Raw genomic sequence first — 288,358 nt, 5'->3', positions numbered from 1 at the left:
GCAGGGCATTTGTCTGTGTCAACATATTTTACATCCTTATTGGTCATTGATCAGCAGGTTAATGAGACCTGCAGATGCTGCTGCCCCAGAAGGTGTAATTAGAATCAGAGAGGAAGGAATAATGCCAGATGTGTCTGAAGGTGAGGAGTATGAGCAGGGAGCAAGGCAGTAATGCTAAATTGAAATGGAAAATGGTTTATAGAGAAGTCATTCTGAGGCAAGAGAGAAAGGCAGGAGTGATGCCCAGGAAGCACAAAGAAAGGGTGGGAAATTAGAGGGGACTTGGCAACATGGAAAGCGGTTTGGGAAAAGGCATTTTGAGGTTTGGGGCCCAGCCAGGGAGTGATGTCATAGTTTCATGGTACACTAGAACAACAAGCTGACACCTTCTTCTTTAGGGTACATTGGTGCAGAGAGATGGAAGAAGATTGGAGGGAATCCAGGCAAGAGCTACCAGGCTGATTGAGGGAGTGAACGAGCTTGATTTATGCAGTGAGATTAAAGTAGCTAAGTGTGTATTGCCTGCTCTATAGGGGAAGGGAGAAGCATTCCCGTTTGAAAAATATTTGGCCAGCCTCCATCGAAGCTAAGAGAAGAGCTGTTTAGAGTGGTTCAAGCAGAGGATAAATTGGATGAAATGAGGCCTTAATCACTGAATGGGCCGTGCCTCAGTCAAACTGAGACCTGTTAAAGACTTTACCTTAAAAAGGCCAAGGTCTCCCACTGCATGGAGTCATCTCCAGTCCTCCTGATCTGTATCTGGCCATGAACCCAGAGGCTCTGGAGGGGAAAGTGAGTCTGGTGACTTTGCCCAGTCTCCCTCACTTACATCCAATTCATTTGCAAGTCATGGTTTCATCTTCCTGACATCATGGTTTGCTTTGAGAATGAAGGACAAACAATAACAAATCCATGGGAAAGGCAATGGCATGCTAAGTGTTGAGAATTTTCCCAGATAAAGAGCTTAGCTATGTTGAGAGAGGGAAAGGTTGAGTTCTCCCATGCCAACTCCGTTGAGGGCTCTTCAATGTCTAGTTCATCCAACAGGCTGATTTATCTTTAATAGTCTTTAATAGTTTCACTAAATGACATCCTGGCCCTAGTTAGTGAAGTAAGCTGAGCTGTTCATCTCTTCTTTTTTAAATTTAATAACCTGACATAATCAGGGTAAAATCCATGGACCTGGCTTTAGGATTCTTTTAAATTATCGCGGGCGTTGATCCTTTCATTATATGCTTTAGCTTGCTATAGAGTTTACACGAGACTTGAACTATTTTCAAATTCTTTGAGAATTTCTCTTCTCTCTCCAAAATGACGGGTGCTTGCCATAGGCAGGGATTCTGTCTCATCCCCTTTGTTATCTCTCCAACAGTATATAGCGCTGGATACATAACAGATAGTCAGCATATGCAAACTGAATTTGTTTTAAATATGGCTGTGCTTCCTTGCCAAAAATTGCTGCTGGTGTCACCTCTGCTAAGTAAACAGGAGATAAGGTGTTTTTATCATTGTCTTCTCGCTTGTTCTTATATTGCCTACTATACCTTCCTTAGTTCTCTGTTTTCAATTCACTTCTACAAGTTTTTAATCAAATAAACCATTATGTAGGAAATAGATGTTTATTTATAAAAAAATAGAATATCAAGAGAAATAATGTAAAAGTTTGGAATGGGGGTAGCTCTTCTAAAACTCAAACTGTATTACAAAGCGACAATTACTAAAAACAATAGAGAAGTAGATCTGTGGAACAAATTAGAAAAAACCCAGAAATAATGGAATCTAATAATTCAGTTTTTGATAAGCTTGCAGATATGAATTGCTTAGGAAAGAACTCCCTATTTTTTAAGAACTACATAAGGAACACTGGAAAACATTCTGGTAAAAATTAGGTTTAGACAAACAACTTGTACCATATGCCACAATAAACGCAAAATGGATACAGGACCTAAAAATTTAACATCATATTATAAAAACATTAGAAAAAGAGCAGATAATATACCTTTCATATCTATGGATAAGAGATCAATCCTTACTAAACAACAGATAGAGGCAATTACAAAAGACAAGATATAATTTTGTTATACTATACATGAAGCTGAAAAGCTTTTACACAAAGCTAATGCATCTAAGATAAGAATAGAAGTGGTAAAATGGGGAAAGTCTTGCAAATGTTTTTCCCTTAATACTTCTTTCCCTGTGAGACATTTAATCAGATACCAAAAAAACTTTCTGAAAATTTTTAATGTTATTTTTATGAAAAAAGCATTCTCTTTTATGCTTTTAAGTAATATAAGTTCTTAGATTGATTCCAATGAATTGAACCTTTGAAAGTTTAATATTCTGTAATTTTTACAATTTCATTACAACGTATCTTGAAAATTATCTCTTCCACATACTAGTTCTCTCAATTGGTCTCAATAAAAAAAATTATATCCCTCTGACTAAAACTTGTCTGGGACTCCAATAGCTCTCTTTAAAAGAAAAATTACACACACACACACACACACACACACACACACACACACACACTTCAATCAGCAAAAATGTACCCAGATACATCCACCTGAGACCCAAAAAAATAAACAAAACTCACTACAAACTTTTATATAATCAAGCAAAACAAATATCCACATTGACCATATTTTTTTAAATTCTCATTCTTCATTCTAATATCTTCATCTCTTTATCAAAAGGTGGGCATGTATTTGATCATTAATCCTCTGGAATCCTGTTTGGTCATTATGCTAATTAGAGTTCCTAATCGTTTTAGACTTTCCTTCCTTTACCATATTGTTGCTGTTGTATGAATTACTCCCTTATTCTGCTTACTTCATTTTGCATCAATTTATGTAAGTCTTCCCAGATTTCTTTGAAACCATCTCCTCCATCATTTTTTACAGCACAATAGTAATCTATCACTAAAGTTGTCTATCCATTCCCTTTTGGTTAGTGAAATAAGCTGAGATGGTTCATCTCTTCTTTTTTAAATTTAATGACCTGAGATAATAGAATTTTTTAAACTATTATGGGCATTGATCCTTCCATAATATGTTTTAGCTAGGTATAGAGTTTACACATGACTTGAACTATTCTCAAATTCTTTGAGTATTCCTCTTTTCTCTCCAAAATGACTGGTGCTTGCCATAGTCAGGGATTCTGTCTCTTCCCCAAAAGATTCCCCTGTTATCTCTCCAACAGTATATGGTGTTGGACGCATAATAGATAGTCAGCATATGCAAACTGAATTTGTTTTAAATATGGCTGCACCAACTTACCAAAAATTGCCACTGGTGTCACCTTGGCTAGGTAGACAGGAGATAAGGTGTTTTGATCACAGTCTTTTCTCTCTTGCTTTTATTACTATCAACTGTACCTTCCTCAGCTCTCTCTTTTCAATTCATTTCAAAATTTTCTATTAAGTAAATTTATTTCATTGTTTCATGTTATTTTTATGAAAAAAACTATTCTCTTTTGCACTTATTTTAAATTAAGCAATTTAAGTTCTCAGATTGACTCCAGTGCATTGAACCTCAGATTTCCACTTTTGCCACCTCAAAAAAACCCTAGAAATATTTTTGTACATCTTTATTTTATTATATTTATAACTTTCCCTTAATCTACCATCTAATTCCTCCCTTCCATTTTCTTTCTTATTTCCCTGTTGAGAAGAATTATAGAGAATGTGTTTTGTGTGTGTATGTGTGTTTTCTTCTGTTAAGCTGCTCCATCTAATTCCATTTTGGGATAGATGTCTACTTTCATTTCCCCTAATTTCATTTTCCCTTTGTCTTGCCCCAGCCCATGTCAGTATCTTCCTTTCCCCTTCTTTTTTTTATTCTTTTCTTAACACATAACAGAAACTCTTCTTGAGCTTTTCTAATCAGACTCTCTCTGTGACTGACTCCTGATGTCATAACAGGGAACAAATGTATCATCTTCCCATATTTGAATGTAAACAGTTCATCTTTGTTTAGCCCCTTATCATTCTTCATTCATATTTACTTTTTTATGTTTCTCTAAACTTCTGTGTATGAATTTAAATATTTTTAAACCTTTTTATTGGGAATTCTTGGAAGTCCTTCACTGAATTAAGGTCTATTTTTCTTTCCCTTTCTAGCTTTATACTGAGTTTGATGAATAAGTTATTCTTGTCTACAAGCACATATTCATTCACTTATTTTAGCTGCTAAATCATATGATCTTGATTGTGGCTCCTCTGTACTTGAATTCTTTCTTTTTTGGATGCTTGCACTATTTTTTCTTTGACCAGGAAACTCTGAATTATGGATATGATGTTCCTGGAGGTTTTCATTTTGGGTTTTCTTTCAGGAGATGATCATGGGATTCTTTCTGTTTTTCATTTTGTCCTTTCATCCTAAGTCACTGGCTTCTATTTGATGTCATTTTCTAATTCTCAAGAAGTTTATTGCTTATTTCAATAGACTTGTGATGGAAAGTGCCATCTGCATCCAAAAATAACTATGGATTCTGAATGTGGATCAGAGCACAGTATTTTTACCTTTGTTATTGTTGTTTGTTTTCTTGCATTTTTTTAACCTCATAGCATTTTTTTTCCTTTTGATCTGATTCTTCTTGTACAGCATGACAAATATGGAAATAAGCTTAGAAAAATTACATATGTTTAACCTGTACTGAATTGCTTACTGTTTTGAGGAGGAAGGAGGGGGGAGATAGAAAATTTTGAAACACAAGGTTTTATAAAGGTGAATGTTAAAAACTATCTTTGGCTATACTTGGAAAAAATAAAATACTATTTAAAAACAGCAAAAAAATGTTTCTTGGGCAAGGTTTTGTACCTCTTGCAGTAAGTTCTTAATTTCCTATTCAATTCTTTCTTCCATAACTTTTATTTATTTTCTATTTTCCCTCAATTATTCTGATTTCATTGATAACAAAACAGTTTAATTTTTTCTTTAAAAAAAAATAACAACAAAATTCTTGCTTCATGTCTACTAGAAAGTCTACTTAAGTGTTTATCTAAGTTATCTTTTTCCCTGAGGTTTTCCTTATAGATATTTTGGAATCATTCTCTTCTTCTACGTATTAGTGTCCTGGTCACCAAAATAACTTTTTATAATTGGATGGTGAGATTCATTCTTCCATCCTAATTCCTCTCTTTAGACTTGATGTTAAGATTAGGCTCTGCTGTGTTTTTGAAGAGAAGGTTTAGACTGGCTCTTTTGCTGTTTTCTTATGGAATTCAATGCTATATTATTCAGAATCTCAGAGACAGGTTGGGGACCAGCAAATTTTCAGTGGTCTCAAAATGGTTTGATGGAGTAGAGGTTGATTGCTGCCCTACACCCCCACATTGGAACTCTTCAAGTTTTTGACCTGAAATTCTGTCTGGGCAAGATAGAATGCTGTCAGATTCTATCCCTATCAGCTAGCTGCAAAGTTCTATTAGTTCAGAGTGCCAGAACTGTAAGGTCTCCTTTGGTCTGAGTTTTCTGCCTTTGTTATTCCTCTTTAAAATAGGTTACATGTTGGAAATGAGACCTATTCTCCTGGGGTCTGAACCACACCTCTGCTACTAGTTTCTGAACTAACTCCTTTCTCAGCATACTACCCAGAGCTTCCATACCTGGAAATTCCACCCTAGGCACAGGTACCTTTCTCAGTCTATTTGTAGTTCTGACCCAGAACTGAGTAGTGGGTAACAAAGCTGTCCCTTGGCACCTGTCCCCACTGAGGTACCTTGGTATGGTAGGTGCCATGGCATGGATGTGAGATCTCCTCCAGAACTAGGGCACATCCTCTCCTTGGGCTTTGAAATTCTCCACTCTTGGCCTGATCCAGTCCCCAGTATTTATAGACCTCGCTGTTTGCCTCCCTATGCTGATCTGGATTGTGACCTTTTTCTGTATTTTGTCATCATCATTCCATCTAGTACATTTTCTAGATTTTTTCTGAGAAGTTTTATGCAGGGAAGTTCAGCTATATTGTTTCTTGCTAACTCCACCATTTTCTCAGATTTCTGAGATGAGGTTTGCTTTCTAAGAAAAATAGACACATATGGCATAGGTATAATGTAAACATACTAACATGTTTTTATTTATGTGTGCAAACTATATGTAATGTTTTAATGTTGATGACTTTTTTCTCTTCCTTTTTAAAAGAAAAGAACAACAACAAAAGAATTCTTTGTCAAAAAGTATGGCTCTATGAAGGAGGAAAAAGATGGAGCATATAGGAAATTTTAGGCTTTGTAAAAATATCAATAACTAAATCAAAAGATATCAACAATTTTTTTAAAATCCTGTATTTCCTTCTTGGAATGAAAAAAAATCACAAAATGTAACCTCATTTCAAGACTCTTATACGCTACTGAAATCCTCTCATCCATCTCCAAGATTGTGCTCTTTGTAGCTTTCTCCTCTCTGAAGCTAATATAAAGTACCCAGAGTAGAACCCCCACCCAGCCAGATCCAGCCTTGGAAACTTCAGGGGAAATGTGATGATCGTGCTTATTATTTTAGAAGGACACACATTTGCTCTGTTTGAGAGCATAGGCCTCTCCAATTAATAGTCTTGGCAGCTGCCCTCTCAAATTCAAGTGGCCAGTGGCCAGCCAGATGTCTGCTGACCATTGCCCCAGAGTAAGAAGCAAAGAAGTTTTGCTGAAAATTCCATCCAACTCAGAAATAAATTAATTCTCTTTTTAATGAGATTAGCCTGCCTGTCATCCAAAGGACATTTGCTAATCAGTTGCCAGTTAATCTCATGGATTAAAATGACCAGTGGCCAATTGGCTGTAAGATATTCAAGATCAAACAACTTTTCAGTAAAAATTGTTCTCTTTTTTTTTTCAATTAGCTTTCTTTTAAAATGCAGTTCTTAATCTGTTTAAAATTTATTTGCTAATTTTGAAAGGCACAGAAAAAAACCAACTGAGGGTTGATATTTCCCTACGAAATTAAATTTCAACAGATGGCTAAGTGTATTTCCCTTCAAACATAAAAACTGCAAACTTATCTTTCCCTTTTCATTTTAATCCCTTTTCTTTTTCCTTTCTTTGTTCTCTTCTCCATTTTTCTCTGTTCTCTTCTCTTTCTGGTCTATAAGGGGTAGCTCTTCTACATTACTAAGAAATCTTCAGTAGTTTATAAATTGACTTGGTTTCTCTTTTCCAAGCTTTGTTTAAAAGGGTAATGTATCAGAGATCTCATAGAAGATCTGGTTCAACCTTTTCATTTTCAAAAGGAGCTGAATATCAGAAAGAAAAAGGGACTTATTTAATGTCATAGGACTAGTCAGAGATCTGGAACCCACATATCCAGTCTCTCAGATTATCAGAACATGGAGGGAGGGAGAGTGAGAAAAAGACAGAGACAGAGTCAAGTCAGATAGAGATAGATACAGAGAGAAGAGTCATATATAAGAGACCAGGAAAAAACAGAGATAAACAGATACAAAATCAGAGACAGAGAAGAATGATGGGGATTGATCAAAAAAAAATTAAAAATGACAAGTATATATGAGAGAAGGTTTTAGTGAATCTTAAACCTTTTTAAAAATTGATGATGGTGTGATTTCATTGATATGGGGAACTCTTGATAAGAAATTCCTTCAATCAATAAACACCTTTAACAACTCTGCAATCTATTGTCTTAGGTCACTAAAAAGTTAAGTGACTTCCAAGGGCTATAAAGTCAGACTGTGTCAAAGAGGCAAGACATAACAAGTCTTTCTGATGTCCAAGCTAGCTCTCAATGCACTATACCAGTCTGTCTCTCATTTTCAACAGTAAGTATTATTATTAAAAATCCATTCTCTGATTATTCATTCATACATTAAATGGACAAACTTTTTTTTAAACCCACTAGAGATGGGGAGATAGATGAAAAATATATTGTCCTTGTCTTCAATAAATTCCTCATCCTGTAAATGTATGTATTGTGGGGGGTGGGGGAGTGGAGGATAAGATAGATAATATAAATAAATATAAATATGTCTAAATATGAACAAAATATCCCCAGATCCTTCCTTCTGGCTTTTATGGGAAGCTGGGACTAGATGTTAATAAGACCCTCAGATTTCATTCTCTGTCTTCTCCTCAACATGGATAGATTCACTATAGATTTCTCCTTTTAAAATATATCAGGAACACCTTTCAGGGAAGGTCCATCAGATCCATTTTCATGAGTAGTGAGAGGTTTCTCCACCTGCAGTTCCTTCTCCATCATTAATTATGGAAATCACGTTTCCTTACCGTTACTGCCCAGCAACAAGTTACCCTAGAACTCCCCCTAGTGGATGCTGGAAAGATGTTCTTTTACAGCCTCAAGGATTTAGTGATAGTTTTATAGTTCAATTATTGTTCTTCCAGGACAAGGAGATAATGGATTCCTCTCTTTACCCTCATCAGCTCTTGGAAAGTTTCCATAGATCCAAACCTTGGATAGGATTATTAGTATGTAATCAAAAGAGAGATAATGTGGCAGACACAGATAGAGACAAGTAGATAGCAGGTGTTTGAATCAGGAAGATCTGAGTTCCAAGTATGGCAGTTGGGTACATAATGACTGTATGATATTAATCAAACCTTAACTTTTCAGTGAAACTCCCTAAGATTATATAAATTCTAGTGTTGGTGCTGACTTTTATTGGTAGAAAGAATTTCCTCACTTAGAATTCCCCATATCAATGAAATCATAGTCAGGACCTAAGAGTTAGAAAAAATGTGGGGTTGGAAGAACAGGAATATTATCAAAACACACATTCTTGCCATTTGAAGAGATTGTGGGAGGATATCTAGCTCATTCTCCTGGTTCCCTCCCATGCAGTGGAAGAATACTCACGACCTTTGGCTATTCTGTTAATGCTCCAAATCTTAACTAGATCCCTTGATTCTCAGTTTTAATTATTCTCCTCCTATTATCCTTCAATCTGTAATCAACATTACCCCATATGATAGGATTGTTTTATATCTGGGTACAGAACTTAGGCTCTGGTCTTGCCTTCCGTCCTCTCACAGGAGCACTGGGTGATGCTAACAGCAAATATAGTATAGCAGATATGATTCCTGTGGATTCATGAGGCGCTTTCTCCAGGCTGGTGGAAGATCACCATCAGCGGAAGTACACCTTTCTCTCCACTGTACCCCATCTGCGGGTAAGCTGTGAACAAGTCATCCAGCAAACATAGCACTGATGTTATTGTATCAGTCAGTTCCTCAAGTGTCCTGAGGAAAATGGGTGCTTGTCTTCTGCCTTAAAACCTGATGTTTCGACAACTAATTCTGCCATTAGAAGGAAATTTTCATCTGCAGGCCTACCCCCACAAAAATTCAAACAAAATCCCAGACGGACTATCATTTGCCTTCTTAGAAAATTGGAGAATAGTCTAATAGTGAAAAAGGATAACTAATGAAATTAAATTCATACAAGAAAGATGAGCTCTGCTAATGATTAATGTTCAACTTAAAAAATCAGCATGACATGCAGAGTTGAAGAGTCGCCCAGAGGATTCTAGTTCTGTGTTAGAGATGAACAATGAAAGAAACAATTTCAAGATTTTTAGGCTCTCTCTGGAGAAACACAATTATGACTTGCTTAGGGGTGCTGCTTGCTCAGTTTCAGATACTAATCAGTGTCCATTTGCTCAGATGCCTTCTGGGTTTTTTGTTTCTTTTCTCCTTTCTCAATAGTATGAATTTCAAACTCTGACTCTTCATTTAGAACTTAATTTAGAAAATATAATTCATCTTTTACTGTCTATTAGGAGAAACCATTGAGAATGCATTTTTCCCTAAAATAATGGGGTGTGTGTTTATTGTGCATATATATGTATACTTTGTCTTGGGTGCTATGATAATGAGAGAAGACCTAGTACCCATCTTCAAGATACTCATAGGGTCCTTATGTTCATAGATAAATGACCAAGAGCCATTGACAAATGCTGAAATGTATAGTATAAATGCTATAGAAAGATAGAAAAAGAAAAGACCACTGTGATCTATAGCAGTAGCTATAATTATAGCTCCCATTATATAGTTATTTGATATCTATAGAGCATTTTTCCCATAGTATCCTTATAGAATATTTAGTATAAATATTATTCCCATTTTACAAAAGAGAAAATGGAGTATGAGAGAGATTAGGACCTACCCACCATCACCCAAGTATGTTACTCTTTCAATGGAACTCTTTCCATTTGACCAGAGAAAACATTCTCAAAAGATTTAAATCCAGCAAGGACCTCAAAAAATCATCTAAGCATGGGTTCTTAACTTTTTTTAAGAGACATGGACTCCTTGGACAGTCTAGTAAAACCCAAATATGTCTTCTCAGAATATTTTAAATGCATAAAATAAAATTCTCAAGGTTACATAGGAAACCAATTATTTTGAAATATTTATCAAAGTATTTAAAAAGAAAAGTTCACAGACACAAACTCTAATCTAATACAACAACCTCCCCCCTCATTTTAAAGATAGGAGACTAGGGTCCAGAGATGCTCCTTGATTTGTCCAAATCATATAGGTAGTAAGTAACAGAGCATGGAAAATTAGGGAAAGCTTCACTTGTCCATGAGGTAGAACTTGTCCATATTTTTTTCCTATCCCATGGACAAGTAATGGCAAAACCCTAGAAGTCATCTTGCCTAATACTTATCTAAAGAGTTATCTCCTCTACATTGCAGCCAGGCCAAATAGTCAGCAGGCCTTTACTTAAGCAGCAATATAGACATACAATGGATGACCCCATTTAGCTTTAGCTATTGAATGATTCTAATAGTTGAAAGTTTTTCATTTTGATTTGATTCCTGCCTTCCCCTAATTTCTAGTCCCTGCTCTGTCCTTTGCAGTAGTCCTTTTTTTTTTTTTTTTAACTTTTTTCATTTGAAATCTAGGGTTTTTTCCAGTTCATTTATTTGAAGAAAGCTACAATGTTCCAATGTTATCCCTATTTTTTTTCCCTCTAGATTGAATGTCCTCACTTCCTGCAAAAAAGATAGACAGTCCATGCCATAAGAGAATATTGAACTGTATATCATGGTCTCTATTACCCCACCCTCTTTGTCTATCCAAATTATCACTGGCCTTCCTAAAATATGATGCCCAGAATTGAATACAAGACTTCAGATATGGTTTAGGACAAGATAGTAGCCCCATCCTTTTCCTTCTTGGGCTCACTGTATTTCTCTGCTGATGCTAGAATCCTCTTTTGAGTTTCAAACTGCATACGCTTTTTGTGATCTTCTATGTTCCTCTGCCATCTGATGTTCAGAACTGAGTCCACAAAATTTTCCAATTTTCTCCCACTCATCCCCAACTAGAAGACAACACCCAAAAGTCAGGAAGGAAAGAACTACACTACACCTGTCCCTTTATCATTTTTTTTTTTTTTGGCTGAGGCAATTGGGGCTACGTGACTTGCCCAGGGTCACACAGCTAGTGCCCCTTTATCTTTAAGCTGAGATCTCTCAGAGAGCCTTACTTTGTAAATAAAGTCAGACACATGTCTCCTAAAGATTTTTTGCGGGCTGATGATTGGCTCACTATTCATTCTTGCAAAAGTGATGAGAGCAAAGTATTGCCATCTACTTTAGTGCTATTGACTTCCTAAACACATCTCTGTCTCATTGTGGAAGCTTTCGGGTCTTCCACATCAGGGCCCACATCAGTGTCCAGGAGATGACCTGAAGCTGCTCATAAGCTCTAGAATAGAAAACCTGTCTAGGGACACCTAAGGGCAATAGGGAGGAGATTCCTTTCCATCCCTACTATATGTAGCTCATTCTTTTCTCCTTGTCCTCTTTCTCTCTTTTTCTTCTCCTCCTTTGGATGGTAGAATTTTGAGACTTCAGATAAAATCCCATTCCAAGCTCTCATTTTTAGAGGAGGAAACTGAGACCCAGAGAATGATCACTTACTGGCACTGTGTTAAGCATTGAGGATTGAAAGAAAGGCTCGATAATCCCTGTTCTTAAGTAGATCATCACCTAGTGGGGGAAGATAATACATATAAAGAAGCTGAAAAGGAAGAAAAGAACAGATGATGAAGCCCTGTATCTTGGATGATAAATGATCTGATGAGGTGAGCATTGATTTCCCAATTAGGTCTTGTAGGATGATGAATTTCTAGACAACTCTTTAGGAAATGATGAGGTGAATTCCCTGGATATCCCCCTCAATAAAAAAGATCTGGAAGGAGTTCCCAGGTACCCTATTCTTTCCATTATATCCAAGCAGAGGGAAGAAAAGGCCTCAAGGGCAGGTATTGCTAAGGAGGCATGAGTTTTAGAATTAATTTCATCCTGCAGAATGATGAGTTTCTGGAAATCACGAAATCCAGGAGATTTGAGTGGGAAATGATGTTAAAAGATTTACCAAAGTCAGACAAGTAGTAAGCAATGGCTAAAATTGGATTTTAGGTCTTCCGATATTACACACATTATTTTTTCTCTTATATTGAGCTGCCTTTCTGAGCAGTTCAGGTTCTACATCTGCATCTCATAACTAAAAGAAGGAAATGGTGATGCCTTTCTTTCTTTCTTTCTTTCTTTTTTAACTATTCATTCATCTCAGCAATAAGAAAAGAAAAAGAAATTAAAGTAATTAGAATAGACAATGAGGAAGTAAAACTATCACTCTTTGCAGATGATATACTTAGAGAATCCTAGAAAATCATCCAAAAACCTACTTGAAACAATTAATAGCTTTAGCAAAGTTAATTGCAGAATATAAAATAAACTCAGACAAATCATCTTCATTTCTATATATTACTGACAAAGCCCTGCAGCAAGAAATAGAAAGAGAAATTCCATTTAAAATAACTGGACAAAATAAAATATTTATGGGTGTACCTGTGAAGACAAACCCAGGAACTATAAGAACATGATTATAAAACACTTCTCACATGAATAAAGTAAGATTTAAACAATTGGAAAAATATCAAATGTTCATGGGTAGGTCAAGCTAATATAATAAAAATGACAATTCTGCCCAAATTGATCTACTTATTTAGTACCACAACAATCAAACTACTAAAAAAAAGCATTTTATAGAACTAGAAAAAATTAATAACAAAATTCATCTGGAAGAACAAAAGGTCAAGAATACTAAGGGAATTAATGGGAAAAAATACAAAGTACTGTGGCTTAACAGTACCGAAGCTAAAACTATATTATAAAGCAGCATGTCATCAAAACCATTTAGTACTGGCTAAGAAATAGAGTGGTAGATCAATGGAATAGATTAGATACATATAACACAATAATTAAGGCCTATAGTAATCTAATATTTGATAACCCCCCCAAAATACAGCTTCTGGGATAAGAACTCACTATTTGACAAAAATTGTTAGGAAAACTGGAAAATAATATATTGGAAACTCAGTGTAGACTTACATCTCACACCCATAACAAAATAAGGTCAAAATGGGTACATGATTTGGGCATAAAGGGTGATAACATAAGCAAATTAGAAGAGCAAGGGATAATTTACTTATCAGATCTTAGGAGAAAGCAGGAATTTATGACCAAAGAAGAACTGGAGAACATTATGAAAGGCAAAATGGAAAAATTTGATTACATTAAATTAAAAAGGTGGCACAAATAAAACTAACAGAAACAAGATTAAAAGGGAAGTACAAAGCTGGGGGGGGTGGAATTTACAGCCAGTGTTTCTTATAAAGGTCTCATTTCTAAAATATGTAAAGAACTATCAAAGTTATAAGAATGCATGTGTCAAATTTATAAGAATACAAGTCATTCCCCAATTGATAAATGATCAAAGGATATGACAATTTTCAGATCATGAAATTGAATCCATCTTATAATGATATAAAAAAATTCTCTATATAACTATTGATTAGAGAAATGTACATTAAAACAACTCTGAAATACCACTTTATATCTCTCAGTTTGGCTAAGATGACAGAAAAGGATAATGATAAATATTGGAAGTGATTGGAAAAACTGGGAAACTAATGCATTGTTGGTGGAATTGTGAAATGATCCAATCATTCTAGAGAACAATTTGGAATTATGTCCAAAGGGCTATAAAACTGTGCATACCTTTTGACTAAGAAGTCCTACTATGTATCCCAAGGAAATCATAAAAAGGTGGAAAGACCCACATGTACTAAAATGTTTGTTTTTTTGTGGTAGCAAAGAATTGAAAAATAAGTAAAGAGCTAAAAATTGGGGAATGGCTGAATAAATTGTGGTATAGAAGATAATGGAATATTATTGTTCTATGAGAAAATAATGAACAAACTGCTTTTAGAAAGGTCTGGAAAGATTTACACAAACTGATGGCAAGTGAAACAACCAGAACCAGGAATACATTGTACACAATAAAAATAAGAATGTGTGATGATCAATTATGAAAGACTTGGTTCTTCTCAGTGGTTCAGTAATCCAAGACAATCTCAATAAACTTTGGATAGAAAATACAATCTTTATCCAGAAAAAGAACTGTGGAGATTTGAATGTAAATCAGCACATGCTATGCTCACTTCTTTTTTCTTTTTTTTTCCTCTCCCATGGTTTTTCCCTTTTGTTCTTATTTTTTTCCTCTCAACATGATTCATAAAGCAATATGTATTATAAATAAATAAATGAATTTTTAAAAATAATAATATTCACTCTTCTCCATGTTTCCATTCTCCCTTTTCTTTCTTGTATCTCTGTTTTAGATCTACCTAATATAAGAGTTCAATGGTTAAGTAGATCAATAAAGTCACTCCGTCCCCACTTGAAGCAATAAGATGCTCAATCAGTTATGGGCTTTTAAGTAGGACAGAGTTCTAACTAGAATCATGTTCAGATAGGTAGAGGAAGTTTGGTCAAATTCCAGGAATTATCTACAAATGACTAAGTTAATTCAAAACCATAGTTATTCTGAAAATTAGAATAAAGATGGCATTCTAACTGAATTCCACGAGAAGGAACCTCTTGGAGGGGAAGGAGAGATACTATCTGGGACTTGTAGAGGGCTACAGACAATGTGGGAACTCTGGGTGAGGTATAAGACCTTTCAGCCCAGAGGGAACCTGCTGACAATGTCTGGTTTGGCTCCCCATCTCCCCGCTATGGACTCTCAGCCTTCCTGAGAAGTTAGGGAAGCTATGTAACTAAAGCAGAGTGATAAAAAGTGGCAAAGAGACATCTACATAAAATAGCAAGTTGTTTATGTGGTCCCACATGCACAATATATAGTTAGTGAATATGCAATGTGCCATGGTTATAGGAGAGTATTAGAGTGTATAAGGCTGAAAAAATTTGGAATAAATGGGATTTTATGTTTGATCATCCATATGACAAGACCAAGGACTCAGGCTGGTACCAAGATTCTCCAGAGAGCTAGTCTGGACACAACAGGGACTCACTCTAGATCTTCTTCCTTCCTTTATTCTTTCTAGAGAAGGACTTCATGAGTTTTAAAAGGGCCTGAAGGATGGACTTCTTACCTTTTTGTCAGTCTTCTAGTGGCATTCCTATATCAACTAGAGAAAGTGTCTATACTGGGAGGCAAGAACAAAATTTGAGTGATTTGTTTTTTACCAACTATTAATAACCTTTTATAAAAATTCCTAAAGGTTGGGTGTATAAGTTGATTCTTAACTCTACATGTATCCTTTATCTCATTCCATTCCATCTTCATTCTATGATGTTCAGTCTTTCCTTATCTACTAGCTCTTTCTCTGCTGCTTACAAGCATTCCCATGCCCTGGAAATAACAAAAAAATCACTTCTCCATCTACTGCAACATTATTATCTCCAGGATCAGATATAAAATCACTTTTCTGACATTTAAAGCCCTTCATAGAATAGGATTTTTCCAACTTTTTAGTCTTCAGACACATTAAACCTCTCCATACACTCTATTATGCAGCAACACAGATCTTCTGTTTATTTTACACAGAACTTCCATTTCCTGACTCCAGGTCTTTTTCACTGGTTAGTCCCATCCCTGGAATGCTTTCCTTTCTCTTTTCGACCTCCTTTATTCTCACAGGATGCAGACCAATATCACCTTCGGCAGAAGGTGTTTCCTGGTCTATCTTGTTTCCTCCCAGTTCCTAACTGCACTTAATAAATGGACTTAATATATGCTTGTTAACTGAAGCACTGAGTCAAGTGATAATCTTGGGGAAGAAACACAATTGTATAGAAAGGCTCAGCCATAGATTGTTTGTTAATCACTCCTAACTTTCCAGGAGTCCCCTTGGAATTCTGAGGAGGAGATATCTAGGAGATCCTAGTTTTGGTCTAGGATCTCAGACGGTTGAAATCTGAATCATCAAAGTGTACATAAGTTACACTAAATCATTTATTTGCTTTTCAACCTTGGGTCTAAAAAGTCAACTTAGTTTTGACCCTTAAAGGGTTCTGAGTTAAATGCCTCTGTGACCCCAATTATTGGTACAACTTTAGTTCCTTGCTTATACAACTGACCAGCCCAAAAAGAAGGAGTTCTTAAGATGTAGAAGTCCAAGAAATAAGTAAGCATAAGCTAGGAAAAGAGGGACAGACTAAATTTGAGTTTTGAGGAGTCTGCAATTGTTACTTGGGAGACCATAAAAGACAAAGGGAGAAAAAGACATTATTTATGATTTAATTCCTGGCCAACAGGTATCTCCTAACCCCAGCCAAAGAGTGACTTCTAACTCTAACCACAGAGTGACTCTTTCTTTCAGCTGGTTATTTCATAAAATTTTATCATTGATCTCAAATAGTATGAGAATATGGATGATTGAGCCCAAAGTATCCTCACTACTATCCTAATCAAATGTCCTATAATGGAAGGCCATTGCATTATGACCTTTGCATATGAAGGACAGGTCATAAATTTGTAAAGGATTATTAAGGGTATATGTATCAGACTGAAACATTAAAAATAGATTTTGTTTTATTTTTAAGGCCAGTGTGACAGTTGAATAATCCTTTGTTTTATCAGCCATAATATTTTTCTCTACAGTCATCAAAGTAATGTGATATTTAGTTCTCTGATGTTTACTGACATTCTATTGACCCCTCCAAATTGAATGAGAATTGATTTCATTTATGTCTGAATAAATGAATGAATGTTGTCTGTGGAAAAAACCAGAGTGGAGGCCAGGAAGGTCTTGAGTTGATAAAAAGAAAAATTTTACTGTTTGATAACAAATCCACACAATAGCAACAATAGCTGCAACAATTCTTGGTTTTTGGCTCAACATTGAAGAGCTTTGAAATTCTAAGAAGCATGTGAAAAATATTTGATGCTGTGTGGTCACAGTATATTTCTGATCAAGCTTTTAACATGATTTCTTCCAAGACAAAATTGTTGTTCTTCTTCCTTCATTCTCAAAGAAGACAATGACTTTAGAGGGTGATATTGTGACTCGCCAGTGAATTGGATTTAAATGAGGCAGAACTGACCAAAGTCATCAACCTCACTCTTCTCCAGTCATCAAAGTCCAGTGGCAAGACATTGGTCAGGATGACTGGTGATGGCTCCAGATGCAATGGGAGTCCTTGGCCCTTTTAAGCTGAGGTCTTTTCTAGATCTCAGTTTCTAAGATAAAAATGGCAAGTCATAGAAATAGCAGGAAAATGAGAGAGTATTGCAGGATTTAAAAAAAAAAGTTTGGATTTTTTTTCCCCATAGAAGAGATAATTTTGTTAATTTAGACTTCTTGAAAAGAGAATGGAATTTGTACAAATCTGGATACATGGAATCATTATACAGAGGATATCACAAAGAACTTTCAGACTTCTGTTGGCTAAATCTGAACACAAAAGGCTAGAAATGTACTTTTAAAAATGTGATTTGTCCCCTGACCTTATTTTATCTCTAGGCTTCTATCTCACCCACGGAAGAATAAAAGAGTCTCAGAAGTTGAAAATTGGGAAATCCTGAACGTCAGAACATTTTGGTACTCAGTGGGAAATTATCATTCCTTGGCAAATAGTATAGTCTTCAAAAATGAAAAACTGGAAAATGTATAGAATAATCATCAGATATTGGGATGAGATCTCTGACACTCATAGGGATTAGGAGTTCAAAGGAAAAAAATAAGTAAGGCTACTAACTGGAATTAAGGCTACTAACTGTGCTCTTTGTTTTCTAGATGAGGGCAATTACAAAAGGTATCAAACCACATGCCTTTTGATCCAGTACTGTCACTATTGGGTCTATATACCAAAGAGATCATAAAAGAAGAAAAAAGTCCCACTACAAAAATGTTTCTAAAAACTCTTTTTGTAATGGCAAGGAATTAGAAATTGAGGAAATGTCCATCAGTTAATGGCTAAATAAGTTGTGGCATAAGAATGTAATGAATATTATTGTTCTATAAGAAAGGATGAGCAGGCTGATTTCAGAAAGGCCTAAAGAGACTTACATGAACTGGTACTGAGTAAAGTGAGCAGAACCAGACAACTATATACAATAACAGCAAAATTGTGTGATGATCAACTATAAGAGACTTGGCTTTTCAGCAATACAGAGACCCAAGACAATTAGAATAGACTTGGGATGGAAAATGCCATCTACATCCAGAGAAAGAAATATGGAGACTGAATGTGAATTGTAGCATACTATTTTCACCTTTGTTGGTTTGTTTTGTCTTGTTTTTCTTTCTCCTTTTTCCCTTTTGTTCTGATTTTTTTTCTAAACATGATTAGTATAGAAATATATTTTTTAAAAAATGATTGTAAGTGTATAACATGTATCAGAATGCTTGTTATCTTGGGAGAATAGAGTAAGGAAGAAAAGGAAAAAAATTTGGATCTCAAAATCTTACAAAAATGAATATTGAAAACTACCTTTACATGTAATTGGAAAAGTAAAATGCTATTAAAATTAAAAAAAAAAAAAAGATGCTGGCACCTGGACTAGATAAGCCTTGGGCTAGATGATCTCTGTGGTTTCTTCCAAAGAATCTTCCACTGGGGAGATTAGAGGTCTTCCTCAGTGACCAAGAATCTGAGGAAACAAGAATGAACAACCTCGGGAATTATTGCTCAGTTTCATCTGTGATTTCTGACTTTTCTAAAAGAGAGAAAAAAAGGGGGGGCAATCATAGTGTCACCTTTTTTCCTCATAAGCAAAAGATAACTGAGCAATTTAGCTAAAGCAAATGTGGGAGGCACCGGAGACTATATCTGGGGATCCTAAAGAAACTTTTTTTCCTTCAGAGCAACATTCCTGGCAAGGGAAACTGTACGCTAGATAGAGTTCCTAGCTTGATAACCTCAGGTCCTGATTGTCTCATCCCTTTAGTTCCTCTATGCATGGGTTCTGCCTATATGTAAGCCTTACAAGAATATCCTTTCATCCATATGTGTGCCTTAAGAATATGCCTCTCTCAACATGTGTTCCTTAAGTATAAACATTCACCCCATGGATAGCCATGTGTATTTGTGGTTTTTAAGGCAAATCTTTTGTTTAAATTATTTTCTTGCTATCCCTGCTCATTGAATGTCTTTACATTGAGCTAACTATGTTTTATGAGTGATTATTAAAAATAAAGACATTGGTGATAATTAATGAGTTATGGTTTTATTGGACAAAGACTGACAAAATACCTTGAATCTGGAAAAGCCACCCACTGAAAAGCTTATCCTGAGAGTAGGTGAAGTAGGAGGGCTCAGATTATACAGTAATATTGAAAACAGGAAGAAACCACAAAATTAATCTAGTTCAGGGGTTATTAACCTTATCTCTATAAACTCATTTTAAAAATTTTTTTAAATAAAAAAAATCTATTTTCTTTCTCCTTACTTTCCATCCCTACTGGGGGGGGAAACTTTATAATGATAGGCATAATCAAATAAAGCAAATTTAGATAGACAAATAGATAAATATAGATATAGTACATGCATCTATATATATTACATATATATAATCTGTATGTATAACATTTATGTAACTCTTACTGTGTTCTAGACACTGTGCTAACCACAAGTCTATGTGTGTACATGTGTGTATATGATATATATGCATATATATGTGCATATATGTGTATATGCACATGTGCAATCTATATATAAATACACATTTGAATGTATACATATAGATACATATAATACGTTTGTGTGTATCTTTCTATCTAAATATGTGTCTATTTGTACCTTAAGTCCTCTATGCCAATAGCATACTTTGTCATCAGTTCCCTGGAATCATTTTTGGTCATTGCATTGATAAAGAGTTTTTAAGTCTTTTTTTTTAAAGCTTTATAATATTGTTACATTTAAACTATTTTTTTTTATTCTTCTCACTTTGCTATGCATCAGTGCATATAAATTTTCCTAGGTTTTTCTGAAACAATCACTTTCAGCATTTCTTAAAACACAGTAGTATTTTATTATATTTCTATACCATAATTTGTTTATTGATTTCTTAATTAATTAGCATATCCTTAGTTTCCACTTATTTACAAAAAAACTAATATATTATATATATATATATATATATATATATATATATATATAATATAGTATATACAATAGGTATTTTTGTGAGTCCTTTTCCTTTCTCTTGTATGTCTTTGGGATATAGGACTTAAGGAGCATCACTAGATCAAAGGGTATGCACAGTTTACTATCTTTGTGGGCATAATTCCAAATTCTTTTCCAGAAAAGCTATACCAATTTACAGTTGTATTGATGTTTCTGTTGACACATAACATATCTAGCATTTTTCATTTTCCTTTTATTTGTCAACTTTGCTCATCTGATGAATATGAAGCAGAACCTCAAAATTGCTTTACTTTTCATTTCTTTAGCTATTAGTGAATTGGAGTATTTTTGCTATGGCTACTGATAACTTGGATTTTTTCCTTTGTAATCTGAAAAGCCCTTTTATCATTTATCAATTAAAGAATAACTCTTGCTTTTATAAATTTGAATCAATTTTCTCATATCTCTTGGAAATATGTGAGAAGGAAAAGGAATAAGCATTACTATAACACCTACAATCCTTTGAGATAGATCCTATTATCATTTTACAGATTAAAAAATGGGGCAAACAGAGATTGAATTATTTGCCTAGGGTCACACAGCTAGTATATATCTGAGGCTAGATTTGAACTCAGGTCTTTCTATCTCAGGCACAGGAATCTATCCATTGAGGTACCTAACTTTTGAGACCCTTATCGGAAGCATTTTATGCAAACATTTTGCCCTCCCCCCTTTTATCTGCTTCCCTTCTAATTTTGCCTAAAGTTACTTTGTTTGTACAACAATATTTTAAATTTATGTTATCAAAATTGCCCATATTATTTTCTATAATATTCTCTCTTCTGTTTTGTTGTAAATTCTCCCCCATGTATAGAACTGAAAGATAATTTCTTCCTTCCTTTTTTAATTTATGATGCCATTTTTAATGAAGATATCCATTTGCTGCTTATCTTAGTATATAGTGAAAAATATTGGTTGATTCAGAATTTTTGACAAGACTATCTCTCAGTCTCCCCAGCAGTTTTGAAACCTGAATATTTTATCAAATACTAGTCTTCTCAGTTTCTTTGCTTCAATATTTGTATACCTACTCTGTTCCATTGATCATTCTTTTGCTTTCTTAATCAGTAACAAATTGTCTTGATGATTACTGCTTTGCAGTATACTTCCAAATCTAGTATTTCCAGATCCCCCCTTCTATCTCTTTCTTTCATTAATTCCGTTGTTTTTCTTGATTCTCCTGATGATTATTTTTTAGATCTACCAATAATATTTTGGTAACCCTAAATAAGCAAATTAATTTAGGTAACATTATCATTTTTTAATTCATTGGCTTAGCATGTTCATGAACAATACTTTTATAATTATTTAAGTCCACATTTCTATAAAGAATATTTTATAATTACAGTTATCTAATTCCTGTGGGAATCTGGGTGGATAGACTCACAAATATTTCTTTTTATCATACAGAAATACTGATGATTTATTTGGTTTTATGATAAATGCTGATAATCTGTGGACATCAAAACAGAGAGAAGCATAGATAACACTTCGGAGAGGTCAGTTAGAATTGGTCCCAAATAAGAAAAGACAAGCAGCATCTATGGAGAAGCGAGCACTAAATTGGTAATCAGGAAACCTTAAAGTCTAGTTCCTCTTCTGAATCCAATCACCTAATAGTCACTTAAAAATTTTCTATCATGGACCAAGAGTCCTGCCCACAAAAATCTCTGCCTATAATTCTATCAGAGGAGATACCATAAAGAAATCATTATGTACAAGATAATATGAACAGAACAAATATGAAGAACAATTTTGGTAAGGTAGGGCACTAGCAATTTGAATTGGAGAGGGGCATGTTAGGAAAAATTTCTGTAAAAGACTTGACATGAACAGAAATGGATTGATTCTAAGTGGGTCTAGGAATGGGGCACAGAAAGTACAAATGCATGAATATAGTATATTGGGAGATGCAATGCCATGTGTGACAAACAGCAAGATTACCCAGACAATAGAGCGTAGAAAGTTTGGAAGTATTGTATAAGAAGATCGAAAGATAGATTAAGGGCAATGTTTAAAAGGTTTTCCATGCTAAACAGAAAAGTTTTGTACTAGAGGTAATAGGGTGTAATTAGAGTTTATTGAATAGAGGAGTGATAGGAACAGATCTGATAGAAATCTCTTTGGTAGCTCTCTAATGGGTAGATTAGAGAGACAACAGACCTGGAGCAAGCTGTGGTCAAAATCCATAATAAGGATGATAAAAATTTGAACTGATTTGGTTGAATAAGTAGAAAGAAAGGGAGAGGTAATAAAGATATTGTGGAAATAGAAGCCAACTAACTGAATATGTAAGGTGAAGTAAAGTAAAATTAAAGCTAGCATCCTTCCCTGAAAGTTCACTTCCATGAGTGAAAGGAAGCTAGTTGCTTCCATAGAAATAAAGATGGTAGGGGAAAAAATGTATAAGAATAGTAATGGGGGATGAAAAATTCAACTGAGTTTTAGACATGTTGAATTTGGGATGCCTACATTTAAAATATCCATTAAGCAGTAGAGGATGCAAGACTAAAGCTCAAAAGAAACTAGGATTTAGAGATATAGATTTTGGAGTCATTCACATAGAAATGATAATTAAAATTTTAGGAGCCAATGAGCTCATGAAATAAGAGTATAGAGAGAATAGAAAAGTACTCAGGATAGTTAGGGAAGAACCATCATCAGGTGGTGTGATGTAGATAGTGAATGAGCAAACTAAGCAGTATCCACACAGATAGGTGGAGAACCAAGATAGAGCATTGTCATGAAAATGCAGAGAAGAGATACTTTTCTGAGACAGAGAGAGAGAGAGAGAGAGAAAGAGAGAGTAATTAACAATGTCGAGAACTGCAGGAAAATCAAGAAGTATGAGAATTAAGAAAAGGTCATCTGATAATGTTAATTAAGAGACAGTTGAGTTATGAGGTATGAATTCTAAATTGTTAAAGGTGGAGAAAGAAATGAAAGTTGTTGGTGGATAACACAAGAGAATTGTTCTGTATTTTTCTTCTGCATAATGATTTCTTTATGGTATCTCCTCTGATAGAATTATAGGCATAAACTTTTGTGAGGGGGAACTTTCATCTTTTGTTTTTGATTTACTAGTACTAAGCCTAGGTCCTGGTACATAGTAGGGGTTTATTGGATTCAGAACAAGGATTCAGAACAATCAGTATTGATCAGAGAAATGCAAATTAAGACAACTCTGAGATACCACTACACACCTGTCAGATTGGCTAAGATGACAGGAAAAGATAATGATGAATGTGGGAGGGGATGTGGGAAAACTGGGACACTGATAACACTGTTGGTGGAGTTGTGAACACATCCAGCCATTCTGGAGAGCAATTTGGAACTATGCTCAAAAAGTTATCAAACTGTGCATACCCTTTGATCCAGCAGTGTTTCTACTGGGCTTATACCCCAAAGAGATACTAAAGAAGGGAAAGGGACCTGTATATGCCAAAATGTTTGTGGCAACCCTGTTTGTAGTGGCCAGAAACTGGAAACTAAGTGGATGCCCATTGGTTGGAGAATGGCTGAATAAATTGTGGTATATGAATATTATGGAATATTATTGTTCTATAAGAAATGATCAGAAGGATGATTTTAAAAAGGCCTGGAAAGACTTACATGAACTGATGCTTAGTGAAATGAACAGAACCAGGAGATCATTGTACCCAGCAAAAATAATATTATACAATGATCAATTCTGATGGACATGGCTCTCTTCAATAATGAGATGAATGATATCAGTTCCAATGATCTTGTGATGAGGATAGTCATCTGCACCTAGAGAGAGGACTGTAGGAACTGAGTATGGATCACAACATAACATTCTCATTCTTTAATGCTGTTTGCTTGCTTTTTATTTTCTTACTCATTTGCTTTCTTTTTTTTATGTGGTTTCTCTTGTGCAGCAAGAGAATTGTATAAATTTATACATTTTATACATATTGGACTATGTCCACAATGTACATAATACAGAATGTACATAAATTATACAATTTATACATATAGGATTTAACATATATTTTTAACATATTTAACATATACTAGATTGCTTGCCATCTAGGGATAGGGGGTGGGTAGAAAGAAAAAATCTGAAACACAAGGCTATGCAAAAATCAATGTTGTCAAATTATCAGTGCATATGTTTTGAAAATAAAAAGCTTTAAAGATGAAAAAAGAAATATAATCCATCACATGGTTTCTTCACAACAAGAGAAGACAGGTGAGATCTCCAGATTACAGAAAAATCACAAAAGAGAATATAAGGTCCTACCTTTTTAATATTGTTTTGTTTTGTTTTAAAGAAATTGATTCAGCAGTCAGCATGCATCAAAGTGAGGAAACTGAAAATCTGACCACTCTTTTCTTTTTATTTTTTTTTTTGCCCAGAAATTACCCGACTTCTGAAAATAAATTGTGCCCATCTAATGAGTCTTAGCTATGAATCGATACAATTCGATTTTCCCTTTAGCTTCCTGTGAGCTTTGGCCTGGTACAAGCAGAATCCCACAGCACAGAGATTCCTCCCGGACTCCAACCATTCTGGTTCTTTGTGGGTATTTTCAATCAATGAGCTGATACAGATAAAAAGCATGGTGGAACAGTCAGCTGGTGGGGTGAAAAATCTCAGTTGTGGAAAAAAGAAGAAAGGAAATGTGGTTCAGTAGGAGATGAGATTGGAATCTCAGTTCAAATCTTAGTTCTGGGACCTACAAGCTGTATGACCTTGGACTGTAACACAACACTCTCTGAGCCTTGGTTTTTATTTTCACATATAAAATGAAGAATTTGGGCCTCTGAGAATTCTTCTCTTTATGTCTGTGATTCTCTTTTCTTTATGATCTCATCTCAAAATGAGAGACAAATGAAGGGAACCAAACTAGTGTAAGGGGGATGTTTTGCTCCATTTTACAGTGAGGTCAGGCTCAGGATGCACACCATCCTGCAAAGAAAACCCAGGGGCTAATGTAGTAGAAATTGGTTTGTATTTGGAGTCAGAAAGGTTTAATTCCTGGCTATACCATTTACTCCCCACAGGACCTTAGGCACCTCGTTGCTCTCTGAGTTTAGATTTTCTAATGTACAAAATTAAGGGTTTTAACTAATTAATATCCATGACTTCTTCCACCTCTAAATCTATGATCTGATGACTTATTTACACTAATCAATTATTGATATGAAAGCAAATATTTTAGAGGGGTAGGGGAGAAATAAGAGACTAAGCCTGAAAGAACAAATAGGGACTGGTAGAACAGGTGCAGGGAAAAGGTGATTATGGAGAGATCAGGGGCACACTTTTTTTTTCCCCCAAAGGCAGGTCCTCCATGCAAAGGTTTCTGGGAAGACATGAAAGGAAATTGTGTGTCTTCCAGAAAAGGGCTGTTTCTTTCCAGACCTGCCTGTCTGCTGACAAGATAGTGTGGAGGAGACGTGTATGTGAGCTAATCAGAGGGAGCTGGGAGTCACAGGCCTGTCAGTCAAGGCTCAGAGAGAAGCAGTTCTGTGGACATATCGGCTGACCCGCTGACCTGAGCTGCTGTGGCTCCGACATCCCGCTGCAGTCCAGAGACAAGAGAAAGGGCCCTGCTCTCTGGTGCTTAAATGAGGAGCCCGTGTTCTCCAGCTCTAGGATTCAGCCGTGCAGATGTTTGTTTCCCGACGTGACACGGCTGAACCCGGCTGTCCCAATGGCAGGCCTTCGGGATGCAAAGACAGCCAGAAGGAGCTCGGGCTGCCGTGCAAAAATGGCCAGGGAGAAGGCAAGTCTTCTTCTGTCAAGCCTCGAGCAGAAAGCCAATGTGGCGGAAAGCCGTTCTAATGGATTTTTTTTTATTTTGCTTTGTTTTTTAAAATCTTTTTTTTTTTTTTTTCAGCATAACTGATCTATACCAATTGTGGCAAAGTCTGACCTTTGAGTGATCCAGTTTATTTGCAATAGGGCCTAAGAGAAGTATCCAAAACCCAGACGCCAATCCCCTTAGAAATTAAGTGCCAGGTTCATTTCCTACAAAGCCTCTGTCCCCCTGTAACTTAATTCCATTGGCCCAATTAGATTTGTGGAACAGTAGAGAGGAGTGAAGAGATCTGTGTTTGAATCCCAACTATAGCTAACCAGCTTTGTGACTTAGGCAGGTAATTTTAACTTGCTAAACCTTATTCTCTCATCGATAAAAAAATGGAGGTAATTACTTGCATTACCAGCCTTATAGGGTAAGGATTAAGTGATTAAAGGATTAAATTAAATGTATATAAATGTTGTGAAATTTAACATTTTCTTAATAGTTAAATCCCTAGCTCTTTTATTCTTGGAGATATCAGTTAACAATTGAGACTGACTCTGAAGCAGAAAGATGACAATAGAGAAGCCTGTTCCCAACCCTTCAGACCCTATTTCCTAGCACCAGCTAATGGAGAGAGTCCTCAGTGGGTCATGGGATTGAGGAGATGGCCCTCCTTGCTGTATCTGTCAGTCTCTCTGTGGGATTATCTTTGTCTCTTTCTCTCGCTCTTTGTCTATCTCTCTTCCCATCTCTCTCTCTTCCTCTCCCTCTCTCTCTGTTTCTGTCTCTCTCATCTCTCTCTGTCTCTGTGTCTCTGTCTCTCTCATCTCTCTGAGTCTCTCTTTCTGTCTCTCTGTCTCTGTCTCTAAATCTCTCTCATTTCTCTCTGTCTCTGTGTGTGTGTGTGTGTGTGTGTGTGTGTGTGTGTGTGTGTCTGTCTCTCTCTCTCTCTCTCTCTCTCTCTCTCTCTCTCTCTCTCTGTTTCTGTCTCCTACCTAGGAAAGCAGAAGTCATTTGTCTAGATTCCTCTCCATTCTACTACCTTGTAATTACCTCTAATTCCTCATGTACATATGCTGATGTTTATATGTTGTTCCTTTCGATGTTGAGCCTTTTGAGAGCATGGACTGCTTTATACCTTTCTTTTATCTCCTATGTTTAACCCAGTGCCTGGAACCTAATAAGTACTTAATAAATGTTTGTTGACCAACTGGTGAGATTCTCAGCTTTGGGCTGGGCTTAGGGCCTGTTATTCCTCTGGCCACTGAAGAATAGAAAGGCAGATGCGAAACCTCTCTTCAAGGAAGTCCTATATATGGATCCAGGAGATTTATACCAGGGCCTAAGAGAGGTTATACAGGATTAACTTCTGTGATCTCTCTCTATCTAAACATAGATGTTTAGAATTATTCTTAAATATTCTAATTATATGAATGTCACTATTGATAGTTGTATTTGGTTGAGCTAATAATAATTCCCTTGACAGTCCATGAACTTGTTAGTTTAATTTATACTAAATTGATATATTCATTGTTGAGCCAAGAATTCCCTTGTAGTCTATGTTTGGAGAGTTCTCATTAAATACCACTCTAACCAGGGAAAAGGGTCCTTAACCTGGAACTCACGAATTTGTTTTTGAAAAAAATTATAACTAGATTTTGATATAATTTTTTCTTTATAATGTTATACTTGTATATAAACTTATGCATTTAAAAATATTTTGAGAAGGGATTCATAGGTTTTATCAGACTTTCAAAAGGGTCTTAGAGTGTAAGTGACTCCAGAATACTGTAACCCTCAGGCTCAGCATCCAGTAGAAACTGGGAGTTGAACTTGCCCCTCTATTTCCTAGTTCCCAGACTCATTTATGCCACTATGAAAATATATGCTGTCATAACAAAAACAACAAATGTGTATAGTCATTTTAGATTTGCAAAGCCATTTGCAGATATTATTTCATTTGATCATCACAACAACATTGTGGGTAGATGTTATTATTACCCCCATTTTACAGATGAGGAAATTGAAATTAACTCACTGGACCTCACTGTTAGTAGTCTTTAAAATAGTTTTTGAATTTAGGTTTGAATTCTATCTGCTAAGTCATCCAAGGCAGTCAGGTAGCACAAAGTGGAAGAGTGGAGTGAGAATGGCCCAAGTTCAAATCCTGTCTCAAACATTTACTTCAGGTAAATCATTTAACCTCTTTCAGCTTCACTTTCCTCATCTATAAAATGGGAATAAGACTAACATGTACCTTACAGTAGGGCAGCAAGATGGCTTAATGGATCAACTGTCTAGCCATAAGTCTGGAGGACCTGAGTTCAAATTTGGCCTCAGATATTTTTTAGCTGTGTGATCCTAGATAAGTCACTTAACCCTGACTGCCTTAGTTTCCTCATCTGTAAAATGAACTAGAGAAAAAATGGCAAACCACTCCTGTCTCTTTGCAAAGAAACCCTCACCATCAAGGAAGACTGAAAAAACTCAATCCTAAAACATCTGATAGTGCTTTTGTGAGGATCATATGAGATTATATAAGTGTAGTATTTTGCAAAAAATTAAAGTAATCTATAAATGCTAGCTATTATTTTTAGCTGGTATCATAACCTCTGTATTCACTAAGATTATTGGGCTCAGTGTGGGTCATTTGGATGATAAGTACGTCTCATCAGACCCAAATGTAAGTCCCAGTTTTACTGGAAACTTCCAAGGTTACCTAAACTCAATTTATACTAGTCGAATAAACCAGACAAAGACAATGCATTTAATCAGGACAATAACATAGGGCAAAAAAACTCAAAACCAGAAAAAAGTACTCTCAGCACACACACACATACACACACACACTCACTCACTCTGGGGAGAGGGCTCCCATCTCTGATGTGAAGAGAGCATGGCAAATGTCTCTAGGGTGGACTGAACTGACAAGAAGCTCTTCTCTTTGAAGTGTTTGGTTCTTTGCTCAGAGCATCCGCCTCTCTACCATGCAGAAGAAGCTCCTTTCTGAGATAACTGCATCTTTCAGTCAGCAGCCAACAAGGTATTGTCCCTTTCCTGAAGCCTGCCATTGCATCTTCTGGACAGCCAGACCTTTATGCCCTGAAGTTATTTCCTCTTCTCTGCATTTCTCCTCAATTAAGAATTTCAGATCTTTGACAGAAGGGACTGTCATGCTTTTCTATTTGAATCAGTATTTGGCATAATGGACCAGAAGACTGGAGGAGACAGTGAGACTGGTGGCTCTACACAACCTCCCTCACCTAAATCCAGTTCACTTGCGTGTCACGGCATCTCTTCCCTCTTCCAGAACGAAGGAACACCAATAACAATAAAACACCACTAAGTTTCACCTGTCCTCAAAATAAAAGCAAAAAACCTGCCTGTGACCTTGTCTTGTTTCCATACTGTCATCTTATATCTCTTCTCCTTTTTATTGTCAAAGTCCTAGAAAATAACATTACCCCTACTTGGTGAAACCATTTCATTCATGAGCCCTCATTCTAAAACACCTCCTGATAAGGACCACATCTCCCTCTGCCTCTGTCCTCCAGAGCTCGTTCCTTGCCACCAATGGCCTTCTGCTCTGAACTTGTTTCCTTGCCCAGCCTCTCTGCTTTGCCCTACTTTGCAGGCTTGACCTTAGAGTAAATCATCTGAACTCTGCAGTATTCTTTTCCCTGGAATTCCTTACTCCCCTGTTCAATCACAATTTACATCTTGGCAAATCACAATTCTTGGATTAGTCCTATGTATCTGCTACTGACTGCCTCCAAAGGAAGCCACAATGCTAACTATGGATGCACTGCAGATTTGTTTTCTAATATTAACTAGGGCCGGGGTGTTGCAGTGGAGTCGGGAAAACCTGAGTACATACCCAACCTCAGACACTTACTATGACCCTGGGCAAGTCATTTAACCTTATTTGCCTCAGTTTTCTCATCTGTAAAATGAGCTGGAGAAAGATAATAAGCCACTCTAGTCATGAAGAATCAGACACTAATGAACAACAACCTCCTCAGAGAGGCTGTTGTTACTGCAGTGCCATCCTGACTCTTTTCCAAGTAACTACTCTACCCCCCATTGTGGCTTCCATAAAACTTTTCTCTGCTCAAAACCTGGTCTGTACCATCTTTCCCCTCCCCCTCTCTCAGTATTTTACTAAGAACCTTTAAGCACTCTCCATGTTTCTGCTCTTCTCAGAAGTCCTTTATATTGTCTTCTGTCCCCTTTTGCTGTAGTTTCTTAAGAGAAGGTGATTCTTCTTGCTGCCAAAGCCAGTTCTCCTAATCATGCTCTTGCTTCTACGTCCACCTGTCTTGTCTGGAAGCACGCACCTTCAATCATTTCTTCACCCTCATTCATCTTTAATATTCCTACTATCTGCAAACATACCTGCATCCTAATTTATATCTTGCCACTGGACCCAGAAGACTGGAGGGGAAAGTGAGGCAAGTGACTTTGCACAGCCCTCCCTCACTTAAATCCAACTTGCTTGCATGTCACAGCATCCCCTCTCTGATGTCATGGAACTCTTTAAGATCGAAGGAAAACAATAATCAAGGCTTTGGGGTCTGAGCACATTACTGTCTTGTTCAAAAATCTTCCATGGCTCCCTGTTGCCTCTAAAATAAAATACAAACTTTTGAGACTTAAGTTTAATACTTTCAAATCTAGCTCCAGCCCACCTTTACAGACTTATTTCATATTATTTCTATTCCTATTCTCCTCTCCTCTTTTCTCTTTTCCAATCCTCTTCTTTCTTCCCTTTACCTAATCCCTCTCTCTTCCCCAATCTTTCCCACTCTTCCAGTTATCTGTACTTATTGATCTCTCCGTATGAATTTTATCTCTTCCTCTACACACACACACACACACACACACACACACACACACACACCAGGAAAATGTAAGTTCCTCAAGGAATCAACAGTTTCATTTTGGTGTATCCCCAGGCCAAGCAAGCACAGCTTCTTGTAAAGTGTGGGCAATTAATAAACATTTATTAAATTTAATTGAAAAACTTTCATTAATAGTAAAAAGTTTCTTGAGGGCAGGTACTAGATGGCATTTCATTTTATCAGACCTTAAAACTCTCCTCTAACATGACGTCCAGTTACTTATATTTTAAAGAATTAATGAAGTCATTGGTTGGAATATTTCTCTTCCTGAGTTGTCATGGCTGAACAATTTAGTGCCCTGAAGCCATTTCATTGATGTGAATTATATTTCTGAATTTAACTAAGCATACCTGGACCCATCCCCAAGATTTTTATTATTATTATTATTATGCATAAATGGCTTGAGGGCAGATACTTTCATTTTTATCTTTGCATTCATGATGCCATAGTCATGAGCATATACAAGGTGTTTAATAAATGCTTTTCTATATCCCAACATTGAGCATAATGCCTTTCACATCCCTGTATTTAAAACATTTCAAGGTGTTTCATAAATGCTTCTCTGTATCCCCAACATTGGGAACAGTGCCTTGCACACAATTTTACTTAGAAACATTTCAAGGAATTTAATTCAACGTATGTTTGTTAAGCTTCGATAATTGGGATAGCTAAGTGGCATAAGGGATATAGCGCAGGGCCAAGAGTAAGGAAAACTCAACTTCCTCAGTTTAAATCTGACCTCCGACACTTACTAGCTTTGTGACCCTAAGCAAGTTACTTAATCCTGCTTGCCTCAGTTTCCTCATCTGTAACATGAACTGAAAAAGGAAATGGTAAAGCATTCCAGTACTTTTGCCAAGAAAATCCCAAATGGGATCACAAAGATTTGGATACATCTTCATGAATAAAATGACTAAACAATGATTTTGAAGATCTAGTTTTTGGCCTGTTTTTTTGTCACATATAACATTCTAGTATTTTGCTCAGCAAGTATCCCTAATATGAATTCATACAAAGAAAATAAAAAATAGCCACTTTTGGAAGTCAGTAAGCAAAAAAAAATTAGGAGGGATTTGGATTCATATATTTAAAAATTTGATATTAGAATCTTCTTCACATGGTAGAAATCTAAAAGTATTGGCTATAACACATCTCTGGAGTCATGTTTTTTTCCCATCACCTTTATCAACATCAACATCATCATCATCATCATCATCATCATCATCATCATCATCATCACTATCATTAGCAGCTCCATTGTGACAAACAAATAATACTAGGTAACTAATGAACAAAAAAGGAAAATTGGTTTTTTGTGGGTTTTTTTGTAGAAATAATCATTTGGACACAATTCCTTGCCCTCCAGGATACCATAGTATTGGAAGGTTCTGCTATGGTTAACCACAACTGTGCTTATCTGGGCACTGCTCAAGTCCCAGAGCAAATTTTCTCCAAAGGCTAGTGAACAGTTGGTATTAAAATCTAATAATGTGCTTTTCCCTTTCAGCAAAAAGGACTCCACCTCAGCTGTCACTGCCAGCATCCATTCTGACTCCATTTTAGGCTATTCCCATTTTTACGTTATCAGGGGACATCCAGAGACTTGCAACCAGGATTATAGAGCTTAAGATAGTTACAAATAATACATAGATGTGGCAGGTATTAAAAAGGGACCATTTGAGGAAATTATAATAAATATTTCTAGCAGCATTCTGGTGGTGACTACTTAAAGACTCAATGGCTGAAAATCTGTCAGCCTTCCCAGTATAAAGTTCATTTTTCAATAGTTTATAATCTGAAAGTTAAAAAAAAAAATGCTCCAGGCAGAAACCTGCCATCTAAGGTCTCCATTTAGAAAGACAGACTGGAGCAGATTTGTTCAGATAAGGTTGAAAGCTGTAAAGAGAAACAGACCCGAATGCTTAGATGGCTTTGGTGTCTGAATAAATCATGTACCTTCTACTATGGAGAGCTTGGTATCCTGTAATTGGTGGACAAGAGTCTTAAAGAAGACCATGGATTCATAGTGTCAGGGTATGATGACCCCACATCAGGGAAAAGGATGGCATTAGATTCAACCAATCAATCAATTAAATAAGCATTTATAAGTACATAATGTTTTTATTTATTTTTTCACTTAATAGTATTTTATTTTTTCCAATTACACATAAAGATAGTTTTCAACATTCATCTTTATAAGATTTTGAGTTCCAAATTTTTATCTGTACCTACCTTATCCTCTTCCCAACACAGCAAGCAATCTGATATAGCTTATACATATACAATCTTGTTAAACATATATCCACGTTAGTCATCTTGTGAAAGAAGACAGAACAAAAGGGGAAAACTGCAAGAAAGAAAAAACATTTTTTAAAGTGAAAATGGTATACTTCATTGTGTATTCAGGCTCCATAGTTCTTTCTTTGGATGTGGATGACATTTTCCATCACGAGTCTTTTGGAATTGTCTTGGATCATTGAATTGCTGAGAAGAGCTAAGCCTATTGTAGTTGATCACGGCACAATGTTGCTTTTAATGTGTACAATGTCCTGGTTCTGTTCACTTCACTAAGCATCAGTTCATGAAGTACCCACTATTTATATAGCATTTTACATAACATGCTATGGTCTGCAAGTGCTTTATGTTCATCATATCATTTGAGTCTAACGGTGACTTGGAATATAGTACACATGTTATTTTCTTTATGAGGAAATTAAGACCCTGAATGATTAAAATGTGTCCCATAGCCAGTTAAGTGCCAAAGATGGGATTTCAGTCCAGGTTTTCCTATCTCCAAATCTAACATACTCTTCATTATACTAGAGATGGCACACACTATATAGCCCTAGTATGAGTAAAATATCATTGGGAAATATTTAAGAAAATTTTTAAAAATTGCAATAGATAATGTTAAGTTTTGGTTTTCTGAATCAATATAATACCCACAGGGATCCTTATATATAATTGCATAGTCCAGGTTCTATTTGAGTTTTACAGGACTGAACTACACCATACAATAAATATGCTAGAAAGCTCACAGTTGCAGTATTTACTACTGGTGGGGATAGAAAGAGAAATAGCAGAACCCAAGTGCCCAGAAACAACTTGGTGGCCTGAATGAAGAAGACTTGCTCTTAAGAAAAGGTGGATGGCCCAGCCTTTTCTAAATCACAGAGGGGTAGGTTGACAACTAGTCGACATTGCTATAGCCTTTAAGACATAAAAAGCACTTTTAATTTAATTCCATAAGCATTTATCAGTCCCCTATCATGTGCCAGACACTGTGCTAAACTCAGGAGAAGAAACAAAATGCAGTTTCTGCCTTTAGAGGGGTTATATTCTCCTGGGAAAAGCAACAATGATCCTAATTTTTAGAAAGTTCTTTCATATTGTTTATGTATGTGTTGTCTCTCATTAAAATGTAAAGTCTTTGAGCAGAAAATGTTTCCATTTTGTCTTTGTATTTCTAGTGCTTAGGAGACCCTGGAACATAGCAAGAGCTGAATAAATGTTTGTCCTTTGGTTAATTGAGCACTAACAATTGAGAGAAGGATGGGGAAGGAAAAGCTTTCATAAAGGAGGAATGAACCTTGAAGGGAGTTAGAGATTCCAAGAGGCTAAGGTGAGGAGGGAGATTACTCCCAGGAGGTAGCATCAAACAAAAATAAAATTGGAAGCCACAAAGATAGACTTAGAAAAACTCGTATTAACACTATCTATGCTCTATTACATTTTTATTTCTTTTGTTAAATATTTTCCAATTACATTTTAATCTGCTTTGGGCCCCACTTCGGAGTGTTGTAGGCTGCTGGAGGTCTGGATATTTAACACCTCTTCTGAGGGAACAGACTATACAAAAATACAGAGAAAAAAGGCTCCATCTTTTGTAACCAATAGTGGGCCAATATGGCTGGTGTGAAGAATGTTTTAAGAGATTTCATGTAAAATCAGTATGGAAAGATGGGTTAGTATCTGACTGTGAAAGATTTGTCAACTTACAGATAGGTAAACTGAGACCCAGAGATGGAAACTAAATTGCTCTAAGTCATATAAGTAATGAGAAAAACAGATCTAGTATATAAGCACAGATATCAACAATGACTCACCATTCTGGGAATAGATTGTCACCAAATTGTGAAGGGCTTAAAATGCCATATAAAGCAATGTGTGTTTTACATTAGAAGCAATGAGGAGACACTGAAGCTTCTTGATCCTGATAATGACAGGGTGAGAGCTTTGCTTTGGGAATATCAGCTTGGCAGCGACATGGAGAATTAAAAAAGCACCAAGATCAATTGGGAGGCTGTAGGAGAGGATTAATAAGGATCTCATAAAAGTCTCGTAAAGGATTAAATCAGGGCTACTAGGGTATGATTGAAGAGAAGAGGCTGACTCTAGAAGATGATTTTGTGGAATCAACAAGACTTGGCAGCTGATCAAATATGGAGAATTGTTGAGAGTAACTCACCTTGTCGACCTGGGTGATTATAGTATGAGCATTATCTTAATCCATAGCTCACAACAATCCTGTGAGGTTTGTGTTATGATTATTTCCCATTTTATTTGTGCAGATGGATGGGTGATAACTTGGAACTGTGATTTCATCAATGCATGTTGACAAGTTATCTGTAACTAACTTCAAATCTTTGAGTTATCTGGGCCCCTAAGAGGTTCAATAAACACATGAAGCTAGTATGTATTCTCCATTTTCCAGCAGAGTAAAATAAACCCCAATGATGTAAGATGACTTATTTGTCCATGATAGGATTTGAACTCATGTTTTCTTAACTCCAAGCCTCATGTTCTATCCACCTATCAAATAATCCTAGCTTCAGGATAAGAAATGCTTTACAAGGTTGATGAGCGTAACAATAATGTACTTTAATTTTCTATCATCACATAGCTATCTTTTCTTTAATAAAGACCATAATAACAAGGTTAGGTAGATTTTTGACCCAAAGAGAATATTTCGGCTCTAGAAAATAATTAAATAATCAAATGAAATGAAATATTATCCTCTGATAAGAACTATATTTACTATTAGGCCAATAACTTCTTTCTTGATTCAGTGATATAGGACACATTTTACATTGATTGTTTATAATTATAGTTACAAGAGGGAAATAGTACTATATGGCCTAATTTTTCTTAAGTTAGTACTTTTGTCCAAAATTTCAGGAAAAATCAGCAAAAAATAAACCTGTTATAAAATTCCTGATTGGGATTGTCATATTTTATACCTTTTGGTTTCTCATTACTGTCATTTGGATTCAATTCAACAAACATTTATTAATTACCTACTGTGTGAGAAAGTCTCGCTGAAAGACATTATTTTAATTTTTTTCCATTTTATTTTTTCCCTTCAAATTTATTTTATTTTTAATTTAAGGGATAAAACAAGTATTTCCATAATATTGTGTAATTTTTTTTTAAAAATGATTACACATGAAACTGCAATTGCTAGGTGTTGCGAAATCTTAAGCCACTGTCTTTAAAGACCTGAAAATCTGACTGTGTGAGATACTATCACAAGCATTGAAGTCCTTTTATTTCCAGGTCTTGCCCAACAGGGACTTGCAATCCAGGCTATCTCAATTAAATTTCAGGTAAAATCAGCAGGCCAAAAACTTTAACGGAATTAACATTTTACCTTCTTGTTCATCAAAATGATTTTAGATTTTAAGATTGGGGCTAGTAGATGACCAAGACTGTATTATCCTATGCAATTTACTATCGTTCTGATGGGGTGCAGCTTCTAGGGGAGATGTAGCAATGACTCTTAGGTCTCTTGGCCTTGGGAGTGATGTAGCTAAAAATGATATATTTCTTCCCCTACCTTCTAGGGTAGATGTAGGGATAACCCTAAGGTCCCTTGGCCTAGAGAGCCCTATAGTTGCACAAACATTGTTGGCTGTCAGATAAAGGTCTTAATCAGTGATAACAAAGTTAGACAATAATGAAATGCATACCAGACCGCTCCTCAAATCCACCAATAAGCCATAAAATTAGCATATCAGTGACATGAAGCATCTAGTCTTTCTAATTTTTTCCTGTTCTTGCTCCTGGTTCTTTGCTAAATTCTTATTTGGAGCTTAGCCTGCTTTAATTGGAGTTACAAATATAATAAATTTTGCCTCTAGTCTTAGAGATTGGTCCAAGTCTGCAAATTCTTTTGATATAGCTCGCTATACCAATCTAGAACCCCAACTTTTGGGGGTTGAATCCCAAAAATTCTCTGAAAACTGAGTTCTCCTCTCTCCCTCATGGCCAAATTTTTTCATGGGTGCACTTTATTTAGATGTCACCCTCTGATTGAATAATCCTGATGTTGCTTAGGCACAGGGCTGAAGAATAATTCCTTCCTCTTCAGGACTGATGCAGTTCCAAGAGACTAGGGAGGAGAGCAGTGATTTCAGTGCTTCAGAAAACTCTCTCTACTAATGGTTAGCCTTTTTTCTAGAACTTTAAAATTCAGAGAGATGCCCAGAGTCCTGAAGTTGATTTGCCCAGAGTCACATAACCATCACTTGTTGAAGGCAGGTCTTCCTCTTAGAGCAGTTCTCTAACCACTAAACCACACTGCCTCTGTACTTTAAGTGATAAATAAGGAATGGGAAGACTCCAAAGGCAGACTTTTAATGAACTCAAAGAACAAGAAATTTAGTTTCAAATTATTTCACTTAGTGCCACACTTACCCAGAGAATTTTTCCAACACTGTGTTAGTATATGGAAAGCCCAACTATATTAAAGAAATACTTACAACTGGGAACTTTTGAGAAATATTTGTTTCCCCCCTCTATAAATCATTTAATATGATTTAACCTGCCCTAGTTGAAATCATCTCACAGTTCGAGATGAAGAGCATTTCTTAATGAAGGATTTCATATAAATATCTTCCCATTTATCTTGGTGTTGGTGGATGTGTGAGCTGAATGGCAAATGAGCTAATTGGTATTAAAGTCCTCAACTAGAAAAGTCCCAATGTTTCCAAAGGCAAAAGAGATAAAGATTGTTTTCCCTCATCAACTTGAGTGACCAGAACTCTTGGAACACTTCCTCTTCGCTGTTTGCTGAGACATTTGGCTCTAGGGCATCATTACACTCTATGAGTCGCCTCCCTCCCCAGAGCCCGGTGGATACCAAAGGAAGTCTATATATCTTGAGAAACTGACCTTAACTGGTAAGAAGAAAAGTAATGAACATTCAAACACAATTTGAACTTGCACTTTTAAGAATTGTGAGTTAATCAATATCAGTTTCCAGGAAAGGTCATAAACTAGGACAGGTGTTTAAATACAAGGAATGCATTTCAGAGTTGACAGTAGCCACATAATATTTGGGACAAGGTCTGGGGGTGGGTGGGAGGGGGAAAGGATTTCTCTCTTCCAACTGCTTTTAATCATTAAATATATTAAGTCTTTAAAAGTGGATCTCCTGACTCAATGCCAGTTTTATACAAAATATATAATATAGGATTATGCTGCCTAATTTGAATATTTTAGTTTCTTAGCATTCTCCTTTTTTCATTGTAAAGACAAATGTTAGTGAAACTTAGTTTAAAAAAATCACAATGACAGGGAATGATTATAAAGGATTCTTCCCTGAATACACTAAATTTGATGCTTGTTAGGGGTGTGTGTATGTGTGTGTGTGTTGGTCTGAACCCTTGATTTCATTAGTGAAGGAAATGTCCATTAAGTGCTGTGGACTGCTTTCTCCTGCACTTGGAATCCTCTTTCTCCATGTCTCTTGCCTCCTGTTTACCAAGGCTTTTTTTTTTTTTTTTTCCCAAGTTTCAGCTAAATTTCCACATTTTGCAAGAAGTCTATCTTAGCCCTCTTAATCTTAGTGACTTTCCTCTGAGATCACTTTGGATTTATTTTCTATATTTCCTGTTGGTGCATAGTTGTTTGGAGATTGATTGTCTCCATTAAATTGTGAGCTCCTTTCAGGGCAGAGATTATTCTCGCTTTTATATTCCTACCTTTAATAAATATTTGTTGACTTCATTAATTTTTTCACTGTTTTTTGTTATTATAGATTTTTATTTACAAGATATATGCATGGATAATTTTTCAGCACTGACCCTTGAAAAACTTTCTGTTCCAATTTTTCCCCTCCTTTCCCCCACCCCCTCCCCCAGATGACAGGTAGACTAAAACATGTTAACTATGTTAAAGTATATGTTAAATACAATATATGTATACATGTCCATATAGTTATTTTTCTGCACAAGAAGAATCAGACTTTGAAATAAGGTAAATTAACCTGAGAAGGAAATCAAAAATGCAAGCGGACAAAAACAGAAGGATTGGAAATGCTATGTAGTGGTTCACACTCAATTCCCAGAGCTCTTTTGCTGAGTGTAGCTGGTTCTATTCACTATTGAACAAATGGAACTGATCTGGTTCATCTCATTGTTGAAGAGAGCCATCAGAATTCATTATCATATAGTATTGTTGTTGAAGTATGTAATGATCTTCTGGTTCTGCTCATTTCACTCAGCATCAGTTCATGTAAGTCTCTCCAGACCTCTTTGTATTCATCCTGTTGGTCATTTCTTATAGAACAATAATATTCCATAATATTCATATACCACAATTTATTCAGCCATTCTCCAACTGATGGGCATCCACTCAGTTTCCAGTTTCTGGACACTACAAAGAGACCAGCCACAAACATTTTAGCACATACAGGTCCCTTTCCCTTCTTTAGTATCTCTTTGGGGTATAAGCCCAGTAGAAACAGTCCTGGATCAAAGGGTATGCACAGTTTGATAACTTTTTGAGCATAGTTCCAAATTGCTCTCCAGAATGGCTGGATGTATTCACAGTTCCACCAACAATGTATCAGTGTCCCAGTTTTCCCACATCCCCTCCAACGTTCCCCATTATCTTTCCCTGTCATCCTAGTCGGTCTGAGAGGTGTCTCAGAGTTGTCTTAATTTGCATTTCTCTGATTAATAATGACTTGGAGCATCTTTTCATATGGCTAGTAATAGTTTCAATTTCTTCACCTGAAAATTGTCTGTTCATATCCTTTGACCATTTATCAATTGAAGAATGGCTTGATTTCTTATAAATTAGAATCAATTCTCTATATATTTTGGAAATGAGGCCTTTATCAGAACCTTTGACTGTAAAAATGTTTTCCCAGTTTATTGTTTCCCTTCTAATCTAGTTTGCATTAGTTTTGTTTGTACAAAAGCTTTTTAATTTGATGTAATCAAAATTTTCTATTTTGTGATCAATAATTATCTCAAGTTCTTCTTTGGTCACAAATTCCTTCCTTCTCTACAGATCTGAGAGGTAAACTATCCTATGTTCTAATTTATTTATAATCTCATTCTTTATGCTGAGATCACGAACCCTTTTTGACTTTATCTTGGTGTATGGTGTTAAGTGTGGGTCAATGCCTAGTTTCTGCCATACTAATTTTCAATTTCCCTAGAAGTTTTTGTTTTGACTTCATTTATAGTCTTAGAGAGTTACCTTGAAACCTGAAGGATTTAATCTAGTTAACCCAGCCAATGAGTATTAGAAGTGAAACTCACACCAAGGCTTTCCTAACTCTGAGAAGACTATCTCCTAGGCCAGTGAGGTGAAAATCAAAGTTGAAAGGAGAGGGAAAGGAGGAATTATATGATGATCCTCATACTGATTTAGCAAACCACAAATTAACATCATCTATGTTTTATTGTATTATATTTTTATTAATTTTTTATTTTATTTATTTTTCATTCATTCATTTAATTATTAATTTGAATGGGATAAACCAAGTGAAGACTTCTCATAAGAATGGGGTCTTGACCTATATCCTGATTATAACTTGAAACTTTGCAATAGCAAGTTGTGCTATAGCCAAAAGCCAGGTGTTCACTTATTTTAGATAAACATACATTTCCCTTCTGTTCCCTCTGAATTTCTCACCATAAATTCCTAATATAGTAAAGAATGTGTCACTGGCTAGTATTCTTGGTCTTTGGGTTGAATTTTAGTCTTTGGATAGATTTCTGCTTACATTGTGAGTCCGGACTCCCCAAACAAGGAGAGAAGGTGAGAAGGGGACAGAGGCTTTTATACACAGTTAGGGTTTATATAATCCTGTGTTTTGTGCCTTGTGCTTTGACTCCTCTCCTGATAACATCTTATCTGTTGGTAATTGCCCTTTCACACAAAACTGTAATAAATCCTTTTTTGCTTTCCTACCATGAGAGTCTCTGATTTCAATTTGGATAGAGGTCATTGCTGTCCATATATTTATTATAATAGATTATTTACAATTACTTAATATATTTATTATTATTTACTTGTTTTGTTAATTATTTCCCAATCACATTCTAATCTGGTACCAGCAGCATTCAGAAATGTTCTAGTTTTTGATACTTTTGCCCAAGGTCATGTGACTTCTTACACATTAGTATAGCACAGTTAAATCCATGCTCTTGGTTTATAAATTGTTCATCATCAGTTCCTATATGACTAGGAAATCGCCCTACTTAGACAGGAAGATGTGTCTTGCTCCTTAGCCTCCTACAGAATTTCAGCATTTCATTTCCCTCAGAAAAAAAAAAAAAAAGGTGACTCAGTCACCTGTCACCAGGTCTCACAGATATTGTGTTTCTGCAGGCTCTGATGTGCCATTGTTCATAAGCTGTCAGAGCTGCATATTGAATCATCCGTAGGTGAAGGGCCCAAGGGGCAGAGGCCACAACTTTTATAGAGATCTGTTCATTATGAAGAGGTGCACTCCAGAAAGGACATCCATAGAGGAGCACTTGGCTGATCTCTGGCTTCTGTGCTTCCATTTTTATCGAAGGCTGCCTGCAGCCATGTGCAGCCCAAGCTAATGGAGTGGACTGACAAATCATTTCCATCCCTGGAGCTCAACTAACTGTCACCAGAATATTTATGGAGCCAGGGCTGAATTCTCTAAACTGTCCGCCATATTAACAGGCATATTAAACGAAGGCACCAGGTGGAGTACAGTGTCATTTACTATGCTGCCACACAGGAGGAGGGTTCATCCTTGAGGTGACCTGAAGAATAAATCTACCCCAGCTTCCAACAAGTTATGATAGCGCTGCTACAAAAAAACCAACAGCCGCAAAAGCTTCAGAAGCCGGAGCTCCATCCACCCCAATAATGCAGGAATTGTGTCTATTCAAACAGTACAGTAAATATTCCTGGTGTTTGTTACCTAGAGAAACAAAGGTAGTTTAGGTACTATGCTGAGAATGAGTCTCAGAGTCAGGAATCCTGAGCTCAGGTCTATATATGTCACAATCAGTTGTTAATTTTTAGTTGTGTCTAACTTTTTGCAATCCCATTTGGGATTTTCTTGGAAAAGACACCAGAGTGATTTGCCATTTCCTTCTCCAGCTCATTTTACATTTGATGAAACTGAAGCAAAGAAGATCAAGTGGTTTACCTAGAATTATACAGTTAGTGATTTGAATTGAGGAAGATGAGTCTTTTTGACTCTGGGCCTGACACTCTATCCACTGTACCACCTTCTTACTGCTTACTAGCCATAAGACCTGAGTCCAATCTCTTAATGCTCAAAATAACTTTCTAAAATTTTAGGTTTCAGGGAAAATACAGATCTGCCTTTGTGAAAGAAATTTCTCAAAGCAGTAGTACTCTCTCCACTCCTTCCACTCCATAAGTTTAGTCTCTACATCACCCATTCCAAGATTATACGATATATTCCATTTTAATTAAGGGAAGTATTCTAAAACCAAATGTAGTAGAAAAATCCCTAGATCTGAAGTTTGAAGACTTGAGTTTGCTTCTCCTACTTAATCCCTATGTCTTTGAACAGGTCATTTAGCCATTATGTATTTCAATTTTTTCACCTATAAAATGATGAGATTTATTTATCTGGAGAACCAATTCATTAAGCTGCCTTGGGGCAGTTAGGTGGTGCAATGTATAAAATACTAGGCCTAGATTCACAGTGACCTGAGTAAAATAAGATCTCTACCCTAGCTGTATGACCACAAACCACTTAATCTCTGCTTATCTCAATTTCCTCAACTGTGAAGTGGTGAAAATAATAATAGCCCCTACTTCAAAGGATTTTTGTGAGATTAAAAGAGATAATATTTGTTAAGCACTTTTTCCCAAGATGTCTTAGACTTTACTGGCTATATTTGTTTCTTAAGGACCTTACCTTAAACTCATATCACTGAGATTCTTGTGGATTGGCCAGCAATTGGTCATTTTTTGGGGTCCTGATTAACTCAGAGTAAATGTAAATAGCAATCATTTCTATTTGACCAAAAATCTCCTCCCAGATTTATTTATTTGTTTATTTATTTTAAATAGGTGAAAGAGGTCATTCTTTGTCTCAATTGCTAGCTAGTCTTAATCACCGAGTGAGTGGTTGCCTCAGTCAAACTGAGACCTGTTAGCTTAAAAAGGCCAAGGTCTCCCCCTGCATCCAGGGCCATATTTAGTCGTCCTGATCCGTACTGGGCCATTGGGCCCAGATGCTCTGGAGGGGAAGGTGAAGCAGGTGACTTCACACAGCCCCCTCTCATTTAAATCTAATTCACCTGAGTGTCATGGCTTCACCTCCCTGATGCCTTGGTCTCATTGAGAATGAAGGACAAACAACAACCACAACTACTGTGTCTCGCACACATAGGCTTAGTATATAGTAGGAAAAAAATGCTTATTTTCTTTCCCTTGTTAATCACTTGTATAGGACTGCTGTGGATAGAGGAGTCAGAAAGGCCTGCTTAAAGGTCTGTGGGACCTTTAATTTCTTCAGTGCAACTTCTAAGGGTTTAAGGACACTCCCATCCTAATCACTATCATCCTGTGAGTCCCTGATCTTCTCCTGGAGGGATAATCATATGGGCAGAGATCCCATGAGAGGAAAGGAAGGAAAAATAAGAAGTGATATCAAAATCAGCATCACACACACACACATATATATAGATAGATAGATAGATAGATAGATAGATAGATTGATTGAAAGAGGAAAAAAAATCACAAGTAGTCAATCAACAAGCATTTATTTATTTTTAATAGTATTTTATTTTTTCCAATTATATATAAAGAAATTTTAATTTCATTTTTTAAGAATTTTTGACTTCCACATTTTTCTTTCTCCTGTCCCCTGAAATGGTAATCAATTTGACATAGGTTTATATGTACTCATGTAAACTATATTTACACATTAGTCATGTCAACAAGCATTTATTAAGCAACTACTATGTGTGAAGCTCTATACTGTCATATATAGAGAAACATATCACTATAGCTAAAAAGACAGACAAAGATGAGGGAATAAGAGAGAGAGAGAAAGGCAGAAAGATGGTCTTTGCTCTTTAGAAGCTCACAGTCTAATGGGGGAGACAACATGTAAGCAACTATGTACAAATAAGATTTTATACACATACATAAACATGTATATATATATATATATATATATATATATATATGTATGAAATTTATATATACACATATACTGGATTTTATGTATACATATACATATACATGTACAGTTGCTTACATATATGCTATATATATATATATACACAAATATGTGTATATATATATATATATATAAATGTTTTATTAGTAGAGGGAGCACTAATGAGGTAAAAAAAAATTCTTTCATGAATGCAAATCTGTTTTATCCAAAATTTATAATTTTAAAAAGTTTTCTTGTGCATTTAGAGATTTGTTCCAAGTCTTGTGGTCAATATGTGACAGACTAGACTTGAATTCAAGATTCCTGACTCTGAGGTTCACTCTTGGCATTGGTGCCTTTATTCATGCTCTTTTCTTTATTGGAAACATAGGAAAAGAGAAAGAGAGAGGAATTTGGATTCAAGATACTTGAAATCAAATCCTGGTTTTTCTACTTACTATGAAGTGACCTTAAACAAGCCACTCTTTGGATCACAATTTGCTCATATGTAAAATGAGTCAAGGAGCCAAAGATCTCTTCTCTCTCCATATCTATGATTTTGTGTTTGGAATATACTCTTCCTGTCCCCTCCACCCCATTTCTGGGTTCTTCTTCTTTATTTTTTTTCAAGGCCCAATACAGTTGTGATATCTTCAACAAAACTTTCCTCAAAATTATCCTACTTTCTAGGTTGGACAACCTATTACATTCTGTCTTGACTTTGAGTCATCTGTGTATATATGACATATCCTCTATTAGACTATAAACATCATAATGAGGATTTGATGAGTTTTTTCTTGTTTTTTTCCTCAGCACCAATGTTGCATGTCTAATAAAACATTTAATACACGTTGATTTTATTTTTTTATTAAAGTCTCCATATTACATTTTTAGAAGACTGAGCTTGACTCTAAAACAGTGAGGAATTTAGTCAATTATCAAAGTATATTTATTTCTTCCAGATCAAGGGAGTTACCCTGCAATCTGGAAAATTCATGTAAAATTGTTTGGCCCTCCTTTTGTATCAGAGAAGAAGTCTGAATTGTTATGATATTAAAAGGTAAAATATATTCATATTATACAATATTTTATATTTTTATATTTCTGAATTTCTACACTTTTTCTGTGTCATCTGCTAGGCTTTGTGTTCCACAAAATTTCCCCCAAATTCCCATTTAATTTCTTATGCTGACCCACATTATAGCAAAACTGATAGGGAAAGTAGTGATGTGCAGGAGATAGCTGTATTTATAATCCTGTAAAGAGTGAAAAAAAGAGAGTATTATAAGTATGAATACATGATCTAAGCGTTATGATTTATCCTACGCCTTTAATTTATCCTCAGCCTTTGAATCTGGGGAAACCAGCTTCTGTTTAGCTCATAGTAAGTCCTTGATATATGCTTGCTGCCTGATTAACATAGTCTATATGGTAATACTTCAGACTCACTTATCAGAATTCCTGTAAAACAAATGAATATCAATTAATTCTAGTAATTTTAATTCTAGCACACAGTGACCAGCATTGTACTAGAAAAGCAGATGATCTTTTTATGAAGAGTAAGAAGGTAGAAGAAAAAAAATTAATGAAAATAATTCTTAATAAGTACATAAATCTGCCAACTGCTGAGGTTCCTAGCAATCGTCTCAGAATTCCCCTGGAAAAGGTGAACTTTGTGTTTTAGCTGAAAGGAGGTTTATATAGCTTTGAGGCAATTATTTCTCAAGAAAGAAAATCTCTTGATCACATACCTTAATGTTTCCTGAAAGAACATTTGGTATTTAGCAGTTAAGTAAATTTGCTTTTCCATAATGAACAGAGTGGGAGATTGAAAAACATTTAATATACTGAAGTAGAGTGGCCCACTGTTTCTGAAATTACTTAACACACTGCTTTCATTTAGGGAAAAGACCTGAGTTGAAAATGATTTCCATTACACTGGAGCAGTTGGCATTAACTGAACCTTCCTGTAAAAACAAACTAAAATATATGAATTGTGTTATATTGTTTATAGACGAATGGGGAAATTTTAAAATGAAAATTCCAAATGTCCTTGCCAGGTTTCTGGGCTTACCTATGCTGGGCAGAACCACCCACATGACAGCCTGGAATCGGTGACTGAAAACTGGGTGTCAGTTGAACAATAATCCAGTCTCCATGTGCTACAGATCAAAGACATGCAAGAGGTGATGTGATTGCCCCCTTGGAAGAAGCTTCCATCAAATTAACGGGCAGAGTTGCTGGAGGACATTGGAAACTGACCTGTGCAGAAATACATAATTAACATATTTCCCTTGTTTTGTGGAAGGTTGATTTAGATTCTGGCGACTGCCATTTGATAAAAGAAAAGGATTTCAGAGATATCTCAATACCAAACCAGGGAGCATTCCCTTCAACTGGAAGTGTCAATCAGTAGATAGTAGCTATTTAATGTTAATGATGTCTGTGGCTCCCCGTAGGGCAGTGTTAATGATGACAGGAATCCTGAGAGTTCTTCAATTTTTTTCAAGCCCTGTTATATTATGTGAAACTCCTGGTGTGTGAAGAAATGACCTGGTACAAAGACTTATTGGTGAAACAATTTCACATGTGTTTTGTACTGAAAGAGGATTACTACACAGTTTAGCATTTTATTATACACTGTCTTATCCAATGATTTGTTCTGTTTTCTTTCCAACAAGATTATCAGCTTTTTAAGGTCAAGGATTGAATCTACTTCTTGATATGCATTCACTGGGTGCCCAAGACAGGATGAGATACCCAGCTGGCTCTCAGTAGATTCAGTTGTTACCCCCAAACGGGGTGAGGTAGATTGAACACTTCCAGCAATAAAAAGAATTCTACCCCTCTCTTTCCCATAGTTCAGGAGGTTGTTAGAGGCAGATAATAGACATAATCTAGAGATTTGTTCAAAGACAGAGTTAGGTGGAAAGGAAGGAAGCCATATACATTTTCATTGTACTCATTCACCCTATTACAATAGGAACTAAGTGGCGTAGAGGATACAACACTGGACTTGGATTTAGGAATATCTGAGTTCAATCCTGCCTCAGATAACTACTATGATTATATGATTCTGAAAAAGTCTCTTAATCTATCTCATTCTCATCTATAAAATGGGAATAACAGTAGTATTTATCCCACAGGATTGTTAAAAGATTATATGTAAACTATCATTAACTTCATTTTTATGCACACATGCTTCTGCCCATACAGAACATCATTTTATAATATCAAAAATGTTTTCTGTGCTAATGGGAATTTATTGCTTACAATGATGCCCTTTCCTTTCTGTAATGCTTGAGCCCCAGAGCAGTTTCAACTAAATTGTCTCTTCCACAAAAAAAAAAAAAAAAAAAAAAAAAAAAAAAAAAAAATAGAAAAGGCAAAGCATGAGCCCTGAACTTATGGCCAGGAGATGGGTTCAAATCCTTCTTTGACAATTATTATTAGTCCTATGATTCTTGAGCTTATTAGCTCTATAATCCTTTGAACCTAAATTCCTTTAACTGTCAAATAGGGACCCCTTAGGAAGCTATGGAATTAGTTGTTATTATCAACAGTAGTAGCCTCAGATATTGTTTATGAATAATCATTTTCTTTTCTAAGACTCAGTTTCCTTATCTGTAAAATGAGAATATTTTAATAACAATCCCTTTTAGTTCTTTCATGCTATAATTCCATAAATCTGTCAAGAATTAAACATGGACAATTTTCCAGAAAGACAACTTTCTTTATTTTATTTAAGGCACTATAACTATTAGGCTTTTATGGAGACACTAGAGCCCTCAGCTTATTTAGTATATGATCCTATGGTCTGATGATCCTATTTAATCCAAATGAAAGGGACATTTTGACTGCTTTCTTAAATTCATTCATGCTATTTCAATATGTTCTAAGTGTTATAACCATTTCCCCCAATCTGACCTATTAGTAACTGGTATAGGTGCAACAGACATCTGCAGTCAGAATTGTAGGTCTCCTCTATATTTGTGTAAATCACCAAGTAAAGCTACTAGTATATGTGCATATGAGGGGAGGGAGGATATTTGTAGAATGTGAACTGGTTTGTCAGGTTATCAAGTATGATAGTGGAGAAAGCAAAATTTCATTCAGTAATCTAAACTGAGAAGTACATTCTGGACACTCAGTAGCTCAATAATATATTTATTGTATTATGGATTGTGGTCTGAGCTAATTTGGTACATAGAACCTGACTGTTTCCACTTACTAGGGGCCAGAGTAGATTTAAAGGGGGGAAATCTGTTTATCTGGTCAGGAGACTGTTAGTGGATATTTGAGATCTCTTCTCTCTCAGAAAATTGGATTACTGTGTAACCTTCATGAAAAAGGGAAATAAGACACAACTGTGTTAGCGCTATCCTTGTTGTTTAAACTATTTTGTCACTTTCCCTTTGACACTTAAAAAGATGGTGGTACCTTGATTTTTTCCCCAGTAAAGTGTTAAAGAAGCTCTGTGACTTTCTCCAGATCTTCTCTGGAAGATGCATTCAAAGGGAAAACAAATGAATTCTACAGTTTTGTGTATCTTCACAAAAATTTGCAAAGGTGTTTGGTTGGTTTTTTTTGTTTTGTTTTGTTTTTTGTTGGGGTTTTTTTGGTCCACACGACGCCCTATGAGAAACATGCTATTGTTTTCTTCAGTTTACAAGTGAAGAAACTGAGGCTGAAAGAAGTTAAGTCATTTGCTCAGTTACACAGCTATTAGGAATCTGAACTAGAACTTGAACTCAGATTGTCCTAATTCTACATCTAACACTATATATTTCATCAACTAGCTGCGTGACCCAACAGACCTCATTTTGGCCAGAGTCAAAAGTTATGATACTTATCAGCACTTATATAATATAGTCACCATGGACAAAAATTTAATTTTATTTCATTATATCTATAACTTCTTTCTAGGGGACACCCTGCACCAGACAAGTACTTTGTCAATAAGCATTTAATGGTAAATCCAACAAATGTTTCAGTCCCTCCTTTGTACATAGCCATGTATTGGGGAGACAAAAAGGTCCCAAGGATTTTTAAAACTCCTTTGAAGAAGATATATTTTCAGCATATGATTCTCTGGTCATTTGCTGTATTTGGTTCTTATAAGTACTATATTGTGCTTATGGAAAGGTAGGCACCAATTAAATCAAGGCCAACATGATGAACGTCCAATCTGGAACTAAATTTCCAAAAGAGTTGTCCAAGTTAGTGATAACTGATTCGTTCTAAGAAGGTAGAAAGATCATAAGCCCCTTGAAGGAGACACAAGGGTGTACCTTTTTGCCTTTAATTCTCTAGTTCCTAACATAGTACCTTATACATAATTGCTTAGGAAATGTTAGCAATTTAGATGAAAAGTGTCATGACAGTTAGAAGTCATATCATCCTTCCCACTATGTTAGAGCAAAATATATGCTTGGGAAATTAGTCTCTATAATGAGAATTTTATGGTCTCCTTTGGTGGATCATTATTCACTCCACTTAGAGCCATATATGTCCCCAAAAACTATATACTGGGCTTCCCACCTTTCTCTCCCTACATTCACTTTCAATGGCTTTATTATTTCCCATAGGATCAATTATTCCCTATACTTTTGATTCTTAAACCTGTGTCTCTAGCCCTGATCTGTTCTTCCTTATCATGGGTATCAATTACTATCTGACTACCAAACACCTCTGCATGGATGTGCCAAAAGCATCTCTAACTCAACCTGTGCAAAATAGGACTCATGAATTCTACCAACACCCATCCCTTAACAGCAATAAACAGGGAAAACCCTCAGACCTACCTGCTCCAAAACTTCCCCTTTCTATGGAAGATACAGCCAAGTTTCCAGTCATCTGGATTCAAAAATTTAGCCTCAACCTCTATTATTCAATCCTCCTTATCTGAATTACCTAATCAGTGGCAAAGTCTTATTAATTCTCTGTCCACATCTCTCACATCTGTTCTTTTCTAGCCACTCACACAGACACCACCCTAAGTCAAGTTCTCTACCCTTTCCACCTGTACTATTAAAAGAGTCTCCTTTTGGGGTTCTATTCTCCTCACTCTCCCATCCCACTCCTTTCTAATCCAGCTTCCACGTTGCTGCCATCTTCACCTCCCAAAACAGATCTAACCATGTTATTCTCCTACTTCAGAGTATTAGTGGTTCTCTATCGTCTCTAGTACAATACACAAACTTCTCAGGCTGCTATTTAAAACTCCCTTCTGTTTAAAGCTATTTCTCCACGCCCAGAATGAATTCCTTCCTTACCCATTCCTCTTAGGATATTTAGCTTCTTGTCAAGCTCAGTTACCATGCCCTCTGTGACACAAAGCCTTTTATGATCTCCCTAGGTGTTTATTAATCACTTCCTCCTAGAATTATGTTGCATTTACTTATCTGTTCAAATAAGAGAACATGGTTAATGTTTTGCAAAACTCAAAGTGTTGTATAAACGTTTGCCATTGCTGCCATTAGTGGCTAGTCTCAACTCCCGGCTCTGGCCTCTGACACATCCTGGCTCTAAGTTTCTGAGAAGGTTGATGGACAATTCCTCAGGAGCAACCTCATGGATCTAGCTCCTTTCCCTATTACCATGATCCCTGAAGGAGAGAGAATACCTTGAAAGCAGGAATGATTTTTCTTTTGTCTTGGTGCCTAGCTCTCATTTACATTGCTGTCTTGCACATAGTCAGGTTGTTACTATTGTTTAGTTATTCTTTCAGATATGTTTGACTTTTGGAAAAGAAATTGTAATGATTTTGCCATTTCCTTCTCCAGCTTATTTTATAAATGAGGAAACTGAAGCAAACAGTATTAAGTGACTTGCCCTGAGAACACAGCTAGTAAGTGTTTGAGGCCATATTTGAACTCAGGAAGAGGAGTCTTTCTCCCTCCAGGTCTGTTTAGTTGAATTGAATTAGATTGGATTCTGCAGCAAATTGGTTAATTAATTTAGTGGTATCTATATAGTGGAAGAAAAATTAATCTTCTTGGACCAACCTCAGAGACAGTGTGCATCTTTTCTGAGCCTTCCTGGTAAGAAGACTGTCCAGGAAGGGGATTTTTAGAATCAGATTTTCTCTTAGGCTAAAAGATTGAGGATCTGTCTTTGTCCCATCATACATACGTATACACACACAGAGACGTCCATTTTGGAGCCGTTAGAAGCTTGTTTAACAGGCAGCTCAGCTATGCTTTTCAGCTCAAGCAATCCCAATGGCTGTTAAAAGAAGGGAAAAAATATCTGATCCAGCCATCCTATCTAAACAATGCAGCTTGAGAGAATTAAATTACTTACTGCGTTCCAGGCCCCAGGTAGTTTCAAAAAGGAGAAGGGGCTGGGAAAAAGGAACATGACTACCCATATCAGGGGCATTATTTACACAGGTTTTCCAACTTTAATATATTTTTTGATAATTCGTGCCTCTGAATTTGGCAGTCTCAAAACCAACAATCTTCTGCCAGGTAAAAAATGCTGACAGTCTCCAATGACAGACCTTTGAAATGGCTCTCTTTTCTTCAATGCTGAAGTGCTTCCATCCTGTGAAGTAAGATCAGGAAGAGGGAGGTAACTGACTGATAGGTACATTATTCCAAGCTTAATCAGGATCTTTTTTTGACAGGCTAATATCCTAGTTCCTACCTAGTACTTTCACCTAAGTTTATTTTTTTTTTCTGCTGAGCTAATAAACTCTTAAAGTATATTAAAAGAAGCAAAGAATCCAGAAATAAAGAAGAGACAATCCTGTGCATTCTGTCCTGGCCAGAACATATATGGATACCCTTCGATTCTGGGGGCTTTTTTTTAGGAAAGGCATCAGTAATCTTGATTAGTGTTTGGGGAGGAAAGCTAGATTGATGAATTATCTTGAAGTAATAGGAGCCATAATATTTTTACTAAATCCAAGTATTTTAATGGCAATCCTTTTGAAGAGAGATCAAGTTTGTTTTTCCGGGTCCCAGAACTAGGAATCTACCAACAAGCTGTTTGGGAAATGAAATTTGAAAATTCTGACTGAAACATATGCAATCAAAGATTGAATTTTGAGAAGGAGGAGACCTTAGATCATCATAGAATCATAGTTCAACAGCTGGAAGAAATACAAAGGCATACTATCCAACCCTCTCATTTTAGAGATGAGGAAAGGAAATCCCAGGGGGAAGTGTAAGTGATTTGCCAGAAGTCCAAGTGGTAAGTTCAGAGAAAGGATTCGAACTCAGTTTTTGTGACCCCAAAGTAAGTGCTCCTCTCCCCCAGAGCACATCCAGGCCAAGCTCTCACTAATCTATTCCTTCTCATTATTTACTTGGAGTTCTCCAGCCCACTTTGTAAGCTTCCAGTGCCTCTCTGTATCTGCCACTTGTATTGAGGCATCAACAGCAAAATAATTGCTCTTCCCCTTGATTGTCCTGTTAGGACCATCAGATGCAGGACACACACCAATAAATCTTATCTTGCTCGATACACAAAATGAAATTCTCTACATGCTTTCTTCTAAAATAAAAATAAGCAGTGATTGAATTTTTTTGGTCTTCTTTTTTCCTCCCACAGAGACAATAACGTTGATTTAAAATTGCCTCAGTGAACAGCATATTTGTAGCATCTGACAACTGAATAATTTAAGGAAGTGTAATAATTGGGGACAGATTCATGCCCTTGTTCATCAAAGCCTCCTCGAGAGCACAGGCGACAACCTCCTCTCCTCCTGTAACACCATCAAAGGGAGAGCAGCACTCATGATGGCCAGTGTGGGCCCTGTCAGCTTGGTATTATTGTGGCGGTTCAGTCTTGTCTGACTCTTCATGACCCCATTTGGGGTTTTCTTGGCAAAGATACTGGACTGCAACGGTTCACCATTTTCTTCTCCAGCTCGTTTGACAGATGAAGAAATTGAGGCAAACAAGATTAAGTGACTTCCCTAGATCATACAGCCAGCAAATGTCTAAGGCCAGATGTCTACTCCAGGTCCAGCACTATATCCAGTGCATCACCTCAAAACTCTCAGCCCAGAGGATGGCTACTCTGCTTAGGACCTATAATGTCATAATGAAATGAGCCCCAATTTGGGAATAAAGTGACATAGGTTCAAGTGCTGCTTCTGCCAGACGTTTTCTGGTAAACCTCAGTTTCTCCAAATAGAAAAAGGATGGGAAAGGTCTGACCTGATGTTCTCTGAGGTCCCTAATAGAACTGCCCTGTGTGGCTCTGAGAGGCAGAACCACTCTGACATCCAGGAGAGTGCTTTTTTACTCTCTGTTCCCAGGGTTAAGAGAATAGATTAGAGACCAACATTAATCCTTAACACTGAATAACAAATCAGAGGATCCATCTGGCAAAGAATTTATCAAGCTACCATTTCCCTCTGTGGAAATGAAACAAGCCAGGTCGCCCTAAAGCACTGGTTTATCTTAAGGATTTTTAAGTCCTTGTCTTGAAGAAGAAATGGCTGCATTCCTAACCTTGAACTACCTCATCATCCTTATGCTCTTGAGGCGCACACTGGCCATGGCCTTGAGAACAGGGAGGCTACGATCACTGGACACAGCTGGGCAGAAACTGGATTACTTCATGTCAAGAGCCATCTGAAGCCTCCAGTACTGCCAAACTGGGGAGAGGGCAGCTTGGCTTAGACGACTCCTCATAGGCCTTCAACCTTAGAGGGACTATGAGTTTGGGATTCTAAAACTCTCCAGAGGGTTCTCCTTGATAGAATTTCATCCCTTGACTCCCTGACTTTTAGACAACTGGATCTGGAACTGGATGCTCAGAAGGCCCAGCATATATATGTGTGTGTGTGTGTGTGTGTGTGTGTGTGGGTGTGTATACACCCACACACATACACATGCATAAATACATACATATATATACACACACACGCATACATACAGATATACACACATATACAAATATATACACATACATACACACACACATATACACACATACACATTTATATATAGTTTAACCTCTTTAAAATCCTCCTGACTTCTTGATGGAAAAGAACTGGAATCTTGGGCCAGATGTGAATTTAATGTAAAATCCAAGCAAGATTCCACTGAAAAAGCTGATTCTGAAGTAATGTGAACAGATAAGAAATGCGGTCATTCCTTCACTTTTCATTGTTCACAGATTCTGCCCCACTGCTTAGAGATCCATCCTAAAGCAATTGAGCAGAACATGTATGTCTCAGAAGAATTTTTTTCACCTACTTCTCTCTAAGTTTCTGAGACTAGAAACCTAATCTTCTATAGTTATATCTTTAGCTTCTGCCCCAGCTTTATAGTCTTCTGGGAGGAGAAAAAAACCCTAAATTGATTATATTGAAGACCTAATGACACATACTAGTGGCATGGCTCCCTTAATAACAAATACCATCTGTCCAAAGGAAATATTTTCTAATTCGACCCTGCAGTGATAGATGGCAGACTAATAGATCTGCTCTTTGTGATAGGGAAACAACAATCTGTTGGGTTTCTGAAACAAATTCAGGCTTGACAAGAAAATCAGAAAATGCCTGGAGGATTCTAACTCAGGGTTTCATTTCAACTCTGAGAATTCAAAGCTGGGCCCTGGAGCCCTAAGCCATTTCAATTGTTGGTTCTCTTGAGAGATGAGGTGAGCAGGAGGGGCTCCCCAACTATGCCAAAGGAAGGAAACAGAGAAACAGAAAGATCAGGGCTTGGTACTGGCACATATCAAAGAAATATCTACCACTGACTAATAAACTGGAAAGTTAAATACTAAGTGATTGATAGGAAAATTTAAATAATAGTATGGATGACAAATTTAGGACTTTTATCCTATAGAGACTCAGACTAATTAGAATCACTGAATAACAAGTTTTTTCTTAAAATGTGCTAAGCCTTTCTCATAGAAAAGAAATTTTCACTGCTTTTTTAGAACTATACCATTCTCCCTACCTACTACACTCCAGATTAAACAAAAAATGGATATGAGATGAATGAGCTAAGTCTGTTGAGTGGAGATTGCCCAAAAGCAATCAGAAAATAAATTTTCTAAGGGCCCTGACTGCTAGTGATCTTGAAGGATATGAAAAAGTTGTTGTATGGAAGAGAGATTAGATTTGTTCTCCTTGGCCCCAGAGAGCAAATCTAAGAATCATGAATGAAATGGATGGAAATAGCAATGAGGCAGATTTTGGCTTAATGTAAGTAAAAACTTTCTACCATATTTACCAATAGTGGAATGAACTTTCTTGGAAGACCATTATGGCAGACTATTAGGATAGAGATTTTCCTATCACTAGATGAGTGGGAAAAAGAGTAGAGAAGCTTCCAGTTCATACACTGGTTAGATGAGATGAACTTTGAGGTTTCAGAGATAACTCTGAGAGTCTGAAATTCAATTTTGTGATTATTCCGTATTCCCCAATTATGCACTCATCCTGAACATTCTAGCCAGAATGGAATTTGACTAGAAGGATGCTATCCCACAGTTCGTTGTGTGTCTCTTATTCTATATTCACATTCTACCTTTAGGGACCATATTTTATTTATCCTTGGACCTCCACAGAGCCTCATACATAGAAAGCACTCAGTAAATATTTATTGAATTGTTTATCTAATATGAGAGATGCCCATTGGGAAAAGAGCCCAAGGGAAGCTCAGGTAAATGTTCTTCTGTCCCTCCCACTTACCTGAGATGAGTAAAACAGAATGAGTTCTTCACCTGAAAAATGCCTCTTGGGAGTGCACCTTGTCTTCATATTCCGCCCCATTCTGTTGTTGGACACCCATTTCCAGGGCTGCCAAAAGGATTTCTTTGCATGGTTATAGCCAGAGTTTCAGAAGAAGACTGAGTATGCAAACAAGATTATTCAAGCCTCTACCTCTCTGCAAAGTGGTCACTAACATTTCCCATTACCGTTTGCTACTTTCTTTACACATATCCTGGCTATAAGAAAGACTTTATTACTTGGACAGAAAAGCTACAAATAAGCTAAAGATTAGGACTGACCTGAGCATCAAATTTGAAGCATTAAAAGGTTAGTGAAGGAGCAACTCACAACTTTCTCAAGCAGAGTCTATGGGCCATCAAATATTCACAGATATTTACTAGCTGTGGGACCCTGGGCATGTCACTTGACCCTGTCTGCCTCAGTTTCCTCATCTGTAAAATGAGCTGGACAAGGAAATGGCAAACCCCTCCAATATCTTTGCTAAGAAAACTCCAAATGGGGTCACAAAGTCAGCACATAACAGAAAAACTCAATAGCAACAAAATAGGGAGTTTCTTAAGAAGTAGGTGATGAACATCTCTCTGAAGGGTTGGTTGGCTATGATTTGGCTCTTCTAGTTCCCATCTCAAAGTTAAGGACCAGCTCACATAGGATTAAGATTGTCTTATACTTCTCTTGCTCTGATCCCTTATAATGTCTATCACAGAGACATAGTTCTGAGATGGATAAATGGGGACTCAAGCTAGTGTAGCACTGCCTCTTTTTTGGAAGAGATATGATAGCTCTCCTGAGTGTCCATGGTGAGGAGACAATCTCCCTCCCTCCCTCCCTTTCTTCCTCCCTTCCTCTTCTCCTTCCCCACCTCAGTCTCTCTCTCCCCCTCTCCCTCTGTCTCTATCTCTGTCTCTCTCTTTCTGTCCATCTCTGTCTCTGTTTTTCTGTTTCTCCCCTTCTCTCCTTTTTTCTCTATCTCTTTCTCTGTCTCTGCCTGTCTTTCTCTCTCTGTCTGTCTCTCCCCTTCTCCCTCTCTTTCTTTCTCTCTGTCTCTTTCTCTTTCTCTCTCTTTATCTCTCTTTATCCCTTTCTCCCTCTCTTTCTTTCTCTCTGTCTCTCTCTTTCTCTGTCTCTCTGTCTCTATCTCTGTTTTTCTTCCTCTCCTTTCCTTCCTTCCTCCTTCTTTTTCTCTGTTTCTTTCTCTATTCTGTCCCTCTATGTATCTCTCTTTCTTTCTCCTCTTCTCCCTCTCTTTCTTTCTCTCTGTCTCTATCTCTGTCTCTCCCCCTCTCTCTTTTTCTCTGTCTCTTTCCCTATTTCTGTCTCTCTCTGTGTGTGTCTCTGTGTCTCTGTCTTTGTCTGCAGGACCACAAAACCAATAAGAAAATTGACCACTGTCTCCATTACCATCGCTATCACCATCACCATCCTCATCAAAATCCTCATTATCTGATATTTATTATGGTGTCTTAAAGTTTTTGAAGTTCTTTATATACATTCCCCCAACAACCCTTTGAAGTTAATGCAGATCAACTAAATTTTATAGAAGAGGAAATTGAGACTATGAATAGTTAAGTGATTTGCCCACTGGGATTTGAATCTGGGTTTTCTGACTCCCCATCCAGCAGTCTATTCCCTCCACCATATTTACTGTCTCTTCCAGGAAAATTAGGATTAGCACCTGAGTCTGGGCCCCAGGCTCAGATGGACATCTCTCCTTCACAGAGATGCAGCCTCATAATTATTGTTTCTTTTCATCATCACCACTGCTATTAATAATACATGAATAATTCAGAAAACAAACTTTATGGCATCCTGGCTCCTTCCCACCCCCAGGGAGCTTCTAAAGATAGCAACAGCCATCAGTGGAGATGCTCTTCCCCCTTAACAGTAAAGAGAGTGTACATGCCGGATGCATTCATTTAATGGAGTGAATTAAATTGATGAATTTGAATTAATTCAGACCTTTCCTTCTCTTTAGTGAAAGACCCATCATATCACAAGCCTGTAATTAAAAAGGACCATGTTCAATGACACTGACCTCTGTAGCTCGAATTCTTTATTTTCATTTTCAGTTGTTCTTTGATGATAATTATTGAGAAAAGAGAGAGAGAGAGCATAGGAGACAGAGGAAGAGCCTGAATCTCATGAATAGACATAAGCTGATGTATTTTATTGAGATGATGGCCACTTGTTTGGCCTCAGGTCAACCTCAGGCAAGGTGAGAGAAGGGGAGGAGCTTTGAAAGAACCTGTGATGCTTCTTCACTCATCAGGTTCTTGTGTTTTATCATACAGCTTTGACATAAAAGACATTATCAGGGGAAAAATGATGAAGAAAAGGGGAGAACTGATCATATAATGAGACTGAAAGGTAACAGAGAGATAGTGCTACATTGTTACTGCTAAGATAATAATAATAAAAATAATTATAACCAATATTAGAACTTTAAAAATATGAGGCAAACAGAAATTAAATGATTTGCCCAGGATCCCATAGCTAATAAGTGTCTGAGGCTGGAATTGTACTCAGGTCTTTGGGACTGGAGACCCAGTGTTGCATCCACCATGATACCTAGCTATCTCTCCCTGGTGGTCAAAGTCTTGACCATCTAGGTAACTCAAAAAGAAACTATGATTGCTAAGCCTCCTTATATAAATATCCCTACGGGTCTCCTATTGACTTAGAAAACCATACATTATCAATATCTATGTTTTACTATATTTTGATTTTTTGTTAAATATTTTCCAATTATGTTTAAATCTGGTTTGTGCTTGGAGCTCTTGGGAAGATAGATCATAAACAGGGGGAAAGAGTCTTAGAATCTACCTACTCCAAACTCCTCCTTTTAGGGATGGAGGAACTGAAGCTTGAGGAACACTTATGAATGGGAGGAGTGACCTCTCTAGGGCTGGAGTTTGGCTGAGAATTCTAATCAGATTTTGCTAACAAGATCTATAACTTCATATGATATTTCTGCCATTGATCTTAATCTGATCTCATGTCATCTCCACATTCCTGCTGTGTAGAAGAGGTCAGAAAAGGATCTATTTAGTAGAAGTGTACTTGGAGCCTTTAAACTTCAAAGTAAAACTATTGAAAATCCCTACTTGAATGAAGGAATTATTTGCATCACAAAGACGGTTGATTTTAATAAGAGCATAGTTCTGCATTTAGATAGTGCGCAAGAAAGTGACATGGTATAATTCAGTAAGAAGAACATTAGATTTGGGGCAAGAAAACTTTGGTTCAAAACCTGCCTCTATTATTTGCAACCCATGTGATTTTAGGAAAATCATTTGGGCTTTAATTTCCTCATCAGAAAAAATGAAGGGGGTAATCTAAACAATCTTAAGATTCAAAATTCCATGATCCTAGTTGATTTGGATTTTGGAACGAAAAAAATGGTGAGAAACTCAAAGTTAAAACTCTTAGCAGCCGCTACTATTAGATAGTCTTGAATTCAATGAAATTCAATATTAATTTACAAATCAGTTCAATAAACACTTATTAAGCACTTACTTTATGTCTGGCACTATTTTAAGATCTAAAAATACCAATAAGAAAAAGAAACAGTACCTATCCTCAGGTAGTTTACAATCTCTTGGGGGAAGACAATACATAAAAAGAAGTTGAAATGCAGGGGTGGGAGGGGGAAAAAACTATATTGTCTCTCTGTCCTAGAAACCCTAGAAGAGGTTAGTGACTTGATCATAATTACACAAGTATCCAGAAACAACTCAAATTTGCTCTCTGGTCCTCTGACTACCAAACCAAGGCTCTTTCACTATATACTACAATGACTTCTAAAATGACACAATTCTAAAACTGGCTATCAAAGTGGATTTTGTTCTCCACGAAATTTCTGAGAAATATGGCCATTGCATAAATGGAGATAAACCTGTATTTCTCCTTCCTCAGCTCATGCAATTTAAGCTCTTTGAGGAAAGGAACTGTTCAGTTTTTGTTGTCCAGTACCTAGAACAGTACATGACACATAGGACTTATCTGATTCATACTTTTGATTGATAGACTGATGAATTGAATGGAAATCACTAGTTTTCTGTATTGACTAGTTTGTGAGTACAAGAAAGATGAAAAACATCAGGATTAGACTCATGTACTATATCCCTGTCCAGTGTCTGGGGAGAATATAGTCCCTATCACACACAAGTGCCAGCAACTGGACAATAGACAGGGGCAATACTGTTTTCTATGTATGGCGCATTTTGTATTTTCTGGACATAGGATTTCTTCCAGGTCTGTTTTAATTTTCTTGGCTGAATTCACTTGGTTTAATCACTGAACTAACCTCTCACAGAGAGGAGACGCCAAGTTTCCAGGTACCTGCATCAATAGCATTAATCTGGGTTTCATTGATTTCCAAAGCTTTTCCTTCTCTACCTAAGCAAGAATTATTATAAACAAGCTTTTCAGAAACACATAATCATCTCCAAGTGAAACACACTTAATTACTCCAGACAGTCTCTATTTGTTCCTGGATCTGAACCATTCATCATTAAGAATGAATTTATCATTATGGATCATGGAAGATATTGGTATATTTGGGCTGGCTCTACCCCAGAGTTAACTCTCCCCCTCAGTCACAGACTTTTTCCAAACTTTTGCAGCTGTATGGCAGAGGCGTTACTGGATCAGAGACATATGGCTGTCTTTCATTTCAGATTTTTATTCCAATGTTTCATGTCTAGTTTTTAAAGCTGGTTCTCTTTAGATTTAAGTAACTATGACAATTAACAACAAACAATGAGCACCTACTTCATGCAAGACCCACTTCTGCGAAGCAAAAGAGACAGCCAGTCTCTCACAGGGCTCCAGCTGAGGAGACAAGATATAAACAAAGGAAAAGGGATGAGATGATTGCTTTTTAACCATATAAGACAATGGTGAGAAGAAGAATGGTGTAATGGATACAGACCTGTCCTCAGAGTATCTGACCTCCAGTCCTACCTTTGACACATAGAGATAATAGGACTCTGGCCAAGTCTTTGAACCTCCCCAGTGACCTCAGTGATACTACAAGTTTCAGAGCAGATACCCTTTATTGACTGGGAGAGAAAGTTCCTCCTCAGGAGCTTCCTATTACCACTGAAACCACAGGAAGAATCAGAGAGAAAGAGGATGACAGAAGAACTGCTTCTTGCTCTTCCCTCAGTCATAAGTCATTACTCTTCTTTCAGTCTCTTATGACATTCCATTTAGACTTCTCCCAAGTTCTAATCATATTAGGACCTATATTTTGCTATCTGTGCATGTCTTATCTCCCTCCTGGATTCAATCCAAAATACATTTATTATTAAACATCTCCTGTGTGAAAGATTACAGATAGTGGTTTGAACTGGACTTTAAGTCATAATTAAGCAGAGAGGTAGAAGAAAGGAGTGGATAGAAGTAAAAATAGATATATGAGGGTAAGAAGATGCATTGTGGTGTTTTCCCAGAGTGTGGAGTGGGTGGATTATTAGATTGGAAGCTCGCTGAAGGCAAGAACTGTATTTTGTTTTATCAAATTTGTTTTATCCATTAAGTACATGATGTAGGTCGTGAGAACTTAGCCCCCACCACCTCCCTCCCAGAATAAAAAGGGTTACCTGTGCTATTCAGTTTAAATCAGTACATTTGGAATCACTGAAGCCATCACGAACCAAAGGAGCAGGATGTTGGTAGTGAGTCTGAAGTTCTCATGCCCTTAAAAAAAAGACAAGGATAGCACAATATAGATATTTTCTGGAAAAGTCTAAAGAACATTTGAGCGAAAAGGATAAGATATGATACCTCTACATTACCTGAGGGGCACTTCCATTTTGGGGGGCAGTTAAGTGGTCAAATGTATGAAGTGATAGACTTATAAATCAGGACAACTCTGAGAGCAGCTCTATACTCACTACTCAATTCTTCTTCTTGCTATTGTCACATAGTTAAAAAGTAATGCTCCTATCATTTTCCTCCATGTTTATATCTTGTCTCCTTAAATGTGAGAGATTGATTGTCTCTTTTGTTTCATGGCATTGAGTTTTACATGAAGTAAACACTCATTGTTTTTTGTTAAATTGTCATAGCTACTTAAATCTAAAGAGAACTAGCTTCAAATTCTAGCTGTGTAAATAAGCAAATTACCTATTTTCTCACAACCCCAATTTCCTCATTTATAAAATGGGGAGTTACCTTACAGAATTATTATTAGGATCAAATGGAATAACACAAATAAAGTGTTTTACAAACTTTAAAGGACTATGTTAATGCTAATTATTGTAATCCAGAACCTAACAACATGCCTGGCACATAGAAGATGTTAATAAATGCTTCTTTATTGGCCTTAGCTTGATTATCTGAATTTGACCTGACCTATCAACAATTCATCCTTTTGTTTCTCAATCCTTCCTTTTCCCTACCTCCTGTCCTATAGCTATCAGTTGGAAATAACCACAGACTGAGGTGCTTTGGGGCCTCCTTCTATCAAAATGCAAGAACAACTAAAGAATTCCACTTAGCAATGAGAAAGAAGGATAATTGAGGTTTAGAAAAGTAAAATAACTTAGCTTGGGTCACAGAGACTATAAATGGTGGAGACGGGGTTAGAATCCAAGTTTTCTGAATAAGAACTAGTCATCTTTCCCTTATATCATGGGACTATCTTAGGTTCTAAACTATCTTAGGTAGTTGTTTAATAATTAATCCTTCCTTCTTCCCTAACTCTTCCTTACTCTATTTTTTTTCTGTCCTCCTTTTGTATACTTCCCCCTTCTTTCTTTCCTTCTTTCCTTTCTTCCTTCCTTCCTTCTTTCTTTCCTTCCTTCCTTTCTTCCTTTTTTCCTTCCTTCCTTCCTTTCTTCCTTCCTTCCTTCTTTCCTTCCTTCCTTCTTTCCTTCCTTCCTTTCTTCCTTCCCTAGGGAATTTCTTCTTCTGAGTATTCCTTATACCAATAACATTACAGTTTTAGTTAATTATCTAGTTCCTATCATTATCTCAGGAGAGGCTCTATTATTATCTTCACTTTCCAAATGAAGGAAAGAGCTCAGAGACTAAGTGATTTTCCCAGATTACACACAAATATCTGAATAGAATTTGAACCCAACTCTTCCTGACTCAGAGTCCAGTCCTCTGCTGAATCCAGGTTCTTATCAGGCCTCTAACAATGTAATGACATGCTGCCTCCTAGACTTATCTCAAAGCTGTACTTTCCCCTTTGCTCTCAACTCCAAGCCAAACTGAATTACTTGCTACATCTGAGATTCTCTTGTGTGCTCATCTCTCCCTTTGCTTGTACTTGGAAGGGCTATCCTTCTTTTCTTCCTTTGCTGAATTATCTCCCAACCCTAAGGTCCAACTCAGACTTTAAAAGGTCACAATGAGAGGTAGTTGGGTATGATTTCTCATAGATCTAGCTATTTAAGAATATATTGCAGCCTGGAATTCAAGATATTCCACAATATGTTACCGTCTTATGATCACAGCCTTTTTTCTTATTGCTCACCTTCCCCTCTTCTTTACACAACAGTTAAACTGGTTGACCCCCTTAGGGCACCAGTGTATATGCTCCATTATTCTACTAGAAAGTGCATCCTATGATGGCAGGACACATCACCCACCTCCCATATGCATGAGCTCTCTGCACACAGTAGGCATTTATTGAATTGAACTGGAAGCATTTCAATTCTCCTTTTTCCTCTGATGGCAGCTGGCACCTAAGCTATGCCAAAGAAATGGAAGGCAAATGGAAAGGAATCATCTCTTTCCAGAAAGGTGTATTTGTTATAACAGCTTTATTTGGCACTGGATTTTATGAGACAGTTGCAAAAATGTTTGACTTGGAAAACTAAGGGTGGGCAGCCCATTAATTTTACAGTAATTTCCAATGACAGTCATTCAACTGATGCCCAGATTTGACAGCATTTCCAAGAAAGCCTATAGATGGAAAGTCACACCATCATGTTTGCCTTCCTTGGAAACATGGAACTGACATAGTCTAAAGATGTATCTTTGTAATTCAGCCAATGAATGCAATGATGAGAGAACTTTGGGGGAGATGAAAGGAGAAAAGAAAAGGTAAATATGCACATTTACTTCTCCCTAACTTTTAGAAATTACAAGAATAATTAGCTAACACAGTATTGCCATTCAGTATTTACTCTTCAAAAGACCCAGATTAGAGGTAGTTGGATGTGATTTCCTACAAATCTAATTAAACTATAATACATTGTAGCAGTAAATAATTAGGCACTAATTTGAAAAGACATGGTTCTCGATAATATTAGCTCTTTGCCTGGGAAACAGCTTTTATTAAATCCAGGTCTCATTGTGTCTTTCTAGTATAAGGCTTTCAGCATTCCTAGGACTAAAGATGTGTTCTAAAGTTGAAAAGGAGTCATGTTTCAGGAATCCATTGCCATTGCTGTTTGGCATACTGAGATAACCTCAGAGGAAAAATTTTCTTTTTTATTTTCAAGAAAGACCATTGGTTACATTGGATTATTGTGATCATTTTGATTCAGCATATTTTAGGAAGAAAAGGGGGAAGGAGAGAAGAAAGAAAGAAGGGAGAACAAAAAGGAGAAAGAAAGGAAGGAAGGAAGACAGGAAGGAGGGAAGGAAGGAAGGAAGGAAGGAAGGAAGGAAGGAAGGAAGGAAGAAAGGAGGGAAAGAAGGAAGGAAGAAAAGAAAAGAAGGAAGGAAGGAAGGAAGGAAGAAAAGAAGGAAGGAAGGAAGGAAGAAAAGAAGAAAGGAAGAAAGGAAGAAAAGAAGGAAGGAAAGAAGGGAGGGAGGGAGGGAGAGAGGGAGAAATGTGCATACTTTGTCTTGGAGCATCCTGAAGTCTAGGAGCTAGTCAATACATTGGAGATGCCAATCAGTAGAAGTCTTAAGGCCCTAGAGAATTTATCCTGAAGTAGAAAACCAGGGGATCCATTGGCAATATAAAGGAAATGAAATAAAGTTTCAGAACTCCATTCAATCACAGGATATAAAACACCTTGAAAAAAATCAGAATGTATCCTCCTCCCCTTTCCTCCTATTCCCCCCCACCAAGAAACCTAACACATTTTTCATGGCTTTCAATAGAATTAAGCAGATTCTTAGGTGTGGGATGTAATAGTATATACCACCAAGAGCTGATTAGTTACCCTTACAACTATTAATCTTTTGTTCTACTCTGAAATAAAACAGACATTACTATACCTATTTGGCTGTGGAAGAAACAAAGGTTGTGAAAAGATTTTACCTTACCCAAAGTGACTCAGAGTGGTAATAGTAAGCTTGGGACCAGAACCCAGGTCTTCTAATTCACAGCCTGGGTATCTGACTAATAGATCACATAGAACAATACTCTTTGGACTGTCTTTATATATTGATGCAATCATGGCATAATGATTGAAGTCTTATCTTCAGGGGTTCAAGTCCCTTCTCTGACTCATAATGACTTTGTAACCACAGTTATTCAGCTTCTTAGTGCTTGAGGCAATTCACTAAAATGATAAGTTGGAGAGAAGATCCTGACCTTTATGATCCTTCATAAAGAGAATTTCCTCATCTGGATGTTCCTTACACCAATGAGATTACAGGTCCAGTTATCAGCCAATCCCTATCATTCTTCTCCCAGCACTGTCATGTTCTGACTTTCTCAATACTTCAAAATCATATCTTTTCTATTGCAAGTTCATTCTGGAATTTCCATCTTGGTATCCACACCTAGAACAGCCTATAATTATAGTAGTCCATTCATTACTCAATATTTCCCTGCAAGACCTACCTCTACTCCACTGCCTTTCCCAATGGTGAGTAACTCCTAAGGCCTAAGCTGGTCTCTATTCCCTTTCTGGCCTTGTTCCAGAACTTCTCTGAACTTTAAAACAATGCATCCGTGCTGAGTACCTCCATCCAGTTATCCACTACACTTTTCAACTCTGTGTCATATGTTGTTTTACTACCATTAGAAAATAAATTCTTTGAAGGCAGGAATTTTTCTTTTGATTGTGTTTGTATTCCCAATGATTAGCACAGTGCCTAGTACATATTAAGTACTTAATAAATGCTTCCTTCCTTCCTTCTTTCCTTATTTCTTCCTTCTTTTCTCCTTCCTTTCCTTTCTCCCTTCTTTTCTTCCCCCTCTCCCTCCCCCCTCCCTCTCTCCCTTTCTTCCTTCCTTCCTTCCTTCTTTCCTTCCTTCCTTCCTTCCTTCCTTCCTTCCTTCCTTCCTTCCTTCCTCCCTCTCTCCCTCACTTTGTCCTGCCTTCCCTTTTCCCCCTCTTCCTCCCCTTCCTCCCTTCCCTCCCCTTCAAAATCCCAAAAAACAAAACTCAAAACTTTTTTTTCATTTTTTCCCAAAGAGCAATAGTTATGAACATCTTATTTAATATTTCATCACAGGCTGCTACAATTTAGCATTCCCTTTTCTAGTCTCTTTAAATTAATTCAACTAGGATTTATTGCCCTTGCTGATTTGTTTACAAACAGTCCTAAGAATTATGGTTAGGAGCTAGAGGAATAGAATTGATTGTTTGCCATCACAGAGTATTCCTTTCCTAGACTCCTCTAGCTTGACATTTTTTTTTAAATTTTCTTACATATATTTGGTCCTATGAACCTGAAAAACAGGATGTAGAGAAGAGTGAGGATGGGAAGAGGGTAAACTTTAAATACACCATTGGGGTTGTGGGCAAGGATTTAGGTTCTACATAAGTGCCTGAGAAGCTCTTATATTAGAAAGGTACTTGTCCACACCAAGGTCTGGCTTCTTAGAATGAATTTTAGGTACTTATTTGCAGAGCTGGGATTCTAGAAGAGATTCTATACAATTCACTGTCAGTGGAATAACATGGCTGTCCTTAGGCACATTTCATTGTGGTAACCATTGCTCAGAGCTTGAGGTTTCTGATTTTCAATGCTACTTCAGCTCTGTAGTTATCAGTAGAATCTGCCACAAGAAAGTCTTTGGAGAAGTGTGTGTGTGTGTGTGTGTGTGTGTGTGTGTGTGTGTTTGTGTGTTTTAAAACAAGTGGAACCAGGAGGTAGAATTCATTTTCACAGACTCTCCAGCTTTGTGGCCACGAACAAATCATTTAACTTCTTATCCTCAGTTTCCTTGTCCCTATAATGGCCTCAATAATACCTGTGATAGCAACTTCATGTGATTGTTGTGAGAATCAAATGAAACAAAGTAAGTCAATTGCTTGATAAATCCTCAAACTACATTTAGATCATAAATTTAGAAGCAGAAGAGATCTTAGAAATCATTTAGTACAACTCCTTCTTTCTCTAGATAAAGGTCTGAAATTTTGAGGAAGTTAAGTGAATGACACAAGATCACATGAAAAGAGGATTCCTTAATGATGCTGTTGCCATTCTGTAGGAACATATCCTATCAGTCAGACAATAAGCATATATTATAATATATAATATTATGTATATATTATATGCAATATTATATATTGCATATATTAGGTACTTCTATATGCCAAGGACTATGCTAAGTAATGAGGAGGCAAAGAAAGGCATTTTTTTAATCTTGAGAAGTCACAGATTGATGAGGTCTATCAAATACAACACCAACATTGTCATCATTTGTTCAGAAATTATTTGTTTTGCTGATTCAGATTTAAACTGTATAAACAATTGTATACGGTATGTCTTCTAACTTATTAAAAGATGGATGTGTCGATATATACCAATTCAGGGTGGCCATTAATGGAGTACAGTGATATAACTGATAAAGAGTAACTACTACCTAAAATCTAAGAGGGAAGGATGATTGAGAAATTCATGAATTTGTCCTGCTTACATTTCTTTTATCAGGGTTTGAACTTTAAGCATACTTTGTATGTTTGTTTTAAGTAAGATGATCTGCTTTGATCAAGGCCATTCATGGATATGCATTAATGCAACTGTGAATAAATTTCCATATTTACAAGAGAGGATTTCCTAGCAAGGACCTAAACTCAAATAATGTGATTACACACAGATCTTTTTACTAAAACTGTCCATTATCTATGACAGTAGAAGTATAAGTAGAACCTCAGTTCATAAATTTTATAAATTATTCTTCTCTGTTATACCATTACCTTATGTTCTATGTTGAATTACAATATAAAAACCAGGTTGCTTCTTCTTCTGAAGTCGTGGGACTCTCTCAAGAATAATTTGTCAAAGGAAGTTTGCCTCGGGTAGATTTTAATAAAGTTCTAACACAGACAAGAGATTTAAATGACATCTTAATTCAATGAAGCAGGCTAAAATAGAAAATAATTTGTTTTATTTCAAAACATGGCATTGTCATTTAGTATTTATTCTTTAAATTTTTATAAAGATATATGCAATAGTATTTCAGAATGTCCAGTGAATTCCCCTAAAATGGAGCTTTGTCTTTTTTCAGGTTCCACTTCCCTTTTGAGTGATTTAAAGTTTTAGAAAAACTTGAGGTCAATTTGAGGAGTTTTTTTTTTCCCCCTCTGTTCAATCCAGTGTTTACCTGGACTGAATTTCTTTCTGAAAAACTAATGTTTGACTAATGCTCCAAATGGCTCTCTTGGCATTAGAAATGATGGAAAGATTGTAGGAAAAATAATTTCTTTCTCTATTTATGCAATATATCATCTTTTTTTTTTTTTACATTTAAGTAAACATGTTGATAAAAAATGCATCTCAGTTGATTAGAGTGAGTCATGTTCCATAGTTTGTGTTCAAAGTTTAATTAGACATTTATTTAGAAGAGTACTAATTTCCCCCTGAACTGTAGATTTCATAAGAAACACATGGACTAACAGTCCTGTACAACAAAACATAATCAATTCTGACCTTCCTTACTCATGTAGAATGTATGCTAATTAAACCCAGCCTGGGCCCAAGTTACCTCCCTCCCTCTTCCCGCAATCTTTTACTTTTCATTTCCTTAGTAATCCCTAGTGCAAAAGGTACTGTTGAGCCTCTTTAATTCAACTATTTACATATAACTAACATTCCAAAGTGGAACTACTAATTACAGATATGTCCTATCTGTACATTAAAGGAGTCTCATTGTGATCTTTATGTGACAGCAGTTGTTTGGGAGAGACTATGATGACTTTCTTCATTAAACAATTCTATTAATTTTCAATCTATAAAAATATTCTATAATTCAGACTACACATGCTCAGTCTGACACCATCACATCTTAAGGAGAGGGAGGTTTGACTAGAGATTTTAAGATTTGGGTCTAATAGAAGATATGATACATAGTGACTATGTGAATCTGAACAAGTCACTATATCCCTCAATATCCTAGACAAATCTCTGAAATCATAAGCCGAAAAACAGCTACAGATTTACATTGGTAGATGAAGTTACAAAAATCTGAAGTTCCCTATACCTATAAAATCACAGGCCCTAACCAATAAAAAGAAAAGAAAAGAGTTTACATATTTCCATGAATTTTCAAAAAAGCATGGGAGCTTTTCTTCTTCAGATCCTCACCAACAGCAGAATAGGGATGGGAATGCCCTGTGGATGCCCACCAGTTACACAAAATAAACTGCTTCTTTCTCTCTTCTCATTTCCCCAAGGTGTCTGTGAACAATTTTTGTGCACTTCAGTCAAAGGATTTCTCCCCATTTCAGGATGCATTGGAAAGGTGCTAGGAGGAAGAAAATATTCAAAATCTGAAGCATTTTGCCATCAGTTTTTGAATAAATGAATTTTCACACAAGTTCTTCTTGGTTGCACCAGGTTAAGAAAATGGACTGCAATTAGCAAAACTTTCCTTGTGTTAACCAGAATTCAGTGCCCATCTGCAGCCTTCTTAACAATACCCCAGTTCTGAAAAATTAAATTAAATGTAGGGGTTTTCTGCCACTGAGTATTGCGTGGTAACCCATCTAATAAAAATTCACTTGAACGTTCCACTCAGTGGAATTCTGTGTAATTCTAGACAAGGAAAAATTATTTCAGAAATATGTCCCAGTATTCTACTGTGTAATGAATACAATTATTCTTATCGCCCCACACTAAAATTGTGAGTATTACGGCATGTTAAAGACTGTGTTTGTTAAGGAACGCTTTAGATATCATCCCTGAATACTGAACAGTCAGTTCATTTGGAGCTAGCCTTATCTCCTCTTTGCTGTGGAGATTGTGGGAGAGAAAGATAATGAGATTTTTTTTTTCTTTTAACCATGTCACAAAAGGTAAATAGAACCTTAAGCCCCCAAAGAAATTTCTCCATTAATGCAACTTCTGAAAACATTTTATACAAAGATGTCCAGGAAGCTTCCTTCTTTAAATCCCTTTCTGAAAGTTTCTGTTACATGATCATGGGGACTTGATTTTTCAAAACAGTCTTAAGTGCCCACTTGGTGATTTCTTCTTAGGCTGGTATTTTTCTTCAAAAGTATAACCAAGAATTTTGTGCCGCAGGCAAGTAAAATAAACTGAGCCTTAGGCAAACTTGCCCTCAATTGAATATGTGCAACAAGGAGAGTCAGCAAGTATTTATTAAATACAGAATTTATTAGCACAATGTATACATCATATATTGTGCTATGTACTGAGGCTACAAAAGCAAAAACAGTAATCTCTGTCCTCAAAAAGCTTATGTTCTGTCTGTGGAGTCAATATCTACAAAAATATATATGTATATGTTAGGTCAGATTGCTGCTCTTCATTCTCAAAAAGGACCAAAATGACATCCTTGTGTTAGAGTAGAGTGGCTAATCAGATCAATGTGAGCTCGGAATGCTCTGCCACAGGTTGAACACAATAATTCTCTTGAACATTTAGGGTTTCTTCTGAGCTAATTCAATTCTGCTTTGCTCACAGAGCACAGCACCTTCTCTAATGAAGGCTCTCCATGTATGTGTCTGCAAATTTTTGAGGAAGGCACTAGCAGTTGAGAGGGGTGAGATGGGGTAGAGGGGATGGAATTAGGAAAACTCCCATATTTGAACATGATACTTAAATTGAGTTTTGAAATTGTGGATTCTAAGTACAGAAGAGAGGAAGGAAGAGGAAAGGACTCTCCAACTCAATGTCTTTTAGCTTCTCATTTTAATTCTTGCTAATTATTCTTACTAACTAGATACTGAGTTGTTATTTCTATGCTATCTGAGTATGGTTGAAGCTGACATCTTCTAATGTTGGTACCCTGAAGCAAAGTCCTTAATGCTCAGCAGTAATTACCTCCTTTTTTCTTATATGAAATATACGAGCTCTTCCCTTTTTTCTTTTTCCCTTTTTTCTTTTCTTTACCCTCTCTTTTCTTTGCCTTTTCTCCTTTCCCTTTTCTTTCTCTTTCTTTTTTCTTTTCTTTTCCTCCCTTTTCTCTTCCCTATTCCTTCCATTCCATTCCCCCCCCCAACTTTTTCTTTTGGTCCACACCTGTAATTTCCATTAATTTAGGGAACTCTCGCTAAGGAAACAGTATCAAAAGGTGCAAGGATTCTGCAAATTGTAGTCTTGGAGAATTGTTTGGAATTCTAAGATTTAAGTCTTTCCTAGGGTCACAAAATCAGTATGTGTCAGAGACAGAATCTACTTCCTGACTCCGGCTAATTCTCCCTCCACAATGTCTCATCAACTCTTATGAAAAGCATCAAAATATTCATCATAGAACTTTTGTGAGAATGGAAAACCCCGGAAACCGAATCAGTTGGGAATGGTTAAACAAACAGTATATGAATGTAATAGACTACTATTGCACAGTTAAGAACGATGAATATGAAAAATTAAGAGAAACATGGGAAGACTTATATGAGCTGATGCAGATGTAGTAAGGAGATCCACTATATTTAGAGATCTATCTATCTATCAACATATCTATATATATTATTTCATGACTGCAATAATGTAAATGAAAAACTGAAAAATAGCTGAACTCTGGTTAAATGCAAAGACCATTCTTGGTCTTCAAAAATGGATAATAAATTTACTCCCTTTTCAGGGACTCTGGGAGCATAATTTTGCATATATTTTCAGACATTCATTGTATTGAGAAGTTTCATTTAACTATTATTTATTTCAAGGAAGGATAAAATGGATGATGGAAGCCAATAAAGGGAATAAAGATTAACCCAGAAATGATTGATATAAAAATATCATTAATAAAAGGTAAAAAACAAAGAAATATATATGCTTTTATACTGATTGATAATGTTTACTATTTAGGACTCACACAGAAAAATTCTTTACACTGAGTAGACTGTGAGCTCTTGAGGAAAAAGACTAACTCTTCATGATATCTAGCATAGCAAGGATACTTTATAGGCTGATTGACTTTTTGGGAGCAGGAGGTGGTAGCAATGATAGTGGTGATGAAAGATCTGTGAAAAAAGATAACACCTATTTCTTGGTCATCTTCTTAATAGCCTTGCCAGCAACCAAATGGTTGTGCCATTACCTTCCCTCTTCTTTCCAATTTTAAAACCATGATCAATCAACTCTGACATTGTTCCTGGAAGAGATGTGTCAGTTTATTCCCTATCACTGCACTTAGCTTTTCTGGACCACAGTGTCCTTCCCTGGTTAACTCCTCCTCCTCACCCCAGATATGCTGTCTCCTTCATTAGAATGATCTCTAATGCTCCTAATGGCTCTAAAATGCAGGGATCTATATCCTATTATAGACTGCATTTATGAACATCAATACTCCTCACTTTCCCCTTATTCCTGCAGGGAAGAGTTGGCTGGTATAAATCTATGGAGGTGGCTTAATACCAGGAAGAGAGCGGTGTACAAGCTTAGGCTGCATGATATCTCTCCACATTGCTAACCATATTATTTAACTTTTTATTTAGAATGTCTATACTGAATATGAATGAGAGGATAGAGGGCAGAAGGAAAATGATTGCAACTCCATATCTAGCTGTGGCAAATTATGGAGTAGCTGGAAGAGAAATCTGGTGTATGAAATGTTAGGTCTGAAACATTTCAGTTCTTAGAACTCTTGAGTTCATAATCCAGCAGAGAGAATCGACTTAACCTCTCATCTGTCCCCTGGAGACAAACCCAGTCCCCTGCAGTATAGCCCATTACCTGGGCAACATTCAAATAATCCAAAACAACAAACATTGCCATCTGCTTTGCACACATCGGTAAAAGCAATTGTAGCCTCTCCCATCCAGAAGTCACTGTTGCCTCCTTCTCTCAAACAATTGCCTGTTTCTAGTTAATTTCATCAGAGTCTCAAGGGCAGGAAATAATTCTATCTCTCATAGACTAGGAGAAATTGGAACAGAAAGAGAATGAATAAAATGAGATCAGGAGACTGAATGCCTTGTCCAAGTTCTAATCTAGCAAGCGATGTCCTACATGCATTTATTCAACAAGAATTAATTAAGGACTTATGATGCTAGTCCTTAAGGAAATAGTCCCTGTCCTCGAGGAGCTTACATATATATTCAATTCCAAGGCTGCTGAATCCTCATCCAGTCCTTTTTCTACTACATCATTCCTCATACAATCATCCCTAATACGTAACTGAATCAGACTCCCATCTTATCTCTCCTGCTCTCCTTCACCTAGGTTCACTGTTCCTTGGAAGAACCTGTGGAATATGCCATTGTCATCGGAAAGCCAACAGGGTTGAGAGTGTGAGACATCCGAGAAATACCACTGGCTCCTGCACTTCTGTGGATTGGTTCCTGTTATCTACCCTGTAAAACTGAGTGCTGCTCTTTTGAGTCAGCTTATGTGAAGTGCTCTTCTTTTAGGAATCAGAATAGTTCTACGAGGGCTGGTTGAAATTAGTAAAATCTTGTCATTTCTTTAGCCAAAGTACCATGAAACATCTGGGCTCATCTACTAGATGGATATGGAAATTTAAGTTATGGAAGTGAATAGGATCAAAAACGGAGCATGTTATGAGGAAGGAAATTTGGATTTCAGGTCAGAGGAGTTGTGTTTGGATTCTAGCTATGTTACTAACTTTGCCATATGAACTTGGGGAAGATACTACTCCTCTATGGATTTCAGCTTATCATCTGTTAAAAAAAAAGACACAGAAGGTAATCTCTAAGTTCTTTTCTATCTCTAAAACCTGTAGATCTAGCATCTATTCAATTATTTAATTCCTCTTTTTTTGTTGTTTCAGTTCTTCAAACGAGCTTCAGCACTCTACCAACTGAACCATCTAACTTCCAGGTTCCTTCTTTTATTTTTTTTCCCCAATTTGAACTATTATCAGATAAAGAAGAATTTTGAGATTTAGTTAGGGCTGAGAGATGTGAAGATGAAATAATATCACCTAGTAGAAGCTTGTGAGTAAATCTGATTTTTTTAGATTTCATTCATTTATTACTTGATGTTTATAAAGTGGCTTCTTCACAACACTCCAATGAGACATGTAGTATAAATGTAGTATAAATTTTTACAGATGAGAAAGCTGAAACTGGCAATGGTGTCCTAATTGATAGAGGGTGTATATGGAGTGCTCAGGGACAACTAGCACTTCTAATGTGAGTGAGGGCTTATTGAGCCCTTTTCAGGGCTGCTCATCTGTCCCTCCAAAAAGTTGCCATATGAGCAATGGCCACACCCTACTAAAACCATCTTGGCAGGCAGGCTAAATCAGGTTGAGGGTAACTGAGAGGTCTTTCACCTATTGGTGAGTTAGGAAGGTTTCTATCCCAAGCATGAGAAGACTTTCCTGATGGAATGGGCAGATGAGAATAGCAGGCACCATTGCTTGGTCAGACATCAAATGTGCCAAGATCATCTTCTGCATCCCAGTTTCCAGTCACCCTAATTTTTGTTTTGCCACTGGATTTGTATGATTCTGGAAGAGAGAATAGAGAACTCAACTTTGTGCAACTTTGCCTCATTTAAGTCCAATTCACATGTAAGTCAAGGCATGATCCTGGGATGCCATTGGTCCACTTCAAAGGAGGTAGCACTTAAAAATAGACATCTTTGACTCCAAATTCAGTGTTTTTCCCCACTACATCATGTAGTTCCCTGAAAAACTCAATTTTATATTATATTATTTAAATTAATTCCATAATGATACATTTTGTATATTTGATGGATATATATTTTTTTCTTTTTGCTGAGGCAATTGGGGTTAAATGACTTGCCCAGGGTCACACAACTAGGAAGTTGCTGGATATATTTAAAAGAGAATTAAAGTTAGAAGTATCTGAATGTAGTGGACAATATTGGACTTGGCATTAGGAAGAACTAAGTTTGAATGTTGCCTCAGACACTTATTGTATGACACTGAATAAGTCACATCCTCTCAGCCTTAGTTTTCCCATCTATAAAAAAGAGGGATAAAAATAATACTTACTTTTCTTGATTGTTGTGAAGATCATATGAGAAAAATATTCATAGATTGTTTTGTAAACCTCAAGCACCATATACATGTTAACTGTCATTTTGGATCGATCTTATTTTTCAGGAACACAAAACTATTGGATAAAATAAGACTCACTTATAAATCCCAAACTTCTCTTGAGTCAAAGACTCTTTATTATCTAGCTCTATGTGGATATTGTCTTCATAACAGATTGGTATTTTGTGTTTGTCATCTTTAATTTATAAAGGAGAAGGCATGGATTGGCCTTGTGAGTATTTTTGTTTACTGCCTGAAAAATAACTCTTCAAGCAATCAGATTTAGGAAATGTAGTATATAGAATAGCATTTAATAGGTGGCTCTCCAGATATAAGAGCAACACAGATATCCCTGAAACTGTGGACTATGGAACAAATCTGAACAGGTAGCTAAGCACTCATGTAATCAGAATTACTAGGCAGTGATGGTGATGATGATGGTGGTGCTGCTGGTGATTGTTATTTTTCATCTTTCATTCCAGAAGAGGACCAATGTGACATCATAAGGGTGATATTTTTGACTTGGGAGTGAATTGGATGTGAGTGGGGCAGAGCTGCACAAAATTATCAGCTTCACTCTCTTCTCTAGTCATCAAAGTCCAATGGTAAGATAAAAATCAAGATAATTGGGGGATGGCCTAGGTTGCAAGGGGTGACCTAGGCCTTTCTAAATTAAGGTCTCAGTTTGTGACTAAGGTAAGAATTGAGACAGAAAGTGATATAATTTACCATCACAAAGATATGAGAGTTGAAGACTCCTAGTTTCTGGACGAAACAGAAAACAATTGCTATTCACATATATTTAAAGCCAACAAAATCTAAACAATGAGCTACCAAAAGCCTGGGTAGGCCTACTGCTACTACAAAAAAAGAAAGTGATTTGAGTTTTTGGGTGAAGTTAAACAGCTCTGTTTAAAACACAATGGACTTTTGATTTCTTGAGATATAGCTAATTATAATAATAATAATGCTTTTAGGACTTGCAGAACACTTTTAATGAATTTGATCATCACCAGCTACTCTACTAAGTAGGTGTTGCTCTACTTACCTGGGATCTGTTCATTTCATTTTGTATTAGTTCACTCAAGTCATTCCAAATTTCTTTGAACCCATATTTTCATCATTTCATATGGCAGTAGTATTCCATCATATAAATATATCATACTTTATTCAGTCATTCCACAATTGGTGAGTACCCCTATACTTTCCAGTGTATGTGCTTGCTCATGTGCACATACACAATACACACACACACACACACACACACCCTCACAAGGTGCTATAACTATGTCTGTATATATGAGTCCTTCCCTTCTCTTTAGAGCAGAAAACTCATAGTGACTTTCTGAGTCAAAGAATGTAGACATCCTAGTGAAATTTTAAAATTTAATTAAATTAATTTAATTAATCCAATAGTTTCTGCAAGTTTTGAAATTCTGCAGTAGTCTCATCAACAATTTTTCATCTCAAGGAATCCAATGATTCTTGCTAGTTTTTGTTCATCTTGTGTTAGGGAATCCAATGATTCCTGAAGATTTCAAAGTTCTTTTAACAGTCTCATTGTCAGCCATGTTCTTTCAATGTCAGATGTTTCTTAAATCTTCTCCTTTTTAAATTTTTAATTAATTTTTAATTTAGTTTCAAATTTATTTCCAGAATGGCCGTACCACAGCTTGACCAATTGTATCCACAACTGAAATTTGGACCCAAATTTTCTGCCTCCAAATCCAGTAGTATTTCAAAGACATCACTTAGCATGTACATTCTTTCCCTCTTCCATCAGGGAACCAATGAAAGAGCATTGGATGGAGCCAGAAAAGCAGCTGAGACTGATAATTAAAGGCGGTAGAATAGATAGGATGATGGATTTTTAAGTTGTTCCCAGTCCCTGTTCCTTGCATTTTAATTAATTTTTTATCATCTGTCTTCAGTTATAATCTACGAGTTACTGTAATGTTATGTGGGGTTTATTTTAATCCTTGCTTTTTGATTACTCTCTTTCACTACCATTCTCTTTCTCAGTGTGAGACCTAGGAAGACTTTTAGTACCTACAGTACTTATCACATTTACCTTTAGTGGGTGAGCTTTTGATCCATTTTGCTTTTTTCTGATCATGAATCCCTATCAGTTCTTTGGGTGGGAAATAAGCTTTCTCAACATTCTCAGACTTTTCTTCCTCAAATGAGAAGTAGAGGGCAAACCTGGTGGTAATAAAATCCATAAAGGCAGACAAGGGAAACAGGTGTATTAAGGATTTTGAGAGAGAAAGAAAGAAAAAAAAACATTGCTTTCTTCAGGAAAGCTCCCAGATTCTCTTTTTTTCACCTCATTCATCAATCCAGAGTCAGTAAGGAAAGGAGGCAGGTGCTTTGATGATTGTAGGCTGTAGATAAGCCTGTGATTTGGGGAGCTGTCTCAGAAAAGAACAGGCTTGCCCAGCTCCACCTTCTTCTTGCAAAGTTCTGTTAGCTCAGTCAGCTCTAGAAAGATAAATCTGAGGCTTCAGTAGGTGGCTATTGGAGAGAAATCTCCCTCCCTTCCATAAAAGAGTTAGTCTCTGCTAAACACAGAACTTTGGCGTAAAAATAATGCAAGGTACTATGTTCAGTGCTAGGAATACAGATTAGATATTAAATAAAAATGTTGAATTGTTGAATTAAATCTGCAGTTCCTTAACACAGTCTAAGGGGAAGGAGGGTGATTTTGTCTAATTTAAACTTTAGAACTTCATTGTGGACACACAAAAGCAACACTGATTATTTTCAGAGTTGGATGTTATTATATTTTCTTTAATATAGTTTCCAAATTATTTGGAAAATGTATGGGTATAAGTTTATATGAATGTAGACATATGTATATATTCATGAATATGAATAGATCTGCTTATATATACACAGGCCAATCTAGATATAGATACAAAAGCAAATTAACTCTCTCTCCCTTTCGGTGTGTATGTGTGTATGTGTGTGTGTGTGTGCCTGCAAATACACTTATATACTCATGCTCAGGCAATCTTCAGAGATTAAACTACCGAAACAGCATTTCCCTTACTCAAATTTTTCCTCCCTTGCTTCCCCACTCCTTTCCTAAGAGCCACTTCTCAGCTACTCCTAGTAATATGGAAAAGCCATGGACCAGAAGTCAGGAGACAAGGGTTAAGATCCTGGCTTTCCCACAGCGTAGCTCTGGGAACCCAGAGGTATTTCATTCTTTTAAGGCTCAGTTCCCCTTCTGTAAAAATAAGATCAGAAAGGATGATCTCCAAGATTTCTTCAAGTTCTAACAAACAGGACATGGCTAGATCACTGCCATAGCCTACTGGTGACTCTGCCTACCTCAAGTCTCTCCCCACTCCAATCCATCCTCCATTCATCCATTAAATTGATTTTCTAAAGTGCAGGTCTGATCATGTCACCTACCCACTCATTCAAGAAACTTTACTGGTTTCCCTATCACCTCCAAGGTCAAATACAAAATGTTATTTGGCATTCAAAGCTCTTTATAAACTGGCCTCCTCCTACCTTTCCATCTTCTTATACTTTACTCCCCATAATACCCATTTTGATCCAATGACCCTTCCATCTGTTCCACAAAGGAGACACTTAATCTCTTGGCTCTGGCTGGACATACTCTGACTATTGCCAATGCCAGTAACAATCTCTCTACTCCACTCTTAACTACTGACCTCCCTGACTTCCTTTAAGATACTAACAACTTAACTTCTACAGGAAACCTTCTCCAATCCTTCTTAATTCTAGTGCCTTCCTTTTATTAATTATTTCCTATTTAGCTTGTATATAGCTTGCTTTATACAGGGCTCTTTATATGGTGCTCCCCCTATTACAGTACAAGCTCCTTGAAGACAGGGTCTGTCTTTTGCCTCTTCTTGTATTTCCAGAACTTAGCAAAGTATCTGGCATATAATAGCTGGTTAACAAATGTTTATCAATTAATTAACCAAGTGCTGTCTACAATCCAATCCAGGTAGTAGTGTATATAAATTCTCATTCTCTAGAGAAGGAAACACACAGTTGAATTGACTTGCACAAATTCACACAAATACAGGTTCAAATTGGAAAACAAATCTAGACCTTTTAACTATAAGAATAGCACTTTGTCCATAATGCTGCAGGCTATCTTATGGTATTACTCCATAGAATTCAGTTCTTCATATTCAACAGTTTCTTCCAGGTCTATCCTTACTAGGCATGGACTTTGACCCATAGTTGATAATAATATATTAATATAATATTAATAATATTTTGTACAGTTATAAGAAAATATTTTGTAAACCTTAACACATTATACCACTGTAAAATTATTGCAAACAAATAGCATTTATTAAGTGCTACGTCCTAAGGAAAAGGCAGCTAGTTGGAGAAGTGGATGGGATGCTGTACTTAGGTACAAGAAGATTCATCTTCCTGAATTCAAATCCAACTTCAGACATTTACTGGTTATGTGAACCTGTGCAAGACATTTAATCCTTATGTTTGTGGCAGCCCTTTTTGTAGTGGCTAGAAACTGGAAACTGAATGGATGTCCATCAGTTGGAGAATGGCTGAATAAATTGTGGTATATGAAAATTATGGAATATTACTGTTCTGTAAGAAATGACCAACAGGATGATTTCAGAAAGGCCTGGAGAGACTTACATGAACTGATGCTAAGTGAAATGAGCAGGACCAGGAGATCATTATATACTTCAACAACAATACTAGATGATGACCAGTCCTGATAGATCAGGCCATCCTCAGCAACGAGATCAACCAAATCATTTCTAATGGAGCAGTAATGAACTGAACTAGCTATACCCAGAAAAAGAACTCTGGGAGATGACTAAAAACCATTACATTGAATTCCCAGTCCCTATATTTATGCACACCTGCATCTTTGATTTCCTTCACAAGCTAATTGTACAATAATTCAGAGTCTGATTCTTTTTGTACAGCAAAATAATGTTGTGGTCATGTATACTTATTGTGTATCTAAGTTATATTTTAATATATTTAACATCTACTGGTCATCCTGCCATTTAGGGAGGGGTGGGGGTAAGAGGTGAAAATTGGAACAAGAGGTTTGGCAATTGTTAATGCTGTAAAGTTACCCATGTATATATCCTGTAAATTAAAGGCTATTAAAAAAAAAAGACATTTAATCCTGTTTCTTCATCTATAAAATGAGCTGGAGAAGGAAATGGCAAGCCATTCCAGTCCCATATCTTTACCAAGAAAACCCCAAATGGGATCGTAGAGAGACCAAAACAAGAAAATAGAGTACTAGAGATACAAAGACAGAAATAAAACAACACATGTCTTCAGTAAGCTTACATTTTCTTTGTGTGAGTGAGTGTGTGTGTGTGTGTGTGTGTGTGTGTGTGTAGGGAGGCTGGTGACAACATGGATATATCTAATAGTATACATAAAATAATCCAAGGTGGGTGGGGTAGATGAAACATGACTAACAACTGCATCAGGAAAGGCTCCATGTTTAAGATGGCACTTGAGTTGAATTTTGAAGTAAATGAGGGTGGCGGCAAGGAGAAATTACATTTTAAATATTAGACACAGCTTGTGCAAAGAGCCACAAGAATGTTTTGAACAGAGTAATGAAATAGTGAAACCTCTACATTAGAGAAATCATTTGGGCAGCTAAATGAAGAATAGAGTGGAAAGAGGGGTCAAAGAAAACAAAAGGTTTTTGTAATAGCCCAGGTAAAGGGTGAGGAAAACTAGAATTAGAATAGTGTTATCTTCAGTGAGAAGGGCAGATAGTATTTGGGGAACAATAGACTCAACTTGACTGGCCAATAAACTGAGGATCTGACCGGTTAAGGACCCAAACCAATAAATGACAGATTAAAGACTTGAATTCAAGTCTCTTAACTTTAGTTTCCAGTCAATTCCTACTGAACCATGAGCACCTCCTCCTTTTTCCCTCCAAAAGCCAATTTTTACAGATATTAATTCTTCATTTTGTTTTTATCACCTCCCCACTCTGCTTAATTGGAAGGATTGGTCCCCCAAACTGCACTCTGTTCTTCTGAATACCTGTTTGTAAAAGAAGAATTTAGGATACTAAGAAAAATCTGACATACCATTTCTAAACAATACCACCATCAAAGGTTACGACCCATGAATCAACCTTTTGCAAACAGGAGAAAGACAAGTGCTCAGCCAGCCCCAAGTCTATGATACTATTACATGATGTGCACAGGAGAAGAGCAGGAGAATGGCCAATAAAGAAAAGGATAATGGAACATTGATCAACTCTTTATCACAGCAGGAGAACTGAATCTGCAGTGGCCCAACACATTATCAATAAGGCCCTTGATTAAACTTGTATAACGGCCCCTGAGCTAAATACTCCCATCAGCAACTGGAGCCAAAAGGGAAGAAGAGAGCTTATTGCAATCATAAAGTGGGTTGTCAGCTGGAAAGTTTGAGAGCTATCCATGTGGGGATAATTAGGCTTAACATTACATTTATGCCTTCCAAATTCAGAGCGGAAAGTTTCTTCCTTCCCAGGCCCTGGAGGGGATTGTTTCTTCCCTATCCCACCTCCCAAACCCCCCACCCCATCCCCAGACACATCATGCCTTAGGACAGGCCCTGGATCAGTTATGTGAAGCCCAAATGAGTGTCTTTGTGATCAAATACAGACTCCTCTGTTTGGCAACCTGGCTCCAATCTAGCATTCCTGGGTTATTATACATGATTCTCCTTCATGTTCCCTGTGATCTGCCAAACTGACCTTGCTGCTCCTTACATTTGGCGGTCCATCTCCCATCTCCATGTCTTTGCTCAGTTGCTACCTCTTTTCCTTAAGTGCTGCTGAATGGTAGTGGAGAAATCTATCGTGCTAATGAGTCTACTACAAATGTATGTTATCTAACATCAACTAGGTCTTCTCTGGCAGCAAGGCCATCTTTCCACTCTCCACAAATACTCTTTCTATACTACTTACCCTGGTGATTGCTCTATAACTTCTTTCCTCAACCCTTCCACAACACCCCATAATCATATCCTTTAAGCTGAGGAACTTGACATATACTTTAACAAGGAAATAAAGGCCACTGGAAGTGAGCATTTTACTCTCAAATGAAATATTTGTAAATTGCTTAGCACCATGCCTGATTTATAGTAGGTACTAAATAAGTTCTTATTCCCCTCCTTTCTTTCTCTTTTCCTCATTTCAGAACCCTTCATTCTCATATCCCAATCCACTGACATCATTCCCTCACAATCTTCTAATTCCATCTTCTGATGGAGAGGTGGCCCTTCATCTCCCTAGTGCCAGCACTTCTTCATGTACCCTTGATCCGACCCCCTCCTACGTTATCATCCTATCTACTGGTATTTTCAGATGTCTATGAGCATGCTCAAATCTCCCTTATCCTTAATCCCCATAAGCTTCTACAATTGCTGAAGGAGTTGTTTAATATCTCTCTTTCTTGTTTCAACCAAACTTGGAAAAACTGTCTACATGCACCAGCTTTGCTTTTCTTGAATATTTTCTAAATCCTCTGTAATCTTGATTTCTGACTTCATCTGAAGTCTGAAACCGCTTCCCTTAAAGTTATCAGTGACTTCTTAATTGTCCAATCTAATGGCCTTGTTCCATTCCTCCCTTTTCTTTAGTTATCTCCAACTTGCCATTGTTAAAAACTCCTCCTGGATAATGCGCTGTCAGGGTTTTTGAGATACTGCCCTTTTCTGGTTTTCTTCCTACCTATTTTCTTATCCTTTCTCCATCTCCTTTCTCAGACCTTGATTTTCATGTACACCCACTAACTGTGGATGTATCCTATGACTCAGTCCTAGGCCCTTTTTTCTCTCTACACTATCATACTTGTGATTTCATTATCTCCCATTGGTTTATCATCTATATGTAAATAATTCTCAGACCTGTATATCCAACTAGTGCCTCAATCTGAACACCAGTCTTACATCATGAACTACCCATTAGAAATTTTAAGTAAGTTCTCTCAAGCCATATAAAATTTCACTTGTCCAACACATGTATATGTATATACATACACACAAACATATATACATAGAAATATATAAACTAAGTGTATGTGTTTTCCATGATCTATCTCTCTTTGTTCTATTATTGTCAAAGGTTCCACCATCCTCCCAGTTACCCAGCCTTGCAATCTCAGCATTATCCTTGACAGCTCACTCTCCTCACCTCAATATCCAATCAGCTGCCAAATCTTGTTATCTTCATCTTCACAACATCTCTTAAAAGTGTCCTCTTCTCTCAATTCACACTGACAGTTCCCTTGTTCCAGCCCTCATCACTTCTCTCTTAGACTGTTAAGACAGCCTTCTAACTTCTCTCCCTGTCTCAAGCCTTTTCCACTCCAATTTATCTTGCGCTTAACTGCCAAAGTGTTTTCCCTAAACTCTGGCCATTTTGCCCTCCTCCCTCAAAAAATTCCGCAAGCTCTTTGGTACCTCTAAGATCAAATATACACTTGTCTTTTTGTCAAGTTCTTTAAAACCTAACTCTTTCCTCCCTTTCCATTCTTCTTACACATGATACTCCTCCACTAATTCTATGTTCCAGGTATACAGGTTCTCACTCAGAACATTCCATTGCCTATCTCTCTGCTTTGGAGCTTCCTGTTCCCCATGTCTGAAATATACTTTCTTTTTGTTTTCACTTCTTGGGATTTCTTCCTTCAAGGCTCAGCTCAAGTATTAACTTTTACATAAAATTTTTCCTTGTCCCCAAAGTCAGAACCTTCTTTCCTACTAAACTGTCTGATATCCATTATGGGGTATGTACTTTGAAGGTATTTTTATGCATACATATTGTTTTCCTTATTTGAATGTAAACATTTTGAAGGCAAGGACTGTTTTATTTTTGTCTACATGTCAATACTGACTTTCCCAGTATCTGATGTTCAGCAGGCTCTTAAACAAGTGTTCATTAGTTGAATGATTGGCTGACTTTACCTGGAGGAGAGAAAAAGACCTAACAAGAAAATACATAGGATTTGTCCAAGATTGCTGAGAATTCTTGCCAGGGTCTTGGCAATGGAGGAGAAGGGCTTTTGTCTGCACACAGAGCACAAAGCCAGAAAATGTTGCTTTTCATTTCATAGTCCTATCCCAAAGCACAGGCATCTGCTCCAAGAAAAGATTCTAAGATTATGAGTCTTCTTTTCTTAAAAGATACAATGCAGGTTTCATGATGCCCTAATTGAGTGTTCTTTTCACAGCAGTCTTCTATTTTCAAAATGAATCTTTCTCTAAAACCCTAGCCTGCTAATGCCTCCCTTTCATATTAACTTGTATTTATTCTCTTTATACATAACATACATATACACACATGTGTACATTTGCATATACATATAATATACACATGCGTGTATGTTCATATGCACATGTTTGCTAAGGAAATCTACATATTTAATAGGTTGTGTCCCCACTAGAATATAAGCTATTTATGAATAGGGATTGTTTCATTCCTTGCACTTGTACACTCAAGACCTAGCACAGTGCCTTAATAAATGTTGGTTAATCATTGGTTGATTTCCATGCTGTCATTGTTTATTTTTTCTTTTCTCTGCCATATCTTTTCTACATGACATTGGCCCTTTCTGGATCTCATCTGAAAACTGGGAAGGATGCCATTGACCCTACAAAATCACATAGAAGTATACATGAGTACAAAAGAAAAATAAGATTTTTAATATGCTTCAACATGTCACAGACACTGCTGTCTATCTATCTTTATGGAATATTAGTAATTATCATATTTTTCCTGTCCTGTAGTTGATGTTTGACTTGGTATTTATAGAATCATAGAACATCTCATTGTAAAGTATTTAAGAGAATACCGCCTCTCATTTTTATGTAGGTTTATGGGTGTATGAGTATCTAGATTTGCAATTTCATTATGAATTCCTATTACGGAAACTCCCTCCAACAACGAGACTTTTCTAATATTGTAATTTGAGGGGGCTGACACACAATATCTTAGAATTCTTCCAATTTGTAAGCCTGGCCCTTTGATCATTATGCCAATTGTCCCCTAGAATCTTTAGTATTTCAGAAGTGGAAATGAGTCAGTGAGATTCAGTGATTTGCCCATGACAAATGAAGGGTAGAGCTGATACTCAATGAGTCTTGTCATTCACTCGGGGACACTTTGCTCACACTCAAAAGTGACATTTTCTATTCCACTTACGATGCCCCAAATTTCCCCCTGTCTTATCCTTCCTGATTCACTTACACTCCTGATTCAACTTATACTCTAAATCCAGACCAGGTTTTCCTCCTAACGAATACCATTTGGAATTCACCAAGGATTCTCAGACTCAATGTTTGCTGTCATATAATAGTAAGCATTAATAACTATAATTTTCTCCTGTTGTCAGGCTTCAAAGAAAGTAAAGAGAGCTTCACCAAGCCACAACAGGGAAACAAGGTAGAGGTGAGAAATCAGGAGAGGGAATATACCTGGCACACAGAAAATACTTGACAACCAAGAAATATTTGCTAAATTGAAGTAAATTGAGAAAACTGGGTGGTTTTGATCCTAGTCACCATGGCTCAGAAGATAGAATGCTGGTCTCAGAGTCAGTAAAATCCAGTCTCAGACCCTAGGCAAGTCACCTGACTCTGTCTGCCTCAGTTTCCTCATCTGTAAAATGAGCTAGAGAAGGAAATGGTGAATCAGTCCAGTATCTCTGCTAATAAGAGATGGCCCAAATGAGGCCATGAAGTGTTGGGTCTGACTGAATTGGCTCAATAATAACAAATCTTCAAGACAAGGCTATTGAACCAGCAGTTTTCTCTCTGAAGATTCTGTTCCTCTCCCAAGTCACAGAAGAGAAGTCCCCATAGACAAACAGATGAATGTCTTACACAGCCCTCTATCCCCGGGTCTTGGAGTTAGGGACATTGGGTTCAAGGTCAGCTCTGATATCTACCTACCTACCTACCTATTCATCCATCCATCCATCCATCATCTCTCTCTCTCTGTCTCTGTCTCTCTCTGTCTCTCTGTTTCTCTGTCTCTCTCTCTCTGTCTCTCTGTCTCCCTCTCCCTGTCTCTGTCTCTCTATCTCTCTCTCTCTGTCTCTGTCTCTCTGTCTCTGTGTGTGTGTGTCTCTCTGTCTCTCTGTGTATCTATCTAGCTAGCTATCTAGCTATCTATATGAACAGAAGTTCCCATAGATAAACAGATGAACATCTCACACACCCTTCTACTCTTTAGACTTGGAGTTAGGACGCTGGGTTCAAGGTCCATCTGTGACACAGATAAATTGATTGATCTATCTATTTATATCTATATTATATATATAGATATAAATAGAAGTTTTCATAGACAAACAGATGAATATCTAACACACCTGTTTATCCCCTGGACTTGGAGTTAGGAACGTTGGGTTCAAGGTTCAGCTATGATACATATATATATCACATATATGAACAAAGTTAAGTCTCTTTACTTCCTATGATCATCAGAGCATAGATTTAGAGCTGGAAGGGACTTATGGGATTTCTAGAACACATCCCTTATTTAATTTTATTTGTTTATTAAGGCAATTGGGATTAAGTGATTTGCCCAGAGTCACACAGAGGGTATTAAGTATGCAAGGTCAAATTTGAACTCAGATCCTCCTGATTTCAGTGTTCTACTACATCTTCTGGTTGTCCCCACATCCCTTATTTTAACAATGAAGAAGCTGAATCCCACAGAATTTTAGTGAATTACCCCTGATTATATAAGTAATAGGTGTCAGAAATGGGATTTGAACCCAGGTTTTTTTTGAACGAAAAGGTCCTTTGAACCTAGGTCTCTTCTTGTGAACCTCTATTTTCTGATTCCTATAATGAAGATAATAATGCTTTAGAGTCATCAGATATAAAGTCAAAAATTATATGAAAAAACTGGAGGTCTGAAAGGATGAAATCCTTATCCAGAGTCATAACAGATAGTAAAATGACAGAAGCAGGATCTGAATATGTCTCATTCAGAATTCAGTGTTCTTTCTACTACATCATGTACCCCATTCTATTAGCTGCCTCACAGATAGTTAAGAAGATAGTACCTCATAAACCTTAAAGTGGATTTTATATCTTATGAACATACATAACATATTCAGTTACAATAAATCTGAATTATCATTATTGTTATTGCAATTACTGTACTATAATCAAAATGGACCCTCCCCATATAGGAAGTTCCAGCTGAGAAAACTCACTACACAGAAATGAATTTACATTACAGAAAATATCTCTGCAGGGATTCTTGATTTTCAGTGTACCAAGAGATCCAAGGATTTCAGTTTGGGATTTGGGGGAAAATTTTAAAAACAACATAACTCAGTTCCTATTCTTTGACAGAAATGCAGCTATTATTTAAGTTGGGACCCACCTGTAGTGAGGTTTTCATTGACCTATACTTAGAAACAGCATAGGTCCTAGCGTGATCTAGAAAGAAGAATGAGATCATAGTTGCAGAGACAGAATGTAAAATTTTATCATCTGTTAAAACATTTGCCAAAAACACATCCTACTTCAGCTTTTATTGCACAATATATATATGAAAATATTAATTTTTAAATTAGAAAACATAAATTATGCTTTCAATGTAGAAGAGACAATCTGATTTTTTAAAAAGATAGTACTATATAAGAAAATCTTCCCAGAAAACAACGAGCTTCCAAAAATTACCAATCTCAACAAGTGTTACAGAATGAGGCCTGCTTTTTAGATTATCTAAGATCAAAAAGATGGTCAAAATATTAGATTGGTCTCTGTTGCTAAATACTGCTTTCAAGTTTAAAATTTTCCATATGCAGCACCAAGCAAAATACTCTCTCATCCATGTTCTTTATCATTATTTTAAAAAGCTAAATTAGGAGATATTTGTCTGGAAAAATCTTTAAAGGCAGAAAAAATGACAATTAGTCAATGTATAAATCAAAAGGTTAAGGTGGTAGGATTTAGAAACCCAAGGTTACCAGCAGGAACAGACAGAACTACTGGTTAAATTTAAATCCTTGCACTCTAAGTGCATCACTTTATCTGCTATACCAATGACCAGATGATTTCTGAAGCCTATTTTACCTCTAAACATTCTATGATGTGTCTATGGGTAAGGAGCTTCCTGATAATGTCTACTCAACAGAGATTACAGTGGAATATTCCATCCTGGAATCAGCCTGGCTTGAGCTATCTTCTCTTAGCTCCAACTGATTTTATAAAATGCTCATCAGACAATGGGACTATGTTTCAGTGTGAACCCATATCCTCTGCTTTGGGGATTCACACAGTAAAACATCTAAAAGATATAGGTGAATGATCCATTCTCTCTAATGATCCTTGGTCTTTAGAAACTCTGACTTATTTCAGTCTAGCCACTGGAATTAGGAAGAGTCCAACTATCATTTTCCTCTATGTTCTCCAGGGACTGGCTCTCTATCGGTAATTTAGGTAAGGGAATTTATCTAGTCCTGGCCCATCTTGTATTTGTAAAGAAGCTTTCCTTGTTATTTTGTGAAGTCTTCGATTGTGGCAAGGGAAAACTGGCTTTGCCAGCAGAGATTGGGTGCCTCAAAATAATAGCATTGTGTATGGAAAAATGTTTGAAATAATTGCACATATTTAATCTATATCATATTGCTTCATTGTTTTGGGAAGGTCAAGGTAAGGAAGGGAGGGAGAAAAATTTAAAACACAAAGTCTTACAAGAATGAATGTTGAAATCTAACTTTACATATATTTGGAAAAATAAAATACTAATGAGGAAAAAAAAGATAGCATTATGGTATATAGTTTGCCAAAGACCATATATTATCTGCAGAATTCTTAGGAAGAGTATCCTAGACCCATGTCATTCCTAATTCTTTTCTGGAAGCAACAGTTATTGGTGAAAAATGAATATGTTTCATCCAATGGACTTTAAAAGAATTTCTTGTAAGCTGAAGTAATTGGACTCTGAAGTGACAATGTGCTTCTCATGGGACCAGACTAAATAGAGAAAAAAGGGAGCCAAATAGTACAATAGATAGAATGCCAGGCCTGGAGTCAGGAAAGAGTGATCTTTCTGAGATCAAATCTGGCCTCAGTCACTTACTAGCTGTGTGACCCTGGCCAAGTCATTTTACCATGTTTGTCTCAGTTTCCTCATCTGCAAAATTAGTTATAGAAGGAAATGGCAAACTACTCTAGTATCTTTGCCAAGAAACCTCCAAATGGGGTCAGAAAGAGTTGGGCACAATCAAAAAAACAGCTGAACAAAATAGAGAAACAGAAATAGAAACTTTAGAAAGAAGACTTTAGGGAAAGATAGGGTAAGAATGAGTGAATGAAGTGAAAAACATACACTGTGTTTACTGTGCGCTGATAACTGTGCTTAACTAGACACATAAATAGAAAAAGAAAATATTATTTGTTCTCAAGGAGATCAGTGTCCAGTTGGAGGAAAGACCCATATATTAGAATTCAACTGCAGTGCAGAAGAAAAGGATAGAGATCCTAAGAACACAACTACAAAGTTGATGGCAAGACCCAAGAGTCCTTAGGGTGTACAATGTTCCAAGCAATGGTCTACCAGGGGTATGCGAGCAGAGTGGGGATGGAGGAATCAACCGCAATACACAATACAATCTGCATTAATTTTTTATTTATCACTTTCTTAAGTATAGATAATCAACAAAATAATAAATTAGTCCCTGATTGGTAGTGTTTGCTACTTTCTAAAGTATAAGTTCTCACACTGAAAATTTAACAATCAGCAATTACCATCTACCATACCCCTGTAATATCATTCAAACACATAGAACCACTAATAGAAGTAAAATTAATAGACACATCCAAAAGAAAATTGGGTTTTGGAAGAAGAAGAAAAAATCATCCAAAGAAAAGCACCAACAACAGAAGAGAAGAGTATTAATATAATGAAATTTTTAAAATTGTAGCTGAATTTAGTTGAAATGTTGGAAGGAATATATACTTATTCATACATGAATATACTTCATACATGAAGGAATATATACATGAAAAATGAAACCAGAATTTCATCATTGTAATAAACCAGATAACCAAACACATTAAAGTTTCTTTGATAGTTGCAACCACAGAGAGAACATTGGAAAAATTGATTATCAATATTCAGCAACCCACATAAAAAGTTAAATATATGATCATCACAGACATCCCTTCACTGCCTTTGAGGATGTCAAACACAGAGAACAGATGGAAGAAAGTCCCTCAGATGATGAGGTCCTCCAGATGTTCCTTTTTATATATTGCACAGAATCTCCTAAAAACTGGAAGACCTATTCCTTTGGATCCACAGTCACTCAATAGAGTTCAACTGTTTAACATACCACAAAGGAAAAAGCAAATGAATAAAAAAATTCCTATTACTTATCAAACAATTTTAATCTGCATTTAATAAAATTAATAACACCTGAGAGAGCAGTAGTGCCATTTACACGGAACAATCCCTCATGTAGGGCAGGTCTTGTTTCCATTAAGATGACATTGAATTAGTCAATAACAATCAGTTAGGGAGTCAGTAAGTATTTGTTACATGCCTACTAGTGGGAATACAAAAAGAAACAAAAGATAATTCTTCCCTTCAAGAAGTTTACAATCTTACAACATGCAAACAAATATGTATGTATGTATATACACAAAAATAAGCTAATAGAAGCTAGAAAAGGAGATTAGTAATAGAAGAAAGACACTAGAATTAAGAGGGGTTAGAAAGGGCTTCCCATAGAAGGTAAGATTTGAATTAGAATTTTAAGGAAGTAAGGAAGAAGGTGGAATAGAATGAGAGAGTGCTCCAAACATGGGGAACAGCCAGGGAAAATACCCAGAGCTGAGAGATGCAGTCTCTTGCTCAAGGAACAGCCAGGAAGTCACTGTTACTGAACTGAAGAGTATGTGGAGAAGATGTAAGGTATAAGAAGACTAAAAAGGTAAGTAAGGGTTATATTAGAAAGGACTTTGAATGTTAAACAGGAGTTTTTGTACTTGATCCTGGAGATGATAGGGAGCCAGTGAAATTTATTGAGTATGGAAGTGACATGGTGGAACCTCCACTTTAGGAAAATTGCTTTGGTGAGCAAATGGAGGATGTATTGGAGTGGACAGAGACTTGAGGAAGGGGACCTACCTGTAGTCTATTACAATAGTCCAGGTGTGAAATTAGGAAACTTGGACTAGGGTGGTGGCAGTGTCAAGGGAAAGAAGGGCCACATTTGAGAGAGGTTGCAAAGATTAAATTGGCATGTCTAGGCAGCTTGCAAATGGGGGTATGAGAGAGGGTGAGGAATCCAAGAAGACTTAAAGGTTGCTAGCCTGAGGGATTAGGATCATGGTATTGCTCCCTGCAATAATAAGGAAGGGAGAAGAGAGAAAGTTTAGGGCTGGGGATGGGGGAAGGAGAGAGAAGGGAAGAGGAAAGATAATAGGTTCTCTTTTTTTGCAATTTTTTTGCAAATGATAAGTAAGCTGGTCTATTTGCAAAAGAAAAGGGGAACAGCTGGAATTGCAGCTGGAAAATTGCATAAAACTGTCAATACTTCCAAATTCCTTCCTGATACGAAATCCATTTTTAAATGCTAAATGTTTTCCTGGTGATGCTAGATGGCTGCAGATTTGTAACAATCGGGTCTCAGAAAATTAAAAATTTAAAATGACCCAAAAAAAGATAGATGAATAGTAGATATGACATTATCTACAATCATTTGTGCATAAGATGTGATGTAAAAGCTGTCATACAGGTAATGTATAATCAGAAAAGGAGGCAGACTAGTCATAGCAAAAGCAAAGTATAGCAGATAGATAATTTGAGTGTTGAAATGGTACCCATTAAATGCTAAACATTTTATAGGAATACCTCCAACATACTAAGTGGATGAATGAGACAGTGTGGCTTTTCTGGACCAAGAGAAGGTGTGCTCCATCGAAGTAGTGGACTAGATACTTGTGGAAGCATCTTATGGCAAAGTTATTGACTAGTGAGGAGAAGGACCAGTGAGAGCAATGTGATGTTATCATTAGGAACGCTCGCAGTTCCATGGCATTGGAGGTGAAATTTGTTCTCCTTATGGGCTTCTCCACATGTACATGTTTTCCCTAAATATATGTTCTTTCAGGTGTATGGACTGGACAGACATTTTCCCTACACCTTTTACTTTTGTGAGTTCCTTAGGTTTTTGTCCCTTCTTCCTAACTAGTGGTTTATATATTTATAAGGAAAATGTTATTTTATCACTTTTCTTACTATGCACTTTCATTAAATTTCTTTTTCTTGAACTGATTATGTTCTTTGGTTGACTAGCAAAAGCAAACACATAATTGGGAGCTTGTGAGCTACAATTTTATGCAAATGTAGACTTATAGAATACTTTGATTTCAGAATACCTTGGCTGCAGCAAACAACTGTGTAAGTTGTTTCTGGGGGAGAGGAGGATATATTCTCCAATGTCACCCTCATATTTTCCAGTTGCTGCACTGCTTAATAAGATTCTATGTGTATATGTGTCTCTGTACACATTTATGTAAGTCTGTGTGAGAAAGACATTTAACGAAATAAAGAAAGAAAAATTTAAATGATTAAATTCCAATTTATCCTATTCACTTAGAGAGTCCATGCTCAAATAACCACATTTTCAAGTCAATAGATACACTCAACAAGCATATCTTTTTCCCCAAACATAACTAGATGGATAAACTAAGTATGCTGATTAAAGAAGTGTTTGCCATATTAGCAATTCTGTAGGGAGAAGAGATCATCTTTTATTTGTTTGACTTTGAGTGGGATGGAAACAGCATGGTGAAAAAAGTTTTGGACTGGAAGCTAAGTTCCTATTTCTAGTTCTGTGACCTTGAATAGATTTCAACCCCATTTTATAGATTAGGAGACTAAGTCTGAGATTAATAATAGTTGTATTCTTCTTATACAAATGGACAAGTTTTACATGATCATTGCTGTTGTTCATCTTTCATTCTCAAAGAGGACCATGACATCAGGGAGATAATGCCATCCCTTGTACATGTATAACTACATGCAATTGTTTACTGTCTCAAGGAAGGGGCAGGGAAGGGAGGTATGGAAGGTTAGAATTTGAAACTCAAAAAAAATTTAAATGTTAAAAATTGTTTTAACATGTAATTGGAGAAAAGTTAGATATTAAGTTAAAGTTATTAATTATTAATATATTATTAAAATAAATATTAAGATAATACTTATATTACCTTTTTTATAAGGTTTCTGTGAGGAAAGCACAGTATAAATCTTACTATGTTACAAAAAACTATTGTAAGTTATTACATTGGAATGTAAGCTGCTTTGCTTTTGACTTTTTATGCTCCTACCTAGCATAGGATTTTACATATACAAGAGTGAGGGATTTCAATCCCAACCCCAATTAATGTTTAACTCAGAAGGCTCAGACTTCTTTGATTCAATCAAAAGAAAAAAATTGTAATCAAAGGTATAGATGGAAACAAGTCATTAATCAATTGGAAGAAGAGTACTTTGATCTTTGGACAAAAGCAATTGGCTACCTAAAGAAAAGGTTTTGTTATTGATGGAAGAGAAACACTAATATTCTTTATATAAAACAGCAAGCCAGTCCTAGAATCTGAATTCTAGCAGCAATAATGGTCAAGAGAATTTCTGTTTTCCCTTCCTCCTGACTAGGTGAAGAATTTGTGACCCTCAGAAGGTCAAAAGATATGGAGTCCTCATTGTCATTTCTATGGCAAGATCCCTGAAATTGCAATGGCTGATGATAGCATCCACATAGGGAGCTGAAGATAAATTAAACTTGAGTGAGAAAAGGCATATTTAGGATCCTCCAAGGGCATTGAACTTCAGATCCCAGAAGATAGCTAGATCTAAGTAAACTCATAAGGAAAAAAGGTGTTCTAGAAACTTTAAATTGTATATTTAAACTTTGACCACATATTCCCACTCACCCCAGAAACTTGTATGTACAAGAAGATAGTTCTCTAGTTTGGGGAAATGTTTTGTACCAACCCTCCTTGCTATACCAAGCTAGTAAATATCTTTTCTAAAATTTAACTGTCTGGCTAGCTGATAATCAATCAAAAGTAAACTAGATGTACAATAGAACTGGAAAATTCAGCCCCTTAGGGTTATCTGTGAAAGGAAGAATAATCAGTTCTTTGCTGGGAACATGGCCCACTGATGCAAATAGGCATTTGGAAAGTAGGCCCAGAAGGAATGTTATATTTGTAATAGTTCCTTAATAAATGTTTGCTGAACTGAAGTGATCATATTGACAATAATACATTCTTCCCCCCTCCCAAAAAATAGAGAGTTTTGTTCTAGAAGATTATAGTTAAAGGGCTCTGGATTCCAAATACAGGGTATATGGTGGAAGATAATTTCGGAAATTCAATCCTGTGAAATTGAAGCTAAAATAAAACAACATAACACATTCTCAATTAGACAAACTTAATTAGATGCTAATCAATGGGAAATATACCCAATAGAAGGTTATGAGCAATGGTACTATAAACCCCAGCTAAGTGTTGGGGAAACAAATACTAACTGAAGATAGTCCTTTTCTCTCAAGGAAATTGCATTCTATAGAGGAGAGTAACTTTTTATAGAAGTCATCCTCCCTAAATGAGTTTGATTCAGACTATTTAAGAGTCTAGTCACAATTCAAAAGATAAAATATGGTACTTCTGTAAATCTACTAGGGGTAGAAAGTAATGAATCTAAAAGAAACTAAAGAAGGGTTGAGCTGTTAATTTGAAAATCAACATGTTAATGACAAATGCAAAAATAAGAGGAGCTGTCTGTAATAGAGGCTAAAAAGGAGAACCAAGAGTGCTAATGTTTCACTATGTCTCACAAACTTTTTCCAGTTGCAGTCTTTTCTGATCTTAATAATTAATGGAAATTTTCTTTTAATTAAACTATATTTTGGGGGGTTTTAAAAATACCACTTACCATTTCCAGCAATTTCCTCCTCCCAAGCTCCTAGAGAATCATTTGATATAACAAAGACTCAAAAAAAGGGGGAAATGGAATATTTCAGCATAACTAACTAACCAATCAAAAGTCTGGCATGATTTTCAGTGCACCATACTTGCAGTTCTCTGTTCCTGTAAAGAACTGGTAGAAAGTGACTGAATCAATTATATTGTTAGGATTCGAGCAGCACAACTCACTAAGATTAATACCTTATAATATCTTGATGGAAACATTTCTAAAGAACACCTAATCAGACATGCTCAAATTCTATATTCAATCTTTAATTTGACAAGGTTAGTACTGTATGAAAAATAATCCATGTTACCTGAAATGAGCAGGTAACCACAGTTTCCTATCACTTTGCAAGCCAGTATCTGTCTAGTAATTACTTGGAGAAACAGAGGGTAAGGAAAATAAAGAGACAGAGATGGACAAAGACAGATAAAGAAACAGCCAGAGCAAGAAAGACAAAAAGGATAGGAGAAAAGAAGAGAAGAGCAGAGAAAGGGGAGAGGAGAGAAAAGGAGAGGAGAAGAAGAAAGGACAGAAAAGAAGAGGAAGAAAAGATGAAGAAAAGAGGAGAGGAAGAGGAATGGAGAGAGGAGGGAAGGGAAGGAAAAGCAAGAAGAGAAAAAGAGGAGAGGAGAAGAAGAAGAAAAGAGGAAGAGAAGAGGAGAGGGGAGGTTTTGTTCTGTTTGGTTTTAAATTTCAACAGAAAGAATATTCAATTCTTTCCAGGATAAGGCCTATGGTTTTAATTAAAAGTACAATTTGGGACTTGGGAGGGTGCTGAAAAAGCTACTAATTTCTAATTCATTAAAAAAAAGTAATAATGACTTTGATTAGCAGAGAAATCTTTAAGCTTCTATAAGGAAATGTTTTCTTTAAATATATATATATATATATATATATATGTATATATATATATATATATATATATATATTTGCCAACATGCTGGGTCCATAAGCAAGAAGACTTAAATATCAAGAGGAGCTTAAACAGTTAACTCCTCAACTCTTCGATCTTTTACTTAACGTGGGGTTATGTTTAGAAATTAGATTCTCTGTGAGAGGTACAACTTATAATTTAAATACTTTTGCTGTACAACCATTGCAAAGCAATTACATAAAGATTAATTAGCAAATTCCCGAAACAGTAGTAAGCCGCAAAGTAGTTTAATTAAATACCATTATCTCTAAAATCGAGAGTTAATAACAGTTGTAGCATAATGGGTAACAGTATGGCAATGGAACATGAAGTTGGGAGATGGAAAATGTGGTTTTGTACCTTATCACTTGGTTTTTAAGAGTTTTCTCTTCTGTTGTGCTGGTAAATTACTATCAAAGACTTTTTTGACCCACTGAGTCCAGAGCTATTCAAAAATTTACCTGTCTCTGAAACATTCATCTTAAATTTTATTTACAGACAGGTTTGTTTTAGAATCAGCAAGTTGCCAGTGAGAAGCCTTTAATGTGCACTATGTGGTTGGTTGTTGTCTTTCATTCTTGAAGAGGACCAAAATGGCAACTATGTTAGCATTAAGTTATAATGTGTCCAACTGTGGCAGATCAAACTAATACAAGCTTGGAGGGCTCTACTACAGATCAGGCATAAATAGTCTATATAAGCATTTGGAGTGGAGATGTCCCTAAACTTGTGCATCTCATGCTTATTTTTTTCTTCTTTTGAACTGCTGCATTTCTGCCTCACTTAGAGAGAAGAGCAAAAAAATCTGGGAGGGGAAGACCCTCAGGGTTCCTTGCCAAAACAGAAACAGTTGGTATTTATATTCACTTTAAGCCAGTCAGGGTCCAAAGAGTGACCAAGTGGGGCTTGATGTGGGATCTAATTTTGATCCATCAATGAGAACCAGAGTGATTTGGATTTAAAGCATAATTTTAGTCTGAAAACCTCAAGATACCTTGTGAGGTTTCAGTGATCAAAATTTGCATTCCTTTGGGTAAAGAGCACTTGCAATTAAGGGTATGATATCCTATGTGGACAGTGAGGGGAAAAAAGGAAAAGAAAGAAAAGGAAAGGGAAATATAAAGAAGAGAAAAGAAAGGAAGAAAAAAGAAAAGAGAACAAAAAAAGAAAGGAAAGGAGAAGAAAAGAGGCCAGTTCCAGTGAGTTTATTAGTAAAGATAGCTCCTACCACTACTCACAGAGATTGGCCTTCCTCCTTGAGGAGGACATATAATATGAAAGAAAGAAAGAAAGAAAGAAAGAAAGAAAGAAAGAAAGAAAGAAAGAAAGAAAGAAAGAAAGGAAGGAAGGAAGGAAGGAAGGAAGGAAGGAGAGAGGGAGGAAAGAAGAAAGGAAGGAAGCGAAGAAGAGAGGGAGGAAGGGAGGGGAAAAGGAAGGAAGGAAGGCAGGGAGAGAGAGAGGGAGGAAGAGAGGGTGAAAGAAAGGGTAATGCATGGGTTCACCAAGGCAATCTAGCCTTCTCTCTGTCCTCCTTCTGTATGGTTCTACATCCAGTTCATTGTACATCTTCAGTGACTATGTAAAAAATATAGACTATCCTAAAAGTTTTAGTGCAGCTTTAAATTGTAAAAACTTCAGGATCATAAATTCTACAAACTTACAAAAAGTCATATTTGAAAGTTTAATTATTTACATTTTTAAAACATTGATAGGTTTCTTATTAAATTTCAATATAACCATCATCACTCTAGTTGATTTTTTTAATTCTGTAAAAAATTCCATCCATTACTACTCAGTGACTGAAAGGATCACATTTGTAATCTAAGACTTATGATGATCCAAAGAATGAGGTTTTGATACATACATGACAGCTTTGATATGACCACACTTCCTGCCAAAATAAAAGTCTAATAAAGATAGATCATGGGATCAAGGTGACTCAGTCACTGGTCTCTGAAAGTGATATTTTAAAAAAATATATTGCAATTGGAATGCAAATGACAGTGTCTGTCTTCTTAAAATTAAAAAAATAATTTATTATTCAAAATCACAAAACTAAGTATGAAGGAAATTTAAATAATTAAATTTTCTTTTTTAATTTTTTATTTGAATTTCCAAATTGTCTCCCTCCCTTCACCCTTCTCCCCCACTCATTGAGAAAGAAAGAAAAAAAAGATACTCATTATACATATGAAGTCATGCAAAACACTTCCAAAGCATAATTAAACTTTGAAGTGATGCTTTTGTAAGCCTCTAGACTTTATCCTTCTAAAATCATTAAAGATGAAAACTGAACTAAGAGTTTTGGGATACTGTATGCACTGATGAAGCAGATCCAAGAGAACCCATCTGATTGCATATGATAATATAGACAATAGGCATTCTTCATCCTTTTGAATTTTCCTGGGGCATACAAGTCAAACTCCTTCTAGTGAGAATGGATCTAGCTTTGGGAAAAAAAATCTGAAATATCCCAGGGCTCGATACAATTAACATAATGTCATTGACAGAAAGAAGGACCTCACCAGCTATAGGGAATGTCTCTTTGACTTGATCTCTGGACTGCATATTCTCCATGACAGGAGCAAATGCCCTTAGTAAAATCACATCTGCCTCTTTTATGCTTCAATTGATACCAATAGTCAGAATATTGTCAAACAAAGTTATTGTTGTTGTTATATATTTCGAAGAATCTTCTATGATTTTAACACACCAATAGGAGACACCTTGTTAGAGGACAGCCTTTAAGGAGTCTCGCTCCATCAAATCCATTTCTTTTTTATAGTCAGCAAATGATAAACACAATGGGCCTTTGTATTTTCTATATCTTTCAGTCATTTGTGTAACTAGAAGATGGGGGTCTGCTGTAAAAATACTGTTTGTGAAAGCCTGCCTATTCCCTTCTCATCTTCCTGATATGTGTGAAGATTATACTCATAAAGATTTTATTGAGATGGGAAAGTAGGCATATGGGTCGGTAGTTACTGATATTTTCTCAATTGCTTTTCTTGCTATAAATGAAACTGGGAGACCAAAAAGGAAGTTGCAGCTCATCGGAAGGATGGCTCACATTTTCTTCTGAGACAGAGTCGCTAGCAGCATTGACTTTATGGTGTGTCCAAAGACAAAGGAAACAGCATTTCATGGGACACTTGTTCATTTACCATTGCAGTGCTCGTGATGGGTTCTTGTAAAAAGATGCCTGTGAAGACATTTGGACCTTATCTACCAACATATGTTGTAGAGGATGCTGAGATAAAGAAATTCAATGCAGAACTCAATAAGATCCTTTGAATTAAATCAATGTGTATTCAAACTTGGTGACTTCAGTGAAAAGGTGGAAAGAGGATCACAAAAAACATGGAAAACATTAGGTGAGTCAAGGAATAAAATACTGAATTTGAAATTGGGGTACCTGAGTTCAAATCCTGCCTCAGGTATTTATTAGCTGATAATCCTAGGCAATTCATGTTACTCTCTCAGACTCAATTCCTCATCAATTAAAGGTAATGGTGGGACCTACTTTACTTGGTTATTGTGCTGTTCAAATGAGATAATATATTTAAAGTACTTTGCAAATTTAAAGTGTAAAAACACACTAACCATTATTAATAATGCAAAACTATTTATTAGGAGTAAAAGACAAAAGAGTCCAGGAACTTGCAGAATGTGCAGAAGCTTCCTGACTATATATCATGAATATCTCCTTTAAGAAGCAACCCAATAAGCACCCTAGAGGGTGAGTACCATATAAGTTCACATACACACAAAGCAAATGAATGTATGCTAGAGAGAAAAGAACTATCAATCAATATGGGAGTCATTTTTGGTCAGCTGTTGATTTCTTGGATTAAAAGTCAAAATCAATAATATCAACAGAATAGAAGAATAAGTAAGTTAAAAATATGGCATGCCACTAAAACAACTCCAATTTTATGTATTTAAATGAATTGAAGATACCCAAGAAATGGAAAGTAGATAAAAAAGATAGACTTCAATAATTAACAAATGCAAGTCAATTAATCAAGAAGGAGACCAAAAGATACTTTAAAAAGGCTTTTTTTAGTCAGAAAGCTTTTGGTGTCTTTGAAAAATGGAGAGGTATGGATCCCAAAAGACACCCTATTTTAGAATATATACTTTTTTGTGAAATCTTATAGAAAAGGATGGTAGAAAATTGTAAACAATGTTATAGGTTAAGAAAAAAAAGAAAAATTTACAAAAAATTATTGATACACTCAACTGCCCTAGAAGATCTTAAAACCAATATGAGGATAAAAAGAAACAACAAACTGACCAAAAATGGAAAAACTATATCAAGATTATTATCACAGGATCTACATCTCTCCATCAGTGATAGTAAAATGGCCACATTTGATCCCTAAATACCATAACCCTTGATCTATAGCATGAGGAAATAGAAATGGCTTTAAAGAAAACAAAAAAAAGAGAGGAAGGCCAGTATTAAACCAAATCTATAGGCGGTGACACAGTCTTAAGAACACTGAAGTTTTGATTTCAAGATACATGAAAGAGAAGTTAGCAAATGTTTTTTTGGAGGAAAGTGTAGCCTTACAAGTATTAGGCAATAAATAAATAAATGTTGAATTAAATTAAAATTATTTTTCTTACAACAATGCTTTAAGAATTCACAATTTTGTTGATGTTAATACCCCTTCTTACCAACAATTCAGCAGCTCTATGTTTCAATAAGTATTTTCTTTTGTTGTAAATAAAAAAAGAAATATGTCACCTGGGAGCCAGGTTTCTGGTAAGAGGTCCCTTCAAAGTTAGCTAGTCCAGTTATTAGACTGCAAATATATCATTTATTGCTAAACCCAATATTAAAATCTTTCTAGGTTGGTGAGACTTGCCCAGGTTTTTGTTCCATCAGTTGAGCTTCATTTCCATATTCTAGTGAAATCAGAACCAGATCATCACAAGATGTTTTAAAGACCAAAAAGAAAAGTATGTATTTTTATCCAAGGGGCAACAAGAAGCTATTGAAGGTTTTCAAATGGGGGGGTGATATGGTCAGATTCATGCTTTAAGAATAACAATATATGACAACTCTGGGGTACCACTACACATCTCTCAGATTGGCCAAGATGACAGGAAATGATAATGATAAATGTTGGAGGGGTGTGGGAAAATTGGGACACTGATACATTGTTGGAGTTGTGAACTGACAACCAATCTGGAGGGCAATTTGGAACTATGCCCAAAGTGCCATCATACTGTGCATACCCTTTGATCCATCGGTGTCACTACTGGGTCTGTATCTCAAAAAAGATCATAAAAAAGGAAAGGGACCCATATGTGCAAAAATGTTTGTGAGAGCCCTTTTTGTGGTGGCAAGGAACTGGAAACTGAGTGGATGCCCCTCAATTGGAGAATGGCTAAATAAATTATGGTATATGAATATTATGGAATATTATTCTTCTGTAAGAAATAATCAGGAGGATGATTTTAGAGAGGCCTGGGGAGACTTACGTGAACTGATACTGAGTGAAATGAACAAAACCAGGAGATCACTGTACAAACAACAACAAGATTATGTGATGATCATCTGTGATGAACTTGGCTCTTATCAACAATGAGGTGATTCAGGCCAATTCTAATAGACTTGTGATGGAGAGCCATCTGTATACAGAGAGAGGACTTTGGGGACTGAGTGTGGATCACAATATCATATTTTCATTTTTGTTGTTATTGTTGTTTACTTGCTTATTTTTTTCTTTCTCATTTTTTCCCTTTTTGATCTCATTTTTCTTGTGCATCATGACAAATGTAGAAATATGTTCAGAAGAATTGTATATGTTTAACCTATATTGGATTGCTTGCTGTCTAGAAAAGGGAAGAGTTGGGAGGGAAGGAGAAAATTTTGGAACTCAGGGATGATTGTTGAAAACTGTCTTTGCATATATTTTGAATACTAATAAGTTATTCTTATTAAAAAAAGAATATTAATATGGCAGCTGTGTGGAGCAGTGATGTCAAACTCAAATAGAAACAAAAACTACTAAATCATACAGAAAGATCGTTATAAGTCTTATATTGACATAGAAAACATATGTGTTATATGTTCCTTTTAAAAACCAATACATCAATATATTATAATTAGATGGAAACTACAATTTAATCTGGTTTGGACTAATTCCAGGAACACTGTATGGACCATACCCTTTAGGCTACTTGTATGATACCTCTGCTGGAAGGATAGATTGGAGAGGAGAAAAAATTGGAGATAGGAAAGCCTTTTAGGGGACTTTACAATAGTCCTAATGAGAGGTGAGAAGGCCAGAATTAGTGTGACTTTGGCATGTATGGAGAGAAGATGGCTCCAAGGGATAGAATATGGGGGTTGGAATAAAGGAAAATAAAGTCAGATATTTCAGAGTAATCTAGCTCTGTTTCTTCAACAATAGTCTATCATTGGACTTGTCATTAATTTGGACAAACCTTGCCTCCAGTCAGTCTGAATCAGTGAGATGTGACTTATTCACAGCTATGTACTCTGAGTACTTGGGAAGAGAAAAAGACTGACTTGGGCAGGAAGCCACTTAGTATTTCTCAAAGGACTTTTTACCCAGTGCTCTTCTTTCCTGCAGACTGTCAAAACCAACTTAGGTACATCATAAGGTATGTTGGTACCTTAATTTTAAATCACCTTCTCTCTAAATGGGAAGCTAGAGTATGCTCTATTTAAGAATTTTTAAAAGCCTCATTAGGAGATGTGATTGAATCAGATTGCCTGCCTTAGGTCTGAATTATCATATTATTAGTATCACCAAATCCACACATAGAGAGAAGAGAGACAAACAAAGCAGAAGGATTTTATTACCATGTTAAAGGAACACTGATTTCCCATGCTTTTCATTCACAATATAATGTCTTGACAATATAATGGTCATGTGTCCAAGGATTTCCTACTAACCTTAAAAGACAGTGTGGTACAATGGAAAGCTATTAATTCTGGACGTGGGTTTAAATGCTGTTTTTATTCATTTACTAGCTGTATAATCCTGGGAAAATCATTAATCTCCAAGGATGTCAGTTAACCAGGGAGACCTGATTCAAATGCCAACTCTGATGCTTACTACTTGGATGACTTGGGTAAAGTCACTTAATTTTCTTTTTCTTGAGCTTCCGTTTCCTCACACATAAAATTATGGTATAGGATTATGAGTTCCTTTTTAGTTCCAAATCTTTGATTCTATGAATCATTATTGTAACTATTCTGGACATATTTAAAATATCTTTACTGAATATACCTTTATTACTTTGCTCATCAACAGAGATCTTCTTATGACATTAATAGAATAGGAACTAGCCTCCTGATTCCATTGATGTGGAGAAGCCTTTCTACAAACTGAGATCTGTCCTTCTTTGCAACTCATAGAACCTAAAACACGGAAAAGTAAAATGACTTGTCCAGGATCACACGGAGGTGTAACTTGAAGTTCATCTTCCTGGTTTTAGGCCTGAGAGTCCCATTACAAAGAACTGCCTCCCATGCTATTAATGACAAAACTACAACTACAACAACTACTACTACTACTACTACTATTACCACTCCTATTACTATTTTTGCCACTAATTATAATAGACAGTACAAGCTTAGTGTATAGGAAGCAAGCTTTGGAATTGGGAAAACCTACCTTTGACACACACTATGTGATCCTGGGTCAATAACAAAGTCAAGCCTCTAAGGCTGCAAGTTAAGAACAGTTGCTGATCTGCATTGGTAGAAGGAGTTTTCTCACCGGGAATTATATAAACTAATGAAATTATAGATCTAGGCAATAAACAGATAAATACATAGGTATGTCAAAATCAATTTTAAAAACTGACATTTCTGTAGCACTTTAGCATTTATGAAGTTCTGTACACACATTTTCCTACTAAATCCTTATAAGAACCTCATTAACCACTTGATTCTGATCTTTCCAGTCCACTCTCCTTTGCAAGGGAGCAAAATGATATAATAAAAAGCAAAACCCCATATAATATTTAAGTGTTTTTGCTTTCTGTCCATCATCAGTTATCAGCTTTAAAAAGAAGACTGTTGGCTAATTGATTTGATACCACAAAATAAGAGAGGGAATAATCTTTGCACACAGAATCTCAGAAAAATAGTGATCCTTAGAACAGAGGGTTTGCAGATTAGAGCCAAACAACTTTACTTGAGATAAGCTTTAAGAAGATGGAGAACAGGGCATAGACTTGTGGAAAAGATCACCCAAGGAGATAGAAGCTATGGTGATAAAATAGGTGTCCCATAAGATGTCACTTCAGTCTAAGATTCTTAATCTTTCTTATGTCATAGACCCCTTAGACAGTCTAGTGAACTCCTCTATGAACCCTTTCTCTTTTAAATATATAGTATAAAATACATAAGATTACAAATGAAACCTATTATACTGAAATATAGTTATTGATTTGTTTTTTAAGAAAACAAGTTTAAGTCAACAAATATAGCAACCTAGTCTTTGACAAACCCAAAGATCCCAGCTTTTGGGATAAGAACTTACTGTTTGATAAAAATTGCTGGGAAAATTGGAAACTAATATGGCAGAAACTAGGCATTGATCCATACTTAACACCGTACACCAAGATAAGGTCAAAATGGGTTCATGACCTAGATTTATTAATAAATTAGAGGAACACAGGATAGTTTACCTCTCAGACCTGTGGAAGGGGAAGGTCTTTATGACCAAAGCAGAACTAGAGATCATTACTGATCACAAAATAGAAAATTTCGATTATACCAAACTGAAAAGTTTTTGTACAAACAAAACTAATGCAGACAAGATTAGAAGGGAAGCAATAAACTGGGAAAATATTTTTACAGTCAAAGGTTCTGATAAAGGCCTCATTTCCAAAATATATAGAGAATTAAATCTAATTTATAAAAAATCAAGCCATTCTCCAATTGAAAAATGGTCAAAGGATATGAACAGATAATTCTCAGACGAAGAAATTGAAACTATTTCTAGTCATATGAAAAGATGCTCCAAGTCATTATTAATCAGAGAAATGCAAATTAAGACAACTCTAAGATACCACTACACACCTGTCAGATTGGCTAAGATGACAGGAAAAAATAATGATGATTGTTGGAGGGGATGCGGGAAAACTGGGACATTGATGCATTGTTGGTGGAGTTGTGAACGAATCCAACCATTCTGGAGAGTAGTTTGGAACTATGCTCAAAAAGTTATCAAACTGTGCATACCCTTTGATCCAGCAGTGTTACTACTGGGATTATATCCCAAAGAGATTATAAAGAAGGGAAAGGGACCTGTATGTGCACGAATGTTTGTGGCAGCCCTTTTTGTAGTGGCTAGAAACTGGAAACTGAATGGATGTCCATCAGTTGGAGAATGGCTGAATAAATTGTGGTATATGAATATTATGGAATATTACTGTTCTGTAAGAAATGACCAACAGGATGATTTCAGAAAGGCCTGGAGAGACTTACATGAACTGATGCTGAGTGAAATGAGCAGGACCAGGAGATCATTATGTACTTCAACAACAATACTATATGATGACCAGTTCTGATGGACCAGGCCATCCTCAGCAACGAGCTCAACCAAACCATTTCCAATGGAGCAGTAATGAACTGAACCAGCTATGCCCAAAAAAAGAACTCTGGGAGATGACTAAAAACCATTACATTGAATTCCCAATCCCTATATTTATGCACACCTGCATTTTTAATTTCCTTCACAATCTAATTGTACAATATTTCAGAGTCTGATTCTTTTTGTACAGCAAAATAACGTTTTGGTCATGTATACTTATTGTGTATCTAATTTATATTTTAATATATTTAATATCTACTGATCATCCTGCCATCTAGGGGAGGGGGTGGGGGGGTAAGAGGTAAAAAATTGGAACAAGAGGTTTGGCAATTGTTAATGCTGTAAAGTTACCCATGCATATATCCTGTAAATAAAAGGCTATTAAATAAAAAAAAATAAAAATAAAAAAAAAGAGAACAAGTTTATAGACCCCACTTTCAAGCTTTATTTTAAGGGAGCCCTAAATGCTCTCTTCTCTCCCTCTCATCATTTGTCCCAAGTTGTTCTGAATTCGTTTCCCAAGAAGCTTTTTATTCCATAATGAGAAATTAGTTTTATTCCCTGGAATTCTTTGGGTTTTCTTACTGTCATTCAGTCCACAAGTATTAAGGATTAATCATATGCCAGGTGCCTTGTTAAACCCTGAAAATACAAAAAAATGGTCTATAGTCCCTGCTCTTATGGAGGAAAAGTCGGCTTCCCAGAAGCCACTAGCAATGTTTTCCCTACGGGTCACCAGCCCTGAGAGCCTTTTCAGTGAAACAGCCGCAGCCCAGTCTCCTGCTAGCTGGCTTGTTTTCAGGTGCCAGGTAGAGGTATGTGTGTGTGCAGGAAATTCTATTTCAGACTAGAAGCTTATCAAGGACAGGGGCCAGATCTGGTTAGCCAAATCGGTACAGCCCCATGCAGAGGCTGTGACATAATGTGGAAGCTCTGGGCTGCCCCAGGGGCTCTGCTTGGTCCTCTCCACCCCAGTGCACACAAGGTGCTTCAGCGTCCCTGGGAAAGGTTCCTCCCAGCATCAGATGGGTGCAATCCTCGTCCCTGAGCCGTGGGTGGAGATGCTGAGCCGGCTCAGCTCCAGAGTGCGGTCAGCAGATGGCGACAGACACAACAGAGAAACTCGCTCCGTTTGGGGAAATTTAAAGCTATTTCCTAAAATTTTAAGAATTGAGAAAACTGTCTGAAAGATGGAATTTGTTAGGGATATGGGAAGGGACTCAAACAAGAACCTCCTTATATAGGACAAAAGCCCATAGCTGAGCTGAAGGGCAGGGACAAAAGCCTAGGACAAGATGTCCATCCCAGATCTGGAAAAAACTCACCAATTCCATTTGGCTGCTGGGCTGGGCTGCTGTCCTAACTGCTGTAGAATCATTCCTCTTCTAATCTCGTCACTCCTCCTCCAAATTCTTCAATAGCTATCCATTGCTTATAGTATAGAAACTCTATTTCTCAGCTTGGCACTTAAGGCTTTCTATAACCATACCTTGGGGAGAAAATTCCTTCCTAATTTTATTTTTCGCTGCTCTTCAACCATATAGTCTATACCTAGATGGTTATACTTGACAGCTTTCATTTCTGTTACCCAATTCCACTTTACACAATACCACTTTTGTACCAGATTTTTATTCACATCCTGCTTCTGTCTCTTACAACCTGTATGGCTTCCCTAAGTTCCTTCACCTATTAAAAAAATCAATCAATCAATAATCAATACAGATGTATTAAACTCTTACTACATGCCAGGTACTGTGCTAAGCACTGAGGATACAAAAAAAGGGACAAAAGAATGTCCCTACCTTCAAGAAACTTATAATCTAAAGAGGAGCTTAAGAAAAGAAGAGAGTTATATTAAATACCCTCTGAGGTTTTTTTTAGATCTCACCCTACTCTATGATTTTTGTGCCTGCTTTTTCTCCATTTGGACAAGGAATACACTTCTCCCTCTCCTCCTAATTGTTCTTTAAGGCTGAGCTATATCCTACATTTTCCAAATGAAACATTTTCTGAACTTGGGCCTTTTCCCCATGTAGCACTTATTAGAAATTCAGAGAATTGTAAAGTTATGAGGAATCTTAAAAATCACATCATTCAAAGCCTTCGTTTGACAAACAAGGAAACTTGGACACACAATGAGTTAGTGATATATTATGGGTTGGAATAGAAGCTCCCTGAATGCCAATTAAAAGGTCTTTCCATCAAATCATTAAGTTGTCCTTAATTTTCTTCTTGGATCAGAGATACACAAAAAGATACTCTAAGCTCCCTGAAGGCAATATCTGCACTTTCTTTTCACACATATACTTCAACATCTAGTACAGAGCTGGACACATAATGGCATTCAGAATACTAGCTGACCCCCACTCTCCCTCAATCCCCCTTCCCAAGTATGCATAAATACATGTGCAGGGGATAAGAGGGAGGGGGGACACCTGTGAAATTTAATGATCTGAAAATATCCTGAGAATGAATGAAAAATCACTAATCACAGCCCTTTTCCCTACATTGAACTGAGCAAGTCCCCAAACCAAAGAAACTGATTCTATAAATATGGAGTCACTTTAACATATGACAGATTTTCATAAGCAAAAATGTACCAGCTGCATACAAGGCAAAATGATCAAAAGGATCTGAAAATGAATTTTGTATTGAACTCAAAGTGACTCTAGGACTGTCATTCTGGGATTACATATCCCAGGAGGGAAAGAGCCTTGGGCTTCAGGATTTTATTTTATTTTTCATATATAAACTGTATTCATAAAGGGAAGGACATCCCTTGGGATCTGCAGGCAGAGATGAGCAAAGGACAGCATGATTAATGATAAGTGACTGGTAACATTTATCCTCCCAAAGGAAGTTGAGCCCACCATGTCTAGATCACCCCATCTTCCTGAGATGATCAAATCATCCCCAATACAAAGTTTTCCCCTCCCCCCAGAGGCTGCAGAATAATTTTGATTGACAAGGAAAGAAATTTCACTTGAGGTCTATGTTTTACATGGGGGTATGGTCAGTGAGAAGAAATGGGAAACTATTAGATGCATTAGAAAGTGATCATTGAATCCCCCATCTTTGTAGAAGTGAAAAGGCCACAGATGTGACACATTGCATATATCTTTAGACTTTTTGATGCATTAAATATATTTTAGTGTTTTTCCTCTTCTTTTTCTCTATTTTCTTTGAAAATATTATTTGTGATATAGGATAGCTCACTGGGAAGGGAAGAGGAAGGAATGACACCAGAGAAAATTTTGTTGATATAGATGTATATATGTAATATATTCAACCTAATGTGGGTCCTCCCTTGGCCCTTGAAGAAAAGTAGATTCTTCTTCAACCATCATCTTTAAATTGCCCATTTCTATACACAGAGTGTTAATAACCCCAAATAAATCACAGACATTCCTTCCCTTCCCCCTAAGGGATTGATGGTGACCTTTCTCTTACAGAAGAGGAGATACAAAATTTACCTATCATCTATATATTTATTTACTTGATTATTCATGTTTGTTTGTTTGCTTGTTTCCTTATTTGTTTGATTAAAAATCAAGAAAAATAGGATAGGGAGTCAAAAGTCTTGAATTCCATCCTGGCCCTACTACTAACTTACAGCATGACCTTGACCTTCACTTGACTATGCCAGAGATTTAGTTTACCTATTTTCAAAATAGGTCTGCTGATTTCTACCCTACCAACCTGACAGAAAGGATGGCTATCAGGAACAATTGAGATAATATACATAATATATATATATATATATTATGTATATATATGAAAGTTAAAAGCCCCATAAATGTGGAAAGGATCATTATTCCAGTACTTTTTGGAAGGCTTTTAATTAAGCACATAAACATAAAAGAATGCTGTTGGCCTTCTTACGTTTATATTCTCACTCCGATTGTGACACTGTGGGATGGTTTCTGGAGAATAGGAGGCTTATTTTCTGTTATAATGTTCCCAAAATCTTGTTCCTTAAATTCAAACTTCCTGTCTTTCATGGAATAATTATTCTCCTACAACCAAGCAAATACATAACACTATGAATTACCCTTAATAACTCACTAATTCAAATCTTATACTTTACCTTTTCCATCTATAAGTCCTCATCAGATACTTAATAGGAATATATAGTCAAAAGCTGAGTTAAAAGGACCCTTAAGACTATCATTTAATCTCCTTAGCCTATAAAATGAAAACGTTGAACTAATTGATCTCTGAGGTCATTTCCAGCTTAGAATTTGTGGTCTCATGACCACAAATGAATTATAGCTAAATGTGCTACCCCACACATTTTCATCTTTTCCACAAGAATGTAGTTATTCAGTCATTCAGTTAAGTTCAAGTCTTCGTAATTCCAAAGGCCACAGCTTATCAGGTCCTTCTATCTTTCTTTATGTCTCAAAGTTTGTTCAAGCTCATGTTTGTTGCTTCTGTGGTACTATCCATTGAATCCTTTACTGTCTTCTGATGCTTTCGATTTCAATCTTTCCCAATGTCAGAGTCTTTTCCAGTGAGTCCTATCTTCTCATAATATAACCAGAAATATTTACGCTTCAGTTTCAGTATTTGACCTTCTAGTGAATGTAGGAATTTTATCAAATATTTTGCTAAATTCCTAGGTAACTTTTATCTACAATACTCTCATGTTCTACCAGTAAAGTAATCTTAGCAAAGAAGTAAACCAGGTTAGAGTGGGATCATCTATTCTTGGAAAAGCTAAGTGATGGCTTCTGGTGATTACTGTTTTCTTTTCTAAATATTTAGTACCATTCTCTTGAATAATATATTCTAAAATTTTACCAGGAGTCAAATTCAAGTTAAGTGGCCTAGTATTTATATACTCAATTCTATTTCCTTTTTCTCCTGAAAGTATTCAAATATATTCCCTTCTCCAGATTGATTCTCTGTATTGAGCTCAGTATTTAAAATATAATTGACAGTTTCTAAGCAACCAGTTCTGCCAGTTCTTTCAATACAGAAGGACACAACTCATCTGAGACAAGTGACTTCAACTTATTTGGTATAGCTAGGCACTTTCTTACTGTCTTCTTTCGTTATCTTTAGTATCAACTTCTTAATTAGTTTTATTCTTTTCTTTCCAGGTCAGATATCATTTTCCTTGACAAAGAAACCAGGTTCCAAATCATATGTTAGCAGCTCTTCCTTCTCTGCCATCAGTTATCAGCATCCCATCTACTGAGAGTAACTATTCAAAATTTTTATCATTGACACAAGGGATGCCATAGATGGCAGGCTCATCAGGTGTGTGGATGACATAAAGCTATACTGGATGACAAAGTCAGAATACAAAAAGATCTCAATATATTAGAATAATGGACAAATCACAGAACTATAAAAGAAATAAAACTCAATAAGGTTCTTGGGTTTAAGGAACCAACTGCCCAAGTACAGGGACGGGAAAGGTGAAACTAGATGCAATTGTATGAATGCTTTCTATAGATTTTCATTCAATCCAAATTCAATTTAAGACAAAAATGTGAGGTAGAAGCATGATCTTAAGTTGTACTAACAGAGTATGAGAGAGGCAAGAATTCTGCTACACTATGCTCTGGCTAGCAAGAATATTGTCTTCCATTCAGTGTCTCAGATTTTAGGAAGGACATTGACAAACTTCAGCATCCAGAGGAGATATCAGATTATTCCATAAAAGGATGGTGGTTAGCCTGGAGAAGCAAAGACTTAGGAAGCCCATAATGAATTTACTGTCTTCAAGTATTTGAAAGACTATGGGATGAAATTCTACTTGTTCCCAGGAAGGAGAAAGAGAATTCATGTGTAGAAGTAGCAGAGCCTCAGATTTCAATTCAATATAATGAAACATTCTTAATCAAATCTCCAAAAGTAGATTGGACAACCTTGGGCAATGGTGACACATTTCACTGAACGTCTTTAAGAAGAGACTGAATAACAAGTTGTTTGGAAATGTTTGGCAGAGACTTCCTGATTAGGTATGGATTAAGCTAGATAATCTCTGAAGTCCCTTCCACATAAATCATGTGCTCCTTCCATTGTAACACATACTAGCATTCCAGATCAGTGATTTAGGATTGAAGATGAAAGCTAAAAGCTGTCTATTCTCATGCTGATTTGTTTGTCTATGTGTGTGTGCTTCCCTAAGAAAGAAGTTATTTTTTGGTAATTTTTTTTTTTTGGTGGGTTGGTAGGGATGGATTGCTTTGCTATTCTCTTGACAAGTTCCTATAGACTTCATTTAAACACCCATAGGCATTTCTAGTTACATGATGTTTAGAAAGAAAGAAGGTTTCCATGGGGTTGACATCCAGGGCAGTACAATAATTAAAAGGGAAAAAATCCACAATCTCTAGAGTAGCTTTTATATACCATTGTAATGACACTGATACAAATATAATTAAGTCAATGACTTCCTTGTATCTTGGCCTGAAAATCTTTATCCTAAATTTAACAAGAAAAAAAAAAAAGAAAACATATTTCTATGAATCAAAAATTATATTCAGGGCAAGATCATAGGAGTGACTTTGAGCTATAACCACCAAAAAAGAAATTACTACAGAATAAGTTTTGGGCTCAGTTTCCAGTCATTTGAGCCAAATTTCAAATCAAAATTTTGTCCGTTACCCAAGCATCAGAGAATCAAATGTTCAATTACTTTTTCAATCAAAGTCAAAAATGGAAAATGACATTAACCATTTTGGTGTCCCTCACTTTAAATTAACCAAACATATAAATATTTCAAGTGAAATTCCATTAATGTTTGAAAGAACAATAGAAATCATTGAATCCAACCTCTTATTTTATAGATGTGGAAATGATTCAGATTTATCTTCCTAAAATAAAGCCAAAAAGAAGTTACATTTGGGGGATGCTTGCAAAAAAAAAAGATTCTTTATAGATGCCTTTAAAAATAAGAACTTGTGATGAATTTGAAATGATTTAATTTATTTTCAAAAATTGATTTATGCTATTCAGGAAAACATCTGTATACTGATCAATCTATAGCATGGGAAATTTATTCTAGACCAAATGGAGCTATTCTCAGGTCTCTACCTCTATTTTCCCTTAGTGAGAAATAAACAATAAATTTATTTTTTTAACATTCAACATTTCTACATCAATTAAAAAGGATATAGCTCTTGGACATTTTTTAATTCCCAAATACTATATTTCTAAAGCATATTGATTTTAGGAGAAGGGCGTGTAGAAAGGACTGTGTAATGTAGGAACAAGATGACTTCATTTGGAATCAGAATATCTGGGTTCAATTCCTGACTTTAATGTTTCTGGTATTGTCCTTCACATGACTTTGATCAGGTCCCTCTGACTCTGATAGAAAATAGTCAATAATGCTAAGCACTTATTGGAAAGCATTTTGAGAAATGTAAAGAAATATAAAACACAACCTTTTTGTCAAGAAGTTTGCACATAGAGTTTAAATCTCTCTCTTTCTCTCTCTCCCCTCCCCCCATCTATCTATCTCTCTATGTATGTATTCATATAGAGCTATATAGGTATTTTATATTCCTGAATGGACTAAAATACTAAATGATTATTTTTTTAAATCATAATTTATTTTTAATAATAGCTTTTTATTTTCAAAATACATGTAAAGATAGTTTTCAACATTCACCCTGAAAAACTTTGTGTTGCAATTTTTTCTTTCTCCCTTCCCTGTCCCTAGACAGTAAAATAATATAGGTTACACATGTGCAAGTCTTCTAAACATATTTCCACATTTATCATGTTGCATGAGAAAAATTAGATCAAAAAGGAAAGAGAGAGAAAGGAAAAAAAAAACAAGTAAGCAAACAACAACAACAACAAAGGTGAAAATACTATGTTGTGATCCATATTCAGTCCCCATAATTTCTCTCTCTAGATGCAGATGTCTCTCCATCACAAATCTATTGGAATTGGCCTGAATCATCTCTTTGAAAAGAGCCAAGTCCATCACAGTTGATCATCACATAATCTTGTTGCTGTGTACAGTGTTTTCTTGGTTCTACTCACTTCACTTAGCATCAGTTCATGAAAGTCTCTCCAGGCCTTTCTGAAATCATCTTGCTGATCATTTCTTATAGAACAATAATATTCCATCTCATTCAAATATCATAACTTATTTAGCCATTCCCCAACTAATGAGCATCCACTCAGCTTCCAGTTCTTTGCCACTACAAAAAGGGTTGCTATAAACATTTTTGCACATGTGAGTCCTTTTCCCTATTTATGATCTCTTTGGGAAACACACCCATTAGAGACAATGCTGGATTAAAAGGTATGATAGCTTTTTGGGCATCGTTCCAAATTGCTCTCCAGAATGGTTGGATCATTTCAAAATTTCATCAGCAATGCATTAATGTCCCAGTTTTCCCATATCCTCTCCCATATTTATCTTTATCTTTCCTATAATCTTAATCTGAGAAGTGTGTAGTGGTATCTCATAGTATGTTAATTTGTATTTCTCTAATCAATAGTGACTTGGAGCATTTTTTTTATATAACTACAAGTGGTTTTAATTCCTTCATCTGAAAATTTTGTTTTCATGTGCTTTGATCATTTATCAATTAGAAAATGACTTGTATTATTATAAATTTAAGTCAATTCTTTATATATTTTAAAAATGAAGCCTTTGTCAGAGCCCTTGGATATAAAATTTTCCCCCACTTTACTACTTCCCTTCTAATCTTGGCTGCATTGGTTTTGTTTGTTCAAAATCATTGATTTTGATTTAATTTTTTAAATTTTAACATAACCAAAATTTTTGGTTTTTAATTTAACATAACCAAAATTATCCATTTTGCATTTCATAATGTTCTCTAGTTCTTCTTTAGTCATAAATTTCTTCCTTCTCCACAGATCGAAAAGGAAGATTATGCTTTGTTTTCCTAATTTGCTTATAGTATTACCATTTATGTCTAAATCATGAACCCATTTGACCTTATCTTCATATAGGATGTTAGGTATTTTGTCAATAAAAAGTTTTAATTAAAAAATAAAATAAAATAAACAGGATGTTAGGTGTTGGTGAATACCTAGTTTTTGCCATACTATTTTCTGATTTTTTCCAGCAATATTTGCCAAATAGTGAGTTCTTATACCAGCAGCTGGAGTCTTTGGCTTTATCAAGCACTATATTACTATAGGCCTTGACTATTATATCTTGCAAATCTAACCTATTCCATTCTATTTCTTAGCTAGTACCAAATGGTTTTGATGATCACTGCTTTATAATATAGTTTCAGGTCTGGTACATCTAGATACCTTTGTTTGCATTTTTTTCATTAATTTCCTTAAAATTCTCAATTTCTTGTTCTTCCAGATGAATTTTGTTATTATTTTTATAATTCTACAAAGTAGTTTCTCAGTAGTTTAATTGGTACAGTACTGAATATGTAGATTAATTTAGACAGAATTGTCATTTTATTATATTAGTTAGGTTTACCAATGAACACAATTAAAAATCATAGTTTCTGAGGGAAGGAGATACCAGCATAGGCTAGAATGATCAGCGAGGGAATGATCAGAGAAGATGAAGAGAAAGCTAGATTAGAGAAGCAGATGCTAGAATTAAAGGGCATTGATTTTATTAAGCAACACATTTAGCACTTATCCTATATATAAGAGGGAACCACAGAAGTTCTTTCTGTAGAGGAATGACATCAGAGGGAACCACAGAAGTTCTTTCTGTAGAGGAATGACATCAGAGGAGCAATGGGAAATTCCCAATCAGAGGAGTGGGAAAACTAACTTGGTAGCCTATGCAAACTAGATTGAAAGAAGGAAGAGAACTGAGAGGAAATTATAAAGGTATAATTCACAAAATCATAGGACCTCAGAGTTGGAAGGGACTGAAAAAATCAGCTATATTTGATGTGAACCTGAAGTAGAATGGCAGCACCAAGCTGGGAAACAAAGGAATGGAAGACTTTAGAAAGAATCAATGGGACTTAATGGCTAAATGATTGTATGTCATATGCCAAAGCATTGGGAAAGGGGAAGATTCAAAGATAATGACAGGGTTTCAAGTCTGGGGAGGAAGTAAAGTCAGCCCAGGGAATTTAAATAGGCAGAGGTGGTGTTTGTTTGATTTGCTGAGTACAGGTGCTTAATAAATACTTATTGATCTTGCACCTTGAGGGACCAAAGGTGATGTCTATGTCTTTAGACATCCTCATTAATTTTCAAATAAGTAAACAAAAGTCTGAAACAGCTTAGTCCCTTGGTCCCTTCAAATGTCTAGATTTTTTAATGCTTTTTTTCTTCAAAGCCAGAAAGGAAATACATAATAAGGAGTCAACATGTTTTAAAGAGACTGCAAATTTGTGAACATAATCTAGGAGAAGTACTAAGGACCCACAAATTAAATCAGAAAATGGACGTTGTAAACATACAGTAAATGTGCTAAATGAATGAATGGATAGTAACTATAGTGCTTTCTATAGTTTGTAAAGTATTTCTCTAGAAGTAATCCTATAAAGTAGGAAATACAAGTGTTATTAAGTCTTGTTTTGCTAATGAGGAAATAGATGCTCTAGTGTTAGAACCAAAATTTGAACTTCTCTCTCTCCTAACTTCAAATCTAGCATTTATTCACTATGTCGTGCAGAAGAATCCCAAAAACTGCAGAGTTAGAAAGCATTTCCAAGGCAATTTAGTTCAAACCACTCATGAATGAGAATCCCTTCTGTACCATAATCAGTGGGCAATCATTCATCCCCTGCTTAGAAACATTCAATGGGATAGAAAAAACACTACCTTCCAAGACACTCCATTCTATTTGGGAATTGCTTGAGAGAAAATATGAGGTTACTACTCAATAAAAGATAAAGTTTATTCTGAGAATCAAGATAACCGAAAAGCTAACTCAAGAAGAGTTTAGGTGAATTCTTGGTTGATAGAAGCATACAATCTTAAGAGAAATTTTGGATTGTCTGTTGTATTGAAAGTAAACCAATCAGTCAGATACAACAGATTTACCATTTCCTGTAAGATATATTACTATTATACAAAACATTGACAACATACAGATGGATGGATGGATGGATGGGTAGATGGATAAACAGGGTAAAAATGTATAATAGCAAAAGTTAAATGAAAACTGAAGGAAAGAACTGGAAGAAATAGTTAATCAACAGAAGGACAGAACAAAGTTGGGATCCAAAAAGATAATGAAAGGCTAAAGCAGATGAAATAATATAATAACAATAATAACAACAATAATATGGGTTTTTTGCAAAGTGCTTTACGTATTTTGTCTCATTTAATCTTCACAATAATCCTGTGAGATAGGAGCTATTATTATCCCTATTTTACAGATGAAGAAACAGATTGAGAGCAACTGAGTAACTAGCCCAGGCTCCAAGAGTAAATATATGAGGCAGGATTGGAAGTCAGTCCTTCTTATTCTAAGTACAACACTTTATCCACTGTACCACCTGGCTGTTTAAAATGCCTTGAGAGGCATAAAAGCTTGAGGGAGAATTGGGAGTGTTTGTGATATTGAGAGTAAACTAATCAGCCAGCTATAGGAAATTTAGCATTTCTCTTAAAATAGATTACTGTTGTACGAAACGGGGTCAACTAGATAGATAGATGGATGAACTAGAAGTAAAAAGCATAGTAATAAAAGTTAGATGAAAATCAAAGAAAGAAACTTGAAAAAATAGTTAACCAATAGGATGATACTCAAATCTCTATTAAATATTTGAATATAGATATTCCCTGCCTTTACAATCTGTATGATTTTTGTTCATATGCTTCCCTAAGTTCAACCCTAGGAATCCATTCAATGTACAAGAAGCCTCCTTCTCTTTCTATTAACATTGTGGAGATAACAGTACAATACACAAGCTGTCTATCAATCATCCCTTATTCCAGTCATGTGACCAGTCCATCATATTTTCCTGTCATACATTTCTTTGATGATCTACTTTACCCTGGCTCTTCTTCATAGTTTCTTATTAGTTAAGTGTTATATTGTGCTCTCATTTACCATGTATCTCTCCATTGCCCTTTAAGTGATACTCATTTTTTATTCTTTGGAGATTGTTGTTGCATGACTCACTGTCTAACTGGAGGACTTTATATCCCGCTGCAAGTCAAATGAAATATAATCAGAATAAATGCAAAATTCTATGGTTGATTTTTTTAAAAATCAACTATACACACACAGCCTGGGTGGACAACAGCTCATGTGGAAAAGATCTAAAAATTTTATTTTCTTAGAAGATGGATAAGAGGCAGGTGCATAATATAGTAACCAACCATCCCCCCATCTCACTTTCCCACTACACAAAAACCAATTCAATTTTAGGATACCTTAATAAGCCTGAACTCCAAAAGAGGAAAAGTTCTAGTTCCATTTTATTTTGCCTCAATCAGAACACATATAGTGTATCACATTTTAGGAAGGATGTTAACAAACTGGATGCAACAAGGGGATGGCATTCAGCATGGCGAGAGTATGGAAAACTATACCAGATGAGAATCAGTTAAAAGAACTAGAATACTTGGCCTGGAGATGATAAGATTTAAAAGCAGACATGATTGCTGTCTTCAAATATTTAAGGGCTGTCATGTAGAAGAGGATTAAACTTGACCCCAGAGTACAGAATGAGGAATTGTGAGTGGTAGTTGTGGAAAGGCAGATTTTTAAAGCTCCATATAAGGGGGAAAAAATCTAGCAAATTTGATGTTGTTTAGTTACATTCAATTCCTTGTTGACCCTATTTGGGGTTTTCTTGGCAAAAACACTAAAGTGGTTTGCCATTTCCTTCTTCAGCTCATTTTATAAATGAGGAAACTGAATCAAATAGGATTTAGCGACTTGCCCAGTATCACACAGATAGTAAATGTCTAAGGCCAAATTTGAACTCAAGAAAATGAGTCTTCCTGATTTCAGGCTTGATACTCTATCCACTGTACTATCAACAATAAAGGAGGGGGACTTCTATAAAATATAGTCATCCAAAATAGAATTACTGCCTCAGGAATTAATGAGTTCCCTATCACTAAGTTATGCAAGAAGAGTCTGCCTTACCATTTCTCCATGCCATTCGATTAAAAAGAACTGAAGAAGGAAAGCACTTCACATATGGAAGATTCCTTTACCAAATGAATAAGGTACCAGAAGAAATGTCAAGAGTTTTGATGAAATGTGGAATTAATGAGAAAAATGTGAAAAGGGGCTAGAAATATAGACAGAAATAGAAATGGGGAGGCCTTTAATACCATGCTAAGGAATTTATGTTTATCTTACAAACTAGAGGGACCCACAGAAAGTGTTTAATCAGTGGAGTAACATGGTCACACTTGTGTTTTAGAAAGACCATATTCCAAGTCCATATTCCCATATAGGGACTTGGAAGATTGAAGGCCTCATTCCTCAAAAGAGATTCAGAATGCATCTTCTCAATTTCTAATTTTTTGTACTGAGAAAAGAGCTGTTATGAATATTTTTATATATAGGGCATTTTCCTTTTCCCCCTGTTTTTTCTGAACCTCTTTTGATATTCATGCCTAGTAATGATGTTAGGTCAAAGGATATACATGAATTTGCAGCCCTTTGGACACGAATCATATCTTTGGATCATTTATCAATTGAGAGATGGCTCTTATTTTTAAATAAATTTGATTCAGTTTCTTCTGTTTGAGAAATGAGGCCTTTTCAAAGAAACTTGATTCAAAAATTTGTTTACAATTATTATTGCTAATTGTACTTTTCCCCATTTATTCTTTCTCTCTCTCTTTTCACCCTGTTCCTCTTCAAAAGTGTTTTGCTACTGAGCACTCCCTCCCCCAATATGCCCTCTCTTTAATCACCCTCCCCCCTTCCTATATCCAATTTCCCTCCTTTTTTCCTGTAGGGTAAGATAGATTTCTATACCCATATTGAGTATGTATGTTGTTTCCTATTTGAACCAATTCTGATGAGAATAAAGATTCACTAACTCTCCTTCTCCTCTCTCTCTTTCCCTGCACTGTCAAAGTTTTTTCTTGCCTCTTTTTCATGGCAGATAATTTGTATCATTCCACTTCTCCTTTTCCCTTTCTCCCAGTACATTCTCCTTAATTTCATCATTTAAAAAATATTATCCCTTAATATTCAACTCACACCCATGCCTTCTATCTATATATACTCCTTCTAACTGCCATAATAATGAGAATGTTCTAATGATTTACAAGCATCATACTCCTATGTAGGAATGTAAACAGATAAACTTTACTAAGTCCCTTATGATATCACTTTCCTAATTACCTCTTTATGCTTCTCCAGAATCCTGTATTTGAAAATCAAATTTTCCATTCAACTCTGGTCTTTTCCTCACGAATGCTTGAAAATCTTTGAAAATCCTGTTTCATTGAATGACCACCTTTTCCTCTGAAGGATTATACTTAGTTTTGATGGATAGGAGATTCTTAGTTGCAATCTTAGCCCAACTGATCTCTAGAATATCATAGTCTAAACCCTCCAGTCCTTTAATGTAGAAGCTGCTAAATCTTTCATTATTCTGACTGTGACTCCACTATACTTGAGTTGTTTCTGGATGCTTGTAATATTTTCTCCTTGACCTTGGAGTTTCAGAAGTTTTCATTTTGATATCTGGGAGTTTTCATTTTGAAAATCTCATTAAGGAAGTGATTGGCAACTTTTTTCAATTTCTATTTTATCCTCTGGTTCTAGAATGTCAGGACAGTTTTCCTTGATAATGTCTTGAAAGATGATCATGACCTTCAGGTAGACCAATAATTTTTAAATTTTAAATTATCTCTCCTGGATTTATTTTCCAGGTCAGTTGTTTTTCCAATGAGATATTTTATATTTTTTCTATTTTTTTTCATTTTTTATTTTGCTTTATTATGTATTATAATTTGTTTTATCATTTACTTTATCAGTGTTGTTTTATCGTATCTTGGTTTCTCATAAAGCCATTAGCTTCCATTTGCTCAATTTTATTTTTTAAGGAATTATTTACCTCAGTGATCTTTTATGCCTTCTTTCCCAATTGGCCAATTTTGCTTTTTAAGGCATTCTTCTCATTAGCTTTTTATATTTTCTTTTGCATTTATCTCATTATTTCCTTAATTTTTCCTCTATTTCTCTTATTTGATTTTCAAAGTCTCTCTTGAGCTCTTCCATGGCCTGAGCCCAATTCTTATCTTTCTTGGAGGCTTTGGATATAGGAGCTTTGACTTTGTAATAATTTTCTGAGTATGTGTTTTGATCTTCCTTGTCACCATCACAACTTTCAATGGTCACAAACTTTTTTGTTTTATGCTCATTTCCCTAACCTATTACTCTGCTTTTAATTCTTTATTCAAGTAGGACTTTGCTTCCATGGTGAAGGATGCATTGTCCCAAGATTCAGGGGTTTTGTGCAGCTATTTTCAGAAGTCCTTCTAGGAATTGCAAAGTAAATTATTACATGAATCAGCAACTAATTCAATATGTGGTGGGAGAGAGAGGGAAGAATAAGTTATCAATGATGATGATGCCATTACTACAAAGCTGAATGTCTGGGAAGATGGTAGTGCCCTTGAAAATTATGAGAAAAGTTGAACTCTTTTTGATACAATAGGATCAAAGGTAATTGTACTATATTATTGCTTGTTTGCTTTGGTTTTTGAATCTTCCTTATATAAAAGCTTCATTCACATCATTGCTTGTCCTGAATAGATCATGTCTCAAATGTGAAGGTGCTATTAGAAAGGGCTAAGACCAGGTTTTTCAGGAACCCTTTCTGATGTCCCCAATCAAGCAGAATCCTGAACTGAAAAAAGTACCTGGGCTGACTGTGGAAGTGATGTTCATATGAGGCTTTCCCTCATAATACCTCCGTGCCTTGCAGACAAGCTGACAAGAGAAGGCTGACAAGTTTCAACAGAATCTCATTGCATTGTAGAACATGCCTCAGTCAGTTCCTCTGTATTGTCACATGAAACATGCCATTTGGAACATTTTCTGTTTAGACACCTAAGAATCATTACCTAAAGACACTAAGTCACCCACAAGTTTGGAAAGTGTACACAAAAAATAGCTGAGCTTGCTTCCTTAATGAAATGATGGTCGACAGAGAAACATATAACCCTGAGTACTGCTGAAAGATAGGGGGTTCATGAATATGCATAGAATTCCTTTCCCAGACAATCAGGGGAACAATTACTGGAGCAGAACAGGGGAGGTGAAACGATTGCTTGGACTCAAAAAGAGAGAAAAACAGTTAGGTGTGCAAGTTGTGTATATATGAGATTTACAAGAATTATTATGTGATGCAGGAGGGAATTTAAGGAAGAATTTGGATTTTGAGTTATAGGATGTGCTTTCTGCTCCTTTCTACTTATAAGACCTTGGGAAAGGTTTAATTTCAGTCTTCGAACCTCTGTTTTCTCATCTATAGAATAAGGAGGTAGGATTAGATTATTTCCAAAATCTCTTTTAATTCTAAATCTTATTATCCTTTAACCACTCTATAGCTCTCTGTGCTATCTGAATATGCCTGGAAGATCCTACCTGGAAAATCCAAGCCCCGCTCTCCTAATTGCAATGTATGGTACATCTCAACCAGGGAAGAGGGAAGAAGAAGAAGAGTGTAGAACCTTCTGTTATTATTACGTGCTCAGACACTGAGTGGCTAAGCTGTCAAGCATCCCAACACTAGCCAGTTCCATTAGAAATTGAAGGATAAGAGAAGTACCATTGGAAGCTAAATGTTGTCCTCCTCTTCTCAAAAAAGCAGGATCATTCCAAAGAATCTAAGTCACTGAGAAGATGTCAGCAAACTTCACTTGTAGGTTAAGAGATTTGAGATAGAAGAAAAAGAAACAGATACTGATAGAGATGGATAGATAGAAAGATAGATAGACCTACAAATAATAGCTAACATTTATATAGCACTTTAAGGCTTGTGAAGCATTTTACAAAACTCATTTCATTTCATCCTTACAATAACCTTGGTAGGAAAGTATTATTATAATTATCCCCATTTTATAGACAAATATATTAAAGCATTTTGAGGTTAAGTGACTTTCCCAGAATCACAAAGTTAGGAAATATCTATACCTAGATTTGAATTCAAGTTTTTCTGATTCCAAAACCAGCTCTATCTTCACATCACCACCTCACTGTCTGTCTTTCTGTCTGTAATACACATTCTCTGTGCTTCTGTCTCTGTATCTCACTGTCTCTGTCCCCCTGTGTTCACCTTTTTTCTCCCCCATCAAATAATATTGAATTAATTTATCTGTGAAATACTGTAGCTCCCCAATACAATGTCAGCTCTCAGAAGATAGAGACTGGTATAATTATTTGTATGTGTCTAGATTGCCAAAACTTATAATCTTGCCTTCTTGCCATTGTGGCTCAGTCATTCAGTTATGTCCAACTCTTTGTGAACCCATGGATCAAGTTTTCTTGGAAAAGATACTAGAGAATTTGCCATTCCTTCTCCAGCAGACTGAGGCAAACAGTTAAGTGACTTGCCCAGGACCACACAGCTCAAAAATTTCTGAGATTGGATTTTATCTATTCCTGACTCCAAGTCCAAAACTTTATTTACTGAGCCACCTAGCTGCCTTGTTTTTTTTTTTCAATTGATCAGTTAACAAATATTTAAGTGCCTCTTAGCTATCAGATATTATGCTAGATGCCATGGACACAAGTATAAAAGTTGGGCAGTTCATATCCTTTATATAGTAGATCTTTCATAAAACATTGTGAATTGAACCTCATATCTGTATAAGCATCATCCTTTACAAAGTGTTTTTATAAACATAATTTAATGGATTCGCAGAACCATCTGAGACCCAGGCAGGGCAGTGGTGCCAGACTTAAATAAAAATGGGAGCCACTAAAGCATACCTAAAGATCCCTGTAGGCTGCATATTGACTTAGAAAACTGCAAGATGTTTATCTCTTTTATTTATATATCACCACATTAAAATCACATAGGAAACACGTTTTAACCTACTTCTGTCACACTTAAGAGAATTGTGGGCTACAGGCAGAACACAAGCTACTTGTTTGACCCCTAGGATGTGGAAGAGGAATTTTTAAACTTTCTGTGCATTGTGGACTCTTTTGGCATTCTGGGGAAGCTTGTAGACCTCTTCTCAGAATAGTGATTAAATTTACAAAAGAACAGACATAAAATTACAAAGGAAAAATTATATTAAAATACAATAATTGAAATATTTTTAAATCCATAGATTCCACATTAAGAATTCTTGTTCTACTATGCTCAAAAGTTATCAAACTATGCATACCCTTTGATCCAGCAGTGCTTCTACTGAATTTGTATCCCCAAGAGATCTTAAAGGAGGGAAAGGGACCTGTATGTGCCAAAATGTTTGTGGCAGGTCTCTGTAGTGGCCAGAAACTAGAAACTGAGTGGTTGTGCATCAGTTGGAGAATGGCTGAATAAGTTATGGTATATGAATGGTATAGAATATTATTGTTCTATAAGAAACAATCAGCAGAATGATTTTAGAGAGGCCTGAGATCTACATGAACTGATGCTGTGTGAAATGAGCAGAACCAGGAGATCATTATACACGGCAACAACAATATTATACGGGGATCAATTTTGATAGACGTGGCTCTCCTCAACAATGAGATAATTCAGATCAGTTCCAAGATCTTCTGATGAAGAGAGCCATCTGCACCCAGAGAGAGGACTAAGGGGACTGAGCATGGATCACGGCATAGCATTTTCACTCTTTTCGTTCTTGTTTGCTTGCATTTTGTTTTTTTTCTGTTTTCTTTTTTTTCCTTCTTGATCCGATTTTTCTTAGGCAGCAAAATAACTGTTTAGATGTATGTATGTATATTGGATTTAACATATATTTTAACATGTTTAATATGTATTGGACTACCTGCCTTCTGGGGGGAAGGGGTGGAGAGAAGGAGGGGAAGGTATGGAGCACAAGGTTTTGCGAGGATTGATGTTGAAGAATTACCCATGTATATGTTTTGTTAATAAAAAGCTTTAATAAAAATAATTGATTGATTTATTGATTAAAAACACTACCTGGAATCAACAACACAAAAAGAACTCCTGTTCTACCCTTTGACACTTGTGCTAACTTCATCTATCCATTATTCTGGGTTACATCTCCCCCTTCCATAATCAAATATTAGTACAAAATTCCAGCATATGGTCCTTTAGGGTTACAACAATGTATGTTAAACATTTCTCCTGAACCCAAAGTCTACCAGGTTTTGTAAAGAATGTAAAATTTGATGGGGGAAAAACACAGCTGGACATTCCTGGGAAACTAAAGTCTTCAATAGTTGGAAAACCTTCCACAAATGGCCTCAAACAAAACAAGCAAAATCTCAGAACCCCACATGAGAACCCTAATCTTAATAAAAATGTGTTACTTCTCCCTCTCTAATGAGTAGCTTGTACAGTGTGTTTCATACAGCAGGTGTTTAGTAAATGTTTGAGTTCAATTATTATCTCTACCCCTCTGTTTCAGAAGCATCCTTACATGTCTTCTAGCCTCTAACTAGTCTCCCTGCCTCCAGAGGCAGCTAGGTGGCGCACAGGGTTCAGTCTAACCTGGTTCCCTTCCCCGTGGACACTGCCAATCCATCAGTCAGACAATCTAAATCACGGTGCTAGCCACATCTTGCTCATGGTATTTGTTGTTTGTTGAGCTGAAGTGTAAACGCAGCTTGCTTTCTTGCCTTTCCTGACTCTTGTTGCCCCCCACAACCCTTCTCCATCTACTTCTGCTCTCCCAGAGAAGGAAAAGGCACTTGCTAATGCTTTTCTGGTTCCCCTCAAACCAAGTCACCTAATCTACCATTGCATAAAGATGCCCCTATCCCTGACTCTCACCGAGTGAGATCTGTCTCACAGCAGGGTAATCTTCACTTGGAAGTGGTAGAAGGGAGAGTTTGGGATTAACCTCAAGTCAGAGAGAGCAGTCTGGTTAGTTAACGTTAGCTACATTCAGCAGAGGGATTCTGCTTGCTCTCAGTAACTTCAGCCAGCTTCCCTTTGTCTTCCAATCCCCTCCAAACCCTATGCAGATAGAGGGAACGACAGAATACATCAGGCCTAGCCCAGACTGTTCTACTGAAGACATTCTTTCCTTTGAACTACTGCAGAGATAGAAGGTTAACACCAGCAGCCCTTTTCCATCTGATCCTAAGCTTTTTGAAGGAGGCCCTGATAAAGAATCAAGGCTAAAAAGGTGACTCATATTCAGACTTATGGGGCCATCCATTTAGATGTCCTGTTGATCAGTTGAATCTGAATTCACTTTGCTACAGCAAATGTCATTTAAGGGCTGGAAACAGTCAAATAGGATTTCTGCTTATTTGGAAACTAGGCTAAGAGATTCACAGACCTCACTTAAGAATGGATGTAGGTGCATTCTCCAGGTCAAGAGCAGAAATGTTCTTCATCTACAGTCAAGTTGGAGTGGGAAGGGGTGTCAATCTGCCACTTCAATTTCTTTTTCCAGCAATTAATTTTGACCAAAGAGAAAGGTCCTTAAAAATTATATTGGATGACATTGAGAAACACAATATGTTTCTCACATTGGGGTTTTGTGCTTGTGAAGGCTGGGATTTCACATTTCATGCACACAGTAAACTAGGACCTCTCTACTGTCTCCAGTAATTCATCTTTCAGGGATACCTTGAAATTTATACCTCCTTAGTACTCCCTATCCCTGGTGCCCCTTCTTCACTCTGGTAAAAATAGAGGATGGATATTGGAGAGCTCCTCCCAGATCCTCCACTTAATTTAAGGACCCTGAAAATTTCTTCATCTCCCTCCTGGTTACAGAACTTCATGATCTTATTCTGGGCACTTTCCTCCCCAGGCCTCCACCTCACACCTTTTCAGACTCTTTTTAAGTGTTATCTTCTCTTCTCCTATTATATGTGAATTCCTTAAATGAAAGGATTCTCTTGCCTTTGTGTGTTTTCTCCGCATTAAGCATAGTGTTTGGCACTTAATAAATATTTATTGAATTGAATTGATTTGAATCAAGAGACTTGAGTTGGAGTCCCAATTTTGCTAGTATTTAGGTGAATTACTAATTTTTTTTGCTGAGGCAATTGGGGCTAAGTGACTTGCCCAGGTTCACACAGCTAGTGATGAGGTTAGTGGCAGTCAAAGAGTTGTGGAAATCCCTTTTTGGTCAATGCACAGGTTCAGCGTGAAAGGATTCACAAACTCAAAATATTAACTGACAAAAATGGAAGTTTATTGTTGGATAGGAAGCCAGTTTTGCTAAGAGACTTGACTTCTTTAATTGCAAAGTCCTATTAGGGAAATGGAGGCTGGCACTGAGAAGAGACTGTCTTCTCAGCAGGCAGGGTCCTAGCATCTATACCAAAGAGGCAGAGCAAGCTATTTTGATCTTCTGCAAAGAATGAGTTCAGAAATTGCCCTTTAAAAAGGAATCATGAGGCTCAGATTTCAGGTTGAAAAGAAAGCAAAGTCCCCAGGCCTAGATGCTTATCAATATCTGGCCCAGATCTCCAATTGGGATTTAAAAGAGTCTGGCATCCCCAAAAGATCAATGGGATGCTTTTTGACCAAGATTTCTAATTGAATAATGACACTTAACTTGTCTGGGGAGAGATGTCTTTTGCAGAAGGGCCTGAGACTCCAAGATCAAAAGGGAACACAGTTTCAGAGTGATAATTTTAAAGGGAGCATAGTTTCACTCCCCCTTCACTAAGTGTTTGAGACCACATTTGAACTCAGATCCTCCTGATTTCAGGGCTGGTGCTCTATCCACTGCACCACCTAGCTCCCCTGAATTATTAAGATTTTTAATTACAATTCAAAGTCTCAGGGCTTCAGTTTCTGAATCTATCAAATGGGAATGATATCCTATAGTTTGTTCATCCCAGAAGCTATTAGTGAGAAATAATTAAGACCATGAATATAAATTCTTCTTATGTATGTAAAATATGGCTTATGTTTACATACAGGCCTGCAAGTAGCTCATGAGAGCCTGTCCATTTTCATAAGTGTGGCCTTTTGGTTTGTGATTATATGAAAAAAAAAAAAACATGAGACTGATGGGGTAGTCAAGACAGCTTGTAACTTAGCCAGTAGTCAGGGTGACCGTCAGGTTTAGGTAATGGTTACATGAGTTTTATGGATCCCAAAAGATAAATCAGAGGGAGCTTCAATCAATATTGAAAAGCAATACTCATCCATATGGAGAGAGAAAGCTTTGGTTCTGTGGCAGGGGAGATAAATTGATGGCATTGGGATGTAACAGAAAGATTGACAAATTTGAAACTGCTTAAGGGAGATAAATGGAAAACAACTGGCCATACTCAATTTATGCCTGATCTCTTTATCTGACTGTATTACCTCTGTTTCCTGCTCTCATTCATCCTTTGGAAATTGCTTCTTCCTTATATCTGACCACACTGAAATGGAGCCCAGGAGATACAGGATTAGATTTTTGATGTGCCACATTTTGCTTCTCTTGATGCTTTTAACTAACAGAGGTTGGTTGACAAGAGATTCTATTTCTAAAGAGAGCAGTTCCTTGATTTTCTTCCAATACTTTTGGGGAAGATGAATAGAAGCAGGACAAGGAAGGACAAGGGAACTTCTTATCCATTTTCATTCTTACCTTCAATTTAATTCTATTCAATTTAGAATGACTATTGCTAGATTTGCCAAAGACACCAAAGAAAGAAAAAAAAACACCAAAAACCAGCCCCTGCTTTCTTAGAGTTTAGATCTGAGGGGATGGGTATGCATATTATATGCAGATAAATAAAGACAATGTAATTATAAGAAGATAAAGCACTAGAAGCTGAGCATATTAAGAAAGATTAAGAAAGGTCAGATTGAGTCAAGCCTTGAATAAAGTTGGGGCTTCAAAGGGGGTGAAAGGGTGATAAAGAAAGCTGAGAGAAGGATGGGGAGACAAAGTTGTGCATTTGAGGCACCCATGAAGAGAGAAAATGGAATGCCTTCGTGGAGGAACAAGTGATCCAAACTGATCACTTTTTTTCCCCACTGTGTGAAAAGGAGTAATGAGAAATGAATTTGTAAAGGTAAGCCCGAACCCCAGTTGTGATGGATTTTTACATGCTTCAGCTAGCAGGTGGAAGAGTTTTTTTTTAATCCTAGAAACATTAGAGATACACTGATAATTTCTGAGAAGGGGCATGACATGGATGATTGTTATGAGTATGATTATTTGGGCCATTAGTGGAGGATGAATTGGAGAGAAGAGAGTCTAGAAGCAATTAGGAGGTTATTACAATAGTCTGGGAGAGTTAGTGATGAGGGAATGACTGCTCGAGTCAAAGAAGGACACAAATGCTGGAGATATTTCCGAAGTAGAATTAAAAAAAAAAAAAAAAAAAGGAAGGAGAAGGTTTCCAAGAAGTAGTCAGCAGCATCAAAAGTTGCCAAGAGGTCAAAACCATGAGAATGGAGAAAAAAAACGATCTCCAACTTTACCAGATTTTCTGAACAGTTACAATTGTTTGTAGACTTCCTGTACATTTTGTCTACCAGTCTCAAACTATTAAATTTCTCTGTCTGCAGGAGGCAATAATAACATGAAGAACTCAAACAACTATGGAAATGTTGTGATCTAATGCAGAATAAGCAGAACCAGAAAAATAATGTGCAAAATAAGTGCAAAGAAAAAAAAAAAAACAATAACAAATCTACAAACTATGAGGCAGTTAAATGATACAGTAGACAGTGCTAGAATCAGGAAGACCTGAGTTCAAATTCAATTTCAGATACTTATTAGCTGTGTGATCCTGAGTTAGTCCCTTAATTTCTGTCTACCTCAGTTTTCTTACCTGTAAAATAGAAATAATAATAAATGCACCCATCTAACAGGATTGCTGTGAGGATCAAATGAAAAAATATTGGGAACGTATGGTAGATGCTATATGAAAGATTTTTCTCTCTCCCTTCCTATGAAATTTAAATGACTTAATGACCAAGCCCACCAAAAATGTGTTATACCTCTTTCCCTTTATTGAAGAGATGGCATGGGGGAAACATAGGTGTGGAAAGTTATGTATACTGTTAGTTGTTGTTATGTAATTTTGCTGAACTGATTTCTTTTTTTCTATTTCTTTTTATTTTTCATTTCATTTATTTGTTTTCTTACTGAGAAGGGAAAGACTCTTTGGAAGTGAAGATGATATAAAAAACAAAAGACAACAATTAAATTTTAAATTCTAAAAAATTATCTATATCTCAGGCATGTATAGAACTGAAAAGTTTGGAAGATTTTGGTAGAGATCAGCTAGCCTAGCCCTAGCAAAATCAGGTCCTAAGAAGAAAAGAGTCTTGGACAAATTAAAACACTGAATCAGTGTTGGTGCAAGGACCAAGTCTTCTGACTTGGATAGAAAACTATTTTAACATGACATTTTGTTTCAAAATCACTCACTTGACATGGTTTGGAGTGTCCTTTCTTCAGTTCTATTCCTTCCTCACACCCTTCATCACCCATCACCAGTGTTGACTATATATCCTTATTAATATTTTGCATACATCATATATGAACATTCTTCATTGTCATCTCCTGGGAGGAAAAAAGATTGCTCTTGGTAGAAAATATTACCCAGGATCTATGGATTGGGAGTTGCAAAAATGGACATTAGTGATAGCTATCCCTTCTGTTCCTAATGTCACTAAGCCCTACCAAACTGAACTGGCTTAAAAATAAAATTTGTAACATTTCTGAGTCTCTGTTTTTTCCTTCCCTGAAATAGCTCTTGCCTGAATCTAAACAGAAGCTTCTATGATCCAGGGAGACCTGAAGTTAATCACAAACTTGTCCCTTCTCTCCTAGCACATTGACAAATAACCCTTGCCTCAAGTCCATCATGGGAAGATGTTGCCCTCTGTACGCAACAAGGTTGAACCTTTCCTATTCTGTCTAAATATCAAAAATGAAATAGATTTGAGGGGATTTTTTTCCTCAGTTTGGGTCCCTGGATAAAAGAGCTCTAGGAATGATGGGGCATAAGCCAGAGATTCCCCATTGGGACTTGAATGCTCAAATACTGTTGCTACACTGTCCTCTTGCATATCAGAAAAAAACGTGACAATTATTTGTGATCATTTCTCTTTCCCTTCTGCCCATACTGTCTAACCATATGGCTGAGAAAATAAGTGTTTGATTTCATCCTTCCATTTCAAGTCAGTCATATAGCAAGCCCAGAACTCTCTGACAGCAGCAGCATGTTCTTTCAAATGCTCCCCAAGCCTCGAGAATACAAAGTGTGAGAAAAATACAGAGGAAGAGGGTAGGGCTGGGTTCTCAATAATGGAAACCCCACACTCTACTTTGGAGTTCACTTTGTGAAGACTTTAACAACATCCTGGTGCAGAGTAGAAGGAACCTTGGATTTTGAATCAGGAAATCTGAGAATTCGAAGACACCTCATCTTTGATCTGAACTAGAAGTTCTAATCCTGTTGTAATTGTTATTTTTATTGTTGTTATGGAGCCCTTTGGTAGTGTGAGGAAGCCAATAGCAAGACTTCTCAGAATAATGTTTATAAATACATAAAATTAAATACAAGGGAAACCAATCCTGCTGAAATATAGTTATTAAAATATGTTTTGAAAAACCACAGATCCTAGATTAAGATTGCACATTCTAGTTCAAATGATCCTCATTTTGCAGATGGGCAAACCAGGTCTTAGAAAACGGGATGTACTTGTGAAGATTATACAAATATTAGATAGCAAAGCTTTGATCCTGGTTTTCTGACTGCACATCTGATGCTTGATTCCCATCCCAGATCTGCCATTTATCACAGCTTATCCTTGGAAATGTCTATTTACTTTTCTATGACTCAGTTTCCTCTCTTGGTAAATGCCAAGGGTAGACTAGACAATTTCTAATCTATGACTTTATGCCTCCAAGTTGAGCATCATTGAAGCATACAGGATCACAATGTCACTTTTCTCAGAGTTCCTATGAATAGCATTTCTTGGAACTATTACTTTGCCAACATTATGGAAGCACAGCCATATAATGACAATAAGAACACAATGCAGTATTCCCATTGGCCAACATGGGGAATGTTATTAGTTTCCTCAAGAACATCTACAATTTCTCATTATGAAGTGTGTAGTCAAAAAATCAATACAAATTATCAAGGGGCTGCTATGTGCCTGACAATGTGCTAAGCACTGGGGATATAAAGAAAGGGAGATAAAAAAAAGTCCCTGCTCTCAAGTTATTCCCAGTCTAATGAGAGAGAAAACATGGGAACAACTATGTACAGATAAGATTATTTACAGGGTAAATTAGAGATAGTCTCAGAAAGAAAGTATTAGCATGAAAGCCTTCCTGCAGAAGATAATGCTTTAACTGAAATGTGAAGGAAAAAGCAAGAGATGAAGATGAGGGGGAAAGATTTCCATACATGGGAGACAAATGGGGAAAGAAAAAACATAGAGATTGTTTGCAAATGGCTCCACATAGTTGGATATTGTCTCCCTGCCCAGTTGTGTTGGTGTCTCACAGGCTGAAGCTGCTTCATCATCAAGGCTGACATTTCCCAGGGTCCCCAGCACATAAGACTCCACTGCATCCCTGGAATCCCACTTCTTCTCCCTTTCTCTTAGCCTATGTCCAGCTTCCTTGTATGTTCAGCTGAAGTACCACCTCCTTTTACGATAGACACATCCATCCTTCTCACTCTCTAGGTTCCCCTGCTCCAACTTCTCCAAAACCCTTTATTAATTACGGAATCTATGTAATCCAGTTGGGCACTTACATGCTGTCTCTTACTGTACCTGAACTTGTCCTATAGACATCGTGGAAAGAACACAGGGTTTGTAGCCAGAGACGGCGAGTTTGAATTTGCATTCTGCTCCTTCCCATGTGTATGAGGTACATCCTGACTTACTAGAAAGAGTTAGAGAAAGGCCCATACTTCCTAGCTGGGTGATTGGCAGCCCACTTCACCTCTCACAGTTTTTTCCCCCATTTCCCCAAAGCCACAGCACTTTTGGACTTTTTGGGAAATCAGGCCCCCACACTGGGTACCTTTTCCTTTTATGTGTTTTCTTCCCCCATTAGACAGAAAACTCCTGGAGGGCAGAAGCTGTTGGTATTTGTATTTATAGCTGTAACATCAGTGCTTAGCACTTAGTAGTATAAACTTAATAAATATTTATTGGCTGATTCTCTATGTCTTTGTTTTGTTTTGTTTTGCTTTTATCTTTATCTGGACTTGTAAGGAACTCCCAGTGAGGAGACTCCCTCTACCAATACAAATCTGTAAGTATTCTGCAACTTAGAGTTGCCTGGGACTCTTAAGAGGTTAAGTGAGTTTTATGTAAAATGGACCTAACACTTTCATTGTCAGAGTCACCAGAGGTTTCACTTTGCAAACCAGCCTGCAAGTTCCATAGAAATAGAAGCAATTATCATTACAATGAGTCCCCAGGCAGGGACTGCTACTGATCCATCCTTTACTCCTCTCTCCTCTCTCACACTCTCGAGTTTAGTATGATGCTCTACACTCACTCAGTAGACTTGTTGACTGAGTAAGCAGTCACACTAAGGTTCTCACAATCTTACCTTCTTCCTCTTCCCTGCTTGCCTTGTCTCCTTTCAGTCCATTTGTATAAACACCCCCAGAAGAAAGCCCCTCAGTTATCCCAAAGCTATGCATCCATCTGGAAGACACCCACCACCTAATACCAGAGTTAGGATCCCTGGGCCCTCCTTAAGAATCACAAGAATAAACGATTTGGACCTTAAGATCCAAATCCCATTTTAAAGATGGGAAAACTGAGAATCAATTATGGACTCTTCTATTTGCCATCTAAAGCCTTTCACAACCCAGGCCAAATTACTTTTACCAGGCTGATTAAATATTACTCCTCTTCAAGCAGTCTGTGACCCAACTAGAAACCTATTTGCTGTTCCCCCTGTACAAAGTTGCATCTCCCAGCCTTTGGGCTGGATGTTCTCCATGCTTGGTGGAATCTCTCTACTCACTTTGATTTCTTAGTGTAATAGTGGGGGGCTCCCACATAGCCAGGACTACGTACCCTATCACCTAGTAGGTGCTTTCCAAGAAATGCTTTCAGGGTCAGCATCCTTAGTCCATTCTAGATAATTTTCTTGACATGATTGGAGAAAGGGGAGTCATTCATCCTTCTGCAGACGTGCTTTCCTCAGTGTTCATGAAATGATAAATGTCAGATATAAAAAACTCTATAAAGTTTGTCCAAACTCATAGAGAGAAATCAAGCTGCTCTATGACTATGCACAAGTCATAATCTATCCTAACTTTATTTTCCTCATCTATAGAATAGAAATTATAATATTTCAACTATGAGGAAAACTCTTTGCAAATGATAGTGTCACAGAAACATAAAGCAATATAACTAGAATCCTCCACTCAAGTTCATTAATCAAAAAATATTTATTAAATGTGACCACATGCCATGCATTGGGCTGAGGGTTTGGGATGCAAAGACAAAAATCCCTGCTCTCCAGAAGCATAATACATTCTCCCAAGGGAAAAAATATGCATATTAATGTAAATATTTACAAAATATGTGTGCAAAGGAAATAAAGGGCAACGTATGTCAAAATTGGCTTTGGGATGGTAAACAAGCATTTATTAAGTGTCAGTGATGGGTCAGGCCCCATGTTAAAACATTTTACAAATTTCATCCCAAGAAAGGTTTTTTGTGGCATTTCAACTGAGCTTTGAAGGAAATGATGAACTATAATGGAACCCTCAACCATCCCCCCATATTATATATAGGGTCAGACCTGTCTACCTGGGAGCCCTTCTCTGACTTAAGAAGATGAAATGAGTAGAGATATTCCTCCAGGCCCTAGGACAAGAGATACAACTTTATATAGGAGGAACAGCAAACAGACCACTTTGGCTGGGACACAGATGACTTGAAGAGGAATAATATATAATCAGGCTGGAAATGTAAACTGAACTGAGTTGTGAAGGCAAATAAAAAGTTTGAAATTAATTCTAGCGGTAATAAGAAGCCACTGGAATTTTCTAAGCAGGAATTGGCCATAGTTGAAGCAGTGTTTTAGGAATATAATAACCTCCTAGCTTCTTGAAGACAATGTCAATAGTCTGTAAGCTCCAACAAGCCCTAATCAATAGAAAGGATTTAAGTATGGGACGGGTGATGGGCTGTGCATCAGTTGCCTCAGGATTGGCTAATTTCATTTGTAGAAGTCTACCCTCAAGCTAGGCTACCAATGGATGATTTCAAGAATCTTGATAAAAGCACTGCCCCTAAGACCATGAGTTCTGCTTCAAGCTCAGGCCCCACGCCAATATTGCAGCAAATAATCACCTTAATCACTTTTCTTTCTACAATCAAGATAAACTCTTGACCAACTGCTGTTATCAGTCAGGTAAGCCCTAAAACTTGAGGAACAATAGCTCCCCTCCTTCCTATCCCAGATCACTGATCTTACTTCTAATCTAGACCTAAATCCATCATTATGGAGAGTAAACCTTGGTGGAAACTAAAAACTGGTTTTTGTGGATATTAAAGCCATGACTCTTGAAGACTTAGGAAATAAAATTCTTATAACCAAAGTCCTTGGAACCATCCAGTGGTTCTGCACTAGAAATGGAAAGGATTTTATCAAAGCAAATTCTTGAATTCAGGGTTCTGGGATATCTCCAATTGAATGTCATGGAAGTACTGAGTGATCAAGATGGTGGAGGGGGTTTGATTTGCCTGAAACATGGCATCTTTTTTCTGTCCCTCGGTGTTCCTTAGTGTTCCAACTAGGCAGATTTGCCTGACTCATAGGTGGTCACTAGTGGAGATGATGATCCGCTCTCAATGGAGGTTGATTCTTATGGGGATGGCCATGGGTCTGGTGTTGGGAAGACAAGACAGTCATTCTTTTTTGCCATGTTTTTTGCCATTTTGTGACAATTGGTTAACTGTTGGTAGAGCTGGTGTTGAGTAATGTTCCCCCTTTTCACGGCAACTTCTTTATTTGATGATATCTTCAGAGCTGGGTTAGAAGCAGGACCAGTAGTCTGGAGGGTTCTCTCATTCCCGAAGCTCTGAGCTTCAGAGTCCTGGTCTGTTTCTACCAGATTCTCTCCGAGGATTGGCTGTGGATTCACACGCTTGGAGCAGGCTACTTCTTCCTACTCTCAGGCTGCCTTGATACTTCAGCTACGTGGGCTCGCCAGCTTATCTCTTTCTATCTCTTTTATGGTGCTATCAGCTTGAGATACATGGTGCTTTGCAGCCACATAGATGTGAAAAACCATAACATGGATTTGTGCTTCTTCTCAAACATGAAACACAAGGTCACCAGCCCCATACACGCCTCCCTCTGCAAGCCTAACTGAGCGGCTCTGTTGTCCCTTGCAGGTATGGTTCAGAGTGAGGAGAGGACAGCAATAACCTTTCCTGTCTGGGCTCCGCCAATATAAAGTGCCCTATAAACACTAAATAATAACAAGTGTATAGTGCTGGCAAGGAATAATCAGGATGCCGCCTAATGCTGTTGATGGTGGTGAGATTTTTATGACTATCTCCTAATGTATGTCAGGTCAAATATAATATCCTGTAATGTCAGTGCTTATCAGCCTCGCTCCGAGGGAAAACAAATATGGCATGCACAGTGGAGACACTCTTGGCGTGCTTTCAAGCATGAACTGTCAGGGATGCTTGAAATATGGTTTTTATAATATCAGAACACCAGCTCCACAAAGCCAGCGTAAGAATTTCCCCAAGGCCTGGTGGAGCCTGGAAGGAGTTCCAACAACTCCGGCCTTCAGCCACTTTTCAGAAGGTCCCAGGCTGTGCTATGGAAGAGGTCAGTCGTTTCCCCGATCCTGCTGGGCTCCAGCTTGAAGCGTCCAAGAAGTAAGATTTCAGTTTCTCTCCTTGTGGCTGGAGTGCTCCTTGACAGACCACTTTGGGGAGGATGTTTAGGAGTGTCCATGGTTACAGAGAGGATGAGCTAAGTGTAGCTAGGTGACCCAGTAGATGGAGACAGGAAAACCTGGATTCAAATGGGACCTCGGATGCTTGTTGGCTGTGTAACTCTGGCAAGTCCCTAATCTCCATTTGTAAAACTGAGACAATAATAACAGGTCCTAGGATTGTTGTGAGGATCAAGTGAAACAATAGCTACAAAGCACTTAGCACAGTACCTGGCAAATGGTAAGTGCTACTGTAGCTATTACTACTATTAGACGAGTGTTTCCTGCCAGAGAGCCTAGACTTGGATTCTAATGCTAGCTATGTCATTAACCTAGAATGGGACTTTGTACAAGTTAATCATACAAACGTGTATTAAGCATCTATGATGTATAGTGAGAAGCAAGTCCAACTTCTGATAAATTGTGTGTGTGTGAGAGAGAGAGAGAGAGAATGTGTGTGAGGGAGTGAAAGAGAGAGAGAGACAAAAAGAGAGAAAAAGAGAAAGACAGAGACAGAGAGAGAGGAGAGATAGAGACAGAGACAGACAGAGAAAGAGAGAGAGAAAAGAGAGAGAGAGAGACAGAGAGACAGAGAGAAGAGAGACAGAGACAGAGAAAACAGAGAGAGGAGAGAGAGAGAGAGAGAGAGAGAGAGAGAGAGAGAGAGAGAGAAAGAAAGAAAGAGAGAGAGAGAGAGAGAGAGAGAGAGAGAGAGAGAGAGAGAGAAAGAGAGAAAAAGAGAAAGACAGAGACAGAGAGAGAGGAGAGATAGAGACAGAGAGAGACAGACAGAAAGAGGGCTTTAGAAATAAGCTTCCAGTGCTTTAGGAAATCTAGGATTATATATTGCAGAGAATACTCGATAGTTAATAAACATTTATTAAATGCCTACTATATGCCAGGTGTTATGTTAACACTGAGGATACAAAGAAGAAAAAGAAAAAAAAGATAGTCTCTGTCCTCAAGAAGCTTAGAATCTACAAAATTACACAAAAGAAAGCTGAAAAGTGGAGGGAAAGAGGAATAGTGTTCCATGCCAAGGTATGATAGAGAAGTCAAAGAAGTTCCACAATAGTTCAGTTAGGTGACAAATGAAGTTTGATCTGAGCTTCCTCCTCAAATAGAAACTCGCGTCATCGTCATCTCACCCTGCAGTCAGAGGAACAGAGAACAGTAATGAGGTGGAGTACCAAGGCTGATGAAATCCTGCAGGATGGTGATGCTAGAGAAGGGGAGGAAAGGAGAGTGATCTATACCTGTAATTAAATCTGTGAGAGGGAACACCTGGTGGAGGAAACTCCCTGTATCAATGCAAATTAGCAACTAATCTGCATTTTCTTATTTTAGAGAGATGCCTAGTCACAGAGAGATTGTGGCTTTTTGTATCACATAGATAATATGAATGAATGAACAAAATGAATATATTAAGTGTGTGATAAGAGAGAGACTATTCTAAGTATATAAGGAATATATATATATATATATGGGATAGAAATACAGAAGAGGAACAGTTCCTGTCCTCAAAGAGCTGACTTTCTGATAGGGGAAATGCAATTCATACAGAGGAGTGGTAACCAGGAAGGGATGTTTTTATGTGGAATGTCACAATGACAATGATGATGAGTTGCAGGGTGAAGGATGGCCTTTTCCCCATTATCAGTGGTGAGGATGATGATGGTATAATGACCTTTTTCAGAGGCAGGAATTGGCCGTAGACCTTTGAGTTTTGAAGACTGGTCCCATCACCATTACGCCATGCTGTCAAGGATGATAGAGAAATAAAACAAGATCCTTTTCCTCTATAACTTCATTATCTTAGTCACCTCACTTCTTGTCAGAGCTCTAAATTCCTTATCTATAAAATGAAGGGTTTCAAGCAGATAATACAATCTCTAAGGTCCTTTCCCATTCTCCTCTGCTAGCATCCTCTAGTGTCCTCAGTCATCTTCTTTTATATGATGAGCTAGCATCTCCACTTCAGTAAAAAGAGAGGCATGTGCAGGTTGGTATGCATGGCCCAGCACTTCCCGTGGTTTTATACACACCTCAGTGAGTATAATAATTAGACTAATGAGTAAATAGAATTAAGTACGCTAGAAAAATTATATTCTTAGGGGGGTCTCCCTTTCTGTACCTAACCAACCCCTGCACTTTACTCAATCTGAGGGCTGCTTATTAGTGCTAATGGGAGATGGATCCATGTGCAGAAGGGAGGACACAGCCCTTCACTTCTAATTTTCCATATTAAAAAAATCAGGCTTAATGGAATTGGGCAGTGACTGGCTGGTTATCAGCTCCTCTGAGCCTGCCTCCCATTCCGAAGTGGGGTCCCAGTTAACACCGGTGGCCTCTGCAGGTGTGAAAGGATGCTGTTTCGTGGGAACAACCTTCTGCCTGACCTACACGGGCCGGGGGAGGCTGAGAGAGGATTAATATTCACATGTGTGCTGCTAAAAAGGACTTGGTATCTCGAGGTTTGGTAGGAGCTGACAGCACTGTGGGTGTAATAAGGAGAAAAATAAAAATAGGCCGGCACTTCAAGGATCTCTGACATCAAGTCAGATAATCAGTAACAACAGATGATCCAAAAGGCATACATCTGCATAGTAGATGCTCCAACACACTCTCTGGTTCCGTTTTGGGATTTCCCCACCCCCCCCCACCCCTTCAGAAGACACAGTAACGGGAGAATGAGTTTGTATTTCCTAAATAGGAAGGAAATGAATTAAAGACATCTTGGGGGTCATTGGAGGGAGTTAGCTGAGCTAGCCCATAACACAATGATCATATGACACAGCAAATAATAAGCTGTTCTTGGAATCAGGAAGGACTGGAATGAAGTCCTTCCTTTGATATGTATTTGTTGTGTGATCCTCAGTCTTCCCCTTTGATCTATTCTGTATGTAGGCAGCTAAGAGATGTAATAAAGAACTGGCTTTAGAGTCAGACTTGAAATCCAATCCTTTTCGGATACTTCCTAGCTGTGTGACTATAGACAGGTCACTTAACCCAGTTCATAAAATGGGGATAATAATATCCCCGACTTACAGAAATAGTAAACACATAATCGTTGATTACTTGATTGATGTGAAGATCAAGAAGAATAACATATTTAAAGAGTTTTATCAACCTTAAAATGTTGTCTAAGTGTTAGCTCTTATATCTTGTCATTATTAGCTTTCCCTACTGGAAAGTAAGCTCCTAAAAGATAACTATTTTTGATTCTCCTTTTAGCCATAATACTTCACATAGTGCCTGACCTATAGCAAACACTAAATGTTTATTGATTGTTGATTGACTAATTGGTCAATATCTCGGACAACTCTAAATCTATAAATTGTGGAACAAGTACTGAATTGCATCAGCATCAAGAATTTTTTTCTTCAGAAGTTTCCTAAACCACAGAAATCACAGTTCCAGTCTCCCCAGCCCTCCTCTTCCCCAAATCTGAAAAGTGCAAGTTCTCCAGCTGGAAATTAAGAGCTCACTCCCTCTCATTCTAGAAGCCATCAATTGGAAGAATTTTCAACAGATCTTCAAGATGGAATGTTGCTCATATAAAGGGGAAAGCAAGAGTTTGGTGACTGGGACAGACCAAGTTCTTACTCTCTTGAGTTTTTAGAGAGATCCTTTGGGATTTTTAAGCTCAGAGACTGGCTAAAAAGAGAATTGAATGCAAGCTGCTTTTTATTATTTAATGATGCTAGGTGCTAAGAGACCACCTAAACCTACATGTACACTTCATCTATAGACTTATTAATGGGCAAAGTGGGAGAGACCTTCTCTCCTGGTTTTATTTAGGGTAAAAGCAAAGAACAATTCACATTTATGGGCCACATGCCACTTCTCTGAAAAATATCAAGACCACCTTAGATTTCTCTCTCAAATGAGGAATCAAAAGTCACAAAGGGGTGTTTATAGGTTTGGGTTTTTTCTTTTTTCCCTTGAGATTCTATAGGTAAACTACTAAGTCAAACCCATAGGGAAGAGCAAGCCACTTTACTTCCTTATCTTTACACAAATAATAGGAACAGAATATAAAACTACAGAGAACAGGAATTATGAAAAGCTTCAAGCAGTTCAATCTTTTTTCCCCCTTTTTTCTGGGCCCTGCCACACATGTATCTTTGCTTGACTTGGCATTTTCAGGACAAAAGCTGTAGGCTTTCTACATACCTCAATTAGTATAGTGATAAGACTAATCAGTAAATTGAACTTGAAAGACTGAAAAAATTAAATTCCTATATGTCTAAGCACCTTTCCTCTCCTACACACACACACACACACACACACACACACACACACACACATTTTTACTCCATTTAAAGGCTATTTATTAAAATGGACGAGACCCAGTATATGGAGTGCCAAGGAAGGAGAGAGGGAGATAAGTGATGTCAAGAAACATTTCCTAAATATCTACTATGTTTCAGCTATAGTTTTAAATGATGAGGATACAAAGAAAGCCAAACAAACAAACAAAAAAACACTCCCTATTTTCAAGGACACCACAATTGAACGGAAGGTTAGTGGCAATATGGGGTGTTTAGTGAATATTCCTGACTATTGATGTCAACATTCATTTAGGATGGTGTTCTCCAAACTTTTGTTCATACCTCTATCAGTAAAAATAAATAAATAAATAAATGAAAATAACAACAAATGTATATTAGTTTATTCATAAATTATGTTTGTAATACTGGAACTTACTTTGTCCCATCTAAAATTTAAAAGAAAAAAAAAAAAAAAAGACAGATAAGGCTCTGATGAGTCACTGGCCAAAGGCATGAAGTCTCTGGAGTCTACTTTCTGAGGAATGTCCATCAGTGGGGGCAAGGACAGGTATGTAAACAGGTACATGTGTTTATGGATATAGATGGCAGTGGTAGAGGAATTTTCCCGATAGTAATATACTGTTGCTGCTGGTAATAGTTATATTATAACTGAACAAAAGGACCCAAAGGACACTTCATGTTGTTATTACTATTGTGACTTCCAACTTTCCCCCAAAGCAAGGTGACTTTAATATGGCAGGAATGGGTTCCGAGTAGAGTAGAAATGGATTTTGGGATTCCTGTACTCTATTTCTTCCTTTGTATTTGTTGTTTTAGAGTGGAGTGGAATGGAAAGAGAAGTAGACAAGTTTAGTTAGAAATCCCAATTCTACTTATTATCTAGGTAACCTCTGGGAAGCCATGTCTCTTGTTTGGTCCTTGGTTTCTTCATCAGTAAAATCAGTGATCACAGAATAATATATTTAGAGTTGGTGAGTGTTTTAGAGGTCATCTAATCCAAATTCATTTTATAGATTTAAAAAGAACCAGGGGGACCAAAGAAGTGAAATGAACAGATGGAAGAGACTCATGCAGGATGTGAATCCATATTCATTGACTTCCAAACCAGCACTACTTCCACTGTATTAGGCAGCTTCCCATTGTTATGCAAGAATTCTTTTAACTGCAAACGTGATGATCCCAAAAGTTCATCCCATTGGTGAATTAGCATGAAAAAAACAAATACACAAACACAGAAGGACAGAATCCAAGGCAGAGCTGACCACCCATTTAGAACCTCCTTGAGAAGTTTTTTTTTGTTTGTTTGTTTGTTTGTTTTTTTGCTGAGGCAATTGGGGTTAAGTAACTTGCTCAGGGTCTCACAGCTAGAAAGTGTTAAGTGTCTGAGGTCAGATTTGAACTCAGGTTCTCCTGACTTCAAGGCTGGTGCTCTATCCACTGCACTACCTAGCTGCCCCTATGAGAAGATTTTTAAAGTATTTGATCAATTATGGGAACTATCCAACCTGGATATACTGTCCTGAAATGCATGGTGAAAGCCAAGCCAAAAGAACTCATCTTCTTTTCCCAAAGACATTTCATATGTCATACAGTGATGAAGACAGGTGTCAAGGAGTGAGCTTCTTTGGATTGGATTGAGCAGGCTGTTGACAAGCAACTGCTCCTTCTTTCAAGGATGCTATTCCAAGGAAAGTTGAAGAGACTTACTGGCCTTGCTAATAGCCTGGACCTGGAACACTAGTGAGAATAACAAATATTTTAGAAGAATTTCATGGGACTAGAGGATTTACTATTGGAAGGGGGGGGGGGGTCCAGAAAAAATTTAATCCAACTTCTGCCTTTTACAGAGGTAGAAACTGAAGCTCAGAATTTTGTCCCAGATTAATACAGAATCTTAGAATTTAAAAACAACTCAAAAGACATTTAGTCTAACCCGTACCTGAAAAAAATTTTCTCTATAACATACTTAATTTACCTGGTTGCCACTTGAGAATGCTGATTGTTATTGAGTTTATATTTCACTAAAAGTCTTATTTGTCTTTCAGATAAACTGGGACCCAGTCATGTCTCCCTTTTTTGGATTTGTGAAGTTGATTTATTTAAACTCAAGTACATATTATCTAATGTTTATCACCATTAAGTTAAATCTTAGTAGATTCAGTCCAATTTTCTAGCCCATCAGAACAACTGTGACTCTTGATTCTATTATCCAATGTGTTAACTGGACCTCCTAAGCTTTATGTCATCTGAAAATGTGATAAAAATGCCATCTATGCTTCTATCCAAGTCACTGATAAAATGTTAAACTGTACGGGGGCAAGCCTAAATCCATAACTATTCAATATGTCTAACAATTTTAATCACTCTGATTCTAATTTTAGTTTGGTACACATTTCTCCTTTTCTTACAAGAATAGCATAGATACTTTATCAAGTACTTTGATAAAATCTAAATAAACTACTTAAAACTAATTCATCCTCTTGAACTTCCAGTCTTGAAACCCTATAGAAGAAAGGAAATAAGGTTAATTCAACCTATATATTCTTAATGAAGTCAGGTTTTCTTTTCATTAACCATCCCTTGAGTATCCTTTTCCAAAATTTTGACCAGAATGAAATCAAGTTCCCTGGCCTATTGTTTGCAGATTCTTTGCTTTTCCATTTGTCCTTCCTCAATCTAAGATATGCCTCTTGTTCACCTCTTTACAGATTCATAAAAATTACTGACAATGACCCTGCAATTATAGTTCCATTCTTTAAGACTCTAAGATGTGGTTGATTTGGGTCTGGTCTCTTGAATTCATCAGGGCTGCTAAGTATTCTTTTAATGTCTTTTTACTTCTCTTCAATATCTACTCCCTATTAGTCATATTTGGACTCTCCTTCCAATCCAAACATCATTCTCCTTTCAAGAGAAAAAAGAAGCAAAATAGGGGTTACATTCTCTCTACCCACAGTTATTTTCATCCCTTCTACCCAGAACAGAGATCCTATCTCTTCTTTGTTCTTTTTCTTTCCTTCATACAGCTTTTAAAAACCTATTTTTAAAACATTGTCCTTTAATTTGCTAGCCAGCTTCAGTTCACTCTGAGCTTTAGCTCTCACAACACTGTGTATATAGAACCATAATGTACTTCTGAATTCCTTATTTATTACTTATTCTTTTTTCCTCCATCTGTACATCTCCCCATCCTCTTGTTCTCATTTAAGTGAATCATTGAGTTCTCTGAATTCACATTTAGTATTTAGTGAATACTATGGCCATTAGTCTAATCCTGTTCACAATAAGAACCTGGCACTGAGTAGTCCCTTATGGTTTTGTCCAATGTTAGATAGTGTGTCAGGGAAACTGAATGACAGAGTGATTAGAGTGCCGGACCTGAAGTCAGAAAGATCTGAATTCAAATCTAACCTTAGACACTTCCTGCCCTTGGAAAGTCACTTAAATGTTTGCCTCAGTTTCCCCTTTTGTAAAAGAGCTGGAGAAGAAAATGGCAAACTAATATTTCTGCCAAAAGAAAACTCCAAATGGGGTAAAAAAAAATCAGGGTACAACAAATATGTATATATATATATATAATTATATTTTAATATTGTATTTTTATGCATTTTATTTTATATGATTATGTACAATCTGGAGAAGGAATCCATAAGCTTCCTCACACTGCCAGGGGGCTTCATGATACACAAAATTTAAGGACTCTGGATCTAAGGGATGTGATCAATGCAAATTTACCTAATCAGAATCTCAGCTCAAGCCCTCATTCAAAACTTTACTCTCCTACCTAAGCTATTGTAACTCAATGAACACTGATTATATGAATCAATCAATCAACAAACATTTACTAGGTACTTAACATATTCTAGGAGATGAGCTAGGCACTGAAGAGATAAAACCAAAAGAAAACACCCCTTGTACTCATGGAAAAGCCTGTTTTTCAGATGAACTGAAATTTCACTGTTTCTCCTATCTTGGATTTGTGAAGTTGATTATAAACTATCTCATGTACACCATGTATGTTTTGTTAGGAAAAACGTGCATATATAGGCACTCACAAAATACATACATAATTAATTGTATGGGGATGGATATTGGTGGTAGGATTGGGGGAAAGGGGACAGCACACTACCTATTGAAGGATTTGGAAAAATTTTCACATAGGAAGATCCTGAGTTGAACATAGCAAAATGTAGGCTATGAAAATTAAAACAGCTCTGAGGTACCACTTCACACCTCTCAGATTGACAAAGATGACAGGAAAAGATAATGATGGATGTTGGAGGGGATGTGGGAAAACTGGGACACTGATGCATTGTTGGTGGAGTTGTGACCTTATCCAACCATTCTGGAGAGCAATCTAGAACTATGCCCAAAGGGCTATCAAACTGTGCATACCTTTTGACCTAGCAGTGTGCCTATGGGTTTGCATCCCAAGGAAATCACAAAGGAAAGAAAAAAACCCACATGTGTAAAAATGTTTATAGCAACTCTTTTTGCGGTAGCAAAGAATTGGAAAATGAATGGATGAAAAAGCTGTGTTATATGAAGGTAATGGAATATTATTGTTCTATAAAAAATGATGAACAAGCTGACTTTAGATAGGACTGGAAAGATTTATATGAACTGATGACGAGTAAAAGAAACAGAACCGGGAATAGGTTGCACCAGTAACAGCAAGAATGTGCAATGATCATCTATGAAAGACTTGATTCTTCTCCATTCACTAATTCAAAGCAATCCCAATAGATTTTGGATAGAAAGTGTCATCTGCATCCAGCAAAAGATCTGTGGAGATTGAATGTAAATTTATACGTGCTGTGTTCATTTTTTTTTCTGTTGTTTTTTTTTTTTTTTTTACTCTCCTGTGGTTTTCTCTTTTTTTTTCTGATTTTTCTGTCTTAATATGATTCATAAAGAAATGTGTATTTAAAAAATAAAATCAAAATAAATTTTTAAAATGTAGGCCATGAAAGAACTATAGTTGAATGTACATAGTCATCTTTCTTCATAAACATCAAAAAGGAAAAAAAATCAAATACATATTTAAGCAATGCCCATTGTGTACAGAGCTCTTCACCAGACAGTGCTTAGGCAGGCTAAAAGTATGCCCCAATCTCAAGAATTGGGAGACACACAATTCAGTTGCCTTGATACCTTTCCATCCTTTCCTGCCTTTGGAAATGGAAAAATATTCCCTAATGCTGTATCATTGGTGTTTTTTTTTTTTTCAAATTAGTAATGACTCTGTTGAGAGAAACTCATAAAGCAACTTTGTTGTCTGGCTCCTTCTCACATATAAATAGGACCGGAGCCATCCTTGGGTACCTTTTCTCAATGTCTGCTGATCAGCTCTGGCCATATGTAAAGTGCCTCCAGCCTCAGTACTCAGCCCACAAAGCTTCTCCTGACCATAGTGTTACTCATCAAGGAAAGCCCAGCTGCAGCACATGGCTAGTCAGTCTCTCTCCCCACTGTCATCTTGCTTCTTCTGTTTTGATTTTTTCATGGTCTGGAAAAATCCTCAACACCTATGTATGCTTTTCACTCTGAGTCACCATCATTTCTATTCCATTTGACACCCTTGCTCTCTGGTTCCCCCAGCATCCATTTAACATACAAAATTTTAGGCGTTGGAACTATGTTCCAGCAAAGAGCAGCATCAAAGAAAGGAGTTTTATAACCTTTAATCTTCATCATAAGTATTTGTTTTTGTGTCTTACATTTCTTTTTCTTTAAATGTTCCTATCCCTCCTGGGCTGGGTTCTACCACAGAAATTTAATTCATCTGATCCATCCAATCTGGAGAGTAATTTGGAACTATGCCCAAAGGGCTTTCAAACTGCATACCTTTTGATCCAGCAGCGTCTCTACTGGGCTTGTATCCCAAAGAGATCATGAAAGAGGAAAAAGGACCCACATGTGCAAAAAATGTTTGTGGCAGCCCTTTATGTAGTGGCAAGAAATTGGAAACTGAATAGATGCCCATCAATTGGAGAATGGCTTAATAAGTTGTGGTATATGAATGCTATGGAATATTATGGTTCTATAAGAAATGATCAGGAGGGTGATTTCAGAGAGACCTGGAAAGACTTACATGAACTGATGCTGAGTGAAGTGAATAGAACCAAGAGAACACTGTATACAGCAACAACAAGATTATGTGGTGATCATTTGTGATGGACGTGGCTCTTTCCAACTAGAGGTAATTCAGGGCAATTCCAGTAGATTTATGATGGAGAGAGCCACCTGAATCCAGAGAGAGAATTTTGGGGACTGAATGTGGATCACAACATAGTATTTTCACCTTTTTTATTGTTTGCTTGCTTGTTGTTTTCTTTCTCATTTTTTTTCCTTTTTGATTTTATTTTTCTTGTGCAGCATAATAAATGTGGAAATATGTATAGAAGAATTGCACATATTTTTATATAGCTTTTTATTTACAAGATATATGCATAGGCAATTTTACTGCATTGACAATTGTCAAACCTTTTGTTCCAATTTTTCCTCTCCTTCCCCCGATCCCTTCCCCCAGATGGCAGGTTGACCAATACATGTTAAATATGTTAAAGTATAAATTAAATACAATTTAAATATACATGTCCAAACAGTTATTTTGCTGTACAAAAAGAATCAGACTTTGAAATAGCATACAATTAGCCTGTGAAGGAAATCAAAAATGCAGGTGGACAAAAATATGGGGATTGGGAATTCAATGTAATGGATTTTAGTCATCTCCCAGAGTTCTTTCGCTGGGCGTAGCTGGTTCAGTTCATTATTGATCCATTGGAAATGATTTGGTTGATCTCATTGCTGAGGATGGCCAAGTCCATCAGAATTGGTCATCATATAGTATTGTTGTTGAAGTATATAATGATCTCTTGGCCCTGCTTGTTTCACTCAGCATCAGTTCATTTAAGTCTCTCCAGGCCTTTCTGAAATCATTCTGCTGGTCATTTCTTACAGAACAATAATATTCCATAATATTCACATACCACAATTTATTCAGCCATTCTCCAATTGATGGGCATCCACTCAATTTCCACTTTCTGGCCACTACAAAAAGGGCTGCCACAAACATTCTTGCACATGCAGGTCTTTTTCCTTTCTTTAAAATCTCTTTGGGATATAAGCTCAGTATATAAACCCACTGCTGGATCAAAGGGTATGCACAATTTGATAACTTTTTGAGTATAGTTCCAAATTGCCCTCCAGAATGGCTGGATGAATTCAAAAGAATTGCACATATTTAACAAATATTGGGTTACTTACTGTCTAGGGCAAGGGGGTTGGAGAATGGAGGGAGACAAAATGGAACACAAGGTTTTGAGAGAGTGAATGTTGAAAATTATCTTTGCATATATTTTGAAAATAAAAAACTATTATTAAAAAAAGAAATTTACTACATGGGAACTATATGTGGCCTTCCTCCTGAAATCAAATATTTCCCTTCAGTACTTTGTAAGTCTTAGTGAACTATTAAATATAAATTATATCCATTTACTAATTTATTAAAAATAAATAATAAATAACCCAATATTATTGGGTTAAAATGGAAAAAAAATCTTTCCTCTGAACACTTTGAAATCTGTTCTCCCAAAACCTATTATACATGTTAGACCTTTACCAGTTTTATTTTTCTTTCCTATTACAAATTCTATGATGAGATAATCATGTCCTGTTTTCCTTCCCAGGTTCCTTTTATTTCCACCCCAGTAACTAGTGTTTCTGGAGACAAGAAAACTAGGTTCAAATACGGCCTTTCACATTTACTGCCTAATCACCTTGATAAATTTTACTTTTGCTTGTCTCTTCCTGTTGCTAGACAATCACTATTAAAATATCTTCAGCTCTAACCTGAGCACTCAGCATGAGATATTCCATTTTCTTCAATGATCAACACCAGTGTTTTGGAATTAGAAAGGGTGAACCATGCAAGAGAATTCAATCCAACAAGTACTTATTCAGTCCCTACTAAAGCAATGACCAAGTTCATTAAAGGTTAGAAGAGCAGGCCATGAACATATAGGGATATAACTTGTGAAGTATGTAGAGATCAACATAAAACTGTGTTATTACATTGAGAGGAAAAGACTACAAGTAGAAATCTACATCATAACTTTCTTTGTCTATAATGTATACCCCATTAGATTGTAATCTTCATAAATGAAAGCATATATATCTTAAATTCTTCTTCTCTCTTAGCATCCAACATGTTTTTTTCACACAATTGATGTTTAGATATTGAATGAATGAATGAAAGCTGAAAGCAAATCAAGGATAATGCTGAAAGGAAATAGGGTTCTTGTTGATTGGGGAGTGATTTTTTTTGTCATTGTAATTTCTTTATTCCTATTTATATCTTGGGATTTTCTAGTACTGGCTTTATCAAGAAATGCATTAGAATCCTTCCTTTTGATGACATATATCACCAAGAAAAAAAGTAATAAAGTTTGAATCAAAGTAAAGTACAAAGACCAGATACATAGTAGGAAAAGCAAATGTATCACTTGGAATTAAAAGTATTTATGTGTTTCTGGAAAAAGTTCAAGGCTTAATCCTTCCTGTTATTGGTATGAAAGATAAAGCCAGATGCTACAAGAGCCCAGAGTCAAAGTGCCAGAGAATGGCATTGGCTTTATAAACAGCATCCTTTGGTTCTCCTCAAGGCCCATGGTCAGTAATGATAATCACCTACCCAGGCACAGCAAAGTCCATCTACGGAGGCTGCCATTGCTCCCAGTGCTTGAAGGCACCAAAGGGCAAGTAAATTCTGAAATTCCCCAGATTTGTCCTCTCTCCTATCCCTGTGCCTTTCCAAACTTCAGCATTTTTATCTCTTCTAGCAGAAAACAGACTGGCAGGAGACACTGATTAAGGAAATAGCTTGCAGAAATATTCATGTAGAATAACCCAGCTCCCCCTTCCCCCAACCCTCTGTGTCAAACACATTCTCCAATTCATTTCACATAATTTTCAAGCAAGACTGAGGGAGCTGCTGACTGCCTTAGGTATCCTGTGTCTTGGCCATCCTTACCTGTCATGCATAACCAGCCCAGGCTCCTTTGTGTGTTTCATTCCAACTGGAGTTGCAGAGCAAAACACTACAGCCCCATTTCCTGACTGCAGATATTGGGTCCCATGAGCTTCGTCAAAATTCTAGGAAGAGGAAAGGTTAACAGGGGAAAATGTTGCTGGTTCAAAACCCATTTAATATCAGCTATCAATAAGCACTTATGATTGTATCTTATTAGGTTCCAAACTAGCCTAAATTAGTTCTAGAGTTTGTCATTAAAAAAAAAATCACTCCTCATAAACTAGGATCTAATTATATTACTCTAGTCTAAGGACCAGAAAGGAAGGGGAAAAAACAAACAAACATAAGATCTAAGAGATCTTTTCCTTAAACCTTACCCTCAGATCCAAAGTTTTCCTGAAAGCAAAAAGAAAACAGTTGGGCTCTTCTCTACTAAATTAAAAAAAAAAAAAAACACTAAAACACTTACTTCTCACCTTATTTCGAGCATTATGGCAAATGAGAGAGAAATAACCCTCACAGAGCTCAATCCTATGGAGGTTTAGAGGGAGGAAAAATCACAAACAGTTGGGGGAATGGTAGAGGGAAGGAGATTCAGGAAGGTTACATACAAGATATGGCATTTGACCTTGACCAAGAAAAATTGGTAAGATTCAACAAGTATTTCTATCCTCTCTAGATCTATCCTCCAATGAGGATAGAAAAGGATGGTTATTTTTAAAATGCAGGAAGAACATGACCCAGAGATTAAGATGTGTGTCTTTAAAAATCAGTGAGTAGCCCTGTTTGAGTATGTATTAAAAATTTATGGAATTGTATTCAAAGCTCTCTACAATATTGTCTCTGCCTGTCTTTTCAGACTTACTACTTCCTAACCTTCTATATATATGCTCTGGAGCCAAGTCAAAGTCAATCAGAATATTTAAGGCTTTCCCCCAAACTGTTTTGAGTGGAGTTGCACTCTGATCACTCTATTCACTTTTCACATAGTAATAAAATTCGTGAAAGGGAGAAGAGACTTGTTTTTCTACATACATATTACTCTATATTTACCTGTTGGTAAGAAATAGAGAACTGGTCTTGAAGGTAGAAAAATATGAGTTTAAGTCCTGCCTGTGACTGTGTGACCTGCATTCTGTGTCCTAGACAAATTTGTTGGATAGTGTTGGACTGCATTAATAGAAGGAATTCCCTCACCTGGGAATTCTCTATTGCACTGAAACCACAAATCTTATCTTGCTGATTTATGAACAGCTATACATAAATCACTGTCCATTTTCCTAGTAGGATATCAATTTCTTGAGGTCAGGTCTATTTTCATTTTTACTTTTCTGCTCAATTGTTGTTTTCCAGTATCTAGGAGTATGTTTGGCACTTAATAGATGCCCCATAAATTCTTGTTAACTTTAGTTAAATTGAATCCTGCTCAATTTTACATAGATGAGAATGAAAAATGTCACTCTCTACTTGGGAGGGGTGAGGAGAAGGGGGAAACATAAAAAAATTCTTGAATTTTTTTAATATCCTACTAAATAAAAGGTCAGTAAAACACAGGCCTCAGGGGGAAAAGAAGTACTTAGGAGAATCCAAAGGCTTCCACTCCCAGGTTACTGAGAGAAGGGAAACTGAGCTCTGTGGGTTCCTCTGATGATTGACCCCTAAAAATAATTTCATTTTGGTTTTCATAAATGACACTTCTGGTGAACACAATGGAATTTCCATTTGCCAGAAAGTCATTTGGAAGAAGTTGCTAAAAACTGAAATGTGGAGTTAGATATTTGGAATGATTTCTAGTAGCGACTTCTAATGAGTGAATTATTTATGGTGCAGGGGGTTGGGGATGGGATGTGTTTGAATGCATCCCTCTCTCCAGCTAACTGGTAGAAATCAAGAAAGGAGCAAGAAAGTGAAATGGAGGGAACTCTTTTATAAGCACTTTCTTGGAAACATAGTGTTGGGAAAACAAACATTATTGTCCCAGGGGTATGACAGAAACAATTCCTCAGTCCCAGAAAAATGTGAGTCTAAAGCATCAATGCATTAACCCCTTAATTCTATTTCTAGATAATTAATAGCCCACTTCAACTGAAGCCATCAATCATTTAGTTGACTAATGAAACTCAGGGATTGAGTGACAGTCAGCCTATGAGATTTCCCTTGGTACTGAGTGCAATCATTTTACTTCCCAAGCTGAGAACCAACTTGCCTCTAAATATTTCCACCCCCTTTGCCTTTCTTACTCCATAAAAACAGAATATAATAAAGTAAGAAAGATAAGCTAGCATTCTCCATTTTATCTAACAGCACAGAGAGGCACAACAGACTTGAATTACTTAAGTTAGATATGAAGCAGAACTTAGTGACTATAAATATTAGTAGGGATAGATACATCATATTCTCCTTTATGAGTAAGGGCATAAAGGAGGATATGATATGTCTTTACAGTGTTAGTGGTTCCCACTGTCAATTATCTCCAATTTATCATGAACATATATTGTTTTTAACATATATATATTACATATTTTAGTTAAATATTTCCCAATTACATGTTAAAACTTTTAAACATTTTTTTATCATTTTGAATTCCAAATTCTCTTCCATCCCCCTATTGCTCCCTCCTCTTTGAGAAAGAAAGAAATTTGATATCAGTTATATATATGACATTCAAAACATTTTTATATTAGCCATGTTGCAAAAGAAAAGAACCCAGACCCAAAAAAAAAAGAGAAAGTTTTTTTTTTTTTTAAGTATGCTTCAATCAGCATTCAGCAGTTCTCTTTTGAGATATACAACATTTTTCCATCATGGGTCTTTTTGAAATTATCTAGGATCGTTATCTTAATTAGAGTAACTAAGTCTTTCATTGATCATGCTTACAATAATATTATTATCATATATAATGGTCTCCTAGTTCTGCTCACTTTACTTCATATGAATTTATGTCAGATTCCCAGGTTTTCTGAAACCATCCTGCTCACCATTTCTTATAACACAATAGTATTCCTTTGCATTCATACTACAACTTGTTTAGACATTTTCCAGCTGATGGGCATCTCCTCAGTTTCTAATTATTTGCCATCCCCCTAAAAGTTGCTATAAATATTTTTTGTACAAATCCAGTAGTGACATTGCTGAGTCAGAGGGTATGCATAGTTTTATAATCCTTTGCTCTCTAGAATAGATGGATAGTTCACAACTTTACCAACAGTGCATTAGTGTCTCAGTTTTTCCACATCCCCTCCAGTATCTGTCATGTGACTGTTGATAACTGATTTCTTCTTATGAAAAGTGTCTTTTTGTATCTTTTGACTATTTATTAAATGGAGAATGGCTCTTATTTTAAAATCTTTTGCTCATTGTTCTGTATATTTCAGAAATAAGGCCTTTATCAAAGAAATTTGCATTATTTTTCTCCTGAATTTGTTTTCTTTCTAATTTTGGCTGAATCCATTTTAATTATCTATTTATATCCTGTGATTCTTTCTGTTTTCTTATTTTGTCATAAACTCTTTGCTTATTCATACATCTAATAGGTACATTTTCCCATGCTTACCTAATTTGCTTGGGATATCACTCTTTATGCCTAAATTATTTATCCATTTTGACCTTATCTTGGTATTTTATGTTGGTCAATGCCTTATTTATGCCAAACTGCTTTACAGTTTTCCCATAAATTCTTAACCCAAAATCTTGGGCCTTTGATTGTACCAAACACTACATTACTATGGTCATTTATTCTGTGTATTGTGTACTTAACCTAATAAGAAATGATTCCTGAAAATATACTCTTTCTATATGTATCTTATTTATTCATGATTGTTTGCCTATTGTCTCCCTACCTAGATTATGAGATCTCTGAGAGTAGGAACTGGTTTTTGTTATCTTTGTTGGTATCCTCAGCTTTTAGCAAGATGACTAGCATGCAGGCATGTAATAAATTTTGTTTGTTGATTGATTGAATTGTGAACACTTTACTTTGGGCAGAGCATTGTGCTAAGTCCTGGGGAAATGAAAAATTAAATCAGACATGATTCTTATTCTTATGAAGTTCATATTCTAGTAGGGTATATGGAATATATGGAAAATGGTATGTACAGAGATTCAGATTTTTTTAATTAAGCATTTAAATGCTTACTGTATACAGGGCAATATGTGAAACACTGAAGATAATTGCTTTGTCTCCCACATTAGAATGCAAGCTCCTGGAGATCATGATCTGCTTTTTGCCCTTTTTTTATATATTTCTTGCATTCAGCATAGTACCTGGCACATAGTAGTTGCTTAAAAAATGCTAATTGACTTAACTTGATTCTGATAACTTTAAGGGTGATTTTAATTCAAGATTCAGTTAACTGCAAACTTCCAACTATATCTTTCCTGATACCTTTTTCAGTGTAGCCCAATGAGCTAAAATTGATTTTTACAGTTTTAAATATAATGTTTAAAGATTTTTTAAAACCACATTCTTAGCTTCCAGGATTATACAAAAACAGGCTACCAGTAGGATTTGTCTTGTAGACCATAGTTTGCAAACCGTTGTTTTAGCTTATCATCATGGCACTTTTTCTTACTGTGTGGTTTTCATTATCCATATATTCTGTCTGTGAATCATTTTTCCTGGAAGTTTCAGTGACCTTTTTCTCACTTTTCTTTCTTCCCCAGCTTTTGTAATTATAGCACAATAGTATCCCATTCCACTCACTTATATTGTCAGTTATTTCCCCGTTTGTTAGGAATCCTCTTAATTTTCAGTTCTTTGTCTCTACAAAAAAGAGCTTACACACACACACACACACACACACGCACATGTCTTTTTCATCTTTACTTGATCTCTTTGGGAATATAGACTTAACAGCAGTACCTTTGGTCAATGGGTCTACAAGATTTAGGGGCTTTTGGAATATAATTTACAATTGCTTTCCAGAATGCCTAAACCAGTTCACAATTCCCTCAATAGTACATTAGTATTCCTCTTTCCCTATAGCCTTTCAAACAATTGTTATTATCCTTCCTTGGTCATTTTTGTCAAACTGATGGGTTTTCCCCTAGACTACTGCAATAGCTTCCTAATTGGTCTCCCAGCTTCCAGTCTCCACTGTCCAAATCACACTCCAAGAGATGGGAGAATAATCTTCCCAAAGTACTGATCTGACCATATCATTCCCATGCTTGAAAACTTTTAGGGGCTTCCTGTTGCTATAGAATGAGATAAAAACTCCTCAGTCTGGCATTTAAAGTCCTCCACAATATCGCTCCTAATTGTCTTTCCAAACTTATTGCTCATTATTTTTTTTTCACTGAATTAGGCATTCTAGCTGTAACATGACATCTCCCCTACTCCATTCATATCCCAAGCTGCCTCCCATGCTAAGGAACAATCTCCCTTCTTCTATGCCTCTCTAAATCATTATCTTCCTTCAGGGCTCAGGTCAAATGCTATCTTCTCTGCATTTCTCTATCCACCTACCCAACCCAATAATTAGTTTCTCTCTCTTCTTCTTCTTCTTCTCTCTCTTTCTCTATCTCTCCATCTCTCTCTGTCTCTCTGACTTTCTCTGTCTCTTCATCTCTCTCTTTCTCTGTTTCTGTCTGTCTCTATTTCTCTGTTCATCTCTTTCCATCATTTGCTATCTCTCTTTTTTCTAGCTATCTCTCTCTCTCAGTTCCTATTTCTGTCTCTGTCTCTTTGTCTCTGTTTATCTCTTTCTATATGTTTCTGTCTCTGTGTCTCAATCTATCTCCATTTGTCTCTTTTTCTCTCTCTTTGTCTGTCTCTCTCTCTGTTTCTGTCTCTCTGTCTCATTTTTCTTTCCTCCCCCTCACTGCCCAGTTATATGTAAATGCCATAAACTTCCAATACAATGTAAACTCTTAGAGGACAGGGCCTATTGCCTAGTTTTTCTGTATATATTGTCAGTCCTTATAATTTTGCCTTCAATCACTAATTAAGTGATAATATACAAGAATTTATTAAATGTTTCCTATGTCCTTGGAACATAAAGTCCTGATCTGTATTTTCATCAGTGTAGTTTTACAAATGAAGAAAGTCTCTATGAAGGATTTCCTTCAAACTACACAGAGTAGCAACTATTCTGTAACCTCCAGTTTTAAAGAATCTCCTGCAGGGCTTAGGGGAGTGACATGACTCGTCCAGGATAACACAGCCAGTATGTTTCAGAAGCTAGACTCTGAAGTCTGATCTTTAGCTCCTGTCTCCATCCCCATTTTACAGATGAGGAGAAAAGGATAGAGACCTGATGTGGTACAAGCCAGAATTTTTAGCCTCTTCCTCTGGTTCTAAGTCCATTGTTCTTTATCTCCCACCTCCCCAACACACTCCCTCTTCTTGGGGGTTCAATACCCTTATCCTGGAGGCTGTGACTCTACTACAGATCCTGGAGGAAGGCAGCCAGCTGCACTATATACTGAATTCAGTCCCTCTTCTGCCCAGCTCTTCCCTGGGGTTTATTTGGCTCACGTCTCCAGGGTTGCTGATAATTTGTTAATTAACTGCCAGACACACTCTGAGATGGAGCATGAGGAATACTGTCTGAATTCTCTGATAAACCCAACTACACTTCAAGACCAACTCCTTTTGTTTTCAGTCATTCTGACAACAGGAGCCTGTGATAAGAGTGATTGGTATGTTAATGATGCTTTCAGAGTGAGGCTTAAATAAAATAGCCAGCAACGTCCAACTGGGACTTTTTCAGGTGCTACTTGCTGTATGTAAGTGGGTCACTATTTTTAGCAGCAACCTCCAATCAGAGACTCTGGAGAGAAATGACATAAATTTTTGAAAACCATTAACCTGGGAGCTCTGGCTTTTCCACTGTAGGACTGACCCTTGGATATTATTCTCCTAAAGGTCTTTCTTCTGAACCTCAGAATTCTTTAATGAAAAACACCTTCCCCTAAAGCAGTAACAATTCTTCTTGGATGGAGGAAGACTGATGGGTCACAATGTGCAGGAGGCAAGAGCCCCAGGCCAAAGGTACCAAGAGATACTGCTGATGGGTATGGAAAATTATGAATGAATCTCCTTGGAAACTGGCCAGATTCAATAAACAATTTTTTGATAATCAGGCAGATCAGATCTTAGACTGGGTAACAAAAGCATTCCAGGAATACTTCAGGAAGGAAATGAGAGGGTTTGGATGATCCTATGCCTAATGGCAGGGAGCTGTACTGGGTAACCTTTAGTCAGGTTCACTCTTTCCGATTCTAGGAGAATTATAGACAAAAGCTCATACAGGTCCTGTTATCTAAATCCCTCACCTTGTAAGTGAAGAAGCTGAGGCTCAGAGAGATAAAATTACTTATTCAAAGTCATATTGTCAGGAAGGAACAGAGTGAGGATTTGAACCCAGAGCCTCTGACTCAAAAACCATCACTCTTCCTACTGTGCTATATATTTTTTTTACCTTTAAATACCAAAAAATTAAGTGCAGTGTTAATTACCTACTATTTATAAGACCCTCTGACAGGCACTAGGGGAGGTAATGTGAAAAAACCTTATTGTTCTACTTCCAGCCCTGACCTTGGCAAGTGACTTACCTTCTCTAAGGCTTATTTTCTTCATACGTAACATGCTAATACTGCCTATGGTATCTGTCTGTCCCACGTGGTTATTGTGAGGATGATGTTACATGCCCAGGAGTTGGTGTTATCATTATTAATAGTAGAATTATAGAGAAAAAGAAACCCAATAGTCCCTGCCCTCAGTTAGCTTACCAGCGCAGAAGGTGTTTTGGCTTTTGTTCAGTCACATACAGTCTTTGATGACCCCATTTGGGATTTTCTTGGAAAAGATATTGGAATGGTTTGCCATTTCCTTATCCAGGTCATTTTATAAGTGAAGAAACTGAGGCATTTAGGGTTAAGTGACACATCCAGAGTCACAGCTAATAAATGTCTGAGGCCAGTTTTGAACTCAGAAAGCTGAATCTTTCTGACTTCAGGTTAAGCCCTCTATCCCCTGTGTCACCTAACTATCCCAAGTTTAATGTGTAATGCCAGAGAAAATGAGGCAAGATATAATAGTATTCAAACTGTCCTGCTGTACTGTGCCCCTTTTAGAATTTTCTCTTGATCTTGTCTGCGCTGTTTTAAATATTTCACTTGTGCTTTTTCCCCTTTCTTTTCTTCTTTTTTGTATATCACTCTTATTACTCTCCCCTCAAAAGAAAATAACAAAAATTCTCTTGTAACGAATATATATAGCCAAAATAGATCAACACACTTCGGTTGTTGAACCATTTTAAAAGTAACAGAGACTTTTAGAGATAAGTATTTTCTTTTTTAGGTCTTCAGTAGCTGTAGCTGTGGAGGAGGTAGGAGCTGTTGTCTGGTTTCATCTCCCCAAGGGCTGGTGGTTGTAGGGGTCAGGTTAGAAGCAGAGGATGCTGCTCTTCAGGAAGCTCTTGGGCATAGGGTCTTGAGTGATCATTCAAGGTCTGATGGTAGTAGTGGAGATGGTAGTAAAGACTGGACTAGCCTAGAAAACATACCATTTCTCATCACTCCCTCAGGCAACTTGTCTTTTCACTTATTCTATCTAGCCTGCCCTGTAGATGGAAATGAGGATCAGATAATGTACCTCATCAGTGCCTTCACTGAAGGGGAGGATGGGGGTAATGAACTTATTGATTAATCAATCAATTAATCAGCATGCCTTTAGTAAATGTTTATTATGTGCCAGGAACTGGGTTAGGCAGGTAATGGAGATTCAGACCCCAAACTGGAAGGGATAGCTTCTGGAGAAACAGAATCTGAATTCAAAAAGATTCTAACAAGACAAATGAAATTGAAATGAATATTCACAATATACACAGGTTCAAAAATCAATCTACTTTGATAGTTTCAGAAATCTGAGAGTCCATTTAGTTCAAATTTCCTCCCCTTTTTGCACATAAGGTAATTAAGAGCAGAAAATTTCAGTGAAGATCACATAAATAGCAAATAATGAAACCTGCATTTGAACCCTGAATTCCAAATCCCATGTGCTCCTTTCCAGGATACAACATGGATTCTCAATTTTACAACTACAGGATGGGACAACATGCTATCTTAAAAAAAAGAGATTTTTGGATTATAAATGAATTATAAACTCAATATGAATCAATAGTGTTATATGGCAGTAAAAAAAAAAACTATTATGATCTTAGGCTGCAATGTGTATATCATCCTCAGGATTGAGGAAATGATAGTTTTATCATTTTCTTCCCTGGTCAGACAACACCTGAAATATTAAATTTAGTTCTGGGTACCACATTTAAAGAAAGACATTATTGATAAACTGGACAATATCCAGACAAAAGAAACCAGGATAATGAGCGGTTTTCCTTTTTATATTATGTGAGGAATTGATTGAAGAAACTTTGGCCAATCAGCTTGAATGAGATAAGACTTAGGGGAACATGATAGTTGTTTTCAAATATTTGAAGTGAAAGAGGGATCAGACTGCATCTGTTTAGTTTTGAAAAGCAGAACTAAGAACAATTAGTTAATTGAAGGGACAGATTTAGGTCTGAAGTCAAGAAAACCTTCCTAATATTTCAAGTTGTCCAAAAAAGTAGACTATGTTTTCCAGAGATAAAATGTTCCTCCACATTAGAGCTCTTCAAGTTGGATGACCACTTGTTAAGGATGCTATAGAGAACTTTTTTATTCAGGTATGGATTGGACTGTGTGGTCACTTCCATCATAGAAACTATGACATGATAAAAGCACTCAAACGGACAATTCCTCCTCATCATCAATAAATGAGCCCTCCTAAAAGGAGAGAGACTCACTTATAATTCCTTGGGAACTTGTAGAAGATTGAATTTATTTTTGCATAAGCATTGAGGATGTTTCTATTACCCAATTTGTTCCCTCGTTCATTATCTTTCTGTATTGACTGAAATACATTTCTGCTGTTTTCAGAAATACTTTACTAATGAGAAAAGTTTGTATGGAATCAGGGGCTTAAGCCCGATTTTGCAAATTATGCTTACCACAAACATCCCACACTGAACATGAGACAAGGGGGGGTTCAGTGGAATAACCTGGAATACACTACAATCCCCAAGGCTCAGAATACATGTTATCCAAATGCAATATGGAGACACATGGTATCTGAAGTATGTTTGATGATAAATTGTTTTACAAAGAAGCATAAATGATATCATCAAAGAGATGAATAACCTGAGGAGAAAATGGAACAGATATGTAACAAGAGCAAAGGATAACAGATGGAAAGCCTGAGTACTACATCAGTATTTATGTAATGCCAAGAGATTAAGAAGTTCTCCAAATCCTTGAGTGGATCTTCCCATGGAGAACTGACAAAGGACCTGAAGGAGAGTTCTCAGAAGATGAGAAAGTATGGAGAACTAATTATCTGTACCACTGGTAGCAGTACCAGCAAATCAATGAGGTCACCAGTCCATGAAAGTATTCTGATCTAGCATCTAACAGACACCCCGTATCTTTAGAAGAGATAGGAATAAAAAGAAAGATGGGGAAAAAATGTAAGTGGGTGGGGGGAGGAATGTCATATTATTTAAGAATTTAAAATTTTATTTAAAATGCTCATTCATGGTAGCAGGAAGCTTCCTCCTATTCAGTCATTCCTGGATAAATCTGCCTCCTCTGTGCTTATTTCCATGGTGACGTCGGTCTTGGCCTCTGAATCTGAGCCCCTCCCTTGGATACTATCTGCCATTTGTCTAGCAGCTAGCTGCAAGCAGCCTGGAGGGCTATCGCATTGGCATGCAACTGGGAAGCTAGAGAGCTGGCTTGTTGTCAGCTGTCTTTGGGTTCCCACAGGTAATCCAAGGAAACTCAGGATCTTTGCAGCCTGTGAACATTTGCCTTCCACTTTTCAGATGCTGTTGTGAAAGTGATTTATGAACTCCAGACCATTTTGCACATGTAATGGAGTATTTTTATTATCATTATTACTGAAAGATGTTCCCTCCCCATCTCATAAGCTATTTATGTAGATAACATGCTTTACAAGCCTAATTGGTGGTGGTGGTGCTGCTGCTGCTGCTCCTGTTGCTGTTATTTGCTTCCCAAGTTGAAATGTTCCCTTTTGGGGATGAGAAATGGTAAGGGGAGTCAATTCTCCTTGGACTCCCAAGAAGGATGAGCGAATGATTGCTTCTGCCCCTAGAATTGTAGGATCATAGAATTTTAGTTGGACAGTCAGTTTAACATTTATTAGGAACTTACTGAGTGCCAGGCTTTGTGCTAAATGATAAGAATATAATGAAAGTAAAAAACCAATGTCTCTTGTCTTTAAGGAGTTCATATTCTAATGAAAGAAACAACATAAAAACAGTTAATTACATACATATATAAGCCAGCAAAATGGTAGGTGATCTCAAAGCAAAGCATTGAAGGGGAAAGGGAAAGGCTTCTTATGGAAGGTACAATTTAAGCTAAGTCTTGAAGAAATATTAGAAGCCTGAAAATGCAATAAGGAGGAAGAGCATTCTAGGAAGGAAGGAAGGAAGGAAGGAAGGAAGGAAGGAAGGAAGGAAGGAAAAAAGGAAGAGAGGGAAGAGGAAAAGAGGGAGGAAGGGAGGAAGAGAAGAAGGGAGGAAAGAAGGGAGGTAAGAAGAGAGGGAGAGAGGGAGGGAGGAAGGGAAAAAAGGAATAAACAAAGAACCTTTTTTTAAAGCACCTATGATGTGCTAAGAACTCTGCTAAGCACTTTGCAAATGTTATCTCATTAATCCTCACAACAATCATGGGAGGTAGATGCTATTGTTGTGGAGTTGTTTTTTAATGATGTTATTAAATTTATTAAATAACACAAGCATTTCCATAGCATAGTAGAATAATAAAAAAAATATGATTGCACATAAAACTGCAAATCTATTATATACAATTTGCTATTCCTTTTAAATAAGTAATTCATTATCATGTAAATTTCTTTTTTTTATTTTCCCTCTCCCCATCCCTATCCTAGAGATGGCCATCATTAGACACAAATATGTACATATGTAAAATGATTCTATACATTCTTCCATTTATTAGTTCTTTCTCTGGATGTAGATAAGGTCTTCCTTTATAGGTCCTTTGCAGTTAATTTGGCTCTCTCTCTCTCTCTCTCTATATATATATATATATATATATGTAATAGTTAAAATGATTTAGTCACTCAAAAGTTGTTAAAATAATATTGCTGTTAATCTGTACAATGTTGTCTTGGTTTTTGCTCACTTCACTTATTATTTTGTGCAAAAATATCCATGTTTTTCTAAAATCATTAAGTCTATCATTTCTTAAAGCAGTAATCCATCATGATCATATATTTATTCATCCATTCCCCAATTGATAGTTTTCATATAAATTCTATATAAACTTCATATAAAATCTACTGGTTCCCTCTTACCTCAGAATTCAATATAAAATCCTTTGTTTCTCTCTTAGAGCCCTTCAGAATTCTTATACTTTGCATTTCAGCATATCTGGCCTCCTTGCTGTTCCTTGAATATGATACTCCAACTCCTATCTGTGAGTCTCTTACCTTTTTGCCTAGAATTCAGCCAGGTAGCCTAGTAGATAGAACACTGAGTTTGTAGTCAGAGAGATCTAAGTTTAAATCAGATACTTACAAGATGTTTGACCCTGGATAAATTAGCTAACCTGTTTATTTCAGTTTCCTTTTCTGTGAAGTGGGATAATAATAGGACCTTCCTTCCAGGATACTCTTGAGAATCAAGTGAGATTATAATTGTAAAATGCTTACCACAGCATCTGGAACATGGCAGGTGCTACATAAATATTACTTATTATTATTAATACCTGACAAATGACAGTCTGGCTTTGGTTTATAGACTTCCAATGAAGGGGAAGCCTCCACTCTCCTCATCAACCATATCCTTAGCCCCAGTGGAAAACTCTAATAGTAAACGTTAGACTCAAATTTGCCTAATCCTTGACCAATTTACTTAGAAAATTTAGAAAGTTTAACTTAAGAAGGCTTTTCTATAAAGAGCTATGTGTGTACCAAATCTCCCCCATCAGAATATAAGTTCTTTGAAGTCAGGGACAGTGTTGTTTGTTTGTTTATTTTTTGTGGAGGGAGGCTTTTTAGCCATCCTTTGTGTCAGCACATGGTGTTTGACACATAGTGAATGTTTAATAATCTTGTTAAATGACTGTCAGCTATTGATCTGCTTTATTTGGCCTCTAATGACTTCAGTTAAAGCAAATACCTCGGTTCCAAATTTCTAGAAATTTGCTGCTTAGGGAATGATACAATCACAAGCTTTATTGTTATTCTACAGAGTTAATAGGTAAACAAAGTATATGAACACATATTATGGCAAAAAGAAACAGAGTTTTGTCCCTACATGAAAGAAACTCACTCTAGCCTGAGAATGAAGCAAGGGAACAAATGCAAAATTGGGGTTCAGGTGGCAAAATTATTTACTTTCAAAATGGACTTGGTTGAGAACTTGGTTGAGATGGATGTCAGATGTAGGAGGGAAAATTCTTAGTAAGACTCAGATATAGTAGTAAAATTCTTGGGGTCCCTAATCAGTTTCAGGCTTGGATAAGGCTTGAATAAGGGGAACTTCTTCATGGAGACCACAAAGTGGTGTGAAAAGGCCTAACATCAACCAAGAATGACTCAAGGCCCCTGCAGCACACCTTCCTAATTGTTGCTAGTCAAACTGTTTTATTAGATATTTTAGAAAGTCAATAAGCTTTAGTGTTCTAGGCGATCTTAGAGATCTCTGAACCACCCACATTCTATATGAGGCAGCTAATGACTTATTGATGTTCATAGTGAGTAGTAAGTAGTACTGAAGTTCCCAGTCTTTTATGTCCAACTATGCATACTGCTTCAGATAGCAATGCAAAAGGAAGTTTTTGACTCCCACAAAAGTGTTAACTTATTATGTTATAGTGACTCTAGTGTAGGATAACACAAGTTCAGAGAGAATCAACACTCAGTTAAGCTTGGTATAAATTATTTTTTGTAGGTTAAAAGCCTTTAAAGAAAATACTGTGAGCCCTCAGAATTTATATTAATGTAGTGACTGATCTTGGAGCAAGTGGGTGACACAGTGGAGAGTGTTCTAAGCCTGGAGTCAGGAAGACCCCTTTTCATGAGTTCAAAACTGGTCTCAGATACTTATTAGCTATAAATTTCCCCATCTGTAAAATGAGATGGAGAAGAAAATGAGAAATCATTTCAATATCTTTACCAAGAAAATTCCAAATGGAGTCACAAAGAGTTGGACATGACTGAAAAACAACTGAATAACAACAGTGACTGACCTTGATTCCAGAGGAAAGTTGGAAAGATTTTATTATTAGTAGATTGTGGATGAGGAATGCTATCTACACTATTGGACAAAATGAATATATCTCTTTTCTCAGTTTAACCATTTTATCTTGTTAAAAGGGAAGATTATGGAGGAACTGGGTTGGGAAATGATGAGCATACAAGATAACAAAAAGCATCACTTATTATTATTTAATTGTCCATAATATTGGTTAGAGATGACCAAATTCGACTGACTAACAACTATTTAATGAGTGCCTACTGTTTCTATGTCTAGCTATGTGAAGTATGTTAGAAAAAGCATCAACATAATCCCTAACCTAGTTGAGTAGATAAGACACATTTCACAATATTCAATTAGACAAGGGAGAAGACTATGGTTAACAAAACAAACAAAGAAAAAAACAATTACTAGTACAAAAGAAATTAGAAAATTATAGAATACTAATGTGGAAATACGTTTAGCATAATTGTACTTACATAGCCTATATTGGGTTGCTTGTTGTCTTGGGTGTGGGAAAGGGAAAGGAAGGAAGGAGAAAAATTTGGAACTCAAAATCTTACAAAGATGAATGTTGAAAAATATCTTATGTGTAATTGGGGAAAAAAATACTGTTAAGGCAGGGGAAAGGACCTCAGGGAACATCTAACCCATATCCACATCATATAAATGTTGGAGTTCCAAAAAGGGACTTCCAATATCTCACATTTAGGAAAGGATTATAACCAAAATCTTCTTACTGTCAAGTAGCCTAAAAGTATTCAGAATCAGACCATATCAGAAGCAGATACTTAGCTTCTAGGTTTTAAGGACAAAAAAAATCTCCAGATCTAAAATGATAAGTAACAAATTCTCTCAAATATTTCAGATCCCAGAATATATAATTCATCATCATACACATAATCAGGGATATGTTTTTGGCTTTGATAGACTGACTCATGGACATGGGTGGTTTTCTTTGGGGTATTGATAAACTCTTATAAGTACTTAGCATGTTGTCTTATCCTGTGCTGGCAACAAAAGTCTTAGAAATGGAAGACATGGACCTATTGTCTTGGAGTTCACAAACCAGCTGGGAATACTGACAACAAGCTATAAAACAGGAGTTCTTAACATTTTTGGTGTCATAAACCCTTCTGGCATTCTGGTATAATCTATACATAAAACAACAGATTTAGGATTGCAAAGAAATTGCAAAGATACTTCTCTACCTGTCCATCTGTTAAAGTTCATGGAATCCTGTTTAAGAAGTCCTTCTCTAGAGTACCTTGGAGAACTTAAAAAGTTAGCAAATATGTAATGATGTACCATGGATTAATTATGTGCATGGTTGAGGGGTGGGGGGGTGAGGAAGTAAGTAGGAGTCTAATCAAAGAAGGCTTTCTATAGCTGGTGAGCTTAGACCACATCTGATGGTATTGGAAGCTTAGTATGTACTAAATAGGATATTTTTTAACCCTTCCAAAGGTGCTCTCCACTGCTTAGAAAAGCTTGTGCTCCATTTGTGTATATACCTGTAAGTTTTCTATAAATCACTTCTCAGAGCTAGACCTCAGGATCCCCAGTTTAGCTTAATAAAAAAAAAGGTAATTATATCATATTAAAGATAATTTGATTGTTAGCAAGACACTAATTGAGTTGAAGAGCACATGCACCAGACCTGTCAGATTGGCAGAGAGGCAGCTGAGCTTAAATGCAAACAGCAGTGATAGTGGAATTAAAAGATTGTCAATGCAGTTAATCCAACAGCAATTATTTTTTGAATATAAATTCCTGAGCAGTGAGGACACAATTATATCTACAAATAGTCATAAGGAAATAATTACCCCCATCTTCTACCTGAAGCTACATTCTATAAAAATAAGAGATAAAAATCAGCCTCAACAGTCCACATGCCAGGCTTCTGGCCTTCCTGGAGTTGTTTTTATTTTCAGGGAAGGCAAATGAGGTTCACTCATTATTTGAACTTTTGGCTCTGTGGCATTTATTCCCAAGATGCCAGGAGACAAAGAAAGGAACACATGTGTAAAATATTAAGTGACCGTTTTTCTTGCTTCTCTGCTTTCTGAATGGCCAAAGATACTTCTTACCTGCATAAGGATCTCCCAGAGAATGACTCCTTTACTTTTTAACGTGATTGTCTTTTGCCAATGGAGTCTTTGGAGCTCAGTTCACATTCAGGGAAAGAGGACCCCTGGTTATTTAGCTTAGGCACTCAGAGCATGGTTCCAGAAGGTTAAAGTCACAAGCCTGACTTCCCTGAGTTAGTAAGTTTTATGCACACAGTGATCTGTTCATGTGACATATCTCCTACCCTATTTTGTCTCTCAGACAAGAAGCCAACTTTAAAGAGCCAGCTTACTAAGTGTGTTTGCCAGTTGAAGCCAGAGGCAAATTGTAAAGATATTTATATACCAACCTAAGGCTCCAACTAGATTTGGAGAAGGAAGATTTCCTTCCTTTACACCCCTCCTGTACCTCCATCAAACATGACACAGAGTGAAGCTACTTGCCCAGTTGAAGATGCCAATTAGTGCCAGCAGGGACTAGGCACACGGTTTCCAGAGAGACGGAGACACAGAAAGTAGCTGCAAGAAGAACAGTTTCTGACTGCAAAGAAGCCTACGGACTCAGCAGACAATCGGGAGTGGAAGCATAAAGAGAAATAGAGCCTGTGAGTCCAGGTGAGTGCCCTGTCCCAGTAGAGCGCTACATGAGGATAGAAAGGTCTGGCCCATACCTGAAGCATGATTTTCCCTAGATACACATTATCTACATCTTTCTCACTCCTGCAGCATATTCAAAGTATAATATACTCATGTTCTCCACTCATGTTAAAAGACCTCAGAGCTGTATGTATTTATTGAGGAATACACTTTGACTTTTCAAAGGTACTCAGTTATTACTGTATCATCTTAGGAAAAGGATTTTGGTTTGAATTACTGGTGTCTATTGTGACTGCTACATGTAAACTCACTTAGGATCATAGATCTACTGGATACTCCTAGAACCTGGCAATAGCAGCCACTCTCAAGAGACATCACCTAGAAGCTTTAATACAAGTAGGATGAATACCCCATCAGGAAGGCTATGATATTCATTACTTCACATACATTACATGACTTAAATCTAGTAGTAATACTGTGACATGGATTCTATGAAGTTAATGGTGACATAGATAATAAATGTTAAAGGTGGGTTCAAACTCAGGATTCAACTGATTCTCATCTTTTCCTCTTTGCAACATATTCTAAACCTGGTATTTGTGATGTTGATTTTTTAAAAAATTGATAACTGCTGTTCAGTTTTACTTGTGTCCCAATTCTTTGTGACTTGATTTGGGGTTTTCTTAGCAAAGATACTAGAGGGGTTTGCCATTTCTTTCTCCAGATCATTTTATAGATGAAAAAACTGAGGCACATAGTATTAAATGACTTGCTAAGGATCCTGACTTGAGACCTGGCAGTTTACCTGCTGTGCCACCCAACTGCTCTTTGTACTTCAATATAATTGGTTTCCTTTGTAGTTCTTTGTATTCAATTTTATGTATTTTATATTCTTCTGAAAAGGAGTCCCTAAGTTTCAACAGATTGACAAAGTAGTTCACAAAAAGCTGCAAGGGGAAAAGATGGTGGAATGAAAAGTAGTCAAAGGCATATCCTGCAATACCCATAAAGCCCCCAAAGCAAGAATGATGCCCCACAATATAGAGCAATAGAAACAATGACAGGAAGAAGAAAATTAAAAAGAAGCAACCACAGAATAATTCTTCCAGGAAAATAATTAAAACCAGATCACCAATCCTTTGTGCCTTTGTGTTTCTCCCCTCCCTAAGTTTACACACTGGCTCTGGACATCCCAGTGTAAGTAGTGGCAAGGGTAGTTTTGTGCATTGACTTTGAAGTTAGCCCTTTGGCAGTAGAGGATGGAAGGAATATTTATTTTCTGGATAGTTTCAGTTCTATGAATCAGAATAACCCTGAGGGAAGGGTTTTAGAAGAGTATGAATCCCATGGATGGAGATCATCAAAGAGTGGCCCAGGAGTGAGGAGTTTGTTTGCTATAAGTATTTAATGTTACAGAGCAAGCAACAAGCAAATAACAAAAGGAATATGAGAAAGGCAGAGCCAAGACAAATAACAAAGATTTCTCTGGATTTGTCTCAGCACTGAGGAAGGGAACCAATCTTTCTTTACCTGCTTCATGATCTATCCTCCACCCTCATCCAGAAAGGAGGGTACAGCCCACAAGAATGAGACTGCACTGTGAGAAGATAGAAAAGAAATCTAACTACAATGACCATTCAATATCCCTCTATAGTGAAGAGATTAAATCCATATGTAGTTACATTAAAAAAAAAAAAAGCTCTAAATCACAATTAATTAGAAAAATGTAAATTAAGAAACTCTGAGGTAGCACCTCACACCTCTCAGACTGGATAAGATGAGATGAAAAGATAATGATAAAGGTTGGAGGGAAAACTGGAACACTAATGCATTGTTAGTGGAGTTCTGAAATGATCCAACAATTCTGGAGAACAATCTTGAATTATGTCTAAAGCCTTACAAAATCTTGAGGTTCACAGAGTTCTTACATTATTCATCATTTAAAAGAAAAGAGAACAGGCAACAAGTTTGGAAAGAGAATAAACAATGGGCTTGCAAAAGGGAAAAGACTGATGGTAAGAACCATTATTACAGCAGGAAAAAGACAGACAAAATAGCATTTACAGAAAAAGACAAGCAATGAAGAAGAGAAATTAAAACAACAACAAAAGAAGAAGAAGAAGAAGAAAGAAAGAAAGAAAGAAAGAAAGAAAGAAAGAAAGAAAGAAAGAAAGAAAGAAAGAAAGAAAGAAAAAGAAGAAGAAGAAGAAGAAGAAGAAGAAGAAGAAGAAGAAGAAGAAGAAGAAGAAAAGTCACCCCAGTGGACAAGTATATCCAAGGAAGCAAGTGCTTCGCCAAGGAAGCAGCCATACCCATCAACTGCCAACCATCTTCCAACCACAGGATGGGCAAGCCAGTCTCTCTGAAGCAGCAAGATATCCTCAAGGAATGGCAGGAGGCAAATAAAACCACCATCTTGATCATCTCCCCTGGACCATAACAGAGACCTAAACCCAAGAACCTTGGGATTAATAGTCTCTGCCCTAGCGCCTTCAGTCATCATCCTAGAAAGCCAAAGAATAGAGTTACAGACTGACCACAGTTTACATAAGGTGTTATAGTCAATGGTAATGAAGATCCAGAGAAGATTATTCTTTCCACCAAAATCCTTGGTTTTGTCAAATAGTTCAAAATCAAATACAGATATCATTTTGTAAGTAAAAATGACATTAAAGAAAAGACATTTTTATCTACTTTGTTGTTGTACCATAAGACAATGGGACTCATCTGACTCAGTCAAAATCTTCCATAGATGATATCTCCCTCATCAGAATGTGAGCTTTTTGAGAGTAGACTTTAATGCTTTTCTTTTTATATCCTCAGTGCTTAGCATATTACTGTGTATATAATAAGCAACTAAGAGATGCCTTTTTATTCATTTATTCATAAAACTATAATTTGTCAAAAAGCCTGAATATTACATTTCAGGAAATCAGATAATTTCCCAGAAATATTTGAGGCAGATGTCAAAGTACAACTGTTGACCACAGAGAGTCCTTAGTTTGTGGAATACTAAGGAATGAGACTCACAACATATCAGAAAAAATATTTTATTAAACTTATAGAAAAGATAAGTGAGGATAAACTAATACTTCTAATGGGGATGGGGATAGTGAGAAAGCTTAATAATATCTCTTTTGAACAGCTGGCTATATAAGGAACTACAGCATCCTGAACTTCATGGGGATAAGATCCTCAATAAGCTAGTCCAAAACAATACTTTTTACATGAAATTGAGTTGTTTGTTTGGAAACTGGCTCAGCAATTGAATCTTGTACAACAGGTATTACTCAGTGGTTTACCACTTGGCTATCATACAACACAGAAGGACAAATAAGTGAATTCAAAAGACTAGATCTAGGAGGAGGTTATTCCATATTTGAAATCTGAAGAAATTTTTTTGTGCAACCTTTCTTTGTATAAGTAAACATCTGCAAATTCCCTTTCTGCTATGAGAGATCAAAAGATTTCACAGAAAACCAAGAGAAACTCTAAACTTAATTCTCCAAAAACATCATCATCAAACTTTAGAATATTTAGCATTACTTGCTAGTTAGGACTCTGTTTCTGACTCCAAATTTGGATCCCTATCCACCACACAATTTGCCTCAGAACTCACAGTTAGTATATAGAATTAATGTTATTTAAAATCATATCCTCTGAGTATAAATACAGTTCTATCATATTATACTGTCTCCTCTTTCTTACTCTCTGGATGTTTGTACTGCCCCTTTCCTGGAAATGGCTTTTTCCATTTCATCCCTTCTCTTATTCCATTTTTCTTTCTGTACTACTCTAGAATCTATTTCCAGGAATGTTCTTTTTTGATGGAAGCAACAAGAGAGCAGAAATGCTTTGTAAACTAAATCTAGAAGGCAAATCCTGTTCTCTGCCTTTTCCATATTAAGTATTATTCTTTCCTTTGATGTCATACCATTCTTTTAGTTGTCTTCCACATTCTCCTGCTAAGATCCAACCTCTCCTTTCCTCGAGCGGAAGTTTGTATTGGGAAGTAAGACATTAACTTGGAGCTGTGTTTTCTTTTGTTTTTATTTTTGTTTTCCCTGAAGTATTCATCCTTACTATTGCAACAGATTTTTTTTCAAGACTCATCTCAATTCTTCCCAATTCTGTAGGATTGTTTCATGATGACACTAGATTGTTTCCTTTATTCTGGCATGATTCTAGCCTCACTTATCCCTCAATGAGCTGCCCCTCATTTTTTTTATTCTTGTGCTTCCACAAATACAAGGAGGGAAATGGAAAGTCTTTGGGATACCTCTTAAGTCTCGGCCAGCCTATTCTTGTCCCATCCCTATGTCTTCGTAGCTGAAAGGAATTCCTTTATATCATTCAGCTACTTATAATATTGATTATTGAGAGAATGAACTAGTCCATTCCTATGATACTAATTTACTTTTTTCACCTACTTTCTTGCTTTTCTCCCTTATGTCTTTTACTGCCAAGACTGTTTATGCCACTGATAACTCTCTTTATATTTTCATATCTCTAAGAAAATGTGCAAGTCTCTTTTCTTTTCTTAAAAAAATAAAAACACAAACCTGAGAATTTCTCCAGACATAGTTATGGCCTTGCCTAGCCCTAGACACATGAAAACAAACATTCAGTTTCATTTCAGTCTGAAAGAATACAACTTTCTTTATTTTGGTCATTTTACATAATAAATACACTACTCACTTCTGGGAGCTTTTAAAGGAGTAGCTTGAATCTTCTCTTTTGTTAAATTTCCATTTTTTTTAGTGCATAGGCCCATCTTTTCAGATTATTATTTCAGGATACCAAATGATCATTGTTATGTCTTTTCATTTTTTCTTTTGATAAACCAAAATTAATCTTAAATTATTCTGATTGATTGTCCTTGGTATTAAATTTTCATTCCTGGAAATATATTTTTGAGTATCTCAGAAGGATAAAGAAATAAGAAAAGGAAAAAGGCATTTCTATTAAAGGGAAAGTACAAATGAATCCAAAGAGTGACAAAGAGGAGGCAGTATGATGTGGTAGAGAAAAGAACTGGACTTACACTCAAAGGATTTGAAAGTAAATACCATCAGTTTTATGAACTAATTATAAGACCTAAGGCAAGTTGTACAGTAGATAGAGATGCAAATTTGAGTCAGAAGCTGAGTCCTAAAAAACAGTTACTATACCCAGGATAAGCAAATGTGCCCTGAAAATCAATGGGATAGAGAGTGATGGCAGAAAGACAGAGAAAGACAGAGAGACAGAGACAGAGACAGACAGACAGACAGAGAGAGAGAGAGAGAGAGAGAGAGAGAGAGAGACAGAGACAGAGAGACAGAGACAGAGACAGAGGCACAGACAGAGACAGAGAGACAGAGAGAAAAAGAGAGAGTATAATGCCAAAAGGCTACTGCTGCAGAGATGCCACCTGAAAAGAAACTTACCTGGTGTGTAGAAGGGTAAGGGGAAAGTATGATATATGGTAGCTTCCTAGCTTAACTAATTATTTTTACTAATTGGTTCCAGCACTGTTGAAGAAGCGAAAAAAATGTAAAACGCAATTTTCCAATTGTACAAATCATTGTTTGAAATTTTTGCAACATTTAAATTTTGGTGTTCTGGACAGAGTCCTGATCATCCCATCCTAATTGCAGTTCTGATCAGAGGAACTTGATTTAAATCTTAACTCTGTCTCTTGCCATTTCACCTCTTTAAGTCTATTTCCTAGTCTCTAAAATGAGGAGATTGAATTAGATGATACCTCAAATTCCTTCCAATTCTAAATAAATGATCCTATATGTCATTTCACTTCTGTGGACCTCTATTTCCTCAGCTATAAAATGAAGGGGTTGGACTAGAGAATCTATAACTTACCTTCCTGCTCTAATTGTATGGGCCTACAACATGGGTCTTTTGGTTTTCTGTCTAGTATTCCATGTACTTTCTACCATACTATGTTACTCTATTGACTTTAGAAAATTGGAATAATGACTTGTTTGTTTGTTTTATGGAACTAAAACCTAAAACTTAAGAGCAGATTATGGAGAGCTGGGAGGGTCATAGAAGGCTTCATGTAGAAGATAACAGGACAAGTTTGTAGAACTCTTTGAACATCAGACTTAGGTAGTGTGACCTTTATTCTTAGGCAGTGGGAAACCAGTAATGGACTTTGAGTTTTGATCAAAGGAGGGACTGAGAAGAGCAATGCTTTAGGAAAATCTATCTTTTAGTAATGAGTAGGATGAATTGGAGAAAAAGAAACATTTCCAGTCAATATACAAGACATAAGATAATGGAGATGAATTAGGTAAACAGTGGTAGGAAAAGAAAGAAGGGCTTTATAAAAAAAATTGACTGAACGACTGAAAAAATCTTCAAGTGCTTGTTTGTTCAGTTATGTGTATTCTTTGGAACCCCATGGAGCATAGTGTCCACGGATTTTCTTAAAAGAGATAATGTAGTAGTTTGCCATTTCTTTCTCTAATGGATTAAGACAAACAGAGATTAAGAGACTTGTCTGTATTACCATCAGTTGGGGAATGGCTGAATAATATATGGCATATAATAAGGGAATATTATTGTTGTTTGAGAATTGATGAGCAAGCTGATTTCAGAAAAGCCTGGAAAGACTTAGATGAACTAATGTGGAAAAAAAGTAAGCAAAACCAGGAGAACATTGTATACAATAATAGCAAGATTATGTGGTGATCTACTATAAAGCCTTAGCTCTTTTTCAGCAATACAGTGATCCAAAATAATTTCAATAGACATGGGATGGAAAATGCCATCCACATCCAGAGGAAGAAGTATGGAGAATGTATGCAAACCAAAGCATACCACTTTCAGTTTGTTTGTTTGTTTGCTTGCTTACTTTCTCTTTCTCATGATTTTTTCTTTCACAACATGACAAATATGGAAATATGTTTAAAATGATTGTACATGTATAACCTTTATCAGATTGCTTGCTGTCTTGGGGAGGGAGGAGGTAAGAAAAGGAGGAAGGAGAATTCTGGAACTCAGAATCTTAGAAAAATGAATGTTGAAAATCATCTTTACACATAATTGGAAAAATAAATATTGTTGATGGGAGAGAGAGAAAAAAGGAGGAAGAGAGAGAAAAGGAAAGCGTGTGAGTGTGTGTGTGTGTGTGTGTGTGTGATGTGCCCAAGATCACAAATCTAGTAAGTATCTGAGTCTGGATTTGAACTTGGGTCTTCTTGACTCCAAGCCTGGCATTCGATCCATTGCACATCTAGTTGCCTCTCTTAATACCCTAATGCCACAGACAGAAAGCACATATAAAAAAGTTGTAATTAATTTGGATAGCAAGTTGTGGTCTGAGAAGTTATCAAGATGTGATTGGAGTCTAATGGGTATCAGTGGACAAACCCTTTCCAGAAGTAATTAAAGTGGTGATTTGAAGTTTTGAAAGCAAAAATTAGAAGAGGGCAGAGGATAAACATGATGCCAGATGGAAAAAGGCCAAGTGAAGTGGAAATGTGGTTGTATGGTCACATGGGTATAGCTTAGCTTCTACCTTCTGTAATTTGGGAGGTCTGGTTTAGAGGGTAAGAGCTAGAAGTGGGAAGTAAATCAACAGAACTTGATAAGGGATGAGGTATAGAAAATGAAGTATGGAGGATGAGGTAGAGTTGAGAGTCAATAGATGTGTTTCAAAGAAATGTATCTTGGATTATATAATGGAAGTTGATGGGGAAAATAGACTTTAATTGACAGATAACTTTCCTAAACACCTATTCCTCAAAGCTTTATTCTATATTATCATATCTTTCAAGTGACACTTCCAAAAAGAATAAAGCAGTAAAATTATTTTATTAAAGTTACCCTTTCCTTCCTCAGCAGTGGAAAACTCATCAGGTAGTGTTGGCAAAGAATTAGAAAATGAGTAAATGCCTATCAATTGAGGAATAGTTAAACAAGTTGTGGTATATGAAGATAATGGAATATTATTATTCTATAAAAAATGATTAACAAGCTGATTTTAGAAAGTCCTGAAAATTTATGCTGAGTAAAACAAGCAGAAACAAGAGTACATTGTACACAATAAATAAGAATGTGCAATGATCAACTATGAAAAACTTGGTTCTTCTCAGTGGTTCAGAGACCCAAAGCAATCCCAATAGACTTTGGACAAAAAATACCATCTGCATCCAGGAAAAGAACTAAGGAGACTGAGTGTAAATCAACACATGCTATGTTCACTTTTTTTCTGGTTTTTTTTTTTTAATCTCTCCCATGGATTTTCCCTTTTGCTCTGATTTTTCTCTCCCACCATGATTCATAATGTAATGTGTATTGAAAATAAATAAATTTAAAAAAAAGAAAAGTCATCAGGTTGGACTTAGGATTACAAGAAGAATTCATTTTCATAGTCCAGCTGTTGTGCTGCTATAGCCTGGATTGGCCCCCATAAATCTTTCAGCACAAAGGTTTTTGTTCAAGGAAAAACACCTACTTTTAGCCCAGTTTGGCTGTGAACAGACACTTAATATGCCAGCCTATTTCAGTGCTCCGATTCCTAGGAGCTAAAGATATTCTGAGTGCAGAGCATAAAGGCTGGTTCTCTCCTCCCTCTAATGAAGTTTATTTAGTGAGCAGATGCAAAAATGAAGACGGTATGGGAAAAGAAAAATGTGATTGACAGATGTGGAAGTTGATCCTCCTGAACCAATGGAAACTCGGGGAGAGAGACCACAGAGGCTATTTTCCCCTACAATTTACAGGATATAGGTGAGGCAAAGGTGAGGCAAATTACCTGGATATTTTCCTTATTCCTTCACTTCACTAACAGGTGCAGACACGGCCCAGAAGAGGAAAACGTGGAGGACAAATGACTGAAAATATTCTAACACTTTAGTTCCTCACTTATACTAGCTGAGGGATACTAGCTGAGGATACAGATGGGCACATTCAAGAGAGGTCTTTGGTGCGGGGGTTCCCTCCCCCATTTTTAATCTTATCAAAGTATATAAAACAAGACTTTTGCCATTAGAGATCTTGCACCCTGGGAGAAGACTGTCAATCATGGTAATTGGAATGCATGTATCATTGAGGGAGAGGAGGGCAGAACTGGCTGTCTCTCGTGAGCAGTAGCAAATGTGGCTCCCTCCATCCCCCATCCCCCTCATCCTTCCCTGCTCTCCTGCTGAGAATCAACGGTCCAAGCAAAGGCAGAGGGCAAGATTCTGGGGAGGGTATGGTCTGCAGTCAGAGGGAGTTAACTCTTTCCTCTCCTTCCCCCTCCCCTCTCCCCACCTCCCCACATTCCGAAGGCAGAAGCTGCATCTGAAAACAAGCCCTGAGGTTCTTCTCCTGGAGAACTGTCAATGATCTATAGCTAGGCCCGAGGAACTGCTCCTTCTACAGCCACCAGGGCCCCACACCTGTGCCTTAAAGTAGGGGACCCTGAGCTAAATGATGAGGAAAGATTTCTTCTCGGACAACAAACTGGCTGCTCTCTGAACCTGAGTCCGGAGAAGCAGAGAATTTCTAAACAATTAGAGTAAATTAAATAGAAGTTCCTTTTGGTTTAGTCTAAATTACTTTATAATTAACTAATGGGCTTTTCAGCAGCCACTTTTATGTTAGCCTAATGGCTATATAAGGAGATCACCAACTAAATGACTGCATTAGGGCAGGGAACATTAATGAAATTTTAGAAAGATACTCCCGCTATTTCCTCTGTCATGAAAATGTTCCCATTCTAAAGAACCTTAATGACATGGGTCCCTTATCAAAGGGGACAGACGTGCTGGAAGCTGTTGGATTTAGCATACCTAAGAGACAGAATTTATAAACAATGTATAATTCCCTAAGTGCACGGATACATGTTTACTTATTTATGCAAATTAAGCCCTAGCTAGTACACCCACTAGCAACTATTGCTTTGAATTTATTAAGAGAATAGCTCTTTTCCTCTCTCGTTCCCTTCCTCTTTTCCCCCTCTCTCCTATGCTGAGTTCAGTCTCAGAGCTTCTAACTAAAGGGAGCTGCAATCTCAGGGCTCTGCTATTGTCTCCATTTATGAGATAAAATGAATTAAGGCCCCAAGGTAAATGAGTAGGAGATACCCTTAGGAAATGAAATTCTTCAATAATTAACTCCTACCAATGATACAAAATGCTGTTTTAATGGACTTCATCTCTCCTTTTCTAAAATCTGGAAATTACAATGTAATTAACCATATAGTGGTAACCTGCCTTCCTTCCTTCACACATACTTTAATAATCCACCAAGTGGGCCACTTAATTCAATTCAACAACACTAGATGCTAGAGGTATTATAAGCGCCATTTTATGAAAGTGAAAAACTGTGGCCAAAAGTGACTTGTCAGTACAGTCACACACAAGTCTTTCAGACCATAAATCCATCTATTGTTATAGAATTATATCAATCAAAAATTGAATTTATTAATTTAGTTAATAAAACAATTGGCTCAATAATAAACCAGCTGAATGTTATCACAATTCAGGAGTTACTATTAGTCGCCATTTAACAGATGAATAAATTGAGGCAGAAAGAGATTAAATGACTTGCTGAGAGTCACATTGCAAGTCAATATTTGAAACAGTATTTGAACTGGGATCTTTCTAAACCTAAAGCCTGTGGTCCATTCATATCACGCACCACCTAGCTGCCTCCACTCGAGGGATATAAAGAAAAGAAAATGATCTTGCCCCTCAGAAACTTACATTTTATTGTACAATATGTACAGCCATAAACTTGAAGAGAGAAAAAGAAAAAACAGGTATTAAAAAGTACATTAATAATGGCAGTGGGTTGAGAGAAGGATCAGAGATGAAGGAAGACTTCCTAGAGGAGTCTGAATTCTGAGAAAGGCCTTAACTTAAGATTCTTAGTTTTCTTAATGGTAAAATGGGCTTGCCATTTGTGTCACTTCTCTTTCAGGATTGCTGGAAAGAAAGTCCCTCATCATCCTTAAAATGCTCATAGAAATGGGATATAAATTATCAGAGATACTCCTTGAATTGATATTGATCTGGCCATTCCAAGCTTTAGGACACTGTCTTCACCAAATCACTGTGATCAAAAAAACTCATTATCTGTAATGTGAATGATTCTTTCCACACCTAGTTGGACTAGCCTGCAGACACCAGGCACAACAGTCAGAAGCTCAGTCAAATCCTACCAGCATGGCAGGACTCATATTCTATTTCAGTTTTTTAGAACTGCAGTTTTTTAGAACTGAGTAAAACTACCATCTTATTGTGCTAAAACCTGTCTTTAGTGGGAGAAAAAAAGGCCTATGTTCAGTATCAAATGTAGTTTTAGAAACCAATGCTAGGGCTCACTCACCATTGTAATGTCCATCTCCCACTTATTTACTTCTGCACATTATCTTTTATTATTGGTATCCCTTTCTTACCTCTGCCTCTTGGAAGTTCCGGCTCCCTTCAAGTTTCACTTCTAGTGACAACTCCTATGCAAGGCTCTTCCTAATAATTCCCTCCCTCTCCCCTCCCCCCATTAAATAACTATTTTAAGCTTTTAAAATTATTTTTATTTTTTAAAAAGTTATTTTGAAAATCACTTGTTTTTATTGTATGCTTACTAATAGGCTGCTAATTACAGCAAATAGATGGTTCAAAGGATAGAATACCAGGGCTTGGAGTCAGGAAAACTCATCTTCCTGAATTCAAATCTAGCCTCAAACACCAGCTGTATGACTCTGGGCAAGTCATTTAACATTGCCTCAGTTTCCTCATTTATAAAATGAGCTGAATAAGAGAATGGCAAACTATTCCAATATCTTTGTCAAGAAAAATCCCAAATGAAGTCACTAAAAGTGAGACATGATTGAAACAACTGAATAAGTGATACAGTAGTTAGAGAGCTGGGCTAGAGTCAAGAAGAGTTGAATTCTAATCTATTCTTATACTCTTACTAATTATGTGATCCTGAACAAATTACTTCATTTCTGTCTGCCTTAGTTTCCTTAACTGTGAAATGGGAATAGTGATAGCACTATGTCAAGAGGTTGTTGTGAGAATCAAATGAGGTCATATTTGTAAATAGCTTAGAATAGTACCTGGCTGATAGTAGAGTAGACATTTAATAAATGCTTGTTCCCTTCCTCCCCTAATTTCCCCTCAGGAAAAAGTAAACTTGAAGTCAGGGATTGATTCTTGTTTGTCTTCTATCCTTAGCACCTGCACATGATGAACTCCTTACAAGAATTTGTTTAATTGAATTAATTTGATTTTTTTTTCCACCAGGGAGTAACAGATGTTTCTTCTTCTAATGACGAGATAGGGAAATTTGGGGATCTGGGTCCAGAAGAGGAGGAAAGAATAATTTTGAAAAAGTATTTCATTAGTGATTGAAAAGTGAAAGCTCCTAAAGCACAAAATAAGGTCTGGAATACTGAATCTGAGAATCAACTACTATTGCCCTTTGGGAGAACTTGCAGCTTGTCATTGCATATCTGGGAGTCCCTTATTAATTGCTTCCTGGGTTTATAAAATTATGAAACTATCCAGCAACCTGACAGTGAAAATAGCAGGCTGGAAGTAGCCGTGCGGCAACAATCCATTAAGTGTTTTTTTGAGCAATAAACCCTTCCGTGTGACTATCGAACAGTGGTAGCATCAAATTGGCATGATTTATAGAATCCTCCCCAGGCCTTCAAACATAGCTTATGGGGCTAGGGGGAAAATGCTGCCTTGTATCATGAATAGATTATTAATAATTTAATTGTGTTTGAACCAGCCACACTCATTAATCTACCATTGGTTCCGGGATTTCTCAAAAAGATGAAGGCAGCTGAGTGGAAACAATGTTTAGAAGACCACGGGTTTTTAATGAAGCAAACACCAAACCAAGGATTTGTGAGGAAAGACAGTGCCTTGGCACTGGACATGGCACTGAACTTTCCAACGTGCTAGTCGCTCCATCCAGCCCCAACTCTAAATCGGGGAATGGTAAGCTACCTTTGGTGAAGACTGGAATTCAAGTAGAACAATCTTTGGTTACTGGGTAACTTGGAATGCTTTAAAATCACTGAGTTCTCTTCAAAGTCTCTCTTAACTCAGGTGGTCTGGAGCTGATTCCAGATTTTCAAAAGCTAGAGCAGTAAAAACTAAGGGCGAGATCAGATGCAAACAATCTGAAAAAGCTTCCACTATAAGCCCTTATTGGCGGAATGTGTCCACTGAAATGGGCCACTGATTAACTCTGACATAAGCAAATTACTGACCACTGAGTCATGAAAGGAGGGAGGGGGGCACAGCAAATCACCAAAAATGGGTTGGTCTGCATCCATGGAAGGAATATTCACACATATGAAAATGTTGATGCTTTGAACATTTGAAAAAATACACAAAATTATAATACGCAATCAACAGATAAATTCTAAGAAGCACCTCAAGGATTACAGAGAGAAATAGTCCCTCCCTCAAGGAGTTTATAGTCTCTTTGGAGAGTTAAGAGAACATGTGGAGTAGTGGAAAGATAGCTAATATAGAAATTAGGGATTTTATGGCCTGTTCTGTCACTATCTCCACATGTGACCTTAAACAAGTCACTTCCCCACTCAAATGCCTGTGGAGTCCCATTGACTTCAGAATAAACTATAAAATCTTATTGGCTTTTAACGTTCTTCACAGCCTAGCTAGGCTTATCTTTCCAGCCTCCAGGGCTAGCAGCTATGTGGTTCTGTGTATCTTTAAAGCACTAGGCTTAAGGACAGAAAAACTAAGTTTAAATCTAGCTGCAGGAATTTAATAGCTATATGATCCTAAGCAAGTCATTTAACCTCTGTTTAAATAGTAGCCTCTCTTTTGCAAGACTGTTGTGGGGATCAGAGGAGGTATTTGTAAAGTGTTTAGCACAATGCCTGACTTGGAGTTACTATCTAACAAATGCTTGGACCTCCCTCCTTCCTTCCTTCCTTCCTTCCTTCCTCTCTGTCCATTCTTCAGTCATTTTTCAGTAGCGTCTGAGTCTTTATAACTCCATTTTGGAGTGGTTTGCCATTTCCTTCTGTTATTCATTTTAAAAATGAAGAAATTGAGATAGTTACGTGACTTGCCCAGGATCATACAGCTAATAAGTGTCTGTTGACAGATTTAAAATAAAGAAAATGAGTCTTTCTGACTCCAGGGCCAACTCTCTGTACACTATGTAGACCTAGCTGCCCCATTATGCCCTTTCTTATGCTCTGTACCCAGCCTCACTGGCTTTATTCATGCACAGTACTCCATCTCTCTCCTTGTTCTCTGCTTTTGACCATTCCCCATGACTGGAATATACTTCCATTTCACCTCCAATTCATAGAATTTCTTACCTCCTTCAAGACTCAGCTAAAGCATCACCTTTTACATGGAGCCTTTTACAGTTTTCCCAGATGCTAATGATCTCTTTTCTTAAACTACCTTGCATTTATTTTGTGTTTGTTCTGTAGACAGTTAAGTCCCAATTAGTGGGAATAATGAATCCAATGAAATAGTTTGATTTCCCACTATTCAAAGTTACAATTATGTAAACTGTGATAATTGGTTCCAAATCCTCAGAACATGCAGTTTCAATGCAAATACGGCAACACCTTCACAAGATTCATTATTCCCAGTCATCCATATATACTTGCATAAGTATACATGTTGTGTCTTCCAACAGAATGTATACTCCTTGAGGGCAAAGACTGTCTAATTTCTTTGTCTTTGTATATTCAGTATCTTGTAGAGTGCCTGATACATAGTAGGTAATTAATGTGTTTATTAAATGATAGATTACTCTGGATTTTAGTTGGTCTGTAAAATAAAGAACTGAATTGGTGGGGGACTGATATCTTCCAGTTTTAGCAGGCTGTACTTTAAGACATGAAGCAAGAGATGGAAATGCACAACCTATAAGCAAGATTTAATGGTATGGTACAGATGAAAAGGGAGTGTACCATATTTAAAAAGCTGACCTGGATTTGGGATCTGAGAATCTATTTTCAAGTCTTTCATCATCTATTTTCTCTATATGTGAAGTAGCACAAGTTAGTTCTTATCTCTGGACTTCAGTTTCATTATCTGTAAAATGAGGAGGTTGGACTAGTTGGCTTCTGAATTACTTTTCAACTCTCAACCATAATAGATGATGGCACAAGAGTAAGTGATAAAGGGGCAACATGCTCTTTCTTGATTTCTTTTTTCTTTTTAGGATGCCAGCGTTAATGTAGGGAATGTTTACCAATGTTGGTAAAACATATCCATAAAAGTAGTACCCACACTGGTGAAATATATCCACATGAGGACCAGCCACAGTGGTAAAAGTACAAAGTATTTAAGCATTGAAAAATTGTATAAGACCTTTTATTTAAAAAAAATACAAATAACAGATAAATACTTAGCAGCTCCAATTGCATATCTGGATAACCAGATTGGTTCTGGGCCCTGGGTCCAGATAACACAGAGTTACTTGGAGGAGACCAGTGCTCATATTCTTTTCCTGGTAGTTCTTCCCTCATTGACCTTAAATTCTTTTTCCTTCCCCTTGTCTTGTTCCCAAAGTTATAACTAGAAAGACAATAGGGAAGGCAATCAGAAATGGACATAATTGAAGTAGCAATCATCTAAATAGAAGGTAGCACAAAATTATAAACAACTAAATTTGGATTTCAGAGACTGAGTTAGAATCCCAATTCTGAAGCTCATATTACTTATATCTGCTTTATTATTTATTTGTCTATGGCATGTTCTCCCACTAGAAGGTAAGCTTCTAAAGGGCAGGGATCATCTTATTTCATCTTTGCATCCCTAGCACAAGGTCTTATATATTAATTTTCAATAAACATTTTTAAGCAACTTCTTTATGCCAGGCATGAGCTAAGCATTAGACATATAATAGATACTAAGTAAATAGTTTTTTCACAATAATAACTGCTATATACTATTTCAGGTTTTGCAAACAGTTTTTCTAACAACTCTATGAGGTAAGTATTACCAAGTATTGTTTTCCCCATTTTATAGATGAGAAAACAAAGGCTCAAAAACATCAAATGAATAGCCCATGGCCACACAGTTAAAAAGTGTCAGAGTATTGGACACCTAAGTTTTGCTGACTCCAAGTCAATTAGTCTACATCATACTGTCCCTTTAATGGCACTGTAAATTTAGAGCTAGAATCCCCTTTTTACAGATGAAGAAACTGAGGTGGTACGTTGAATAAAGTTTGACTCTTCATGACCCCATTTGGGGGATTTTCTTGAAAGCTACCAGAGTGCTTTGCCATCTCCTCCAACTCATTTTACAGATGAAGAAACTGAGGCAAACAGGGTTAAGTGACTAACCCTAATCCTGGTTCCAAGCCCAGGACTCTGTTCACCGTGCCACTTAGCTAGTACTGAGGTACACATAAGTCCTTATAAGAAGGATTTAAGTCCAGATCCTTGTAGATCTTCCCCCCTTTCAGTACCAGTTCTCTCCACTCTACCAAGTGTTGAATGATCCAGGACCACTCAGTGAGTTAATGGCAGAGATGAATCTGGAATCTCAACCTCCTGACTCCCAGTCCTGAGTTGCACTGGGCTGCATTCTGCCCAGTGGCTCTAGGAAGGGGCCCAATATCTGAACTGCTTCTTTGCAGCTGAAGCACAGCAGAAACTAGACAGGAGGACAGACTACAAGAAGAAGAACCCAACCTAAGGGGAGCTGCTCTTCTGAAACCACAAGGTAGGAGGGCTCTAGCCAGGACTGAGACTTCCCACCCAGGAGCAAATGTCTTTCTGCCAATGGCAGGCTCCACAGCTCTGCACCACATAACTCATTTGAACACAATCAATACACAGTCTTTAAAATGTAATAAATACATGGTAATTATAGAGGCTGATTGCTGAGCCAAATAAAACCTTTATGGAGACACGCATTCGATTGGACCCATCCATCACATTTACTTTCCTGTTAAATGTAGACACCACATCTCAGAGAGGGGCTGAAAATGAGAGCATCAAAGTTTGGGGGGATGCACACAGTTGTAGGCCCTCCCCAAAAGCCCTGGGATTTGGCTGTCCGTGGTCTGATGCTGAAAGCCAGCTCAGAATCCCTCCCACCCCTCTGTGTCCCTGAGTTCTGGCATGGCTGAAAGCTCCCTCTCCATCATCCCCTAATGCATTTCGACTTTGGAACAAAGCAACACAGGTCAATGGTGCCCTGGAGTTTTATTGGACAGTAAGAATAAAATTTAACAGCAGTGTTTGGTTTGTGGAGACTCACAGTCCCAAATTTATGACACTTTAACACACTGCAAGAGATCATGCTTGGGGGAGGAAGAGGGCAAAGGGGCTCTCAGTAATGTGTAGTGGTGCTTTTAGGGGTCAGCCCTTGTATTATTGCCAACAGCAGCTTCCAACACTATATGGCTTCTGCTTTTCTCTTGCTTCTATCCACATTCTCCCAAATAATCTAGTCTGAGGCCTACTGTATTCAGTGCAAACTTTCTAGACTTTTTTAGATAAGGTAAGATTATTGCATTCAAAGATTTTCCAGTTTTGTAGTAGGAAGCAATTATCATCTAACTCCATTATCAGTTTATGCCTTAGTCTGCACTTTCTAAACTTTCTAGATACTCAGTAATAGTGTCTCTATAGCCTATTTCTGCCTCCTCAATATATGCCATGGTCTTTCTCTGTGCCTGAAATTCCTCAACACATCTTCTGTTAACTCTGTCAGACAAAATCCTTACTATCCCTAAAGATTCAATGAATGCTTCCCTAACCCATCCAGCTAGATAAAAGTCCTCTTCCTTGTATACTTAACCATATCCTGTCTTAATTCCTATCTCATATAAATAAGATGGAACTTCCACACCATGAGCTCTGCTATTCAGGTTGTGAACAGTTGCTCCTCTATTTCATGAATAATAGTTTATTGGTAGAAGTGGTATAAGGGAAAGCTTCCTACTTGTTCCAGGAGTAAGAAAGACATAGATTCAAATCTCATCTTGGACAACGACTGGCTGTATAACGTTGAACAAGATAGTTTCTCAGCATTCCCAGATTCTTCTCTAAGATTATAAAATACAAAGAAATAGTGATGGTCATTGGTGGAGAGAGTTTCTTCACAGGTGGTTCCTAATGTCAATGAAGTAATTTTGTGCGTGTATGTTTGTGTGTATGTATGTGTCCCAGTTTTCTCACATTCCCTCCAACATCATTATCTTTTTCTGTCATTTTAGCCAATCTGAGAGGTGTAGTAGTATCTCAGAATTGCCTTAATTTGCATTTCTCTGATCTATAGTGATTTAAAGCATTTTTTCATATGACTAGAAATGGTTTCAATTTCTTTATCTGAAAATTGTCTGTTCATATCCTTTGACCATTCATCAATTGGAGAACGGCTTGAATTCTTATAAATTAGAGACAATTCTCTATATAGTTTAGAAATGAGGTCTTTATCAGAACCCTTAAATGTAAAAATGTTTTCCCAGTTTATTGCTTTCCTTCTAATCTTGTCTGTGTTAGTTTTGTTTGTACAAAAACTTTTTAACTTAATGTAATCAAAATTATCTATTTGGTGTTCAACAATGAGTTCCAATTCTTCTTTGGTCACAAAATCCTTCCTTCTCCACAGATCTGAGAAGTAAACTATCCTATGTTCTTCTAATTTGCTTATAATATCACTCTTATGTCGAAATCATGAATCCATTTTGACCTTATCTTGGTATATGGTGTTTGGAGTGGGGACTGGGATGGTTTTTATGAGTGAACAAGTATGACCTGAGCCACCTGTAAATGGTACATTCGATGTCCAAGTTTAGGCTTAATCAAATAATTAACAAAGAAGAAAGAAGTCACTTTCTTACTTTTTCCCTTCACATTGTGTGAATGAGATCGAGAGTAATCAATGGGTACAATTTCTTTTCTTTTTCTTTCTTTCTTTCTTTTTTTTTTTTTTGCTGAGGCAATTGGGGTTAAATGACTTGCCCAGGGTGACGCTACAATTTCTTTTCAATGTGTTGGTTGCTTTAGTGGAGCTGTTTTTCCCTCTTCTTTTTAGTTCTTTATTATAATGCTTTCTGAGAAAGGGAGAGAGGAAGGATACATAAGTAAATCGAGATATAATAAAATACATTTTTTAAAAGTTCATTAGAACTTTATTTGTTAGTATCTTTAAGAATGAAGCCTTTCTTAAAATGAAAATTTCTCACCCCTCCCCACCCCACCAAGGTGTATTTAGTATTTAATTCAACTAGAGTTGGACACTATGAATTTTTTTTCTTTTAATAAAATTTAGATAAAGTAAGATTCTTGCATTCAAAGATTTTCCAGTCTTGTAGTAGGAAGCAATTATCATCTAACACCATTATCAGTTTACGCCTTAGTTAGCAGCTACACCTCAGCAGGGATTACTTAACTGCCAGCTTAGAGCACAGAGAGAACATAGGAAGGAGGGCAAGCGTGTGTTATGTCACGGACTTTCTCAGAGGGGCTGTTGATAGGGAATGTAGAAGAGCACCAGAAACAAACGCCATAGTTCAGAGGAGAAAGCTCCCTGACACTTTGATTTCAAATACTATTGAAGAAATGAAAACAAACAAAAACTATTCAGGCCTAGGAAGAAGTTCCAACCACAGGGAATTGCCCAGGACAGATCCCAAAGCCAAGGTTACAAAGACCTTTACCACTCTGCCAAAGGCTGATGTTTACAATTGAAATCTTTGCTCAATTAGGCAAATGTTCCCTTAGTCTGAGGTTAAAGGGATTCGGAGGCCACTGTGTAGGTGTTTGAATAAAAGGACTTTAGAGACTGGCAGGAACTACAGTATCACTTTCTTCCAGGGATCAGCCCATTAATCTGAACCTTCAGTTTAATGAGGTGGGGTTTTTCTTAATATTTTTGTAGTTGTGGTAGGAGTTGGGAAGACCAAGGAAAGGAGAGGATAATTTTTTTTGGAGCAAGGAGAGGAGAGCAGAGAAAAACATTCTTCTGTGGACTTTTTGGTCAAGCAGCCAACATACAGATTTCTGGGCTCCTCAATGTCCAATCTCTACCTCATTGCAATGGAGAAATGAGTCCACATAGTGTGTAAAATTTTACCAACATATTCAGGTTGTCCAATAGACCCAGAGGAACCTTCCTGCCCCAGAATAGTAAAAATGAAACTATCAATCTAAATTTGTTTCTCTGGAAATATTTACCTTTTTTAATCCCAGGGTCCCTATCATGAAAGTCTGAGAACTAGAAATGTAGCTCTTGACTTTGACCCACGGAAGCTTGAACCCATGCACGCATCACAGAGGACCAGATGGCTCTGTTCATTTGTGAGATTGCTTAGTAAATTGAGTGTTAGCCCTGGAGTTGGGAAGACCTGAAATCCAATCCTACCTGAGCCTCCTGATAGCTCTGGGATCCTCATTTGAAAAATGGATGTGTTAATAACTCATATCCCCAGAGGTTGCTGTGAAAATCAGATGATATAATTTATGTAAAGTACTTTTGAAACCACAAAGTGCTATATATATTCTAACTCTTATTATCATATCCATTTACTTTTATCAGAGAAATGGACCAAAAGAGAATTCACATTCCCTACTTCATTCACAACAGAGCCCCTCTGCCTCCAAAGCAACTTGGTTTTTTCCTCAATGGTATTTTATTTCCCCAAATATATGTAAAAATAGTTTTCAACATTCATTTTTCTAAGACTTTGTGTTTCAAATTTTTCTCCCTTTCTCCCCTCCTTTACCTTTCCCCAAAATAATAAACAATCCAATCTAAATTAAGCATGAACAATCCTTCTAAATATATTTCCATATATGTCATGTTGTGCAAGAAAAATCAAACCAAAAGGGAAAAAAATCAAGGGGAAAAATAAGCAGGCAAACAATAAAGTGAAAATACTGTGCTTTGATCCATATTCAGTCTTCCTTGTTCTCTCTCTGAATACAGATGGCATTTTATATTGTCTCCTATCACTTCATTGTTGGGAAGAAATAAGTCCATCATGGTTGATCATCATATAATATTGTTACTGCATACAGTATTCCCTTGCTTTTGCTCACTTTACTCAGCATCAATTCATATAAGTCTCTCCAGGTTTTTCTGAACTCAAGTCTGCTCATCAGTTTTTATGGAAAAAGGATGTTCCATTACATTCATATTTCATAACTTGTTCAATTGATGGGCATCCACTCAATTTCCAAAACCTTGCTACTACAAAAATAGCTACTCAAACATTTTCACACATGTGGGTCCTTTTCCCTCTTTTATGATCTCTTTGGGATACAGACCCAGTAATGGCACTGCAAGATCAAAGGGTAGGCACAGTCTGACAGCCTTTTGGGCATAGTTCCAAATTCCTTTCCAGAATGGTTGGATCATTTCACAACCCCACCAACAATGCATTAATATCACAGTTTTCCCACCTTCCATCCAACATTTATCATTTTCTTTTCCTGTTCACTTAGGCAATCTGAGAGGTGTTAAATGGTACCTCTGAGTTATCTTACTTTACATTTGTCTAATCAATAGTAGTTTAGAGCATTTTTTCACATAAATAGAAATGGCTTTAATTTCTTCATGAGAAAATTGTCTATTCATATCCATTTATCAATTGAAGAATTACATAATAAAATTTGACTCAATTTCTATGTATTTTAGAAATGCCGCCTTTATCAAAAACATGGTTTGTAAAAATTGTTTCCTACTTTTCTGATTTCCTTCTAATCTTGGTTGCATTGGTTTTGTTTGTGCAAAAACATTAATTTAATGCAAACAAAATTATACATTTTGCATTTCATAGTGATCTCTAGTTTTTCTTTGGCCATAAGTTCCTCCCCCAGAGATCTGACAGGTAGAGTATGCTTTGCTTTACTTATTAGGACATAGAGAGACATAGTAAAATTCACTGGTCCATTGTGAAGAACTACCCTTAATCTCATTAGCATCTAATTCTACCTACAGAGAGAACTAACATATCTGAATTCATGATTGAATAAATGAAAAAAATATTTATTTACTATATGCTTACTATGTGCCACTGCTAAGTGCTGAGAATAATGTCTGCTCTCCAGGAGCTCACATTCTAATTACATAAAAGAAATTTCAGCTCCATGGCAATTGGAAAGACCTGGATTTCCTAAGAAATCGATAATCAGGTAGATAGCAAGGCCAAAAGGTCCTTGACTTAAGTCAGAAAACAGGTCTAAACAGAGTTTAGTGGCAGGGCAGATGATAAGGCATAGAGACCTGAAGGAAGAGTTTCAGGACAGATGGTAAAGTCTGGTGATCTCACTGAAGTGAATAGAATTAGAAATTCCCATACCATCCAGGCCACATGAGCAGTCAAGCCACTGGAATGGATGCTGGGTAGCCCCAGGGTGAGTGGGGATGAAACAAAACCAAGAAAAAGGAAGAGGATGACCCCAAGAGTGACAGTCATTCCACAACCAGGCTAGCTCTATGAGTTCTAAGCTAGGAAAAGGGAGAAGAAAGACAGAAACAAAAACATTTTCACTTGCCAGATTTCCTGAATGGTTTCAAATAAAAATGATTAAATGCAATGCTTTTAATGTATAAAAACAAAGAAGCAAAACAAACAAACAAACAAACCAATATATTAATATACCTAAGTATTTATAGAACCATGGTATTAAAACTAGAAGGGACTTTCCACATCATTAGGCAAATGTCCTCATTTATTTCTTTATTAAAAATAGTACATTTTATTTTCTTTTTCTGTTTGCCTTCTTTGCATTTAAAATAATAATCATTTCTAGATATGCCAATTTTCCCCTTGTCCCCCATCTAGTATTTTTTTCCTTTCTGTATGAGAGAGAGAGAGAGAGAGAGAAAGAAAGAGAGAGAGAATGAGAGAGGGGTAAGAAAAAAGACTGTTCCAATGAAGGTATTTAATGGGGCTTCTGTAGCCCTTCACCTCTCAGCTAAAAGGAGTGGCTTCTGTTTCCTAATGGATTCTCCAAGACCAAGATCAGCCTTGACAAACACTGAGTGTTCAGCTTTCTTTCAGTATCCTTTGTATTTATATTACTATAGTCCTTTTGTATATTGCTATACTCTCAACCCTCATTTTATGAACCTGGAAACTGAGAATCAGAGAGATTGAATCATTTGACCAAAGTCACATACAAAATTTGTGGCAAAGTCAGGACTCAAACTCAGATCTTAAAATTCTGTGTAGTTAATTAATCCTCTTTGTGCAATACTATGTATGTGTGATAAGGTCCTTACCAGCTGTTAAAAACGTACATACCTAAATTTGTCCTTCTCAGAAACAAATCTGAATTCAACACCCATCTTAGATATTTAAGGGAGATCTCAATTGATCCCTAATATAAGATCATAGATCTAGAGCTTGAAGAGATCTCAGAAGTTTTCTAGTACAATTCCCTCATTTTATAGATAAACAACCTAAAGCCCTGTGTGATAAACAGTTTGCTCAAAATAATATAAATGATGAATACTAGAGTTCTTGATTCAAGAATCAATCATTTAGTAGGTCAAGAAGTGTTTAGTGAGTGTTTGCTATGGGTCAGGCACTATGCTAATTGCTCAGTATACAAAGAAATAAGAACTAAATAAAACTAAATTGAAACAAAAACACAGAAAAAACAAAAAAACATACTTCCTGCTTTCAAGAAGTAGATATTCCCATGAGTGAAATATCAGGTAATTATCGAATACATACCAAGTTATATACAGAGTATATATATGAAGGTAATCTAAAATGGGAAGTCATTAGCAACTGGAAGGACCAAAAAAATGTCTCCTGTAGAATGTGGCTGGAGCTAAGTCTTGAAAGAAATCAAAGAAACTAAGTAGACTTGAGGAGGAGGGGAGAGCAGAACCTTCCAAGAATAGCACTTATCTCATGCAAATGCACAGAAGTGAAAGATGGAGTGCAAAGTACAAGGAATGGAGTAAGGTACAAAAAGATTGCAAAGTAGGAGAGGGTGAGATATAAAGAGCTTTAAATGTCAAGTAGAGAAGCTTATATTTGATTCTGAAGGTAATTGAGAGCCACAGGAATTCCTTGAGTAGAAAGGTGACAAGGTCAGACCTAGGCTTTGGAGAATTCACTTTAGCAGTTGAGTGGAAAGTGGATTTGGAGAGAAATGTGAGGCAGGAAGAATAATAAGAAGGTTATTTTGGCAATCTAGGAAAGAGAAGATGATGGTCTGAACTTAAATATGAGATACTGTATTATAGTAACAAAACTTGGCAGTGGATTAGGCATCCAGGTTGAGTGAGAATAAGAAGTTGAGACTGATACTGAGGTCACAACAACTGGATTGGGATGAGGCTGATACCTTCATCTGTAATTGGAAAGTACAAAAGGGGGCAAGATTTTTGGGAAAAGATAATGAGTTCTGTTTTGGACATGGGAGCTTGAGATGCCTACAGGATCAAGGTAGCACAGATAATAAGGGCCAGAGGTGGGATGTTTGAGATGATCAAGAAGTGGTTGGAAATACCTGACTATAGTTCAGCAAAAAGACTAGAATTTCGATTTATAGATCTAGGAGTTATCTGCATAGAGATGGTAACAGGATTCTAGGGAGCTGATGAGGTCACCAAATGAGTTAATATAGTAAAAAAGAAAAGAGAGCCAAGGCTAGGATATGACATTGATGAAGAACAAGTGACTATGTCAGAGAACTAGTGACTTAACAAATAGGGGAAGAAGCAAGAGAGAACAGAGACATGAAAACCTAGGGATGGGAGAGTATCTAGAAAGAGGTGAATGATAATATCAAATTCTGCAAAGAGTCAATCAATCAGTCAAAGAACATTTAAGTGCATGTATGTGCCAAGAACAATGCTTAGTGCTATAATACCAAAATGGGCAAAAGAAAATCTCTTTCCTCATGGAGCTGACAATTGAATATAAAAGACAACACATAAACAAATTAGGGACAAGCAGAATATTAATAGTAAATAATTTAGAAAAGGAAGGCACAAGAATTAAGGGTTTCCTTTAGTTGGGATTTTAGCTGGGATTTAAAGGGCAAGTAGTAAGTAGGTAGAGATGAGGAGGGAGAACATTCCAGCTATGGGGTATAAAATGCCTGGGGATGAAATGTGGAGGATTTTATTTCTAGTAAGGAGACTAATGTCACAAGATCAAAAAGTATATAAAATTATTATATAAAGGAGAAGATCATAAAGTAGGAGGGGACTAAGTTATGAAAGATTTTGAATATCAAAGCGAGAATTTTTTATTTGTTCCCTAAAGAGATTGAGAAGTACTGAAGTTTACTGAGTGAGATCTGGAAGGAGTGGTATGGTCAGACCTGATATGTAGAGCAGGATTGAGAAAAGGCCATTGGGATTTGGCACTTAAAAAAATCTTTTTTAACTTTGCAGAGGGTGGTTTTAGTTGAATGATGAGGTCGGAACAAGATTCCAGATGATTTAGAAGAGTGTGAGAGGAGAGGAAGTGAAGGAAGCAATTATAGATGCCTTTTTCAAGGGGGTTAACCACAGAGGAGAGAAGAGACACAAGGCAACAGCTAATGCAGAATTGGGCAAATCAAGTGATAGGTTTTTTTTTTCCTTTTAAGTATCAGGGAGACATGAGTACATTTATAGGTATCATTGAAGGAGGTAGTAGAGAGAGACTGAAGATAAGAGGTAAAAAGAATAATAGGGTAATTTGTTAGAGAAGTCCACAAAGAATGGAACTAAGGATATATATAAAGGGGTATGCCTTAGAAAGAAAAAGAGAAACCTCTTCATCTGAGAGTAGAATTCAGGAGGAGGTAGTGAAGAAGATGTTTAAATGATGTGAGGTGAAAAATGAAGCAAAATCCTGAATTGAAAGGGTAGGGAAGAAGCTTAAGGAAAAATGAGAATATTTGAAATAGTTATTGTGAAGAGTAGAACAGTAAATCAAGTATGTAGTAACAAAATTTCACCTTTCTGCAATGAGGGTATAGGTTATGTAGGAGAGAGACAGACAGACAGACAGAGAAAGAAAGAGAGAGACAGAGAGAGACAGAGACAGAGAGAGAGACAGAGACAGAAAGACAGAGATAGAGAGACAGAGAGACAGAGAGAGACAGAGGCTGAGGCAGAGAAATAGAGAGAGGGAGAGATGCATGAATACATATATACATATAGATTAGAGGGTTGTCAGATAACTAAAATTGTAAAAGACTCAGTCAACATGATCTTATCATTTCTTTCTGCTCTTTTGATAGATTCATAAAAAGTGGCAGGTAATGGAAATAAGGCATGGTTAGAGCTTTGCAAGGGATGATCATTGATAGGATAAAAAGGCAAGGGAGTTAATTGTAGAAAACAGTATAAAGTTGAATTACTTTGCTAAGAATTCAAGATATTGCCAGTGTAGAGGAGACAGTCTGGAAAAAAACTGAGAAAAAAAAGGTTGTCAAAATGATGGAGTGATAGAAGGCAGTATTAATAGTCCAGTCCACATATTCCTCCAAAGCGATCTAGAAAATGTATCCTACAAGGAAAATCCAGAAAAAGTCAGAGTGAATCATTAGGAAAAGGAAAACAGACAGAAAGGTGCCTGTGGACACTAGGAATGATGTTAAAGCAGGAGCACACCACCTAGGGACTACTGCAGCACCCCATGGAAAGGAAGTGTACCGAGGGAAAGGGAGGTCCCAGACCTGAACTAAGATACTACTATCTTGATGCTCTTAAGACAAAAAGGAAAGAGAGAATATACTGGAAGGGTGAGAGAAAGGCAAAGAAATTTAGAAGTTATCTCACATTATTAGGATGCACAAGTAGATATCTATACAAATAACTATAGGGGGAAACTTGAACCTCATTCTCATTTGAACTTATCGAAAGAAGGAAGAATACACACACACACACACACACACACACACACACACACACAAAGAGAGAGTTGAGTTCAGAAATATATTTCATTCAACAAGGAAATGAGAGGCAAAAAGGAGAAGCAGGCAGGAGGAATTAAAAGGAAGATAGATTAATCCTAAGCAAAACAAATTTAAGAACTATGTCAAAGTATAACTTTTTCTGAGGTGGCAAAGAATGAAAATCTGAGGGGGGTATTCATTCATTGGAGAATGAATGAATAAATTTTGTTATATAGATGTGGAATACTAAACAGGATTCCAAAGGATTAATGATGAAACATTTTATGCATCTCCTGATACAGAGCTGAAGAACTTAGAATGCAGAATGAAACAAATATTTTTCTGGATATAACCAATGTAGGAGTTGTGTTTGATTAACTATAAATATTTGTAATGGATTTTTTTTTCTCTGTGGGGGAAGAGGAAATAAAGGGTCAAAAGACACTCTTGGCTGATTAAAGCAAATATATATTTTAAAAAATTAAAACTTGGGAACTCTGATCATTACAGTGATTAACCACAATTCTTGAGGACTCATGCTAAAACATGCTTCTTAACCCCTGACAGGGGATAGACTCAAAATGCAGGTTGAAATATATTTTTAATTATTTATTTTTCTGGTTATGCATATACATTAACTTTTTAAATGCACACTTCTTTATGAATCACGTTAAGAAAGAAAAATCAGAACAAAAGGAGAAAAAACATAAGAGAAAAAAAATAAAAAAGCTAATATAGCATGTGTTGATTTACATTCAATATCCACAGTTCTCTTTTTGGATGCAGATAGAATTTTCTAGCCAAAGTTTATTGGGATTATCTTGGATCACTGAGAAAAACCAAATCTTTCATAGTTGATCATTGCATGGTCTTGCTGTTTCTGTGTACAATGTATTCCTGTTTCTGCTTGTTTTGCTCAGCATCAGTTTGTGTAAATCTTTCCAAGACTTTATAAAATCAGGTTGTTCATCATTTTTATAGAACAATAATATTCCATTACTCTCATATATCATAACTTATTCCATTACTCTCATATATCATAACTTATTCAACTACTCTTCAATTGATGAATTGTCAACACAAAAAGAACTGCTACAAACATTTTTGCACATATGAGTCCTTTCCCTTTGTTTGGGAATTCCTTGGATACAGACCCAATAGTGGAACTACTGGATCAAAGGATATACACACTTTTGGAACTTTGGAGAATAGTTCTCTAGAATGGTTGTGTCCTAATTTTCCCACATCCCTTCCTACATTTATCGTTGTCTTTTCCTATCATTTTAGCTAATCTTAAAGGTATGATGTAGTACCTCAGAGTTGTTATAATTTGCATGAAGCATATTTTTAAAGATGTGAGCAGTGTAAAAGTTTGTTTTGCTTGACTATACATGTTTATAATGAGAATTTTATTTTCCTTCCTTTCTCAGCTATGGTGTAATTCCAGAAAAGCTGAGGCAAGATAGAGATTGGTTTTTAATCTTTTACTTTGGAGAATTTTAGGCTAGCTGATCAAAATGGAACTCATGTTCAAAAATCATTCCACCCCAAGGAACTGGACCTGGGAATTTACATAGCTAACTAGAGTTTGCAAACAGGATACATAACCTGAGTATACAATCTCATAGGGGAAACAAAGGCAGATAAGGGAAGGCGAGGACACTGGGTGACCAGACAAGCCATAATTCCAGGAAAGAATCATAACTTAATCCTAACAGGATAAGGTCAAGGACAGGAAACAGCAAGGAAAGGGGTAATACTCAAAAGGAAGGGGAATTATCCCAGCAAGGATTGAGATAAGGCACCTGGAGTTTTTATGATACAATGGTATGTAAAGTGGCAAGAGCTTCAAAGTTGTTTTTTTGGGTTTTTTTGACTCAATTCTTCCGGTTCTAATGGCAAGAAGTGGAGTGGAAATAATAATTTTATTCAGGGCATAATTATGGTTTGAGGAAACAAAGAGATAGGGAAGAAGACTGTTCTTTGTTGGAAAACAAAATTAAATTAAAATTTTAAAATGAAAGAACTATGAAGTGAAAAGAATGGAGGTCATATCTAAGATGAAAAACAATTTTAAGTGTCCTAAGTTTTAGAGAAAGATGGAATGACAAAAGATGAGAACAGATAAAGACATTTCAGAGTTCATGAACATGGAAGTGGAATACTTATGGATGATGACAAGATCAAGGAAATATACTTGAGATTCTCATGGGAATTGAATAAATTGCACAGTCTTGAAGTTGAGGTACTTAAGGTAGTATCAAAATGCATAGTGAAGTTCTGTTATATGAGGGCAGTTGAGAAATTGTTCTTTCTTCCCAAAGTTACCAAACATCTCCTAGTTCCCTTATCCAATGATGTTTTCTCACTTCTTATTCTTCTTGAAGAACAAAGGCTTTTGTAGTCCTTGTCACTGCTGAACACCTTTCTGTCTTCTTACACCTTACTCTCTAACACACACTCTTGGATCTGATGAAGTTAGCCTCCTAACTGTTCCATGAAGAAGACACTCCATTTCTTGGCTCTGGGTATTTTCTCAGATGACCCCAGTGCCTAAAAGGTTCTCCCTGTTCTAATCTGACTACTGACCTCCATGGCTTCTTTTAAATCCCAATTATAGCCTTACCTTTTACAGGAAACCTTCCCCAATCCTTTTAATTCCAATGCCTATCCTGTGTTGATTATTTCCTATTTATCCTGTATATAGTTCACTTTGTGTGTTTGTATGTTGTCTTCTCCAATTAGATCGTGAACTCCTTGAGGGCAGGAACTGTCTTACCTTTTTTTGTTTGCACAATGCTTACCACAATGTCTGGCACATAAGGGTACTTAATAAATGTTTATTGATTGATTGAAAGAGAAAAAAAAACCTTTGAGCCATGTACAGAAATTACTGAGAAATGAAGAAGAAAGGGATCTATAGTTAACTGTCATCAGGACTTGGTTTTGGTGAAAGATTTGGATGTCATGAACTTCAAAGGTCATCAGTGAAGAAGGTCAAGACAGGGTATGGAAGTGGCGATGGGAAGCAAGAAGTATTCTAACCCCCACACTAAAAGTAGTAGGTTGAGGAGTAAGAAGAAAAATGTAGCTAGTAATGGAAAAGCTGTCAAAGGAATCATGTCTTTTTGAGTCTTCCACAATGGAAGGGAGAGAAAGAAAGTAGTTTAAGGTGAAAAGAAGTCTGTTAATTATAGAGCAAGTATTTCAGTAGATGGGCAGCTTAAGCACAGTGGATAGAATACTGGTCCTGGAGTCAAGAAGACTCCTGAGTTCAAATCTGTCATTTAGCCTTGGTTGCCTCAGTTTCTTCATCTGTAAAATGAGTTAGAGAAAGAAAAACAAACCACGTAAGCATCTTTGCCAAGAAAACCCTTTTGAAGATGTGAAGAGTCAGACAGGACTGAATAACAATGTCTAGTAAACACAAAAGGGAAGGCAGACTAGAGTCGAATATAAGAAAGTCCATTGAGGCAAATATGCAGGATTTGTATTGTTGGGCATTCAGGATCACTGAATGAGGTAAGTACATGGGGCTATACTTATGCTAATCACTGAGTAGTGAGTCAAGAAGATTGTCATTGTTTGGAGAGAAAGTTAATGATGGAAGCATGAGATTATGCAATTCAAGACCATTCTTGAGTACAACTCCTGACAGATAGATTTGTTATGTCCTCTGAGGTCCAAGGAAGCTCACTTTGTAACAAGCAGCAGTAGGAGGAGGTATGGAGCCTGACTGGGAAACCAGGACCTCATTATCCTGGAAGAAATTCTGGAGGGAGAGGGGGACAGGAGGTGGAAGAAGTCTTGTCCTCTGTGTAACATGGCAATGGAGAAGGTCCTGGGACAGAGCCCCACAATGGTGAAAGGAGAGCAGTGATGGCTCCCTTTCCTCTCCCTTTCCCCCACATTTAAGGTTCAAGAGTAGGTCCTGAAGGCTCGCAGGGCCTCCCGGGACAGGAGCTTGCTGGAGTGGGCAGTGGAAAGTTCGAGTCTGCTCATTTGATGCTACCACACTGGCTCTCTCTCAGATTCCCCAACAAAAATGCCTACATGAGCTCTTAAGAACCCCACTGCTTTCCCAGCAGTTCAGCTCTGAGCCTCCCAATTTTTAGCCCTTGCTCCTCTGTACTTACAAGCATAAAAATCCTTAATAGCCCAAGAGGGAAATGTGGCTGTGTTGGGACCTGGCTTTAATCTGCAGCGTTAGCAGGGTTGCATTTATTAAACATCACTGAGGTGGTATCAACTTCCTGCTTAATGGGCCTGGCCCCTGTGCAGGGATTCCCCCTGAGACAAGCTTGTTTCCTCCTACCAGAAAGTTCCCAAGCTAACCTTAGAACTACGGTAGTTAATGGGATATGAATGGATTATGGTATAAAGAACTATAATAATCATCAAACAGATTAAAATAAGAGTTCAGACATTTCTATACCCATAGGAAATGGGACTTCATATTTCTGGATGATGAGAAAAAACCACTATTTTGTGATCCAGATTACTGAAGAGGGAAGTTTGGGAATCAGGGGCCCTAGATTCAAATCCCAGTTGTATTATGAGCTATGTGACTTTGGCTTTGGACAAATCATTTAACTTTCTGGGGCTCAGATTTTCTCTGTAAAAATGAGAGTGTTAAACATAGGTGGTATAATGGAGAGAGTGCTAGTCTTGGAGTCAGAAAAACTCATTTTTATGAACTCAATTCTAGTTGTGTGACTGGACAAATACTTTACCCTGTTTACCTCAGCTTCCTTATCTGTCAAATGATATGGAGAAGAAAATGGCAAGCCACTCCAGGATCTTTGCCAAGAAAACTCCAAAAGGGGTAATAGAAAGTTAGAGATGACAGATAATGACTGAAACAACAACAAAAAAAGATATCTCTTCCAGATCTACCAACATGTCTTTAAATTAATTATGTAAAAGAGGGTAAAAGACCCCATTTAAACAAGATATGCTATAGATACAATTCCATCCAATTCAACTAATATTTATTAAATGCCACAGATAAAATTTTAAAAATCAAAATTTTAAAAGCACTTGCTCCTAAAGAACTTTAATTCTATTGGAGAGATGCAACATACACAGAGAAGGAAAAATAAAAAAAAATATGCAAAATGATTTCAAAATAATAGAGGTCAGAAAAGGCTTTGTAGAAGTGGCAAACTGGGTGTGTTTGTGAGGAAGCTGGGGCCAAAAGTGAGGAGGGGGCACATTCCAGGAATAGGAGAGACAGCAGCAAGAAATGGAATGGGATGTCTGGGAAACAGCTTTCAGGCCACTTTGACAGGAATAAAGAATTTATGAAGGATGGCAAGTTATCATGGGGAGCAAGGGGTAGCCACATTGTAGAGGGCTTCAAATACCAGGCTGAGGCTTATATCATATTGTAATGGAAATAGGGAGCTACTAAGGATTTGTTTTAGTAAGGGAGTAACATAGTCAGACCTCTATTTTAGGTTCACAATCTGTGAGGATGTGAGGAATTGAAATTATAATAAGAAAAATTATGACAATAATGAAAATACTTGTAATTGCTAGCATTGTATAGTTCTTTGGGGTTTGCAAAGTGTTTTACAAATATTATCCCATTTTATCATTTCAACAACCTTGAAAGGTAGGTAATATTATTATCTCCATTCTATAGATGAGCAAACTGAGGCAGACCAAAGATAAGTAATTTTCTCAGAGTCACATAGAAAGTAAGGATATAAAGTCAGATTTCAACTTGTGTTCTTGTATCTTAGTTTAATATACCATTCATTATGTTGAATTTAAGCTCAAGGTCAGTAGTGGAATAGAAGCTATTTGAGTGGAGACAAGGGTACAGTTGTGAAGTATATCATGAAGATAGAATTGTCAACATTTAGTAACAAATCAGATATGAGAGATGAGGGAGAAAGGAAGAATCAAAGCTGACTCCAAGGCTGCAAAACTGGATAGAAGGATGGCAGTATCCTCCACAGTAACAGGGAACTATGAAAGATTATGGGGTAAATGTAATGAGTTCTGAATATATTGGACAAATTAACTTTGAGAGTCTATGATATAATCTATGATACATTCAATTGAATATATTGAGCAGGGAATGGGTGGTATATACTATGTTACTATCATGTTTAGGAAAGTGAGGAGATAGATAGATAGATATCACACATACACACCAGACACACATTTTATTTCTCCTGAAGCCATCTTCAGTGAGATGGTTGAATCCATGGAACTAATGAGATCTTCCAAGATATAATGAGAATATAGAGAGAAAGACAAGGGTCTAGCTCATAGCCTTGGGAAATGACCACAGTGAGTGGGAGGAACGAAAACTACAAGAGAAGTGAAAGAAAGAGTTGGATGAAGGCAAATTGAGTAAATGATCTTCTCTAGACATTTGACTATGAAAAGGAGATAAGATATAAGGTTGTCACTTAAGGATATTATAGGGTTAAGAGACTTTTTTTTCTTTTGTGTTTGGTTTAGAATTGAGAATGTTTATAATGGTGGGGAGAATAATTCTATGGATTGGACAAATTGTAGATGATAGAGGGATAATTATGGAGGGGGCAAGATCAAGAAGGGAATGGAGTCAAGACTATAAATAGAAGGTACTTGACAAGGAGAAGAGCCTTTATCAGTCATTCAGTGAATAAACATTTAGTAAGGGATCATATGCCAAGAACTATGCTAAGCATTGGTAATACAAAGAAAAATAAAAGACATTCTTTGCCTTCAATGCAAACAAATGGGGAAAAACACATCAAAAAGAAGCTGAAAGGGGGATGAGAAAGGAAAACACATGAAAAAGAAGGTGAGTAATGATGAGATATATGCCCAGGACATCCTCCTTAAATGGGAGACATGGGAAGAGTCTTCATTCTGCTCTCTCAAAGCAGAGAGAGGAGTAGGCACAAAAGTAGAACATATAAAGGGTCTGAGTTTCAGGGTTTAAATCATTTTGTAAGATGATGAGTTTTTAAATACCATGAAGTCCAGACAAGCATCCAGGTAGAAAGAAAGAGTTTAGAGCAAAAAAGAAAATGGGAAATGATAAAGAGAAGCCTTGAGATTTGCATTAAGATAGAAGAGGGACTTGTGACAGATGACTTCAATTTTCTTAGTAAAGAATGAGGTTATATTCCTTATTGAGAAGGCATGGGGAAGAAGTAACAGGAACTTTGAGGAGAGAATGCAAGATTTATAATAATCCATGGTGGAACATATAATAAAGTCAATCAGGGAAAGATAGAAAGATTTCTGTCCTGTATCAATAGCTCAATTGAGGTTTAAGTAACAGATTTGTAATGGTTTCATGACTTTCTCTAGTAGTATTCAACACTACATGCGTAAGAATGGAGAAGATAGACATGAGTTTGAGATTGGTTGAAGTGTAACTTGCAGTAAGACAGCAGGGCAAAGACTTCCAGGATAGGTATTAATGCAAGATTGGAATTGGTTAACCATGGGGTTAAGCCTGATGGAAAGGAAGTGAAGTCTTCAAAGATAATGGACTAGGTTCTGACAGGGGTCCTCAGACTTTTTAAATAGGGGGCCAGTTCGCTGTCCCTCAGAGTATTGGAGGGCCTACTATAGTAAAAACAAAAACTTTGTTTTGTGGGCCTTTAAATAAAGAAACTTCATAGCCCTAGTGAGGGGGATAATTGTCCTCAGCTGCCACATCTGGCCCGCGGGCTGTAGTTTGAGGACCCTTGGCTGGAGAACAAAGAGTGATAGAATTAATGGAATGCACAAAAGAGAAAAAGGATAGTTTTAGGAGGAATAAAGCAGAGGGAGATTGAACATGGGAAGTTGTGATTAGAGGGAGAAATTTCAGTGTTCAGAATTCTGGAGGTAAAATAGCACTAATGGTCAGCTCAAGGGTATGATTATCTTTATATGTGACTGAGGTGAAATGTAGAGTCCCTGGGTATCTAGAAGGTTGATGAATTAACAGGCTAAAGTGCACCTGAGGATTTGATCAGCTAAAATACAACAACTACTCATCAAGAAAAGTCACATTGAGAGTCAGCAGATTGCAGTGGAGAGAGCACAGCAGTTGGAGGCAGAAGACCTGCGTTCTAATCCCAACTAGATTATTTATTATTATTTGTATGACCTTAGAAAAATCACTTAAACTCTCCAGGTCTGACTCTTCATTTGTAAAATGCAAATTTGAGTTGACTTCTGAGCTCCCTTTTACTTCTATGTAAATGATCCTGTGTCCATAAGGAATAGAGGCTGCTAGGTGACACAGTAGATAAAGTAGCTGAATCTAGTATAAGGAAAATCTGAGTTCAAATCCAACTTCAGAGACTATGTGACTGTGGGAAATTCACTGCCTTGGTTTTCTTATCTGTTAAATTGGGATAATAATGGCACCTAATTTCCAGGGTTGTTATCAGGATAAAATAAAATAATAACTGTAAAGTACTTTGCAAAGCATAAAGACATAATACTTTTAATTATTAAAAAATTTAAAAGCTTAAGTGAAGTTTAGAAACAAACAATAGGACATTTCCTTATTAAATTAATTCTTTTAATAAGTAGATGGTATAGATTTTCAAATATTGTGACTGCTTAAAGTAAGGGTCATTTATACAACTCAATATGTGGAATGGTCTGGCCCTTCAATCCAAGAAGAATTAAAAGACTATTTCCCCTGGGGAAAAAAACTAGCGTTCTGAGGATGGAGAGAAGCCTGACCTCTCCTTTTCAGTAAGATTTCTTTTGGTGATAATGTTGTTGTTATCTTTATTTTAAAGTTTTTTCTTTCAACTAATTTTTATTTTCCTTGCAACCCCCATCCCAGTACCAATTTGAAAGAACAAAACAAAATCCCTGTAATAAATATACAGAGACAAGCAAATCAAATTCTCACACTCACCATATTCAAAAACAGATACCTCATTCCCTATTTAGTCCATCACTTCTTTTTCGGGAGGTGAGAAGCATTCTTGATTCTTAGCATTGGTGTCTGAAGTCATGGCTGGTCACTTAATCAGAGATAAGTCTCAAGTTGTTCATTTTTCTATTTCCTTAGAAAAATATTGTGGAAGGGAAACCTCCCTCAGTCCCTGGAGAGAATGTGGAATAGAACTGAATTATGGTAGCTTTTAACTGAGCAGCAATTGCAAACAAACTCTGTCTTTGTTCTTTCTAATCTAAATTGAATCTGGGAGTTGGGGTTGGGGATGGTTACATGATGGGAGTGAAAAACACAGTAGCATTTCAAACAGAAAAGTGAAGTTACACCTGCCTAAACACAACCTGCAGCTTGTCCACTAGGTCCAGCTTCACAAAAATCCTCCCAGGAAGGAGGATTAAGAACTACCTTCCTGTAGTTGTTCCTACAGAAAGGTGCCAATGAAGAGGTGGAACTGAGCTGATATTAAGCCCTCAAGAACTTTGGCAATAGGCCTTTCTAGGAAGATTAACAGGCAAGCCATTGTTTGGCTATCCAGCAGCCCTGAGGTTTAAAAGGAATAATGGGAGAAGCAACATGGAAAATGGAAAGTGTCCAAACTTAAAGTCACAAATCCTGGAATGTAAAAACAGGAAGGGAGCTAAAGAACTGGCAGTTTGATTACCTCTTGATCAAACATCATCATTTTAAGATGGGGAAACCAAAGTTTAGAGAGTAATGGGAAGGGACTTAAGTTACACAACGAGGGAGCAGCAGATACAAACCAGGTCTTATGACTGTTTTCAGGTAAACCTAAACTAGGAAGGACATTATCATAGATGAACTCCTAACAGCCACAAGTGGCTTTATCTCTGGAAGAGATAAAAGCGTCTGGAGGAGTCTTATTTTAAGAATTTGCCATAGCCACCCCAACCTTCAGCAACTACCATTCTGAACAATCATCAGTCTGTTTTAAGTTGATGCTAGATCCTCCACCAACAAAATATTATGATTTGTATTTTTAAATTAAAGTATGTAAATTTTTAGATATAATGCTATTATACACTTAATAGAATACAGTATAGTATAAGCAAAACTTTTATATGAATTGGAAATTCAAAAAAATTAATATGACTTAACTTATTACAACATTTGTTTTAATGTGGCAGTCTACAACTGAACTCATATCTCCAAGGTATGTCTATACTAAGCGATTGCTCCCTAGCTCTCTGTTCAAGCCATTTCTTAATAATCCCAATTGTTAATATTGTCCCCTCTCTGACTTTATTATATGTACACATTATACATATAACATGCATATATAATATATACATATGTATACTATGTAGTACAAAATATACAAATATGTTTGTATATTTTGTATTTACTTTTCCATATACATATTGTTTTCCATAATAAAATGCATGCTTCTTGAGAGCAGACTTTATTTCATTTCTGTCTTTGTATTCCCAGCATGTGCTTTATACATAATAGGTCAATTAAATTGATTCTAAAAGTTTGAAGAAGTTCCTGGTTAGCATAATAAATCTCCAAAAGGAGATGAAGAAAATGTCAGTAACTATCTTCTTATTTCTAAAAAGATCTTTGAAAAAATTGCCTACATGTCTGTCAAAGGTGCACTTGATGAAAATATGAAAAGAGAACAGGTGTACTTCCTCCTCCCCAGGCAATCAATTCTTTAGCATTCCACATTTTCATAGTCTACACAATTGATTGAGAAGAATAAAAAAAAAAAAAAATAGAACATCCAGCTATGTTTATTGATTACAAGTTTGACTCAGTAATGCCAAATAAAAGCACTTTTTTCCTAGATGTGTATTCCATGCATGTGTTATAAGACCATACAAGAACCAAAGAGATCATTTAGTTCAGTTATCCTCTGATTATCTATGTCAGATCAAGACACAACACAGGAACCATCATGGAGAAAGTCTTGTGCAAAACTCCCTCTCCCTTTCCCTTTACCTCTACTTCTCCCCCTCCCCTTCCCTTTTCCTTTCCCCCTTCCTCTCCCCCTCTCCTCCTCTCTCTCATACACACATTATCTCTCTCTCACCCTCTCTCCTTCTCCCTCCTCCCTCTCCTTCCCTCTCCTCCACCTTCCTCTCCTTCTCTGTCCCCCCCTGTCTCCCCTTCTCCCTCTTCCTTTCTCTTCTCCCTCTCCCTCCTTCTCTCTCTCTCTAACATCCTCTCCCTCTTCCTTTCCCTCTCTGTCTTCTCTCCTTCCTCTCTCCCCTCCCTCTCCCTCTCCCCCTCTCTTCCCCACCTCTCTCCCTCTCTCCCTTTCGCTGGCTCTGTGTCTCTGTCTCTGTCTCTCTGTCTCTGTCTCTCTCTTATTCTCTCTCTCTCTGTCTCTCTCTCTCTGTCTCTCTCTCTCTCTCTGTCTCTCTGTCTCTGTCTCTGTCTCTGTCTCTCTCTGTCTCTCTGTCTCTCTCTCTCTCTCTCTCTCTCTCTCTCTGTGTGTGTGTGTGTGTGTGTGTGTGTGTGTGTCTCATGCATATTGCCTGGCTTATGATCTGCCCATTGAGTTAGTTCATTGGTATATGTATCTTTGACAGGTGGGTTGTCATAGATGGGCTATGGCTTGATCTCAGAATTGAATGGAAAACTACACTGGGATGCAATTAGAAAATTGTGCAATTCTGTAAATGATCATAAGCTGCATGTGGATGTAAAAGTCCATCTTTTCAATACTAATATAATCCCCATGATATTACTTATATGACTAGAAGTAATGGAATCTCTAAAAAGGCAAAACTATGGGTGACCCAGGAGCAATAGTGGGCATCCTATTGACAACAGATACACCATTTTTCAACAATAATGTATAAGCCTAAAGTGATGTAAAAGATATTAATAAAATGTATGACTGGAAAAAGGTGTTGATCAATCATGTAGCAAAAGCATAGGAAGATAGCCTTATCTGAAGAACCTACCATAGTGCTCAATAGATAGTAAAGTGTTTAGTAAATATTTATTGAATGCTTCATTTGCATTAATTTTCAAAAAATACTGAAAACCTCAGAAGAAAGCCTACAGCTCATTAGGAAGATATTCTATGGAGATTTTTCAGGAAGAAGACAAGGACAAATTATGGTATAAATACATACTGGAATATAAATATACTTTAAAAAATGAAAATTATGCAAATCCTGAGAAATCTGAGAAGACTTGGAGTAAGGAAGAATGAAATGAGCAGAACCAGAACAATTTACATTATGTCAACAATAACATGAAGAAAAACAACTTTGCAAGTCTTTAGAGTTCTAACAAATGTTATGATCAATCATAATGTAAGGGAGATCAATCAATCATAACTGATGATGAACCATACTTCTCTCCTTTAGGCAGAGAGACAATGGATGACAGCATGCTGAATATACATATTTACAGTAATAGGCATTGTGTTTGTTTTGTTTAATTATAGTTATTGGTCATAAATGAGAACTTTTATTTGTGTGGCTTATGTGAACGATGTTTTTAAAAAATCATTTACAAAGTTCGTAAAAGAAAGCAGAAGGAAGGCCAAAAGAAAGGGCACAAATCAGTAGAGCAATTTGGTTACTATCATACTGTACTAAAAAAATAAAATTAAAAACAGAACATAACAAAAGGTTTACATATAATTCAAAAATTCCTTGTTTATTGAAAAGCTACAGTTATTGATATTAGTTAAATTCATAATAAAAAAGGAAATTTTTAAAAAAAGGAAAAGAAAAAGACAAGGATGAGAATTTCTAAATATGAGAAATCATAAAGAAATTGTGATCTACCATGGTGGGAGGATTACCCAAGTTAGGAAGATCATGGATCCCTCAATGTATAGTTATATGATGTTTTATAAATAGATGGTGAATGAATGGACTTTTAGGGATCATAAAGATTGTAATTCCCCACACGTTATTCCTTCACTATTCCTAACTCTATGATACTTAATCTAGAGGACAGGAGACACAAAGATTTAGCTTCATTCTATGGGGTTAGTGAAGCTAGTTTATTTATTTTGAGCTCTGATTGATTAACCTGGATGGGGTAAAAAACAAAGCACAGAAAGGTAAAAAATAGAGGTATTAGATTCTAAGAATTATTAAATTGACAGGTGGAATAACTATGACTTGAAGGCTGTGATGTGATATAGTTACCTATGTTTTCATGGGTTATTTAAGCTGTATTTGACCTCTGTATTGCAATTAGGAATTGTGGAAAGAAAAAAAAACTTAAATAGCTCCCAGAGTTTATGAAAGGAGGTTTGTCACATAAGTTGATAGGAATGTTAGTCCTAGGATTCAGTAAAAATTTGAGAAAAGTAGAGTGTATTCACATGAATCAGTGTGTGAAAGAACATCAGGAGTTTGGAACCCTGGTGGTCTGTGTGAGACAATCATTATGTGTTGTGCCAAACAATCAGTGTTGAGACTGTTATTTGCAAGCTCAGTGGGTATGAAGGGCAAGGAGGAAGAACTGTATTGTATTCTGGGTCCTAGAGTTTCCTCCTTCCCATATTTTATATGGGAAAACTATGATGAAGAGACCATCAGATTCAATACCAGCTAACAGATTTGGATGGCAACTAAATAAAAGATATATAGGTCCTATTAATTATCACCTATACCCATTCAAGAATCCTCTCCACAATATTATCAGTGAAAATCTGCTTGAAGACCTCCAATGATCAGTAACCCTTCACTTCCCAAGGCAGCCCATTTTACTTTGAGATAGTCCCATTCACTTTATGTAGCATCTGAGGTTTATTATGTGTTCTTCTATTATGTCTCTGTTATGTGCTCTTCTCGCCCCTAAAAAATCATCACATCAGTACTCACTTAAAATCATATTTCTCCCCCATATAAATACTCTTGTCAGCCAGACTGACACATCGGTTTAAAACAAATGACTTTTATGTTGCCCTCCTCAACCTATCCATGCACACATGGTATACAATGTCTCTAATACACACAGTTAAAGTATATAAGGCAACAAATAAAAGATAGTTAAAGTGCACTGGTCTAAAATAAGTCTATTCTTTTAACTGCTTGTGTCTGATGCTGATTCAAGGTCTCTAACCTCAAACAACCATCTGACTTAGAGTTAAAAATGTAATTACCTTTTGACCACATTCAAGATCCTGTGTCCCCCAAAACTCATTTCAGGGAGTGTGCAAAACAGAGAGAGACAGAGAGACAGAAAGAGAGAGAGAGAGAGAGAGAGAGAGAGAGAGAGAGAGAGAGAGAGAAATCTTATATTACAAAGTTCTTTCATTCCCAAGAAATGCTATCATTGTTGTGAAAATGAAATGAAATTACATTAAAAGTTAAACAAAGGAGTCAAGATCATTGTTCTCTACTTTTTGGGTCCATATTCTTGCCTTTCTGTATTTAGGTATGTATGAACACCACCACCTTGACTTTTGTGCTATTATGATAGTGAAAGATTTGTGTCTACACATATGCATCAGTGCAACATAATTATGCCTTTAAAAACTTATCATTATTATTTCTGCAGATAAATAAAGAAAACTGTCATATTCCCCTTGGTCTTCTCTTCAGCAAACTAAACATCTCCAATTTCAACCATACATCCTCATATGGCATATTCTTGAGTCATCTCATTCCTCTGATCCTCCTTTTCTACACTTCTACACTACAATCTATCTTATTGATGTTTTTCATAAAATGTGTCCCAGAGTTGAGACTAACACAATCATGGAGCAATTTCCTCCTTCATTAAGGAAACAATGCTTTTCTTAAGGCAGCCCCAAAACATAAACAGAATTCAAAGGGATTTTAGAGATTATCTAATCCTTACCAATAATTTTACCTATTGGGAAAACTAAGGCCATAGAAAGTCAGGCTATAGTCACACACTTAGGAAGTGGAAGAACAAAAATCTCATTCATTTTGTTTGTTTTCTTGACTATTTTTTGTCTCAGTGTTGATTTATGATGACCTGCTAGCACACTAAACTCCCTCCAATTTTTTCTTAAAACATCTACTTTCTAACCTACATTCCTCAGAGATAAAGTGTATTTTCAAAACCTCAGTGCCTGCCTTTACATTGATTCCCTATTAAATTTTATTTAATTGGAAGTCCAAGTCTTTGAAGAGATTTGGGAAAGTGGGAAGGGATTCAGAAAACATGGATCTTGAATCCTTTGATGCTTATTGACTGTGAGACCTCAGGCAAGTTACTCTCTGTCTCTTTGTCTCTCTGCCTCTGTTTCTCTCTTAGTCTCTGTCAGTCTGTCTTTCTCTGTTTCTCTGTCTCTCTCAAATAAATAAATATGCATTGATGTCTTCTGTTTCTTACATCATAGCTATTCTCAGTATCCTTGTCCCTTTCCCTTCTAGAGGACTGTCACATATAACTATAGTATTTCTGAAAGAATTAAAAAAAAAAACACCAGCATAACTAATATACTGACAAAATAAAAAAAATTTAAAAAGTGCAATGTTTAACACTTGTGGCGGTACCTCTCCATAAAAGGATAAGTTGAGAATATCCTCTCATATCTCTTCATTTGAATCCTAATTGATCTTTACAATTTTGTTGCATTTAGTTTTGGTTTTTTGATGCAGTTGTTCTTTCTCTGTCCATTGTTTAGTAATCATGTGTATTGTTTCCTTACTTCCTGCTTACTTCACTATGAATCAGTTCATGTAGAATTTTTCATGCTTTTGTTTTCTTCATATATATCATTTCTTACAAGACAGCAATATCCCATTATGTTCACCACAATTTATTTAGCCATTCTCCAATTGATGGGCAATATTTTGGTGTATAGAGGTATTTTCTTCTTATCAATGGCTTTAATGGGGGTATCAATTCAGCAATAGAGTCTCTGATTCAAAAAATATGCATATTTCCAAATTACTTCCCAAAATGGTATAATTTCACAGCTCCAGCAACAATATATTGGAGTGCTTATCAGTTCATAATTTTTTCAACATTGATATTTTCCCTTTTTTGGCCTTATTTTTCTTACCTGTAAAATGGGGAGATTGGACTTGATGATCTCTGTGTTCCATCCCAGCTCTGACTTCTTGATCTTGTTTGTTACTACTACTAGTACAATTACTCTGACCTATTACTACTATTACTTACTTATTAATTTACAAGTCCTACTACTTGTGCAATGTAGCATTTTTTCCCCTACCTCTTCTTCAATTCTGAAAAAATCCCAGGAGATAACATTGCAACAATAACTCTCTCCTTTCTTTCCAAACATTCTTGCTAAGTCTCTTTGAAAATAAACTGGCCAATTAAATTATTAAAGGCACTAATTGGGTTATCTGACAACCATTTAATACCTTTTCTTCTTGCTAATCTAAATTAAATCTGAATGAAAAGACAGTTAATGAGATGAGGAAAAAATTCCTTCTGACTTGTAAAAAGGTGTGCAAATATGAGTGGGTGAATTTTGTTTAGAGAATGTTGGCAGAGGCTCTTAAAGGAGAAAGCATTTCTGGAGTTATAGATGCTCCCTCATTTAGAACAAAAAGTTGTCTTACCCAGGTTCACACAAATAATTTACATTGGAGAATATATGGAACATATTTTTCAGTATTAGAAGGGATTTCATTATAATCTAGTGTAATACTTACTTGAAACAGAATTATCTCTATTGTGTTCCCTAACAAGTGGTCATCTAGTCTCCAAATGAAAACCTTCAGTAATGAAGAAAACACTGTCTTCCAAGGGTGCCTTTTTTTATGCAGCTCTGATTTTTAAGAAATTTGTTGTCATATTTGGCACACACACACACACACAATAAAGCCTCTTGTCCAATATAGAATGTCTCAGAAACCTAAGGGCAGCTCTAAGCTTTATTAACTTAAATATTAGTATAATTTTTAAAGCTTTAATGCATTTTAAGCTTTAATGGCTTAAGTATTAATACAGTTTTTAGCTTTAATAACTTTTAAGCTTTACTAGATTAAATATTGAGGCTGTTTTTAAGTTTTAATAGGTTAAAACTGAACTAAGATTTTGGGAACATTCTGAATCTTTCATACATTCATAATAATTAAGTTTTTTGAAACTTTATTGAATAAATCAAATACTTTCTCAATATGACAATCATTCAAATATTTAAAGGAATTACAGATATTTGAACTAAAAAAACCAATGGATTGGGAGAAAAACATATGATCTCTATTTTCATTCAATCTTTATTATGTCATTTTGCTCTGTAGACTGAACTCAAGCTTGATATAATGCTTCATACAGTAATACTTTCTCATGTTTGGTAAACCTGATACTTGAATGCAGGTGTCCTGGCTCCTGGCCTATTGCTTGGCCACTATTTGTGACTGTCCTATATCTCTCAAAATAGTAAAATAATGGAGCATTTTATAATTACTCCATAAAATGAATGGATCAAATTTTTTTAAATGAGCAAAAGTCAAGCCTAGAGGGAATACAAGTAATATGAAAGAGACTTATTCTTGATTTTGCAAACTCTATTCAAAGTCCAAAGTCTCTAATCCTCAAGTTTTAACTTGTTTCTCACAGAAAATCTTGTGCTTTCAGTTTCCTGTGGGTTGCTCTCTACCATGCATGATAGCACTATCCCTTATACCCATGTTGGTAGAAACAAAGACCCCTTTATCTATTTAGTTTGAATCTCCACACAAGCCAGCTTCTCTCATATGCTTGTATTTCAACATATTTAACATGTATTGAACTACCTGCCAGCTAGGGGAGGGGTGGGGTGAAGGAGAGGAAAATTTGCAACAAAAGATTATGCAAGGGTCAGTGTTGGAAAAATTACGCATGCATGTTCTTTGTAAATAAAAAGCTTCAATAAAAAATTAATTAATTTTTTTAAAAAAAGCTTTAATCAAAAAAAAAAAGGGGGGGGGGGTAACAGATAGGCGTCCAATCCTTTAGCTAGTTAGAGGATTTCTATCCTAACAATGTAAAGACTTCCTCTGCTGAGAACATTTTCCCCTCTCCCAATGGCCATGAAGGTGGTTGATGATGGATAGCTTAGAGTTTGATCAGACATGGAAGACACCAAGGTCATTCACCGCATCCCTGATCATTGTCAGTCATCCTGACATTTGTCTGGCCACTGTTCTTAAATGATTCTGGAAGAAACAGTGAGGCTTTGTGCAACTCTGTCTCACTTAAATCCAATTTGTTCCCAAGTCAAGTTTACCCCTTGATGTCATTGGTCCTGTTCAAAAACGAAGGATGAACAGCAATATAGATGCCTTTGACAAATACTTAATGAATTTAAATCATTGAATTATATTCCTAACCTATACTGTGTTTATTGATTAATATTAATAACAATAATACAGAAAATGAATTTCTATCACAATAATTTTATTCAATTACAATAAGTAGTTATTATACCCACTTTTTCATTTGTCCACAACAGTCTATTTAAAAGAATCAGAGCAGGATAGTTTCTTGTCCTTGTACTGTTTTTATTTGAACTTCATCACAAAAGATGATAAGAATGAGATAATAATATTTCAGTAGATCAAAGCTCCACAATTTTGGATTCTAACCCCTCTCAAATATGATAGATTGAATGAGAATTGTTATTATCTAAAAGAAATCATCACCTTGAAACCTTCCTGATGGTAAACCTCTCTAAACTAAGGCTGGTGCTGAGACAGGAGCCATATATTTTTAAAGTATTTCCATCTTATTAAGACCTGCCAGAACCTGAATCTTTTAAGTGTAACCTCTAAAATTCCAGAGTCATCTTTTATGTCATGATGAAGTATTAGAGAATGTTATTAAAAGAATAAATAAAAAGTTCATATTTCATAAAACTTAAAGTTTATAAAAAGTATCTTAGTTCCTAAGATATAGATTATTGAATTTTACTGCTTCCATTCTTACCTTTCATCATCCATCCCCAGACTATGTCTTTAATAAATTCCAAGGCTGTAAAAAACCTTTAAACACCATCTAGTCTGGGGTTTCAAACTCAAATAGAAATACCATCACTAATCCATAGATAAGGAGCTCTAAAGGCTGCATTTTGACTTAGTTTTAAAATGTAGATCTGTTTATGTTTTATTGTATTTTTATTGACTTTGTTATGTATGTATATATTTTAATCTGGTTTAAACTGCACTCAGGAGTGTTGCTGATTAAATGTGGTCTGGACTTAGTGTTTGACACCTCTGAATTCTCGGCCAATGACCTCATTTTACAAATTAGGACACGGGCCAACAAGAGGAGAAAATAACTTATCAAAGTCACAAAAGAATTAAGTATAAAAGTCAAGATTTCAACTTAGGCATTCTGGCTCAGATTTCACCATTATTAGCTGCTTCCCTTACTTCCCATCCCCAGGAGAAAGCAGGCAAAAGAAGGGAAATGAACAGAAACTCAATGTGAGCTGATTAGTGAATTTTGTGAGCATTTCTGTGAATGGCTGGGTATTGAAAGAGGCTAAAGTGATACTTAGGACCTGCAAAAATGGAATTTCCATGCTACCCCTCTGGAAAATGAAGAGAGAGAAGGGAATAAGCTTTTATATGGTGCCTAATATATGCTAAATGCTTTACAAATATTATCTCATTTGATATTTACAACAACCCTAGAAGATAGATGCTGTTATGTCTCATTTTACAGTTGAGGAAATTGGAGCTTGTTCAGTTATTCAGTAATTTCTTCTTTTTATAATCCCATGGACAGTAGCATGCCAGGTCTTTCTATCCTCCAGTATCTCTCAAAGTTTGTCCAAGTTCATGTTCATTGCTTCCAATATATTATTTATCTATCTTATCCTCTGCCATCCCTGTTTCCTTTTGCCTTCAATCTTTCCCACCATTAAGGTCTTTTCCAGTGAGTCTTTGTTCTCATTATGTGGCCAATGTATTTAAGCTTCAGCTTCAGTATTTGACCTTCCAGTGAAAAACTTTAATTTCTTTAAGTATTGACTGATTTGATCTCCTTACTATCCAAGCGACTCAAAAGTCTTCTCCAGCATTACAGTTCAAAAGTATTGATTTTGTAGCACTCATCTTTATTTACAATCCAACTCTCATTGCCATACATTGCTATTGAAAATCAGAGCTTTGACTATATGTCTTTGACTTTATAGCGTTTGTTGGCAAGGTGATGTCTTTGCTTCAAAAAGCAAAAGCTGTCCAAAGTTGCCATAACTTTCCTTCCAAGGAGCAAGCATCTTTTAATATCATAACTGCAGCTACCATCTACAGTGATTTTTCTGCCCAAGAATATAAAATCTGACACTGCTTTTATTTCTTCTCCTTCTATTTGCCAGGAAGTAATGGCACCATTTGCCAAGATCTTAGTTCTTTATATTGCGCTCCCAACTAGTTTTTACACTCCTCTTTCACCTTCATCAAGAAATTTCTTAATTCCTCTTTGCTTTTTGCCATCAGAGTGGTATCTTCATAACTGAGTCTTAGAGTTTAAATGGCTTGCCCAGGATCACATTGCTACTAAGTGAGGCTAAATTTGAACTTAGATCTTCCTGATGCCAGGCCCACTGATTTAACCACTGTGCCACCAAGCTATTTCTAAGAGGTATCAAATGGACCAACAAATTACAAACACAGTAGATGGGTGATTTCCCACAAGCTTCCAATAATAGCTTAATTAGCAATGTCAAGTTATGGGGAAGGGAGCCAGTCCAGTCTGCCTTGCTTTTGAGTCAGCAGATCCAAGACTATTCAGAATTAATATCTTTAAATCATAAATCCAATATCAAAGGACAGGATGCTTTTCACTCACTATCTAACATGTTCTTGCTTTTAAAAAAAAAATAAGAACTGGAAAAAGTTTTCCAGCTATAGAAACTATGAAATACATCTTGGTTTAAAAGAGCCATGAAACACAGTGGACTTGGAGAATTGGGAAAATTTTATAGAGAACCACATGCTGTTACAGAACTGGAATGATGCTGAGAGATTTTTCCAGTTCGATTTTTTATTTTACAGATAAGGAAACTGAGATCTAAGAGGGAATCATATGACTCACCTGAGGAACAAAATTAGGGCCAGAAATAGAACTCAGATGAAAAATGTAATTTAAAAAGAACTAAGTAACAGTGAGGTGCGGGAACCCAGGAAAAGGTGATAGAAAACCATACCATTAGGTTTATTAGGACTGAAAGAACCCTTAGGAATTGTTCAGTCCAATACAAAGTCCAACTTTGTAAATGAAGAAACTGAGGCTCTGGTGGGGAAAGGAATTTGTTTATGTTTAAACAGTGAGTTGGAAAGAGATGGGTATAATTGGAAAGAGAAATATCTTGGGGCTGCTTTACATTTAGTAAATTTCTGAGAAAGGTCTGATCCAAGTTCACCAACTGGAACATTCTTGAGTGTAGCTTATCCTATATATTTGTGCAATGTTTCTGTTTGTAATGTGTATTTTGCATCCATTATCTCATTTAAATTTTAAAACTATGTTATGGGCCCAATGGGATGGGTATTATTATAATATCTCCCCCAATCCCTTTTTCAGAGGAAGAAACTAAGACTAAGCAAATGGCAAAATCACAAGTCAAACCCAGGTTTGACACCTGATCTGGGGTGGTCCTTAGGCAAGAGACATATCATCTCTATATTGGTTGTATTTGAAATTTTTTCAACTTGCTAGGATCCTGCCAAAACTTGTACCTTCTGGCATAACCTACAAAATTTCAGGTCACCACATACTATGATGAAACAGTGGAGAACTTTGATGGAGTAGCAATAATGATATATTAAATAAAACCTACTCCAAACAAAATTCTGAATTGATAGAATATAAGATCTTTGAGGGTGGGGGCTGTTTCATTTTTGTTTTTTAATTCTTAGGATCTAGCACATTCATGGAATGGAGTAGGTTGCTTAATAGAATATTAGTTTGAGAACATTCTGTGTTCTATAATACTCTATGATCCAAGGCTTCTCCTCCTTTCACAAAACCTTCCTGAGAGCCTCTAGCCCACAATGATTTTTTTTTCCTTCCTTTCCCTGATCCTTTCAGGGGTCCTCAAACTTTTTAAATAGGGGGCCAGTTCACTGTCCCTCAGACTGTTGGAGGGCCGGACTATAGTAAAAACAAAACCTTTGTTTTGTGGGCCTTTAAATAAAGAAATTTCATGGCCCTGGGTGAGGGGGATAAAAGTCCTCAGCTGCTGCATCTGGCCTACGGGCCTTAGTTTGAGGACCCCTGCTTTACATATACAAAGTAGCTCATTAAATTGAAGAGTAAATATGACTCATCCAGAAATGATATATCTCTGGACTGAGGAACATCCAAATCAAATGTCAAATATGGGTTTGACTTCCAAGACTTCCTGTGTCTTGGAAAAATGATGCTTATTATCAGCTAGAAGGAATACAGATAAACAGAAAGTATGGTTATGTGACTAATTTGAGAAAAATGACATTAAAAACAAGTAAAGAAGGAGAAAGAGGAATGCACAGGGTGCAGAAGGAAGGGAAAAGTAGAATAGATTAAATTATTTCACACTCAGAAACCTATTGCAATAAAGGGAAAAATGAGAAGGTAGGCAATGGGCATCGTCTGAACCTTTCTGTCAACAACATTGGTTCAAAGAGGGAATAATATGCATGATCAGGTGAATATAGAAATCTATCTTACCCAACAGGAAAGCAGGAGGGCAGGAGATTAAGTAAAGGCATGCGGGGACTAACAAAAGAGAGGACAGACCAGGGAAGGTGATAGAGGGAAGCAAAGCACTGGTGAGAAGGGAAAAAATGAAACGATAGAGAAGTCAAACAGGAAGAAAAACAGATGGAGGGTAATACACAGATAGCAGTCATAACTAAATGTGAATGAGATGAACAATCCCATGAAATAGAAGTGGATAGTAGAGTGGATGAAATCCCAAAATCCCACAATATGTTTTTTATAAGAAACACATGAAGTAGAGAAATACATACAAAGTAAAAGTAAAAGGTCAGCTGAAGTTAAAAAAAAAAAAATGAGCAGGTATAGTAATCCTGATTTCAGACAAAGCAAAAACAAAAACATATTAAAAGAAATAAGGAAGGAAACTACATCTTGCTGAAAGGTAACATAGTCAATGAAGTGATATGTCTATGGACAAGAGAAGGATTCATGAACAAACAAGAGGTAGAGAGCATTATGGAATGTAAAATAGACAATTTTTGTTATATGAAATTAAAAAGCTTTTGCACAAACAAAACCAATTCAACCAAGATTAGAAAGAGAAGAAAGCTGATAAACAATTTGTAGAGCAACTATCTCTGTTAAAGACCTCATTTCTCAAATACATAGAAAACAGAGTCAAATTTATAAGAATAAAAGCCATTCCCCAATTGACAAATAAATGGTCATATAGATAGGCAGTTTTCAGATGAAGAAATCAAAGCTATCTGTAAGTATGTGAAGAAGCACTCTAAATCACAGTTGATTTAAAAAGTTCAAATTAAATCAGCTTTAAGGCGTCATCTCATACCTATCAGATTGGCTAATGGGACAAATAAGGAAAATGATAAATTGGAGAGGATGTGGATAAATTGGGATACTAATAAATTATTGAGGGAGTTGTGAACTGATACAACTATTCTAGAAAATGATTTGGAATTATGACCAAAGGGCAACCAAACTGAACATATCCTTTGATCCAACAATACCATTAGTCAGTCTATATCCCAAATAGATCATAAAGAAAGGGAAAGGGCCCACATGTGCAAAAAAAATATTTATAGCAGCTCTTTTGTGGTGGTGACAAAATATTTGAAATTGAGGTGATGTCCATCAATTGGGGAATGACTGAACAATCTATGGTATATGAATGTGATGGAATACTATTGTGCAATAAGAAATGACAAACAAGCATATTCCCTACCACCCCCCCCCAAAAAAAAAAAAACAGGAAAGAATTGTATGAACTGATGCAAAGTGATGCAAAGAGCAGAACCAGAAAAACATTGTACACAGTATCAACAACGTTGTATGATGATCAACTATGAATGACTCAAGTCTTCTCAATATTGTGATCTAAGACAAATACCAAGGACTTACAAAGGAAAATGGTTTTTATATCCAGATAAAGAATTGATGGACTCTGACGATCGAAGCATACTTTTTTCCATTTTTTTTTCATGTCTTATTTTTTGGTCTGTTTCTCTTTCCAAAACTTGACTTTTATGGAAATATACTTTACACGATAATACATGTATAACCAAAATCAAATTGCCTGCCATTTTAGGAAGGAAGAAGAGGGAAAAAGAAAATTTTAGAACTCAAAATCCTGTCAAAATGACTGTTTAAAAATTTTTCTTAACAGGTAATTGGCAGAGGGATGAGATACTATAGTAGAAGAAAGAAAATAATGCAATGCACTTGGACCAAAAATATATGTTTTATAATGCTTCCTCCCTCCCACCTTCAAATAAAGTAGGTGAAGAACACAAATGACCTGGCCTCTAGTCCTCAGTCTTAGGTTAGGGCTATAAATCTCACATCTGGCGTTTCCTAAGCCTTGATTATTCTGATTTTATCCCTAGTCTATTGGGAACTCAGCTACTTCCTTTTGAAGCCAAAGAACCAGCAGGAGGCTAGCTTCATTGTATATCCTAGCCAGGTTTCCTCTGAAGCAGTCATAAAGTCATGTGTTAGAAGAATCTTATATAATGGCACCAGGGCTTCTGATATCTTTTTTGAAGCAAAATATCAGAGTTCAGAGCCTGCTTAACTTAAACCCAATATTCATATTTGCTTCTAGACTTCCCAGGGCACTGACAGCCAAGGCCAGTGAAATAATTTGACAAGTGGGAAGTGTGTGTGAAAGGAATACATCATAGTTATTCAATGAAACAACAATCCAATATTTAACCAGAAAACAGAAAAATCTCTTGTAACATATTGTCCCTTAGTAACACTGAATAGAAAAGAAGGTATAATCGTAAAGAAGTTTTAATTGAATGATTAACTTTTTTCCAAGAACCAGTGCTGTTACATAAACCCATTTTAAGATCTTTGATTACGGCAATAAGAAGTGATGTTCGAAAGAATTGCATCTCATCATTAAAAAAAAAATGATAACAGTACATTTAGAGAGGCAATTGAACTAAGGAAAAATGGTTTCTCTGTTTCACATAAAAAATAATGAAGACAATTGGTGGCAGAAAGGCAGAAGATGGTCCCTGTTTTCAAGGATGGTGGAGAATCAACTTGAAAATAACCATAAAATAAAACTATATATAGCAAAGTTAAAGAAACTCAATAGAAGGAAGGCATTAGCATTAAGAGAAATCAGAAAAAACTTCCTATAGAAGGTGGAACTTGAAGAAGGTCAGGGAAGCCAGGAGACTGAGACAGAGAAGGAAGGAATTCCTATGGCATTGGAGAATCAGGGGAAAAGCCCCGAGTCATGAGACAGACTGTTAAAAAGTCTAATTGTATATACCTCATAAATATCCAGGAAGATTTTTTTCCCTGCTCATCCTGCATGATTTGCAAAGGTAGACAAAGGTCATCAATTGTCTTCCTCACAGAAGAAAACAACCAACCAAATATTTATTAAACATCTATTATGTACCAAGCACTGTACTAAGTGCTGGACAGTGCTTCATAAATAGTAGATGCTTTATAAATGTTTGGTTGGTCATTGCCCTTTGTTCTCAAAGAGGACCAAAATGGATCAAGATGGTGGAGTAAGGAAAACTTCTCAAATTCCCCTGCAAACAACTGTAAAACTGCCTCAGAATTGATATCGGAGCACAGAAGAAGCAGAAAAAGTTTTATCTTACAACAGTGAAAGGGTAGTTGAGGTTCCAAGAGCAGTGAAAGCAATAGCATCTAGCCTCAAAGCAAGGGGCTAATGCAGCAAGACCTTATCCTCTTGCAAACTAGCAGTCACCTAGGCAAGTGAGCAGTCAAGGCCTTAATCCCATTGCTGTCTAGTATGAAGTCCTGTCTCAGGGCTGGCTCACAGAGGGATGCCATTTTTGGGGCTTGCCAGCAGAGAGAGACCCTGTTTCCATAGCAATTTAGCAGTAGTGTCCCATCCTTGGAGAACAGAAAAAGTCTTTGACAAAATAAAGCACCCATTTCTATTAAAAACATTAAAGAACATAGAATAAATGGAACTTTCCTTAAAATGACAAGTAATATTCACCCAAAACCATCAGCAAGCATTATTATCCGGAAAGGAGATAAACTAGAAGCCTTCCCAGCACAATTGTGGGTGAAGCAAGGATGTCCATAATTACTTCTATTATTTGCTATTGTAGTAGGAATGTTATCTATAGCAATAAGAAAAAGAAATGAAAGGAATTAGAACAATGAGGAAACACAATTATCACTCTCTGTAGGATGATGAAGTTATATATAGAAAACACTAGAGGTTCCACTAAAAACCATATTCTATATATAATTGTTAAATTATTAATGATTTTAGTAAAGTTGGAGGATGCAAAATAAATCCACATAACTCATCAGCATTTCCAAATATTACCAAAAAATTCCAGCAACAAGAATTAGAAAGAGAAATTCCATTTAAAATAGATATAGACAATAAAAAATACTTGGGATTCTACTTGCCAAGACAAGCCCAGGAATTATTTGAATATAACTATAAAACACTATTCACACAAATAAATTCAGATCTAAACAATTATAAAAATATTAATTGTTCATGGGTAAGCCTAGCCAATGAAATAAAAATTACAATTTTAAATAAATTAATATATTTATTCAGTGCTATACCAATTAATCAAAAATTATTTTATAGAGCTAAAAAATAGCAAAATTCATCTGAAAGAACAAAAGCTCAAAAATATAAAGGAAATCAATTTAAAAAACTGCAAAAGAAGGGGGACTAGTCATACCAGATCTCAAACTGTATTATAAAACTGTAATATCATCAAAGCAAACTGGCACTGGCTAAGAAATAGAGTGGTGTTCCGGGTTATTTCTACCTTCTGAATCCAATTCTCCCTGTGCAACAAGAGAACTGTTCTCTTATGCACACATATATTGTATCTAAGATATACCGTGACCTATTTAACTTGTATAGTACTGCTTGCTATCTGAGGGAGGAGGTGGAGGAAGGGAGGGGAAAAAAGGAACAGAAGTGAGTGCAAGGGATAATGTTGTAAAAAATTACCCTGGAATGGGTTCTGTCAATAAACAGTTATTAATTTAAAAAAAAAAAAAAGAAAGAAAGAAATAGAGTGGTAGATCAGTGGAATAGATTATATAAAAATTACATTATGGTAAATGACCATAATATTCTAATATGTGATAAATTCAAAGATCCAAGCTTTTGGAACAAAAACTCATTATTTCATAAAAACTTCTGGGCAAACCAGAAAATAGTATGTGAAAAACTGGCCGAACATCTTACACTCTCTACCAAGATAAGGTCAAAATGGATACATGGTATACATATAAGGGGTGATCCCATAATTGAAAGTGTGAAATAGTTTATCTGTCAGATGTATGAATAACTGAAGAATTTAAAACCAAAGAAGATATAGAGAATATTACAAAATATAAAATATACTTTTTGATTATGTAAAATTTTAAAGATTTTGCACAAGAAAAAACCAATACAACCAAAAGTATAAGAAAAGCAGAAAACTGAGTGAAAATTTCTCAAGTATATACACAACTGAGTTAAATTTATAACAATACAAATCATTCCCCAGTTGATAAATGGCCAAAGGATGCAAATAGGCATTTCTCAGACAAAGAAACTAAAACTTTCTATAGTTGTATGAAAAAATAATGTTCTAAATTACTATTAAAGAAATACAAATTCACACAACTCTGTGGTACCACCTCACACCTATCAGAATGATTAATGTGACAAAAAGGGAAAATGTTGGATATTGGAAGGGATGTGAGAAAAGTAGGACATTAATAATGCACCACTTGGTGGAGTTGTTAACTGATTCAACCATTTTGGAGAATAGTTGGGAACTATACCCAAAGGACTACAAAATTGTGCATTTCCTTTGATCCAGTAATACCACTGCTTGGTCTGTATCCCAAAGATATAAAAAAAAAGAGGGGAGGACTTATTTATTCAAAAATATTTATAGCAGTTCTTTTTGTTGTGATTTAGAATTTGAAATCAAATGGATGTTCATTAATTGGGGAATGTTTAAATAAGCTGTGGTATATGATTGTAATGGAATATTATTGTGCTATAAACAATGACAAGCAGGATGATTTCAGAAAAACCTGGAAATACTTATATAAACCACTGCATAATGAAGTGAACAGAACTAAGAAAATGTCATACACAGTAACAGAAATATTGTTCAATGAAGTGTAAATGGCTTGGCTATTCTCTGCAATATAATAATGCAAGACAACCTCAAAAGAGTAAAGATGAAACATACTATCCACCTTCATAGAAAGAACTAATATTGTTTGAATACAGACTAAAGCATGTTATTTTTCACTTTCTTTTGCTTCCTTCCTTCCTACTTCCTTGCTCCCTTCCTTTCTTTCATTTTTTTCTTTCTTTCATTCTTTTTTCTTTCTTTTTTTCTTTGAGTCTTCATGTACAAAATTATTAATATGGAAAACTTTACTTTTTTAATAAGACTGGTTAAATAAATGTGTCATGTAGAAGTAAAAAAAATAATAATAATAAAAGATAACCAAAATTGCATCATTATATTGAACTCAAGATATATTGTGCTCAACTGTGGCTGACCAGCCTAGTATGAGCTTGGAATATTTTAGCACAGGTTGAGAACAAATAGTCCCTATGAACATTTGGGATGAAAATGTCTATAACTTGGGGCATCTACCATTTCTTTTGAATTACTGAAATTCTGCTCTGCCAATAAAGCCCATTCTGGGCATTACTTTGCCAGCATCATTCATATGATGTAATTGATTCCAAAGTTCTTTGGAGTAACCTTGAGAGTGTCCTTGTAATACTTCTTCAGATTATCATGTTTAAGTAATAAATACTCATTGACTGACTGAAAAATTATGAGATCAGAAGGGAAGGAGAGGATGAACAGAATTCTCACTAATGATCTGCGCAGATAACATAGCCTAGTGAACTCATCCCCATAGCAGAGTGGAGAGGCTATTCTGCCTCATATATTTACTAGCTGTTGACCTCTGTCTGCTGTGTGCTTTGGTTGGAACACTGCCTGATTGGCAATTCCCTACCTGTGATTTCAGGAGTATAGAACCAATCAGATCTACCAGAGTGGTATTCCTTTTCTCCCTGTGAAATACCTCAATATAAATTAAGTGTCAGAACTGGATAAGTAAATAAATAAATAGCTAAAACATGAACCCAGAATTCTCAGAACGAACTGAAAATTTCATGTACGAAGACCTAAAAGAAACCTCTTGAAAAATCATCATGAAATGATTAAAATGCCCTTGTAGCATCCTGATTGTATCCTTTCCCAGTGTCTTTTTGAAGGTATCAGTCCCAGGCTCAGAGTTCAGCAGGCTGCTGGGCTGCCCCACTACTTTTTTCTGAGATCCTTTCCTCTGCTGTAATGCTCCCTTGGACAAGGCTTTTTAGCCATACACCCTTCTCTTAAACATCCCAAATAAAAGATTTATTGTGCTGGTATTGACTGGATTGTATAATTTGTCTGCAAAGCTCTTTTTGTCCTGGAAATGGACTCTGACATATTTCCTACATTTCTAGGTGCCTGATATACACTTGAATTGAAGCTCAAAACTGAAAAGAATTAGGCAGTCATCTATATGGTAGATCTTAAAGGTCTCTTCCTTTCTACTTTCTTTTCTCCCTTGTCTCCACCACCTACTCATTCTATTGTGTTCTAATGAAAAAAAAAAAATTACAGCTTTAGATACCACGTTCATCCGTATTAAGACATTCTCTCTAGGACTATTCTCTGAAAATAAAAGTGCCCCCAAGAATGTGAAATTATGCTAAGAAAAGAGCTAAAATATACCAAAGAGACCAAAAATAGGTTCTATATATACCAAAATTTTTATAGCAACACTGTTTGTGATATCAAAAACTGGAAACCCAAATAGTCATCCATGGATTGGAAAATGGTTAACAATATGTGGTTTGTGAATATAACATAATATTACTGTAGAGTAAGAAATAATAACTAGGAAGAGTATAAAGAGGTATTGGAATATGTATATATATATATATATATATATAGATATAGATATAGATATATATACTGAACAAAATAAAATAAACAGAAACAATATATAATTATTACAATATAAACAAAAGCAATTGTCTTTTATATACACTTTATATTGCTTTAATGTTTGCATTAATATTTGCAAAATGTTTTATACATAAACACAAATATATGTAAAATTTGATTTGTCTCTCACGATAACCCTATGAAGTAGGTGTTTTGTTACTTCCATTTAATACATGAGGAAATGGATGTACAGATTGGTTAAGTGATTTGCTTAGGGTCACAACAGCTAGCAATTGCCTGAGACAGGATTTAAATTCAGGTTTTCCTGACTATAAGTCTTACACATAACAAAAACAAACAAAATGAAGTGAAACTAAATATTGTGTAATAATAATGCTTGTTTGGTCTTTAAGCCAAAAAGCAAGGAACAGGAGAAATTGTGCCTCTATGTTCACTTTGCAAAAATGGAAGGTTATAGACATATAATAATTGCATATAGTGTCACTCTGTTAATGGGTTGATTAGTTTTAATGAACTATCTTTCCCCAATTTTATTTCCTTTTAATTCTTTGTTATAAAAGATAGCTTTCTATTGAGGGAAGGGATACATTGGAAATGAATGTAATAGAAAAACAAAAGATATCAAAAAAGATAACAATAAATGACATGGTTTATCTTAAGGTGGAAAATATAAATAAGGCCTTCACTGGAAGATTAAAGCAAAAAAGAAAGAAGGAAAGAGTCCCAAGAAAAGTTGGACATTGTGCCCTTCCCAATTTAGTGAGAATTAGATCATCTGTTCACTTCTCTTCAGTGAAAATTAGTTCTACATTATGCAGAAAGAATATGAGATATTTGATAAGCCAGATCTGGTTCCAATTCTATCTATTATCTCTTCTATTCTAGCCTACACCTCTCCTCCAATCAAAAATGAAAGTAGAAAGACAGTTTTATTAAGAATTTTGTCTATGATATCCCTCTGATTTACCAATCAGTCCAATGAATAAAGAAGATATTTCATTGTGAGCTGCTCCTGGTAAAACAATGTTACTCTTTGTGATCACTACCTCCCTTTACAAATGTTTACAAACCATCTATTGAATAAATACATTTCAGAATTGAATCCAAGTTTATATGCCCATTGTTTTCAGACACATACAACAAGACAAGATTAGGGGTTAATCTCATTTGGTTGGAGCATCAGGTATTTAGGCAGAACAATGGGAGAAAAGGATAGAAAGACTGGACTAAATCATGGTCCTTGTTCTGACACTTATTAGTGATGTGACCATTGGCAAGTCATTTTCTATAAGTCCCTTAGGTTTCTTATCTGGATAATAAAGGGGTTGGAATGGTACTTTCCACTAATGTTCTATGATGATCATGGAGGGTCTTAAAGGGTCAAGTTGAAAATTTGGGGTTGATTATAATGGTGAAACTGTCCCTACTTAGAATTCAGACAGAAATCTTATTCCTTACCAGTGCAAAGCAAAGCTTGACTCATAATCTTCCTGATAAGCTTGGAGTACTCCTTAGAATGGAATCCTGAGTATCTAGGTGACGGTTTACATTCCAGCTTCTGAAATAATGGAGGAGAAGGAAGAGGAGCTATTGCTGCTGCTGCTGCTGTTGGAATTGTAATTGCAGTTGTTGTAGCAATAATAGTAGCGATAGTTGTAGTGGCAGCAGTATCAGCAGTAAGTATCAGCAGCAACATCTGGGATTTTTAATCACACTTTTAGAGTCACACTGCTTTATACACAGGGTATCCCAAAAATCTTATTGCAGTTTTAGACACTGAAAGTTTAAATAGTTTTAAACTATTAAAGATTAAAACTGCACTAAGATCTTTGACATATGCTATATATTAAGTATTTTTGAACTTCGCAGCAATCCTGTGAGGTCAGTACTGCAGATATTATCATTTTCACTTTATACATGAAAAAAATGAAAGATTAGAGAGGTTATAAAACATAAAATAAAATATGTCTGACCCATAGTCACATAGTTTGTAAATATCTGAGGCAGGACTTGAAACCAACTTCCCACTGGTATGCCACAATTCTCTTTTATTGTTCTGACTCAGTTTCCCTAATTATCCTGACTTAGTCCTGCCTCTTCAGTTCTGCAAAACCTCCCCTCCCTCTTTATCAGAATACTTGATAGAATATCAGAATGCCTCTCCCAATCCCAAGCTATTAGAATATCAGATACTATCTCATCAAGATGCCTCTCCCCATGTCCCTGATTATGTCATCTCATCTCCAGTGGCTCACTCTACCCTGTCAGAGTCCCGTGCCTGCTCTCAGTACCCTGACTCTGCCCCTGCCTGGGTCTACCCCCTGCATCTGAGCCACATGTATATATGTCATTGAGAACTCTGATGGTTGGCTGGATTCTTGGAGATGATGGTCTCATTCAGCCCTGGGATCAAACATAGATCCCAGTATGTCTCTCCATTTAATAAATTATTAAATACTCTTTAATGTCTATATTGCTCAGTTTCTCCGGCATTACACCACAATAGTCTGGGTAATATTGTGCCTAGGATTCAGTTTTGTTCCTATAACCAATTCCTCTTCTGAATGCAGCTCTGAGATAAGCTCCAATTTTTTTCTCCTTCCATTCATTTCTGGACAACAGGAATAGGAGGCCCCAGAATAATCTACTTTAGAACTATTTTCTGACCTACAAATAACAAAGCCAAAAGATTCTTGAGAATGTTGTCATCTATCAGAGATGATTGGGAAACCATTCATTAATTCATCCATTAATTAATTTATTCAACAGGAATTTATTAAGCTCCCACTATTTGTATCGAGCCTCGTATTTGGAGTCAGAGGACCTCAGTTTCAGTCCCAGTTTTGTCACTTACTTCCTGTGTGACTTTGTGAAAGCCATGTAGCTTCTCTGGATCTTAGTTTCCACATTACATAAAAATGAGAATATTGGACTAGAAATTAATCTTTTTAGTGTCATGGACCCCATTGGCATTGTACCCTTTCTCAGAATAAATTTTTTTAAATGTATAAAAGAAAGTAGCTAGGATTATAAGGGAAACCAATTACCTTGAAATACTGTTGTCAAAGTAATAAAATGCAAATTCAAAGACTCCATGAAATCATTCTTTTGAGCCAAACTTAAGAAAACCTGGACACTATTTCTAAAGTCTCTTCTAGCTTTTAATCATTGAGTCTCTTTGCCAGGATCTGTGCTAATTTTGATTACACTCATTAGTCATGAGGAAAACTTAGGCCATATGCTTCACCTCCTTCAAGTCCCCTGCCTTCCCCTCCCCGCCCCCCATGCTGCTTCATCCCCTGTTGTCTCCTCCTCCACCTGAACACCACTCCATCTCTGGCCTCCCCCCACCCACCCATTATCCATCCCTGTCCTCCTCCCACCCACAGATCAACTCATTCTGGTTCTCCCCCACCAAGCATATCACCGCTGCCTCCTAACTCATTGACACAGACCAGCTAAACTCTCTAGTGATGGGGAATGAGTGGGAAGAAATAGCAGTTCTTATAAATCCCAAAGACATCTCTGCTGCTGTCCCCCCCCTCACACAGACAGAGAACATTTTATGTGAACAAGACCTGCTTGGCCAGTGACATTTTATTTCTTCAAATATTTTCTAAACTGCTTCTCTGAGCAGTGTATAGTTTGGTCCTTGGGGTTATGCACACAAGCAAGAAAATGTGGGCAGAAAGCAGAACTGTTTGAGGCCGAGGTGGCCAGCCCCATGGCTATCAGCTCCTGGGAGCCCAGGCCAGGCAGCCCTGGATCTCCCCGCCTCTGCTGCAGTGTCAGCTCTCTCTCCTTCAGAGCCATCGGGCCCCAAGTGGCTTACAGCTTGCTTAAGTTCAGAGCTCTTTCCAATTCAGCAGCAGGGCTGCCAAAGTACAATTCTTACTCACCAGGAAAGCCTGCTCTGAGAAAGAAATAGAGAGAAAGGAGAGAAAGAGGAAAAGAGACAAGCGGAAAGAGAGACAGACAGACACAGACAGACAAAAAGACAAGAGACACAAAGAGAGGAAGAGAGACAGAAGGAAATAGAAAGAGAGGGGATAAAAAGGAAGAGAGGGGGAAAGAAGAAAGGAGAAGAAAAGAATAGAAGAGAGGAAGAGAGGAGAAGAGAGGGAAGAGAGGAAAGAAGAGAGGGACAGATGGAGTTGGAGACAGATAGAGACACAGAGAACAGACTTCTAGGACTAAGATTCCTCTGGGGCTCCAGCCAACCCAGAATGCAACCAAAGGAGAGGAATATTTATTTGATGGTGGAATTTGTGCCTGGGGAAATGATTGAGTAAAAAAAAAAAAAAAAAAAAAAAGCCAATCAGCCAAGATTAAGGGTTAATAGGATTCTTTGTGCCTGTTTCTGTTAATTCTCAAATTGATACTAAAAGATTTTTTCCAGCCAGAAAAGTAAAACTGCTACAAAGGACAAGTTGGGTTAAGAGGTGTGTGTGTGTGTGTGTGTGTGTGTGTGTCTGTCTGTCTGTCTGTCTGCCTGTCTGTGTGTTTTGGGTAGCCTGGGGAGAAATGTCAGTGAATGATCAAATTTAAGTTTATAGTTCTGGTTTCATCTAAATGACAATATGCTTCAAACTCAAGCAGACTTAAAAATGTGCTAGTGAATCATTTGCCTTCTCCTTCCCCACCCCAATAGTGACAAGATTGCCTTCTACTCAGTTGGATAGAAGCATTTTGTCCATTCTGGTTGAGCAGAAAGGCATACCTTGGATTTACAGGTAGAGAAGCTGGGCTTGAGCCCCAGTTGTTGTATATGACCTATATATGATCTTGATTAAATCCTTTTCCCGCTCATTTTCCTCTTAGACAAAATGAAGTGGCTGGACTAAGTAATTCTCCTCCCTTCCCCCCCTTTCTGCTTCTCTATTTTTTTCTACCTCAGTCAAATCACTTTACATTTCTGAGTCCCAATTTCCTTATCTGAAAAATGAGGGAGGCAGGATGGCCTCAATGTTCCTTCTAGTCATAAATAAATATTAAGAATTCCAAAATGGCTTTCAGCTCAAAATATATCTACCCACAAATCAGAAGAACATTAACTATATGCCAATATAAATCGTTATTTGACAAACTTTTAATAAATTCAACATACAATCTACATACAATCCTTCTCAGCTAAGACTGGTTCAGACAGGTGACCTTAGAGATTCTTCTATTGGTCTGCTTTTATTTAAAAGAGAAGAGAAGCTTCTACATCTTGTTGTGATAGTCACTGTAAGCAACTGGTTTAGAATAACTTTCCCTCTTGTTAATTTATAAAAATCCAAGTGTACAACTTTCACAGGACAAAACAGAGATGGCTAATCATTTCAGAGGACTAGTCCCCGTTTGAAAGAAGGAAGGAAAGGTACTGTACTGAAAAAAGAAGGCTTCATTAATAGTAGTAGCTAACATTTATATAGTGCTTTAAGGCTTATAAAGCCCTGTACATCCATTTTCCCATTTCATCCTCACGGGGGCCCTGCAAAAGTCAGGTATTGCCCAATATTATCATCCATGCTTGACAAATGAAGAAATCAAAGGTCAGAGATTCAGTGACTGGCCCCTGATCCCACTGCTATTATCAGAAATAGGATTCAAACGCAGATGTCACTTGAACCTAAGAAGAGGTTCCTTCACATCATCCTATGCTGCCTTGGTGAAGGTGAAGTGATTATTTCTTTTCAAGAAAAAAAGAAACATGATAGAGGCTTTGTGGGATTAGGAATTTACCTTCAAATATAACAACACTCGTGGGAAGCTAGATGGCACAGTGGGTAGAGTGCTGGCCCTGAAGTCAGGAGGATCTGAGTTTAAATCCAGTCTCAGACACTTAACACTTCCTAGTTGTGTGACCCTGGGCAAGTCACTTAACCCCAATTGCCTCAGCAAAAACATAAATAAATAAATAAAACCACTTGCATTCACATACAACTTTTTTATTCTTCAAGATGTATTTATGTGTGTGACAAGTACATTGTGATAATAATATTAATTATAACAATAGCTAGCATTTACAGAGTGTCTTAAGGTTTACAAATCTTTGTATGTATTTTAGTAATTGATTTGAGCTGCAAAACAGTCTCAATAGGTGGATGTTGTTCCCATTTTATAGATAAATAAACTGAGACTGGAAGTGATTTAGTGACCAGGATCATACAGATAGTAAGTGTTTGAGACTGGATTTGAACTCCAATATTCCTGACTCCAAATCTAGCATTCTATCTCCTGTGCCCCTCATCTGCCAGTTGTGACTCTTATGATATCCCTGCAATGTGATAGGGCTGAGTGAGAGACCCAGAAAGATCTCACTAACCTAAGGCTTAATAAAACAAAATAATATTTGTCAAGTGCTTTGCAAACTTTAGAGCACTATATAAATCCAGGAGAGACATATGAGAACCAATTTAAAAATTTTCAGTATGAGTATTTATACCTCATAAATTGTCAAATGCTACAAATCAGAAGTTTAATTTTTGTTTTGCGGATTGTCTTGATTTAAGAAAGGAAAGAGGAAAATATTAATAACTCAGGTAAGCTTTAAAAATGTATTGTATATACTTTTTTCCTGAAAAGCTGATTGTTAAACATTTATCAACACATCCTGCTGTTGACTATCAACTGTCAAAGGTTTACAGAATTATAAGTTCTGCTTTTCCCACTAGACCAGTGGTAGCAATCCATAAACCCTGAAATACTGAGATTAGTCATTCCTGTAATATTGAAAGATAAAATGAATAAGAAGAAATTAACCAAGTGCAGAACCCCAGGAAAGACAGGGTGAAGGACAAGAGGAGCTGACATCAACATAAGCCTCAGTTCTCCTATTTTTGCCTTTTCTTGCTACCCCTTGCTTATGCCCTTTGGGGTATGAAATTTCATACAAAGCTATCAAGAGCAGCTGGATTGTTGCAAATCTCTTCACAATGTTTTAATTCACTGCCCAGAGTGTTGGAAACAGAAAATCAAAGCCATGGAATTTCGAGTTTGAGTGCCACTGAACACAACTTTCACAATGTTCCCTAATTACCAGAGTGGCCCCAGTAAATCAGGGCATGTGCAAACTCATGGAAGATTGACTACTCACTTCCCATGCTCCCCAGACAGATGCTGGCAATGAAGGACACAGTTTTAGCCACACAGAGGAGAGGGCCTTTTGAGGGACATTTCCAATACACCCATTTCAGGACACACTATTTCAGTGTAGCGAAAAAGCAGTTGAATTTACAGAGTTCTCATGTGCACAGGACGTGTACAGATCCCTAATTTCATTATTATCACTGTTTGTTCCCTTCATTGATGAGGACTTCAGAAGCTCTGCATCTCAATGATTTTTTTTTTCAGTTGCTATGACTGGGAAAAAAATCAGTAATGGGTCAATCTTTACAGAAGCACTTCTCTACCTAGCTGTGAGCTGGTCCTTATAGGATAAGAACTCTTTCCCTTACCTTCCCTTGAAGGTTTTTAAAAATTTGATTAAGATTTACCAAAAATCTAACTCCTTTGACACAGGTTTCTAGAGTCCAAGATCCTACAACAGCAAGAACAAACACTTGTGTGCCTAGGAGGTATAAGGCGTTGTTCTGGTTGCCAGATGAAACAAAATGTAAACTAAATAAATCCCTAAAGAGCCTTCATTGTTGTTCAATCGTGTCCAACCCCCATTTGGGGTTTTCTTAGCAAAATCCTTGAATGGTTTATTATTTCCTTCTCCAGTTCATTTTATAGATGGGAAACTGAGGCAAACAGAGTTAAGTGGCTTGCCTTGTGATTCAATATTATGATATTCTTTTTTTTTCCAAGATAAGTTATAAGAAACGCTGAGAAGCCTCAATTACCCAACCTTAATAAAAACAAGTTAGTATTTATAAAGTGTTTTGCAAACCTTAAAACTCTCTATAAAGCTAGGAGTGTAAAAAGAGAGCCAATTTTTAAAATTTTTAATGTGAGCATTTATGCTTCAGAAATTGGCAAATGTTATAAATAAATAAAATATAAATTAAAAATAAATAAATAAAATTGATTTTTGTTGTTGTTGTTGTTGTTGATTGTTTTGACTTAAGAAGGGGTTGAAAGTAATGTTAAGTATCTGAGGCTGAATTTGAACTCAGAAAAAATGAGTTTTCCTGACTCCAGGCCTGGCTTTCTAACCACTGCATTGCCTAGTGGCTCAAAGAGCTTACACTGGTTATATTAGAGGGATACAGTCCACAGATAAGCACCCTGTAATTTGAGAAAGTGGTGGGAAAGAAAACTAACAATTGTGGATAATCTAAGGCTTCCTGTAGAGGGTGATACTTGAGTTGAGACTTTAAGAAAGCTAAGAGGTGGCCATTGAGGGCATTCTCGGCAAGCCTATACAAAAAAAAAAAAGAAAAGTGGAATATGCAATGCTAAGTTCAGGGGATAGTATGGAGTATTTCATCTGGAGTGCATAGTGTATAAAGAGGGAGTAATAAGTTTAGAAAGATAGGCTAGAGCCAAATTGTCATAAAGACAAAGAACAGTAAACACATTTCTTAACATTCTTAGTGTGCTTAACCTTAAAAAGGTAAGGATATTGACAGTCACATGTAAGGATGATGATACCGATCCCCTAGTCAGTAGACCACATGTTTTGAATTATTTTCTCAGGCATGGGGATGGATCTTACCCTGTCATATTTGCAGGTTTTCTACGTCTGAGCTAGTTGTCTCAGCTAATTTATATTTCTGGGGAAAAAATGAAGCCATGTCACTATGGAATTCTGTCTGAAATCCAAGTCTCTTTAATATCAAGAGACAACAAATACTTCAGCACTTTAGAGTTTCAAATCTATGATCCCCCTACTAAAGGCACCTACCTAGTATGTGCAGATCACTCCACCCAGCCCTGGAGCTGAGCAAATGAAACATGACAAACATCTTCTGAGGGGAAAGGAGATATTCATAGGATAAAGACTAGCGTGCATACACAAAGACAGTAAGTACTGAGTTGGGGGAACACAAGTCTAGTTTCACTGGAATGCAGAGCTGAGATCATGGAAGTATATGAAATAAGGTTGTAAAAGAAGAGACACCGCAGAGCACTTGAGGCAATAGGGAGCCACTGAAAATTTTTTGATCAGAAGAATGGTCATATCTCTGAGTAAGAAAAATTATTCAGGGAATGCTACAAGGATCAGATTAGATGAGGAAAGGAATAGAGAGAGAAAGATCTGCAAATGAGGCTGTTCAGCATCCTAGGAACATATGACCAACGGATTGTCTTAGGAGACTAACTGTGGAAATGAAAAGAGGAAATAGAGGTAAGAGGTGCTGTGGTTATGGGATTAGCATATGCTTTGGAAGCTGATTAGATATGAGATGAAAAGTGAAGGAGAGAGAACATTAAAAACAACCCCAAAAGTTATTACATAGAAGAGCAGGTGAATGGGAGTACCAAAGAAAGAAATTGAAAAAAATCATATGAAGGTACAAATTTAATAGGGAAAATAATGAGCTTAGTTATGGACATGAAGACATAGATAGTAGCAAAAATGGCATGCTTATCAGATTTGCAGATGTCACAAAGCTGGAAGGGAAAGCCAAATGATAGATGATGAAGAACAGATTCAAAAAGGTTTTGACAGGCTAAAATAATGGGCCAAATCTAATAAGATGACATTTAATAAAGATAAGTGTAAAAAAATCAATTTTACAAGTACAAGATGGGGGAGAGAACAGTTTGTGAAGGGAAAAAAAATTATCTCAAGAGTTTTAGTGAATTGCAAGCTCAATGAGTCAGCAATGTGTGACATGGTAACCAGAAAAGCTAATGAGATCTTGGGCTGCATTAAGAGAGGCATCATGTCCAGAATGTGAGAAGTAATGATCCTGATACATTTAGTCCTGTGGAGATCACATCTGGGATATTGTGTTCAGTTCTTGTTGCCACCTTTAAAAAAGAACTTTTGACAAGCAAGAAAGCCTCCAGAGGTGGGCAACCAGGACAATTAGGGGACTTGGATCCATGCCACTAGTTGTAGGAAATGAGAATATTTAGCCTAGTGGGGAGAAGTTTTGAGGGGGACATACTAATTGTCTTTCAGGGCTTAAAGGGATGTCATTTGGAAGAGGGATTAGATTTATTCTACTTGGCCTTGAGCTGAATTAAGAGCAAAGGGAAGGAGTTAGCATGGGGAAGATATTGGTTTGAATATAAGAAAATACTTCTTAACAATTAAATCTTGGGACTACTTTATGTCCATCAAGAGAGTACCTACATTCAAGGATTAAAACATGACTTCATGTTCTTCCTTCAAAAAAATTAAATTATATTAAAAAAAAATTAAATCTCAAAGTAGAATGACTTGCTTTAATAATAAATAACATTCTTCACACAACCTCCAGTGGAAGTTAAAATGTTTATGTTTTGGGAATATTTTAGAGGAGTTTCCATGTTGGACTGGACAGCCTCTGAGATTTATCTGAATTCTGAAATTCTCGAATTTTGTTTTGAGTTTGGGATGCCAGTGACACACAGGTGAAAATGTTTTCTAGGCAGTTAGAGAGTTGTGAGTGTGGAGCTCAGAAGATATGAGCTACAAAAAGAGACAGGGGATGTGTCTGTATTTAGGTAGGTTGACAAAATTGTGATATTAAATGATATTTCAAGGGGGAGAAAGAACAACTCTTTGGGATATATCCAAATTAAGAGAATAGGGAGGGAATATGGAATCAATGAAGAAATCATAGAAATAGTAGCTAATGGAGTAGAATGAGAACCAGAAGCATGAAATTTCTCAAGGAGAAAAGGGCCTATAAATGAGTTAGGTAGCTAATAATTATCACATATTCAAAAAAAATCAAGAAATTAATAAATGAATTAAAAATTATTAAATGAGCACCATATTCCAGGTATTGTAATAGATACTAGAGATTGAAAATATGTGAAAGATTTTTTTTTCCCCTCAAGGAGCTTATATTCTAATAGGGAAAGAAGATACATACAGGATTGAACCCAATGTACATCTTAATCAGGATATCATTATGACCTTTGATAGAACATTTCAGTAAAGTAGTTAATTGATTTAGTGCCCAAGTGAACCCATCATAGAGGAAAATTTTCCCTACAAATAAGTAGATTTTCTAATCATTTATCTGGGTTGAGAATAGACTTGGGATAGAAAATTTTAGAACTAAAAGAGATGTGAGAGATCATCTATATTTTTAAGCTTTTATAGGATGTAGGTGTGTGGTCTACGTGGATCTATGTGTCTATATGGTTCAAAAAGAAGGCATGAATAGACATCTCTAGAGTCTCCTCTGTCCACTAAGAGGGACTTTGGTTCTTATCAGACAAGGGACAGGAGATAAGGGTGACTCTGCTCTCCTCTAAAAGGAAAATTAGAATCTTTCTCTCCCTGTAGTGACCTTTTCCTTAAGAGATTCTGGAACTACATGTGCCTTCTCTTAAAGATGGAAGTATCTCTCCTTTCCTAAGCTCTAGGAAATGGTCCCTATGAAGGTATAGAGCATTAAGTAATCACTCTGCTCCACTAATGAGGAAAATCTTAGGCAAATAAATTTGAGCCTTGGGTCCCATTAGTGCTGGATCCAAACAGAGAAGGGCCAAGGTCCACAACAATTTTATAAAATATTTTGGAGGAAAACAAGTTTGGAAATCTTAATGCTCTTTCTAGTAACTGTTGCTGTTTAATTATTTCAATTATATGACTATTTGTGACATCATGGGATTTTCTTTGCAAAAATACTGGAATGGTTTGCCATTTTTTTTTTCCAGCTTATTTTATAGATGAGGAACTGAAAAAAACAGGATTAAGTGATTTACCCAGAGTCACACAGCTAATAAGTAAGTGTCTAAGATAAGATTTGAATTTAAGAAAATGAGTATTTCTGACTGCAGGCCTGAAGCCCTATCCACTGAATAACCTGGCAGCCCCTAGAAATTGTTACTATAGCCCAAAGGAAAAAGGTTCTGATTTTTGCCTCTACAACTTCTCTGGGAAGGTTTTTTCCCCCATGTATCATTATCCATTTTGAACTTTCTAGTTCAAAGTTGTGAAACATTATTCTGCAAGTTAAAAGAAGTTTGGAAGTTAATATCACCTCTCAGAAAAATCAGTTTAAACTTTTATAAAGGGTAAAAATTGCTGTGTATGTTTTTTTAATACTCATTGAGATAAGTTTGACTCAAAGTGCTATAATTTTTCCACACATATAAATAAGGAATTAATTTTATCCCCTATTGGATGATTTAAATTGTAAAACAATCAGATTACTTTTCCAGTAATATTTTTGGGCCCAAATCAAATAAAATTTCAAGTCATTATAACTTAGAAAAAGAAACTCGTTTGAATATGTGATTTAGATCCATTAAAAGTCTTCTCAACTTTAAATAGTGATAATAGAAATCAGAAAAGCTTGAGAGTTGTTAGGATTAATTAAGGGTGAATACATTTGGGGAAAGGAAATTATAGTGTCATAATTTTAAAATGCAAATGAGGTCAAAAAGTTTAAGAGAATGTGCATGTATATAAACACAGGCTTAATAAAGGAAAAATGATTCATTACAAGGATTTATAAGTACTGTACTTCTTTCCTAAGTAGCTATAAATTGATAAATAACCAGTTGTCAGTAAATTAAGTACCATTCTGGATTTTCTAAGCTTTAACTTGGAGGTCTAAAGCCTGTTCAAGTTCCATTTTTAAAGCTTTTGAATATTTGAGCCTATATGTATTTTGATGATTGTTTCATCCCTATAGCATTCTATTTTTTTTATAAATTTCTATGTTATAGGAAGAGCCTTGCCATAAGCATGTTCTGCTTATATCACTGAGGGGACATCAGTATCAGCTATTCAGAATTTTCTTTTTCTTCCCTAACCTCAATAGCATTCTCCCTTTGTGGCATATATTCTCAAGGGGTGAACTAATCCTCCTGTCACATGGACTTAAATCCTTTCACTGACTGCCCATTTCTGGGTGTGCTCTAGCTTTTTGATGTTTTTCTTAAACTGTGGTGCACAAAAAGACACAAATGAAGAGAAAGATACAAAAAAGAAATGGATTGCAAGATCAGACATGAGACAATGGTGGGAGAAGCATGTATTCCTAAACAATGACAACCCTTTGTTGAAAACTTCTGCTCTCAAATCATCCAGGAGTGCCCTTCAATCACTAAGAGAGCTTATTTCACTACCAGAGTCATAAGTTTGGATGGCCTTGAATCCCATACTACTTTGGGAGAAGTGAAAAAGCTTGTTATTCAAATGAGAATGTGGCTGATCCTAGTTTCACCATTTTTATCTCAATTGCAATCCCTATTAAATGTTTATAGTTCCAATGTTGATCTTTACTTTAATCTGAAAGCAAAGTGAGCAAACAAAAACCTAAGCCTTAGCTTGCTTCGGCAGTTTCCAATTTAAGATCTGGTAAAAGGAACAAGGAGCCAGAGAGGTATAAATTACCATAAAACCTGTCTGATCTGAAGCCTAGACTCCTCAGATGCGCAAAAATTTTGGGGAGAAACATATAGATATATGGCCTACAAAGGCAGAACCTGAGAAAAATCCAATAAAGAGCTTCCTTGTGGTATTTCCTGGTGGATACGAGAAAGACAGAAAGGTAAAGTAGATAGAGAATTGGCCTTTAAGCCAGAAAGACAGGTTCAAATCCTTCCTCAGATATTTATTAGCTATATGACCTTGGACAAATAACTTTACTTCTCTGTACCAGTTTCCTCATCTGGTAAATGAAAGAACTGGACAAAATGTCCTCTCCCAACACTAAAGCTATCACTCTGTGAGTCTGGTGTCTTTTAACCATTCTTGGATTTTATATTTCAGACAGAGATGAGGTTCTTCTATACTATTTTCTGGTCCTAAAGCTAGAAATAGGATAGAATGTAAGGTTTTAGCCAGCATTACCAATAGAAAGAAATAGACTGCTACCAATAGAGGCTGCTCGCATTTCTATCATGGTGTATAACTTACATATAACCTTAAAGACTATACCTCCCCACATAGTTGTGGGACAAGTTTCATTATACTCATTTTATAGATAAGGATACTGAGGTCCAGAGAAATGAACTGATTTGCTCTCACCCTCATGTAGCTAAGAAATGTGAAAACCAAAACTCATATACATGCCTTTTAGACTCTAAATCCAGTCCTTTTTTCCATTAACCTCTGTGGCCCATTACTGTTGTGGTTTGTTTTATTAACCTTACAGAATGAGTATGAGGATTAAGAGGAAAGATATGGTTGAAGACATTATTTCTTTCTTTTAGCAAAATGGGAAAGAAAGGAGAGAAAGAAAAAGGATTAAAATTCGAAAATTGTGATTAATTAAATGATTGTGAACTTAATTTGGGGAGGGTGGGTATCTTTGGTTATAGAAAAATCATTATAAATATATAGAACAAGTAACAAGAGTCAAAATAGAATAATGGAGAGTGTACTAGACTTAGATTCAGGAGGACCTGGGGGCTTCTTTAAATACTTACTGTCTGTATGGTCCTGAATAAGTCATTTCACTTGATTTCCTCAACTTTCAAATGAGAAGGATGTAGTCAATGGTCTCTATAATTCCTTCCAATTTTAAGTTTATGATTCTATGAACTATATTTTATAATAATTTTAAAAATAATACAAATCCAAAAATAATATGAATATGTTTTGAAAGGCTAGTGAGATACAAATGTCAGTAAGTCAATAAGCATTTATTAAGTACCTATTGTTTGTCAGGGACTGTGTTAAGCACTGGAAATACAAAGAAACATAAATGAAGTCTGTCTTCCAAGTACTCACAAGCTAACACAGAAAGACAACATATAAGGAAGGGTACCCAGTGCAGAGCATAATGAAATCCTGGAGTCAAATGGGAAATCTTTAAATAGAGCATTTGGGAGGAGTTCTGCCATATCCACCTTCCATTTTCTCCAAACAGAAGGGAAGAGAGGCCCAAGAGGTAAGTGACAAGGTATGACTTTCAGACCTGATTGTTCTTACAGAAAAATTATTTTCTGGAGACAGTGATCACATTTCATATTTCAGGTGGGCAGCCAGGTGGGAAATGATGAATAAAGTTATGTTTTTTAAAAACAAGCTCTCACTTCTTTTATTCAAGCCTAAGCTTGAGCCAAACCTTCTCATCTGTCCTTTGAAGCAGTCCCACTCCTTGGAGTACAGTGAGCAATACTCACACTTTGAGGACTGACTAAACAAACACTAACAGGTAATCTAGAAATGTGATTTAGAATCAAAACATCTTCTCTTTTTCTCTGTGGCAGCTCACTGATTCCTTCCAAATGTCTGTATTTGTCAGGCAAAATAAATTCTAAATAATATTCAAAAGGATCTGCAATCTCATCAAAGTGATTGTTTCTTCCAATAATGCAAGTTGTGATTGGTTCATGCCTTCCTGTTTTATGTGAATGTCATCCATATTTTTCCATATATTTATCACAGAAGAGCTATCCTATTTGCTGAGAGCCTTCCTCAATTACTCCTGATAATTGACAATGAAAGGAAACTAATGGGACACATAGATTATTCCGCGTTTATACCTTGCTCTTGCCACATGACTAGCTCATCTTTTTCTATTATATATTTATTTGATGAAATTTTTATTCTCATTCTTCCTAATTCTTTCTTTGCTATTTTGTGTAAATTTCTATCATGACATACCGCTCCATTGCCTTTTAAGTGATAATTTGATTTTAATTTTTTGGAGATTGTGTGGTTCCATAATTCAAAGTCCCAAGATAACAACATTATAATATTGGTATTCAAAGGGAGGAAGCAGCTAACTAGTGCAGTGTATAGAGTGTCACAGGTCCTGGAACCAGGAAGACTAATTATCCTTAGTTCAAATACAGCCACAAAAACTTATCAGCTTGTAAAGCTGTGCAAGTCACCCACCCATATTTCCTTTAGTTCCTCATCTGTAAAATGAGCTGGATCATAAAGAGTTGGACATAACCGATACAACTGAACAACAACAAATTTAAAGGATGAACCTTGTTTCAGGGAGAAGTTTGGACTCAATAAAGAAGCTTCATATTTTCCAAAGATTACACCCTCCTTTCCTTCTATTCAGTATTTACAGTGTCTGCTCAAGGTATATGTGTATGTATATAAATACACACATACATATACATATATAAATATATATGTGTGTATGTATGACAAAAGACATTTTTCAGGCACTTAGGTTTTCCTTCATGGATCCTCAAATCAAACTCTTGAGTTGTTATGAATTTCTTCTCATAATCAATGTTAGCAGCTCAATATATCCAGAACCAAATTATTGAACAACAGATGTATCAGGAGGATCTCATCATCTCTAGAAAGATCTTCTTCAATTCAGAGTCCAGACTGGATCTCCTTAATATCAAAAGTCTTCTTTCTGCAGGGCCAAAAGATCATTATATACTTCAACAACAATACTATATGATGACCAATTATGATGGACCTGGCCATCCTCAGCAATGAGATCAACCAAATCAGTTCCAATGGAGCAGTAATGAACTGAACCAGCTACGCCCAGAGAAAGAACTCTGGGAGATGACTAAAAACCAAACATTGAATTCCCAATCCCTATATTTATGCCCACCTGCATTTTTTATTTCCTTCACAGGCTAATTGTACAATATTTCAGAGTCTGATTCTTTTTGTACAGCAAAATAACAGGGGAAAGAGGGGGAAAATTGAAACAAGAGGTTTGGCAATTGTCAATGCTATAAAGTTACCCATACATATAACCTGTAAATAAAAGGCTATTTAAAAAAAAGTCTTCTTTTTGCTATGTCTCTGAGTCATATCTCATTTGGTATTAATCATCAAAAATAGTTAAACAAGATTATCTTTGTTATTAAAACTTTAAAGATATCTTGAATAATTTTGATATAGATAAGGGAGAAACTTTATGGAAAGATAATCATTAAGGTGACACTTTGCTTTACCAAATCAAATGGTTTTGTGTTTTTTAGTAAACAAACAATAACTACAGAGTGATCTTGTATTCATAATATCTTTCAGTCAATGATTTATAGTTAAAATTGGATTTATTGTAGATGATTGCTTATAAACAAATACCTGCTTATTTCATACTAATACCTTAAATAAGAATGTTGTTAATGCATTTATATATTATTTTCAGGAAAAAAAATTATATACATAGTAAAATGGTTTTGTAGATAAGTAGATGATGATGTTCTCTTAGTCACTTTTTTTTTGCATCAAGAGGGACTGAGATTTTTCCCCCCACACCTTTGCAATAATCTAGGCCTTCAGCTATCATGTGAATCAATTCTTTCATGCCCTCACCATTTTGTTTCATCTAGTGCAAATCTCCTCTAGGTAAATTCATCCTAATTCATTCCTTTTTCTCATATGTGTTTTGTTCTGTTTGAAGGCAGCTAGGCCAACAGTGGATAGAAGGCTGACCTTCGAGCCAGGATGGCCTGAATTTAAATCCTGCCTCTCATTTATTTAATTGTGTGAGCTTGGGCAAATTAATTAACCTGAGTTGATTCTGTGTCTTCAGTTGTAGAATGCTGGATACATTGCAGATGCATAGATACATTGCCCCCTTTCTTTGATTCCCCTTCTTTAGGGACATCTGTATCCCTTCTTTCAGTACACCCAGAATGTGATGTTCAGGTTCTAGTATAGTGGCTCCATTTATCTTTATAGTAAAAATACTTTTTTACAGAAATATTGGCAGAGATTCTCCACTTTTCATTGTTTGCTATGCCTTCAAGCTCCATAGTTATGTGACTTCAGAATCACCTTGCTCAGGTGAATTTTTCACCAAATTTTTTTTAAACTGTCTTTACTTTGCAATTTTTCTCTGCAAAGTCCAAGACCATAGGAGGAAAAATATTGTACATGATGAATAGCAAGAAATCAGTTAGACTGAACCACAGAATGCATGAAAGAAGTAATATGCAATATCAATTCAAAGGTCAATTAAAGCCAGATGGTAACAGATTTTAAAGGACAAAAAAAAAAAAAAAAAAGGAAATTGTGCTGAGCTTGGAGACAAGAAGACCTGAATTCAAATCTGCCCTCCAATACTTACTAGCTGTGTGGCCCTGGGCATGTCACTTAATCCTATTTGCCTCAGTTTCCTTATCTGTAAAATAAACTGGAGAAGGAAATGGCAAACCACTATAGTATCTCTGCCAAGAAAAACCCAAATGGGATTACAAGGAGACAGACATGAATGAAATGATTCAACAACTATTGTGAGAATTCAAAAGAAATTTAGGATTACCTACAAAAAGAGTATGGAAGAGACAAAATTTATAGTATAATATATTTGGACGTGGAAGGTATCTCAAGGACCTAGTCTAAATCTTTCAATTTATAGATGGAGTGCAAGTAAATTGGACAAGATGGCTCAAGAATGGGCTTCAATTCCAGGTCTTTGAGTCCCAGAGCCTGTGAGCAAAGAAAAATACATGGAATTTGATTCATTCAAATGGCATACAAATTTTGCAAATTATGGAAATTTTAATCTTGGATATATGCTGTGGCAAGTATGTTGATTTGCCAATTGAAGATATCTGGACCAAAATCTGATCTTTCGATGTATTACCTTTGTGGGCCTCTGTTTCCATTGTCTTTTTCTATAAAATGAGGTTATATTAGATGACCCATAAGGTCTCTTCTAGTTCTAAATCTATGAGCCTATAAATCCTATAAAACTATGAGCCAGGATACCTGCCCTGATTAACCTTCAAGCACACACTTCTATCAGCTAAATAATTCTCTGTTCTTTCCCTACCCTCATTAAGACCCATGAAATTTATAGTCATGTCAGTGACTTTTCTTTGTATTCTCAATACAGTGCTTTGCACGTAGTGGGAGGTTAATAAATATTATTTGAATGAAATCAAGTTTCTGAGAATGAAAAAATAAAGAATCAGGCCCCAATTTGTGGTGACCCCAAAGATGACTCCTGCTGTGAGCCTCCATTTGAATGAACAGCCTCCCTCATATTTCATTTTAACTGTAAAAGAAGTTACGTAGAGGACCTCTGAAAAGTGTGATTAAAATCTATCCACTCTATTCCAGAAGTTTGTTTTTGAAAGTAAACTGCTGGATGGTCAAGGAGAGCCAGTGTTGACAATCTCCAACAGACAGTGGGACTGAAGCTTCCTTTGGCTTTTTGCCCTCAATTTAAAAAAGGATTTGTTCCAAAATAGGATACATCCTACACAGCAGCTCAAATGCATATTCTAATGGCCATTTGAAGACAGAGGGCACAGACTGGTAAATCAGGATTTGTCTGGGTTTGCTATTGTTTAAAATATGTTGCTGAACAGATATAGCCCTGGACTGGCAGTAAGCATTAACCCTACATTATTTGGAATGCCTAAAGAAAAATCAAAGTTGTTGACAAGCAAAAGCTATTTTGTGAGATTCAGACTAATATAGTCCTTGCCCTCTTTTGCCAAGATCTTAAAAATGTGTCCTATTTATGACATAGTAGAATGAAGACACATTCTGAAGGAGGAAGTCATCCCTTTGTTCCCTTCCAAAGGAATTGTAGACTGTTTTGCCTTCAATCGCAGTCCAAACATCATTCAGTCACTTTGAGTTTAAAGAAAACTTCTAAGATGCTAGTTCACAATCTGTATATCTGGAAGGTGGGAGCAGGGAGAGAAAAAATACTGTGGGACAACAATAGAAGCTATTAACACTTGCAAAAATAAAAGCCAATTTTCACCTGTGCCACCTCACAGTGGAAAAGTTCAGAAGAGAGTCTAAGACATGTCCTTAATTTGGTGCAACAAGTCACAAGGTGGGAATTACACTTCTTCCTTGTCCATTCCTCAAGGGAGGCTTTGGTAATGTCTCTTCATATTACAATGATTCCTTTATCTGTTGATGGGGAGAAGCAAATTACTGAGTCCTGTAGGATGACACTTTGAAGCCATCCCTGAATTCTATATTTCCCTCCTTCTCTTTACTGACTCACATCCTAGAACAAGGATTTTAAGTTGGTGTTGGGGTGGGGAGTGATGGGAGCAGGAAGAATAATGGATATTAGTTTAAAGTGCTAAAATTTCAGAAAAAAATGTAAATATATTAAGTAGAATTAAGTCACTTCCATACAATCTTTTCCCCAGCAAAGATAATGAGTCTTTCTCATGGAGGTCTGGAACTTTGACTTATGCTAACCTAACATTGACTGTTCTAACCCATTTACAACCCCTTTGTCTTCTCCCTGTGCCTAATTTCCTAGTCAATATTTTCAATAGCCTCCGCTGCATTCTGTCTCTGTAATTAATTTACAGCCATCATTTTAAAATGCACTAATATTTTGGAGCCACACAGTCAAAAACCTTGGTAACTTTTTCCAAAAGGGGAAATTATTAAAATGTCCACATTGCCAAAAGATTTTGTGTAAATCATGAACAAGCCAAATTAAGCTAATCATAACCAGGCCAATTCACTCTCTACTTAACATTCTGATTTTTATTTTCCTGACTAGATCAGTTTTTACATAAATATTTACAGAGCTAAATCAACAATATTAAGCCTTCTAAAAGCTTATTAATTATGTTAAGTTGGGTGGCTGCTATGGAGTGAGAACAGAGAACCATAAGAGTCACAGACTCTTTAAGTTAGAAAAGATCTAAGTCACCTGGGCCAACACATACCTCAACAGGAAGCTCTAAACCATCCCTGATAGTCATCCAGCCTTAATCTGAAGGCCTGTGATGATGAAGAACTTATTTGCTCACCGCCACATTCAGATGCTCCATTCCATATTTGGAAAACTCTAGTAGTCAAGTAATATTTTCTTGTGTGGAGCCCAAATCTTTAATTCTATTATTGATCTAGCTCTGACTTCTAGGTAGCCCTTTGTATAATTGAAGACAATAAATATATTTGTCCTAAGCCTTCTTTTCCTCACATACAAAATAGTTGACTTGATCCCTCCCCAAAAAAGAATCAGTTCTCTCAATGGAATGAGTCTATTAATACCTCCTCTCTACCAACTAGATTTCAAATGTCTGCCACCAGCATCAAAAACAGGTATATAACAAGGATGAAAATACTGTTTCTTGAAGAGCCCAGTTAAAGTATATACTTTGAGTTAGACCTTGTCCTTTCCTGATAGCAAAGCAAAAACTGTTCTATTGGGTTAGGTGAATGAGGGGATGAGGACTGAGAGACAAGAAATGGGAGATAGTTTCAGGGGAACAGAAAGGGTACTAAACTTGGATTCATAATTTATCAGTTTAAATCCTAGCTCTGCCACTTATTATCTGTCTGACTTAAGGCAAATCATTTAACCTAATCTAATTTTTCTGCATTTGTAGAATGAAAAGGTGGGTAGATGAATTCAAAGATCCCTTCCAGCTCTAGATCAAAAATCATATGGTTCCAGGATCTGTACTGTGTATTTGGATGTGAAGAGGGGAAGGGAAGAGAAGTAAGCAATATGACATCATGCTGAGGAAGAAAGACCCAAAGAAAGAGGGATGCTGGTAGTCGGGAGGCTTGTTTATAAGGGTGTGCTAGAGTCACCAAATTGGTGCCAAAAGCCAGATGTTAAATTTTCAGTGTGAATACGTACATCTTGGCAATTCACGAATTATAAATCTGGACTTAATTTACTATTTTTTTGATTATTTAAATTTAAGAAAGTAATGGAGAAAATATTAATAATGGTGATTTTGTTGGAATACCGGGAAGCTGCTGGAATACACAGGAGCCACCTGACAGTGGCTGCTGGAGATTCAACCCAGAATGGATCTCCTCTTGTGAGAGGATGATACAAGGAGACTGAGAAGCAGTGGCTGTTCTCTGACCTCTCTGACTGAGAGGCAGTTGCATTGTCTGATTTCTCTCCTCTTCCCTCTGCCTCCAATTTATCTTATTCCCAGTCTGTAACACCTTTGTCAGCAAAGGCTGCCCTGCAACTCCTTCAGATGTTATGATCCACAGCTGTGGAGGCTCTTGGAGAATTAACCTGTCCCTTAACAGATTTAACTTGAAAATGCATCCTATGAACACTTTCTCTCCCCAGTGAGTTGTTTTTAAACGTTTACAAAAACATCACTCCCTGGATTCTAGGCACAACTTTGCTATCTTTCTATGCAATCTTGGGCAAATTACTTTCTGGGCCTCAATTTTCTCATCTGTAAAATGTAAAATTTATTATGCTCAAAGGGCTATGAAACTGTGCATATCCTTTGATCCAGCAGTGTTTCTACTGGGCTTATATCCCAAAGAGATCTTAAAGGAGGAAAAGGAACCTGTATATGCCAAAATGTTTGTGGCAGCCCTGTTTGTAGTGGCTAGAAACTGGAAACTGAGTGGATGACCATCAATTGGAGAATGGCTGAATAAATTGTGGTATATGAATGTTATGGAATATTATTGTTCTGTAAGAAATGATCAGCAGAGTGATTTCAGAAAGGCCTGGAGAGACTTGCATGAACTGATGCCGAGTGAAATGAGCAGAATCACAAGATTATTATACACATTAACAACAGATTATATGATGATTAATTCTGATGGACGGGGCTCTCTTCAACAATAAGATAATTCAGGCCAATTCCAACGATTTTATGATGAAGAAAGTCATTTGCATACAGAGAGAGAACTGTGGGAACTGAATGTGGATCATAACATAGTATTTTCATTTTTGTTGTTGTTGTTTGCTTGTATTTTCTTTCTCATTTTTTTTCCTTTTTGATCTGATATTTCTTGTGTAGCATGATAATTGTAGAAATGTGTATAGAAGAATTACACATGTTTAACATATATTGAATTACTTGCTATCTAGGGGAGTGTGTAGGCGAAAGGGAGAGAAAAAATTTGTAACACAAGGTTTTGCAAGGGGGAATATTCAAAATTATCCATGTATATATTTTGAAAATAAAAAAAATTTAATAAAAAAGTATGACGTTTAAATTAGGTGATCTCTAAGGTCCCACCCAGAAATGAGATTTTTAAATTTGGGGGATAAACCAGCAGGAGGACTACAGAGAGGCTTGAGACATCTACTGATGCTAAGTGAAATGAGCAGAACCAGGAGATCATTGTATACTTCAACAGCAATACTATATGAGGATCAATTCTGATGATCATGAAGTGTTTGCAAGGGTCAGTGTTGAAAATTACCTATGCATATGTTCTGTCCCTAAAAAGCTATAATAAAAAAATAATAAATTTGGGGGAATAGAGATTAGAAGGAAAGGCCTGAAAATTTTTGATTTTTGATTAAGTTTGTACTTGTAGTTCTGCAGTTATCCCAAGAGCAACTTAAAGCTTAGTTTTCAAAGATATTTACAATAGTGTCATCTTTGTGTAATTCAAGACTTTTCTTTAGAACTGAATCTTTCAGCTTCTCTCCCCTGTTAGAGGAGGAGGAGAAGGAGAAGGAAGAGGAGGAAAAGAATGAGGAGAAGAAAGAGGAGGAGGAAGAAGAAGAGGAGGAAGAGGAAGAAAGGGGAAAAGAAGAAGAGGAGGAAAAACCATAATAAGAATAAGATGATGACAATGTTTTTTTCAGTAAGGAAGAAAATAACATTCCAATGAAAAATTTAAAATGCAACTGACTTAGAGAGCTATATACCTAGTTTCGTTCTTTGAGTCCTAGTACATGAGCTATATTCCCACATTTCCATCTGTCTGCTGGATATCTGTACCTAGAATTCATTCTAACACCTTTTGACTCTACAAAGTCCAAATTCATTATCTCCCCTTCCTCTTAACCTATCATTTCTTCTAGAAGTCTCAGTCTCAATCAAGACTGACACTATCTCTCTCAGCTTCCTCTCCCCTCTAACTGAAGGAGAATGGAGTACCAAACTCCTTCCAAATACTTCCTTTAGAGAGGGCAAAAGATGGATTTTGAGAGCTCACTTCACTATACATCTGCTCCCCTGTTCTTTTTTTAATTCCACAGAGTTAACTTTCATGCTAGGTAATCATTTATGTTCTTTCTCTATCCTTTCTTGCCTCCTTTGGCCTGATGTCTCCTCCATTACATTGTAAGCTCCTTGAAGGAAGGGACTATCTTTCTTTTTATTCATTGCATTGTTTGTGCTTAATACAGTGCCTAGCATATAGTAGACACTTAATAAATGTTTATTGTATTGATGGATTGTATATATAGACAAAAAAGTGAAATATTTCCTGCTTTCAAGAAACTTACATTCTCAGCATTTTTAGATGCCCATTATGAACAAGGGCTCCACACACTGGATAAAAAAGCTAAATATTAACAAATCTTCTACCTTCAAGGAGCTTTAATTTTTAATAGGGAGAATGAATCTGTGGTCCTAACAGTTCCTAACCCTCTTACATTAGGGTTTATTTAAGTGTGTGCTGGTAAAGTATATCAGGACACTCAGTGTTAAATCATCTCCCTGGCTAATTTTAATTATACCAAGTTAGAAAACTGGAAACATTTGAAGTTTAGTCTTCTAGACAGACATGCTAATAGGCCCAAGAAATGAACAGAATTAGAAAATTAAAACTTAACAGTACTGAGAAACTATTTTCTGAATAGGGCTCTGAAAGTTCTGGGACATTCAGACCTCTTTGTCCTATGCTCCTGTGTATTCAAGCATACAGTGCGGACCAGATTCATTTAGGGGAGAGCCTGCCTTTAATTAGAGGTTAAGATAACTATTCTCATACTCTTTGGCTCATTAAGTATCCCCACCCTAGTGTCCTGGGAATAATTTTACTTATGTCCAAGGTCTCCCCAAAAAGGGAGGGAGAAATAAAAAGTTTTCAATTCTCAATAAGAAACAGTTGTGGTATAGGTGATTTATTTCTACACATAAAAGCAAGATTAAATATAAGAAACTCAGAAACATGAATTAATGGAATAGGATTCTATAACTTAACTTAAAACCACTGATAAAATTAACTAGGAGAATAATCCTCTAACTTCATCATAATGTAAAATATTTTGCAGGATTGCATTTTATATTCAATAAACTCTCAACTGTCAATCTACTTGAAACTTGAACTTCCTCTAAACTTTGTGCTCAAATCTTTATGGAGTCAACTACTCCTTGCCCTGGACTCAGATACGGACTCAAATATGGGCTCAAATTTTTGGATCTTTTGAATTCACAAGGTCACCTCCACATCTGGGAATATCCACTTAAATAAACATATCCAATCAAATTCTCAGGGGAAAAAAAAAAACTATAAAGCCAGGAAGATAATTGCTCAGTCGCAGGCTTATCTAGTTGAGTCAATGATTTTCATGGGGGGAAAGCAGCACCGTGGGACGAATGAATTCACAATTCTCTCTTTCTTCTTTCATGGAATCTAAAGAGTGCATTATTCGCTACATGCAAGAGAGAGGAATTGGGCAAAGCTGTTCCATTTTTAAAATTCACCAATTAAAATTTATAGTATAGTGTCAGCAATGAGTCACACATGGCTGAAAAGCAGTGTCTCCCAATGCTTCCACATGGCCATCTAAACCAGGGGTGGTAAGTCTGGGAATGATCTATGATAAGAAGGGATGATGGTTCCTATTATATTTTTAGTTGAGTCTATCTTTCTAATCACACAGACTCTAAAGTCTGCCCCCTCTCTAATTCAATTCAATTTAATAAATATATTAAGGAATTGCTATGTGCAAGGTACTGCTTTAGGTACCGGGGCTATAAACAACAATAAGAACAAAAAAGTTATTTGTCTTGTCAGAGCTTACAAATGAAAATAAATATAAATTATATAAAAATAAATTATGTTCAAAGTAATTCAAACTCATTTTAAGAGGGACTTTAAATGGGGATTTTAGGAGAGCTCTTCTGTGGAAAGTGACTTATAAGCTATGCTTTCATGGAAACTACAGATTCTTCTAGGGAAAGTAAGAACCTCAGAAAAAAAGTATGGAATCTCAGAATTTTACCTGTTGAAAGTGGGAAGGGAGTATATTCCATACATGGAGAATTGGCTTCTTCAAAAGACTCATATACAACCAGTTGCATACTGTTGAGTCTACTTCCATGATATCTCTTACAAATGTATATTTTACTCTCAGTTCCCATGCCACAACTATAGTTAAGATTCTTAATTAATTAAAATTAAGGTCATAGACTGATCCTGAGAAAGAAAAAGAGAGAGAGACAGAGAGAGAGAGAGAGAGAGAGAGAGAGAGAGAGAGAGAGATCCTTTTCAGTCTCCCCTCTAGATCTTATAATCCTTATGTTCCTTTTAAATTTAGTACAATATACACTTCCTATTACAAGAGATTTTCCAGATATTTTTGGGTGTCACTGTTGTCCCATGAAATTAGCTTATATTTTTTTCCTTTATTATTATTGTTATTATTTTATTATAGCTTTTTAAATTTACAAAACATATGCATAGGTAATTTTTTCAACACTGACCCTTGCCAAACCTTCTATTCCAAATTTTCCCCATCTTCCTCCCATCCCTTCCCCTAGATGGCAGGTAGTCCAATATATGCCAAATAAGTTAAAATATATATTAAATTGAATATATGTATGCATATCTATATGGTCATCTTGCTACACAAGAAAAATTGGATCTAGAAAGAAAAAAAACCTGAGAAGGAAAACAAAAATGCAAGCAAATGATAACAGAAAGAGCTCAGTTCCCATAGTTTTCTCTCTGGGTATAAATGGCTTTCTTCATTACTGAATAGTTGGAACTGGTTTGAATCATCTCATTGTTGAAGAGAGCCATGTCCATCAGAATTGATCATTGCATAGTCTTGTTGCAGTGTATAATGATCTCCTGGTTCTGCTCCCTTTACTCAACATCAATTCATACTAGTCTCCCAAGGCCTCTCTGAAATCATCCTGTTGGTCATTTCTTACAAAACAATAATATTCCACAACATTCATACACCATAATTTATTCATCCATTCTCCAATTGATGGGCCTCCATTCAGTTTCCAGTTTCTTGACACTACAAAGAAGGCTGCCACAAACATTTTTGCCCATGTGGGTCCCTTTCCCTCCTTTAAGATCTCTTTGGGATATAAGCCCAGTAATAACACTGCTGGGTCAAAGGGAATGCACAGTTTGATAACTTTTTGAGCATAGTTCCAAATTGCTCTCCAGAATGGTTGGATCCATTCACAGTTCCACCAACAATGTATCAGTGTCCCAGTTTTCCTACATCTCTTCCAACATTCGTCATTATTTTTTCCTGTCATCTTAGCCAATCTTACAGGTATGTAGTGGTATCTCAACTTGCCTTAATTTGCATTTCTCTGATTTGGAACACCTTTTCATGTGGCTACAAATAGTTTCAATTTCTTCATCTGAAAATTGTCTGTTCATATCCCTTGACCATTTATTTATCAATTGGAGAATGGCTTGAACTGTTATAAATTTGAGTCAATTCCATAATATTTTAGAAATGAGGCCTTTATCAGATCCTTTGGATGGAAAAATGTTTTCTCAATTTATTACTTCCCTTGTAATCTTGTCTGCATTAGTTTTGTTTGTACAATACCTTTTTAACTTAATATAATCAAAATTATCTATTTTATGATCAATAATGATCTCTAGTTCTTCTCTGGTCACAAATTCCTTCCTCCTCCACAAATCTGAGAGGTAAACTATCCTATGTTCTAATTTGTTTATAATATTATTCTTTATGTCTAGATCATGAACCCATTTTGACCTTATCTTGATGAATGGTGTTATGTGTGGGTCAATGCCTCGTTTCTGCCATACTAGTTTCCAATTTTCCCAGCAGTTTTTGCAAATAGTAAATTCTTATTCTAAAAGCTGGGGTTTTGGGGGTTTGTCAAACACTATTGCTATAGTTATTGACTATTTTGTCTTGTGACCCTAACCTATTCTACTGATCAACTAGTCTATTTCTTAGCCAGTAGCAAATGATTTTGATGACAGCTGCTTTATAATATAGTTTTATATGTGGTACAGCTAAGCCACATCCATTTGATTTTTTTTTCATAAGTTCCCTGAAATTCTTGACCTTGTGTTCTTCCAGATAAATTTTGTTGTTATTTTCTCAACTATTTATTTCAGTAAAATAGTTTCTTGGGAGTTTGATGGGTATAGCACTAAATAAATATATTATTTTAGGTAGTACTGTCATTTTTATTATATTCGTTCAACCTATCTCCTATGCTCCAAGAGCACTTGATATTTTTCCAATTGTTTAGGTATGAATTTATTTGAGTGGAAAGTGTTTTGTAGTTTTGTTCCTATAGTTACTGACTTTCCCTTGGAAGATACATTCTAAATATTTTATAATATTGACAGTTATTTTAAATGGAATTTCTCTTTGTATCTCTTGCTGTTGGATTTTGTTAATGATATATAAAAATACTGATAATTTATGTGGATTTATTTTGTATCCTGCAAAGTTGTGGATTATTTCTAATAGCTTTTTAGTTGATTCTCTGGGGTTCTCTAAGTATACCATCATATCATCTGCAAAGAGTAATAATTTGGTTTCCTCATTAACTACTCTAATTCCTTTAATCTCTTTTTCATCTCTTATTGCCAAAGCTAGCATTTCTAATACAATGTTGAATAGTAATAATGATAGTGCGCAACCTTGTTTCACCCCTGACCTTACTGAGAATGGTTCCAGTTTATCCCCATCACATGTAATGCTTACTGATGGTTTTAAATAGATGCTACTGAGTATTTCAAGGAAAAGTCCATTTATTCCTATAGTCTCTAGTGTTTTTAATAGGAATGAATGTTGGATTTTATCAAATGCTTTGTCTACATCTATTGAGATAATCATATGATTTTTGTTAATTTGGATATTGATATAATAATTTTTTCTAATACTTTTCCTAATATTGAACTAGCCCTGAATTCCTGGTACAAATCCTACTTGGTCATGGTGTATTATCTGGGACGATTTTCAGTAATCTCTATGCTAATATTTTATTTAACATTTTTGCATCAATATTCTTTAGGAAGATTGGTCTATAATTTTCTTTCTCTTTTTTCATCCTATTTGGATTAGGTATCAGTACCTTGTCTGCATCATAAAAGGAATTTAGTAGGACTCCTTCATTTCCTATTTTTTTTCCAAATAGTTTATTGGAGTTAATTGTTTTTTAAATGTTTGGTATAATTCACATGTAAATCCATCTGGTCCTGGAGATTTTTTCTTAGGGAGATGATTAATAGCTTGTTGTATTTCTTTTTCTAAAATAAGACTATTAAAAAAAAAACTTTTAAACAAAAATTTACTTCCTCCTCTGTTAATCTGGGCAATCTGTATTTTTGTAGATATTTTTCCATTTTACTTAGGTTATCAATTTATTGGCATAAAGTTGGGCAAAGTAACTCCTAATTATTGCTCTAATTTCCTCTTCATTGGTGGAAAGCTCTCCCTTTTCATTTTTGAGACTAGCAATTTGGTTTTCCTCTCCTTTTTCTAAATAAATTTACTAAAAGTTTTTCTATTTTGTTGGTTTTTTCATAAAATCAATTCAGTTTTATTTATTAATTCAATTTTTTTTTTACTCTTAATTTTATTAATCTCTCCTCTTGTTTTTAGAACTTCAAGTTTGGTATTTGATTTGGGGGTTTTTAATTTGCTCTTTTTCTAGCTTTTTTTAGTTGCAAGCTCAATTCATTCATCTTCTCTATTTTATGCAAGTAAGCATCTAGAGATATAAAATTTCCCCTTATTACTGCTTTAGCTGCATCCCACAAATTTTGGTATATTGTCTCATTATTGTCATTCTCTTGGATGAAATTATTAATTGTGTCTATGATTTGCTGTTCTACCCATTCATTCTTTAGGATGAGATTATTTAGTTTCCAATTACTTTTTGGTCTATTTTCCCCTGGCTTTTTATTGAATGTAATTTTTATTGCATCGTGATCTGAAAAAAATGAATTTACTATTTCTGCTTTTCTGTATTTGATTTTGAGGTCTTTATGTCCTAATATAGGGTCAATTTTTGTATAGATTCTATGAACTGCCAAGAAGAAAGTATACTTCTTTCTGTGTCCATTCAATTTTCTCCAAAGATCTATCATCCCTAACTTTTCAAGTATTCTGTTTACCCTTTTAACTACTTATGGTTCAATTTATCTAGTTCTGAGAGAACAAGGTTGAGATATCCTACTATTATAGTTTTGCTCTCTATTTCTTCTTGCACCTCTCTAACTTCTCCTTTAGGAATTTAGATGCTATACCACGTGATGCATATATATTTAGTATTGATATTGCTTCATTATCTATGGTACCCTTTAGCAAGATACAGTTTTCTACTTTATCTCTTTTAATTAGATAAAATTTTGCTTTTGTTTGATCTGAGATCAGGATGGCTATCCCTGCTTTTTTTTTACTTCATCTGAAGCATAATAGATTATGCTTCAGCCTTTTACCTTTACTCTGTATGTATCACTCTGCTTTAAATGTATTCCTTATAAACAACATATTGTAGGCTTCTGACTTTTAATCTAGTCTACTATCTGCTTCCACTTTATGGGAGAGTTCACACCATTCACATTTATGGTTAAAACTACATATTCTATATTTCCTGCCATCTTATTATCCCTATATTGTACTTTTCCTTTCTTTTTCCTCTTTCCCTCATCCCCATTATTTAATTTATGAGCATCACTTGCCTCAAGCAGCCTTCCCCTTTTAAAATCCCTTTAGAGTCCCTCGCTCTTTCTTATAACTTTCCCCTACTAGTTCTGTTTTCCCTTCTATTTAGCCTACCCCTTCCCTTTTCATCTTTCCCCTCCCACTTTTCAATAAGGTGAGAGAAGTTTCTTTGTAAATTAAATATGTCTAATATTTTCTCTTTGATATAAACCTGATGAGAATAAGATTCACACAATGTTCATCCCCCTACCTTCTTTCCATCAAATATAATAGGTTTCCTTTGCCTCTTCATGAGATGTAATTTCCCTCATTTTACTTCCACTTTTCTCTTTTTCTGGAACCATCCCTTTTCCACCTCTAGTTCCTTTTTTATATTATAACAGTAAAATCAAATTATACATGCACTCATTATATATACTCATAACAGAAATACAGTTCTCAAGAGTTCTTTTTACCTTTTTATGCTTCTCTTGAGTTTTGTATTTGGATATTAAATTCTTTTGTTTATCTCTGGTCTTTTCATCAGAAATAAATGGAGTTCAATTTGAATTTCATTGTTCATTGAATGTCCATCTTCTTCCCTGGGGGTAGTTTATTCTTGGCTGTATTCCAATTTCCTTTGCCTTTCAGAATATCAGATACAGGCCCTTTGATCCTTTAAGGTGGAAGCTGCTAGGTCCTTGGTAATCCTTATTGTGACTCCTCAGTATTTGAATTGTTTTTTTTCTGGCTACTTGTAATATTTTCCCCTTGGTTCAATAGTTGTAAATTTTAGTCATGATATTCCTTAGAGTTTTAATTTTGGGGTCTCTTTTAGGAGGTATTCAGTGAATTCCTTCAATAGCTATTTTACCTTCTGATTATCTGGATATCAGAGCAGTTGTCTTTGATGATTTCCTGAAAAATCATCTCTAGGCTCTTTTTTTCATCAGGGGGTTTTCAGGAAGTCTAATAATCCTTAGATTATCTCTCCTAGATCTATTTTCCAGGTCAGATGTTTTCTCAAGTAGGTATTTTACATTTTTTCTCTTTTTTCACTTTTTTTGGTTTTGCTTGACTGATTCTTAACGTCTCATCAAGTCATTCATTTGCATTTGTTCAGTTCTGAATTTTAGTGAATTATTTTCTTCATTTACTTTTTTTACTTCTTTTTTCATTTGTCTAATTGAATTTTTAAATGAGTTGTTTTGTTCTAGGGGATTTTTTCCCATTTCACAAATTCTGTTTTTCAGGGAGTTGTTTTCTTTTTCCATTTTGTTAAATCTATCTCTTTTTGAATTCTATGCCTTTTCCAAACCCTCTTGCAAAGTTTTCTTTGCTTTTCCCCATTTTTCTTGTAGCTCTCTTTTAAGATCCTTTTTAATTTCCTCTAGGAGAGATTTGTGAGATGAGGACCAGTTTATATCATCTTTTGGGGCTTCATCTGGATTTCAAACCCTGTATTCCCAGCACTTAGCACAATGAATGGCAACACATTGTAGGCAATTAACAAATATATATGGATTGATCCAATTGTATCCCCCAAAATGGTATGGAATATTATTGTCAGACACAATAAATGTGTAGATTATTTAGTTCTGGTGACTTGCTGCATTTCCCCCTTTTTTTGTTACAGCAAATAATGACTCAGTGGTAGGAAAGAGCAATGAGAGTGACATCAAAAGAAAATTTGTCAGCACAAAAATATTGAAATGCACAGATCCATTCCCTTCTCAAGTACCCCATTGCCCCTCAGTTAAAATATAAACTTCTTATTGTGACATTTAAAAGACTTCTTAAACTGGCTACAACCAACATATTCAGCCTAATTTTACTACTCCATACACCTGATGCTCCATTTAAATTGAATTAGCTTTTCCAAATTTCTTCATACATTCTCCTACCTGATTTAAGCTTTCCCCCATTTCAGGAATGTACCTTCCTCACTACTTCTGTCTATTCAAATCAACAACAATAATAGTAATAACAGCACTTTAAAATTTGCAAAAGTTTTGAATTTGATCTTATTTTATCCTTGCAACAACTCTGGGAGACAGATATTATTTTCTTCACTTTATACATAAGTAAACTGAGGCAAAGACTAGCTAAATGACTTACCTAGAGTCAATTCAGTTAATAAACATTTGTGGTAGGATTAGAATTTAATTCTTCTTGATATCAGGCTCAGCATTGTGCCATTGTGCTACCTAGTACTTAATGATTGTTTATTAAGCACTCTGTGCCAGTTACTGTGTTATGCATGGGGGTTCAAAAGAAAGGCAAAAAATAATTCATGCAAAGTTTAAATGGGAGAGATAACTTGCAAACAACCATGTTCACATACAATATAGACAGGTTAAATTGGAGGCAATTGCAAAGGAAAGGCACTAGCATCAAGAAGGATCAGGAAGGACTTCTCCAGAAGGCTGGATTTGAGCTAGATTTGAAGAAAGCCAGGAAAGTCAGGGCAGTAAAGGAGAATAAGAACCTGCTCATGTCCCACTTTTATCCTCTTTTTTTATCCTCTATCCATCAAGTCATTTTCCATCTCTTCTCCATTAAATGTCCTGAGTTTCTTCTTTGTTGCTTGCAGTGTAAGTAGCTTAAGGCCAGGGAATATAACCTTCTTTATCTTTGTTATCCCCTCCACTTGAATACAAAGTGCATGTACTGGCCTTTACATTAACAAACTAATAATGTTTGTTAAACTGAAAATAGCTTAGTGTGGATTAATGTAAATAATGAATGCTGTGAAGCAGTTGCAGTATTTGAACACACAGTACATATTTGCACCGGACTTGAATCAATGATATTTTACATAATCATAACTTTGAATAATATGAATTCAAATATATGCTGCCACTTCACAGCATTCATTATTTGCACTAATTGAGACCTAACAGTAAAAACATTACAGATGGTTGCCCAAAATTTTCACTTAGCTATCAAGTGGAAACTGTCAGAAATTCTGAGTTCAGTGTATATAGTCTTAGCTTCAGCTTCATGGTCATTCATACTAGAAAAGAAGGATTTCCACTTGAAGAAAGCAGAATCAGAAGGACAATTGACTACATGATATAAAAATAACAATAGCTACAACAGAATAAAAACTTTTCCCAAAGGAAAAAAAAAAAAAGAAAGACAAATAGGGAGGGAGAACAGAAGCAATAGGACTTTTTTGTTATTTTATTTAAAATATAGGTACTTTTTAAATGGAATCATTGCTTTTTTTATGATTTGAGGGGTTTATTTGGATGATTGATTTTATTAAATTACTGAGTTTAAGTGGGGGGAAAGAAAAGAAGGAAGAAAGTAGGAAGGAAGGAAGGAAGGAAGGAAGGAAGGAAGGAAGGAAGGAAGGAAGGAAAAAAGGAAGGAAGGAAGGAAGGAAACAAGGAAGGAAGGAAGGAAGGAAACAAAGAAGGAAGGAAGGAATGAAGGAAAAATGAACCAAAAAGAGGGGAAACAAGGAAAGAGCTAAGGAAGGGAAGAAGGATGACAGGGAGGGAGGAAAGAAGGCCTAAGCTTAACAAATTCAAAGAAACAAATATATAAAACCTTGAAAAAGCATCATCTAAGAAATGTCCCATGGAAAGGCAAGATAGCATTCTAGAAAGTGTTCTAGCAAACTGGAGAGAGCTGGCAAGCTGGTATTTTTGAAAGTAAAGTAAAGATTCACTACAGGATCTCAATGTTTAAAGTTTTAAGATAAAGACTTCTCTCTGTCACTTTTCCTTCTTTTGTCATTTGCAATTGTGTCACTCTCCATCTATGTGTATGTGACCTACATGTTCTATCTAGGTCATAGCTCGTTACCACAAATGCTACTAAACAAAAATTTCTTAGTAAAAAAAAAAAAAATCTTCCGCTTCAGCTGAGAGACCATTTGTTTCAGGAAAGATATTTAACTAAATAAAATTCCAAAACAAATGAAATGAGACAGTTTTGAAAGTAAGACTTTCTCTAATATCTCATTATAATATGGAGTTGATCCTGGACTCTCCATAGTTATGCCAAAGGATCATAGAATTACAGATTCAGAGCTAGAAGTGGTATTAAAAATAACCTGTTCCCCTCCCCTAATTCTATAGATAATAAAGCTGATAATCAGAGGAGATAAGTATTGTCCTCTTGGCCATCTAGGTATGAAGTGGAAGATACAGATCTTGGGACTAAAAATCCTGTGGACTTTTCACTGTGTCATTGGACCTCATGTATCATTTCATGAGTCTGGGTTATTTTAAGGTTCTAGGATAGAAGCTTAGTATGCTTGCTGCATTGATTGAATTTAGTAATGGATAAATTAGAGAAGGGACAGATAGATAATCAAATCCCACCAGTCATATAGCTACTCTAAGTCCTGAGATATTCCATTCTAGGGTGGAAAGCAGTTTTGTCCCAAGGGGAAATCCAGCTCCTTTCTCAGAAAAAGGTGAGGACTGAGGCAACCTCCTTCCTTTTTTTTTTTTTTTTTTTTTTTTTTTTTTTTTTGACCACTCTCTTTACAATCTCATTGGAGAGATCAATTTCCAAGGGGAGTTCAGGCTTTAGCTGCATTTCTTTAGGCTAACCTCACATTAGAGCTGTGCCTGGAATGCATAATTCCCAAATAAACAGGAAGATTGTGCCTCTTCTGTTCTTTCCTCTGGACAGCCTGGTGGGCTATAAATCACTGTCTTGTAGTAATAAAAAAAATAACAGAATATATAAACAAGGGAGGGGGAAAGGAGGTTGGAAAATTGCATATAAGGCAAATATATACAGAAAAGTGGTCATATAGCGAGAAGGATGGCAAACTAACTGCAGAATAGAATGTGCAAATACTAATGCTACTATTACTACTACTAAACATTTGTATAGCACTTCCTATGTGCCAGGCACTGTGCTGAGAGCTTTAACATTATTACCTTATTTGATCCTCAAAACAACATTGAGAGGCAGATGCTATTATTAACCCCATTTTATATATGGGGAAACTGAGGCAGACAAATGTTAAATGACTAATCTAGGGTCACACAGATAGTAAGTATATGAGGTTAGATTTGAACTCAAGTCTTCCAGACCCCAGGTCCAGTATCTAAGCCAGCTAGCTGCCCATATATATATTAGGATATGAAAAACAGCTGTTGCTACAAAAAAGGATAAATAAAAAAGGAAAAAAAATGTACTATCCATCTTTCAAAAGATTCACTGATGACTTCATGAGTAGGCATGAGTTTCAGTAACTGTCCCTGGCATAAGAACATGACCTAACTTTTAACTTTCTCCAGACAGACTCCAAAACTGATGTCATGGAATAGAGAACACTATGGTGCTCATAAAAGAGTATTTTCTGGAAGATTTTATTAACCTAGAAAAACCTCAAATATGGTTCCAGTTATAAACTATCTTCTGTTTGAGGGTCAATCTAGCTATATTATTTGGTCATAGAAATTCAAGAAATATACATATACATATATACACATATATGTGTATGTATACATATATATGAACGCATCTCACACATACATATGTACTTCAAAACAAACCAAAATTCTATGTATCTCAAAAAATATGATAATTTTTAGAAAAAAATAATTTTCTTGATATGTCTTCATCTCACAGTGTTGACATACTCAGGTTTCAGTATTTCTGATACTTCTTAGTTGGATCATAATCTTACATTTATAGAATTGACTTTTTGACCTCAAATATAAGATTTCTATTTATTAAATTGAGTCTGATCTGCTATCCTAGGAAGGTTTTTTTTTTTTGTATCCTGCTTTTCTTCTTCAGTATATTTTCTATCTTTTCCAGCTTTATATCATCTGCTCATTTGATCAGTATTCCATCTATGCCTTTATCCTAGTCATCATTGAAATTGTTGAATAGCACAGAGCTAAGCAGATTCTCTGGGGCACATCTCTAAAGATCTCCTTCCAATTTGACACTTAGCCATCAAAGACTGCTCTTGAGGGCTGTATATTAACCATTTGTGAGTCTGTCTAATTGTCTAGTTAACATACTTCATCTTGTCTGCAAGAAGAGCATGAAAGACTATGAAATGCCTTGATAGAGTCTAGGTCAGCTCTGTCTCCAATAGCATGGTTTGGAGGAAAGAGCAATGGATTTGGAGGCAGAAGAACTGGATTTGAAGCCTTATGTTCGGCCTTGTGAATGTTCTTGGGAAAGTCACTTTAATTCTTGGAGTTTTGGTTTCCTTGTTGTTGCTATTGTTCAGTCACGTCCAATGTTCAGCCATGGGGTCTTTGTGACCCCATTTGGGATTTTCTTGGCAAGGATACTGGAGTGATTTCCCATTTCCTTCTCCAGCTCATTTCATAGATGAGGAACTGAGGCAAACAGGGTTAGGTGAATTGTTCAGGGTCACACAACTAGAGCCACATTTTAATTCAAGAAAATGAGTCTTTCTGACTCTAGGCCAGGCATGCTAGTCACTGGGCTACCTAGTTTACCTGCAAAATATCATGACTCATTCCTATTGAAACCATGTCATTGCTTTATGATTCCTGTTTCCTTTCCTAGGCATTCTCTAAGCATCTCTTAAAAACTGAAGTTAAGTTAACCAGACCACAGTGTGCCTCCTCTCTTCCTAGGAATTGTTATTGCTTTTGAAAGTAAGGATAATATTTGACCTTTTCCAAGCCTGAGGGACTTTTATTTTTCTTTATAGCCTGTCAAAGACTTAGGGAATTTAAAGGACATTTAAAAGATGACAGTGATAAGCAATTATAGGCACCAGTTCTTTCATTACTCTAGAAGGTAGCTCATCTGGGTCTGGACACTTGAATCCCAAAGAGTTGTTGGGTATTTGCTCACATTTCTTAAGGTTCCCTATTTGTCTTGGATATCAATTCCAATTAACATTTTTTGTGTGTTTTCAAATCCAAAAATCATTTTTCTTGGCAAAGCAAAATAACAACAATAACAATACAACTAACAAGTAAAATGAAAGTTGAAGTTCTTTCTTCTCTTCATTGTCGATTATTATCCCATGCCTTCTGAACTTTTTTTGTCTCTTTTTTACTCTTTTTGGTTGTCTTTAACCTCTTTTTGCAAACCTCAATTCATCTTAAGCTTTAATTCTCCTTACACTATTCTTATAGGAATATGTCATACCCATAAAAGTGTATATACACATATACTAACACATACATCCAGAGTGTATACAATGGTATCTTCCCAGGTCAACAAAAAAGAATATGGTTTGCTATATAAATTGTATATTGCCTATTGCTATAGTAGGAAAACAGCAATTTTTGGTCTATTTACATATGAAGTTGATATAGGGAATAGATTTACCATCATAGATAGCTTCCTTATTTTCAAGTCACCAGTATGTTTCACTCTCAAAAGGGAGTCTAAGGGAGGGAATGAGGATAACTTGGTGTTATCTTACTGCTAAACAGAGCATTTCATACAAAGGTGCACACTCTTCATTGTTTTCCATTTAGAATCAGCAGGACCCTGTGAGGCTTACATGCTCCTAGGGCTGTCCCAGGAGTTGAATGTGCTATGTCATTGGCTTTTCTCATTTATCCTCCATTTGACCTGAACATGTCATTCTGGGAGCATGAGGTACATTCACAAGTTTTGTGCTGCTGTATCCGTTCTTGAGTCAGTAATTCAGAATGCATGGGTACAGATGTGTTGCAAGCAAATATCATCCAACTCCTGACAAAGAACCAAAATTATTCCTATAATTTATCATCACGGCCATCTTGAATGCTAACGAGAACACTGCTTGATTAGAATTGTCAAAAAGCATTTGCACTGCTGTCCTACCAGGGAACATTTCCTCTGCCAGATGCTGCCTTTCAAATTAACTACAAAGGATCTCTTATGCTTCCTTCTCTACATTTTCCCTGGCCCTGAAGAAATGGATCATCAGAAAGCAGTCTTTTTCTCCCCCACCCTCCCTTTTTCTGATGTACAGTTTTTTTTTCCCTTCAAAGTGCTTTATAATTTTTTTTTTTTTAAAAGGAGAAGCAGAAAGAAAGAAAGCCTTTTTTTGTGAAGAGTAATACTCATCAGGTCATAATACCTTTGAGAACTTATTGGATTCATCAACAATAGATCTGAATTTTGGCACTGGTGGCTAGGTGTCTAAATCTTTCTCCTGCCCCATAGAAAACTCAAATGCATCAACTAAGCCACTGACTGACTATGTATGTAGAGGAGGGGAAGGAGAGGTCAGAGTGATGGGGAAAGAATGAAAAATTATTTTTTAAAACACTTACTATGTGCCAGGCAGTGTTTTCAGCTCTGAGGAAACAGATAGAAGTAAGCAAGATAATCAGTGTATTTTCTAATAGGGGAAGAAGAAAACTTGCTAAAAGATTTTTCTTTGGGGTTCAGCTAGGGAATAGAAAAGGGTGGGAAGTAGTGCATAGTGCTGTACTGAGGTCAGATGAAGTGAGAGCTTACCAATCAAAGCCCAGGGTTCCAAGATGTAATGCACAAAAAGTTTGAGAGACATAATTTCTCAGTAAATAATAATTTTATTAATCATAATAGCATAATAACATAATAGCATAAGAGAAGGGGTCAGTGCCACTGTCAAATGCTAAAGACTCCTTCTGGAAACCACTCATTGCTTATATTCCCTTGGAAGACTAGGTGTTCCTGAGGGTGGAAATCAACTCTGATTTATTAACAAGTAATGAGAGAATTAATATTATAATGAGAGGTGGGTTTATTCTAATGAGAGTGTGGGGGATGTTTCTGATCCCTCTATCTTGGTCAAAGAGACTTATCTATACATACATCACCCTGACTAGGGTAATATAGACCAAAGGAAGAATCACTTCCATTCAGTCCTGTCTGACTAAAACACAATGAGGCAGAATTCACCAATTTACCCAAACCAAACTTTCTTCACTTTTTGTTCAGACCTGAATTTTCTCTCTCATTATTAGCCCTGTATTTCAAAGGCTTCCTGAATAGCCTACAGGGATTGATTTCGGAATGAGGAAGTAGAAAAGTGGGGAAAAAACCTTAGTCTTAATTCAATAATTGGTTATTAATATTAGATAAATAATCATTTCCCTCAAGGGAAAAGGTCTTCAGTTCCACTAGAAGGTATAGTTCATTGTGTAGGTGTCAGTGTTAAACAATACTAACAATAACATTGACAAAAACCACTAACAATTATGTAAAAGCTTTTGAAGCCATTTGTTTATTTACTGACTTTGTTTACATATTTTTTCATTCGTTTGTTTGTTTTTAATATGATTAAGTCTCCTCACATGCCCCAGGCTGAAAGTGCTATGATCTCTCTGGGGTCTAATAAATAGCTGATGAGACAGCTTTGCCCTGCTTTATTTTTCTGATCAGAGCCTGTTCTCCCTCCTTCCATCCCTGTTGGTGGGTCATCATATTGGCACTGGATTTGACACCAGTTTGGAATTCAGAGCTCCTGAGGTCAAGCACTCTGGGACCTTCAGTCTTCCCAGCAGCAGGTGTTACACATAAGCATCATGGTTCCTGGCTCTAAAACATTCTACATACATTATTTAGACAGATGGTGTGGTGAAGTAGGTAAGGCAACAAACTTGGGTTCAAATCTCCCCTCAGACTTTTGACTCTGTGACCCTGACAAATCTCTCATATTGTCTGGGCTTCAGGTTCATCTGAGGACTCATCACTCCAAAGGTCTCTTCCAACTCTAAATCTTTGATCCTCCAACTTCCTTTAAGTCTAAACATTTCCCAGTTGGTAAAGCGCTATAAGGTATTATTACCTATATACGCACTATATATATATATACATATATATATATATACACACATATATATAGTGTACATATACATATATACACTATCTCCGATGAGCACAGAAAAGTAAAATAGTTTGAGCCATTGGTGTCAAACTCAAACAAAAATGGGGCCACTAAACCGTATGTGGGTCACTAATGAGTGCAGTGTTTGATCCTTCAGTCTTCAGCTGTTAAGTTTTAAATTTTAAACTTAAAGCTGAGAATTCCACTAAGACTTTCAGGACATTCTGTTTGTACCTACACATGATTTTTGTCTTTTATACTTGGACAGCACCAAAATGACATCACTATGTTAGAAACAAGTTAGTGTGGATGACTGTGGCTGGTCAGACAATATGAGCTCAGGGTGCTGTGCCACAGGTCAGACACAGAGTCCCTGTGAGCATTTGGTTGGATTTCTTAGTTTTGTGCATCTTGCATTTCTCCTGAGCTAAATCAATCCTGCTTTGCTCACAAAGCACAGCACCTTCTCTGATAAGGGCAAGCCTGCTCCTGTGCCAGTGTCTCCCATGTCTTACAATCAATAAACATAAACAAATATACACACATGCATATTTTTATAAACTTTAAAGTACCATAGAAAAGCCATCATCATCATCATCATCATCATCATCATTACTGTCATATTAAAAACAACAAAATCACACATTTGCAAAGAGCCTTCAAATTCTCAGGCCACTTCCAAAGACTGACTGGTCTTTGGAGTTGCATTCGTGTTTTTTCCTGAAGAATTAAGGACTGTCTTCGTTAAGGTTCACTTTGTTCCCTTGGCAATCCATAAATTTCACCCAACACTTGCTTTTATTTTATGGCAACAACTAGAATTATAATGCAGCATTTTGTCACTGTATTCAATTTTCATAAATCAGCCCTAAAGTTATTGCATTGATTAGAAAGATATGTGAAACACAAATCTACCCTATTATTCCTTCCTTGGAAACAACGAGGAAGTCTTGCAGGAAAGATTTGAAGGCAATAGGAACCATTGGGTGAAGCACTTGCTACCAGAAGATGTAAAGAAGCATGCTCAAGTTTGGATGTGTTGCAGGCATGTTATTTAACTGTAGGCTAAGTCCATTATTGAAATCACACATGTTCTGCTTTGGAATGGACTCCCTCCTCCTCTGCCCCACAGAATTCCTAATTTTTTTGAAGCCCCAACATGAATTTCATCCTTTAAAAGAAACCTATTCTAGGTCCCTCAACTGCTAGTGGACTTCCTCCCAAATCTATGCTCAATTCATCTTTTTTATAGTCTGAATTCCTATATGGGGACATTTTTCTCCTCCATTATAAGGTAAATCCTAAATTCAGGGACTGTGCCTTTTTTGTCTTTATATCTCTAGTATTTAGCAGAGTGCCAGGTACACAGTAAGGGCTTAATAAATATTCACTGACTGATTGATTGACTTTATAGTAAGTGAAAGGGGGATTGTGAACAGGTCCTGGAACAAGTAATTTTGCAATGTCTCCATAGCAGCTAAGGAAAATAGAGTAGGAACAATTGTTTCCCTGAAGGTCTAGCTATGAGATAACTGGTTAAGTTCCTCATTTTTCTCTGCTAAGAATAAGAGGTGAAGAATGGAAGGCCTGTGGCACATACCTAAGCATTTATTTTTTATGGGATTTTTTACCTTCAAAGATTCTTTACTGGTACCAACTAATTAATCCACTTTCAACTCCTGTGAATAAGCAAGATATAGATGAGAAGATTGGGATTGACCCTGAACTAACAACAGGCCTTTAATACAGATACAAAGAGTCCACTAGGACTTTTTCTTTCCTTCTCTGTCCTCTGCTGGATCTCAGAGATAACTGTTCTTTCAGAATCACAAAGATTCCCTATTGTCAATTCTAAAGGTGACACTATCCTACTTATCTTTTCTTAAGCTTTCATGGTTAGAGTTAGCACTGCTTTGGATATTTTTATTTTGTTATGTTTTGTTTTGTTTTTGCTTTTTTATATCAAGGTAAATTTACCCAGAATCCAGTAATCAAATTCAAACTCTATGCTGTTAAAGTTAACAGTCTTGGAAAATGGTACAGTGTTAGTTATTGCAGTGAAGAAGCTCTCATTGAACTTTGCCTGCTGGAGAACGTAGAAGGGCAGTGCGTAAAATTTCATTTTTTGAACCAAGGAGCTATGGAGGGACAAAATATGTGAATCTAGTGGAAGAGCCCTTCTCCCAGATAGTATGATCAGCAAGCCACTGAAATCCAAAAAGACATCTACAACTCAATGTATACAATCCAAAGGAAGCCTTTCCCAATCGTTAATTTTGATGCTTTCCCTTTGTTGATTATTTCCTATTTATCCTGTTTGTAACTTCTTTGTATACAGTTATTTATATGTGGGCTCCTTGAGGGCAGAGACTCTTCTGCTTTTGCATCCCAGTGTTTATCACAGTGCTTTGTTTATATAAGTGCTTTATAAATGCTTGCTAACTGATTGACTAACTGATTTAAGAGTTATTGAGAACATCAAGCCCAGCTTTTGCATTCAGAGAAAGCAACATCTGATACTGCTTCAATTAGTCTGGATTAATAATTTGTTGAATTAAAACACCAAAGGGTAAATCACAATAATGCAAACTCACATCAGTTACTGAGTAAATAAAAACAATCTTATTCTGGTGATGATCTGAGCTTTGGCCACCTCCAATCAGGTATCCTAACTGTTCTGAGCAATAAAAATGGCTACTCATAATGGTGACCTTTTCATTCTATTTTGCATCACACTTAACAAACATAATGCAAGGAAAGATAAAATTCTGGTTCTGTAAAACCCAAAACTTTCAGTTTTCACCAAGGTCTCCCTTTTTCTCCAGTTTTAGGGGGGGCTATCATTTTCCTTTCTATTCTCTCCTGAGTATCTCACCCCCTCCAGTGAGGTTCCTCTGCTTCTTCCTCTTAATTTCTCTTCTTCATGGCAACTTCATTATTGTTTCTTTCCCCATTACAAAGATGGGTAGAGAGAGATATACTTGAGCTCATGTCTTCTGGTCAGACACAATTGTTTCTGAGGAGAAAAAATGAAGAGTCTATTTAGGATTTGGAGAATATTTGTTCAAATTTTCGCTCTGCTACTTACTACCTCTGAGAACCCTGGAGGAACCGTTTTATTTTATGTATGGGATAACTGAGGCCCAGAAAGAAGAATAATTTGATCAGAGCCACAGATCAAGTTATTGGCAGAACCAGGAATTCAACCATTTATACACCACCACCCCTCTCCGCCATTTTCTTGAAAATGGATTTTGGAGGGTAGCTCATTAGATAATTAATTTCTTTGGTATAAAGAGTTCCTGATGAGGAAACTTTCTATAACAGTGCACATTAGCAACTAGGTGACAATCTGTAATCTGGGAGAAGTTCCAGGGGCCACTGAGAAGTTAAATAATTTGCCCAGAGTCATATAGTCAGTATGCATTTGATAAGACTTGAACTCTGGCCTTCCTGTCCAAACTAGCTCTGTATCTTATCCATGTTTCATGTTAGACATGAAACATGATTAATGTGTTATAGCTGATCTGACCGTATTTCTTAGTTCCTCCCAAGGGCTTTCCCTTGTTTCAGACCCTTCCCTGGGTTCAATTTGCTCTACCAATTGAAACTTGTGTGATCTTGAGTAAGTAACCTAACTTCTCTGAGTCTTGACTGAAAAATGAGATCATTGGACTTGATGACCTGTTAGATCCCCTTCAGTTTAAAATCTAATGATACTAAATTCTCTTCCAGCCCAACCCAAAGAAAATAAAGTGAAATTATAAGCACCTCTCCTCCAACTCATCCCACTAGAAGATTTTGATCTAAGGTATTTTAGACATATGTTTCAATAACACAGGACTGAAGATGAAGGCTGTTTAATCTAACAAATGGTCCAACGTTGAAAAACAGTCACAAGCTTTAGATGTCAGGCTGTAGGAGCCACTGCTAGCGACGGCATCTGGTTCCATTGAAGAATTCTTTGGCAGGTCCATTAGCAGCTGAGATTACCTCGAGGTCATTAATGTGGATGGGCTGATAATGGACTTTCTGGGCTTGCCTTCTTCTCCTGGCACAAATTTTAACTCATGTTAGTCTCTGAAGGATTTATGCATTTTAATTTGTTTATGACTAAGGACTTGAATCTACCCTTTGAAGAGATTTCTGCAGATCCTCTAATGGACTTGAAATCCTGTTTTCTATTGCTCAGTTTTCTTTGCTTTTAGTGGATTCATATTGGTGAATGACTTTGATCAGATTTCAATGACCAAGTTAGGATTGTTTGTTCTTTCCCTTAGTTCAAAAGAAATTATACACACACACACACACACACACATACACACACACACACACGCATGTGCATTTCTATAAATATACATCTTTGTCCAAGGAGTGTTTTTAGTTTACCTAGGCAACATCTTTCATAAGTACATAATTGAACAATAAAAATTTACTGAGCACTTTTGAGAACTTTTCTAGGCATTGTGAACAGTTCAAGAGAAGGAAAAGGCACAGTACCATTGAGCATCTCAGTCTATTTGGGGAGGACAAGTTAACCCAAAAGAAAAACTGGAAAAAGCATTGATTTTTGAATCTTAGGAGCTCAATTTGAATACTTCTTTGTTGCTTAGTACCTGTGTAACCAAAGGAAAATCAATGAACTTCAATGAACCTAAGTTTCATCATCTATAAAATGAGGGGGTTGAAGTAAGTGATCATTAAAGTCCTTTCCCTCTCTGAATCTATGATCCAATAAACCTATTATCTAAGACCTAGAAGAATTAAAGGAAAGAAAGTAAATCATGTTATTCTATCTATAAATAGAAAAGATATTTAGTAGAAGGCTTATAGACTGGGTTGACCAAGGAAGACTTTCCTGCACTAAGAGTTGAGTTGGGCCTCAAAGAATTCAGAGATGTGAGGGGACAGTTTGAAAGCATCTTCAAGATCCATCAATGATAAGATTGTGGACACTTAATACTTTCCCCTCATTTCTCATTTCTGTTTTAAGTCCAGTTCTGAGTCCTCCATCCTCATAAAGCTAATTAATTGACTGGGGAAACTTGCTCATATTCAAATCTGTATTCTGACAATGTCAAACACAGAAGTCAGAAGGACTTCATGCAAAGCTCTAAGAAAGCACCAGTGGAGAGATTCCAGGCATCAAAATTTCTAGAGAAGCAGATTTCAAATCAACATGAGGATGATCTTTTTTTCACAGTTAGAACAATCCAACAATGAAATAGGTTATTTGGGAAGATGAAGACAACTCTGTTGAAGGCATTCACAGACAGGCTGAGTGATAATCTTTCAGGGATGTTATGGAAATTTCTTCTTCAGGTCCAACTTGGATTTGAGGTCTCTACTAATTGTGAAACTCTAGGGTTCTCTGAGCAATTAAGTGGCACAGTGGCAGAGTACCAAACCTGGAGTCAGGAAGATTCATATCTGTGAGTTAAAATCTGGCTTCTGACACTTACTAACCTCAGTTTCCCCATCTGCAAAATGAGATGGAGAAAGAAATAGCAAATGAGTGCATTTGCCAAGAAAACCCCAATGGGATTATAGAATCAGACATCACTGAAAACAATAAAGCAACAAGAAAAAAGTTTTCTGAGTCCTGATATAGCTATTGTTAATATCTCAGCATCAGAGGGTACTGAGCTAGAAGAAGCCATAGAGGTCACTAAGTCATTGTATTTAGAATCTTAGGGCCTCAGTTTGAATGCTTCTCTGCTCCTTAGTATCTGTGTAAACAAAGGAAAATCTCTGAATCTCGATCAATCTGTTTCTTCATCTATAAAATGAGTACTTATCATAAGTAAGCCACTTATCCACTCTGACTATTCCATTCAGTTTTATAATCTGTAAAATTAGGATAATAATACTTGTAATACTGAGCTCTCAGTGTGGTTGTAAGAAAGAGATGAGGCAGGTATAAAAAACACCATTTCCAATTCTGGCCTTCCAAAGCCTCCTCTTGGCTTACCAGAATCAGATTTCAAACTATAATACAAAGCAGTAATCACCAAAATAATTCAGAACTGGATTAAAACTATAATGGTAGGTCAATGGAATAGATTGTGTGCATAATTAAAGAATCAAATGAGCATAGTAATCTACTATGCTCTTGATAAATCCAGAGATCCCAGTTTGGAGGGCATAAACTCATTATTTCACAAAAATTACTCAGAAAACTTGAAAGGAATCTGACAGAAAGTAGACAAAATGGACATATGATTTAGACAGAAAGGTTGATATCATAAGCGAATTGGGGGGAGCATAGAACAAAATTACCTGTAAGATCTATGAATAGAGAGAAGAATTTGTGAGTAAATAAGCAATAGAGAGGTTCAAGGGAGGTGAAATGGATAATTTCAATTACATAAAATTAAAAAGATTTTGCATGAACAAAACCAACACAAAGAAGGAAAGAAGGAAGAAAAGAAGAAAACTGAGGTAGGGGGAATTACAGCAAAAAAATTTGATAAAGGTCCCATTTCTCAAATCCATAAGGAACTAAGCTAAATATTTTAAAAAATAAAAATCATAGTCCAGTTGATAAATGGTCAAAGGATATGAACAGGCAATTTTCAGAGAAAGAAATCAAAACTAGTTATGTGAAAAAATGCTCAAAATAACTAAAAATTAGAGAAAGGCAAATTAAAACAACTCTGAAGTATTACCTTATATCAATCAGACTGGCTCAGATGATAGAAAAGGAAAATAACAAATGTAGGAGAGAGTGGAAAATTAGATACACTAATGCATGGTTGGTAGAACTATGAACTATTCTAGAGAATAATGTGGAATTATGCCCAAAAGTTTATGAAACTGTGCATGCCATTTGACCCAGTAGTGCTGCTACTAGAGCTTTATCAAAAAGAGATAAAAGGAAAAAGACCCATATGTTTAAAAACATTTATAGAATATCTTTTTGTGGTAGCAAAAAATTGAAAACTGAGAGGATGCCCTTCAATTGGGAAATGGTTGTAGAAATTGTGATATAATATTATTGTGCTATAATAAATGATGAGCAGGTAGAAAATCTACAATATTACATGAATTGATGCAAAATGAAATAAGCAAAACCAGAACAGTGCACATAGTAAGAGGAATATTGAAAAGATAATCAGTTGTAAAAGGCTTAGTTATTCTAGTCAATACAATGATCCATGGATATCCAACGATATATGTTGAAAAATGCTATCTACATTTAGGAAGAGAACTGATGGACTCAGAATGGAGATTAAGCCATATTCTTTCTCTTTACTTTTCTTGCTTTCCCCCTCCCTGCAGAATATGGTTAAATAAGAAATTTTTGCATGACTTAATACATAAAGTAGGTATCCTATTTGTTGTTTTCTCAATAGGTAGGGGAAGAATAAAAGGAAATGAAAATGAAAACAAAAATTTTCACTTTAAAAAAGAGAAAGACTTTCCTTAGAGTCTTTAGATGAACTCCAGAGTCAGTCTGATGTTTGCTGAGCACTCATTCTTTCCATATGGTTTCCTAAGCACATAGGATACTTAAGAGAAGAAAAAAAAAAGGTGTCTTCTGTGCCCTCAGGGAGCTCCAGATACAACACAGGAAGTGAGAATACAGGCAGGTTTACATTAGATTATAACACTCTAAAGAACAGAAGTTGGGTGAGAGATTATGTTGGAGAGTAGAAAAGGAATCAAGTATATCCAACAGGCTTACCATAAGAGGCAAACTTCATGAAATCTCAACATTAGAAGGGATTTCAGGCATCTTCCAATCTATCCCACACATGAATAAGAATCCCTTCTACATCGCCCCCCAACAAGGGGAAGAAACACTTACCTCCCAATTCAACCCATTCTATTTTTTTAGATAGCTCTAGGAAGTTTTTCCTTATATCAAATTAAATCATTCTTTTCTACAGCTTCAGAAATATCTTGCCTAGCTAGAATGTTGGGTCAAATCTAACAACACAAAATTTTATAGGGAAAAATGTTTTCCTTTTCGTTTTGCTCTCTGGTGCCAAGCAGAACATGTCTTTCAAGTGTTTAATTTAAAGTGATTGAAGGCAGCCAACAGATACCTCCAAAGTGTTCTGCTCTCCCTGCTCAAAATGTCCAGTTCCTTTAAACAATCCACATGTAGCATATTGACTATTTTGATCAACTTCTGGATATACTTCAGCTTATCTACATCCTTCCTAGAATATAGTTTTCAGGACTAAATCTAATAGTCCAGATGTGGTCTCAGGTTCACAGTATTGTAAAAAAAAATTTTTTATCATTCATTCTGGATCTTCTTCTTCTCTTAAGGGAAACTGATAGTTTTATTTGAAATCATGTTACATTGTGGAATTATATACTGAGCCTGCAGTCCACCAGAATCAGGAATGTGCAGATAAATGTTTAACTATCAGCTTTCCCCATTAACAAGTACTTTTAAATTTAATCTGCAGTAATATTTAGCAAATTTACACATACACACACACACAAGTCTTATTTTATAGTGTTTGCTAATTTCTGAGGTATAGTTGATCACACTGAAAAATTTAATAATCAGCTCTGGTAAGATGGAACTAGCAGGCTCAGAATACCTCTGACTAAAATCCCTAGATTTTTTTTCCACAAGCTTTTATCAGTTTCCTGATTATGTAATTGTGAAATTTATTTTTTAAACTCAGGTATAAACAACTTTCATTTTTCCCTATTAAATTAAATTTCATGTTGTTAGATAAGACCTAATATTCTAACCAGGCCAGATATTTTTGGATCCTGACTTTGTCATATAATATGTTAATTCTTTCTCCAAACTTCAGGTTATATGCCAATTTGAGAGGCTTTATCTAAGTCACACATAAATATATTACACACCACAGAGCCCAAGACATATCCCTAGTACACTCCATTAGAAATCTCCCTCAAAATCAACATCAGTCTGCCAAGAACTATTCTTGGATTTTATTTATGCAACTACCTCCTGATACTGTCCAACTGTACTATCCACACAAAGCCCACAACTCTCCATCTTATTTATAAGAATAGGATGACAGACTTGGTCAGATGAGATCTAGATCCTCTATAGCTATAGTATTCTCTTGATCGACAAGGCTCCTAATCTTGTCATAAATAGGAAATGAATTTAGTCTGCAATGATCTGTTCCGGATGAAATCATACTAATGTTTAGTAATCACTACTTTCTTTTCTAAGTGCTCATAAGCCAAACCTTTAATAATGTATCCTAGGATTTTGCCAAGGATTAAAATCAAATTTAATGACCTATAGTTTGCAGGCCCTGTTCCATCTCCCCTTTTTGGAAATTGGGACAATATATTTGCCCTTTCTTATTTTTATGGCATCTTTACCATTCTTCATGGTATTTCAACAATGTATATAGCACTTAATTGTTGCAAAGCACTTTACATATGCTGTCTCATTGGTCCTGACCACAATCCTGTGAAGTTGGTGCTATTATTACTCTTATTACAGAAAAAGAAACTGAAGCTGAAAACAGTAAATGACTTAGCTTAGAATCACACTTTATGATTCGAAACATAGTATCAATAAGCATCTAAAGAATTTGAACTCAGGTTTCCTGATTCTAACCACTTCTAAGATATCAAGGATGAATTATCACATCTATCAGATTTTTCATGACACTATATGGTTTCATTTATTTATTTATTTAATCTATTGACTCAATTTCATTGATACCTCTATTAGCATCTCCTCATTTATCTTTGGTTTCAATTCCTTGCTAATCACTCAGATTTATCCTATTCTCCTAGGAAGAAATAATAGATAAGAAAAAAGACTTTGGGTAGTTTAACCTTCTCATCATGCTCTATAAATAATAATATAGTGATAATGTCTATATAGCACTTTAGGGTTTAAAAGAACTTTATATATTTTACCTCATTTTCATCTCATCATTTGAGTAATGGGCATATCATTTTTTATATTCCTCTTGCCCAAAACATAAATAACCTTGTTTTCTTTAATATTAATAGATAGAGATAAGAAGGAAACTAAAGTTTGGGTTTTAATGACCCCAAGCTTCTAGGTAAAACTAGGACTCATCTTTTTAATACTAATATTTTTCAGGTATTGTATGGCTATCAGTTCATTAAAACATTTCAATAATAGTTCAATAACAGTTCAATAAAACATTTATTGAGCACCTTCTATGTGCCATGCACTATTATATTCTAGGGATACAAAGAAAGACAAAAGATAATTCTTGCCCTTGAGGAGTTCACAGTCTAATGGTGGAGACAATATGTAAAGAAGTACAAGCTGTATGCAATATAATTTGGAAATAATCAACCAGATTTATAAGGATTTGGGAAAAAAAACCTGAGTCATAGAATGTGAAAGAGTGACATTGAGAATAATAATAGTTAAAATTTTAATAGCATTTACTATGTCCCAGGCATTATACTAAGTGCTTTATAAGAATAATCTCATTTTATCCTCATAACAACTTTGAAAAGTAGGTACTATTATTATCCTCATTTTGCAGATGTGGAATTGAAGCAAACAGATTAAATGACTTGACCAAGATCACTCATTTGGGATCAGATGTGAATTCATATCTTCCTTACCCTATCCACTGTATCATTTAGCTCTCTCCCAAAGGGTAAGGGGGAGGTACAAAAAGTAGGTGAGCAGTGCAATGCAATGTCAATAAGGAATTACATAGGAGAAACCCTATAAAAGTTGTTATATACACACACAGACACACACATATATGTATATGTATAAGCATATGTACATATGTATGTGTATACAAAGAAGGTGTATACAAAAATTTTTGTGACAATACTATGGAGTATCCAATTGAAAGCCTGTGTGTTCCATTGGTATACTTGTGATTAAGGGAGTTCTCTGATTTATCAAATTCTGGAAGAAAAAAAGTTCCTGGATAGCTGCCTTTGATCACTGTAAGGTCATGTTTCTATGACATATTTATGACCCATTTTCTGATGATCTTATTTAAGGCCTTCTTCTTTGGTGGAATATAGTTAACCTTTATCACAAGAAGTCTTTTTTTCTTTTCTCTCAAATGTTGTCATATCTTCTTACCCTGTTCTTCACATAAGTATATTCTGAATATGTAATGCTTTATTACCCATTGCCCCCTTTACCTATTATGTACCTTTTGAATAAAATTTAACTTTTCAAAACCATATTTAAATTGCTTCTCTGCCAATAGAGACTAAGATCAATTGTAGGGATCAATTGATGATCCCTATCCTGTGACAGTTTCATGATAAACATAAGGTCTTTAGGACTAGTATTTTCCCCTGCTTATTTCTTGAATTTCTATTTAAAAGGAATAAAAGGGAGAGAAAGTATCCTGGCCCCACTCTAGAGAATGAAGAACAGGTCAACTAGGTCAGGGGAATGGAGAGCTTAAGCGAATAGATCATGAAGTAAAGCCATATTGCAAAATGCATACATACAAACACATATACAGAAGAACACACATACACACAATCCCATTTCCTAATATCATCATTGCAGCTGACTAGGAAGACCAACCACCCGGATTTATAGCCCCTCATTAGGAAATAGAAAGTCATTTATAAACACATTCAGCCAAGCAGGTTAATGGCCTGCACACTCATTCTCCTTCCTGGCCTGTTGCTTGAATGGTGCCCAAAAGATGTTAGGGAAGAGAGAAATAGACTGTTGTAGGAAAGCCAGCTAGAGCTTGAGACCACATGAATTCATTTGCAAATAAGTACTTGCCTTTGTTTGGGTCTTCCCCTATAGGCTAAAACTCCTCCATGGTTTTACTTTCATGAAAAGTTCTTAAAACATCTGGGTATTCCTTGGGCTGGCCACATTTGTTTTGGATCAAGGATCAGCCCCAAATTTAGAAGCCAAATTATTTTTTAATCTTTCAAGGAAAAAATTATAGTTAAGGAGGAGGTAGGCTAGAATGCTAAAGAGAATTCAGGCTAAGAATTAAATTAAAACTACAAAGGATCTCAAAGTATTTTAAGGAATTGCTGGCCCAAGAAGTATCTGAGAATATCTGGCCATAGAAAATAAGAGATCAATCATAGATATAGTCTATGCCCTCAAGACGCTCACAATCTGTGATTTTGTATAAATATATGAGAAATAAACTCTATAAAAGTTAAGTTCAGAAGGAATAAAGATCTCAGAGTGGCTGGAATAGTCTAAGGCTTCAAGGAGATGGTGAGACTTGAATGCACATGATTTGGAAAAAAGAGCAGGAAAATTCCACATGGAGAGAACAGCATGAGCACAGCCTGTAGGAACAAGGCATGTTTGAGATGTGATAAGGAGGTTAGTTGGATGGAGCAAAGGGAGAATCCATGGGATGCTAGACCTGGAAAGGGCACTAGAGGTGATCAAGTCCCAATCTCATTACTGCAGCAGAAAAGGAGATGAAGGCACAGAAATTTCAAGTGAGTTGTCCAAAGTCACAAGAGATAAACCACCTTTCCCACAAGAGATGATCCTTAAGTGCCTTTTAAACCAAAGAATAATCATCCCACTCAAGGTCTCCTTGGCCAAGATCCTCTTAGCATGGTGTAAGACAGTGTGTCATCTGAGTTGTATTTCTGTGAAAACAGATAATATATTCATGATACTTCATATGGTTGTGGCAAAAGCTCTGAATTTGTATCCAGAGGATCTGAGTTTGAATTTTGGCTTTGCTGCTTTAGCAACTTACTTTTCCTACCCTTTCATGACTCTATTTCCCTAAGTGTTTCTTTCCAACATTGAATTCTATGATTCTAGGGGATGAAGCACACATTGTATAATGGGTGAGGAACTAAACATATCTTCTTTTATAGAATTTTTAGAGGAAACAGAGGTAAAAAACAGAATGAATCAGGACTCTTGCTTTGTAAATAGTGAACAAAAAGGTCAAGATTTGTCACTACCAGGTCCTAATAGAATCATAGGAAAATGGATTTAGAATTGGAACAGATCTTGAGTTAACTCTTCATTTTTTAGATGGAGCCAGAGAAGCTAAATCACTTTAAAAAAAAACTGAGAACCAGAGTTTCATTTATTCATTCATTCATTTATTACTGAGATCCAGAGAAGTCAGATCACTAGCCCAGCAGTCACACAGCTGTCTGAGGTAGGATTTAAAGCTGAATCTTTCCCACTCTAGAGGCATAAAATCTTATTATTCAATCATGAGATATCATTCCTTTTACCTCAGTACCTATTCTCTCTAAACACACCTGAAGTACTGTGCAGCTTCATTTTTAAAGTTGGTTTTCCTTTAACAATTATTTTGAAATTTCCATTATTCTACTTAAGATAATGATGGTAATCACTAAGCATTATAAAGCCACAACTGGGAATGACCATGTTAACCTCTTCTTGCCTCACTTTACCTGCTGCAGGCAAATTTACCTGCACAGGATATTCTGGAGGGAATTCTGGGATTGTAATTAGCTAGAGTGAGTAAGGAGCACTTTACACTTAGGTTATTTTACCCTTCTCACCCAAAGGCACTCTCAGTATAAACTCTATAACGCAGCATTAGGTCCCAGTCATTAGCACAGCCACTCTGGCACTGCCATTTTCATTCAGTTTACAGCCCTTATCATATTCAGCTGCTCTTTAGGAACTCAAAATTACAGTCTGTCCATAAGCTACATAAAAGTTCAGGAAAGTCTTACAATTGAAAAGAGATATAAAGTGCATTTGACAGTGTGACAAACTCCCTCTGGTAGTTATCAGCCTCTTAAAGTGCAAGTAGCCTAATTGTTTTCACTCCCCTCTCAGGATCTCCAAGTGCTTTCCAAAGTAAACGCCTCATTGGGAATACTTTTAGGAGCGATTAAGGCCGGTCACATTAATGGCCTCCCGTAAAGACTCAGATTTCTTTCTGCAAGGAGGAACAGAGAACTTTTTTTTTTATTCTCCTAAAGATCGAATTGTGATAGGGGTGGAACTTCAAGTTTTCAGTAGCCTAACAATCTAATCATTTTCCCCCAAAATGTGTTCTAATTATTTTCTATTCTGCTTCTTTATTATGGGGATGATCCTATATTCTCAAAGGTTATGACTGTGGAATATAAACCATGTCTGTTTCTGCTGAGTAAAGTTCTGGAGATGGCTTGATTCTACTATTTAAGTATCAACCCAGCTAAATTCAGAGAGATTAATCACATCCCAGATTATTGATCCCTAAATGATTTTTAAATATAAGACAACCCAATCAACCAAAGACAAAAGGGCCCTCAGCCTTGAGGTAACTTTTCCTTCTATATGAGAAGTACGAAAGATACTAAAAGACACCTAGTGTCTATAAACATTATTAACTGTTGCTACTTTAGTGTCTTCATTACACAATAACCAATTTAGTGTGGTTAATATTGTTATTCTCCTGATAAGTGAAATCAGAGTGCTAAAGGAAATTAAATGGAAAGAAGTCTGGGAAGTTCTCAGAAGGGCAAGTGAAGGAGCTAACTAGTGGAGTGGGTTTCATTTTGCTCTTAAAGCAGAGGAGAAATACCATTTCACAGAACACTTGGTCATTTCTTCTTGTACTATGAACACTAGCCAAAAGGGCACCTTCAAGATAACTGTAGCCTATGCACTAACATTAATTGTAGCGAATAAGGAAGGAGGAAAACTCTATGAAGGGCCAGACAAGACCTTCTGATCTTAGTCTACATATACATTAATATTCTGTACCTTTGATGCAAAGATGATTATGGGGGAGGATGGAAAATAAGTTGCCAATGTGGCTCAAGTTTAAGAAATTCATGTTAAGGGGTGGCTAGGTGGAGCAGTGGATCGAGCACCAGTCCTGAAGTCAGGAGGACCTGAGTTCAAAGGTAGCCTCAGACACTTAACTTCCTGGCTGTGTGACCCTGGGCAAGTCACTTAACCCCACTTGCCTCAGCAAATTAAAAAAAAAAAAGAATGATGACTCAGAAGCCCCTCAACTTAAGTGATTATTTCCTTCAGAAAGAAGTCAGAAGATACTGGACATAGTGGAGACTGACCATTATTATTCAAAAAATAAAATTGACTGTATTTCAACAGACAAGAAATGCCTAGTCATCAATGTGAGTTCAGTTGTCAAATCATTGGTTAATAACAGCAAAGCACAGTCAACATCAAATTAGATTGAATAATGATGAGAATATAACAGGATATACAATTATAATAATGAAGCATGACCTATACAGACAGGCTTTAGATGCCTAAAAATGGGAAATGGGAAAAAAGGAAAATGGAAAATCAGCTTTGATGATTATCTTATAACAAGACTAATGTTTGACATTATAGAAGCAGGTCTATTAGGAATCTCAGTGGCCCTCTGCTTCAGCCTCCCTATCATGCAGATAAGGAAATTGAGGCTCAAAGAGGTTATGACTTGCCCAGGATTCCAGGTTTCTTTAACAACTAACACTCTTTCCCTAGTATCAGTTTGCTCCCTCCTTTGGGGGGAAATCAGTTTGTCTGTCAATATCCCAGCAACTTCTATGAATTTTGGCTTCCTGGTCTTAGGTACAGATGTTGGGTGTTGGGTGTGGTTGGCAGAGAGAAAGTGAAGAACTGATAAAAATTAAACCCTGAGCCAAGCAGGGAGAAGGCCATTGACAGAGTTCAGTTTAGCTCCCTGATCCCACCCTCGGGGGAGGTCATCCAGTCAGAAATCCAGGTTATGTCAAACACCAGAGGAACACCTCTGTAGGGGTCTTGGGCAGCCTCACCTCACCATGCCCTGTCAGATATCCCAGCTATGTTCCCGAGGCCAAATTTTCCCTATAAAATCAGCTTGTGGGTCATGGTTTTGAGCCTGCCTTCCTTTGGATCAGTCTGCCATGACCCTCCTGGGGTCTTTCTCCTTACACCCCTCGCCTCCTGCCACGTAACTCTCCTAGCTCCACTATGCTTCTCAATCCCATTTCTCCTCCTTATAACTAACTTCTTTGGGAGTACTGAGTCTCTTTCAGGATTTAATCTGCCAATTAAGGACATGCTCCAACCACATAGGGTGCTCCCTTTCTACTGAGTAGGAACTTGTCTTTCATAGGCTCTCCCAGTTCTATTTTATGTTTACCATTCCTGGTGTCTATTATATCTCTTCATTTGTCTGTACCCTCTTTCCTTAAATAGATTTACCTTTTGCCAAAGAGAATGGCCATTGTGAATTCTTCCCATGATCAAACCCCAACTTTATCAGTTATGCATCCCTGTGCCCACAGTCACTCATCCTATTTCGTAGACCTTTGGATTTAGCCCTGCAAGCACCAACCTGTACTAGCTTTTCAATTTATACTTTGGGCTCCTGCTAACCCCAACCTTGATTTCTTTGTCAGGCAGAATCTGACCTTCCCCTGTTACTGAATCTTCCTACTTATTGTAGGGTGATTGTAATGGTACTTATTGTGGATGGTTAGCTCCAGGGAAATGTCAGTAAATTTTTAACAACTAATTCTCTAGGGAGGAAAAATGTATGCAGAACACACCTAGGTTTAATCTGCATAATTAACATTTTTTTCTTATCACTTTCTTAAGTCAATTTTGGAGGTGTAAATAATCACACTGAAAATTTAACAATTGACTTTCCTGATGAAAACTAGCTCTGTCAGATTCCTGATTTAGCTCTATCTCAATCTGAAATAACATCTCCCCAGAGACCATTTGCATATTCAATGAAAATTCAAGAGAACCAAGCTTGCCCACAAATTTTCCTAGAATTAAATTCCACAAACTTTCATTAAGCACCTACAAAGGCAGCCTAGGTGGTACAGTGGATAGAGTGCCAGAATCAAGAAGACCTGAGTTCAAAGTCAGCCTCAGACATCTACTAGCTTTGTGTCCCTGTACAAATCACTTAGTCCTGTTTGCCTCAGTTTCCTTATCTGAAAAATGGGTGGAAGAAGAAATGCCAAAAAAAAAAAAAAAAAAAAAAAAAAACTCTAGTATCTACACCAAGAACACCCTAAATAAGGTCACAAAGAGTCAGACTGAATGAAACAACTGAACAAAAACCACTAAGGCAGGTTCTGGTTTGCAAAGAAGAAAAACAAAATAAAACAAACCATCAAACTAATCCTTGTTCTCCAAGAGCTTAAAACTAGTTAAGTAAACAGGTAAGAATGATTTGAAGAGGGGGGTGGGAAAAGAAGACAAGGAGAGAGAGACAGAGACACACAGAGTGAGATGGAGACAGAGAGCAAAAAACAGATACAGAGAGAGAGAAAAACAGAGATAGACAGATACTGAGAGACAGAGACAGAAAGAGACACAGGATATCACCTAGACACATGTTTCTGAACTCAAGTTCCTAAAATCCTAGGAAGCTCCTGATGGGATATCACCTGAGCTCTCCCTTCCTCAGGTTTACCCTATCCTTTGTATAGACTGATGAATGGAATAGATCAACTTATCCCTAGTTCTCACATTTCCCATTCAGACCCAATCAAAGACTGGGTTTTCTCACTGAAGCTCCATCACAGAAGTCCTGATCCTCCTTTCCCTTTTTCTTTCAAAATATGACCCTTTGTCCAGAAATAAAGGAAAACATTTTTGGCACAGCCAGGGGAACTCAGTCTGAATTTAATAACTATTTCTTCTTCAAATAATCGAGAATTTAAGTGTGAATGTAAAAGTTATTCAAACGAAATGAGTCTTAAAGCAATTTACATAAACCAGCCATTATGATCAAATCACTCACTTAATACGGTATGCACAGAATAATTGGAACTGTTTCACTCCTCCAATGAGAAGGATCACCGTATAGAGTCTCTGGAGTGAGGAAGGTCCAGCTAATTTTTCATAGTTAGGGGGCCAGCGGTGAAGGCAAACTCCAGCATCTTCACAAACACAACTGTCTCAAAATATGAACTGTGAGCTGAGGTCACAGAGTTATAATTGTAGTGTAATGTCTTTGGCTCCCAAATATTTCTCTGTCTACATGTTCCCTCTCTCATACCCCAACAAACATGCACAAAATAACAATCTGTGTTTCATTATCAATGATTAAAATTATAATGATCTACAATAACATAGGAAGAGATCTCTCCCAAGTATTCAGATCTTAACAAGGATTTTGGAGGACCAAGAACCTCTTAAGACTTGAAAGAAAGAATATATAGTGATAAAACTATTTATTGAGATTCTGAGACAGGACATACTTAATTGGAAATGAACTTTCTTTCCTATTATCTCCCTTCATATTTGTCTTTTTTCTGGGGTAGAGGAAGGTTTGGGTTAGAATCATGATTTCACTTTCAGAGAGAGCTCTCAGTGAGGAAGTTCTTCTAATCAAAATAGGCAACTGTTACGCAACTAGTCTTAGAGAGGTGCCTATGGGTAATAGAAGTTTAAATGATTTGCCAAGGTCACACAGACCACAAGACTTGAACAGAAGCCTTCCTGACTCTGGTGGCAGCTCTCAATTCATTATATCATCATTATCTCTCATATATGTCTCACACTATTATATTCTTCACTATAATTAGCTTAGGTTTTTTTTTTTTTTTTGAATTGTGTACTTGCGTATCTATACTACTACCATTACTCTCATTAGATTGTCAGTTCTGTAAAGGTAGAAGCCTTAATTATCTGTATATCCTCTTGAATGCTTAGCGCAGTACTCTGTTATTTGGGAATGGGGGAGGAGAAGGAAAAGGGAAAGAAGAAGGAAAAGAAATGTGGGGAGATGGGGAACTAGGAAACACTCTAATTCTCCTCATGATTGCCTAGTGAATAGAAAGTGCCCACTCCCATGATTTGGAAATCTGAGCCTAGATATGGGTTTTTAGCAAAAATAACATCACATAATAATAATAAAAACTGACAGCAATATTTCAGTGAAAAGTTTATAAAGAGCTTTTAGATGAGTGATCTTATATTGTATCCTTGCAGACTTTTCTATCGTACCCCAAAACTCCTCACCATAGAGGTTCACTCTTAAGACTTTACATGCTTCCCTGCAAACTCTTCCTCTGATTGCATTATTCTTTTTAGAACCTCCATTTTAAGAAAATGTGTAGGCCTGCCATGTTTTTTATGTGACTCCTGAATTCAGCTTAGTCTTTCCCTTTTTCAGGAAATGCTAAAACATTTGTCCTGGGAACTTAGTTTCCCAGACTGTCTTTGCCAAAGTTAAGGCAACCATGATATTCTCAGGAATGCTTAGATTAGCATCTTTAAGATACTTATGATTGGAAGCAGGCTTTCCCAGACTACTTTTATCAGTATCTTCAGGGTGATCTCAACATCATCCTTGTTCCTGCCTTTATTTCTCCTATTCCTCTGAGAAACCCCCAAGGATATTTTTTTCCTACAAAGGATGTGCTTATGATGAAGATACTTGATAAGTTCTTTCAGGACTAAGCCCATCATAAGGACTAATCTCTCTCTCTCTCTCTCTCTCTCTCTCTCTCTCTCTCTTTCTGTTTTTCTGTCTCTCTCACTCTGTCTGTCTGTCTGTCTGTCTCTGTCTCTCTGTCTTTGTATCTGTCTCTGTCTTTCTCTCTATATGTGTGTCTTTCTGTCTCTGTCTCTGTCTCTCTGTCTCTCTCTGTGTGTGTCTTTCTGTCTCTGTCTGTCTCTCTGTCTCTCTCTCTCTCTCTCTCTTTCTGTCTCTGTCTTTCTCTCTGTCTCTCTGTCTTTCTGTCTCTCTCTCTGTCTCTCTTTGCCTCTGTCTCTGTCTATCTCTCTTTCTATCTCTGTTTTTCTATCTCTCTCTCTCTCTTCACATTGTCTTCCTTTTAATGGCATTTACTCCTTACTTTACTCCAACTCTGGTTGAATTAGCCTCCCAGTCAATGTTGTACTCATACCTCTTGGCATATTCCTTGAATGTATTCTTCCAAACTCCTTTCCTAACCCTATTGCTCTTCCTTATCTATTTCATATTTGCTACTCCTGGTGCCTATTTTATCTCTTCAGTTTATCTACAAGTTCTTCCCTAAATAAATGTACCTTTTGGCTAAGAGAAAAACCCTATGAATTTGTCGTATGTGAATTTTGCACTAGATATTGCTACTCTGACCTCATCATTTTCATTCCCCTCCAAGCTGAACCCCTGATTTACTAGACATTCCCCCAAACCCACCTCACCTGGAAAAGTGCTTTCTACCCCAGCAGCACCCTCAGCCCCTGCTACTCCTTCTTTTGAGTAACTGGATCCCTTTTATGCTATCTTTTCCTTTAGAATATAAGCTACATTAGGGCAAGAAATTTCTTTCTGTTTCTACTTTCATTTCCAGATCTTAACATAGTACCTGACATATAGTAAATGCTTAATAAGTACTTGTTTTATTTGTCTTTAATCCTCACATCTCTGTAAGAAAATTACTGTAGGCATGACAGGTAAGTTAGGTGACTTTCTCATGGTCTCAAGGTTGCTTTCAGAAATAAGATTTAAATCCAGATCTCTTTTGACATCAACTCTAATGTTGTTTTGACTATACCATTGCAACAAATAAGAAGTGGCATTTAGTCAGCTGAACCCATTAAATTCCTGAGTGATTATAGGTGTAGATGAGTACTTGGCACTTAACCCAAAGTGCTCAAAAACAGAATCAATTTTATCTTAACCTGAGAGCTATGTAAGTGAGCAACAGTGGGGACTGAGGAGACCAGGAGAGTGTAGCAAGAACCAACTCATCAGACAAATTATTCTCCAGTGAATCACAGAACTTAAATAATTATTTTAATACTTAAGTTCTTCATGATCAACTTTGACATATCAGAAGATGTCAAAGAAGACACTTTGACAAAGTGTTTTCACATATCAAAATTCCTTGTGGTAATTTGGACTCCAGTTGTGAGCAATGAAAATGACTAATACAATCACAAAGATACCCTGATATCTCTTAATGCTGCTTCTATTCCTATCTATATGAATGAGTACATAGAAGGAGGTTCTTCCCAAGTTCTGGGTGATTTCCCCACTGTTGCTTTTGTAACTCAATAGATCTATCCCCAAGAGAACTGAAGGTTCACATGGAGTAATATACCTGGTCTAAACTCTGGACCATGTCTGAGTGTTACATAATTGGTGACACTCCATCATCCTGGACACCTCATTGAAACATTGCTGTAAGTAATGAACTGAACCAGCTACACCCAGCAAAAGAACTCTGGGAGATGACTAAGAACCATTACATCAAATTCCCAATCTCTATATTTTTGCCCGCCTACATTTTTGATTTCCTTCACAGGCTATCTGTACAATATTTCAGAGTCTGATTCTTTTTGTACAGCAAAATAATGGTATGGACATGTATACTTATTTTGTATTTAATTTATCCTCTAATATATTTAACATCTACTGGTGATCCTGCCATCTAGGGGAGGGGTGGGGGGAAGGAGGGGAAAATTTGGAACAAAAGGTTTGGCAGTTGTCAATGCTGTAAAATTACCCATGCATATAACTTGTAAATAAAAAGCTATTAAAATTTAAAAAAAAAGAAAGAAACACTGCTGTAGCTGCAATATCAATGCAATTTCAATGGAAAATGAAAAGTTCTTTTAGCTATACCTCTGAAACTAGTTGTATGATCTTAGCTAAGTCCTTTCCCTTTTCGATCTTTAAAAAGGAAAATAATTATCCTTACCTTCCCTACCTCATAGAGTTTTTAGAATGAACAAAATAACGTTTATATTGATTTCTTTAATAACACTATAAAATATGAATATAAGGGACAATTCTTACTGTTAGAACTGGGAACAACATAGTCTTCCCCTGTTCCCTATATCTCCACCACTGTTCTGTCTTTTGTATAGCATAATTTTGAGCCATGTCTCAAATGTAAAAGCATACATCTGGAGACGAAGGGGGTCTCAGAAGTCCTTGGATCTACTTTTTTCATTTTATAGGATGAGGCCCTTAGAACTTAACTGATTAGCCTAAGGTTACTTAGTGTTACAAGTATGATTAGAACTCAGAGCCTCCTCCTCCAGAACCAGTATTCTTTCCTCTGTGATATCCTGCTTCCTTCTCTGAACAGCTGAGTTAAGGGTCAGGAGGAAGTAAAGTTATTTTTAAAAAATAATTTAAAATTGGGATTTCCAAGATTGTATTCCCAATTTTTTTTTTCTGAGACAGAGACATACAGAAATAGAGACAGACACATACAGAGAAACAGAGAAACAGAGACAGAGACAGAGAGAGAGACAGAGAGAGAGGGTGAGTCTATGAGTCATTTATGTTCTGGGCCTCAGATTACTTATTTTTAATGTAGCCAATAATATACATTTACAATCTCTTTGGATTCCATCAAGACTAATTAATGCCTAAAGCATTTGATATATAATAAGTAAAAGGACTGTTTATATCTGCCCATCACAGATACCAAAGCTCTCACAGTATATAAGACATATATATATATATATATTATATATATATATATATATACACATATATATGTCATAATGACTTATGTCTAGGAGACTCTTTGGTTAGTACAATAGGCCATTAGAAGAACAAACCAAACATAGAGCAGAGGGGATAATAACAAACAATTTATTTTTGTACAAAACATTTAGTATACATTCCTTTGGATCAGAAGAAGGAAGCCAGGAGTAGGGGATAGAGAGTTGAACTTAAAGGCAGGAAGATACAGATTTAAATCCTGCTTTGAATTATTTACAAGTTAAGTAACTCTTGACCATTCATTTAATCTCTCAGGGCCTCAGTTTTCTAAACCAATGAATGAAAGAAAAAATATTTTTATGTGCTTGCTGTGTGCCAAGCTAAGTATTGTGACTACACATACAAAAGTAAAGACAGTCTTTGTTTTCAATGTGCTTACACTTTAACAGAAAGACAAATAAAGGAAAGTGGAAGCCAAGAAGTGTATTCTGGACTGGAATTTTACAGGGGTGGTGAGTGGACCCATAGGGGAATATAGTAATATACTCCATGACAATAGTAATAATTATAATATTAATTACTGGCATTTTATTTCATTTTAAGGTCTGCAAAGTACTCAAGCTAAATTATCTCATTTGGTTATCACATTAATCTTATGAGTTAGGTGTTATTAGGATGAGGAAACTGAGGCTTAGTTAAGTGATTCTTTAGGGTCACATAGTTAAAAAGTTTCTGAGATTGGCTTTGAACTCAGATTTTCCTGATTCCTATTCCAGTGTCACTCATCCAGACACCACCCCATCTAGGAACAATGATAGAGTATAATTGCTCATGTTTCATGGCTCCAGAATGGGTGGTAGAAAAAAAGAGAAAGAAAGGGTAGAAATGTTCTTGAACAATGATTCAACAATATAATAAAATTCCAAAGAAGCTTGAGAAGTTTCTCTTATCTACTATTTGATCCTACTATTCAATGGATAAAATGGAGAGATGTGAACTAGATACAAATAATACAGTTAATGAAGAAACACTGAAGTCATCAATAGGCTGAGCTCAACAGCTCAGCGTACTTTCCAAGGTAGGCTCTGGGTCTTGTGATATTGCTATTGTCACTTTTGTTGTTCTGATGTGTTTGACTCCTTATAATTCTACTTGGTTTTCTTGGCAGAGATACTGGAGTGTTTTGCCATTTCTTTCTCCAGCTCATTTTATAGACAAGGAACCTGAGGCAAGCAGGGATAAGTGACTTGTCAGGGTCACACAGTTAGGAAGTGTCTTAGACCAAATCTGAACTCTAACCACTATTGCACATCACCCCTTTCTATTGTTGTCACTGTTGATTTTGAATCAGTACCTTGAACAAAAGCATATAGATGGTATAGTTATCAAATTTGCAGGTGGCACAAAGCAGGGAAGAATGCCTATAATGGTGGAATGAGCAAGTCAAATTCCAAAAATACTTTTACAAACTAAAGCAATAAACTTAATTCAAAAATGCTGTATTTATTTAAA

At 36.3% G+C, this 288,358-nt stretch overlaps 1 long non-coding RNA gene across 1 annotated transcript; it reads right to left on the bottom strand.

Annotated features, from left to right (window-relative positions):
• Positions 1-60,957: 60,957 nt before the first annotated feature.
• On the bottom strand, positions 60,958-225,697 carry LOC116421167. Its single transcript, XR_004231470.1, has 4 exons — positions 225,657-225,697; positions 150,370-150,491; positions 61,890-61,986; positions 60,958-61,116 (listed from the first exon to the last, which is right to left on the bottom strand). It is a non-coding gene; the product is annotated as an uncharacterized LOC116421167 (long non-coding RNA).
• Positions 225,698-288,358: the final 62,661 nt, after the last annotated feature.

The sequence above is a fragment of the Sarcophilus harrisii genome, chromosome 2 (genome assembly GCF_902635505.1).
Source record: "Sarcophilus harrisii chromosome 2, mSarHar1.11, whole genome shotgun sequence".
Classification (NCBI taxonomy): domain Eukaryota; kingdom Metazoa; phylum Chordata; class Mammalia; order Dasyuromorphia; family Dasyuridae; genus Sarcophilus; species Sarcophilus harrisii.
Note: the sequence above shows the minus strand (reverse complement) of the source record. Positions and strands in the feature narration are given on the sequence as shown.